General features: G+C 38.7%; 1 protein-coding gene, 1 long non-coding RNA gene and 1 pseudogene across 2 annotated transcripts; 2 read left to right on the top strand and 1 right to left on the bottom strand.

Moving 5' to 3' along the window:
* Positions 1-11,841: 11,841 nt before the first annotated feature.
* LOC146394358 (nuclear transport factor 2 pseudogene) lies at positions 11,842-18,313 on the bottom strand (annotated as a pseudogene).
* Positions 18,314-35,712: 17,399 nt separating this feature from the next.
* LOC110255320 (lysine-specific demethylase 6A) lies at positions 35,713-212,830 on the top strand. The gene is given in 29 exon segments (XM_085009005.1): positions 35,713-36,197; positions 36,390-36,453; positions 60,986-61,094; positions 101,018-101,067; positions 110,454-110,512; positions 114,347-114,467; positions 132,425-132,479; positions 135,109-135,143; positions 159,281-159,374; positions 161,157-161,283; positions 164,743-164,841; positions 164,954-165,173; positions 165,689-165,823; positions 166,273-166,428; positions 166,914-167,009; positions 168,358-168,453; positions 169,306-169,689; positions 178,605-179,380; positions 184,733-184,862; positions 187,833-187,938; positions 188,582-188,787; positions 192,432-192,496; positions 192,575-192,649; positions 192,875-193,023; positions 198,154-198,268; positions 201,955-202,142; positions 203,502-203,643; positions 212,709-212,767; positions 212,770-212,830. Coding segments are annotated over 29 exon segments (4,098 nt in total). The 5' UTR covers positions 35,713-36,045; the 3' UTR covers positions 212,805-212,830.
* Positions 48,189-52,848, top strand: LOC146394357 (uncharacterized). The gene is made up of 2 exons (XR_014836126.1): positions 48,189-49,020; positions 49,188-52,848. It is a non-coding gene; the product is annotated as an uncharacterized LOC146394357 (long non-coding RNA).
* Positions 212,831-214,705: the final 1,875 nt, after the last annotated feature.

Genomic DNA, 214,705 nt, shown 5'->3' with positions numbered 1-214,705 from the left:
TGCAGAAAATTTTCAGAAATTGATCCTAGAGGTAAGCTCAAGATGGCAGAGGGTAGAACGTGGAGCTCACCTAGTCTCACAAACACATTAAAAAAAACAAAAGCAAAAAAACCCTACATGGTTGTTACAGAATATATACTGAAAGATGGTGGAAGACCTCAGACCCCCACAAAGACAAGAAATCCTCCACATACCTGGGTAGAACAAAAGGGGGAAATAGAGAAAGAGAGAGAAGAGGGGGGAAAAAAGGAATCAGGGTGGGACCAGTCATCCTGAGAGGGAGCTGTGAAAGAGAAAAGGAATCCACAGGCATGGAGGTCACCTAACCAGGAAATCAGCTGGAGAAGAGGGGGAACCTCAAAGCCTTTGAGAAAAGTGCAGAGATGGATTGAGGAGGGCAAAGCAGAAAGCTTCACAGACCATCAGAACCACCACCCAGGATACCACAGCCTGAGGTGCAAGCAGTGGGGCTGAGCGGTGAGACTCAGTCTTCGGAGGTCAGTTATGGCAAGAGAATGAGGGTTGGTTGTGTGGAGACAGTCTGAGGGGCTAGAGAGCGGTGTGCCACATCGCATCAATGGACAAATATTCCAAACTGAAAAATCAGTAAGTCAATAGAGACCCCAAATTACACAATAGGATAGTTGTTTTCAGAGTATCATATCCCCAAAAACCCAGAATATACTTTTTTTTTTTTCTTTTTAGGGAAACACCTAAGGCATATGGAAATTTCCAATCTAAGTTTTTAGCAGCTGCCAGCCTATGCCACAGCAAGAGCAACTTGTGACCTGAGCCATATCTGCAACCCATACTACACCTCATAGCAAAAACCAGTAAGGGAGGCCAGGAATTGAATCTGCATTCTCATGGGTACCAGTCAGGTTTCAAACCTACAGACCATGACAGGAACTCGCAAAACATACATTCTTTTCAGTGCACACAGAAAATTCTCTAGGATTGATTCCACACTAGGTCACAAAACTAATCTCAGCAAATTTAACAGTATAGATAAAATTTCAAGTATCTTCTCTGACCACATGACATGAAACTAGGAATCAAACACTGGAAAAGAAATGAGAAAAAACTGAGTACCTGGAGAGTAAACAATACGCTACTAAAAAACTAGATAGAATTCCCACTGTGGTGGAATAACATATGATACCTATAGGACATGTCACCAAGAAAACAACATTTGATAAATTGAACTTCATCAAAATTAAGAACTTTTGTGCACTAAGTATACTATCAAATGTATAAAAACAACCCATAAAATAGGAGAAAATATTTGGAAGTCACATTTGCTGAGTCTATTATCCAACTATATATAAAGGCTTTTTGCAGCCTAATAATAAAAAGACAAAATTTTAAAGGTGAAAAAACTTGAACATACATTTCTCCAAAGAAAGTATTCAAGAGCTAACAAACACATTAAAAAGACAGACAATGGCATTAGTCATTAGGGAAATGCAAATTGAAACCCACAAAGGGATTCCATTTACCATGCCAAAGATGATAATAATGAAAACAGCAGACACCAACAAGTATGCTAACAAAAGATGTGAAGAAAATGGAATGCAAATAAACCAATGGTGGTAAAATCTGTGATGGAAGTGTTCTCTTTGGCACAGGGCGTTAAAGATCCCACGTTGTCATTGAGCAGCAGCTCAAGTCACTGATGCAGTGCAAGTTCAGTCTATGGCCCAATAACTTCCACATGCTGCAGGCAGGGCCAAAAATAAATACCCATGGGAAAGTTCCTGCTGTGTTGCAGTGGGTTAAGTATCCAGTATCCTGCTGTGTTGCAGTGGGTTAAGTAACTATGATCTATGTCACAGCTGTCTTGAATTCTATCCCTAGCCTAGGAAATTCCATATGTTTCAGGTGAAAAAAAATTCTTGGTGGAAAAAATGGGGTAAGTATGTGCAAAATAGGCAATTTTTCAAAATGTTAAGTATAGACTTGCCATATAACCCAGCCTTCTCTTCCAATATAAACAAAGAGAACACAAAATAGAAGACCACAGCAGACCTTGTGCACAAATTCCAATAATGGCTGTCTTCACAACACCCAATATGGCACAGCTCTAGAATACACTAAAGCTAAATTATACATTTTAATGGATGTATGTCACAAAGTTCTATTTAAGATAACATATTTCAGGAGTTCCTGTCATGGGTCAGTGGAAATGAATCTGTCTAGCATCCATGAGGATGCAGGTTCAATCCCTGGCCTCACTTGGTAATTTAAAGGATCTGGTGGTGTCACACACTCTGCTTATCACCCCTGGATGAAATATTTGGGTGATGAATTGATTTTGGACCTGGAATAAAGCCAGATATTCAATAACTTACTTGAAATCTCTCTCACCTTCCATACTTTACACTGGCTTAAACTGAACATGACTAAAGAGATGATGTTTGTTGGTGTGTCTTTTTTAATTTTTTTATTTATTAGGGACACATCCATGGCACATGGAGGTTCCCAGGCTAGGGGTCTACACCACAACCACAGCAATGCCAGATCTGAGCCACATCTGTGATATACACCACAGTTCATGGCAATGCTGGATCCCTAACCCACTGAATGAGGGTAGGGATCGACCTGCATCCTCATGGATACTAGTCAGATTCGTTTCTGCTGAGCTATGACGCAAATTCCCAGAGATAATTTTTACAGCAAATTGTTGTCCAAATGTCTGTTGAAACATCAGCACACAACCCTGAAGGAAACTCTAAAAAGAACCAAGTAATTTTAATCCATATGCTTAGAATCCTCTCTACATGTTAGAACAGACTTAAGCAATAATTTGTAAGTAAGCTTTGTTTTTTCCCTTTTATAACCATGGAACATGGTGAGCAGTATGGAATGTGAATCATTATTTGCTTGGTTGTTATGGACCTTTTGCTGTTTTTCAGAATTTTGTTAAAGTTGTTTTTAACAGTTTGCTTGATGTCATTGTTCTACTGTATTTCAGCATATGGAAGTTCCTGGGTCAGGAATCCAATCAGAGCCCCAGCTGCAACCTACACTGCAGCTGCGCAGCAAGGCCAGACCCTTAAAAACTGCACCAGCCACACCCAGGATCAGCCCACACCCAAGCAGCAAACTGAACCACTGCAGAGACAACTCCAGATCCTTAACCTGCTCCACCAGAAAGAGAACTCCCAGTTTGCCTGACTCTTTTTTTTTTTTTTGTCTTTTGTCTATTTAGGTCTGCACCTATGGCATATGGAGGTTCCCAGGCTAGAATTCCAATCGGAGCTGTAGCCACTGGCCTACACCACAGCAAAATGGGATCCAAGCTGCATCTGTGACCTATGCCACAGCTCATGCCAGATCCTTAACCCACTGAGCAAGGCCAGGTATCACTATGTCCTTATGTGTGCTAGTTGGTTTGTTAACCACTGAGCCATAAAGGTAACTATCCAGTTTGTCTGATTTTAATGCTTCTTTGTGGGACAGAATTTTGGACCTTTCTACTTTGCCATTTTGCTGATGCCACTCAGTTTTACTTTTTATTTTCCATGTTTCCCATGATATTTTAGTTGTTATTATTGTTCTTCTTTTACTACTTTACTAGTTTTTTTTCCACATTGAGTAGTTTCTAATGTTAACATTTAAATTTCTTTGATATTTTCTTTTTATTTTTTTATGTTCTATGGATTACCAAATATATCCTGTCAGAAGCAGATTCAAATGTGTAATAATTCCATTGAGATGAAGTTACTCTTATGTAAATTTATTTACTTTTCCTTTTTTAAAAATGCTACTACTATACATATTACACCTACAAATGTTTCAGAAACAATTCATTGTTACTATTAACTTATATAATTCTCTGTCTTTTGTATGAATTGGGAAAGAGAGCACAAGTGTATATTTGTAGCTGTTGTTTTGTCAACATTACTTATTATTTTTTATTCTATTTCATGTGGATTAAAGTTACCACCAGGAATAAATCTTCATAGCATAATACAGCTTTGCTACCCTTTTCTGTGCTGTGATTGCCAAATATGTCTGCATGTGTTAGGTAGTGGCCTAACTCATACATCATAAAGATATTATTTTTATCTATTTTAAACCAATTATGAAAAAAGAAAAGCTTACATTTTTACTGTTTTTTTGTATTTATATTCTCTTTAGTGATGTTTTTGTTTTTGCATGAATTCAGTTTGCCCTATAGAGTCATTAATTTTCAGCCTGAAGAATTTCCTGTAATAGTTTTAGTAAAATGTTTCAATTAAGGAAATAGCCTCAATGACATGAGTCATTTTAAATACATATTCAGTATTTATATAATTATGACTCTCTAAGTGCTGTCACAGTTGGGAGTTGAACATCTTGAATAAAAATCTATAACAGTTTTTAGATTACTATTTTTCTGGCATTTAGAACATACTTAGCAGTTGTATGTGTGGATTTAAAGATAGAATTCCGGGAGTTCCCATCGTGGCGCAGTGGTTAACGAATCCGACTAGGAACCATGAGGTTGCGGGTTCGGTCCCTGCCCTTGCTCAGTGGGTTGACGATCTGGCGTTGCTGTGAGCTGTGGTGTAGGTTGCAGACGCAGGTCAGATCCTGCATTGCTGTGGCTCTGGTGTTGGCCGGTGGCTACAGCTTGATTGGACCCCTAGCCTTGAAACCTCCATATGCCACGGGAGTGGCTCAAGAAATAGCAAAAAGGCACAAAATAAATAAATAAATAAATAAATAAATAAATAAATAAATAAATAAATAAAAATAGAATTCCTAGGTACTCCCTCTTTGGCACAATGAGATCAGCAGTTTCTCTAGCACCAGAATGCAGATTGGACCTCCAGCCTGGCACAGTGGGTTAAAGGATCCAGCATTGCCATAGCTGCAGCATAGGTCACAACTGCAGCTCAGATCTGATCCCTGGCCAGGGAACTCCATGTGCCAAAGGTGCAGCCATTAAACAAACAAACAAAAAAGAATTCTTAGATATGCAAAGTGGATTATATGAGACACATGAAAATTGTCATTTGAAAAAATGGAGGTGGTGTCTCTCTCTCTCTTTTTTTTTTTTTTTTTTTTTTTTAAGGGCCATACCCATGGCATATGGAGTTTCCCAGGCTAGGGGGTCAAATCAGAGCTAAAGCTACCAGCCCACACCACAGCCACAGCAATGTCAGAACCAAGCCATTTCTGCACCCTATACCACAGCTTACAGCAACAGTGGATCCTTAATCCCCTGAACAAGGCCAAGGATTGAACCTGCATCCTCATGCATACTAGTTGGGTTTGTCACTGCTGAGCCACAATGGGAACTCCTGGTTTTTTTGTTGTTTTTGTTTTTATTTTTTTAAAGATTTTTAAAATATTACAGTTGATGTACATGTTCTGTCAAACTCTGCTGTACAGCAAGGTGACCCAGTCATACATATATATACATACATTCTTTTTCTCACATTATCCTCCATCATATTCCATCACAAGTGAATAGGTATAGTTTCCTGTGCTATACAGCAAGATTTCATGGCTTATAAACTCCCAAATGTAAGCATTTGCATCTATTAACCCCAAACTCTCTGTCCATTCCACTTCCCCCACCTCTCCTTTGGCCACTACAAGTCTGTTTTCCATATCCATGTCTTTCTTTTCTGTGGAAAGTGTCATTTATGCCATATATTAGATTCCAGATATAAGTGATATCATATGGTATTTTTCTTTCTCTTTCTGACTTACTTCATTCAATACGAGAGTCTCTGGTCATATCCATGTTGCTGAAAATGGCATTAATTTATTCTTTTTTATGGCTGAGTAGTATTCCATTATGTATACATACCACATTTTCTTAATCCATTCATTTGTTGATGGACATTTACATTTTTTTCCCTGTCTTGGCTATTGTGAATAGTGCTGCCATGAACATGGGGTGTATGTATATTTTTCAATGAAAGTTTTGTCTGGATACAGGCCCAGGACTGGGATTGCTGGGTCATGTGGTTATTCTACATTTACTTTTCTGTTAGACCTCCATACTTTTTTCCATACTGAAAATTATTTTCTTAATTAGTTACTTCATATCTTTATATCTCTACCTACCTGCTAAGTTTTTGTTGTTGTTGTTTTTGCTGCCACTGAAGTATATGGAAATTCCCAGGCTAGGGGTCAAATCGAAGCTGCAGCCTACATCACAACCTACACCACACCAGATCCAAGCTGCGTCTGCCACCTACACTGCAGCTTACAGCAATGCCAGATCCTTAACCTGCTGAACAAAGCTAGGGATTGAACCCTTGTTCTCATGGATACTGCTGGGTTCATGAGCCATGGCAGGAAATCTTTTTAAGATTCTTGAGCCTTTTTTTTTCCCCCAAGCCCCATGGCATGTGGAAGTAAGTTCCCAGGCCAGGGATTGAACCATATATGTGTATGAATTTGTGTGTGTATGTAGGTAGGTAGATAGGTAGACAGGTCTATCACATGATGTTTCATTCATATACACACACTTCAAAAATTTGTAATCTGCTCAAGTATCTCAGATTTCAGTATACAATGGTCATTTACTTAGCAAATAAAGATAAAAGTCTAAAAACACTTAAAAATTTAAGCTAAAAATGTAGTATTTTAAGATCCTGCATTGGAGTTCCCATCATGTCTCAGGAGAAATGAATCTGACTAGCATCCATGAGGACACAGGTTTGATTCCTGACCTCATTTGGTGGGTGAAGGATCCAGCATTGCCATGAGCTGTGGAATTGGTCACCCACTGAGTAAGCAAGGGCAGGGCTTGAACCTGGATCCTCCTAGATATTACAGGTTCATTTCCACTCAGCCACGATGGAAATCCACAGTACTTGTGTTTGAAGCAAAAGTTATGCCAAGCTTCTACGTAAAAGTTAAAGCAAGATGTGATATCCCCACTTTCACACACAAATGTATTGGATATTTTTCTATTTAAAATACAGTTTTGGAGTTCCCATCGTGGTTCAGTGGTTAGCGAATCCAACTAGGAACCATGAGGTTGCAGGTTCGATCCCTGGCCTTGCTCAGTGGGTTAATGATCCAGCAATGCCATGAGCTGTAGTGTAGGTTGCAGACTCAGTTCAGATCCCACTTTGCTGTGACTCTGGCATAGGCCGGCGGCTACAGCTCCGATTAGACCCCTAGCCTAGGAAACTCCATATGCAGCAGGAGCGGCCCAAGAAATGGCAAAAAGACAAAAATAAATAAATAGATAAATAAATAAAATATAGTTTCATATGGAGAATTTATTTTACCAAATAAGTAAAGAATTATCTTTTAACATTCAATGAAGATGATTAAAATGACTTACTTGCAATGTAATAACATGGTAAAATACAAATATAAAGGGGAAACTGACATGAACTCTAAAATGCCTTCCAAGCCATAAATGTGCTCAGGTAAAACTTGTGAACTGATGTTAGCATTCAGCAACCTCTACTTGTGTGAGAAGTATTTTCAGAGGGTAAATGGAGTATCTTAATATAGATCACCATAAATAGGCACATTATTACAGTTTACTAAAAAAAAAAAAAAAAAAATGGGGGGGGCACATTTGCAGCATATGGAAGTTCCCAGGCCAGGGATTGAATCTGTGCCACAGCTTTAAGGAGAGTCATTGCAGTGACAATGTCAGGTCATTAACCTGCTGAGCCACCTAGGGAACTTCAGTAATAGTTTATTTTAATGACAAGGAACACAAACTTTGAGCCAGACCCAGGTAAATGTGATTTCCCCAAAAGAACTCCATTTTTTTTTTTTTTTTTTTTTTTTTTTTGCTTTTTAGGACTGCATCCGCAGCACATGGAGGTTCCCAGGCGAGGGGTCTAATCAGAGCTGTAGCCACTGGCCTACACCACAGCCACAGCAACGCCAGATCCTAAACCCACTGAGCGAGGCCAGGGATCAAACCTGCAACCTCAAGGTTCCTAATCGGATTCCTTTCTGCTATGCCACAATGAGAACTCCAATGCCAAGTAATTTAGAGGCTACTCCTCCCAATGCCAGATCTCCAGTTATGGGAACTTTACATGGGACTCAGACCTCTTACTCCTGTAGGTAAGTCTCTGTGATACAGTTACTTTTCAGTCTGTATGCTGCCCACCCACCTGGTATGGGGTTGCTTATATAGCGTATCTGCCCCTCTTACCATCTCCATGTGGCCTCCTCTTTGTCTTTTGGAATAGGATCTTTTTTGATTGTTCCCCCTCTATTTTGTTGAAGGTTGTTCAGCAGTTGGTTGTAATTTTGTTGCTTTCATGAGAGAAGTTGAGCTCCAGTCCTTCTACTCCACCAAAATTAATCCCTTCTCCCAATCTTCGATTAAAAAAAAATTTGAAAAATTTAACATGTCTGATGCATGCAAGAACTAAGTTTGCTGATAACATATATATTGTTATGTAAGCAGTTCAATACTTTCACAAGATATTCAGAACTTAAAATTCTCCTCCCCCTTTTTGTTTCTTTGTACTGCCTTCCCCTTCAAAAGCCCTATGGAATTTCCTTGTTGGTTTAATGGGTTTAATTTTTTTTTTTGACTTCATAAACAATTTTATGAGGACATGATTAACTAAATTCAGGCAACAGTACAACAGAATTTAAACACTGAAACTGATACACTGTACAACAAAATCCTTCAGCATTCATCATTATGTAAAACACATGTCTCCTTCTACATGTGAGTCTAAGAGTGCACAAATATGTTCTTCCAAGCCAAAGCAGTCACATCAACCCTCTTATTGTATATGGTGGACTTTGCGCTGGGAATTCCCTTCTGCTAGCTGAAGTAGCAAAGAAGGTAAAAGTCTCTTCTTTTATTTGTAAATTCGTAAGAACGTTTGGTTTGGGGGAAAGATCAGTTGAGCAAAGTCACTTCACTTTCTGTGTTTACCCTCAGAGTTATAACTGGTCTTTTCAGAATGGATACTTTGCGTTTCTCTCTTGCTGGCATAACAGTTTTACTGAAAGAATATGTGTTTTGATATAAACTCATATATATATACATATGTGTGTGTGTATATGCACACACTCAAGAGGGTTTTAACTTGCTGGTCTCTTAATTGCAAGTACATCTCCAGTGTCCTGCATTTGTACCCTCCTCCTTTCATGATTTCTGATTTTGGTGGCATAATTGTGCTTGGATGATTTGGTGTTTTTACTGTATATATACCTTTACTGGTGAGCCTTGTCATTTGTGGTATTTTTGTTTCCTGTTGCGGTCTTTTCTTTTCTTCCTAGAGAAGTTCCTTTAGTATTTGTTGTAAAGCTGGCTTAGTGTTGCTGAATTCTTTTAGCTTTTGCTTATCTGCGAATCTTTTGATATTGCCTTCAAATCTGAATGAGAGCCTTGCTGGGTAAAGTCATCTTGGTTGGAGGTTTTTTCCTTTCATCATGTTAGGTATATCATGCCATTCCCTTGTGGCCTGCAGGGCCAGATTTTCTGCTGAAAAAAATCTGCTGATAATCTTACTAGGGTTTCCTTGTATGTTATTTCTTTTCCCTAGCTGCTTTCAAGATTTTCTCATCATTAATTTTGCTTAATTTGATTAATATGTGTCTCTGTGTATTCCTCCTTGGGTTTATTTTATATGGTACTCCTTGCACTTCCTGGATTTGAGTGAGTAGTTCCTTTCCCATGTTAGGGAAGTTTTTGGCTATTATCTCTTGGAATATTTTTTCTGTCCCCTTCTCTCTCTCCTCCTTCTGGCACCCCTATAATATGGATGTTGGTGCGTTTCACGTTGTCCCAGAGTTCTCTGAGACTCTCTTCATTTGTTGTCAATCTTTTTTCTCTTTTCTGTTCTACATTCGTAATTTCCACTAATCTGTCCTCCAGCTCGCTTATTCGTTCTTCTGCCTCCTGTATTCTGTTGTTAGCTGCCTCTAGTGAATTTTTTCTTTCAGTTATTGTATTTTACATCTCTTCTTGTTTAAGTTTTATATCTTTATCTCTTTGCTCAGAGTTTCCTGTAAGTTATCCATCTTTGCCTCCAGTTTATTCCCAATGTGTTGCATCATCTTCAGTATCAACAATCTAAAGTCCTTTTCCTGGAGGCTGGGGATCTCCTGATCACTTAGCTGTTTTTCTGGGGTTTTTTCTTTCTCCTGCATCTGAGTTATAGTTCTTTTGTCTTTTCATGTGTATAGGTGTTTGGTGTGGTGACCTTTTTACAGATAATAGAGTTGTAGCCTCTCTTACTTCTGGTGTCTAGCCCCTTGTGGCTGAGGTTGGTAAGGGGGCTTGCTGTAGGCTTCCTGATGGGAGGGGCTGATGCCTGCCCACTGGGAGGTGCAGCTGGTTCCTATGCTCTGGTGGGCAGGGCTTTGTCTCTGGATGGGATTAGAGGCAGATGTGTGCCTGGGGGGACTTTAGGCAGGCTGTTTACTCATAGGCGGAGCTGTGATCCCACCTGGGTTGTTGTTTGTCCTGGGGCTTCTCAGTACTGATGGGTGGGGCCAGATTTTCCCAGAGTGGCCACCTCCAGAGAAAGGCAGCTGCTAAAGATTCCCAAGAGCTTTGCTTCCAATGTCCTTCCCCCACAACAAGCAACATTCACTCCTGTTTTCCCAGGAGGTCCTCCAAGAACTGCAGTCAGGTTTGACCCAGATTCCTATGGAGACTTTGCTTTGTCCTGTGACCCAGTGTGAAAGTCTGTTTGCACCTTTTAAGAACGGAGTCTCCGTTTCCCCCAGTCCCGTGGAACTCCTGCCCACAAGCCCCACTGGCCTTCAATGCCAGATGCTCCAGGGGCTCTTTCTCCCATTGCCTCATGCCCAGACGTGGGAGTTTGATGAGGGGGTTAGAACTCTCACTCCTGTAAATGAGTCTCTGTGAACCAGTTACTTTCTAGTCTGTGGAGCTTCCCACCTGGGAGGTATGAGGTTGCTTATATCACGTAATTGCCCCTACTACCTCTTCATGTGGCCTCATCCTTGTCTTCTGGAGTATGATATCTTTTTGCAAGTCTGGTGCATTTGGTTGAAGATTGCTCAGCATTTGGTTGTATATTTTGTTGTTTTTAGGATAGAAGTTGAGCTCCAGTCCTTGTATTCTGCCATTGTAATCCCCTCCCTGCATTGTTTTTCGAGCTGGTCATCTCCATGTTTCTTAGACCTCCAGCAACACACATTTCTAGTATCTTTCTGCCAAGAGCCTCTTGACAGCCCAGCAAACTCCCTTAGACAGGACCCAAAAAACTAAGTGAATCATGTCGTTTCATTTGTATATGCATGAAGAAACCATAGGTTTTACTTCTATATTTTTCATGAGGGTCTCTGCATTTTTTGGTATTCCATGTGATCTTAGGTGCATGGATTGCAACAAACACAGGCGTGGAGCTCAGGATGGTGGACAGAGTGTGACAGCCAAACTTCCAACACCCCAGGGACAGAGAGGGAAGGTGGGAGCAGGAAGGCACATCATTGAACTCCCACTGTGGTCCTCCTCACTTATGCTGAATCTGAGGAAGCTCCCCTCCTGCGGCAGCACCTCCACAGAAGAACCAGCACCAAAAATTTCACAGTGCCACCGGGCAGCTGCCAGGCAGCCTGAGTGTTGGGGATCAGAGGCCGAGCCAGCCCGGGCTTGGGAAGTCTGCTGTCGTGCTGCTGGGGCCTCTGCGCTCAATGGGTTTAAGATCTGGCATTTTCACAGCTGTGGCTCAGGATGCTGCTGGTGTACTTTTGATTCCTGCCTAGGTAATTTATGCATGCTACAGGTGAAGCTAGGTAAAAAAAAAAAAAGACTTTTACCTATGGTAAGATATTAAAATACTATTTAAGGACTCTACTCTGCCATCTTTTCTTTTCATTTCTTTTTATTACTCAAATGAGTTTATCACATCTGTAGTTGTATGATCATAACAATCCAATTTCACAGGATTTCCATCCCATGACCCAAGCACATCCCCCACCCCCCAAACTGTCTCCTCCGGAGAGGATAAGTTTTTCAGTGTCTGTGAGTCAGCATCTATTCTGCAAAGAAGTTCAGTCTGTCCTTTTTTCAGATTCCACATGTCAGTGAAAGCATTTGATGTTGATGTCTCATTGTATGGCTGACTTCACTTAGTATGATAATTTCTAGGTCCATCCATGTTGCTAAAAATGCCAGTATTTCATTCCTTTTAATGGCTGAGTAATATTCCATTGTGTATATATATACCACATCTTATTGATCCACGCCTCTATGGGTGGGCATTTAGGTTATTTCCATGTCTTGGCTATTGTATGTAGTGCTGCAATGAACATCGGAGTACATGTGTCTTTGCGAGTCATGGTTTTCTCTGGAGAGATGCCCAGGAGTGGGACTCCTGGATCAAATGGTAGTTCTGTTTAGTTTTCTGAGGAATCTCCATACTGCTTTCCACAGTGGTTGCACCAATTTACATTCCCACCAACAGTGTACTAGTGTTCCTTTTTCTCCACACCCTCTCCAGCACTTACTGTTTGTAGATGTTTTGATGCTGGCCATTCTGGCTGGTGTAAGGTGGTACCTCCTAGTAGTTTTGATTTGCATTTCTCTAATTATGAGTGATATTGAACATCTTTTCATGTGTGTTTTGGCCATCCGTATGTCTTCTTTGGAGAACTGTCTGTTTAGATCTTCTGCCCATTTTTTGATGGGGTTGTTTGCTTTTTTGGTACGGAGCTGCAGAAGGTGTTTGTAAATTTTGGAGATGAATCCCTTGTCCGTTGATTCACCTGCAAAGATGTTCTCCCATCCTGTGGGTTGTCTTTTTGTGTTGTTTAGGGTTTCCTTTGCTGTGAAGAAACTTTGAAGTTTGATTAGGTCCTATTTATTTTTGTTTTTATTGTCAGTACTCCAAGAGGTGGATCTGAGAAGATGTTGCTGTCATTTATGTCAGAGAGTGTTCGGCCTGTTTTCCTCTAAGAGTTTGATAGTGTCTGGTCTTGGATCTAGGTCTTTCATCCATTTGGAGTTGATTTTTGTGTATGGTGTTAGGGAGTGTTCTAATCTCATTCCTTTCCATGTGGCTGTCCAGTTTTCCCAGCACCACTTATTGAACAAGCTGTCCTTTCTCCAGCTTGTTCTTGCCTCCTTTGTCATAGATGAGTTGGCTGTAGGTGCGTGGGTTTTATTCTGGGCTTTCTATCCTGTTCCACTGATCTGTGTTTCTGTCTTTGTGCCAGTACCATACGGTTTAGATGATTGTTGCTTTGTAGTATAGTCTGAAGTCCCGGAGCCTGATTCTTCCAGCTCCATTTTTCTTTTTCAGGATGTCTTTGGCTATTCTGGGTCATCTTTTCCATTAGCTAGCTTTCTTAAATAAAATTCCTTTCCCTGCCTTAATAGTTCTCACTCGACTTACTGGTTTGCCAATTCCTATACATTTATATTTGAATTAAACATGAAAGTATCTACCATAAATTATGATCCAGAAATGAATATCTGAGTCCTTTCTCCCCATAATTTTTTTAATCCTTAATTTTTAAGGCTTGGTCCTTTTTTTTTTTTTTTTTTTTTTTAGGGCCACACCCACAGCATATGGAGGTTCCCAGACTAGAGGTTGAATCCAAGCAACAGCTGCAGGCCTACACCACAGCCATATGACCTCAGAATCCAAGCCACGTCAGCAATCTACACCACAGCTCAACCACAGCAACATTGGATCCTTAACCCACAGCATGAGACCAGGGATTGAACCCAAATCCTCATGGATACTAGTGGGATTTGTTTATGCTGTGCCACAATGGGAACTTTGGTTGATATTCTTTAATTAGAACATCTGGTGGAATCCCAAGATGGGGTATTCATCAGTCTTGAGCTGGTCCACAGCCATGGTGATGATGCTACTTTCTGGTATGTGCTGATGGTCCTGGTCATGATACTATGCTGGAATTTTTGGAATTGAAGACTATATAATTTTGTCAAAAATGGGACAATTTTACCCTGGAATTGTTGTCCTTCCCAATAAGGCATGACATATCAATTGGTAAATAACTGGTAACAATGTTGAATTAAGCTGAGTCTACTCTATCCCAGATTTGTTTTGTGCTCATTCTGGAGCATCATTCAGCCTCATTGAGACCTTCATGAAAACTTCTCCTACAGCTCTTTCAAGAGGGCTGCTGAACACATTATCCACTGTTCACCCCAATGGTGTGCAGACTAATCAAGGACAAGCACTTCAAAGAGCAAAAATGACCTTGGTGACTTCTCACCCACTGAACATTTGCCTTCATGACCCTTAGGTCTCTGAATGGCTGACACAATGGCCTGCCATTTTCTTTTCTTGTGTTTTTTTTGGGGGGTAGGGGGAAGTTCTTCTTCCATATGCCGCACCCTCACATATGGAAGTTCCTAGGCTAGCTTTAGAATTGGAGCTGTAGCTGCCAGCTACACCACAGCTCAAAGCTCATGGCCACGCTGGATCCTTAACCCACTGAACAAGGCCAGGGCCAGGGACTGAACCCACATCCTCATGGTCACTAGTCGGATTTCTTTTTTTTTTTTTTTTTTTTTGTCTTTTTTGCTATTTCTTGGGCCGCTCCTGCGGCATATGGAGGTTCCCAGGCTAGGGGTCAAATCGGAGCTGTAACCACTGGCCTACGCCAGAGCCACAGCAACTCGGGATCCGAGCCGCGTCTGCAACCTACACCACAGCTCACGGCAACGCCGGATCCTTAACCCACTGAGCAAGGGCAGGGACCGAACCCGCAACCTCATGGTTCCTAGTTGGATTCGTTAACCACTGCACCACGACGGGAACTCCATTAGTCGGATCTCTTACCATTGAGCCACTATGGGAACTCCTCTTGTTGTGTCTTCATCTGTCTTCACTGTCATATATTTGTGGCATCATGAAATTAATTAGAAAGAGTCTGAAAATTTGCAGTGTTAAACGTGCATCCATAGACCCAAAGAGATTAAAAAAAATATGAAGTAAAAATATATGAAGAATGAGTTCATGCTAATGCGCAAAAGATCTGAGGTGTCCTGGGAGTACTAGGAAGTAGGTTTGATCTCCCACCAGCATAGTACGTTAGGATCCAGCACTGCCAAAAATGTGGCTGTGGTATCCATAGTGGCTTGGATCCCTTGCCCAGCAGCTCCATGTCTCAAGGTGGCCAAAAACAAAAACAAAAACGTAAAAGTTGATGAAACTAATGGAGAATGAACAAATATACAATTATGTTTGGAGATTTGCTATCTCAGTAATTATTAGAACAAGTAAATAGAACATCAACAAAGAAATAAAATAGGTGAAGCACAACCAAACAACCTGATCAAGTTGATACATACAAAACGCTCAATCCAACAATAATTTTGTTTTTTGTTTTGTTTGGTTGTTTTTGTTTGTTTGTTTGTTTGTTTTTTGCTTTTAGGGCGGAACACACTGCAAGTTCCCAGCCTGTGTCAAATAGGAGCTGCAGCTGCCAACATATGCTGTAGCCACAGCAACGCCAGATCGGAGACACATCTGAAACTACACCGCAGGCAACCTATACCACAGCTCATAGAATCACTGGATCCTTAACCTGATGAGGGAGGCCAGGGATCCTCGTAGATACTAGTCAGGTTCTTAACCCACTGAGCCACAACAGGAACTCCAGTAGTTTGTTTGTAAAGCACTGTTAACATTTGTCAATATAGGTCATGTTCTGGGTCACAAGATAAATCTTCTTAAATGAAGAATAACTGAGAAAATTCAAACACTTTATTCTGACAATAACAGAAGTAAACTAAAAAAAAAAAAATCACTAACAAAATAATATCTGGGGGGTTCCTTTGTGGTGCAGTGGAAACAAATCTGACTAGGAACCATGAGGTTGTGGGTTAGATCCCTGGACTCGCTCAGTGGGTTAAGGATCTGGTGTTACTGTGAGCTGTGGTGTAGGTTACAGACATGGCTCAGATCTGGCATTGCTGTGGTTGTAGTGTAGGCTGGCAGTTGTAGCTCCGATTAGACCCCTAGGCTGGGAACCTCCATTTGCTGCGTGTGCAGCCCTAAAAAGAAAAAGAAAAAAAAAAAAGAAAAAAAGAAAAATCCTCAAATATTTGGAACTAAACAACATACCAAAAAAAAAAAAAAAAACTATATGTCGGAGTTCCTGTCGTGGCACAGTAGTTAACGAATCTGACAAGGAACCATGAGATTGGGGATTCGGTCCCCGGTTTCACTCAGTGGGTTAAGGATCTGGTGTTGCTGTGAGCTGTAGTGTAGGTCGCAGACTTAGCTTGGATTCCGCATTGCTGTGGCTGTGTTGTAGGGGGGCAGCTGTAGCTCCAATTAGACCCCTATCCTGGGAACCTCCATATGCCATGTGTGCGGCACTGAAAAGACGAAACAAAACAAAACAAAAAACCATTCAAAATGAGATGTAATAAATGAGCTATAGTAAAACACTATAACTACAAAAGGATAAACACATTGACAAATGTAACAGAATGGAGAGTACAAAATTTCTACCCTCACAAATAACATCTTTAAACTGCAATAGCAATCAATGGAAAAATAAAGTCTTTTCAACAAATGTGAGAAAAAATACACATATACGAAAAAGATAAATCTGTACTTTCCACTGTGAACACACATTAATTCACAATGCGTCATAGATCTAAGTATAAAATCTAAAATATTAAAACTATTTGATGAATGAATAGAAGAAAATATATGTGCTCTTGTGTTTGTCAGAGTGCTTAGATTTTAACATCAAAAACATGATATGTAAGGAAGGAGTTCCTACTGTGGCTTAATGAGATTGGTGGTGTGTTGAGCACAATGGGACACAGGTTCAATCCCCGGCCCATGAGAGTGGGAATCCAGCAGCTTTGGCTTAGGTATTGACTATGGCTTGGATCTGATTCCTGGCCTGAGAACTCCTTATGCCAAGGGGCAGCACCCCCCAAAAAAAAAGTAAGAAAAGAAAAAAAAGCATGATATTAAAAAGGCAAACCTGGAGTTCCTGTTTTGGCTTAGCATAATTAACCTGACTAGTATGAGTAGTTTGTGGGTTTGATCCCTGGCCTTGCTCAGTGGCTTAAGGATCAATTGTTGCTGTGAGCTGCTGTGTAGGTCATAGATGAGGCTCAGATTCTGCATTTCTGTGGCTGTGATGTAGGCCAGCAGCTGCAGCTCTATTCAGGTCCTAGCCTGGGAACTTCCATATGCCATGGTTGCAGCTCTAAAAAGCAGGAGGAAAAAAAAAAAAAGGCAAATCTGATAAAGTGAACTTCATGTTCACATTATCAGATAAATAAGAACCATAAACTGGAGAAAATGTTTAAAATTACATACCCAACAAAAGACTTGGATCTAGAATCTATAAGTAAATCACAGTAAAACTAAAAAAAATAAACAATGCATTCTAAAATATGTCCAAAAGTTTGAAAAAGATAACCAAAAAGATGGTTATCACATTACCAAAAAGATAAACAGAACACACATGAACATATGAAAAGGTAATCAATGTTTTTGTCCATTAAGGAAATCAAAATTAACACACAGTAAAATAGCAGTATACTTCTATTAGAATTCCTAAAGTAAAACATTCTAAATAATAAGTATTGAAGAGGGTGGAAAGCAGCTAGAACTGTCTTATCTTGCTGGTGGTGTTGCAGAAATAGCACATCCATCTTGGAAAAACAGGTAATTTCTTAGAGATTTAACTTGGATTTAAATTAGTTTTAAATTGGCCCAATAATCCCACTTCTATTAATCTACTCTAGAGAAATAAAAATTTATGTTGGAGTGTTTATTTATATAGATACTATCATAATTATTAAAAAAATGGAAATAACTAAAATGTCCTTCATTGGATGAAAGGATAAACAAACTGGTTCTTCCATATATCTGAATATTACTAAAAAATAGAAAGGAAAAGATTACTGATATATGCCACAACATGGGAAAATCTGCATTATGCAAAAGTTTAAATATGTATTGAAAACACATATATTGTCTAAATGTTAGATACAGGATTTTATGTATATATATGTGTGTGTATATATATGTGTGTGTATATACATATATATATACATCCATAACATCAGTATGATATGGCTCAATCATTGACTTTTTATTACTCTTTAGTTTGACTGTCTTATCAATTATTGAGAGAACAGCTGTACAATAAGAATATTAATTTTTTCCTTACTATTCAATTTCTCATTTTGTGTGTTTTGGGTTCTATGACTAGATGTATTAGAATTAGATTTGTGGGAGTTCCCGTCGTGGCGCAGTGGTTAACGAATCCGACTAGGAACCATGAGGTTGCGGGTTCAGTCCCTGCCCTTGCTCAGTGGGTTAAGGATCCGGCGTTGCCGTGAGCTGTGGTGTAGGTTGCAGACGCGGCTTGGATCCAGCGTTGCTGTGGCTCTGGCGTGGGCCGCAGCTACAGCTCTGATTCGACCCCTAGCCTGGGAACCTCCATATGCCGCGAGAGCGGCCCGAGGAAATGGCAAAAAGACAAAAAAAAAAAAAAAAAAAGAATTATATTTGTGGTATTTTCCCACTAATTTGCTTCTTTTCAGTATAGAGACTTCATCGCCCCTAATTAATTAATTAATTAATATTATTATTTTGTCTTTTTGCCATTTTTTGGGCTGCTCCTAAGGGATATGGAGGTTCCCATGCTAGGGGTCCAATCGGAGCTGCAGCCACCAGCCTACGCCACAGCAACTAGGTGATCCAAGCCACGTCTGCAACCTACACCACAACTCACAGAGCAATGCCGGATCCCCAACCCACTGAGCAAGGCCAGGGATCGAACCCGAAACCTCATGGTTCCTAGTCAGATTTGTTAACCACTGAGCCACGATGGGAACTCCTTTCACCCCTAATTAATTTAACTAATTAATTTAACTTGACTATCTTGTATATACCAGACAATGTTCTATTTTTTATTTATTTATTTTTAGCGCCACACCCTCAGCATATGAAGTTCCCAGGCTAGGGGTCCAATCAGAGCTACAGACACTGGCCTACACCACAGCCACAGCAACACAGGATACAAGCTATGTCTACAACATACACCATAGCTCACAGCAACACTGGATTGTTAACCCGCTGAGTGAGACCAGGGAATGAACCTGCATCCTCATGGATACTAGTCAGATTCCTCTCCACTGAACATCAGGAACTTGTATGCCTGGGATAATTTAAAGTAGCAAAAGTAAATATGTGGTGCAGTCTTTTCCAGTCTATCTTTATTTCTAGGATTCAGCCTTGTAGGATCATCCACCCAGCAGGGCAAGAATGTATTTCACACCCCCCACCCTCAACTTTGATGTGATCTAAACTTCAACTTCTGTCTCCTTGAATTCACCAACCTATGATAAGATCAGTCAAACCTCCTATTGGTCTTCTCAGTAGCCTAATACTTTATTTCAGTCTTTCCCCAGATCTTGATTGTGTATTCTCTACTGTCTTTTTGGCTCTTTGAGGTGGTCAAAACAAATACATTTTTTTTTTTTTTGGTCTCTTTTTGCCATTTCTTGGGCTGCTCCCTTGGCACATGGAGGTTCCCAGGCTAGGGGATGAATCACAGCTGTAGTCACTGGCCTACGCCAGAGCCACAGCAACAAGGGATCTGAGCCATGTCTGTGACCTACACCACAGCTCACAGCAATGACAGATCCTTAACCCACTGAACAAGGGCAGGGATCGAACCCCCAACCTCACGGTTCCTAATCGGGTTTGTTAACCACTGCGCCACGACGGGAACTCCAACAAATACATATTAAATGAACTATGTTATACATAGTGCACTACACACTGTTTTCAGGCGAATGGTTGGTAAAAATTCACCTAGGATTTCATCACTAAAATATGGACTTTCTCATATTCTTGGGATAAATCTAACCTGAAATTATTACGCATTGTTGAAGAAAGTTTACTAATAATTAGTTAAGGAATTAAAAATCAACTTAGGTATTAAAATCTTATTAATTCCTTTATATTGGCTGGTGATCATTTCCCCTTCCTTTTTCTGTAAGAATTTTTTATAATCCTCTAACCATGGGACCAGCTCAAACTGTGCTATGTCCTTAACAGGGCATCTAGCTGTCTTGCAGATACAGCAGAGACAAAACTGCAAGGCATGTAACTAGGGCATGCACAGAGGAGGAAAAACTCCTAAAATAACACGAGAACCCATGTTTCCTCTCACAGAACCAGAAAAACTGGAATTTTACTAGAACCTGACTGCTAAAACTCTTTTATTAATTAATTTATTTATTTGGTCTTTTTACCATTTCTTGGGCCACTCCCACAGCATACAGAGGTTCCCAGGGGTCTAATTGGAGTTGTAGCCACCACCCTACACCAGGGCCACAGCAACTTGGAATCTGAGCCACGTCTGCAACCTATACCACAGCTCATGGCAATGCCAGATCCTTAATCCACTGGGCAAGGTCAGGGATTGAACCCGAAACCTCGTGGTTCCTAGTCGGATTCGTTAACCACTGAGCCATGACAGGAACTCCCTAAAACTCTTTTGGAAATGAGGTGTCTGTTGTCCAGGAAGATGTGAGGCTGAAATCCACCATTCTGTGCCTTACCATAAATAGCCAATCAAAACCACTGAAGCACAATGGGAACTCCACAGCTTTGCAGTCTTGAAGGGCATCTTTGTGGCAGGATTTTTAACCTGCAGATTCAACTGACTTGAGGTTAAAGTGTTTCCAAGTTTTGCTGTTTATTCTGAAGTCAATTACATTGTATTTTTCTAAGAATATATCCTTTCTAGCTATGTTTTCAAATGCAGTGGTGGGTTTTCAAATGCAGTGGTCTAAAGTTGTTTATGTATAGCATTTCTCTCTCTCTTTTTAAAATTTAAAAACATGCCCACCCCAGGCCAGGGATCAAACCTACCCACAGCTGTAACCAATGGCACAGCAGTGACTTTGCAGGATGCCTAACCTGCTGTTACCATGAAACTCCTATAACATCCCCTTTTAATGTATCCATATAATATTTGTAGTTATATTCTGTTTGTCTGTACCTGTTATTTGTGCTTGTCAAATACTTATCAATTTTAATAAACTTCTTCAAGAAATTAATTGCTGCTTCACTACTTCTCTTAATTGAAAATTTTTTACTTTCCACTTTATGGCTTTTGTTCTCCTTTCAAATATTTAATGTTATTATTTTTTCTAACTACTTAAAGTGTAGGATTTGTTTCCACTGTAATGATGGGAACTCCCCCTTTTTTTGTTTTCTAACTGAAGCATCTAGGCTATGAGATTTCTTCTAAAATAAATTTTATATTTGGTCTTTTTTTATTATGGAGATTTCTGGCCCATAATTTTAAAATTTTCTTTTGATTATTTTATTATCACATATGATATTTTTTCCTTTTTTTTTTAAGGGTCACACCCAAGGCATATGGAAGTTCCCAGGCTAGGGTCTATTTGGAGCTGAAGCTACCATGCCTACACCACAGCCACAGCAACTCCAGATCTGAGTCACGTCTGCAACCTATACCACAGAGCGAGGCCAGGTATTGAACCCCCATCCTCAAGAATACTGGTTGGGATATTAACCCACTAAGAGGCAATGGGAACTCCCACATATGAGTTTTTATGTTATCTTTTTGTTATAATTTTATTGTGGTCAGATAACGTAGCATAAGTGATATTTCACTTACAACTTAAAGAATGGCCAATATTCATCCACTTTTGCAATGTACTTCAAGTGAGTACATAGTCTCTAATAGTTCTGATGTGATATTTTATATATGGCCATCACAATAAACTAAATTTGCCTTTGTACATATTTCTTTTTGACTGCTTAATCTATTGTTAATTGAGTAAGTATGATAAAATCTCCCACTGAGTTCTGCCATTTTCTTGCTTTATATTTTGAGGGTATACTAAGAGATGCATATAAGTTTAGAATTGTTTAAAATTCCTGATAGGCTACCATGAAACTCCTTTTATGATTATGGGTAACTCATCTCAGTTAATTAAAAAAATTTTTAAATAAAAAAGGAACAAAAATTTGGTTAAAATTTGTCCCATATTATTATTGTCAGTATAAGTAGTATTTGCCTATGAAACATTATCTTTTCACTAATTTTTTTGGCCCCCTTTAAAAAAATTTTTTTTAGTTTATTTATTTATTTATTTATTTTTATTTTATTTTTTTTAGGGCTGCACTCTAAGCATAAGGAAGTTCAAAGGCTAGGGGTTGAACTGGAGCTACATGTACTAGCCACAGCCACAGCAACGCGGGAACTGAGCATCTAAAACCTATACCACAGCTTACAGCAACGAAAGATCCCTGATGCACAGTGTAAGGCCAGGAACTCAACCTCATGGAGACTAATCGGATTCATTTCTGCTGTACCAGGATAGCAAATCCCCACAAATTTTTTTTTTATTCTGACAACTTAGAAGTGGAACTTTATCTCACTTTGTGTTTTGTAATTTCTTATAAATTTACATTTCTTTCTTTCATTTTATTATGGTTTTCTATTTTTTCCTATTTGTTCCTTAATTCTGTATTTCATTTGGATTGTGGATTATCTTTAGTTTCCTTTCCTTTTCTTCCCTTCTACCATTTTTTTTTTTTTCTTGATCTTTTTAGGGCCACACCTGACACATGGAAGTTCCCAGGCTAGGGGGTGATTCAGAGCTGTACCTTTCAGCCTAAACCACAGCCATAGCAATGCCAGCTGAGCCACATCTGCAACCTACATTACAGCTCATGGCAACACTGGTTCCTTAAACCACTGAGCAAGACCAGAGACTGAAGATACATCCTCATGGACACTAGTCAGATTAATTTACAATGAGCCACGACGGGAACTCCAGATAATTTCTTTTTTGTTTGTTTGCTTTTTTAGAGCTGCAGCTGTGCATATGGAAGTTTCCAGGCTAGGGGTCAACTGGAGCTGCAGCCAGATCCAGATCCTTAACCCACTGAGACATAGACTGAACCCACATCCTCATGATACTAGTCAGGTTCATAACCTGCTGAGCCACAAAGGGAAGTCCAATGAGAATTTCTTTTTTTTTTTTTTTTTTGTCTTTTGTCTTTTTGTCGTTGTTGTTGTTGTTGTTGCTATTTCTTGGGCCGCTCCCGCAGCATATGGAGGTTCCCAGGCTAGGGGTCCAATTGGAGCTGCAGCCACCAGCCTACGCCAGAGCCACAGCAACTCGGGATCCGAGCCGCGTCTGCAACCTACACCACAGCTCACGGCAACGCTAACCCACTGAGCAAGGGCAGGGACCGAACCCGCAACCTCATGTTTCCTAGTCGGATTCGTTAACCACTGCGCCACGACGGGAACTCCCGAGAATTTCTTTATACTTTATTTTTCTTGAAATTTGTTGTAGTTCCCAATGACTTCAATTATGAAAGACTCTTACCCATTGTTCTTGAATGATCATTACACCGTCTTTTTTTTCTTTTTTTTTTTTTTTTTTTAAAGGACTGCACTCATGGTATATGGTGGTTCCCAGGCTAGTGGTCGAATCAGAGCTACAGCTGCCAACGTATGTCACAGCCACATCAACACCAGGTCCAAGCCATGTCTGCGACCTACACTACAGCTCACTGCAACGCCAGATCCTTAACCCACTGAATGAGGCCAGGGATTGAACCTGAAACTTCATGGTTCCCAGTCAGTTTTGTTTCCGCTGTGCCATGATGGAACTCTTACACTATCTTCTATTTATTGGTTTCTGTGTGTGTGTGTCTGTGTGTGTTTGGACATTCTATTCTGTGTGACCTGGGTACTAAATTACTAAATGAAATTCTGTCCCTAAATATTACATCTCAAAAGTGTGAATTTGACTAGGAAATCTGAGCAAGCACAAGCTTTTGGTTTCTTTCTCTCTCACACTTTTTCTCAGGACATTGCTGTAAACTTCCTAGTTTCAGTGCTTCCCTTTTAGATCCTATCATTTGCATGCTCTAGAGTCATATAAGTAAAAGTTAAAATTCCTCATTATTCAGCAAATAGTTTCACAGTAAAAGCCAGCAACTTATTAACTTATTTCATAAGTATACTTATTTAATTTTGCCTTGGGGATTAATTTGCTTAAACGTAAATATTTCTTGAACTCCTGCTGCCAGACACTATTCATTTTTTTTTTTTTTTTTTTTTTTTTTGTCTTTTGTTGTTGTTGTTGCTGTTGTTGCTATTTCTTGGGCCGCTCCTGCGGCATATGGAGGTTCCCAGGCTAGGGGTCCAATCGGAGCTGCAGCCACCAGCCTACGCCAGAGCCACAGCAACTCGGGATCCGAGCCGCGTCTGCAACCTACACCACAGCTCACGGCAACGCCGGATCCTTAACCCACTGAGCAAGGGCAGGGACCGAACCCGCAACCTCATGGTTCCTAGTCGGATTCGTTAACCACTGCACCACGATGGGAACTCCTTTTTTTTTTTTTTTTTTTTTGTCTTTTGTTGTTGTTGTTGCTGTTGTGCCAGACACTATTCAATACAGCAGACACTGCTTTTTTGTATATCAATGAACAACTAGAGGACCCTGGCACTACAGGAGCTTACATTCTAGTGTGAAGAGACAGAAAATGAATAACGTTCAAAATCAAAGGCAAGAAACTGATAAACTATAACAAAAAAAGCCAAGCTAGAGCTGTATATAGTGAAGATGACTGAAATTTATGAGAGAAAATGGGAAGGTTGCAATTTTACTGGAGTAGGCATATTGGCCTAATTGAATTGAATTTGAACAAAGATTTGAAAGAGTGGATGTGACATCCATATGGCCATTAGGAAGAAGGAATAACTTCTTCAAAGGTAGAATTATACCTGGTTATATTTAAGAAATAAAAGTAGGCCAAGAATGCTCATGAAAAAGAGATGAGTTTACAGATTTAAACAAGATCATGTCAGGTAAACCCTACAGCTTTGTCTCTGAAACGCGGAACCTCTGAAAGTTTTGAGAATGGAAGTGAAAAGACCTTGGTAAAATTGAAAAGTTTCTCTCTGACTATTGCACTTATGAGAGGTCATAAAAGACAACAATGAAATCAGGGAAACCACTGAATAAGGCTATTGTAAACTGACCTAGAAATGACAGTTGCCTCATACAAGGGTGATAACAAAGTCAATTCCAGAAGTATTGAATTTGGAATACATGGGTATCCTCTTTTCAAAAGTTTACTTTAGGCCACACTGCATTTATGAAAGATGTACAATGGTATCTCTTTTGACTAACCAAAAGAAATCATGTAGTATAATAGATACCTACATGACATGTATTTACATATGGTATATATACTATATACATACACATACATATATATACTATATATATAATATGAAGATAACACCAAATGTATTTACTTAAACAGTTAAGATTGGATTTATCACTGACAGAGATGAGGAATTCTTCTTATGGAGCAGATCTGTTGGTATATACTCTTTTTTTGGTCCATGCCAATGGCATGTGGAAGTTGCCAGGTCAGGGATCAACCCTGAGCCACAACAGTGACTCAGACTCGTGCCATGATGATGGTGGATCCTTAACCTGCTGTGACACAAGGGAACCCCTGTTGGTAAATATTCTTAAAATATATTAAATTTGAGATACTGTTTAGATAAGCAGAAGATCTGCATATTCCTACTACTCATGTCAGAACAGCACAGTAAGTTTTTCTTAAAGGATTCTGCAATACAGTTATGTTCTTTTGTAGCACCTTGCATTCCATACAGGCCTTTCCTGACCCTTAAGTATGTGAGGGTGTTACGTGTGTATACACTAAGAGTCTATTTTATTTTTTAGGTCTTTTTAAGGGCCCAAACAATAATCCCATGCTGGGAGTCACAAAGTGGCTAAGAAGAATAATCCTGCCTGAGGCCTAACTGTAAGCAAAGCTACAGCAGAGGCTGAAGAAACTGAAGCTGCAAAGCAGTTGCGAAGAATCCCCCAGCCGATCCTGTTTAGCAAAAATTCCTGAAAAATGATTTCCTCTTCTATTCTTGTGCCTCTTTCCTGTCTGACCTTTATGTGTGTTGTAAGTCATTCTTGGCTCATAAAATGGGAATCTTCTCAAAATTCCTCAGGCTCCACCCAAGTATGGGCCATTACCTACTTATAAACCTAAGCCCTTGTGAAATAGGTTGAAAACAATTGAACTATGTATAAAGAACTTTCCCTAGAATGGGAAGTTTCCCTTCAGAGGAGTAATAGTAAACATTACACAGAACTTCCACATAAGCCTGGGGATTTTGTTGGACGTTGGTCCGCTCCCATGGAGACAGATTAGTGGGTGGTTTGGGTGTTGCCCATGGCCCAACAATCGTGGCTACTATAAGGCAAGATATTTTTCCACAGTAAATGCTACCTGTTGAGACCCATTAGGTGGAAATTACTATTTTTATAATTGGCAAGATTCTTTGATATATAGACTTGATAATTAATAAAGATTTCTGTATAGATAAGGTTTATTTAAGACAGTTTATGTTCCCACAATCTGCTAATGGTCTGAGGTCAGCCTGACCTCAAAAGCAAGCCACGGTGTGAATACCCCACTCCCCATTAACGGCTGCTCATGCCTGCTATAGGAGCACAATAGGTAGCTTGAGGCAAGAATATCTATCACCTTATGCCAAATCATTGTTGAAGCAAAAATTAGATGCCTATTATTCTGCTTGCTAAACATTTATTTTCTAAGAATAAAAGTACAGTTTGTACGTATTTTCTTTTTTTTTTTTTTTTTTTTTTGTCTTTTTGTCTTTTGTTGTTGTTGTTGTTGCTATTTCTTGGGCTGCTCCTGCAGCATATGGAGGTTCCCAGGCTAGGGGCTGAATCGGAGCTGTAGCCACCGGCCTACGCCAGAGCCACAGCAATGCGGGATCCGAGCGTGTCTGCAACCTACACCACAGCTCACGGCAACGCCGGATCGTTAACCCACTGAGCAAGGGCAGGGACCGAACCCGCAACCTCATGGTTCCTAGTCGGATTCGTTAACCACTGCGCCACGACGGGAACTCCTGTACGTATTTTCTATGTAATCTTTTTTTTTTTTTTTTTTTTTTTTTTTTTTTTGGTCTTTTGTCTTTTTTGTTGTTGTTTTTGTTGCTATTTCTTGGGCCGCTCCCGCGGCATATGGAGGTTCCCAGGCTAGGGGTCGAATCGGAGCTGTAGCCACCGGCCTACACCAGAGCCACAGCAACGCAGGATCCGAGCCGCGTCTGCAACCTACACCACAGCTCACGGCAACGCCGGATCGTTAACCCACTGAGCAAGGGCAGGGACCGAACCTGCAACCTCATGGTTCCTAGTCGGATTCGTTAACCACTGCGCCACGACGGGAACTCCTTTCTATGTAATCTTTACTTAAAATCTAAAACATATTGTTGTTTTGTATAATCATACACAAGAGTGAAATGTATAAATGCTGATACTCTCCTTTCAATAAACAGGTCATCTGCAGCATTTGCTGAGGGAGTTGGCTCCAATTCTTTCTGAGCCTGTTTGTAGCCCTTCCTCCTGTTTGTCGTCTCCTGGCTGCTGGGGCTGGACCCCGGCAATCCCAGGCTCAGGGTTGAATTGGAGCTACAGCTGCCGGCCTACCCCACAGCCACAGCAATGCCAGATCCAAGCTGTGTCTGTGACCTAGACCACAGTTCACAGCAATGCTGGATTCTTAGCCCAGTGAGCGAGGCCAGGGATTGAACCTGCATCCTCATGGATACTATTCGGGTTCCTTACCACTGTGTCACAACTGGAACTCCTAAGATTCTGTTTTTGTACTGCAAAGTTCTGTGGGTTTTGATAAATGTATAATGTACAATACCTTCCATTATAGAATTGTAATTGTTTCATTCCTGAAAGTATTCCCCTTGTTTTCCCTGTTCAATGTTTTCTCCATTTCAAATCCCTAGGAAATAATTATCTCTGTAATTTTGTCTTTTCCGGAAGGTCATATAGATGCAATTGAAATTGCACAACTCAGACTGGGACTTGAACTCACTGTTTTTCCACTGAAATCACACACTTGGTCTCAGGACTTACTGAAGTTCACGTTGTGTCTCAGCACAGAAGGAATCCAATGAGAAGCAAAATGAAAAGTGAGATTTCTTGAGAGAGACAGAATGTAGGCCATCTTAGAAAGTGAGAGTGCCCCGGGAGATACACATTCCATAGACAGAAAGTGGTGTGTATCAAAAGGCAAGAGTGGGATGCTGAGTGTTTGGGAGCTGAGTAATTTCAACACCCTCTCTCACCTATCATCTCTTGAGGGCTGAGGAGCCTAGAACTTAAGAGAATATTATTAATCACGACACTGGATGATAAAAATATACTTAATTTTAAAATTCTAACATTATTGTTTTGTTTTTAGGGTTACTAATGTCTCTTGCTTTTCTGCAATTGCCTTATTTTTTTCTACCCTTAAGTCCTTAAATTTTTTTTTCTTTTTAGGTCCGTACCTGTGGTGCATGGAAGTTCCTAGGCTAGGGGTCAAATAGGAGCTGCAGCTCCAGATCCAGATGTGAGACACGCCTATATATCTATGCCACAGCTTGCAGCAACGCCAGAACCTTAACCAATTGAAGGAGACCAAGGAAGGACTGAACCCACATCATCATGGATACTAGTCAGGTTCTTAACCCACTGAGCCACAACGGGAACTACAAGTCCCTAAAAATTTTTGGCATAGGAACTAGACCTAAAAATGGACAAATACTCTCCTAGTTTGAAGGGAGACTGTAAATATTTGACCGCTTATTCTCAACACATACAAAAAGAGCAAATTGTAAAATTTTATATGTTGTTTATTTTTGGCCTTTTTTTAAAAAAGGGAAAGCATCTTTTGGTGCACTTATTTTAGAAATTATTGAACTACCCATTGTGGTTATTTGCTCAGAATAGTCAAAAACTTTAATGTAACAAAACAATAGCACTACCAGATATGCCTACCTCAAATTTGTGAATATGATTTTGGACTAACTGGACGACAAGCAAGTTTAACAAGTCCAATACCAGCAATGTTGTAAATCTTTGGGAGTTCCCACTGTGGCTCCATGGGTTAAATACCCAACATTGTCTTTGCGAGGATGCAGGTTCAATCTCTGGCTTCCCTCAGTGGGTCAAAGATCAATGTTGCTGTAAGCTGTGGTGTAGATCACATATGTGTCTCAGATCCTATGTTGCACTGACTGTAGCAGAGACCTCAGCTATGGCTTCAATTATCACTTTGGCCTGGGAACTTCCACATGCTGCAGGTTCAGCTGTAAATACATATATACATACATATAAAAATAAATCTCTGGCAAAAGACAGTGTTGTGTTGTAGGAGTTCCTACTGTGGCATAACAGCATCAGCAGCCTCTTGCAAGCACTGTGTTACAGGTTCAATATCCAGCCTGGCACAGTGGATTAAGGATCTGATGTTGCTACAGCTGCTGCTTAGATCATGAGTGAGCCTTGGATCTGATCTCTGGCCCAGGAAATCCACATGATGTAGGGCAGACAAAAAAATAGATAGTGTTGAACAATTAAAGATTTGGGGACAATATTATTAAAGATTCTAATAGCTACTAAGTATTTTAGGAATGTAAAAACAGGTCTTTTTCTACTGAAGTTAGCAATAACAATACAGATTTCCATTTTGTGCCACACCATTTCTTCCTTTTTCAAATTTTTTCTTTTTTTTTGGTCTTTTTAAGGTCACCCGCAGCATATGGAAATGCCTGGAGTAGGGATCAAATTAGAGCTGTAGCCAATGGGCTACACCACAGCCACAGCCATACCAGATCCAAGCCCCATCTTTGACGTACACCACACCTCATGGCAACACTGGATCCTTAACCCACTGAGTGCAGCCAGGGATCGAACCTTCATGCTCATGGACACTAGTCAAATTGTTTCCGCCAAGCCATGACGGGAACTCCTTGTGCAACACTTGTTAAGAAATATTTCAAGACTAAAGCAAATGGGGAGTTTCCGTCGTGGCTCAATGGTTAACAAACCCAACTAGAAACTATGAGGTTTCAGGTTGGATCCCTGGCCTCACTCAGTGGGTTAAGGATCTGGTGTTGCCATGAGCTGTGGTGTAGGTCGAAGATGTGGCTCGGATCCCACATTGCTGTGGCTGTTATGTAGGCCGGTGGGTGCAGCTCAGATTAGACCCCTAGCCTGGGAGTCTCCATATGCTGCAGGTGCATCCCTAAAATGGCAAAAAAAAAAAAAAACAGGAAAGGAAAGAAAAGTATTTTGGTATCTAGGAATATCTGTCAGCCAACTCACTGATACTTACTGAGCATGGTACCAGCTTTGACCTCAGTGAAAAGTAATTTGTTCAAAAAAGGAGTAACAATAACCACACCATTATTATTTTTCTGTATGGAAATTGGCTTTATGGTATTAAAAGGATGTTTGAGAACCTTTAGTATTTCATTATAAAGTTATATAATTCTTTAGTGTGCCATTCTAGACTCTTCCTGGTCTTGCCTAATTTTGACTTTAAGGTTCTTCACTCTCTTCATCACAGCGATACTTGCAAGTAATTTTTGAATTTACCTAACTCCCACATTCTTTGACTTATATGTTTTTACATGTACGTTGTCACCTCTGTCTGCAACACATACCCTCAACCCACAGCTCCTGCCTAACCATCTTTTCTGTGAGAGCCTTTCCTGATCGCTCTTTTGTAAGCATTGTAGAAATTTGGGTAAATTTTGTAGCAATCTTTACTCTGTATGAATTTACTTATATAGCTTCCCAAGGAAGGGTCACATTGGAGCAGCATGGCCTATAGGAGATTTACTTTTGGGAAATGGTTGCTAAATCATAGAATGAAATGGTAATTTTTTGGAAAGCATTTAAAAAATTATTATCTGGAGTTCCCGTCGTGGCACAGTGGTTAACGAATCCGACTAGGAACCATGAGGTTGCGGGTTCGGTCCCTGCCCTTGCTCAGTGGGTTAACGATCCGGCGTTGCCGTGAGCTGTGGTGTAGGTTGCAGAAGCGGCTCGGATCCCGCGTTGCTGTGGCTCTGGCATAGGAGCGGCCCAAGAAATAGCAACAACAAAAAGACAAAAGACAAAAAAAAAAAAAAAAAATATTATCTGCTCATTTAATACTCTTCCTGTTTCATTGGTAGGAGCTAACATAATTCCATGAGCCTTTCTTCCATCTCCACTGAATTGATGACTACGATGCCCAAATTTGTAGATGTTTGTCTACTTGTTCATTTTCTTTTCTTTTTTTTGGGTTAAAGTTTTATTGAAGTATAGCATATTTACGGAGGTTGTGATGATTTCTGCTGTACAACAATTTACCTGCTCATTTTCTATGCATGCTTCTATGATTTTGAAGGGATTTTCAATGTCTCATTCTTGCAGCACGTTTTATTTAAAGAAACTAACCACACTTTGCTCCTGAACAGGTGGAGAGATTCAATCTCTCAGGGAGCCGTAAGTGATGCCTTAGTATATCAGTTGGGTCTGTGAAACACTGAGCACAAGAAATCATTTTCTGGCTGCCTCAAACCATTTTTTGAAGATCTGATTGCTACCTCCAGAACTTTGCCAATGAGTTCATGTGTGAACTTTTTTAGGGTCACAAGCACTGTGCATTCCATAAACAAAAGTAGTTACATAAACAATAACAATGGAAAGAAGGCAGAATAGAGGTGGTCAGAAGACACATAATGAGAAGAAAAGGAAAACAAAAAGAGCTGAGAAAAACCATAGTTGTCCATTTGGTACTGCTTAGGGGAATACCTTTTATTTATTTTTATTCTTTTCTACTATAGCTAATCACAGATATTAAATACAGTTCCCCGTGCTATTCATGAGAACCTTGTTTATCCACCCTATATAAACTAGTTCGCATCTGCTGACCCCAAACTCCCAATCCATCCTTCTTCCCTCCCCCTCGCCTTCCTGGTAACCATAAATCTGTTCTCTATGTCTGTGGGTCTGTTCCGTCAATAAGTCTATATGGAATAATAGATTCCATACATAAGTGATATCATACGGTATGCGTTTCTCTTTCTGATTTACTTCATTAGTATGATAACCTTTAGTTGCATATATGTTTCCCTGCTGATGAACATTTAGGTTGCTTCCATGTCTTGGCTATTGTAAATATTGCTGCAATGGAGAGAGAGGGGTGCCTGGAACTTTCTGAATTACAGTTTTGAATGGATACATTCCAGGAGTGGGATTGCTGGATAATACTGTAGTTCTGCATTTAGTTTTCTGAAGAATCTCCATATTGCTTCCCATAGTGGTTTCAGAAGTTTATAAAAAATTCCTTTTAAAGGTTTTCCTTCCTTCTTTCCCTCCCTCCTCCACCTTTTTTTTTTTTCTTTTTTTTTTAAGAGAAATATCACAGTAGGAAACTTGACCAATGCTTCAAGAGATTGAAGTGGAATTCACTTGGAATCCAATTTTTGGATTAATAGTGGAAATGGTTGGGACCAAACTATAAACCTAAGAAGACAGGGCAACCCACAATTAACTGCTATTAGAAATAAAAATAAATTGACCATACCACTTGTTAATGCCCATAAGTACAATGAAAGTACTCACAATTGGCTCCTTATCAAACCTCTCAAATCCAAATCCATATTTAGTTCTCTCATCAAGGTCCAATGACACCAGTAAGAACTGGAAACACTGGTAAAAAATTAGGTTTGCTGTAAAGACTTTTGAAACTTTTTTTTTTGGTCTCTCACGCAACGTGTAAGTTCCTGGGCCAGAGATCAAAAACAGCACAGCAGTGACCTGAGCTGCTGCAGTGATAATGCCAGATCCTTAATTTACTGAGCCCTAGGGAACTTCTTGAAAGTATTTTTGATGCTAATATAAAGGACAAACTTTAACTGTATGTATAAATCTAGTCATGATTTTGTCATGTGATCTTTTAAGATCTGTATAAACTATGACCTAAATATTCCACAATATCTGTATTTCTGCTTGTGCAAATGTATTTAAAAATGCCAAAAATTCCTCAGTCTTGAGGGTCACCTTATTGCAGTTAATTTACTCATTACAGACATTCTGAGGAATCTGTCTGTAATCATTAACAAATAGAGTAAGGAAAATACAGTAGAAGTGTTTCAGAGGAAGCAATTAATTAGACAGTAAACTTTTTTTTTTTTTTGGTTTTTTTGCTATTCCTTGGGCCGCTCCTGTGGCATATGGAGGTTCCCAGGCTAGGGGGCGAATCGGCACTGTAGCCACCGGCCTACGCCAGAGCCACAGCAACGTGGGATCCGAGCCACGTCTTTGACCCTACACCACAGCTCATGGCAATGCCGGATCCTTAATCCACTGAGCAAGGGCAGGGACCGTACCCGCAACCTCATGGTTCCTAGTTGGATTCATTAACCACTGCACCACGGCGGCAACTCCTAGACTATAAACTACTAAACTAGAGGTAGTACAGTTACTATTCTTCAAAGAGCAATGAAAATACGGGTGCAAAATACTAGGGATTCCAGAGCTCCTCATTAAATGTGTTAGAATTTATTGAGTCATCTATCTCTAAATGAAACAACATAATTTGTCTTAGGACTTAGACAAGTAAAGTAATTCTTTCAGCAGAGAAAGAATTCAGTAACAGAGTGACAGGTAAGAAGAGTTTATCAGCGTTCCCGTCTTGATGCAGTGGACAACAAACCTGACTAGGAACCATGAGGTTGCATGTTCAATCCCTGGCCTCTCTCAGCAGGCTGAGGATCTGGCATTGCTGTGAGCTGTGGTGTAGGTCACAGATGCTGCTCAAATCCTGCGTTGCTGTGGTTATGGAATAGGCCAGAGGCTATGGCTCTGATTTAGCCCCTAGCCTGGGAACCTCCATGTGCTGAGGTTTCGGCCCTAAAGAGCAAAAAAAAAAAAAAAAAAAAAGAAGAAGAAGAAAAGGGTTTATCAGTACAGGACATTTCTGAGATTTGTGTGAAATACAAGGAGGAAGGCAAAGGAATGCCAAGCTGAGAACTTAATAGCTACAGTTCTAAAATCAAAGGAAAAGTGGGGAAGGGGATTAAGACCTCCTTCTTCCTCCTCCTCTAAATAGTAGCAGATATCAAGCTTCCATCATCAAGTTTGGGGGGGGGAGTTTTCTTGTCCCTGTCTGGTCAAACTGGGACTGTCATGGCACAATGGAAATGAGCAAAAAGGTGATAATACACACTAACATATGGGAAATCAGCTCAGATTTCAGTAGACTGCCACTTTTCCCTATGTTTTTGTTTTTAGTGTGTACAGAGAAGCATGTCCTAGGAATCACTGGCTTACTAACCTCACTAAACAAGATGTAGGTCTCATTTTACTATTCCTTTATCATCTGGAGGCATATTTCATGCTTCTGTTCCATGGTTTTGCTGCTAAGCAAGCCTGCTTTCTTGCATTACCATTAATTTATATACCCCCCAATTTTTTTTTTTTAACAATCCCCTAATAGGATCAACTACTTAATCACCTGTTTCTGCCCTTTAGTCTGTAACTATCATAAACTGTCCTCCTCTTTATGTAAATCAAAGTTTAAATACATTTTGTCTGTTTTAGATCAAGGGAAATTTTCCCAAAACTAAGTATTTCAGGCAACTATTTTTAAAAAATAAGCATTTTCCTAATCTTACAAGTATTTTTTAAGATACTTATTAAAAGTTAGCATTTTTCAGGAGCTCCCGTCCGTGGCTCAGCTAAAAGGAATCCAACTGGGAACCATGAGGTTGCGGTCCGATCCTGGGGCTTGCTCAGGTTAAGGATTTGGCCATGTGGTGAGCTGTGGTATAGGTCATAGACCCAGCTTGGATCTGGCACTGCTGTGTCTGGGGCACAGGCCCAGCAGCAACAGCTCAGATGCGAACTCCACCCTGGGAGTGGGGTTGGGTGTGACCTTAAAAAGCAAAAAAAAAAAAGAAAGGGATTTTCCCAATTAATAACAACTGGAGGTACAGCGCAGATGATATTGCATAAAGTATCACACAAGAGTTGCCCGTTTTAAGAAAAGTAATTTACAGAGGCCTAATTTTCCCCACAATTGTATTATTTACAACCTGACAAAAGCAAAATAAGAAAGTATTGTTACGTTTTGTTTTCTAAGGCTTACAGCATCTCCAGTTAGGGTCTTAAATATTTCTTCGCAGCTTGGATCACCCGCCCATTTTGGGATCAGTGCGGGAGGCACCAACAACGTTTGGAGTTCTAGCTGGTCAGCCAGACTCCCCGAAAGGCTGCTGGGATCTGGTGGGTGGGCTGTGGTCTCAAGGTTCTTACCTCTCCCTTTACGACCCGGGATAGGAAACCCGGCAGGAAGAGTTAGTTAGGGCCGCGTGGTTATTATTTTCCAAAGGTGCCAAAAGTCTTGTCTTCCAGGATCGGAGGTTCAAGTGTTACACTTGTTATGATCCAGGTGGTGAGAGTTTCCATAATATTACAACGCCTGTGTCAGTGCCGCAGCTGAAAAAGAGCTATGAGTCCTCCATCTGTGCTGTCGTCTGCCGCAGTATCTTCTAGGTTTCAATCTTCTCCATCATTCCCTTCCTCAGCTTGTTATTAACGAGGCCGAGACACTCCATTTTTTACAACGATGTAGAACAGTTTGCTGTACATGTTGCACACCCTTTTCCAAATCAGCGAGTCCGCTAACCAATTTACCCACGAAAGTTTGCGCCCCTTCCGGTTCCTGTACGGGTCGGCGGTGACTTCGTGGGAGTGATTGGGTATCTAGCAAGTTCGGTTGAGCCGCAAGTGACGTGAGTCAACAAAGGTCACGTGAGGCAAGCCCTTCGCATCAATTGGCGGCGCCGGGTTTAGGGGGTGGGGGCGTCACGGTTACTCGGGGTTTGCCCGGTGACACGATTGCAACTTTGTGCGGGTGCTGGCGAAGTTTGTAAGTCTAAGATAGTCTTCCATTACAGCGGGCTTCCGCGTTTTCTGCTGTCATCGCATACTCCATGATGTGACCTCGGCAGCCGAGTTGCGCAGCGTGGGTATTCGCTGTTTTTGCTATCAGCTTGGGCTTTTTCATCACCGCCACCTGCGTTGCTTGCTATAAAGTTGGTTTGCCTGTGTGTAGCGCCAAGACCTTCTTTTCGCGTCCTGGACTGGGGTTTGGTACATTTCGGCCTTGAGAATTTTACATTTGTTGCGTTTCAATGAAATCCTGCGGAGTGTCGCTCGCTGCCGCTGCAGCTGTTTTCGGTGATGAGGAAAAGAAAATGGCGGCGGGAAAAGCCAGCGGCGAGACGAAGGAGAGTTCCCTCAGCTTGACAACCGAAGAGAAGGAGGCGCTTAGCGGAATGGACAGGTACGGACCGCTGTTACTCTCCCACGTGGCTACCGACCGGCTGCAACCGCTCATCGGGGTAACTTGAGCTCGAGTTACCTCTGGTGGCGGCGTCGTCCAAGTGGTTGCTGCCACCCGTGCCTCGGGATGGGGAAGGGACCGGTCAGTGGCTTTACTTACGCGTTAATAAGTTGTCTGTATTTTCTCCCATAGCCGCCTCTTTGGGTTCGTGAGCCTGCATGAAGATGGCGCCAGGACTAAAACTCTGTTGGGCAAGGTAAGGCAGTCTCGGGGGCCAACGCAGTCCCCCGCTTGTGCCCTGTTGTCTTTGCCACCTGCAGCCACTGAGGCGCGTTGTGGCAGAAAACGAAAAATTATTTTGCTCTCTTCTCACCTGGATACCTCGCTTACTGCCTGGCAAAATTCTGTATTGTTGCTTGAGCAGCAGAGACGTCGGGGTTTTCGGGCAACGCCTAACGGTTATTTTGGAGCATTTTCTTTAGGAAATGATTCCTGAATTTCAGTATCACAGAGTCGTGAACGTGTGCAGATTGAAATTTTTCAAATTCCCATGCGCTGTTCTTTTTTTTTTTGTTGTTTTCTTTTTTTCCCCTTTGACGGTCGGCTTGAGAGATCTGCTTTTAAGTGATCGTTTTAAACTTTAATTACTCATGTTCTCAGAAGGGATAGTTTGTATATCCTTTGCAACCGTGAAGAGTTTGAATTGGGTATTGAACCAGTATACTGATTGGTGTGTTTTCGAACCGGGTAAACTGTTTGTTTGGGTTTAGCTGCTTAGATTTATTGCTGACAATGCCAATAATCCCCCGCCCCCCCCCCGCCCCCAGCACCTTGTTTTTGGTGTCTGACATAGACGGGCGAGTTTTCTCGGTTTATCTGTGTAAAAAGTTATCGGCACTGTCACTTAGTTAATGGCTGCCCCATCGGCCAAGATGGCGGGAAATAGTGGGTGGGGAAATGACGACGTGAGTTTTGAAGGAGGGAAGAGATATAAACAAGGAAACGCTAGCGGTAAGCGTGCTTTTGCATTGGTTACTGTGTCTTGATGGTGCATAATAAAAATTTAGCACTGATATTTAAAAGTAGAATTCTTAGATTACCAAGCTTTACAACAGCATTCGTGAACCTAAAATGTGCTTTGCAACCTGGGATCTATTTAGTCGTAGTAAACGATTGCACAAATACCATGTAATCTCAGTTGCACAAATACCATGTAATTTCAATCTTCTGAGCAAAATCTAGTTAAAATATATTTTTCTTTCATTTCATTCCATGGAAGGGGGTCATATTTCCATTAGATATTTACTTTTCTAACCGAGACTGGTAGCTGTGAATTTGTCTTACCTTTTGCTCCATTTCAGAAGGACGTATTAAGTATGTATGCTTTTTTTGTTTTGGTTGCACCCACAGGCATATAAAAGTTCCCTGGATCCTTTAACTCATTTTTGCCAGGCAGGGGATGGAACATGCACCTCCACAGCAATCTGAAGTGCTGCAGTGTTATTTTTATTGCACTGACTATAGGTAGAACGCTAATAAATTTTATTTTTAAGTTATTTTTGACAGTTTCTGTTGTAGTTCAGCAGTAATAAGCCCAGCTAGTGTTCATGAGGCTGAAGGTTCAATCCCTGACCTTACTTGGTAGATTAAATATCGGGTGTTGCGGTGAGCTGTGATGTAGGTCCATGGCTGCAGGTCTGATTTCCACCTCTAGCCTGAGAACTATGCTGCAGGTGTGGCCTAAAAAAATTTTTTTTTCTTGTCGAGAATTCTGAGCTGTACTTGAATTTATGTAATCTTAAATTTTTTTTTAACCTGTAATCTCACTTTTATCTTTGTTTTTAAGGCAGAAAATGACCATGAGATAGTGTAATAATTTGTCATCCAATCCATTTAATAAAACTCGAATTAAGCTTTGGTCATGTAGGTAATTATTACTCCGTTAACCTTATCACTGGGAGAGTAAACAGTGACTTTCTCTGATAGTATTTAAGCAGCAGTGAAGTGAGCCAGAGCAATGATAATGCCGGACCCTTAACTGCTAGGCCACCAGGTATTGCCTATTTTTTTTTTTCTTAATTTTTATTAAAAAACTCAGTATTTAAATATTTTATCGAAGTTCCCATCGTGGCTCAGCTAGTTAAGAACACAAACAGTATCCATGAGGTTGTGGGTTCAATTCCTGGCCTCTCTCAGTGGCTAAGAATTAAGGATCCAACATTACCCTGAGCTATTGGCCATAGGGCCAGATGGACTTTGGTTCTTGCCTTTTTGTGGCTGTGGTGTAGGCTGGTAGCTGCAGGTCTGATTCAATCCTAGCCTGGAGACTTCTGTATGCTGCATGTGGTTTTGTTGTTGTTTTTTATTTTTTTAATTTTTTTTGGTCTTTTTTTTGCTATTTCTTGGGCCGCTCCTGCGGCATATGGAGGTTCCCAGGCTAGGGGTTGAATTGGAGCTGTAGCCACCGGCCTACGCCAGAGCCACAGCAACGCAGGATCCGAGCCGCGTCTGCAACCTACACCACAGCTCACGGCAACGCTGGATGCTTTACCCACTGAGCAAGGGCAGGGATCGAACCTACAACCTCATGGTTCCTAGTCGGATTCGTTAACCACTGCACCACCATGAACTCCCAGAATAACTTTCGAAGTAACTTTTTAAAAAACAACAGTTCCCGTCGTGGCACAGTGGTTAACGAATCCGACTAGGAACCATGAGGTTGCGGGTTCGGTCCCTGCCCTTGCTCAGTGGGTTAACGATCCAGTGTTGCCGTGAGCTGTGCTGTAGGTTGCAGACGCACCTTGGATCCCACGTTCTCTGGCTCTGGTGTAGGCCGGTGGCTACACCTCTGATTAGATCCCTAGCTAGGAACCTCCATGTGCCACTGCAGTGGCCCTAGAAAAGGCAAAAAGACCAAAAACAGAAAAAAAAAGAAATTCTGATAGACTGAAAAAATCTTGACTGTAAAGTAATGTTATTTCATGTTGTAGAGGCTTAATTTTTAACTTGTGTTGAAGTTGAATATACTGATGGAAATTTGAAAATGGGTGAATCTATTACTTTAATTTTTTGTTTTATTTTTTTTTGCTCTTTAGGGCTGCATCCATGGCATATGAAGGTTCCCAGGCTAGGGGTGGAACCAGAGCTATAAATGCTGGTCTACGCCACAGCCACAGCAAGACAGGATCCTTGACCCACTGAGAGGCCAGAGATCAAATGCACAACTCCAGGGTTACTAGCCTGATTGTTTCTGCTGGACCACAACAGAAACTCCAAATCTATTACCTTTGTGTGATAATGAAGAAAAAAAGAATTGTGATCTTTACATGGGTAATGTATATAAGTACTTATTCAGAACCTTGAATAACCAAATGATAAATCCTCAGTTGTTAATACTTAATATCAAGTAAGAGTTTAGTATGAACTATTTAGACACTGTGCAGTATTGGGTTTAAATTTTAAAGAATTATTTTCATTTATAACTATGAAGGAAAACATGTTTTAAATTACAGTAGCATTTTTAAATATGAGAAGGCTTGAATTTTCATATATTTGGAGGAATTGTAGCTTCATTGAATAACGTTATGTTTTGTTAAACTACTATGAATGTTTTTCATTCACAATAGAAATGGAAATAAAAATTAAACATTTAGCTTTGTGATTCTTGTGAATCTTTAAGACAAGACTCATTAACCTTAGTATTAAAGTACCTAAAAGTGCAATGAAATATTTTGGGGTCTGGGAGAAACCTTATGGATCCATCTCTTCCTCCTTTCCTAGCTTTATTGAGCTATAAATGGCATTAAACTAAAACAGCACATTTAACATGCACAACTTTATAAATTTCGATATATTACATCCTTGAAAGCATCACCACAGTCAAGATAATGAACATATTACCTTCAGATGTTTTCTCCTGCCTTCTCCTCTTCCATATCATTAATGTGGCCTCATCTTCTTTTTGTCACTATGCATTGCATTTCTAGAATTTTGTATAAATGATACCATTCAGTAAGTGCTGTTTTTTGGCCTGGCTTCTTTCACTTGCTGTAATTTTTATGTTTCTCCACATTGTGGTGTGTATCAATAGTTTCTTCTTTTGGGTAATATTCTATTTTCTCATGTGATTCTTGACTACTTTCTTTTGAATCTGAATGTATCAGTAAAATAACTTACATGTGAAGTTGGACATCATTTTTCTTCAAACCCTGTGATGGATTAGCATCTTTCTCCCTCAACTTTCCTAGGCTTCAGGAGTGCTTTTGAACCCAATATTTAGTTTCTCTTTGTCTCTGAAAGAATTTTTTAAAGTATAAATGTTGGAGGAGTTCCCGTCGTGGCGCAGTGGTTAACGAATCCGACTAGGAACCATGAGGTTGAGGGTTCGGTCCCTGCCCTTGCTCAGTGGGTTCACGATCCGGCGTTGCCTGAGCTGTGGTGTAGGTTGCAGACGCGGCTCGGATCCTGCGTTGCTGTGGCTCTGGCGTAGGCCGGTGGCTACAGCTCCTATTCGACCCCTAGCCTGGGAACCTCCATATGCCGGCGGGAGCGGCCCAAGAAATAGCAACAACAAGAACAAGAACAACAACAAAAGACAAAAAGACAAAAAATAAAAATAAAAAAAATTAAAATAAAATAAAATACTGTTGAAGGCTTTGGGAATGTAATCTATTGCTAAGTAACTCATAGCTATTTTTTTCTTTTTTTTGTTTTTTTGCCTTTTCTAGGGCCGCTCTCGCGGCATATGGTGGTTCCCAGGCCAGGGATCTAATCGGAGCTGTAGCCACTGGCCTACACCAGAGCCATAGCAACGTGGGATCCGAGCGGTATCTGCAACCTACACCACAGCTCACAGCAACGCCAGGTCCCCAACCCACTGAGCAAGGCCAGGGATCAAACCCGCAACCTTATGGTTCCTAGTCAGATTTGTTAACCACTGTGTCATGACAGAAACTCCCTCATATCTATTTTTGTTTATTTAATTTTTAGTGTGATCTATGTAGTTTTATTGAAATTTTTTGTGTTTTGGGATAGTTCTCTTGATTAGTAAAAAGATTAGTAGGGAAGTTGTTGTTTGTTTACCATTTAATAATGTGTGCTTTTGCCCTGAGGGACATTTTTTAGAAAAGTTTTTGAGGAGTTCCCGTCGTGGTGCAAGGGAAAGAATCCAATTAGGAACCATGAGGTTGTTGTTCGATCCCTGGCCTTGCTTAGTGGATTAAGGATCTTTCTTTGTTGGGAGTTGTGATGTAGGCTAAAGATACGGCTCAGATCTGGTGTTGCTGAGGCTCTGGTGTAGGCCGGCAGCAACAGCTCAGATTCAACCCCTAGCCTGGGAAACTGTATTCTAAGGGTGCGCCCCTAAAAAAGAGAAAACACACACACAAAAAAAAGTTCTTGAGTAATGAAAGTAGTTTAAAATCGATGAAAGCATACTTTTTTCTTAATTTGATTTGCTTGCATGGAGAAAAATTTATTAAAATGGTTTCAGAATTGGTATTTTGTTCTGTGACGTTTAAATGGTGATTTAAGATAATCATCTGTTTAGTTTCTTTTTGCCGACATTTAAGTATTATTCATTTCCATTTTACGAAGGTTGTTTTTTGGGTTAAAAAGTGACAATAGAATTAACGTCATGTTTTATTATTTAGAAATTGTCTTTGATGCATTAAAAAGTATTTTCTTTTTAGGAAAATTGTCTTTTTAGTTATGCTTTTAGTGTTTACATATTACTGTTCAGGGTCTTAGGTCGACAGTATGTATGTTAATATAAAAATTTGGTACAATACTGGTAATAAAGATTAGAAGAAATTCTGGAACAGTTTTCCTGTCTGGGCACAATTTAGAACTGACGGGTTATAAATAGTAACTTGCTTAGTTTCAGTTTTCTTTTCAAAGATGAAATTACTCTTATAATCAAATAAAATGGGGAATATTTGACAATCATTATTTAAAGTATGAATAACACTGTATTTTCAAAAAGGAATTGTTGTGACTTGGGTGATAAAATTTATTTATAAGCCTTCACTGTTTAAACCAAAATGAAGTTTTTGTGCTTGGCTAACCAAGAAATTAATTAATTATTTTTTTTTTTGGGATATAGGTATGTGTTTTTAATTCTATTTTATTATGTTTTATTTATTTATTTTTTCTCTCTTTTGTCTTTTTAGGGCCACACCCACGGCATATGGAGGTTCCCAGGCTAGGGGTCTAATTGTAGTTGCTGCTGCTGGCCTACATCACAGTTCACAGCAACATCAGATCCTTAACCCACTGAGCGAGGCCAGGGATCAAAACCGAAACCTCACAGTTCCTAGTCGGATTTATTAACCACTTAGCCACGCTGGGAACTCCTTTTGTTTTTTATTTTAAAGTTTGTTTTTGCATTGCAGCTTGTGATGCTTTGACCTGTTTGCAATGCATGCTGTATGCTAGTTTTTGAAATGGTATATCCAGAGAGCTGATTTGTGTTAAGAAAACTCATAGTATTATTTGAATTGACCAATTAAGGCTTACCTGTTCATGCTTAATTGTTGCATATATGAACTTCCAATATATGAAGCTTCAAATAAATGGCTTATAAATTGAGATGATAAGTCAGAACAGTAAAAATTTAAGTGTGATAAGTGCAAAATCTTTTTTTAATGTATAGAGATAACACAGTTATTTCTATGTACTGAAGGGGATGAAAAATTCATTTTCCTTCTACCTGTAAATCTGCAGAAGATCATCAGGAGAAAGAAATATAATAACCTATACAACCTCCATTGTACATGAGAGATATCCAGGAAAATTTCACAACACTCCAAAATGACCTAAGCCAACACTTTAAATACCATTTATAACTTAAGGCAAGAGAGATGTTGGGGGTAGGAAGTTAGTAAAGAGGGAAAAGCAAAGTAACTGAGGTTACGATTGTTATGCACATTTAAATCTGAGGTTCTGTTGATGGTTCTTGTAATTTGGAATCCTTCTCTTTGTAGTACAGAGGGAGACATCTTAAATGTGTTGTTTTCTCTTGTAAATGTCCCTTACAGAAAGGTAACCTCTACTGTATTTTCAGAGATTTTCTTGGCTTCTTTCAGTAATCAGTTCAGCATAAACCCATCTCTGCCAAGTTGATTTTTGGGGCTGGCATATTTTGCTTTCAACCCTTAAAGCATGTCATCCTTTAAATATAAGATAGAGACCCAGAATGTTAGTGAAGAAGGAGAGTTATAAACTGATTCAAAACTCTGCAGTAAAGATCAGCTTAACAAATTAAAGTTTGAAATAGGGTAGTATTTCTTAGGTATGGTTTTCTTCATTGAGAGCATATGATACCTTTTCTTATATTGTGTTTAAAAGCATGATTTAAAATTAAGATTTTGGTTCTTAGAAGCGTAAAGGATAGTTTTCTAGGTTCTCTTCCTCTTTGGTCTCACTTTTTATGGTATTTACTTATGATATGGTTTCTTATCTTGAGACTTTTGAATGAGTGAGTATTCATTGTACACTTGAGAATATTTTATAATAGTTGTCTTATATTGCCCATATTCCTGGGCTGTTTTACATTCTACTCCCCTTCAAATATGGTCATATATACTTGTGAAATAAACCGTAAGTATTATGTTAGTGATACTCTAGAGTACCTAAGATTTTAGTCAGAAAGTCATCCTTATTGATATTTGACTACCAGTTTCTAATTCTTTGGACTCTACACCTAGAAGTGAATTGTTGAGTCATAGGATAAGTCTAAGTTTAAATCTTGAGGAACCAATGAAATGTTTTCCACACACCTTTTTTTTTTTTTTTACCTGTTTCAGATGTATCAGCTTGCTTAAGTTTAAGTCTTTCACATCCAACACATTTTGCTGTGTGTTCTGTCAGTGAGATTAACATTGAAATTTCTTATTTCTACTTGTTGAATTATTTTTCTTTTCAGTTCTTTTAGCTTTGATGTCTTGCATATTCTTTCAGAAGATTTCTGTTTTTCTGAGTATTGATCTTTTTATCATCAAAGTACCTCTTTGTTACTATTTTTAAAGTTTATTTTGTGTGGAATTAATATAGTAATTTGGCTTTTGTATACTTTTTTGTTTGCATAGTTTACCATTTCCTGTTCTTTTCCTTTGATTCAGATGTGTCTTTTATAGATACCCTGTAGTTGACTCTTTGCCAAATCCAGTCTGACATCTCTGATACTAGTTTGGAATGTATATATAATACTCATTCACTCTCAGCTTCTTAGCTTAAGGATGCCTACTTTATTTGCTTCCTGTATCATTTTTTATTGCTCTATTTCTTTGCCACTTTTTTGGAATTACATCCCTATTACTTATTTTATTCCATTTAGTTTCTTATTTTTTTTTAAGCTGTAGTTTTAAAATATATTGATGAAAAGTTTGCATGTATAAAATTCACCATTTTAACACCTTTTTTTTCTGTTTTGGCGTTACTGGGCCAGGGATCAGATCTGATATGCAGTTGCAACCTATGCTGCAGCTTTGGCAATGCCAAATCTTTTAACCCGCTGCTGGGGATCAAACCTGCATCCTGGCACTACCCGAGAAGCCACTGAGCCTGTTGTGCCACAGTGGGAGGTCCTTAATAGTTTAAAACGGTATGGGTTACTGCTTTTAAACTCAAAATGTGTGATTATTCTACTTTCTGACATTTCATCATTCTCCCCCCAAAAGCCCCAGAGATGACTACTCATAGCTTTTCTTTGCCCCCCCCACATAGAAACATTAAGTTATTTCCACTTTTTGCATATTTTGGATATAGTAGGCCCTCCATTATTCCCTTATTCTGCTTTTGTGGTTTCAGTTACCCACACTCAGCTGCAGTGCAGAAATATTAAATGGGAAATTCCAGAAATAAATACTAAGTTTTGAATTGTGTTCTGTTCTGAGTAGCATGATGTCCTGTTTCCAGAATATGAATCATCCGTAAATCATTCATGCTAGATATGCTACCCACTTCTAAGTCGTTTAACGCCTTCTTAGTTATCAAATTGTCATAATGATTATGTTGAATTTTACTTAATAATGTCTCCAAAGTAGAATAGTAGTAATGGCAGCAGTTTATACAATTAGGTACTGTAAAAAAATATCCAAATTACAATGTATGTTTGTAAATGGAAAAAAATGTAGAATTCCCTCTATGGCTCAGTAAGTAAGGAACCTGACGTAGTGTCTGGGAGGAAGCGGCTTTGACCCCTGGAGCTCACTCAGTGGGTTAAGTATCTGGCATTGCCACAAGCTATGGCATAAGTCACAGATGTGGCTGAGATCCAGTGTTGCCCTGTCTGTGGCATAGGTCTGCAACTGTAACTCCTAGCTGCAGGTGTGGCATAAAAAAATAAAATAAAACCTGTTTTGAACTATGGAGTCCACTTAATTTGTTTTTTCTTTCCCCAGTAAATTTTTACCATAGTGGTACATAAATGGTAGTTGGTTACTCCCAATTTTGAGGATGCAAAACTGTTAATAAAGAAGGGCCAACTGACTGTAAACTTGTACTCAAATTTTTTGCTGGTGGGGTGTTGGTACTCCTAACTCCTGCATTGTTCAAGCGTCAAATGCGTATGTAGGATTCAGACATCCACTGAGGGTCTTGGAACATATCCACTAAGGATGTATTGTAGTTTCTGTCGCCCTTAGGACACTTATTTCTTGGATGGAAGTCTGGTACCAGTTCATTTTAAACACCATGGTCTTATCATTGTCACTGGTGCTTATGATGAAAAGCTAGCAAGTAATAAGATAATTTTCTTTCTCTTAACATAGCAAAGTGATTTTTATGTTGTTCTTTTGAGATGTTCAGTGTGTTTTTTTATTTGTTAACAATTTGCCTTTAGATATGCCTAGGTCTGGACATATTTAGTATTAGTCTCTTTCAACTTCCTCGTTTGTTTGTTTGTTTATTGTCTTTTTAGGGCCATACCCACAGCATATGGAAGTTCACAGGCTAGGGGACCTGAGGCCGTTAGCTTACACCAGAGCTTTAGCAACATCAGATCCAAGCCACATGCATCTTCGGTCTACACCACAGCTCATGGCAATACCAGATCCTTAACCTGCTAAGCGAGGCCAGGGATCGAACCTTCGTCCTCAAAGATTCTAGTCAGATTCTTTTCCACTGAGCCACAACAGTAACTCTTCAACTTCCTCAAGTTTCTTGACTCTGCAATTTAATTTTTCAAAAGTCAAAGTTGGGATGTTTTTCTTTGTTCTTTTTTTCTTTCTTTCTTTTTTTCCCACTATACAGCAAGGGGATCAAGTTATCCTTGCATGTATACATTCCCCCCCCCACCCCCCCGCCCCTTTGTTCTGTTGCAGGCAGCCACAAGTCTTTTCTCCAAGTCCATGATTTTCTTTTCTATGGAGATGTTCATTTGTGCTGGATATTAGATTCTAGTTATCAGTGATATCATATGGTATTTGTCTTTCTCTCTCTGACTTACTTCACTCAGGATGAGAGTCTCTAGTTCCATCCATGTTGCCGCAAATGGCATTATTTCCTTCTTTTTTATGTCTGAGTAGTATTCCGTTGTGTATATATACCACATCTTCCTAATCCAATCATCTGTCAATGGACATTTGGGTTGTTTCCATGTCCTGGCTATTGTGAATAGTGCTGCAATGAACATGTGCGGGTGCATGTGTCTCTTTTAAGTAGAGTTTTGTCCGGATAGATGCCCAAGAGTGGGATTGTGGGGTCATATGGAAGTTCTATGTATAGATTTCTAAGGTATCTCCAAACTGTTCTCCAAAGTGGCTGTACCAGTTGACATTCCCACCAACAGTGCAGGAGGGTTCCCTTTTCTCCACACCCCCTCCAGCACTTGTTATTTGTGGACTTATTAATGATGGCCATTCTGACTGGTGAGAGGGTAGCTCATGGTAGTTTTGATTTGCATTTCTCTTATGATCAGCGATGTTGAGCATTTTTTCAAGAGTTTGCTGGCCATCTGTATATCTTTCTTGGAGAAATGTCTATTCAGGTCTTTTGCCCATTTTTCCATTGATTGATTGGCTTTTTTGCTGTTGAGTTGTATAAGTTGCTTATATATTCTGGAGATTAAGCCCTTGTCTGTTGCATCATTTGACACTATTTTCTCCCTCTGTAAGTTGTCTTTTTTTCTTTTTGGTTTCCTTTACTGTGCAAAAGCATTTCAGTTTGATTAGGTTCCATTGGTTTATTTTTGCTCTTATTTCTATTGCTTTGGGAGAGGGATGTTTTTCTTTGTGATAGTTACTTCAGATATTTTTCTCCACCCTCTTCCCCGCCCCCTCCCGGGACTCCTATTACACCTAGATTATAATGACCAGGCTTATCATCACAAGAACCTGAGGCTCTTTTTGTTGTTCACAAGTTTTGTTTTGTATTTTGGTTTTTTGGATTGGACAATTATACTGATGTATGAGATGTTTTTTAATTAGTTCTTTTCCTATTTCATATTTTCTATTGAGCATTCAGCTTTTAATATTTCTTTGCCAATCAGTGGAAAAATGGGCAAACAGCCCACGGTAGCACTAGATCCTTAATCCACTGCAAGGCCAGGGATTGAACTTGCAACCTCATGGACACTAGTTGAGTTTGTTACTGCTGAGCCACAGCAGAAACTCCTAATAGCTTTTAATTTGTATTTCTTCTAGATGTAGTGTTTTGTTTTTTTTTGTTTGTTTGTTTGTTTGTTTTTGTCTTTTTTTTTTTTTGCCTGTTCTTGGGCTGCTCCCGCGACATATGGAGGTTCCCAGGCTAGGGGTCTAATCAGAGCTGTAGCCACTGGCCTATGCCACAGCCACAGCAACACCAGATCCTTAACCCGCAACCTCATGTTTCCTAGTCGGATTCATTAACCACTGAGCCACTACAGGAACTCCTGGGTTAATTTTTGAATAAACATTTTATTTTTAGATGTTAGGGTTTATTTCGCATTTTAAAATAAGTTACTTTAAAATGTATCATACAGTATGTACTTTTCAGCTACTTTATTTTTTAAACCTTTTTTTTCTTTTCTTTTTTTTTTTTTTTTCAGGGCCACACCCAAGGCATAGGGAGAGTCCCTGGCTACAGGTCAAATCAGAGTTTTAGGTGCTGGCCTATACCACACAGCGCAGGGCAATGACAGATCTGCGTGTTCATGGATACTAGTCAGATCATTTCATCTGAGCCATCATGAGAACTGCAATATATGTGGGTTTTTTTCTTTTTAAAAATTTCTTTTAGGACCACACCTGTGGCATATGGAAGTTCCCAGGTTAGGAGTCAAATTGGAGTTGTAGACACTGGCTTACGCCATAGTGCCAGCAACGTCATACCTGAGCTGTGTGTGCAACCTGCACCACACCTCAGAGCATCCTAGATCCTTTACCCACTGAGCAAGTCCAGGGTTCAAACCTGTATCCTCACCGATAGTAGTTAACTTTGTTTCCACTAAGCCATGAACTCCCACTACCATATCTTAGATTCCACATAAGAGATATCACATGATATTTGTCTTTCTCTTTCTGACTTACCTCACTTAGTATGAGAATCTTTGGTTGCATCCATGTTGCTGCAAATGGCATTATTTTATTCTTTTTTGTGGCTGAGTAATACATTGTGTCTGTGTATCACATCTTCATCAATTGGTGGGCATTTAGGTTATTTCCATGTCTTGGCTATTGTGAATAGTGCTGCTGTGAACTTAGGGGTGTGTTTATCTTTCTGAATTGTAGTTTTGTCTGGATATATGCTGGATCATACGGTAGTTCTATTTTTAGTTTTCCAAACTTCCATACTGTTTCCAGAGTGGTTTACTAATAATTTACATTCCCACCAGCAGCGTAGGAAGGTTCCCTTTTCTCCACGTCCTCTCCAGCATTTGTTATTTGTAGACTTAATTTATTAATTAAGGACATTCTGTCTGGTGTGAGGCAATAACGCACTGTAGTTTTGATTTGCCTTTTTCTTTTTTTTTTTTTTTAGCTATTTCTTGGGCCGCTCCCGCAGCATATGGAGGTTCCCAGACTAGGGGTCGAATCGGAGCTGTAGCCACCAGCCTATGCCGGAGCCACAGCAACGCGGGATCCAAGCCGCGTCTGCAGCCTACACCACAGCTCACGGCAATGCCACAATGCCAGATCGTGAACCCACTGAGCAAGGGCAGGGACCGAACCTGCAACCTCATGGTTCCTAGTCGGATTCGTTAACCACTGCGCCACGACAGGAACTCCACACCTTATTTTTTAATGTATATATTTATTTATTTTAACTACTGAATGAGTTTTATTATATTTATAGTTGTACAGTGATCATCACAACCCAATGTTTTAAGCATTTCCATCCCAAACCCCCAGTGCATTCCCCCACCCCTCAAACTGTCTCATTTGAAAAACAAATTTTTCAAAGCTTGTGAGTCAGTATCTGTTCTGCAGAGAAGTTCACTGTGTCCTTTTCTTAGATTCCACATGTAAGTGATAGCATACGATGTTGGTGTCTCCCTGTCTGACTGAGTTCACTTAGCATGATTATTTCTAGGTCCATCCATGTTGCTTCAGATGCTGTTATTTCTTTCTTCCTAATGGCTGAGTAGTATTCCATTGTGTATTTGTACCACATCTTCTTTATCCACTCCTCTGTCGATGGGGATTTAGGTTGTTTCCATATCTTGGCTATTGTATATAGTGATGCAGTGAACATTCAAGTACATGTGCCTTCTTCTTTATCCACTCCTCTGTCGATGGGGATTTAGGTTGTTTCCATATCTTGGCTATTGTATATAGTGATGCAGTGAACATTCAAGTACATGTGCCTTTTTGAGTTGTGATTTTTTTCTGGATAGACGGCAAGGAGTGAGATTCTAGCAGCTTCTTTAGAATAAAAGCTTCTGTGTTGTTTTTCCTTAATCTATTTATAGTGACCTGAAATTTCTGTAACTTTCGTGGTTGTATTTTAAAGTTTTCCTGCTCTTCTTCATTTTTTCAATTTTTTAGATGGTATCAGTTATTCTCTTAAATAATGCCCTTTTGGAAGTCCTTTTTCAGAGTGTTGCATTTTGTGATAGGGAAGAAAATTTATGTAAAGTACTTGGCATTGGGCCTGACACAGTAGTGCTTATTACAAGTTGAATATTACTTCTGTGTAAAATTTATCTTAATTTTTTATCTTGCCTTAAAGTAACTGTGTCTTAGTGACAAGTTTTTTTTCTTTTTTTCACTGCACTGTGGCGTAAACCGGGCTAGGGGGTTGAATCAGAGCTGCAGCTGTCAGCCTGCACCACAACCACAGCAACACCACATCCAAGCTGCATCTGTGATCTTTCCCCCAGCTTGTGGCAACCCTTAACCTTAACCCACTGAGCAAGGCCAGGAATCAAACACAGACATTATGTCAGGCTCTTAATCTTCTGAGCCACAGTGGAAACTCCTCATTATTAATTTTTAATTTCACTTCTTGTTATAAAATATTCTTTGCATCCATTGAATTCCTTTAAGTGTATTGAGATTTATATTTTGGTGTTTTTTGCTTTTTATGGCCACACCTGAGGCTCAAGGACATTCCCAGGCTAGAGGTTGAATTAGAATGCAGCTGCCAGAGGGCTACGCCACAGCAGTGTGGGATCCGAGCTGTGTCTTCGACCCTCACCACAACTCATGGCAACACCAGATCCTTAACCCACTGAGTGAAGCCAGGGTTTGAACCTGCATCCTCATTGGTACTAGTTTAGTTTATTACCATGGAGCCACTAAAGGAATTTCTTATAATTTTTTTGGTGTGTTGCTTGCACTGTAGAGGAGAATATATTACTGTTGCTGAGTGGAGTAGCCTTTGAATGTGAATTAGGTCAAATTGGTTGATGGTATTTTCAAGTCCTAAAATTCTTTTTTGGGGATATGTGGGGGTCTTTTCCTATCAGTCAGTGAGAGAAAGATTTTGCGTTCTCTGGCTATAAATGTTGGTTTTTCTATTTCATCACATATTTCTGTTGCTTTTTGCTCCATGTGTTTTAGGTACTGTTTTTGGTTGCATGGAAGTTCAGGATTATTATGTCCTGCTGGTACTTTATTAGATGTATCTTTTACGAAATTACTCTTTGTCTTGGATATAGTCTTTATTCTGAAATAAAAATGTTACCTGAAAACTGCATTTGCTTCTCAGTGGATATCAAGCCAGAAGACATAACCAAGCCAAAGATTTATAGAAGAAAGGATTTATTATTTGCAGCAGGTAAGGAGAATACCTGGATCCTTCCCAAAACAGTATCTGCAAAATTGGTGGAAAAATTTTTTTTAATGGCCGCACCTGCAGCATTTGAAAGTTCCCAGGCTGGAAGTCAAATCAGGGCTGCAGCTAAGGCCTACACCACAGCCACAGGAACATACTGGTTCCAAGCTGCATCTGTATCCTACTTTGCAGATTGCAGCAAAACCTGGATCCTTAACCCAGTGAGCAAGGCCAGGGATCAAACCCATGTACTCCTGGACACTATGTTGAGTTCTTATCCTGCTGAGCCACAACTGGAACTCCAAAATTGGGCAATTTTTGAAGCTAAAGCTGCATGCATATTCATGCAGGGGCTTCACCAGAAGAGAATTCTGTGTAGAATAGGGGTTTGATAGAGTCCATACTTTCCTTGACTGTGTCAAGAGGATCACCAAAGGTCGGCATCATCAACACTTAGGTTTGGTAGTTAAGCACTTCAGGTTAATCTTTACCCTTGAAACAGAACTGAGAGTCTTTGCAACTGATATATTATATTTCCTGTTGTTACTTTTCTGCCTAATAACAGTCCTTTGGGGAGTTCCCTGGTGATGCAGCTGGTTAAGGATCCAGCATTGTCACTGCTGTGGCTCAGATTGCTACTGTGGTGCAGGTTCAATCTAGGAATTTCTGCATGCCCCCAAACAGTTCTTTGCTATTGCATTCTTTTTAACCCCTCAAGATCATTAGTTTCTTTCTTTCTTTTCTTTTCTTTTTTTTTTGTCTTTTTTAGAGCTGCACCCATGTCGCATGGAGATTCCCAGGCTAGGGGTCTAACTGGAGTTGTAGCTGAAGGCCTACGCCAGAGCTGCAGCAACACAGGATCTGAGCCACGTCTGTGACCTACACACAGCTCTTGGCAACAATGGATCATTAACCCACTAAGTAAGGCCAGGGATCAAACTTGCAACTTCATGGTTCCTAGTTGGATTCGTTAACCATTGAGCCACAAAGGGAACTTCAAGATCATTAATTTCTGAGACCTCTTTACAGTTACGAATTGTGGCCAGACTTGGACCATGAAATGGCTTAAGCCAGAAAAAGTTTCTCGTGTCAAGAAAGCCTTTCATATCCATTTTTGTGTGTCTTTTCTTATCCACCCGTGTGTAGAAATAACTCTGCCGGTTTCTGGATTTCTTTCAGAAGAAATTGTTCCCTATGTAGCTATAGATTTGGTATGTCTGTCCACTGGAGAAGGTGAATTCAGGAGTATGCTATCTTCCCTGACTGCTGAAAAATCTTTAACTTCATGCTTCGGTTTTTAAAATTTTCGGCATGAAATTGTATGTTCACTTCTGTTACATGTAATTGAATAGTTAAGGCTTATTTAAAACTCTTATGTGGGATATTTAAATTTATTAAATTTGTTTATCTTAATTATGTGTTAAAGCTATTACAGATAATGGTTTAAATGGAAAAATAACTTATTTAAACGTTTCCTATGTTTATCATTAAAAAAAAAAATCACCAGCATCATTAGCTATAGCACCTACAGAACTCCCTTTAAAGGATGCTAATGTTTACATTAATAACATTTCTTTTGAAATTATGGTATGCCTATGATGTGAACACTTCATTTGATAGCGTCAAGGAATGACATGTAAAGTTGGTAAGATTGATCTCTTTGAAGAGATAGCAGTGAGTAATGTCTTGGAGCATGATCTAAATTTTCTGCTCAGGAATTGAACCTCGGCAGCCTGGATTAAAACCAGGGATTCTAGCCACTAGACTGACTAGAGGCTACAAACAGAACTGCCCTGATTCTTGCCCTCTGTTGAAAACAAGCATGTTTCAAGGAGGCAAAAACTGTAAAAACAGGAATAAACTTTATTGTTAGAGTCACAGTACAACTTGTGGGAGAACACACAGAGAAGTAGTTTATTTAAGTCAGAAGCGAAGAAGTAATACACACCCTAAAGAGGAGTGCAGGTGTGGGCCTCCCCCTCAATGAGGAAGGCTCCAGAGAGGTGACTTAAGTCGCTTATATATAGGACAGTTCTGGGTCTTTGTTTACCTTTAGCCAGTTATCTTGTTTTACCTCTCACACCTGACTGTACGCAGGACCCTCCCCAATATGCACGCACATCTTTTGGCAAAGATGGATTCCAGAGCAAAGGATGCCAGGATGGTGTCAGGACTTACTATAGCCTGGTGCCCCCTCCCTTTCTGACACATGTGTAAAGTGGAGTATTACTGCACATGTGTAATTGGGGAGGTCTCCTTGACCCCAGGAGTGATTGAATGGTCATCTTTCTTCAGTGGAAAATGAGACAAGGCCTAAAAGGACACAGACTCCTTCTTATCGAACAGGCCCATACAATGGATGAGTTCCCAAAGAGAAAGATAGACCCAAGGCCACAGACTACATGGCTTAACAAACCTCCCCTGTCTATAAAAAACCAAGCACTCCCCTGTGGTGAGGGAACATGAGTATCTCCTATTCAGAGCTTCCAACCACTCTGTTCGTCAAAAAACTCCACTTGCAATCTCCTTGCTCCAGCCTCTGCCTCCTCCTTCCCTGCTATTCTAACAATCTTATCTCTCTCTACTCCAGTAGAGCTCAGCTCCTTCAACTAACTTTTTCCTTGAGGTGTCAAAGAGAAACTAGTTCCAGGTTGCTTGGCCTAACAATTCCCAGCTGTTCTCAGCCCAGGGGCCCTGCCACCTCCTACCACAGTATAATTAAATTTTTATATTTTATTTTACTTTATTTTACATTTTTATTTTTTGTCTTTTCAGGGCTGCACCCTTGGCATAAGGGGGTTCATTCCAAGCGGTTGTAGGTTCGATCCCTGGCCTCACTCAGTGGGTTAAGGATCTGGTGTTGCTCTGAGCTGTGGTGTAGGTCACAGACATGGCTTGGAGCTAGCATTGCTCTGGTGTAGGCTGGCAGCAATAGCTCCGATTAGACCCTAGCCTGTGAACCTCCATATGCCACAGGTGTGGCCCTAAACACATACACACACACACATACACACACACACACAAATTTTTTTAATGGAGTTCTCTCATGGCTTAGTTTTAGGATCCAACGTTGTAACTTTTGTAGCTTTTGTTATGTTGTGGTGTGGGTTTGATCCCTAGCCTGGGAACTTCAGCATGCAGTGGGTGCATCCAAAAAGAGTTCAGTGATACTAAACCAAATTTGGATCAGCTTGCCTGCATGCAGTAAAGTGAATCCACTGACCCCATATTGTGGTGAAAGAAGTACAGTGTTTATTGCAGGTGACGAGCAAGGAATTTAGTCTGCTAGTACAGAAAAAGCCCAGACTCACTGAAGAGTTTCAGCAGAGCATTTGTAAAAGCCAGATGAGGTGTCCCAGGGTAGGTGATCATCTTGAGCACAGTTCTCTGACTGGTGGATGATGAGGTACCAGGCTGGGGTCACAGGACTTAGCATTATCAATCCTTAGACTCCAGTACATCTGAGGACTATGTTCTTATGATAATCAAGTAGATAATAGCCTCCATTTTGGCAGGGGTGGGGAGCAGTTTCACATCTGTAAAACAACTTCAGACAGAACCGGAAGCAGAGGATCTGGGTGAGGGGTCTGTCCTGGTATGTCTCTTTACAGTTCTGTTCAGTTACGTCACTATGAAAGACATGTAAGTACTTGGAAACTTTTTTTTTCAGCCTTCTTGTTTACTTTTATTGATACTTGATTCTGTCCGCATCATTTATAATCAACACTCTTTTAGAAGTGGGTTAATGAGGCTGGTACTCAAGCCTAAGTTTGTGGGCAGATGCATTTAAAATCCTAATTATTCCTTAGCATTATCTTTCTTGGAGAGAATCAGTGATGCAGTTAATTTGTAATTCAATGAATTTGTGTGCCTGCTGCAGAGTAAGGCCAAACAAACAGAAGCATTGGTGTTTGGAGCAGAGAAATGTTTATTGCAGGGCCAGGCAAATAAATTGATGTCACATGGTCAAAAAAGCCCCAGATTCCCCCAAAATTTTCAGCAAAACATTTTTTTTGTTTGTTTGTTTTGTATTTTTGCTATTTCTTGGGCCGCTCCTGCGGCACATGGAGGTTCCCAGGCTAGGGGTCTAATCAGAGCCACAGCCACCAGCCTACGCCAGAGCCACAGTAATGCAGGATCTGAGCCGTGTCTGCAACCTACACCACAGCTCACAGCAACACCAGATCGTTAACCCACTGAGCAAGGGCAGGGACCGAACCTGCAACCTCATGGTTCCTAGTCAGATTTGTTCACCACTGCGCCACGACAGGAACTCCAACAAAACGTTTTTAGAGGCTGTTTGAGGGAAAGAGGTCACAGTGATCATCTTGTGCACAGTTCTCTGGTTACTTAATGTTGAGGTAATGTTACCAAACCATTGAGTGAAACGAAATTACCTACCTTGGCCAGGCAGGAAAGTAGCCTCTTGCCTAAGTTGTCTCACAACAGGAGGTCCAGATAAGAAACATGGTGCTGCTGTCAAAAACTAACTGGGGAAAAGTTCCTCTTGAGGCTCAGTGGTGATGAATCTGACTAGTATCCATGAGGGTTCGGGTTTGATCTCTGGGCCACCCCTCAGTAGGTTGAGGATCTGGCATTGTCTAAAGCTGTGGTGTGGATTGCAGACGTGGCTTGGATCCTGCGTTGCTGTGGGTGTGGCATAGATAATGAACCCATCTAGTATCCATGAGAATTCGGATTCGGGTTTGGAAGTTCCCGTTGTGGTGCAGTGGAAAGGAATCTGCCGACTAGGAACCATGAGGTTGCAGGTTCGATCCCTGGCCTTGCTTAGTGGGTTAAGGATCCCGAGGTGCTGTGAGCTGTGGTGTAGGTTTCAGATGCTGCTTAGGTCTGGAATTGCTATGCTGTGTAGTCCAGCAGCAACAGCTCTGATTAGACCTCTAGCCTGGAGCCTTCATATGCTGTGGGTGAGGTCTTAAAAAGACCAAAAAAAAAAAAAAAAAAAAGAATTCAGGTTTGATTGCTGGTATTGCTCAGTGGGGTTAAGGATCCCTAGCCTGTTAACTTCCATATGCCAGTGAGCTGCCCTAAAAAGCAAAAAAAAGGGGAGGGGAAATTACTCTACTTACTATTTTTTCTGGGAATATTTGACCTTAGGTGCTTTTTCAGAGCGGAGGCACCATACCTAGAAATATTCTAGGAACAGATCTAAGAATTGTACATATTTCTTTTCTTAATGGTCCCTATAATTGCAGTGTTGGCAGATCGGTGAGCAGCTGCTTGAAGTGACATCTCACTTCTCTGACTAGGGGTTGAACTCTCACAGCAGCAGTGAGAACATGGGGCCCTACCCACTAGACTACGCAGTAGCTAGCACTAGAGTCTGGGCTCAGTTCTAGTATGCTTTGAAACAAAATTTTTTGACCAAGAAATAGAAGTAGAGAAGAAAGCAGGCTCAGAGAGAGTCAAAACTTTGAGAAGTGTAAATCATTTATGAGGGGCAGTCTTTTGGGTCTTGCTTCCCCTCTGTCCAGTTGTTTTGCTTTGTTTCTCTCACCTGATTGAACTCAGGGACCTCACAAAATTTATGTGTGCATCTTTTAGCCAAGATGGATGCCAGCTGGAGAGCTTATGGGAAGTTTCATGACACTTATTGTGGGGTGGCACTTTCTCACCCTTTCTGATCTTGGAGAGTCTTTCTGTGCATGTGTATTCAGGGTATGCCTGACCCCAGCGATTCGATGTATGTGACCTTTTGATCTTTTGCCCAAGCAGGGCTTTGCCCTTTTTTGCCCCTTCTGTTTTGTCAGCTGAAAAAAAAAGAACAACATAAAGGTTGAGATTTATGTTTTACTCTGCACGCTTGCTGAGGACTCAAGCATCGGACATAGCATCATTTGCGTGTGTGTCTTTATGTCTTTTCTAGGGCTGTACCCATGGCATATGGAAGTTCCCAGGCTAGGAGTCTAATCAGAGCTGTAGTCGCTGGCGTACGGCAGAGCCACAGCAACTCGGGACCTACACCACAGCTCTTGGCAACATCAGATCCTTGACCCCGAGTGAGGCCAGGGATTGAACCCAAAACCTCATGGTTCCTAGTCAGATTTGTTAACCACTGAACCATGATGGAAGCTCTGGATGTAGCATCTTAGAGATAACTCTGAGGGACTACTACGCAGAGCCAGGATACGCAGAAGTTTGCAGTTAAAGACCAGGTAGTCTGGAGTTCCCACTGTGGTGCAACAGGATCAACAGCATTTTGGGAGCACTGGGGATGAAGGTTCAATCCCCATCCTGGCACAGTGGGTTAAGGATCTGGTGTTGCCACAGCTACAGTGTAGGTTACAGTTGCAGCTTGGATTTGATCCCTGGCCTGAAACTCCATATGCTGCAGGGGTAGCCAAAGATGAAAAAGGAAAAAATAAAGGCCAGATAATCTGAACATCAAAGATTCCTGTTAATTGAACAAAACTAGACATCTCGAGTTAATGGATTTTTAGCATCTTCTTATGTATGGGAAGAGGCTAGAGTCTGGGATCACTGCAATCATTCCTTTCATATGTACCTTAGCTACATAGGGCCAGTATCCTGTACCATCTCATCTTAAGTCTCCTCACTTAAGATGCGATCCATCGTCTGGGTAGGGCAGTGGTGGTGGTTGATGACTTGATGGGTGTGACATTCTTTTTTTACTTATGTGGCAGGCAACATTTCTTTTTGTTTTTGTTTTGTTTTGATTTGTTTTTTAAGGCTGCACTCTCGGCTTATGGAGGTTCCCAGGCTAGGGGTCAAATTGAACCTACAAGCTGCTGGCCTACACCACAGCCACAGCAATACCAGATCTGAGCTTTGTCTGAAACCTACACCACAGTTCATGGCAACGCAGGATCCTTAACCCACTGAGCAAGGCCAGGGATCAAACCCACAACCCACAATTCCTAACTGGATTCATTTCTGCTGGGAACCCCCCCCCCCCTTTTTTTTAACGTTTTTCATTCACAGAAGTAATCAATAAGTTCCCATTTGGTGCACAAATCAGTACAGAAATTAAGTTTCTAATTAAAAATTTCTATGCCAGCTTTTTGAATGTCACTAAGAATTAGACAGGAAGAGATTAAAGTTCCAGGATCTTTTGTGGTTAGTGTCAGTGCAAATAATAATAATCATAATAAGTTATAAAAAAGTTTTATTCAAGCCAAGCTGAGAACAAAGGCCCAAATGGCAGCTACTTGGTAGTTCTGAAGAATATTCCTTGAAGCATGGTTTTCAGCACAGTCTTATACCTTATCAAAACAAAAAACATATATCAAACATGACTGGGTTTCATTCATTCAGTGTTTCAAAAAACATGGCTATTGCTAACCAGCATGACCCTGGTGACTGGGAATGGAACCTTATCTTCCATGAAGTGTTAATATGGACACTCCAGGAAGGGAGTTATTTGGAGATGTATATGCTTATCTTTGAACCTGACATTCTTTGAGGGGTAGGGGTTGCATTCATGACATACAGAAGTTCCGGACCAGGGATTGAAATTGCACCATAGCAATGATAACACCAGATCCTTAACTGCGATACCAGGGATCCAAATCTGACATTATTTACATCATGGTTAAGGCAGATTTTCTGTGTGTTCTATAGGCCAGGCCATTTTAATTCACGTGAAGTTCAGGCTGAACCATGTATAAGCCAGAATAACTTCCCTGTATCTTAATGTATGGAAAATTTCCCCATTATTAGTGACGATTCTTCAGGGATACTCCAGAACATTATTCTTCTTCAAACTTCTGAAATTTAGAAAAAGGGTGGGGTGGGGGGAGGGGTCCTGTCATGGCTCTGCAGAAATGTGTCTGACTGGTAACCATGAGCACTCGGGTTTGATCTCTGGCCTAGCTCAGTAGGTTAATGATTTGGCATTGCCATGAACTGTGGTGTACATGGCAGCAGTGTGAGCTTCCATCTGGCTTTCTTCTGGCTGTGGTGTAGGCTGGCAGCAACAGATCCAATTTGACCCCTAGCCTGGGAATTTCCATATCCTGCACGTGTGGCCCTTAAAAGACTCCACAGAAAGGGGGGTTTCCTTTAAGTGCTTTTTTCCTCTTAAAAAATATATAAGAGGATATGCGTGTCTGTGGCTATTGGAACGGGATAGTATTAGTATGTTTGAAATATGAGGAGGTTTAGGAAGAAAACAGCAAATTTTCCTGAAAGAATACGCTAACTTGTTTGTAGTAGTCTTTTTTTTTTTTTTTTTTAGCTATTTCTTGGGCCGCTCCCGCGGCATATGGAGGTTCCCAGGCTAGGGGTCGAATTGGAGCTGTAGCGGCCAGCCTATGCCAGAGGCACAGCAACGCGGGATCCAAGCCTTGTCTGCAACCTACACCACAGCTCACGGCAACACCAGGTCCCCAACCCACTGAGCAAGGGCAGGGATCGAACCCGCAACCTCATGGTTCCTAGTCAGATCCGTTAACCACTGCGCCACGACGGGAACTCCTGTAGTAGTCTAAAGCTAGTGTTTCTTTGCTAAGATAGCTGATCAATGCAAAGGGTACTTAGTATGAGCAAATTTATACAATAGAAGTATGTTGTGAAGCATAAAATTTTCACATGTATGATTCTTAAATTTTACAACAAATGTATTAAAAATATAAAAAGAGAAGTTCTCATATAGTACAACAGGTTTAGAATTTGATATTGTCACTGCAGTGGCTCAGGTTGTTGCTGTCTTATGGGTTCAGTCCCTGGCCCAGGAACTTCCACATTCTGAGAGTGTAGCCCCCCCCCCCAAATAAACATACACATACATAAATGGAAGCAGATGAACCTAAAGTAACATCTTTAATTTAGTGTATCCAGATCTTTTATGTGGTTAACATAAAATCGTTAGTAAATATTAATACTTTTGTATTCAATCTTTGTAATCTGTTATGCAATTTACACAATTATAGCACATCTCAGTTTGGACTTGCCACATTTTACCTGTGGTTATTGGCTCTTGAAATTCAATAAAGTTCTTTTTGTTTGTGTTTATTTGAAATGTTTTGCTATGTGAGTAAGGGTTAAAGTGGTTATTTATATTTGTAACTAACTAAGTTATTAAATCCCCATATAATCTTATTTGGCAGATTTTATTCTCCCTTTTTTCTTTCTTTTTAAGGGCCAAACTTGGGGCGTATGGAAGTTTCCATGCTAGGGGTTGAATCACCTTGCAGCTGCCACCCTATGCGACAGCCACAGCAATGTGGATCTGTCTCACAGATCTGATACGATTTTATGACCTGCACCGCAGCTCACAACTATGCCAGATCCTTAATCCACTGAGCAAGGCCAGGGATTGAACCTGAGTCCTCATGGAGACTAGTTGTGTTTATTAACCACTGAGCCACAACGGGAACTCCCACTCTTCCTTTTTTTTTCATATAAGAAAGCACTTGGATCATAAATGATGATTTCATTATATGTAATTGAAAAGTTGTTTTTTCTAATTTCTGAAGAAATTGAATCCTGAATGTGTGGTAGAAATCATGTGTTGATTGTTTGATTTCTTGAATTATATAGTCTATATGTATTCTGCTAGGATGCAGTTAGGGTTTTGCCTTTTTCTTAATACTTATATTTTTCATTTCTAGGCTGTTCGCTGCTATGAATCTCTAATCTTAAAAGCTGAAGGAAAAGTGGAGTCTGAATTCTTTTGTCAGTTAGGTCACTTCAACCTCTTATTGGAAGATTATCCAAAAGGTAATACTTCTCTTGGTTAAAATTTCTGCTTGATTTATGTTTGCATCATATAGAAATATAATTGTTTTTCAGTGTTTATCAAAGACACTTAACAGTTTTAGTTTCTTTGAAAGCTCCTAATATGCTCAGAAACATAGTGGGTAGAAATGTGAAATTTTTTTTTTTTTTTTTTTTTTTTTGGTCTTTTTAGGGCTGCACCCAAGACATGTGGGGTTCCTAGGCTAGGGGTCTAGTTGGAGCTTTAGCCACTGGTCTGCACCATAGTCACAGCAACACCAGATCTGAGCCATGTTGCTTAAATCTATACCACAGCTCATGGCAGCTCCGGATCCTTAACCTACTGAGCGAGTCCAGGGATTGAACCTGCATCCTCATGGATCCTGGTTAGATTCATTTCCACAGAGCAACAACGGGAACTCCAGAAATGAATATTTTATATTATTCTATGTAAACATTCAAATTTGATCATTCCATAAAACTCATAATGTACATGTGCATTACTACTTTGCTTGCTCTTGTGAAAAATCTGTGTTCCTTAAAACCTTACCACATAAAGGGATCTCATTTGATGCTTTTTAAGTACAAAGGTGGAATGTTCGAAAGAGATGGTGTTTTCAGAACTGTGAAGCAATTTTCCAGTTTTCAGTGATGTACTGTAAATTTTAATAAACCCTGACACTGTATACCTGGAGGTAGCATAGTTCCCACAGGTGAATGACTCAGTCCCACATGACTGCCCATGTTCAGAAGCCAGTTGCATCAAAGTTGTTGCCTGTATTACTGATCAACCAGCTGTTAGTGAGAGGTGTCCTAAGGTTTGATTATTTGTTAGAATGACTCACAAAGCCTGGGGAAATACAAGTTTATTATGAAGGGTGTTGTAAAGGATACAGATAAGCAGCTAAATGAAGAGGTACATAGGATGATGTCTAGAAGTTTTTTGAGCTCAGGACCTTCTGTCCCTGAGAAATTGGTTTGTATTTACCAACCAGAAATCTCATGAATTCATCACATCTCAGTTTTCAGGAATTTAGAGCTTAATCTACATCCTTTCTCCCACCTGACCAGCCTCATTCAGAGTTTACCCAAGGACTTCTTTTAGGACATTTCGTAATTCCCATTGTGGCTCAGTGGATAGAGGACTTGACCTCTCTATGATGTGCAGGTTTGATCCCTGCCCTTGCTGAGTGGGTTAAGGATCTGGTATTGCTGCAAGCTGCAGTGTAGGTTGCAGATGAGGCCCTGATATAGCCTTGCTGTGGCTGTAGCATAGCCTCAGCTGTAGTTCTGATTTGACTCCTGGCCTGGGAACCTAGACATGCTGCAGGTGCTACTGTAAAAAGAAAAACCAAAGCAGATGTCCCATTAGCATTAAATTCGAGTGAGTCAAAAGGGGCACTATGAATAAAAACACTCTCATCACTTAGGACATGTTTGAGTGTTGTAGGAGTTCTCCATCATAAGATGAAATGTTAAGACAAATATATATATATAAATTTTTTTTTTTTTTTTTTGTCTTTTTGCCTTTTCTAGGGCTGCTCGTGTGGCATATGGAGGTTCCCAGGCTAGGGGTTTAAACAGAGCTGTAGCCACCGGCCTACGCCATAGCCACAGCAACGCAGGATCCGCAGGATCCGAGCTGCGTCTGCAACCTACACCACAGCTTAAGGCAACGCCGGATCCTTAACCCACTGAGCAAGGCTGGGGATTGAACCTGCAACCTCATGGTTCCTAGTTGGATTTGTTAACCACTGCACCACAACGGGAACTCCAGGGCAAATATATTTTTATTATACTATAAATACAAATAGTATTTTTTCTTTTTTTTTGTGATTAAAAAAAAATTCCATTTAAGTTAGGAAACATCTGAAGATCTGATATTTATCCATGGTGTTGTCTACTTAAAAAATATATGCAACTTAAAAGGTGAGAGTTAAGTTTTATTTGGGCCAACATGAGGGCTAGAACCCAGGAGGCAGCATTTCAGAGAGCTCTGAGAAACCAATACAGAGAATTACAGGGTGTGGTGATTTTTGGTGAAGGGGGAGGTACGTGCAATCATGCACACATTTTATGGAAATGGACTCCTAGTCTTCTGAAAGTTTCTTATTGTCATGAGGAGCAGACATCACCGTGAAGAATTTTAATGCTTTTCTAAATACAAAGAGATGAAAGAATTGGACATATAAATTCTGAAAATATCTATCTGAAGAGTCCAGGGATCAAACCTGCATCCTCATGGGTTATAGTCCAAGGAATTAGATTTGTTTCCGCTGTGCCGTGATGGGAACTCCTGCCTGTATTTTGTTAATGGGTAGGCTAATTTCTCTGCCAAGAGTGACTAATGAACTTTCTTTTCCTCATTTTACTCTTTTGCCTGGGAAGTCTAACAGTATTGTCTGTGCCTTGGAATACATACTACAAGAAAATAAATGCTTTTCAAAAACATTTCTTTGAGTTTGGTTTTTCCAAAGATAAGTTCTTTAATCCTCAAATATAGTATATAGATTATCATGTATATGTCAGTGCATATTTCATTGTGTCTGAGAGGAGACAGTTATCCATATGTATTAAATATGTATACATATGTGTATGTATGGATATACAGATGGTTCCCTAATTTAACTGAGATTTAACTTAATATAATGATGGTGCAAAAGTAATGCTCCCATAGGAAGTTCCTGTCGTGGTTCAGTAGAAAAACCCGACTAGTATACATGAGGACAAGGTTTCCATCCCTGGCCTCACTCAGTGGGTTAAGGATCTGACATTGGCGTGAGCTATGGTGTAGGTCATAGACATGGCTGGATCTGACATTGCTGTGGCTGTGGTGTAGGCTGGCAGCTATAGCTCCGATTCGACACCTAGCCTGGAAACTTCCTATGCCACAGGTGTGGCCCTAAAAAGAAAAAAAAAGTAGTGTTCCCATGGGAAGGTTCTTGTCTCATTGGAGAAGTAATTCCGAAATGAGATGGAGATTGAGAAAGTAAAGTGAGGTTTTAGTGAGAAATATGTCTCTTGAAGGGAGGCAGAGAGGAGAACTTCTGCCCTTCGTTTCTTTGGCACACTGGTTTTGAGGGGAATACAGATAATGGGTGGACTCTTCATTGGGAAGGAGAGGTTTGGGGGTCCTTATTTTGATTTTCATTTGAGTTCCACCTTCCTGAAAAGGGAAGAGCTTTCTGTCCTAACTTTGTTTGGAAGTGTCATGGCCTTCATCCATAATGGAAACTTTTAATCTGCAAGGGTAATTTTATTCTAATGAGGCCATAATGAGCAACAGGTTACACTGGGATGCTGGAGATCCTGCCTTTTCTACCTCCCAGGCAATCATCACCCAGAATTTGTTGTTTCCTGTCAGTCTGGAGGTTCCTGCTTTTCATCTGCCCATGTACCCACTGTTTGCATGATGTGTGGCGCTTCCTTTCACCTGGCCTGTGCCCACCTTTCTCTGCTCATACCTAACTGCCTGCCTGCTGTAACATCCCTTCTTCATGGGGTCTGGACCCTTAAAATCTTTTAAGAGTAAAAAGGATTAAAAAAAAGTGTCCTTTGCTGCTTCAGGCTGAGCATTGGCATTGTCCCTATCCTTTTGTCCAGAGCTCCTGCTGTGTGTCAGAGATAAGGGTCTGGAGATTATTTACAGTGAGGAAGGTGGAGAGTGGTGCCTGGGAGGAGGCAGCAGCCTTGGCCATTAGGTTTGATGGTCCGAATCTTCAAGTGGAATGGGTTGAAATCCTTGTTGAGGCATTGTTTGCAATTGGAGTTGTTGTGTTCTAGAGGGTAGAAATTTAGCTGGTCAGTTAAAAATAAGAGGACCACAGCGAAAGATAAGTACAGTGCTGAGGGTCCTAGAAGTGAGAGGAACGAAGTATATTCTGGAAACCACCCCTTACTGGTTTCAGTCCACCAGTGTTTCCTTTGACTATACCTGTGGATCCAGGAAGCCTGTTCATTTAACATTTACTTCTACTTCTCCCATGGTGTTAATATACTACATGCAGCATGTTTTATTTATGACAGCACAAACCCCTCCTTGACATGCTAGGAGATAGCCTAGGGCTTAGTGGTTGTCCAAGGCCACCCCAGCCGGGGAATCTAAGCATTTTGGTAACACTTTGAGAGTTTCCAGTTTTCTTTAGTGTGCTACTCAGGGAGGGAGTTAGATCTCTTAAGGTTGCCTTATGATAGGCAAATCCTCCGAAGGGGCAGCTGCAGCTACAGTGATTTCCGTTAGCACTAGACCAAAGGCTCTCTTTTGCCTCACATGGGTTACATGAGGACTGTTATTTGGGCTGGAGCCTCCGTTCCCAAAGTGCAGTCCCCAAAATGAAGTATGTTGTTGAGGTGTGAGAGTGCAATGGCTTTGGTCATTGTGAGGTAGTTGTCAGCAGTCCTACATAGCCATAATAATCCAGGTGGTGCTGGTAATGGTAAGACCGTGTGGTTGGTTTGGAGAAAAGCTCTGGGAGGTGGGAGACGGTTGCAGAGGGGTCCCAGCTGTACTTTTTGATTTGGTCCTTTATTTGGCATGTCTGGTGGGCCTGGATTCAGGAAGAGTCATGGTAAGGGGATGTCTGGTATAATAGGTGGCAGAAGAAGTTCTGTTAGCATGAGTTTGTGAATTGTAGTTAGATACTTCTGTGTCATTAAGGGTGCAGGGTGAAGTGTAAATAGGCTGGCCCACTATATTGCTGCAGTTTATAAGCTTGAAGATATCTAGGGGCAAGTTTTGGTTTCTGTTAGAGAGCCTCCAGAGCTGAAAAGGAGTCTGTGTTTTCCCTGAAGGTACTGTTGTGACAAGGGGTGCATCCTGACATTTTATTGCAGACTAGAGAAGTTTTGATGATAAGTATAGCCTTTGAGTAAAGAAGTGTAACACAATAGTAGAGCAGAGGTGGCCTTTTCCCATGTATCAATCAAAGACAAATCTTATCTAGAGTAATTAAAAGAAGATTGGTTAAAAATAGAATACAGTGTGGTTGTTGACTTAGGCTTTGAGAGTGGTATTTATGTCTCCCATGGTGGTGGGTTGCGGATGGTAAACCCAGCAGAAAGAGATTTTACCCTTTAGCAATAACCAGGGAGTTATTGACTGTTACGTTACCTTTCCATGGTAAGTCTTGGGGCCAAAGAGTTTGGATAGATAAGACAAGAACCAGTAAGAGGGATAGAGTCCCTGCATCTTTTGGAAGCAGGAAAGAGAAAGAATAGAACCAGTCTTTTTAGGCTTTGAGTGGGTCTTATTAAATCCAGGATGAACAGAGGGTTTCCCTCCCAGGCATATGTGCTGCGCTATAGTGGCACTCATGAAAGATTGACAGAGTGAGAAGGAGATCGAGGAGGGTAATAAGTAACCAAACCCACCAGAGCATATTACTTGTTTTGTCTGTGGTCTGGAGAATCAGAAGGCAAGAGGAAAATGGTGGGTAGTCAGCTTTAAGTGTGTGAGGTTTCCTTGTCCTTTTTGAATGAAAGCGTCAAGTCCTAAAGATGCTCTCTTGTCCACCTGGACTCTTCTGGCTTTCCAAATCCTGTGAAGACTGAGGGGGAGGGGCAGGTTTAATTCTAAAAAGCTGCACCTAGCATGATTCCCCTTCATTGCCCCGAGGTAGGTATCCTGTGAAGGACCTGGTAGAACCCTTCAATCTGGGCAGTAATTGATCAGAGGGGGGACCCTTCTCTCCATGTTTTGAGAAGGATAAAATGTCCCAGCTGAACCTCAGTAGGCTGGGAGCTGGGAAAAACCTGATTTCCATTATTCTGAAATCACTTTTTGAACCTGTCCCAGGTTAATTAGGTACTTGCTGAACTCACTGGTTTCAGTGTCCACCAGAATTATCAGAGCATAAGATAGGCCTGATGTACCTCATTTCTAAGGGGCTGAGCTTAAATGGTGTTTTGAGTTCTCCCTGATTCTTGGGGGGGCGGGGGGAGATGGGTAAAAGCTTTGTTGGAGGTTTTGATGTTTCCTGACAAAGTTTAGCCAGAGTTCTATTTAAAGTTGGATTTGCCCTTTGTACTTTTCCTGATGATTGAGGCTTCTAGGCAGCATGGAGCTGATAGCAAATGCCTAGGGCGGTAGAGATCTGTTGTGTTACCTTAGCCACAAAACGGGGGTCATTGGCACTTTGTAAACACTGCAGAAGTCTGAAGCAAGGAATTATTTCTTTTAATAAAGCCTTGACTACTTCCTGAGCTTTCTTAGTCCTTGTTGGAAAGGCTTCCACTCACATTGTGAAAGTGTCAGTGAAAACCAAGAGGTATTTATATATCTGGATAAAGCCTGTTTATGAGTCTTCTGCTGTGTGAGTTCCTCTTCTTTGGATGGGCTGGAGGAGGGGTGGGGGCCTAAGTTTTCTCCCTGGGTTGTTAACAGTATCATGTATTACAGGCATTTGTGATTTCTAAGTCTGAGAAAGGCCCAGGTCAGAAAAAAACTTTTTCCACCAGGCAAGTCAGAGCATCCCTCCCGAGATAAGAAGAGTCATGGACTGATTTTTTTTTTTTGTCTTTTTGCTATTTCTTGGGCCGCTCCCGCGGCATATGGAGGTTCCCAGGCTAGGGGTCTAATCGTACCTGTAGCCACTGGCCTACGCCAGAGCCACAGCAATGCAGGATCCGAGCCACGTCTGCAACCTACACCACAGCTCACGGCAACGCCGGATCGTTAACCCACTGAGCAAGGGCAGGGACCAAACCCGCAACCTCATGGTTCCTAGTCGGATTCGTTAACCACTGCGCCAAGACGGGAACTCCCTGATTTAAAAATTTTTCTTTGTAGGAGTGCCCATCATGGCTCAGTGGTTAACAAATCTGACTAGGAACCATGAGGTTGGGGGTTTGATCCCTTGCTTTGCTCAGTGGGTTAAGGATCTGGTGTTGCTGCGAGCTGTGGTGTAGGTCACAGATGCAGCTCGGATCCCGCATTGCTGCAGCTCTGGCATAGGCCAGCAGCCTCAGCTCTGATTAGACCCCTAGCCTGCGAAGCTCCATACGCCGCAGGAGCAGCTCTAGAAAAGGCAAAAAGACCAAAAAAAAAAAAATTTTTTTTTCCTTTGTAATGCTTTAGGCAGCATTACTGCTTGTTCCTTAATCCACCATCCATCGGGGCCCTTTTGATATCTGCTAGGTCTAGTCTACTTTTTTCTATTATTTACTTTTATTTTTTTATTACTTAATGAATTTATTACATTTATAGTTGTACAGTGATCATCAATTTTATAGGATTTTATAGGATTTCCATCCCACAACCCCAGCAAATCCTCCCACCCCCCAAACTGTCTCCTTTGGAAACCATAAGTTTTCAAAGACTGTGAGTCAGTATCTGTTCTGCAAAGAAGTTCAGTCTGTCCTTTTTTCACATTCCGCATGTCAGTGATGTTGGTGTCTCACTGTCTGACGGACTTCACTTAGCGTGATAATTTCTAGGTCCATCCATGTTGCTAAAAATGCTGGTATTTTGTTCCTTTTAATGGCTGAGTAATATTCCACTGTGCATACAGACCACATCTTCTTGATCCACTCCTCTGTCGATGGGAATTTAGGTTGTTTCCATGTCTTGGCCATTGTGAATAGTGCTGCAATGAACATCGGAGTACATGTGTCTTTGCGAGTCATGGTTTTCTCTGGAGAGATGCCCAGAAGTGGGATTCCTGGATCAAATGGTAGTTCTGTTTTTCATTTTCTGAGGAATCTCCACACTGTTTTCCAGAGTGGTTGCACCAATTTATAATCCCACCAACAGTGTACTAGAGTTCCTTTTTCTCCACACCCTCTCCAGCACTTATTGTTTGTAGACATTTTGATGCTGGCCATTCTGACTGGTGTAAGGTGGTACCTCCTAGTGGTTTCGATTTGCATTTCTCTAATACTGAGTGACTTTGAACATCTATTCATGTGTTTTTTGGCCATCCGTATGTCTTCTTTGGAGAACTGTCTGTTTAGATCTTCTGCCCATTTTTTTTGATGGGGTTTTTTGTTTTTTTGGTATGGAGCTGCAGAAGGTGTTTATAAGTTTTGGAAATTAATGTCAGTTGATTCATTTGCAAATATGTTCCCCACTCTGTGGGTTGTCTTTTCATTTTGTTTAGGGTTTCCTTTACTGTGCAGAAAATTTTAAGTTTGATTAGGTCCCATTTATTTATTTTTGTTTTTACTGTCATTACTCTTAAGAGGTGGATCTGAGAAGATGTTGCTGTCATTTATGCCAGAGAGTGTTTGGGCCATGTTTTCCTCTAAGAGTTTTATAGTATCTGGTCTTATATCTAGGTCTTTCATCCATTTGGAGTTGATTTTTGTGTATGGTATTAGGGAGTGTTCTAATTTCATTCTTTCCCATGTGGCTATCCAGTTTTCCCAGCCACTTATTGAACAAGTTCTAGCCTACTTTATTTCCAGGGGCAAAAATGGGCTGGGCTGGTACACGGGGAAGTAAGGCAGCCTGAGTTGAAGAGGTTTTAAGAGCTGCACTCTTAGCTGCCTTGTTGGCTGGATTATTTCCTTTTACTCTGTCTGAATTCCCCTTCTGATGTCCCTTACAGTGAGTAACTGCCACTTCCTTAGGGTCTTGTACTGCTTCTAGGAGTTCTAAGATTTCCCGGCTCCCTGGATTGGGGAGCCCTGTACAATCAGGAGTCCTCTGTTTTTCCAAATAGCAGCAGGTGCATGTAACATGAAAAATGCATTCTTAGAGTCCATATAGATATTGATCCTCTTGTCTTTTCCTAGCCTTAGGGATCAAGCTAGGGCTATAAGCTCAGCCTTTTGTGCTGAGGTTTGGGGAGGTAGGGCATCAGCTTCTCTGATATCATGCAAATCTACTACGCCATACCCTGCTTTCCGGATGCTGTTGTGTTTATTGCTACTTCCATCAGTAAACCAGACCGCATCAGGGTCCCCAAGGGGCTGGTCCCTGAAGTTAGGTCTGCTGGAATACACCTGTTGGATGGCCTCAGTACAAGAATGAGCAGTTCCTTGGGACTTTCTGTTGGCATTTGGGTGGCCGGATTTAAGGTCCGATATACTTTTAAGAGTTACTTCAGGAGAGTCTAGAAGTAGGGCCTGGTATTTTGTGAGGTAGCCTCCAGTCTTCCATTGATGTCCTTTAATTTCTGATATTCCCCATGCCTGGTGTGGTGTCAGTACTTCCATGCATTGACCTGTGGTGAGTTTTGTGACCTCTTCAACTAGCAGGGCTGTAGCTGCTACAGCCGTCAAGACAATCTGGCCATTCTGAGGCCACTGAGTCCATTTGCTTTGAGAATAGGCCACCAGTCATGGAATAGGCTCTACCTTTGGGGTGAGAACTCCCAGGGCTATTCCTTGTTTTTCTGAGCTAAATAGAATAAAGGGCTTTCTAACATCTGTGGCTCAGTGGTAACAAACCTGGCTAGTATCCATGAGGACCTGGGTTCAATATATGGCCTTGCTCATTGGGTTAGCAATCTGGCATTGATGAGAGCTGTGGTGTAGGTTGAAGACATGGCTTGGATCCAGCATTCCTGTGGCTGCAGTGTCGGTGGCATCTAAAGCTCCAATTCAACCCTTCACGTGGGAACTTATATGTGCCACACATGCCTCCCTAAAAAGATGGCGGGGGGGGGAGAAAAGATTTGGGATCCTTAGGGCCCAAATTTGGGATCCTTACGGTGGCATTAGTCAGGGCAGTCAATCTGAGCAAATGCTCTTTGTAAGTTCCCTATCCAATCTAGAGTCCCTTTAAGGCCTCATACAATAGTTTTGCCTTGAGACTAAAGCCAGGGATCCAAGTGTTACAAAACCCAGACATTCATAAATAGGTTCTGAGCTGTTTCTTTGTACGTGGTAGTTGTAAATGGAGAATTTCTTCCTTACACTGGGTCCTAAGGGTGCACTTCCCCGGGCTTAGGACATGTCCCTGGTAAGTGATTCTCTGGGAGGAAATTGGGGTTGTCTCTGGGGATACGTTATATCCCGTAGAGCCTAGGAAATTGAGGACCTATATGGTATTTTGGTCTGAAGTTTCCTTTGAGGGGCTGCAGATAAGGATGGTCATCTACATATTGTAGTAAAGCCCCTGTCTCTAATTTTTGTTACCCTAGTTCTTGAGCTAGGGCATTGCCACAAAGGTGTGGGCTATCCTGCAATCCCTGAGGAGGGGTAGTCCAGGTATATTGTTTGGGTTTGGTCAGTCCATTCAAAAGCAAAAAGGTATTGAGAATCCTTTATACAGGGCAGGTATACAGAAGAGGCACCTTTATGATCAAGGACTATAATGTAAGCTATGTCCTTGGGGATCTGAGTAAGGATTGTGTATGGGTTGGAAAGAGTTGGATGAAGGGGAACTACAGCTTCATTTTATGATTTGGAGATCATGGACCATTCTGTATTCCCCACTCAGTTTGAAGACAGGTAGGATTGAAGTATTACAGGGAGACCGGGATGGCACCAGAAGCGTGTTTGACGAATTTTGAGATTAGGACTTGGAGGCCCTGTCAAGCTTCTGGCCTGAAAGTATTTGCAGCTGACTAATAAGGAAAGTTATTAGTCTCCTTTAAGGTGATTTTTATAGGAGTGACAAACTTTGCCTTTCTTGGGATTTCCTGATCCCAGACCTGTGAATCTATAGCTTTTCCAATCTCTGGAGGAATATTTTGGGCTGAACTGTCCTGTCCATGTCTTATATACTGCATAGTCCAGGCACAAACATTCCTTGGCTTTGGTTTTTAGAGAGAGTAAGAGTCTCCCCGAGGCTGAGAGAAAATCCCTTCCCAATAGTGGGCTCAGACATTCAGGCAGGACAAGAAACTTGTGAGTTTTAAAAGGGTCTTTCCCCAGGTACAAGTTAGAGGGATAGTAAAATGTTTTACCTTTAGCCTTCCTTCTACTCCAGCAGTAGAGCAGGTTTCAGGGCAAGAGTCCCTGTGTGAGAAGTCAGGACAGAGTAAGTAGCCCCCATGTCCACTAAAAACTGGACAAGCTTACCTGCCACATCGGTGGTCACCCCATTGTACCTCCCATGTGATGAGGACTGCCTTCTCAGGAGCCTTGGGAGGCCCTGGGTCCCGTCAGTCAACCACTGCCATGACTGGTGTGAGGGAATTTCCTTTCTCCCTTCAGAGCAGGAGGCATTCCGTTTTCCAGTGGCCCATCTTCTTGCAATGCAGGAATGGTGTTTTGGCTACAGGCTGGGACCTATTTCCCGGGCATTCCTTGCTCCATGTTCAGGACTCCCACGGTTACAACAGGTTCGCTTTCCTGGTGGAGGTCTTCTGGGAGTGCTTTTGGAGTGATTGGGAGGTGGATTAAGTCTTGTCATGGCCGCTGCCAAAAGCCTGGCTTGCTTTTCCCTCCTTAAATAACTCTGTTCCTTCTTTTCCTCCTCAGCCTAGTTGCTGCTGTTAAAGACACTGAAGGCAGTGTGAGTAAGAAGGTTGAGAGGAGTCTGGGGCCCCATGGCAAGCATTTGTAGCTTCCCACAGACGTCAGGAGCTGATTGGCTAATGAAGTAGGTTGCAGATAACAGTGCGCTCTTCAAAAGTTTTTGGGACTTTTGTGTACTTTCTGAGAGCTTTTACCAAGGGGGCCTGCCACAGTGCTGGATTTTCATCTTGGCCTTGGGTGTTCTCTTAGTTAACAGGTTTAACTGTGCATTATTTCATCCTTTCGGCAAGGCAAAGGACAGTGTGACCCCTTCTAATGATGGCAGCCTGGCCTGGCTGACAGTTCCAATCAGGATCCATCAGAGGCACTGGTCTTGTGCCCACAGGGTACTGATGACGTTGGTCAGTGTGTAATCCGTCAGCATTTGTTTGAGCCTGGGCCCAGATGTGGCTCTTTTTCTCAGTGGTGCAGCAGTGAGAAAGGACAATATTTAGGTTCTTGAGGTGAAGTCAGTCCCTGGAAATCTTTGGTGAACTGGCTAGGGACCTCCAAGAATATGTGTAGGCGGGTACAACCTGAGTCGAGGTCTGACAAAGGGAAAAGGGTTGTGGACTCTAGTAATTTCCTGAGTCCCTCCTGCTACTTGCTGAAGGGGGTAGAGAAACTCTGGCTGCCCTTTTGATAAGGAAGGGTAAAGAGGCTTATAGGGCAGGGTCTGAGAGAGAGAGGCTAAAGATTGTGAAAATGTCAGAACTTGTATCTCCTGCCTGGAGCTCCTGTTCCTCTTGGGGGGATATCACTCTAGTGAGTGTTTGTATTGCCTGAATGGGTCCCAGCTAGTAAGGTTCCGTAATATAGGACTTGCACAGCTCTGGGTTTTCTCTCTTGGGACCATAAAAGTTTTCACAAAAGGAAGTGCTGTCCATTTTCCCTCCTTTTTGCCAAAGATGCATAGCTGTAGGATGGTATTATACTTGAGGCTTCCATTTCCTGGCCAGGCCTCAGTATTGGGACCAAGATGTATTACAAAAGGAAATGAGTTTTGTTTTGTTTTTTTAATCTTTTTAAAGAATCTAGCAAGGAGTTCCCGTCGTGGTGCAGTGGTTAACGAATCCGACTAGGAACCATGAGGTTTTGGGTTCGATCCCTGCCCTTGCTCAGTGGGTTAAGGATCCGGTGTTGCTGTGAGCTGTGATGTAGGCCAGTGGCTATGGTTCCGATTGGACCCCTAGCCTGGGAATCTCCATATGCCGCGGGAGCGGCCCAAGAAATGGCAAAAAAAAAAAAAAAAAAAAAAATCTAGCAAAAGCTTGTCCCAGTGACTCAGAATGTATGTACTCGAGGGGTGAGTCCTTGGTGGTGGAGAAGGTGTTTCCTATCATGCTTTCAGGGAGAGGATGCTACTGTAACAGAGAAGAGCACTAGCATTAGGAAGTCCTGTGGGGCCTCCCTGAAACCAGTCTGTTTCCACGCATCCTGGGACCTGTGCCCTGTTCTGGCATCCATGGTACCCAGGATGAGCCCTTACTGGAGGCTTCTTTGTTGTTGATTCTGTAAATTAATCCCTGGGTCCTGGGATGTGTTCCCTGGAATGGAAATCCTCATAGTTCTAGGACCTATTTAAGTTCCAGGTTTCTTTTTCTAAAATGGTGGTGGGTTTCTGAAAACAGGGATTGGTCAGAATGGGAGAAAGCCTTTTCTTTCCCTTCCCTCCAGGGCCCCAGGACCACCCTCCCAACAGGTGTGGGCGTGGGAGGTATGGCCACCAAGGCAGATGTACTCTGTCTGTTTATAGAGGGACAGAGGGCTCGGTGGCCCTGTGAGGACATTCCTTATCTTGTGGGTCCCAGAGGCAGTCCCTGTGGTGGGGTAGGGGAGGCGGCAGTGGCAGGTCATACCCAGGCATGAATCCCCTGGCTGCAGCCATGTACATGAGCCACTCCACCCATGCCACCCACAGTAAAAGCCATAAAGCCTCAACAGGGTGAGGTGAGGGGGGGTGCAGTGATGGACCTTGGGAAGGGGAGATGATGGCAGCAACAGTGGGTAACAGTGCAGGTATGTATCCACCAGTCATGGTATGTGCAAAACCCACCCAGCAAAAGTGTTGCCTGTTAGTCTAGGTGAGGGATGCCAGGCAGACCACAGAGGGGACTGCACCCAACTCTGGAGGGAGCTGAGCTCAATGGCAAGCAGCATTTGTGGGCTATCTGCAAATGATGCCATCCCAGACTTAGTCCCACACCATGAGTCCAAGTGCATTGCACAGGACTGGTCTCTCCCTCCCCATCCCTGGGGGGCGTCCACACAGACTGTGCATGGAGGCACACGTGCCGATGGCACTTTGTGAAAGGGAGTTCCTAAAGCTGCAAGCATGGCATATACTCTTTAAGTATGGCTGTGTTTTATATTCTTACATGATTGAACCTGATGGCGAGTAACCAAGTTGTGAATAAGGGAAACCTAGGGGCAAACTCCTATAGCTCCAATCCCTAGCTACCCCTTAGGATGGCTGGAAACTTTCCCTGACATGCACTGTGTGTTTATAACAATAGGAAGTGGGAGACTTAGTGGCAAGTTTGGAAAATTCCTGGCAGATTTCTTTCCCCCCAGTTCCAGCAGAGCAAGACATGAAATAAGAGTGGAAAGTAAGAGTGTGATAGGGGAGACAAGGATAGTGAGGCATAGTTGGACCAATATTAATGCTGTAAGGGTAGTCATGGGAAGGGTACAGTGTCAGGCTCTTTATTTTTATTTATTTATTTATTTAAAAAATTTTTTTATGTCTTTTTATGGCCGCACCCACAGCATATGGAGGTTCCCAGGCTGGGGGTCCAATCAGAGCTGTAGCTGCCGTCCTACACCACAGCTACAGCTGTGTAGGATCCGAGCCGAATTCGCAACCTACACCACAGTTCTCGGCAACCCCAGATCCTGAAAACCCACGGAGTGAGGCCAGGGATCAAACCCATGTCCTCATGGATACTAGCAGGGTTTGGTAACTGCTGCACACTGACAGGAGCTTCTGACAGTGTTACGCTTTTAAGTGTGTACCTTGCATGGAAATTGCCTTATGAACAAACCCTATTGTCACTCTTGCCTGTTCCACGACACTCTTATCCTTTCATGAGAGACTTTTTACATGGCACACACCCTGGTGGTTTTTAATTGTGCCTCCTGTGTCCGTGTTTTTTGACGCAGCAGGTCCAAAAATGGGATAGACAGTAAGACAGTGAGACAGCGAGCAAGGAGGAAGAGAGTAGGTGTGGTAGCAGGAAATAAGGCTATACAAAGGGTCGAGTGGCCAAGTACAAAATGACGGAAGGAGAGGCAGCAACTCTCAAGCTAAAGGTAAGGCAAGAATTTGAGGCTTACCAAGAAATCTCCTGTGTGACTCACCAAGATGTTCCCAAAAGAAAGGTTCTTGTCTTATTGCAGAAGGAATTCAGAAATGAGAGAAATTTAGGAAGAAAAGTGAGAGAAATTTAGGAAGAAAAGTGTTTATTTAAGTAAGAAATACACCTCTTAAAGAGAGGTGGGCAGAGAGTTGAGCAGCTGCTCTGTGTTTCTCTGGTACACCTGTTATAAGGGTTATCTAATTGCATGGGCAGGATATTCACTGAGAGGGAAGGGTTTGGGGGTTGTATTCCTTAATTTTGATTCCAGCTCCATCTTCCCAAAGAGAGGAGGGATTTTTGTCCTTAGTTTTGATCAAATGTGTTATTCATGGCATTGGTACATGATGGGTATTCATATGCATAACTATAATTTTCTGTAATAGTAATGAGGACATAATGAGCAACAGGTTACAGTCAGAAGCTGAAGAGTCACACCCTTTTCCATCTTTATTTGTCTGCCTCCGGGGAAACAATCATCTCAGAATATGTGGTTTTTTGTCAGTCTGTAGATTCCTGCTTTTCTTTGTCTGCCTATGGACCTTGCTGTTTGCACGATGTGTGGTTTCCTGCCATCTGGCCCCATGCCCCCCTTTCTCTGCTCATACCTAGCTATCTACATGCTGTAACAAAGCCAGTGTTTGAAGTTGTCAAGACTAGGAAGTGGGTCACTTAAGGCAGCATAGAGACCTCAGAATTCAGTAGGCCTGGTAAATATCATTTAAAAATCTGTTGAGTGAGTTTTGTTAAGACTTCGCTATGGCTTATTACATGTCATCCTACTGAAGGTACAAAAATAGCTTCTAAATTGTTATACCAGTGGAATACAGATCTCTTGACCCTTTGGGCTTATACCAATTGTAAACTGGTAGAGGTAATCAGTCTTTAAATTGTTATGTATGGCCTCGAGTCCAAGGGAATCTTAGAGTACATCTTCCTATCCATCCTAGTGCAAGGCCATAAATTAATACCACAAATCCACCGAGTTCCATTACGTACAACCCTGTAAATCTCTGGTCATCTGACCCAGTTGGTACCACACCAGCCACTATCCCTAAGGTGGTAATATGTAGGTATTGTTCATACGGCACCCAGCCTGATTTTTTAATGTTACTAGAGGGACCATCCTTAGTATGATTTTATTGTCCCAATATAGAGGATACTTTAAACTTAACTGGCCCTAGCCTGGTGTTAATCACATAAAGTGGGGAGTTCCCTTCTGAAACAGACAGTTACAATTTTTAACTGAGACTTAGAACATTGTTCTGACTGAGTTTGAGTGACCTTAAGAGAAAATTCATATTTATGGTCAGGGTCACAGCAGTGTTATTAATTGGCCAGTTGAGAAAAGTCCCACCTAGTAGTAAAATAAATTTCCTAAGGTCTGTCCATTCAGATCCTTGGAGAGAAATCCACCAAGGTAACTCAGAAGTACCATACAAAGATAACTGACTACAGACCCAACAACTGGATTGGTTTTAAAAATCATCATAGGATCATGCCTATGATAGAAAAACATTTGATTTATATGCAAAAGGCCAAGAAATCCAGAAGACACTAAATCATCATACGAGTCAGGTCCAGAATCTTGGGCCAGCTATCTGTTTCTTTTGTTATCACCTTCTCATCCTATGTAGTTTCTCCTCCATGTGAACGTTTTTTTTTCTCTCTCTCTCTCTGGAAATGCCCAGGCGAGGGATCAAATCAGAGCTGTAGCTGCCATCCTGTGCCACAGCCACATCACCATGCCAGTCTGAGCCACATCAGCTTGTGGTAATGCCAGATCCTTAATTCACTGCGTGAGGCCAGGGATCAAACCCACATCCTCATGGACACTGTGTCAGGTTCTTAACCCACTGAGCCACAATGGGAATTTTAAGCACTGTTTTAAGAAGATTTTGAGGTCAGCAGTTCTCTCTATGGACCAGTCTGGTGAACGGGCCCTTTTTTTAAAGTGGGAACTGTGAATCCAGGATTTAATTCCTTTAGTTTTGCTGCACGTGAGCTAGTTAAGAGTACTTGGTAAGGGCCTTTCCATATGGCTTGGAGATTGTCCTTTAAATTATCTTTTTCAAGGGAATCCTTCTCCATTATGGTGGAAATGTAAAATTGGTACAACCACTATGGAAAACAGTATGGAGGTACCTCAGAAAACTATTAAATATAGGACCACCATATGATTCAGCAATCCCACCCCTGGGCATATATCCAGACAGAAATATATATAATTCAAGAAGAAACATGCATATCTGTGCTCACTGCATCACTATTCACAATAGCCAAGACACGGAAACAATCTAAATGTCTATTGACAGATGGATTAAGAAGATGTAGTACATATACACAACAGAATACTACTCAGCCATAGGAAGGGATAAAATAAGACCATTTGCAGCAACATGGATGCAACTGGAGATTCTCATACTAAGTGAAGTAAGTCAGAGAACGACAAGATACCATATGCTGTCACTTCTATGTGCAGTCTGAAATAGACACAACTGAACCTATCTACAGAACAGAAACAGACCCACAGACATACAAAACAGACTTGTAGTTGCCAAGGGGGAGGGGGAGATAGTGGGATGGATGGAGAGTTTGGGGCTACTAGATGCAAACTATGACATTTAGAATGGATAAGCAGTGGGGTCCTACTCTGCAGCACAGAGTAGGTCTCCTGGAATAGAACATTACAGAAGGTAATATGAGAAAAAGTATGTGTGTGTACATACACATGTATATTGTATATATATATGTTATGACTGGGTCACTTTGCTGTATAGCAGAAATTGACAGTACATTTTAAATCAACTATAATAAAAATATTTAAGTAAAATAAAATAAATTGTCTTTTCCAGTATGCACAGTCCCCTGGTTGCAGGTCCTGGGGCATCTGATATTCATCTGAAGACAGATTAATGATATAAGCTTTAGAAATAAGCTTAGATGTGCTTTTAGAAGCTCAGTTAAATGTTTACAACAGTAATGTAAGTAGACAAAAAATACACAATTTTAGCCAACCTGGTTTTAAGTGTTCCATTTGATCTTTCTACCAGCACAGGGGACTGTGGGTGGCAACCACAATGGATGTGCTGCATCATTGGCCAGATTTTATAAATTTCATTGACAATTTGTCCATTAAAATGGGTTCTCCTTCACTATGTATTTCTGCAGAGACTCCCCACATGGGATTCACCCTCCATAAAGTTATTTTGCCTACTGACTGTGCAGTGGCTCTTCTGCATGGTGATGCCTCAACCCAATGTGAAAACCCGTACAAATAATGACAAGTACATACTGGTAACCTCGAGAGGGAGGCATTTGGATAAAAACAATCTGCCAAATTTCAAAAGAGTCTACAGGTAGCGCAAGATTCCTTGAGAACTCTGCGATGGCCTTTTGTGGGTTGTGTTTTGGACATGTGGTACATCTGGAATAAACCTTTCAGGCTGTAGTGAAGGAAGGTGTTTTCCCCACAAATACCTTTTTATCTGTATTCTGCTGAGTTAAGTCATGGATATACTGTAAAATGGGATATTGAGATTCAAACAGAATGAGAGGCTTTCCTTTTGGGCCTATCCCGCATTCTCTATTAGAGTCAAATTTTCTGCCGTTATGTTTCTAGGTATCCTTTTTCTACCTCTTTTGCCATTTCCTGAAAATTCAGTGGAGTGTTGGTAAGGTTACAGAGAGTAAGGTGAGAGAGAAACAGTGGTTAGTTTCCTGCTCTCCTTTTGCAGAGCTGTTGTCATGCTGGTATGATCTGCTGAGGAGTTCCCTTTTCCTCCCCTGGTGTCAGCCTTTGAGTGACCTCCCACCTTAATGAGAGCCAATGTATTTGGTAGAAGAATTGTATCCAATAATGCTACAACTTCTCTCTCATTTTTAATAGGCTCTCCAGAGGATGTTAAAAAAAAAAAAGCTCCCCTTTGTCCTCACATCAGGCCAAAATCTTGTGCTACCCCAAAAGTGTAGAGATTATCAGTGTAAATGTTAGCGGACTTCCCTTTTGGCCAATGGCAGGCTCTTGTTAGTGCCATTAATCCAGCCTGCTGGGCAGAAAAGACTTTATGTAAGGGATGATTCTCAAGGGCTCACACACTGGAGAAACAACAGCATTGCCAGCCTGGTATTTTCCACGAGGTTCTCACAGTCCTGAGCTGTCTGAATATCACAAAATCAGGATTCTCCATGGGGCTCTCTTGGAGATCAATCCTGGGGGATAAAAAATTGTCAGTTAAAGCTATACGATCATGTTTTCCATCACCAATGTCTGATTCCTCTGGTAGTAAGGTGGCTGGTTAATCCTGTTATATCTGTGAAGAGTTACATTTAGCAAGAGCGAGACAATTTCATGGGAGGTTAATCAACTTGCTGAATAATGTTGTGTGTGATGAGAGTTTAGTAAAGTCTCCCCAGAGTGAGAGACAAAAATAGTGAGATGGTGACTCATGACTACCCCTTCTCTGGTCTCACGCAGCAGAGCTGTCATTATGGCAACCCTGGGAGCAGGAGGTGTGGGGGCTGGCTACAGAATCTAGCTCTTGGATATAACATCCTATTGATCACCATGCTGTAGTCACCGTGTTGTAGATCACATGTGGTGGTCACCACATTGCTGGGTTAGTCCTCCTTGTGCAGCCCCCTGTCATGAACAAAGAGGAGGATGCCCCATGGGCAGGCTGGGACCTTTGCCAGAAGGGTTTGTGTTTAAAATGTCTCCATGGCTTCAGAATGTCTTTCCGTGGTCCAGCAAAGAGGGTCAGGTTGGTCTTATTACACACTGGCTGAGATACTAAGAGAACAATTTGGAATCCAGTTCCTGTAGTCACCTGAAAGGTCTAAAAATCCCCTTAATTGCCTCTTTGTCTTTGGATAGGGAAGACTAAATGCCTGCCACACTGCAAGATCAATTAAAAGTCCTTTTTTAGATATCCTATCTCCTAAATATTTCACAGCAGTCTTACAATGTTGTACTTTCCCTTTAGACACTTGAAGTCCATTTAAGGCTAACTTCTAAAGTAAATACAGGGTGTCCTACTGGATGTTCATCAAAGAATTTGCACACAGCAGCAAACCATATATATATTGTATCAAAATTGACTTAAGAGGAAAATCCTGATTATCTAGATCAGCTTTTAGTATCTGGGAGAAGTAGGTGGAGTTTTCAGTGTAGACTTGTGGCATTACAATCCATGTAAATTGCCATTCCAAATAAAGGCAAAAAGAAACTGATCTTCACTCTGAGCTCTTTTCAGAGGGTGCCCAGGGTTGGCAGCTACGGTGGCTCATGATTTAATCTGTGTAGAGGCAGACAGCAAGTTCCAGTCTCCTGCTTCATTGCTTTGAAGCGGAAAGGGAGCGAAACTGAACCTAAGTTTTGGTAGCAATTAGCAAGTGAATATGGATGAGTCTTGGATGATATTAAGAAATTGTTAACTCCTAGAGGGATGATAATAGTATTATGGTTATGCAGGAAAGTGGGCTTTTTTGAAATACATTATAAATCGATATACAATGTCATGAGCACATCATTTTAACATATTTTAAAAAAGAAGATGAAGCAAATATTGTGAAATGACTTTTATGCAAATAACCAAGTGGCCAGATATTTCATTTCTGAAATGATTATCTTTTTCTTAGTTCTGCACTAGAGATGTAAGGACCTTTACCCATAATAGTATATCTGCTCTTAAGCTCTTTTTCTTTTATGCAACCCATGCTTTATCAGGTATCTTGAAGAATCACTCTACCTCAGCATTTGAGTCAAATTAACATTCTCTGGGTGCTCTTTTGGTGGGACATTATTTACCTGTTAAAGAGTATTGATCTTGTTCCATCTGTTCTATTCCCTGTCACAATCAGCTTCCAAAGGATACATCCCACTTTTTGATGGAGAGCATTACTTATTTGGACAGAAAGCTGATAAAATCGTCTACATTTCTAGCTGGTAGGCATTTGCCAGTGGATCTTCAGCAGCCATGTGGGTGGAGAAGGCAGTGATTGGGTGGGAGGATGATCCAGACCTTGATCCAGACCTTGGCAGTGGCACTGAGACACAGCTGGAAATTGTGTGACCCAGAGAATGGTCACATATATGGACCCAGAGTCACCCACACCTACCTACCCAGCTTGGGATTTCAATGTTGATCAGAAATTACCCCAGTGGCTTGTCCATTGTTCCAGGAACTGGACAGGAAGTGACACAGCATCATGGTATGTGCATGGTGTCACCTCAGAGAGGGCTGGACAGAGGACCCACTCCAACTGACTGTGTGGCCCTGTGTGATGGGGGTTGGGCTCCCCTGAGAAGCATACAGTCTCATACAGTGTTTTTAGGTTGATGGACTATGCCGGAGCTTGCACAGGCTTGCAAAAGTTTCTTTATGCCTCCCGAGTCAGCAGCAGGCCATCTTCACAAGCGGTAAATTGTTCCAGAGCACCCTTGACCAGCTGACTGCATCCATCCCACCTGCCCTGTGCATCGCTGGCATCTCATTTCATAATGTTCTTGATGACAGCTTAAAGTTCCCTGTGACATGATCAGCTGAGGGTTCTAGGTACCACTGTTGGGTGAGCAGTTCCACTGGGAACCCAGGACCTGAGCACATTCATCAGAGAGCATTTGCAGGTAGAAATTTTGAACAAGTAAGAGAAAGTTTTGAAGACAAAGAATGGATTTATGTGTCTCCTTTGGTGAATAATCAATCACTAACAATCTATCAATGGCCTCAAGACTTAGTAATACACTTGGGAGTGATCCAGAAGTGATGTAGGGCCTGGTTTGTGTGTATAGAGTCTAAAGGATTGTTAAAGCTTTTTTCTCGATCTTTGATTCACAGGAGGTTTCCTCAGGTGCTGTCTTGTCTTAATCTTGTCTCTGACAAATTAATTACTATTTTTCTCTTCTTTCCCCTGGCTTTTTTTTAAACTCTGTAATTTTACAGGCAGGTTGAAGTGAAGATAAAATTGCTGGATTTGTAAAATTTATCCAAATATGTATTTCTTTTATTTTTACTTTCTTAGCTTCAATAGGAATTTTTTGTTCCAACCAATTTAATTTATTAATTGGCAGCAACTGCTCTTCTGGTTATTGTTCCAAATGAAAGAAAGTAAGAAATAAAAATTCTCTCATTGAAAGACCTATCAGAGTACTTGGAAATGATGAAAGTAAATAAAATAAATTATAACCACTATGTGGACATATGTAGGCTTACTTTAACCTTTATTTTTTATCTGTTTTACCCCTGATGAACAGATTACTTCAAATTAGATTACTTCTTTTTAGATACTTTTGTATTTTTATTTCATTGGCTATTTTAAATCTTTCACAGAAATTTCCCAACCTAATTACATATTTTTATTTCATATACTTGCATATACATATTTCTTTTGCTCTCTTTTATCTAGCATCTTCCAGTTTTGTAGAAACCATTGAATCTTTTGATAATATGAAAATTTTCATAGTATAGTAAAAGCATATAATTCACTTAACATATATATGTATGTATATATATATGAATGATTGTATTTTGCTAGGATCTGACATGCTGTGGCTGTGGTGTAGGCAGGAAGCTGCACTTCTGCCCTAGTTTGGGAATGTCCTTATGCTGCAGTTGTGGCTATTAAAAAACAAGGTAATAAGAAAACACACTCAAAAAACGTTGCAGTTCTCATCGTGGCTCAGTAAAGGACACAATTTCGATCCCTGGTTGATAAGGATCCAGCATTGCCATGAACTGTGGTGTATGTCACAGACACGGCTCAGATCCTATGTTTAAAAAGACAAAAAAAAAAAACAAAACCTTTCCTGAATTCTTCTGTATTAAGCTAGCTGTGTGATACTAATGATTTTGATGAAAATGTTACTTTAATAATGTCCAAGAAATAAATATATACGTGTTTTCAATAGATTCATTAATTGGATTTGGTGATCTCAAGAGGATGCTGTGATAGTTAAGAAAAGAATTGTTTATACTTTTTAGCTTATCCTCAGAGCTTGCTTATCTCTTCTTATCTCAGCGTATACACCGACTTGTTGTGGGAAGAACAGGACATGAGATTATAGGGGTTTTTTTGTGGTGAATATTGTTTGGACATTTCTTTTCAATTTTTTTTAATTACAAAAATCATATTGGGAGTTCCCATTGTGGTGCAGCATAAACCTAGTATCCATGTGGATACAGGTTTGATCCCTGGCCTCACTCAGTTGCCGTGAGCTGTGATGTAGGTCAGAGATGTGGCTCGGATCCCATGTTGCTATGGCTGTGGTGTAGGCAAGTAGCTGTAGCTCCAATTCAGCCCTTATCCAAGGAACTTCCATATGCCTCTGGTGTGGCATTAAAAAACAAAAAAACAACAACAGAAAAATTTTATTGATCAAATGTTAATATGTATCAACAAGTAGGCAAGTAGCTATATTTTTTAGCAACCTTAGGTTGTATGTGTAGAAAGGTGCTAGAGGTCTAGGTAGGTATAGTAACAGTGTTATGATCATTTATGTAAAAATTTCATATACATTCTTGTGCTAACGAGTCCTTGAATAGAAGTACAAATTTTAAGACAAATTAAATTTTAGTCTTAATTTTGAAAAAACTGTCCAGCTGACAAATTAATTTTCTCCTTTTTCTCCTTCATCTATCCTTGGTCTTAAATTCATAGAGGCAAAATTAATTACTCTCATAGAATTAGATATTGGCCTACCTCCTGATGATGAAAGGAGGTAGGCCAATATCTTTAATTAGTCTTTAATTAGTGAGTAATTTCATGTAACAGTAGACATTCATTTAAAATTGTCTCTTTTTCTTTTGTGGCTACCTCTAAAGAAGGCAGCCTTCATCTACACACTCCCTTCATTTGCATTGTTACCATTTTTTAACCCTATGCAGTCTGTTTAGACTTGTACTGTGTTTATTTTTTAGTGCTGGCAATCAGAGCCATGATACTCTCCAATGAGAATTTCTCTGTAGTAGTAAATGACCTAAACGTTGTGAGGTTACTAGCCTTGTCTTGATCCTGCCTACATTCTCTGACCATTTCTCTTTTATTTATGTTTTTGGCTGCAGCTTGGCTTGCAGAAATTCCCAGGCCAGTGAACCTGTAGTGAACCTGCACTACAGCAGTAACAATACTGAATCCTCAATCTACTGAGCCACCAGGGAACTCCTAAATTTCTCTTTTAAATTTATATGTATATATGTGTGTGTGTATATGTCTATGTATGTAGATATGTATATGTAAATACAAAGATATGTAATATATGTATGTAAATTTTAAAAGAGTATGTATGGGGTTTTAGTCATCAGTTACTTACTAATTACTTAGTTATGTTTTAAGCTGCTAGTGATCTATAAGGAAAAATTTACTTATTTGATGTCATATTGAAGGCCGTGAGGCTAGATTTAGAACTCAGGTTGTTTTTTTTGTTTTGTTTTGTTTTTTGTTTTTTGTTTTTTTCCACACCCATAGCATGTGGAAGTTCCCAGGCTAGGGGTTGAACCCATTCCAGGGTAGCTACCCAAACTGCTGCAGCGACAACACCAGATCCTTAACCTGCTGCTTCTAAGGGGAACTCCAGGTTTTCTTAACTTTAAAACCACTCCTTTTCCTATTATATCCTTTTTTGTCTCCAGAGTCCCTAATTTTACACTGTAGACTATTCCCTGTTTCTTCTTTCCTTCCTTTTGTCTGTCCATCCTTATAGGGCTGCCCTCACAGCATACAGAGGTTTCCAGGCTAGGGGCTGAATTGGAGGTACAGCCCTGGCCTACACCACAGCCACAACACTAGATCTGAGCTATGTCTGCAACCTACACCACAGCTCATGGCAACACTGGATCTTTACACTCAACCACTGAATGAGGTCAGGGGTCTAGCCTGTGTCCTGATCTATGCTAGTCATATTTGTTTCTGCTGAGCCATAGTGGAAACTCTGACTATTCTCTGCATGGTATTTTTTATTTTTATTTATTGTTTTATGGCTGCACCTGTGGTATATGGAAGTTCCCAGGCTAGGGGTTGAATTGGAGCTGCAGTTGCCAGTCTACACCATAACCACAGCAATGCTGCATCCTTAACCCATTGAGTCCAGGGATGAAAACCACATCCTAATGAATATTAGTTGGGTTTGTAACAAGCTAAAAAATGGTTTTTTAAAAAAATTGGAGAACAGGAGTTTTCACTGTGGCACAGTGGGAGAACCACTGCAGCGGCAGGACACAGGTTTCCTCCCAGGCCTAGTGCAGTGACTTAAAGGATCAACGTTGCTGCAGCTGCAACATAAGTGGTAATCACCACTTGGATCTCATCCCTGGCCCAGAACTCCATATGCATCAGGGAGGCCAGAAAACAACAACAAAAAAATCAGAAAGCAGATTACTAGAAAATTTCACAAAATGTTAATTTTATTTTGTATTTTTTATTTTATTTTGTTCACACCTCCTGCTCTCTTCTTGATGGTGGAGATATAATAATTGAATCATTTTATGAATACTTCCGTGAGCCCATGACACACCAACGTTTTTGATAAAAATCTTGGCTATTACATCTTTGTTAACATTTTCTTTCCACTTTTCCTTCTCCAACCCTTTCTCCCTTTTTTGGAGAAGTTCCTGGGCCAGGCCAGGGATTTTCTCATTTGAAAACAGATAGAGCATGATTATGAATTTAAGACAAGTGATAATGTGTAGTACTGTCTCAAATTACCACGTAACTCTTTTTCATCCCTATTTCCATTATTTCAAAGATAAAAAGATATGGAGAGAGAATATAGAAACGTAAATGGTTCTTATAATAGTTAAATTTAACTTGTTTTCTTTTGAATTTAGTTCAGACTTACTCTTCATAAGTACATTGCTGTTTCTTGCAGTGTTAGTACTTTAAGAAACATGAATGTTTGTTTAATTTGACAGATTTTAAACAAGCATACACTAATGTTTAATAAATGACTTTAATATGTAATTTTACTTTTGTGAGGAAGTGAATTCTAAGTACTGGGGGATACTTCTAATGAAATTGGGTATTTTAAACTTGTAACAGACGTATAAATAGATGAATCTATTTAAAAGCCAAGCAAGAAGTATTTTAAAAAACAAAAAGCAGTGATCTTATCTAAAATAACGTTAAAAAAATTTTTTAGGGGGATGGGCCAAGGGCAACTTGAGCCAGAAAAGACCCAAGAATCACAAAATACAGAGAGTATTAATTTTGTTTTACCAAGGGAAGAATCTGACAGTTGCAGTAATCATCACAGAATAAGCATTATGCTTATAAGGGAGTCTGATATCCCGTTTCTCCCCCATCCTCTGTTTAAGATTTTAGAAAAATATGAATATAGCGGGATTAGGAAATTTTTCAGCGAGTCAGTACTGATGTGAACATTAGCTATAAGGGCAGTGTTTTGGATAATGATGGCGACTGATAATAACCATTAGTTTAAGTAGTCTGTTTAGAATACATAAAGTATTTTAACATTTTTCTTAAAATAAGATGCCGGGACCAGTTAAGTAGGCAGTAATTCTTGAGAACCCATGTAAATGGGTGGAAAGATAAAAGCAAACTTAAGGTGATATCCTAGATTGTAGAACCGGTTAGATAAACAAGCTCATTGTAAACAATGAGCTATGAAAATCAAATTTAGAGATTGAAAAATGGAGGACGACCATAATACCTTCCTATTGCTTTTTTCTTGGTCCACGGTTTCAATGTACTGTTATAAATGCTTTTCGTTTTCATATGTATGGCAAAATGTACACTAATATTTTATTTAACCAGTTTTTCAGAGTTCCTATTTACCTCACAGCCTGTATTATCTCTTTTTTTCTTATTATGGCTGCCCTGCGGCATATAGAAGTTCCCAGGCTAGGGGCTGAATCGGAGCTGCAGCTGCAGGCCTGTGTCCCTCATTAATATCTTAGGGTGGTATGTTAGTCACTGTACTTGTGAAGTTGAATTGGTGTGTTGTTATTAACAAAAATTTCTACTCAGAGGTCCTTAGATTTCCCCCATGTCCTTTTTCTGTTCCAGAATCCCATCCAAGATAATTATTTACATGATCTGTTCTTAGGCTTCTCTCTGTGACAGCTGTTGAGCCTTTTACTTTTGATGAAATCGATAGGTTTGAGGAGTATACTGGTCAGGTGTTTTGCAGAATGTCTGTCAGCTTCCACCCCCCACCCCCGCCCCACCCCATAATTGGAATATAGCATATAGGTTTTTGAGCAAGACCATAGAAGGACAGTGCATTTTCAGCACATATCAGAGATACATATTCTCAACCTCATTTATCACTATCGGTGTTAATCTTGATCACTGGCTAGAGTTTGACAAGTTTCATCACTAAAGTTGCTTTTTTTTTTTTTTTTTTTTGCCATTTTCCATGTTAAGTGCTTTGGAAGGACGTCACTGTGTGCACCTCATACTTAAGGAGCAGGGTGTTATGTTCTACTCTTTGTAAGGGCGGAATATCTACTTAAATTATCTGGAATTCTTGTGCACTGGAGATTGGTTTATTATCCCTCATTTACGTGTCATTTGTTTAATGTCAGTGTGGATGCATGGTATATTATACTTTGGATTATAATCCTGTGTTATTTTATAAGTTTTCTTGCTGAAATTTTTCCAGGTTTGGCAACTAGGACCTGTTTAACTTGACTTCGGTGTCTTCTTTGCCATATTGCCATCATTATGGGGCTTTTTGAGAAGTTGCTTTTTGGCACTACATGATATAATTCTTGGGCAGTTCTTGCCTCAGTCATAGAATTAGTCACTTTTCCAAGGAGCTGCAGTTCCTTTTGCTGGAGAATTATATCATCAATCAAAATAGGAGTGCTTTTTTCTTTTTAAGGGCCAAACTTTAGTATTTCAAGGATATCCGTACAGACATACTGGTAGGATTACAGAAGCGTCACTTCATGCCACCACAGTCAGAATCAAGAGTTCTGAAAGTTAAAGAATTACCTCTTCGGTTCATAAAAACAACATTTTAAGGTGTGTCACAAAGTTAAAAAAAAAAAAAAAAAAAAGGCAGGGAGGGGGTGGTTTCAGCAGAGCAAAAACAAGCAGCAGGCTTTTGTAACAAGAGAGAAGAGAAACTCCTTCTGGAGTTTGCAGTCCGAGGAACTAGAGCTGCCTGAGTCCAAAAAGAAGTCCAGACAAGGTGGTGGGGTTTTGTTTGTTTGTTTGTCGTTCGTTTCTTTGTTTTCGGAGCAAGAAGAGGTTCACCTGGTTCCGTGGTTAGTTACAAGTCAGATTTGTTTTTCAGTCATAGGCCCTAAACACCATTATTCTGGGTGCTTTGTAATACAGAGCCTGACAATTACAATTTGAAAACCTAAACAAAACACACGAAGAACAAAGTCCTGATTGAAAAACGGCTAAGTGTCCTCTCTGGTGTATCACTTTTACAATGATTGCTAATTATATTAATATTCAAGTTTGTTGCTACTGGGATACCCTTGCTCCTAGGCTGTCTGCTGACAAAAGAGTGTAAGGTGAATGTCAATACCAGTTCATTCACAGGTCGGTACCTATAAATATTTATTAACACATGTATATATACATGTTTGCTGTTACTTCTATATGTAACCATTTCTCATTAAACATGAGTCTATACTCTCTAACTCTAATTTATTAACTCATGGTTCATTCTTATATTCTTCACTGCTTATCTGTAACCTCCCACTTCATCAGTAAGAAACCTAGCTCCTCCCATCTGCTATCCATTTACTTGTTTATTTAGTTTCTGTACACGTCATACGCATAATAGAGCTGTCTCAATTACTAAGCCACAATCCTGTGGAGAATAACTGTCAGAATACAGTATTCTTTGGCCTTAGTTTTATAGACTCCACTTATTTCAAAGTCCAGGTGGTTCTTTTTCTCTCTGTTCTTTTCAGTGAGTTTTATTTTATGTATTTGTTGTACAAGATTCACTTGTCATGTTCTGCATTCCATTCTCAGAAGCCATGACCTGAGTGATTTGTTAACAAGGCTAGCATATGTTAGGTTTTATTACTTGTGTTGTAAAGCTTTGTGGGTCTTGACAAATTAATTAATCTTCTGTTAAACTATTGAAGAAAATAATTTCTCAGCTCAAAAAAATCTGTGTGTTTCAATGTTCAGCCCTCTTCTCTTCTTTTGACTTTTTGGTGAATACTGTGATTTGTTTGACATCAGAAATGGTTTTGCCTCTTCTGCAATGTCATGTAAGTGTAATCATACAGTAACGCACCTTTTTTCAGACAGGCTTATTTCATTAATGCAGCAAAAATTCAGTTAACAATCAAGTTAAAATGATGACAAACAGGGTGTTTCATCGAGACAAACTGGGAATTATAAGCAAGGAGAGAGAATCTCAAATCTCTGAGGTCTCTTCCCCCAGACAGAAGTCAAAGGTCTAGTCATGTGCATTTTTGAGACAAAGAATTGTATATCAAAATGACGTACTTAGGTTGTACGTAAAGTTCATCACGGACACACAGTCCAGGTAAGCATGGAAAAGCAAGCAGCAAGTCACCATGACCCCCTTCAGGGTTGGGAAAGGTTCTTCTTTTTTTTTTCTTCAGTGGCTGCATCCATGGCATATGGAAGTTCCAGGCCAGGGATTGAATCCAAGCTGCAGCTTCAAGCTTCAAGCTGCAGTAATGCTGGATCCTTTAACCTACCACACCGGGCTGGGGATCGAACCCACCCCCGCAGAGACCCGAGCCACCGATGTCAGATTCTTAACCCACTGCACACAGGGGGAAGTCCACAAGTGCTGCTCTTTTGATAAGTTATAGTGCTAGTGTTAGAAGAAAGCCAAAAAAAAAAAAAAAAAAAAAAAAAAAATTTCAATTGGTTAGGCATTCCTACTTTTGAGGAGTTCTGGTTAAATGTATAAGGTAGATGCACTCTGCACTTCCTCTGTACAGCAAGAGAAAGCAGGTCCAGATGGACACACGGAGTTTAAATTCTCTTATTCCTGATTTGATTTGATGGCCAAGTAATATTTCTTTTTTTTTTTTTTTTTTTTGTCTTTTTGCTATTTCTTGGGCCGCTCCTGCGGCATATGGAGGTTCCCAGGCTAGGGGTCTAATCGGAGCTGTGGCCACCGGCCTACACCAGAGCCACAGCAACGCAGGGTCCGAGCCGCGTCTGCGACCTACCCACAGCTCACGGCAACGCCGGATCGTCAACCCACTGAGCAAGGGCAGGGACCGAACCCGCAACCTCATGGTTCCTAGTCGGATTCGTTAACCACTGTGCCACGATGGGAACTCCCCAAGTAATATTTCTTTGTGTGGAGGTAGCACGGTCTGTTTATCCATTACTATATTTATCAATTACAAAAATTAAACACTTGCTATTAATATTAAGCCCTGTTGTATCTTAAGTACCTTATGCTGGTAGCAGTGATAAAGCATTTGCACAAAACATTTCCTTAAAAACTAACGTAATAAAGAGTCTTAAAAGAGGTGCAAATCCAGTACTTGGCACATCTAGAGGAATATATAGCACCAAGTATTTTTATACCAAGAAAGGCTGTAGAGGGTGACATTTCACACTGGATTTTAGAAAGTTAATAGGATTTTCAAAGCTGGCAACCTGAAGGTGAATGATTTTAGAAGCAGTGAAAAATTAAAAATGATTTTTGTGAAAAATTAAAGATGATTTTAGCAGGAGTGAGTATTTTGGGGGAGAGTTGAGTTGTATCTCACCTTTACTTTGTCAGCCTTTGTAGGCAGTGATGCACAAGTTGAGTAGAGACCGATGAGCTGTGAAAGGAGTGGTCCAAGTGATGATAGTGTTGAATTTCGATTAGGGAGACTGAAGAAATGTAAAGGATCTTATTATTTCATTGAATTTATTGAATAATCTTTCAGTTCCATTCTTTCCTCTCCTGGGACTGTTTTGGTGCATTTATATTATTGTCCCACAAATATTTGAACCTTGGTAGTTTTTTTCTTTTCAGTTCTTCTGTTTGTTGTTCATGTTGGATAAATCTGTAGCTCTGTGCTCAGATTTACTGAGTCTTCTGTGATTGCATGTTTCTATAAATTTCTTTGTGACACTGTTATAACATCTGTTTTGGAGAGATTTTCTGTATTTGTCATGTTAAAATTGAAGTAAGTTTTAAATCTTCTTGTCTCTATTCATGTAATCATGAATTGTGCAGTATCCCGTCTGGAGACGGAGAGGACCTCTGAAGGCATTCTGCTGTGGTGCAGTGGGTTAAGGTTCTGGATTGTCTTTGAGGCATCTCAGGTTGCTGCTGAGGCCGGGGTTTGATCCCTAGCCTGGCACAGTGGGTTAAGGGTTTGGCATTGCCACAGTTGTGGTGTAGATTGCAGCTATGGCGTGGATTCAGTTCCTGGCCTGGGAACTTTCACGTGTTGTGAGTGCAGCCAGAAAGGAAAGGGAAGGGAAGGAAAGGAAGATGGAGGGAGAATGGGAGGGAGAGAGGAAGGAGCCCATACAAGGCATGAAGAAATTTTATAGGCAGAAAGAGTCAGGGACAAGGAAATTGTGATAGACAAAAAGTGGATCAGATATTTCAAGGTTACTTTCTATGTAGAGAATGGTAATCAGGCAGAATACGTAACTAATGTGAAACAGGTGATTCCCTTTTTTTTTTTTTTTTTTTTCTTCCCCTTTTTGGCTGCCCCTTGGAACATGGAGAGTTCTCGGGCCAGGGATCAGATCTGAGCAGCAGTAGCAGCCTAAGCCGCAGCTGTGGCAATGCCGGGTCCCCATCCCACTGGACTAGGCCAGGGTCAAGCCCAGGCCACAGCACTCCCAAGACACCACCAGACCCGGTGTGCCACAGCAGCAACTCTGATCAGGTGATTCTTGATTAACTGGTTTAAGATTTCATTTTTGGGAGAGTTAAAACTAAGTATGGGTTCAGTAATTTGGGCTTAGCCTAAGTGAGTTTTTCTGAGGACTGCTTTTCAGGCTTACTCTGGTCCTTGCTAGTGCTGCACTAAGTGGTGGGCAGCAAGATCTTCCTCAGATCACCTGCCTGGTGCCTCTGTGTGAAAGGAAGAGAGGAGTTCCTGTTGTAGCTCAGTGGCTAATGAACCTGACTAGCATCCATGAGGACTTGGGTTCAGTCCCTGGCCTCGGCTCGGTGGGGATGTGGTATTGCCATAAGCTGGGGTGTAGGTCACAGACACAGCTCAGATGCAGCATTCCTCTGGCTGTGGTTTTTAGGCCAGCAGCTTTAGTTCTTGATTCCACCCCTAGCCTGGGAACTTCCATATGCTTCAGGTGCAGTCCTGAATAGAATCTCTTGGCTTCTTTTAGGAATAGAATCTTTGGCTCTTAGTCATAAAAAGATTCCCCATGCCGGACCACTATTGTGGGTTAGCCTTCACTGGTTCTGCTCACCCTGACATTTCCTCTACTTGTTTTGAATCGTGTGAATTTATTCATTAAATATTAACTACAAAGAGTACAGTCTTGACAGCTTTTTGCGTTTGAGCTTTGTTAATTTAGCGCAACACACTTCAGATTCCTTCATGTTATTGGTGTATCAGTAGTTACTTTGTATTACTGAGTAATGTTTTGTTGTCTGGATGTTCCAAAGTTTGTGTACCGGGACACTAGGAGGTGGATCTGAGAAGACAGTGCTGTGGTTTATGTCAGAGAGTGGACAGGCTATGTTTTCTTCTAAGAGTTTTATAGCATCCCATCTTATATTTAGGTCTTTGATGCATTTCGAGTTTATTTTTGTGTATGGGGTTAGAGGGTGTTCTATTTAATTATTTTACATGTAGGTGTCCAGGTTTCCCAGCACCTCTTGTTGAAGGGGCTGTCTTTTCTCCATTGTATATTCTTGCCTCCTTTGAAATAGATTAGTTGACCGTAGGTGCATGAGTGTGATTCTGGGCTTTCTATCCTTTCTATCCACCGCCCTTTATTTCTGATTATGTGCCAGTACCACACTGTTTTGATGACTCTGGCTTTGTAGTATAGTCTGAAGTTGGAGAGCCTGATTCCTCCAGCTCCATTTTTCTTTCTCAAGATTGCTTTGGCTATTCTGGGTCTTTTGTGTTTCTAAACAAATTGTAAAATATTTAGTTCTAGTTCTGTGAAAAATGCCATTGGTAATTTGATAGGGATTGCACTGAGTCTGTAGATTACCTTGGATAGTACAGTCATTTTGAAAATATTGATTCATTCAAGAGCATGGTACTTCATTCTGTCCTTGTCATCTTTCATTTCTCTCATCTGGCAATCAGAGAAGAAAAATAAATAAGTAAATAAAAGGCATCCAGATTAAAAAGCCATAGGTGGGAGTTTCAACAATAATGAACCCGGACTAGGATCCATGAGGGTGCGGGTTCAATCCCTGGCCTCACTCAGTGGGCTTAAGGAGCTGGCGTTGCTGTGGCTGTGGTGTAGGCTGTTGGCTGCAGCTCTGATTTGACCCATAGCCTGGGAACTTGCATAGGCCCCAAGTGCAGCCCTCAAAAGAAAAAGGATAAAAAAGAATAAGTCATAAGTAAAACTGTCACTGTTTGCAGATGACATGATACTCTGCATGAAAATCCTTAAGATGCTACCAGAAAGCTGTTAGAGCGCACCAATGAATTTGGTAAAGTTGCAAGATGCAGTATTAATACACAGAAATCAACTGGATTTCCATATACTACAATGAAAGATCAGAATGAGAAATTAAGGGAAAAAATCCAGTTATTGATTTCTTAAAATATTAAATCTTCATACCCATAACACAATGTCTTAGCTTTTTTAAATTTACTTTTTATTTATTTATTTTTCTGTCTTTTTTTCTTTTTTCTTTTTTTCTTTTTTTTGCCTTTTCTAGGGCCGCTCCTGAGGCATATGGAGGTTCCCAGGCTAGGGGTCGAATCGGAGCTATAGCCACCGGCCTACGCCACAGCCACACACGTCAGATCTGAGCCATGTCTGTGACCCACACCACAGCTCCTGGCAATGCGAGATCCTTAAGCCACTGAGCAAGGCCAGGGATCAAACCCGCAACCTCATGGCTCCTAGTCGGATTCCTGAACAGTGGCCACGATGGGGACTTCTACTTTTTATTAATTTTTAGTTTTTTTTTTTTTTTCTTTTTTTTGCTATTTAGGACTGCACCCAAGGCATATGGAGGTTTCCAGGCTAGGGGCCAAATCAGAGCTATAGCTGCTGGCCTACACCAGCCACAGCCACAGCAGTGCCAGATCGTAGCCAGGTCTGTGACCTACACCACACAGCTCATTGAAACACTGGATCCTTAACCCATCCTCGTGGATAATAGATTTGCTTCTGCTGAGCCATGATGGGAACTCCTGTATTAGCTTTTTATTCAGGTTTTCAACATTTTCTTTCATTAATAATTTGTAGAGTACGGTTATGTCACTTTTTCACTCCTGAGTGTTCTGTTAGCTTCTACTGTATATAGAATTGCTTTTAAAAAATTTCCCCCTTTATTGCAGGTAATAGGAACAACTGATTTTTCTGCATTGAATGTAACCTAAAATTTTGCAGAATTTACATATTAGCATCGGCAGCTCTTTTGTATATGCTGGCAGATTTTCTATAGCTGCACCGTTGGGGTTTTTTTTTCCCCCTATTTTTAAATTTTTATTGCTCAGTGAATTCACTACATTTATAGTTTAGCTAAGACTTTACATATAAAGATAGTTTTACTTTATCGCAAATTTGGATGACTTTTAATTGTCTGTCTGCTTTGGCTAGAACGTCCATTGATGCTGAAAAGTGCAGTCTGTTTTGTTTCTAATGTGGGAAAGCTTTGGAGTGTTTCACCACTGAGTATAATGTTAACTGTGAGTTTTTTCATATATAGTCTTTTTTTTTTTTTTTTTTTTTTTACTTGTTTTTCGGCTATGGAATGCAAAAGTTTAATCTCCACATATTTGGGTTTCCCAGCTATCTTTGTGTTATGATTTCTATTTAAATTATATTCTGGGCCGTTCTTGTCGTGGCTCAGCAGTAACAAACCAGACTCCTGTCCTTGAGGACCTGGGTTTGATCCCTGGCCTCACTCAGTGGGTCAAGGATCTGGTGTGGCCATGACCTGCAGTGTAGTTCGCAGATGTGGCTCGGATCCTGTATTGCTGTGGCTGTGGTATATACAGACTGACAGCTGCATCTCTGATTTGACCCCTTGCCTGGGAACTTCCATATGCCGCAGGTGCGCCCCTAAAAAGACAAAAAATATGTATATAAATATGATATACATATATAATGTATATGTATATTCTGGTCCGAGAGCAGAAATTTTGTGATTTCTATTCTTTTAAATTTGTTATGGTATATTCTATGGCCCAGAATGTGGCCTGTTTTGCTGAAAGTTCCATGTGAGCTTGAGAAGAAAGAGTGTGTATTCTACTTTAGTTAGAAGGAGTAGTCACTAGAAAGTCTGTTAAATCCAGTTGATTGTTGGTGGTGTTGAAGTCAGCTGTGTCTTTACTGATTTTCTTCTTGCTGTGCCTTTCTGATAGAGGAGCATTGACCTATCCAGCTATGATCATGGATTCATGTATTTTTTCTTTGCAAATATATTAGTTTTTGCTTCCTGTAGTTTGATACTGTATTATTAGTGCATATCTGCTAAGGATTGTTGAATCATCTTGGAGAATTAACCTCTTTATCAGTTTATAATGTCCTTTTTCATCCTGTATAACTTTCTTAGCTTTGAAGTCTATTTTGTCTGAATGTAATATCCAGCTCCTGCTTTCTTTTGGTTAGTGTTAATGTGGTAAAATTTTCCCCATCCATTTACTTTTAATCTTGCTGGTCTATCTGGATTAATATGTGCCGTGTTTGGATTAATATGTGCCGTGTTTGTATCTATTTTCTATTTGTTGAACTCGGTTCTTTGTATCTATTTTCTATCTGTTGAACTCGTTCTTTGTATCTTTGCGTTCCAACTCTTTTATGTCTTCTCTGATTTTAAATGATCCTGTATTTTCTCCTTTCTTCAGCACATTGTTAGTTACACTTTTTGTTTTTATGCTTTTAAGTGGCTGTCCTAACCTGTACACTATAAATTTACAGATAACCTTTCTTCATTTGCTTTCTTTTCTTTTTTTTTTCTTTCTTTCTTTTTTCTCCTTTTGTCCCTTTAGGGCTGCACGCGCGGCACGTGGAAGTTTCCAGGCCAGGGGTAGAGCTGTTGCTACTGGCCTACGCCACAGCCACAGCAATGCCAGATCCTAGCTGCATCTGCGACATACCACAGCTCAGGGCAACTCTGGATCCCTAAACCCCTGAGGGAGGCCAGAGATCGAACCTGCAGCCTCATGGTTCTTAGTCGGATTTGTTTCCGCTGCACCACGACGGCAACTCCTGTTTATTTTCAAATAACTTTGTGTTGTAGTCCGAGTACTGTGTAGTAGTAAAATAATTCTAGGTACTTCTTTCTCTGTGTTTTTGGTGCTGGTCATTTCACGTATGTATAAACATGTATAAGCTTAATGTGTATATTTATGTACATGTCAGATATTTTTTATTTTTTATTTTTTTTTAGGAATGCTTAAAGAATAATATTCACTTAGGAGTGAATATTATTTTTTTATTGTAATCAATTGTTATTTTCCCAATCCTTTTTTTTCTACTGTGCAGTTACACATACATGTATACATTATTTTTTCTCACATTATCATGCTCTATCATAAGTGACTAGACATAGTTCCCAGTGCTATACAGCAGGGTCTAAAACTGTATAATTGAATATGTTTGTTATTATTTTTAAGTGTTATCTTTAAAAATTTTTTTATTATACTTGATTTACAATATTCTGTCAATTTCTTCTATATAGTGAAGTGACCCATATGTGTGTGTGTGGGGGGGGGTGTTTTTTCTCGTTATTATCTTCTATCTCATTCTACCACGAGATTGGATCTAATTCCCTGTGCCATATAGCAGGAACTCCTTGCTTATCCATTCTAAATGTAATAGTTTGCATTACAGCTAACAAACCAATGTGATATTAACTGTTACCTTTTAGATAAATTAATAAAAAAAGAAACGTTTATATTTTATATTCCTTTATTTCTTTTTTGATGTGCTTTCTTAGTGCATATAGTTTGAAGATTCTGATGTGGTGTGTTTTTCTCTCTAAAGGACTTTTTAAACTTTCTCAGGGGCAGGGCATGCAGCTCTTCTTTCAATACTTTCTCTCAATTTCAGAGCTGTAGTCGGCCTATGCTACAGCCACAGCAAAGCGGGATCCAAGCTGCACCTGTGACCTATTCCACAGCTCACAGCAACGCCGGATCTTTTACCCTCTGAGTGAGGCCAGGGATTGAACCCTCATCCTCATGGATGCTAGTCGGATTCCTTAGCGCTGAGACATGATGGGAACTCCTCGCTTTCTCTTTTGAATGATAGTTTTGTATAATACAAAATTCTAAATTGGTGGATCTCGTCTCCCCCCAGCATTTTAAATATGCTTTTTCTCTCTGTATGATTTCTGAGAAGAAACTAAGTAATAGTTGCATGTTCTTTTTTAGGTAAGGTGTTCCCTCCTTCACCTCTACCCTGGCTTCTGTCTGGATTTCTTAATTATTAACATTTCTGTTTTCTGCAGCTTGAAAATGATATGGCTAAGTGTGTTTTTCTGCTTTGTGTGTTTGTCCCGCCTGGTACTCTCTAAGCTTCCTTGATCTATGGTTTATTGTCTCACAATAATTTGGGACAAATTCTCAGCCATTAATGTTCTAAATAATTCCTCTGAACCTCCTCTTTATCTTCTGGTAGTGGAGTAACACATTTGTTACATCTTTCCTAGTTGTCCCACAACTCTGGATATTCTGCTCTTCCCCCCCACCCCGCAATCCTCCCTGCTTTCTGGTTTTTGAGGATTGTATTGATAAACTGTTTATCTCAGATATTGTTTCCTTTGCTGTAAATAGTGATCTAGTAATCTTGTAATTTTCGTTTCAGTGTTTTCCATCCTTAGAAGTTTTACTTGAAATTATCCAGCCTTCCATTTCTCTGTTTACATTGTTTTTTGAATCTTGCATGCTGTCTACTTTATGTATATTAGATATCCCTAGCCTATTAATTGTAGTTATTTTAAATCCCCTGATCTGATAATTCCAGCATCACCGCCACATCTGGTTTTGATGCTTTCTCTGTCCCTTCAGTTTTGGGTTTTCTTTTTTTCTTCCGCCATGCCTTGTAATCTTTTTTTTTTTTTTTTTTTTTTAATTTTTTTTTTTGGTATTATGGACATGATGTACCAGTTAAGCAGAATTGCTGAAATAGGCTTTAGTAGTGGGGTCGTAAGGTGTAGACTCAGGGAGGTGTTTTACAGTCTTGTGACTAGGTCTCAGCCTTTTTAGTAAGCCTGTGCCTTTGGGAAGGTGAATTACATCAGAGTTTTTCAGTGGGTGTTTTCCCATTTTTCCAGGATGACTGGAGTGGGCTGTAGTTGGGTCTTTCTCTTACTCTTCTAATGTGTCATGTTCTTGTGTTAATTAATTTTCCATATGGCAAGACTAGAATACTCCAAAGTGAAATTCCAAAATGATTCCTTTTTTCCCATTCTTTTGCCAGAAGCTTGTAGAGATTTTCTCCAGATATCCATAGTAGAAATGTGATTGGGTCCCTGGAGATCTCAGAGCATCAGGGGGCCCCTCTGATGCCTGGGTGCCCTGGATGTTTTAAATCCCAGGCATGCCTGCACTGAGTTTTCCTACCCTGACGTGTCTTTGCAGGTTGGTTTTACTTAGTGAATATCTGCTCTGGTAATCTGTAATTTTTTTGGTATTAGCGTTGCTCCTTTGAATTTTTGTCCTAAAAACATATTTAAGCAGAAAGTGCTTTAATCATTTAGTCGGTTATCAGACTTGAAATGAAGTGTATTGTATGAGATGATTCTCATATACACTAGTGTCTTTTAAGCACAAATGTGGTTACTTTGAAATTCTGATTATCAGAACTTTTAGAATAATATCTGAAAAAGCATGTTTCCCTCATTAAGTCTTATTTTCTCTTAATTATGTGTGGTTAATTTCACAAAAAGGATATTAGATAATAATTATGGAAAATAAAAAATATTTATGGCTCTGTTGTAAAAAGTCTGGATTGTTCACGATATGAAAATCCTCAGTATTATAATACATATGTATAAAATCTGCTCTTCCTTTGGGATGCTGTAATATTATTATTTGACTTTAAGCCAATGTTTAGTCCTAAGTGTATTTATTTTATATATTCTTCCTGGGGAGCTTTAGTGAATAAGTTCTTATTCTATTGGAATCACGATGGCGTTTCCTGTTCTTGATTTTTCTTTTTCTTTTTGTCTTTTTGCCTTTTCTGGGGCCGCTCCCGCGGCGTATGGAGGTTCCCAAGGCTAGAGGTCCAATCGGAGCTGTAGCTGCTGGCCTATGCCACAGCCACAGCAACGCGGGATCTGAGCCGCACATCTGTAACCTACACCACAGCTCATGGCAACGCCGGATCCTTAACCCACTGAGCAAGGCCAGGGAATGAACCCGCAACCTCATGGTTCCTAGTCAGACTCGTTAACCACTGAGCCACGACAGGAACTCCTTGTTCTTCTTGATTTTAAAGAAAGTCCCCACTAATTCTAATGTGTTTATGAGATTTCCCTTTTACCTTTTTATCTTACATGTGCCTTTTTAGGCTGACAGGAACTTCTTTATGTGATTCCAGATCTTTTATGTCTTTAGAGGTATTAGGAGCATGGGAATAACCATCTTGGAATTACATTGAAGCTAGTAGCCCAATGTAATGTTAACCGTACAAAGGGAAGTACTAGAAACAAAGTTTTTTAGAGCCGTGGTTTTCTCTTTCTGGGAAATGTTATATATTGAGGAAAACATTAGAAAATTAATTATGGAATGTATAAACAGCCTTGGGAAATTTCCATGAGGCTTGGTTGATGAGGGGAGATTAAGTGGATTACTTTAATTGCCAAAATTTTACATTTGTATAATTTGCAAAAAGTGCAATGATGAGATTCGGTGATAGGGTGTATACCTAATCTCCTGTAGATCTTTTATTTTTCCATTATAGCTTTTATTATTTCCATGGGTGATTAACTTGGAAGGCACAAACTTTAAATTGTTTGCTGAGAGGCAATATTTTATTGTATTAAAATATTAATATCTTTGTTGTGGATTTTTAAATAGGACAAAATTTGGCTAATAACTCTTTTCCTTTTTTCAGCATTATCTGCTTATCAGAGATACTACAGTTTACAGTCTGACTACTGGCAGGTTAGTACAACATTTGAATACCAATTTTGTTTTCTTATTTTGGGGCAAACTATACAAAATACCAAATTGTTTTTGTTGTTGGCTTTTTATGGCCGCACCCATGACATATGGAAGTTCCCATGCTAGGGGTTGCATTGGAGCTCTAGCTGCTGGCCTGCGCCACAGCCATAGCAACGTAGGAACCAAGCCGCATCTGCAGCCTGCACCACAGCTCACAGCAACACTGGATCCTCAACCCACCGAGCAAGGCCAGGGATCGAACCTGCCTCTTCATGGATACTAGTCAGGTTCACAAACCACTGAGCCACGATGGGAACCCCACAAAATACTGCTGTTAAGTAGGGAACGTGTAAGTGGGAAAAGTGTTATTTTGTACTACCTATTTTATGAGAAATGTTGTTCTTAAATCGTATTTTTCTAACTAATTTCAAAGCGATAGTAAATGTTATACTTTAACAGGCTCTGAAGGCTAAGGAGCCTTCCATCTTTGTATGGTTTTTTCTATGGTTGGAGCTCTAGGGAGAATTAAAGCTGTTCATTTTAGAAAATTGTATGTAAGAATGTTGTTTTAGGATTAATTAATTTAAGCAATAAAGGTAAAACTACCAGATTAATCCTTAAAAGCACATACTTTCAAGTATGCTATAGGTAGTTAAACAGGTTGCTTTTTATCATATGTATGCCATTATTCTATGCCACAAAAGAAATTTTTCTTGTTAGTGGATACAAACCGTAATATTAGTTTTAGATACAACTGCTGTGAGGATTAGTTATAGAGAGTGTGGTGCTACTTGCAGGGTAAATTTTAGATTAGTTCAGACTTTGAAAACCCATGTGTTGATCCCTAATGTTAAAGCAAAAGTTGTTGCTGACTTTTGAGCAGTATTTGAAGTGGAAGGAAACAATTAATATGAAGTTTAGTAATCCAAAAATATTCACATATAATTAGATTTTTTTGATAACAGCATTATAGAAATGTGATTCATCTACCATAGAAAGCACTCATTTGAAGGGTACAATTTGATTATTTTTCGTCTATTTATAAAGTTGTGTATCTTTTACCCTAGTCAAATTTTAGAATATTTAAAATATTTTTATCATACAAAAGTGAGACCATCTGTTCTCTCTCCTCAGCTAGTGTTCATTTATTTACTTTGTATTTCCAAATATTTGCCTAGTCTGGACTAACTTCTTTCACTTAAAGTTTTCAATGTTTACCTCTACCGTACCAGTATTATGTAGTGCTTCATTCCTTTTTATGGCCCTAAATTACACTTTGTGGATATTCGTTTTCTTTACTCCATTATGTATTGAGGAACTTTTTCTGGCTCTCCTCTTTGGCTATAGTGAACATTTGTGTCCACGCTCTTGTTTGAAGACACGTTTTTCTTTCTTTTGGAGATACACCTCAGAGTTGATTTGCTAGGCTGTTAACTTTTTATATGCTCTGTCAGACTTACTCTAAAGTGATTGCACCGTATTATATCCTGACACTCAGCGTATGAAGACCCTGTTTTCTCCATAATCTTGCCAACACTTGTTCTGTGTTTTCATTTTTGGCTATGCTGGCGATGTGCGGAAGTTCCTAGGCCAGGGATCAAACCTGGGCCACAGCAGCCACCTGAGCCATGGCAGCGACAGCAGTGGATGCTTAACCCAGTGTTAAGGAATGTCCTAACAAGGAATTGCTGTTCTGGGTTTTCAAAATTTCACCATTCTTTTTTTTTTTTTTTTTTTTTCCAAAGACTGCACCCAAAGCACATGGAAGTTGCTAGGCTAGGGGTTGCATCAGAGCATCAGAGCTACAGGTACTGGCCTACACCATAGCCACAGCAACAGCAGATCCAAGCCACATCTGTGACCTACCCTACTGCTCATGGCAATGCTGGATCCCCAACCCACTGAGTGAGCTCAGGGATTGAACTGGCATCCTCATGGATACTGGTTGGATTCGTTCTCTACACCACTATGGGAACTCCAGTTTCACCATTCTGATGACTGCAAAATGGCTTCTCACTTTAGTTTTCATAGTTATTGACCTGATGACTATCAATGTTTGAACATCTGTTTGTTGTTGGACATTTGCATAATATTTTTTTGAGAAGTATTTCTTCAGATTCTTTGCCCATCTAAAATTGTGTTGTCTTTATTACTGAGTTGCACTGTTGTTTATGTTTATATACCTAGCTGACTTACTGATATTTTCTCCCATTTTCTGTGTTCTCTTTTCATGTTGAGCAGAATTCTTTGAAGCCCAAAAGTAAAAGTGACAAATTCCCATGTGTTTACTTTTTTCTTTTGTTGCTGGTACTTTTTTGGTACCGTATATCCAGTACCAGTCCAAGTCATAAAGATCTGTCACCCTGTGTGACTTAGCAGGTTAAGGATCCGGTGTTGTCAGAGCTGTTGCTTCAGTCACTCCTGTGGTGTTGGTTTGATCTCTGGCCTGGGACTTCGGCTTGCCACAGGCAAGGCCTAAAAAAAAGGTTTATCCCCATTTTTTTCTTTTACAGACTCTATTGTTTTAGCTCTTACTTTTATGTGTAGATCGGTGTTACTCAACCTTGTTGAATCCATTAGTCAGTTCTAAGTTTTTGTGGGTTATTTTGGATTTCCTAATATAATATATCGACTCCAAATCGTTTTACTACCACTTTTCCAATCTGGGTACCTTTTGTTTTCTCTACATTCTTCCTTCTCCTTTCCTATCAAAATTGTCTGATTACACCGTGTAGTAAATAAAATGTTAAGAGCAGACATTGTTGTCTTAGGACAATTTAAGGAAGGAAAACATTCATATTTTACTGTAGTGTGATGTTGTGTGTTTTTTTTCATAGCTATCTTTCATCAAGTTGAAGAAGTATATTTCCTCTTTCATTCAGTCTTTTTTTTTTTTTTTTTCTTCATCAGGAAAAGATGATGTGTTTGGGTTCTTTTCGGTGCCTCTTGAAAATCTGATTCCTAGTTTCACTTAATGTTTTATTCAGGAATGTATATTGTTTAATTTCACATTTGTGTGTGTGTTATGTTTAATATTTCAGTTAATTTTCTTCAAAGAACATACTTTTGGTTATTCTAATTATTTTTTATTCAGATATATTTTGTATCATAACATATGTTCTTTTTTAAAAAATTTTTTGTCTTTTTAGACAAAAATACCCTCAGCATGTGGTTTTTCCCAGGCTAAGGGTTGAACTGGAGCTGTAGCTGCCGTTCTACACCACAGCCACAGCAACTGAGGATCTGAGCTGTGTCTGTGACTTACACCGAGGCTCACAGCAACACCAGATCCTTAACCCACAGAGCGCAGCCCGGGATCAAATCCTAGTCCTCATGCGTAGTGGTTGGGTTTGTTGCTGCTGAGCCAACGATGGGAACTCCCTATCCATTCTTTCTAACACTCGTTTCCATCATGGTCTATCCCAGAATATTGAATGTAATTCCCTGTGCTGGAGTTCCTGTCGTGGCTCAGTGGTTAATGAATCTGACTAGGAACCATGAGGTTTCGGGTTTGATCCCTGGCCTCGCTCAGTGGGTTAAGGATCCAGCATTGCCTTGAGCTGTGGTGTTGCTTGCAGACGTGGCTCGGATCTGTCCTTGCTGTGGCTGGTAGGCCAGCGGCTTCAGCTCCTGTTAGACCCCTACCTTGGGAACCTCCATATGCCGCAGATGCGGCCCTAGAAAAAGACCCCCCCCAAAAAAAAATTCCCTGTGCCATACGGTTAGACATTGTTTGTCTCTATTTATATATAATAGTTTGCATGTACTACTCTCAAACTCCCCATCCGTCCCACTCCCTCCCCCCTCTTCCTTGGCAACAGCAAGGCAAGTCTTTTCACCCTGTCTGTGAGTCTCTTTCTGTTCTATAGACAGGTTCATTTGTGCCTTAGTTTAATAGATTCCACATATCAGAGATATCATATGATATTTGTCTTTGACTCATTTCACTTATGAGACTCTCTAGGTTCATCTGCATTGCTGCAGATGGCATTATTCCATTATTTTTCTGCCTGAGTAGTATTGCATTGTCTCTGTGTACCTTATCTTCTTTGTCCATTCATCTGTTGATTGACACCTTGGGGAGCTTTCCTGCTGTGTTTTCATGTAGGAGTTTATGGTTTCAGGGCTTCATTTTTGTCTTTTTTTGTTTCTTTGTTTTTTGGTGAATGATACAGGGTATTGGTCTAGTTTCCTTGTTTTGCATGTAAATTCTATTTTTCTTAGGCTCATTTATTTTAAACTGATGTATTTTCTCCATGGCTTCCTTTTTAAATATTACCTGACCACAAATACTTGGGTTTATTTCTGAACTTTTTCTTCTGTTTCATTGGGTCGGTGTATCTGTTTTATCGATCACTGTAATGTTGTAATATAGATTGAAATTAATAGTCATATGTCCAGTTTTGTCTTTTCTTTGGATTGCTTTGGTTATTCAGGGTCTTTTGTGATTTCATAAGAGTTTTAGGATTGTTTTGTTGATATAAAAATGTCACTTGAGGAGTTCCTGATGGGGCATAGTGGATTCAGGATCTTACTGCAGCAGCTTGGGTCTCTGCAGCAGATTAGATTCCCCAGCGTGGCACTGGATTAAGTATCTGGCTTTGCCACAGCTGTGGTGTAGGTCTCATCTGTACCTTGGATTTGATCCCTGGCTCAGGATCTTCCATAGTCTGTAGGTGTGACCAACACCCGCCCCCCCCCCCAAAAGACAAAAAACCTACCCCCCCCAACTAAATCTTTATGGGGATTAAAAGGAATCAATTAAAGTTTATGGATGTGTGACACTTTAACAATATAAATTCTTTATATGAAAATGGGTGTATTTTCATTAATTTGTGTCTTTTTCATTTGCTTTGATCTAATTTGTATACTTTCAGAGTATAGAGCTTTCATTGGTTAAATTTTTCTGTAGTTTTTAGTACTATTATGAGAGATTGTTTTCTTTGCTGTGTAATTGAGGTATTAAAACATCTGTAATTTGTAGTTCATTTTATTTATAGTTTATATAATTTAGTAAATTTGTTGATTCTTTTTGGTGAAGTCTTCAGTCTTTTCTGTTGGTAAGATATTGTAATTTGCAAACATAGACTATTTTATCTCTTCCTTTCTGATTTGCTTTTCCCTCCCTACACCCCTTTCTTTTCACTTGAATGATCTGGCTAGGATCTTCAGTACTTTGTCGAATATATGCTGTTCCTGATCTTAAAAAAGATGCTTTGAACATTTCATTGTTAAGTATTGGGTCTTGCATATATGTCTTTATTACATTGAGGTGTGTTCCCTCCATATTTAATTGTCAAGTTTTCATCCTGAGTGGGTGTTGAATTATGTCATGATATTTCTGCATCTAATTAGGCAGTCATAGGATTTTTGTTCTTTCCTTCCGTGAATGTAGAGTATCACTTTTTTTTTTTTTTTTTGTGGCTTTTTAGGGCTGCAGCTGCAGCATGTGAAAGTTCCCAGGCTAGGGGTCGAATTGGAGCTGTAGCTGCCGGCCTACACCTCAGCCACAACGCTAGGTCTGAGTTGCATCGTCGACTTACACCACTACTCATGGCAACACTGGTTCCTCAACCCACTGAGCCCGAGGCCAGGGATTGAACCCACATCCTCATGAATACTAGTCAGATTTGTTTCTGCTGCACCATCACAATGGAAATGCCAAGTATCACACTTATTGGTTTGCGTATGTTGACACAGCTTTGCATTCCAAGATCAGAAGCCATTTAGTCATGACATATAATCATTTTAATGTGTCATTGCAGTCGTTTGTAAATGGTTTTCTGAGAATATTCTGTGTTCAACCAGGGAGTTTGTGTCTGGTGTCCTTTTATTTGTAGGATCCTCTGACTTTGTCGTCAGGGTTATTCATAAAATGACATTGGAAGTGTTCTCTTCAGTTTTTTTGAAGAGTTTGAAAAGGAGTGGTATCATTCTTTTTTAAATGTTTGGTTAATTTCACTAATAAGCTCTCGGGCCCTGAGGTTTCTGTGTAGGCAAATGTTTTTTTACTGATTGAATCTCCTTGTTATTGGTCTATTTAATTGGTTTTAATTTTTCCTGACTGATTTTTGAAAGATGTTTATTTGTGCTCTAATCTTTCTTTTCTTCTGCTACCTTTTTCACAGTTTGTTGATCTTTTACTGTTTCCTTGAGGTGTGAGGTAGATTATTTGATATTTCTCGTTGTTGTTGTTGTTTTAAGACTTTATCAGCTATAAACTTCCACCTTAGCACTACTTTTGCTGTGTCATTTAAGCTCCTTTTGTGATGTGTGTTTATTTTTGTCCATCTGGAGACCCTTTTAAGTGTTTCTTTTTAATTTTTTTTTTTTTTTTTTTTTTTTTTTTTTTTTTTGGTCTTTTTGCCATTTCTTGGGCCGCTCCCTCGGCATATGGAGGTTCCCAGGCTAGGGATCCATTCGGAGCTGTAGCCACCAGCCTGTGCCAGAGCCACAGCAACGCGGGATCCGAACCCCGTCTGCAAACTACACCACAGCTCACGGCAACACCGGATCGTTAACCCACTGAGCAAGGGCAGGGATCGAGCCCGCAACCTCATGGTTCCTCGTCGGATTTGTTAACCACTGCGCCACGACGGGAACTCCCTTTTTAATTTCTTCTTTGGTTCATTGGTTGTTTTAGAGTGTGATATTTAAATTCCACGCATTTGTGAAATACTTGTTTTCTTCGTGTTACTGACGTTATATCATTGTGGTCTGGAAAGATACTTGATAGGACTTTAATAATCTTAAATGTGTTGAAGAATTGTTTTATTCCCCAACATGTGATTTATCCTAGAAAATGTTCCATAGGTGATTAAGAGAAATCTATATTCTGCTCTTGTTGAAAGGAATGGTTCTTTTATTTCCATTTAGCCTATGCTGTTGTGCACTGTTTCTTTGTGGAGTCTCTGTCCGGGTGATCTAACTGCTGAGGATACTAGGCTATTAAAGTTCCTAACTTTGATTGTATTGATGTTTATTTTTAATACTAAGTCTGTTAGGATTTGCTTTATATATTAGTTGCTTCATCTTTTAGTTTAAAATCTGTTTTGTGTGGTATAAAAATAGCCATTCCTGCTTTCTTTTGGTTGCCATAGAAATACTTCTTTCTGTCCCTTGAGAAACATTGACTCATGTTTTGTTGTTGTTGTTGCTTAATTTTTTAATCATTCAGTGTTTGGTTGAAGCACATAGTCATTTCCATTTAAAGTATTTATTGATAGGTGGGACTCTTAAAGCAATTTTAATTTTTTTTTTTTTTTTTTTTTTGGTGTGTCTCTTTTTTTGCTATTTCTTGGGCCGCTCCCGCGGCATATGGAGGTTCCCAGGCTAGGGGTCGAATTGGAGCCTACGCCAGAGCCACAGCAACTTGCGGGATCCGAGCCGAGTCTGTGACCTACACCACAGTTCACGGCAACCCGGATCCTTAACCCTCTGAGCAAGGGCAGGGACCGAACCCTCAACCTCATGGTTCCTAGTCGGATTCATTAACCACTGCGCCATGGCGGGAACTCCAGCAATTTTAATGTTTCCTGATGTTCTGTAGTTTCTTTATTCCTTTTTTTCTGTCTTGGTGTAGACCTTTTGCAATTTGATGAGTTTTTCCTGTGGTACACTTTGACTGCTTTATTGTAATCTTTTAAATTACTATTGGTTTTTCCTTTTTGTTTATAGTGAGTCTTAGCTATCTTTTGCTTTGTTTTAGCTATTAAGAACTTTAATGCAGTGTAAACTTTTTACTTTTACTTAGTGTATTAAAGTTTTAGTTGGATGGGCTGTGCAGCTTCCCAGATTCTGTGCTTGTATTTGTGATTGGTTGGGTCCAGAGGAGGGAGCAGGTTCTTCTGTGTGTTCACCTGCTTTGACAGGATGGTAAGAAAGGCTTCAAAACTGGCTAGGCTATTTGTTTATGGTCTTGGATCAGGCAGAACTGTGCACTGAGCTCACTGTTCAGATGTCGCTCTGCAGAGTTGCAGAATCACTGTCTGGACTCTCTGTTGGGCACACCTGACAGGGGAATTTCGTCTATCATGATGTGAGGGCTACAGTTTTCTCACTCACATTTTGATCCTCAGTGATCAAGCACTGCATATTCTTCCCTCTATACCTTCCATAAGGTAGGTGTGACTTAAATGCACTGCTCTGAATGTGAGTTGCAATGCTGGGGGAGCTGGATGTCCCTCTGGTGCTATCGTTTACTCACTGGAAAAACCGTAGGATTGGTATATTCCTCTTGATGTTTTGCTGTGCTGACTTGGGAGAAGGGCAATGTAGTTAGAGTATAGCTGTTCCTCTCACCCTTTTAAAGTATCCCGTTTGTGTTTGAGGACCAGGGATGTCCTTCTGTCTTAGCTACATGTTCTGGGATTTTCACAGAATTTTTATGGAGTATTTGTGGGTTGGTCTTCTGGTGAGGTATTGGTTTCAAGGGGAGAAATGCTTTTCCCAGTAGACACACCAATGATTACATTAAACTGAAAGTTAGGTTTGCTTCTTGGTAATTTGGACTCCTCATGCCTCTTTTTTTTTTTTTTTTTTTTTTTTGTCTTTTGTCTTTTGTCTTTATAGGGCTGCATCTGCAGCCTATGGAGGTTCCCAGGATAGTGGGCTAATGGGAGCTGTAGATGCCAGCCTACGCCAGAGCCACAGCAATGCCAGATCCGAGCCGCATCTGTGACCTACACCACAGCTCATGGCAACAGCGGATCCTTAACCCACTGAGCGAGGCCAGGGATCGAACCCGCCACCTCATGGTTCCTCGTCGGATTCGTTAACCACTGAGCCACGACGGGACCTCCTGAGTTAATGTGTAAAGTAGGAGTCTAATTCTATAATTTTGAATAGGTTTATCCGTTTTCTCCAACATCATTTTCAAAGAGATAAAGAGTCTATCCTTTTGCAGTTTGGTGTTCTTGGCTCACTTGTTGAATATTAATTGACTAGAAATGTGAGTGTTTAATTCTGGGCTTTCTATTCTGTTCCTTTGGTGTATGTGTCAGTATTTTTAGACCAGTTACCATACTGATTTTATTACTGTAGCTTCATAGTATAGTTTGAAATCAGAAAGTGTGATCCCTTCAGGTTTAATCTTCATTCTTTGGAATGCTTTGTCTCTTCAGTGTCTTTGTGATTTCACACAAATTTTAGGATTTAAAAAAAACTGCTCTCAATGTGATCTTGATTAAAAGAAACTGGAAGCATTTTGCCGTGTTGTTTATGTCTTTTGCATTACCCTTTGGCTCATGACTTTGTTCTTTTAAGCATGTTTTAAGATACGATAGAACTTTTAAAAGTAAAGAACATCGTAAGTTTTATGTTTCTAAATTAACAACATATAAAATAGACAGAATCTTTATATTGTCTTTTATTTATTTTTTTAATAGAATGCTACCTTTTTATATGGCCTTGGTTTGGTTTACTTCTACTACAATGCGTTTCACTGGTAAGTTGACTTACATCAGATGTTTTTCCATTTTGTGTTTGTGTGCGACAAACCCATAATATATTTTAAACTCTTAAATCACCAAGCTTCAAATCAAATTCAGAGCTCATTCCCTCCCCGCAGCACATTTGCTAATACATGATGGCCAGTTACAAGTAACCTGATTATAAACTCTCCATCTCCCACTGTGGGAATAATATCTCCTTCAGTGTTGATAATTAACCTGGACAGTAATTTGGTAAGATTTTGTAAACTGTGAGGTACAGGAAATTTTTTTTTTTTTCATTTAAATGCTGTGAGAATTTCAAAGGAATGTGAGTGAATATACAACCACTGTTTTCAACCATGTCCTGTAGGTAGTTCTGAGTGTTTAATGTAGCATTCTTTGTTTTTTGGGTTTTGTTTTGTCTTTTTATGTTTTAGGACCTCCTGAGGCATATGGAGATTCCCAGGCCTGGGGTCCAGTTGGAGCTGTAGCCACTGGCCCACACCACCTTGACAGCAATGTGGGGTCCGAGCCACGTCTGAGACCTACAGCACAGCTCACAGCAATGCCGGATCCTTAACCCACTGATCAAGGCGAGGGATCGAACCCACAACCTCATGGTTCCTAGTCAGATTCATTTCCGCTGTGCCACAACAGGAACTCCTAATACAGCATTCTTAAATGTACATTTACCAGTGTTTGGTCTGGTTTCCCAAAGGTGAAGGAATGCTCAGCTTTTAGCTGTATGAATTTTCCTGTATATTATTTTTCTTACTCCTTGGCCTTTTGGCATACTAATTAATGCCATCTTTAGAAGTACAGCATTGTTAGTTACACAAACTTTGGATTATAGATGTTAAAACATTTACTTTTTTTTATAAAGTGTGTGTTCCTTTGAGAGATGTTAAGCACAAATTATTTACCTTTAAGTAAATATTATGAATTAGGACAAAATCAGTCTCTGTAAATTTCCTGAAAATCCTATTCACACAACACAAAATTCTGACTTCCAGATCTAGAAAAGACCTTAATAGATCATGTATATATGTGTGTATGTGTGTATGTGTGTATGTATGTATCTTAGCACTGCACCCATGGCATATGGAGATTTCCAGGATATTGGTCGAATCCAGAGCTGTAACTGCTGGCCTGTGCCACAGCCATGGCAACACCAGATCTGAGCCGCATTTGTGACCAAGCTGCTGAGCCTGCAGCTTGTGGCAACACTGGATCCTTAACCCACTGAGGGAGGTAAGGGGTCAAACCTGCATCCTCTTGGACACTATGTCGAGTTCTTAACCTGCTGAGCCACAATGGCAACTCCCTTTACTTTTTATTTTATTTTATTTGTTTATTTTTATTTATTTTTGCTTTTTAGGGCTGCACCCATTGCACTTGGAGGTTCCCAGGCTAGGGGTCAAATCAGAGCTACGGCTGCTGGCCTGCGCCACAGCCATAGCAACTCGGGATCTGAGCTGCGTCTGCGACCACCACAACTCACAGCAAAGCCAGATCCTTAACCCACTGAATAAGGTCAGGGGTTGAACCTGCAACCTCATGGTTCCTAGTTGGATTGGTTTCCGCTTGGCCACAACAGGAACTCCAGAACTCCCTTTATTTAAAAATTTCATTCATGAGGGAAATAAGATGTGTTCATTTTTATTTAATGTTATTAAACCACAGTGGTTGCTCCTTCTGTGTGCTTTTTAAAACAAAACTCATTGACATTGGGTTCATAGTCTGTGATGACTTCCAGATGGGAAGATCTTAAATGGTTATAGGAGCCAGTAACAGAATTTACAGAGTTTTTAGGGAGAAAATCATTATGAATCAGGACAACATCAAAGTCTCTGTAAAATTAAAAGCTGTAAGTTGTAGTAAATGAAATTATTTTTTTGGACTTCCCATTATGCCAGGATAGAAAGATGGATATTCTGAAATCATTGCTCGCAGTTGTTGTAAAAATAGACATTGTTACTTTAGCTAGCCAGAACAGATCCTGTGTAAGGCTGGCTACACAGAACTGTACATTTTAGGGATAGACAAGTGTGACTCATGTTGGATAATTTTCATGTAATTATGATAACCCATGAGCCCCTAGACTGAAAATAAGAATATAAAGTCAGCAGGGAGATAGTTAATGTATATTCAAAATGTTACATTGCTTACTATGTGTGAGGAAATAATTATATTGCTTAATATGTGAAACAGTATTAATATTAATTGCATGAAAGATGACTGTATGTTTTAATAGCTTATTTTTAAATGATGTCTGTATGTGTCTCAGAAAGCTTTTCTTGAGAAAAACTGATTTTGCAATAAATATATGTATAACCACAGAATCGTAGAATAAGATCTTAACCCTAATAATTTAAGATTAGTGGTATGTTGTTTGGGTTTTAATTATTGGGGGGGGGGGTGTTGCTGTGCCCAGGCTATACAAAAGTTCCTGGGCCAGGGATCAAACCTGAGCAGTGACCCAGGTCACAACAGTGACGACGGCACATTCTTATCCCGAGCACCATCAGGGAACTCACTCTCCCCATATTTTATAATAGAAAGAGAACAGACTCTGAAAATATTGTTACCCTAAATAGTGACCGCTGAGGTTTTTAGTCTGTAGAGTAATTGAAATTCAAAACAGATTTTTTCTTTTTGTTTCCTGCCATATTTATTTTGAAGAAGTTATAATTCATATATTCCAGATATTTTAATATATTCAAAATACATCCAGCACATCTGGATTTTCTCCATTGGTAATAAGATTTTGTCTAAAAGACAAAATCATTAAGAGAATAGAATTAGTACAAAGGTAGGCAAGTGAAGTTTGAAGATTAGAGGAGTCAGGAGGATCCCATAAAAGTATGTCCTTGATTTATGATAGAGGTGACACTGCAGGAATAATTTTTTCCCACAAATTATTATGTACAGTAGGCATCCCATATGGAAAAAAAAGAAAATATTAGTCCCTATCTGGATCACAGCATATTTAAAATAGGTTCCAAGCAGAATAGAAATATAAGCCAGAATGTGATAGGCAAAAATAAGGCTTCTAACGGTATAAAACCGAGTAAAAGTATAAAACACTCTCACCTTCTTCCCCCTCTCCAAGGTGTTTCAAATAAATTAAGTCTGTTGTTTACACTGAAAAAGTTATTCAGTCTCCTGGAGTTCCCATTGAGGCTCAGTGGCTAATGAACCTGACTAGTATCCTTGAGGACATTGGTTTGATCCCTGGCCTGGCTTAGTGGGTTAAGGATCCGGCGTTGCCGTGAGCTGTTGTGTAGGTATCGGGTGCAGCTTGGACCCTGCTTTGCTGTGGCTGTGGCTGTGGTGTAGGCCGGTGGCCGCAGCTCCGATTCAACTCCAGGCCTGGGAACCTCCGTATGTTAGAGGTAAGGCCCTTAAAAAAACACAAAAAGAAAGAGGGAAAGAGAGAAAGAGTTAGTCTTTAAATATTGCTGAATAACTTGAGGAAGTTGAGGGGAAAAAAAACCCCTCACTGTTTTTATAGTGTTTTTATAAAGTTGTTGGTTTTATTTTGTTTTGGATTTTTTTTTTGTTTTTTTGCTTTGTTCCTTTGTTTGTTTGTTTGTTTTCTTGGGGGTTTTTTTTTTTTTTTGACTCCATCTGAGGCATGTGGAAGTTTCCAGGCCATCCATCAAACCTAAGCCATAGCGTCTACTTGAGTCACTGCAGTAACAACGCCAGATCCTTAACCTGCTGCTCCACAAAAGAACTACTATTCATTTCTTTTAAAGTTGTGTAGCCATTGTGTTCTCTGTACTTCTGAGGTAAATACGCGTAATATTAAAGTCTTACAGCCTCTTATGTCTGTATTCTTCAAGGGCAATTAAAGCATTTCGAGAAGTGCTATATGTTGATCCCAGCTTTTGTCGAGCCAAGGAAATTCATTTACGTCTTGGGCTGATGTTCAAAGTCAACACAGACTATGTGTCTAGTTTAAAGGTAGGTGATTGGGGTTTTTCCGACTTATACACTATTTCATTCCTGTGTGTGTTGGGGTGGGTGTAAATGTTGAGTGTTGAAAAAATGTTGGTATTTATAAACTGCTATTAAAAAAAAAAGGAACAAATTTAGGATATGAACTTAACAGAAAAGGGAGTTGTATTTCAAGGTATGAAGTAGATATGATATGATGTTGAGATTGCAAGATAACATTTTAGTGCCTTTTTTTTTTTGGTTGGTTTCTTTTTTTTTGGCTTTTAACTAAGTATAGATCCTGATGTTTGTGATCAGTAGACAGTGGAGGTTTTAATTTCATTTGAATATGTAAACCACTTTCCTGTATGTGACTGGCCACTATGTAGATGAAAAGTGGGTTAGCGATGTTGTGTCTGTGATCTAATCACCAATTTCTCTTTCTTATGGGTCTGATTAGAAGTCTGCCCACGTATAGTATCGTATGTCATAGCACAATTACATGTTATATTTGTTATCTGCTAAGAATTGTGGGTTTCTAGTTGGTGAATATAAATATCACTGGGAAAAATGGTACATTATTTTGAGTACCTTAATTCTGATGGAAATTTGATTTATCAGTATGTGGTATTTTTACAGCTTCTGTATTTGTCCTAACATTTTATGTTTTCCAAGCGCTTTAAATGAGAATGGAGCTTCCTTGCATAACAAAAAGCATTGCTCTTTGGGAGTTCCTGTCCTGATTCAGTGGTAATGAACCCAACTAGTGTCCTTGAGGATGTGGTTTCAGTCTGCGGCGTTGCCATGAGCTGTGGTGTAGGTTGCAGATGTGGCTCAGATCCCATGTTGCTGTGGCTGTGGTATAGGCCGGCAGGCTGCAGCTCCAATTCAACCCTAGCCTGGGAAACCTTCATATGCCACGGGTACAACCCTAAGAAAAAGGGCAAAGAAAAGAAAGAAAGCTATTGCTCTTTGAAAGAAGTGAAGTTTGTGGAGAACAACAAGCTTTTGCAAATTTATGTCTGTTTAGAATATTTGCTCTTTTCCTTATAGAAGTGTAGGGTATCTTGATTGCAAAGGTGGTGTGAATGGGTGTGTGTTTCAGAGAGAGAAAGAGACTTACTCTGAACTCATGAACAAGAAAGAACCCAAATAAAGGCTACTTAAAAGCTGGTATGATTGTGGGCCCTCCAAACTACAAAGCTCAAGTCTTGGTGATTTGGCAGAGGTCAGTGAACTCAGAAAACAGTTTTATTTATGCTTATGCTTTATTACCCTGAAAGAGTGTGAATGAAAAATTTCAGAGGAAAAAGACACCAAAGTCAAAAATGCAAAAATCTTCTTGTCCATTAGCAGCCATGTGAATAGCATTTAATCATCCCTGAAATGAGTGTTTAATTACATGCACAGAGTACTGTCTACCAGAGAAACCCCAGACCTTCCAGAGTTTTCTTCTTTCCAAAGAAAGGTGTATTTGTGTCCAATATTGAAGTTTGGTAATACAGACAGGGAGAGCCACCTGACCAACCTTAATTGTAGTTATTCAGTCACCAGCCCCTTTTGATGTCCAGTTGACCTCAGATGACTTTAGGCTCCTATAGTAAGTAATACTGTTAGCATGAACTACCCAAAGCTGCAGGTAAACAAAGGTACACTTGCAAAGCAGGATATTTTAAAAGTTTAAAGATTCTCTCTCAGTGGTTGGCCAAGGCTAGGCTTTTTCTGAATGTGTAAGCTTTTAGCAACCAAGACCTCCTGAGTTAATGCCTTTTTGCACTCTATACTCATTCAGTTCCTTAATTAGTTCAAGGTTTTAAATATTAATTTCCTCAAATTATCTCTGCGTTTTATGGTTTATGAAAGAGAGATACCGATTGCACCCAGAAAGTCAGTCAGGGAGTTCTCGTCGTGGCTCAGTGGTTAACGAATCTGACTAGGAACGATGAGGTCGCGGGTTCAATCCCTGGCCTTGCTCAGTGGGTTAAGGATCTGGCGTTGCCGTGAGCTGTGCTGTAGGTTGCAGACAAGGCTCGGATCCTGAGTTGCTGTGGCTGTGGTGTAGGCCGGTGGCCTGGGACCCCCTAACCTGGGAACCTCCATATGCCACGGACCCTTAGCCTGGGAAACTGCATATGCCGCGGGAGCGGCCCAGGAAATGGCAAAAAGTCAAACGACCAAAAAAAAAAAAAAAAAAAGTCAGTCAGAAACATTAAAAACTATTGTAAGTACATATAAAAATAATGTAGATCACACACTGGTCAGATTTGAGTAGCTGAGGAATAAACCTAGGATTAAAGTCACTTGATGGAGAAAATCAGATTTCTCAGTTTTCTGTTAAGGTAAGAATATAGTTGGCCTAACTGTACACCGTGGGATGCCAGGGGATTTAAAATGTAAGTGCAGTTATGGCACCCTGTAGATTTTAACACTTTCTTTCGTCTGTGTATTCACAGTGTATAAATTAGCCTATCGAAAATCCCAGGATGTCATCCTAACAGCAGAAAATAAGCTAGCTGTGGTATATAAGTCTTTTGTAATGTATTTGCTATCCTACAGCAGTATTTTATAGCACTTGGTGTGTGTTTACTGAGAATATATATGGAGGGCAAGAGAAAAGAAATAATTTCTTCCACATAATGTGAATATATATAAAAATTAGTAGGGAATAGGTTATTTGAATAATAGTGCAGTGGTCCGTATTATCACAGAAATTTGTGAGGGTAAAGCTGTGCATTTTAATGAATTGGCAGTATTTATAATATCCTTTATTTATTTATTTATTTTTTATTACTCAATGAATTTACTACATTTGTAGTTGTACAATGATCATCACAATCCAGTTTTATAGGATTTCCATCCCACACCCCCAGCGCATCCCCCCACCCCCCCCAAACTGTCTCCTTTGGAGACCATAAGTGTTTCAAAGTCTGTGAGTCAGTATCTGTTCTGCCAAGAAGTTCATTCTGTCCTTTTTTCAGATTCCACACGTCGGTGAAAGCATTCGATGTTGGTGTCTCATTGTATGACAAATGTCACCTAATTTCTCGGTCCATCCATGTTGCTAAAAATGTCCGTATTTCGTTCCTTTTAATGGCTGAGTAATATTCCATTGTGTTTATGTATCATACCTTCCTTTATCCACTCCGCTGTGGATGGGCATTTAGGTTGTTTCCCTGTCTTGCCTATTAAAAATAGTGCTGCAGTGAACATTGGAGTACATGTATCTTTGGGAGTCATGGTTTTTTCTGGGTAGATGCCCAGGAGTGGGCTTGCTGGATCAAATGGTAGTTCTCTGTTTAGTTTTCTGAGGAATCTCCACACTGCTTTCCACAGTGGTTGCACCAATTTACAATCCCACCAACAGTGTACTAGGCTTCCTTTTTCTCCACACCCTCTCCAGCACTGATTGTTTGTAGACGTTTTGGTGGTGGCCATTCTGGCTGGTGTAAGGTGGTACCTCATAGTGGTTTTGATACAGTATATCCTTTAATGAGGCAGAGCAGGGTTAGATAATGGTCACTAACTTAACTAAAGTGTTTTTCCTTAGTCATGCATACAAGAAACTCTTGTATGCAGTTTTATTTGTTTAAGCCTTGCTAAAGAGACCTGTAAATGTTGTAGATTTTAGCAGAAATTCTGAGTGTATACATGGTTTTCTTTTTCTGTCTTGTTTTTCCTCCCCCCCTCCCTCCCTTTCTCTCTTCCTTCCTTCCTTTCCTTTCTTTTTTTGCCTGTTTCTGTGGTACCCACAAGTTCCTGGCCCAGAGATCAAACCCACACCACAGCAGTGACAACACTGAGTCCTTAACCTCTAGGCCATCAGAGGGCTCCCTTTCTGACTTAAAAAAATATATATTATTATTATTACTATTATTTGGATATTGTGGATTCGTTCGTTTGTTCATTTCTTCATTCATTCATTCATTCATTTTGCTTTTTAGGGCTGTACCTGTGGCATTCGGAGGTTACCAGGCTAGGGGTCCAATTGGAGCTACACTACAGCTGCTGGTCTACACCACAGCCACAGCAATGCCAGATCCTTAAGCCACTGAGCAAGGCCAGGGATCGAACCCGCAACCTCATTGTTCCTCGTCGGATTCATTTCCCCTGCACCACGGTGGGAACTCCTAAAAATGATTTTATTTTAAACTTCTGAAAACTTTCTTTTTTAAAAAATGATTTTTATTATTTCCATTATAGTTGGTTTACTGAAAACTTTTTAATTGCAGTTCTATGAAAATAGGAAGAATATCAGGATGTTTTGACAGTATTCTTTTTTATTGAAATATAATTCTTTTAAATACAGTGTTATTTTCGGGTGTATGCTGTAGTGCTACAGTATTTTGACGGATAACACTTCATTTAAGTTACTACATGAGTTCCCATTGTGTTGCTCAGTGGTAATGAATCCAGCTGGTATCCGTGAGGATTCGGGTTTGATCCCTGGCCTCACTCAGTGGGTTAAGAATCTGGCGTTGCTCAGTGGTAATGAATCCAGCTGGTATCCGTGAGGATTCGGGTTTGATCCCTGGCCTCACTCAGTGGGTTAAGAATCTGGCGTTGCCATGAGCTGGTAGCTTCATCTCTGATTTGACTCCTGGCCTGGTAACTTTCCAGGTGCCTCACATGCAGTCCTAAAAAACAAAAAGCAAAAACAAAAGTTACTATGCAATAATGATTATTCCCATACTGTACAATATAGCTTTGTTGCTTATTTATTCTACTTCGTGGTTAGTGTCTTTTCATCATACCCTGCTTCCCTCTTCCACTGGTCACCACTATGTCTGTATATCCTGTATCTGCGTTTGCTACTGTACATTTGCTTATGCTATTTGTTCTGTACATTTGTTTATACTATTTTTTAGATAACACTTAAGTGACATCAGATCATGTTTGTCTCCCTCTCACTTACATCACTATGTACAGAACTCTCTAGGTCTGTCTTCATTGCGCCAGTGGCAGAATTTCATTCTTTTTTCGTGGCTCAGTAGTACTCCATTATACATATATATTTCAAACACACACACACACACGCACACCATTGTTTTGTTGGTGTGTGCTTGGATTGCTCCCTTGTCTTGGCTGCTACGGACATTAGGGTTCATGCATCTTTTGGAATTAGTGTTTTCATTTCCAGATATATACCCAGGGGTGGGGTTGCTGGGTAAAATGGCGCTTATATTTTTGGTTGTTTTGTTTGTTCGTTTTGTTTTATTTTTCTTTCTTTTCTTTTCAGGACTGCACCTGTGGCATAAGGAAGTGCCCAGGCTAGGGTATGAATCAGGGCTGCAGCTGCCAGCCTAGACTGCAGCCACATCTGCGACCTTTTGCCACACCTTGTGGCAGTGCAGGATTCTTAACCCACTGAACAAGGCCAGGGATCAGTCCGCATCTTCATGGATACTCGCTGACTTCTTAAAGTCTCTGAGCCACAACAAGAACTCCCCTTTTTTTAGGGACCTACCCACGTCATATGAAGGTTCCCAGGCTAGAGGTTGAATTGGAGGTACAGCTGCTGGCGTACACCAAAGGCACAACCACACAGGACCCAAGTCACGTCTGCCACCTATACTACAGCTCATGGCAATGTTTTATCCTCAACCCACTGAAAGAGGATGGGGATCGACCCCACAACCTCTTGGTTACTAGTTGGATTCCTTTCTGCTGTGCTATAGCAAGAACTCCCTATTTTTTTGTTTTGTTTTGTTTGTTTATGAACCTTCATGCAGTTTTCCACAGTGGCTGCATTAGTTTACATTCCCACTAACAGTGTTCAAGGGAATGTACACTGTTACTTTTCCTTTTCTCACATTTTCACCCACATTTGTTATGTCTAGTTTTTTTTAAGCACAGCCATTCTACGTATGTGAGATCGTAGCTCATTTTTTGCATTTCTCTAGTAATCAGTGATGAGCATCTTTTCATGTACCTGCTAGCCATCAGTATATACTCTTTGGGAAAAAAATGCCTTTTCAGTTCATCTGTGTAGTTTTTAATGGTGTAACCTTTTGGGGGAGTAGGGCTGACATATCGAGTTATATAACCTGTTTATGTTTTGGATGTTAACTCCTGTTGATTATATTGTTTGCAAATTCTATGTTGTCTCCCACCCCATAACCTATTAGTGTGCTTGACTTTATAAGATTCCACATAAAAGTGAGATCTTTTGGATTTCACTTTGTCAAATTTTCCTTAACATAATACTTTGTAGGTGCATGCATGTTGCTACAATTGGCAAATTTCATTTTTTTTAATGGCTGAATAATTACACAAATACACATACACCAACATTCATACCACGTGTTCTTTAACCATTCTTTGTTTAAGGATACATAAATTGCCTTTGTATCTTGGCTATTGCAAATAGCGCTGTTGTGAACATTGCGGTGCCTATTTCATATCTTTGATGTAGTATATTTGATTTTTTTGGATATATGCCCAGGAGTGGACATACTGGCTCATAAAGTCATTCTTTTATTAATATTTAGAGGAATCACTGTACTGTTTTTCATAGTGGCTGTATCAATTTACATTCCACCAAGAGTGCATAGGGGATCCCTTTTTTCTCATACTCACTAACAGTTATTTGTTGTCTCTTTCATAGTATACGTTCTGACTGGTGATAACTCATGATTTGGATTTGCATTTCTGTAATGACTATATATTTTTTTTTTTTTTTTGTCTTTTGTCTTTTTTTTGTTGTTGTTGTTGTTGATATTGTTGCTATTTCTTGGGCCACTCCCGTGGCATATGGAGGTTCCCAGGCTAGGGGTCCAATCGGAGCTGTAGCCACCGGCCTACGCCAGAGCCACAGCAACGCGGGATCCGAGCCGCGTCTGCGACCTACGCCACAGCTCACGGCAACGCCGGATCGTTAACCCACTGAGCAAGGTCAGGGACCGAACCCGCAACCTCATGGTTCCTAGTCGGATTCGTTAACCACTGCGCCACGACGGGAACTCCTGTAATGACTATATTTTTAATGTGCCCGTTGGCCATTTTATATGGCTTCTTCAGAAGAATGTCTATTCAGGTCCTCTGTTCACTTAAAATTTTTTTTAATAGAAATAAAGTTGATTTACAATGTGTTATTTTCTGCTGTACAGCAGTGACTCAGTCATGCTCATACGCACATTCTGTTCTATGTTCTCTTAGCTTTATGGTTTGTCCCAGGATATAGTTTACTGTGCCATGCAGTAGGACCTTGTTGTTTATCCATCCTCCAGGTAATAGTTTGCATCTGCTAACCCCAAACTCTCACTCCATCCATCCTTCTCGCACCTGTCTTCCCCCTTGGAAACCACAAGTCTGTTCTCTCTGTCTGTGAGTCTGTTTCTGATTTTGTAGATAGGTTCATTTGTGCCCTATTTTAGAATCCACATATAAGTGATATCATATGATATTTGCTCTCTGTCTGATTTGCCTCATCTCGTGTGAGAAGCCACTTGCATTCATATTGTTGCAAATGATTTGTTCTTTCTTATGGCTGAATAGCATTATATTGTGTATGTATACCACATCTTCTTATCCATTCCTCTGGCAGTGGACATTTAGGTTGTTTCCATGTCTTGCCACTTGTGAATAGTGCTGCAGTGAAGATAGGGATTCATGTTATATATATCTTATATTTTTTGGTCACCCCGTGGCATATGGAACTCCCAGTCCAGGGGTCAGATCTGAGCTGCAGTTTGAGTGTCAGATCTAAGCTGCAGCTGGGGCAACACTGGATCCTTAACACACTATGCCAGGCCAGGGGTTGAACCCGTCTCAGCACTCCCAAGACGCCACTGATACCATTGCACCACAGCAGGAGCTCCGAATGTATCTTTTTATATTGGCGGCTTTCTCTGGGTATATGCCCAGGAGGGGATTGCTGGATGCTATAGGATAGTTCTATTTTTAGTTTTCTGGGGAATCTCCATGGTGTCTTCCATAATAGCTGCACCACTTTATATTCCCACCAACCCACCAAGGAGGGTTCCTTTTTTCTCCACAGCATTTCCTGTTGCTCATCTGTATGTCTTTGGAAGATCTGCCCATTTTTTGATTGGGTTGTTTGTTTTTGTGTTGTTGAGTTGTATGTGTTGTTCTTGTATTTTGGAGTTTAAGCCCTTGTTGGTTGCATCATGTGCAAATATTTTCTCCTATTCCGTAGGTTGTCTTTTTGTTTTGTTTATGGTTTTCTTTGGTGGGCAAAAGCCTGTAAGTTTAATTAGGACCCATTTGTTTATTTGTTTATTTCTGTGGCCTTGGGAGACTGACCTAAGAAAACACTTGTACGATTTATGTCAGAGAATGTTTCACTTTGATTCACTTTATTTTTTATTTTTATTTTTTAATTAATTTATTTTTGTCTTTTTATCTTTTCAAGGGCCACACCCGTGGCACATGGAGGTTTCCAAGGTAGGGGTCTAATCAGAGCTGTAGCTGCCGGCCTCCGCCAGAGTCACAGCAATGCCAGATCTGAGCTGCGTCTGCAACCTACAACACAGCTCACGGCAATGCCAGATCCTTAACCCGATGAGCAAGGCCAGGGATCAAACCCAAAACCACATGGTTCCTAGTTGGATTTGTTAACCACTGAGCCACGGCAGGAACTCCCCTAGGTTTACTTTAGAAGTTTGAGTTGAGGAGTTTTATGGTATCATGTCTTAGTTCTAAGTCTTTAAGCCACTTTGAGTTTATTTTTGTGCACAGAGTAAAGGTGTATTCTAATTTTGGTGATTTACATGCAGCTATCCAGCTTTCCCAGCACCACTTGATGAAGAGACTGTCTTTCTCCCATTTTATATTCTTGCCTCCTTTGTCGAAGATAAATTGATCATAGGTGTCTGGGCTTATTTCTGTGCGCTCTGTGTCTGTTCCATTGGGTCCATGATCTGTTTTTGTACCAGTACCATACTTTTTATTATTATTTTTTTTTTTCTTTTGCCTTTTTCTTGAGCCGCTCCCGTGGCATATGGAGGTTCCCAGGCTAGGTGTCTAATCGGAGCTGTAGCCACTGGCCTACGCCAGAGCCACAGCAATGCAGGATCCAAGCCGCATCTGGAACCTACACCACAGCTCACAGCAATGCTGGAACCTTAACCCACTGAGCGAGGGCAGGGAACGAACCCAAAACCTCATGGTTCCTAGTCGAATTCATTAACCACTGCACCACAATGGGAACTCCACTTTTTATTATTTATTATGTATGTATTTATTTATTTTTGCTTTCTTTCTTCCTTTTTTTTTTTTTTTTTTTGTTCGTTTATTTTTTTTGTTTGTTTGTTTTGCGGGCCACACCTGAGGCATATGGAAGTTCCCAGGCTAAGGGTCGAATTGGAGCTGCAGCTGCCAGCCTACAGCACCAGCAACTTGGGGTCCAAGCCATGTCTGCAACCTACACCACAACTCATGGAACCACTGGATCCTTAACCCATGAGCCAGGCCAGGGATCAAACCCAAGTCCCAATGGAAACTAGTTGGATTCATTTCTGCTGTGCCACAACAGGAACTCTAAGTCACTGTGTCTTTTTAGCTGCAAATCCAAAATGTGCTTGGTTCTTTATCATGTTTTCCATTTCTTTGTTGAACTTCTTGATTTGCGTTTTTATTGTTTTCCTGATTTTGTTAAATTATTTACTTGTGTTCTTTTATAACTCTCTGAAGATTTTTACAAAAATTATTTTGCATTCTTTGTCAAGAAATTGATGTATTTCTAATTCTTTGGGGACAGTTATTGGAGGTTTACTATATTTCCCTGATTCTTTATGATTCTTGTAGTGTTGTGTAGGTATCGGTGTATTTGAAGAAGCAATTCCTTCTTCCAAACATCAGGGACTGATTTGGGAAAGGAAAAAGTTTCACTTGTGTATGTGGGGATGGAAGTAGGCATGATGAAACCTGACCTGACATTGCGGGTGGCACACATAGCAGTACGTGGCAGATCCAGGTCTCCAATGGTGTAAGTGTCAGCTCAGGCTCCTCAAATCCACAACATCAACATCTGCATAATCCTTGGAAACAGCTACTGGTTGTGCACAGTGGCTTCAGGGGCTATTTATATCCTCAGTAGTTCACCCAGGTCTAGGGTGTAGGGACAAGAGTGGGTGACAACAGTGGCCGAACTCAGAGGTGTGGTCATGCGCCACATGCCTCAGGTGCCTGTGTGGTAGTGAGGCCTGGGAACAGAAGGTGGGCCATTGCCTTCTGTGGTCATATTAACAGCTGTGGAAGTCATATACCTGACCTTCAATGTATACTTCTTTATCTTCAGCATCTCACCACAGCCACGTTTGCAGCCATGGACTCTGGTAATGAAAACAGGCCAGTAACGTTCTAATTCATAGCTTCAGGGGTTTGCAACAAATGCACACATTGTGTGGGTGTCAGCTGTGGAGGTCTAGGATGCACATAGCTACAGGTGAACCAGCACTATAGCTAGTGACAACACTTAGGATCATAGGGTCCCTCAAGCAGTCCTGAAGATCTTGTTTGTCAGTATGCACTCTGTAGTAGACCCTCCATGGCAAACCACAGTGGCAAAACCTGCAGAGGATCTGTGGTGGTTGTGCTTATGATTTCTTCAACAGCACTAACTTCTGGGGTCAGTGATGAGGTTATTGGATAATGAGCGGTAGGGAGGCCTGAAACATCTGAAAAGGCTCTTGAGGTGTCTAGGCTCTTTCCAGAGTAGGGCACTGGAAACTGCCCCTGCTCCCACTTTTGGGCTAACACTGGTAGGTAGCCACTACCATTCTTTCACCATCTTTAGAAGTCTCAGTTTTTTCAGTCACTGGGGTGGTATGAAACTGAAGCGATTGCTTTGCGTAGTGCCCCAAAAGGCTGAAGAAGCCGGTTGTTCACTGCTTTCCCTTTCCTGACCTTGGTGCTGAGTAGGACTTTGTGCTCGTGTAGCAAAATGAAGCTGTTTTTCCTTCCATTTTCATGCTTTTGCTCTCAGGGCTTTTTGTTTCACTGTAATGCTAAGTGCTAAGGTTTCTTAAATGAGTCTTATACTCACCCATAGCTGTTTTTATTGGATAAGTTTTGGGTTTTTTTGTTTTTTTTTTTTTTTGTCTTTCTAGGGCTGCACCCACAGGTTATGGAAATTCCCAGGGTTAGGGGTAGAATTGGAGCTACAGCTGCCAGCCTGCATCACAGTCACAGCAACACAGGATCTGAGCTGCATCTGTAACCTATACCACAGCTCATGGCAATGCCAGATCCTTAACCCACTGAGCAAGGCTAGGAATCAAACCCACGTCCTCACGGATAGTAGTTGAGTTTGTTCCCACTGAGCCATAGTGGGAACTCCTGTTTTTATTGCTGATGTCTGTTAATCTTTGTTGAGGGATGGAGACTAGAGCCTCTCACTCTGCCGAGCTGGTGCTGTCACCAAGAAAACTCAAATACACAATCTGGAGAAATGGAGCAAGCATTACAACCAGACTCAGATATAGCACAAGTGTTCAAACGATCAGATAGGTAATTTAAAATAACTTTTATTAAAATGATGAGCGTCTAATCATTGAAATAGACAACATACAAAAACAGATATGCAACTCATACAGAGAAATATAAATTCTGAGAATCAAAAAAAAAATTTTAGAGCTCAGAAAAACACTAACAGAATGATAATTGTCTTTGATGGACTCACTAGTAGACTAGACACAACTGAGGAGAGATTCTCTGAGCTTCAGGATTATGAAGAGAAATTTCCAAAACAGAAATGCAAAAAGAAAAATATTCCCCCAAAATAAAACCTAAAATATCTAAGAAGTGTTGGAAAGCTACAAAGAGTAGAAAATGGGTAATGAAGATAACAGAATGAGAAGAAAATGAGGCACAGAAGAAATGTTTAAAGCAGCAACAACTGAGAATTTCTACAAAATAACAGTACTGATCCAGGAAGTTCAGAGAACACCAAGTGGAATAAATGACAAACATAGTATATGTGTAAAAATCATAGAATAATAAAGGTCATTTGACTCAAAAAAAATTGTTGTGCACTTAAGGAAATTAAGTCTCACAGAAGTTAGGCAAGTGATTCACCATCGCCAAACCTACTTAGTGTCAGAAGAGAAACTAAAGCCTGTCTGTATTATGTCTCAAGGCAAGATACTTTTTCTTTTTTTTTCTTTTTATGGCTGCAACTGTGGCATATAAGGCACGGTTCTTTTGATCACAAGGTGCTTGTATCCAAAAACTCTTATCTCACTATCTTTAAGCAACCCCCCCCCCCAAACAATGTAAACTGAAATTATTTGATTCTGCTTCCTCTTAGCTCTCTGCCTGTTTGTTAAAGTATTGATGTCTTCACTCGCCAACTGAAATGTCCAGGATTAGGATAATGTCTTACTAATCAGTATATGTACATGACCTTATGCAATGCTTTGCCTGGAGCACATACTCAAAATGTGAACTAACTTGAAAAGGAATGCCAACATACAATTTAGTAACTCATTTGTCTTCATTCCTAGAAAATGTGATATCTATTATTATTAAAATATACATTTTATAAATGATACTTTTTTTCCCTTCTCTTTTTAAAGCCACAATTGTGGCATATGGAAGTTGCCAGGTTAGGGGTCAAATCAGCTACAGGTGCAGGTCTACACCACAGCCACAGCAATACCAGATTCAAGCCACATCTGTGACCTATGCTGCAGCTTATGGTGACACTGGATCCTTGATCCACTGAGTGAGACCAGGGATCAAATCCAAATCCTCAGGGATACTAGCAGAATTTTTAACCTGCTGAATCACAACAGGAACTCCTATAAATGATACTTCTTGAGTTCCCTGAATTTTTTTGCCCATTCTCTGCAATAACATACAAAATAATTTTCTCCTTTCCATATCCGCTAATATGGTACTAGCTCAGAGCAAAAAATGATATTTTTCTTTCTCATCAAACTTTTCACTCTCTTTTTGTCCCAGTACATGGTCTTCTGCACATGGCCACCTGAGTAGTTTTTCAAAAACATCGATGTATACACTGGAGTACATTTTAAAGGAGGAAGATTATGGTGCACATGGCTGTATGAGCATGTGGAAGATTGCTTAATCCAGAGTCTGGGTGCCAATGACATGGAGTAGCAAGTCCAGTCAGAAGACGTTCTGTCTGTTAGGTCAAGATTTTAAAAGCACATACATTAAGAGAGAAAGGTCAAGAGTGCTCCTCAGCAGGAGAATAATGTGTGCAAAGATGAAGAGATTAGAGAATAATTTATTGTCTTGAGAACCTGAATGAAAGCTCAGTATGATGAGGGTGAAGATTAGTCTGCAGAGGACAGAAGGGCTAGATGATGCAGAAACTTTCAAATAAGATTTAAATGTTTGGGCTTAATTATATAAGAAAGACATTAAAAAGATTTTAAGCAAGTGTAGAGCTGCTATCAGATTTGAGTTTTAGAGTTTCGGAAGGATCACTCGGGATGAAATGTGATTTTTGATGAAATTCTGGTTGTAATATATTGTAGTCAGGGCTTAGTTGCAGATGAAATAAGCCATTTCAACTAATATAAACAAGAAGCAGCCTACAAATGATTGAAAGAGCTGAAGGAGAGAGATTCACAGGGAGATTCCAGGAATACCTCCAGATTATTGTAATAGAATTTGACACCAGAAAGGCACTGCCTCTGCTATAATTAATGAGCTGGACTATCAAAAACCAGTCTCCATACTGCTGGTTCCAAGACTATTCATTCTCTACTATGATCTGGGATTTAGAAAGCAACCATCCATCAAAGTGAGTTCCCTCGGTCCTGGCTTTTTTCACTCGTGCATAGAGATTAACTGCTGAAGTTTCACCCTACAACTGCCACTGAAAGCCAAATGATTGTAAAAACATGTTTACCAAAAAAAGAAAAAAGCCAGAGTAGGAGTTCTCATTGTGGCTCAGCAGCTAAGAACCAGAGGATGTGGGTTGGATCCCTGGCCTCAGTGGGTTCAGGATCCAGAGTTGCCTCACGCTGTAGCATAGGCCACAGATGCGGCTTGGATCTGCTGTTGCCATGGCCATGGTGTAGACCTGCAGCTGCAACTCTGATTCAGCCCTTGGCCTGGGAATGTCCATGTGCTGCAATTGCATATGCTGTGAGAAGAGGAGGAAAAAAAAGCCAGAGCAAGTCCTCATCTTTGTAATGTATCACTCTCACCTTCAAAATTGAGTATGAATACAAGTAATTGTTGGAATGTAAATTATAGCCAGAAGCCTAGCAAAATAATATAATTTGTAGAAAGAGGCTGAAATGCATATTGAGCAGGTGGATCCAGGGCAGAAGTCAAGAGCTATGACAGAAAAGGCCAATTAGAAAGCTATTGAACTAATTTCCATGAGAGATGAAAGTTGCCTGAACTGGGGAAAAAGAAGAGAGAGAGAGAGACTAAAATTTAAAACTGATTGATGTAGATTAGTTGATTTCACTTAGATGTAGAGGTGTGGGGAGGGGAATCAAGAATGTTGTTAGGGAACAATGGTGCTATTCACTGAAGAGAGAGATTTGGCATGATTTCACACTGGTATTAAAATTATAAGCTCACTGTTTTTTTTCTTTTTCTTTTTCTTTTTTGTCTTTTTGCCATTTCTTTGGCCACTCCCTCGGCATATGAAGGTTCCCAGGCTAGGGGTCTAATCGGAGCTGTAGCCACTGGCCTACACCACAGCCACAGCAATGTGGGATCCGAGCCACGTGTGTGAACTACACCACGGCTCATGGCAACGTGGGATCCTTAACCCACTGAGCAGGGCCAGGGATCGAACCCGAAACCTCATGGTTCGCAATCGGATTCATTAACCACTAAGCCACGACAGGAACTCCTCACTTTTATTTTTCTTTGCCTTCAGAATCAAATGTAATAACGTATCTGTGGGACCTCCACATTGGCAGTCAAAATTGGAGACACAGTCTCAGTAGTGAGTCTGTGACTGGTGCTGTAGAAATTTTTAGTCACTAATAAATAAAGTGGAATAAAGGGTGAATGACTTCAGGAGAATGTTTACAGTTGAAAAGTAAGAGTCGTGTTAAAAGAGATTGTCAGGGTGGGTCAAACAAAAGATGCAATGAAATGTTGGATATAAGAAGTACCATTTGAACATGAAGACATAGATTAAATGAATAGAGAAGAGTATGCCAAGCTAACATCACTCAAAGCGAAAGTAGGATTAGCTATATTAATTTCACATAGAGGTGGTTTTTATTTTTATTTTTTTTAGATTTTTATTTGTTTAGGTTTTTTAGGGTGGCACTCTCAGCATATGGAAATTCCCAGGCTAGGAGTTCAGTTGGAGCTGTAGCTGCCTGCCTACACTACAGCCACAGCAATGCAAGATCTGAGCTATATCTTTGACCTTCAGCACAGCTCAGAGCAACACCGGATCCTTAACCCACTGAGTGTGGCCAGGGATCAAACCGATGTCCTCATGGATGCTTGTTGGGGTGGCTAATCACTGAGTCACGACAGGAACTCCAGGAGCATGTATTTGAGAGTAAAACATCGTCTTTTTATATTGATCCTTTTTGTATTACCCAATGTCCTTCTTTATCTTTCTTGATAGGTTTTTTTGTGTGTGTGTCTTTTTAGGGCCTCACCTGTGGCATATGGAGGTTTCCAGGCTAGGGGTCGATGTGGAGTTGTAGCATCTATCCTACAGCATGGCTCATGGCAATGCTGGATGCTTAACCCGCTGGATGAGGCCAGAGGATCCAACCTGCATCTTCATGGATACTAGTCAGATTCATTTCCGCTGAGCCATGATAGGAATTCCAGGATATATATTTGGCTTTGTGGAATCGAAAATCAAACTAGTATTTAGAGTGTTCAAATATTGGATATTTTGCACACCCCCTCCCCCCACCATTTTTGATTTAAGTATTACCTTAAAATTTTCAGATTATAGTAAATTTTCATGCAGTTTGAAAAATAGTACAGAGAGTTCATACACACCCGTCAGTTTCCTTTATGGTAGAATTTTGCCTAATATGTGTATTATCACAACCATGATTAGACATTGATAAAGTCCAAAACTTGTTTTTTTACAGCATTGTACCATCTGTATCATTTTATGCGTTTTGACCCTGAGTCTCTGTTTCTTGAATGAATATTGTATTTGCTGTTTATTGGCCATGTGTATGTTAATAATCCATTTCAGAGTATGTTTGAAGCCTTAAGTTTTTAAAATGTCCTACATACAGGCTAGCCTAAATGTTTTTTGAGATTTGTTTTCTTCAGTTATTTTATTGCACTAAAATGCGCATAACGTAATGTTTTAAACATTGAGGTGTTTCACTTTAACTGTACAATTTAGTGACATTAAAATATTCACAGCACTGTACAACTTTTGTCACTATCCATTTCCTGAGTCTTCCATTATCACAACAAAAACCTTCGTACCCATTAAAAAATAATTTCATATTTCTTTTACATCCTAGCCCCGATACCCTTCTTTTCTGCTTTCTGTCTATGAACATAACTACTCTAGATACTTGATGTAAGTGGAATCATGCATTATTGTGTCTGGCTTATTTTACAGTGCTTGATGTTTACAGAATTCATCTATGTTCTAGTACATACACAAATTCCATTCCTTTTTATGGAAAATAATATTTCATTGATTTAATTATTGATGAACTTTTTAGGTTTTCATTTTTTTGACATTCGTATCTTAAGTGTCTAGATAGACACCTTTCTTTTCAGTTCTTTTAGAAATATATCTAAGTGGCTTATTGGGTTAAGGATCCAGTGTTGTCACTGTTGAGGCTCTAGTTACTGTTGTGGCACTGATTTGATACCTGGCCTGGCAGCGTACTCATTTCACTGGTACAGCCTTCCCACTCCCTCAATCCCCCCACCCCGTCCCAATGAATATCAGGTAGCAAATGTTAATTTTGTTGTTAATTGCAGCTGAGGAGGCATAGTTACATAGTGCTTTCATTTTGATTTTACGTGGTAATATGATTCCTATAATTTGCTGAGGAAGATTACTTTTCACATAGAATACTTTTTAGTCAGTATGTCCAGTTTGGCATTTTAAATATCACTATGTCCTATCATAATTTTAGATATATGTGTTATAGATAGCAGTGACATTATATAGTTGATGTAGCATGTTTTACTATTCATTAATCTACATACTTTACACAAAATTACATACTTTATAAAAGGACAGCTTTATTTCACAGATGAATTTCAACATAAGTTGTATTTTTAAATCTCTTAAAAACAGTGATATGGAAGGATCAGTACAAGCCTCTTCATTCTTCAAGAGAATTCTGATACTATCTTTTCATTTTTAAAATTCAAGTCTCAGAGTTTGCATCATGGCTCTTTGGAAACAAATCTGACCTAGTATCCATGAGGATGTGGCCTCGTTAAGTGGGTTAAGGATCTGGCATTGCCATGAGCTGTGGTGTAGGTTGTAGATGCGGCTGAGATCTGGCATTGCCCTGGCTGTGGTATAGGCCAGCAGCTGCAACTCTGATTCAACCCCTAGCCTAGGAACTTCTTTATGTTGCAAGTTCGGTCCTAAAAAGACCCCCCCCCCCAAAAAAAAAAATCAAGTCTCATTTTAAGATAATAATTAATGTTCTAAAAGATACCATTGAACTTTGTAGATTTTTTGGTAGTAAATTGAAATACATTTCATCTAACATTTCTACAATTTAATTTTTTTTCTTTAATCAAATACTGAATTATTCTTTTTTAACCTAACCTAGGTTAGATTATCCCTAGACATAGGATAACTGGGTAAAGGTACTTCTCTGTGCCTTCTTCCACCTATCCTCCATTTTTCACTCTTCTGTAAACATAACTTGGTAACTTTCTTTCCACAGTAGATTTTGAATCATAGTGATTTTATTTGGTTGGGTACTTTGTTTTAATTTATATAATATAATTTCATTATTACATGTTAGACTCTTAAAACCTAAAATACAAAAAAGCTGATTTTATGCAGCTTTATGTTAGTACATTAATATCTTCACCTTTTTTTTTTACAGCATTTTCAGTTAGCTTTGATTGACTCTAATCCCTGTACTTTGTCCAGTGTTGAAAGTAAGTATTAACATGTACAGTCATTTTTTATCCTTTTGAGAAACAGAATATCCGTGGGACATTTCAAATAATGACCAGAACTACCTTTTCAAATATATTGTTTCTTTCTGGTTATTGAAAACAAGAGTGAGAAAATACATATCTAATTCAGAGACTTTTAAGATAGTTGATCAACATAATTACTTGACAGCTATAGCAATGTCTGGTTTCTCACACTGGATGAACACACAGTAATTGCTGATTTTGCACAAGAGATCATTTGTGGTAGGCATATTTGTTCTGTGTCTTTTAATATATTTGAGATGATGTATTTCACAGGCCGTGACTGTTACTGAAACTCTTAACCTGTGTTAATGGAATTTTGAAGATTAGAGTATTCAAAGTAGAGTTTGAAAAGGGAACTTGAAAGGAAATGTATTTTTGTTTCTGAATAGTTTACAAATGTACAGTTACTTTAATGTTAATATATGTCATTCTTAGAGTGAGGGGTGTGTCTGGTGGAAGTTTTTGAAAACAATTACATGAAGTAAAACTTTGATTATATGATTGTCCTTCAGGATAGTAAATATTTTTAATATTCTAAAAATAGTTTGTAATAAATATTAAATTTCAAGACCCCTTTGGCAGTGTTTTTCAAAATCGTAGTACCTACATTTGAAAATTTCCCTGATGACTACTTACCTCTTGTGTATTTTTGCTCCTCTTTCAAATTGCATTTAAGGATGAAGTAGTAGATTTTCACTTTACAAAAGGTATTACTGTCACCTTACAGGATTTTGAGGCCAGAGATGTGGAACCAGAGACTGAATTTGTAGGAAGTTCAGATTGGGTTAAGATGACAGTTAGATTATCTTTTCTGAATTGTTATCTATTACATGGGTGTGAAGATGGGGAAGACTGGATATAGATTCCCTGTCTTTTCCTTATTTTTACCCTAATTCACTTTCTCTCAAATAGTGGAGCAAAGTGAGACTTCTATTAATTAAATATGTTGTGCTATAAGGAAAGCTGTGTTGGGAAAGGGCAGTGACAAGAAAGTCATTTAATGTATAAAATAAAGTTATTTTTACATATGACACTTTCAAAAAATTTTTGTTATGTTTTGCTGATAGTGTCTTTTGATAGTATTTTCCTCTTCTCTGAGAAAATGTTTTTATTCTACCTTAGATGTTTGGTTAACTTGCAGTATATAACCAGTTAGAAAAGTAACTGTATGCACAAGTTACTTGATTTTAGAGTTAATTACAAAATTTCGGGGTTAATTTTTCTGTGTTATATTTAGTAATTTTATGGCTATCTAGTGATTTTTTCACCAACCCAGATGTGGAGAAGATTACTTAGAAAGCTCACTGACTCACAGTTTTTAAGAGCTGAGATTAAGAATTGGTAAATTTTTTTTTTCTTCTTCTAGAAAGAGTATATGCCATTTGCTAAGAGAGCTGGATAGGGTGGGAGGAGAAGGAAAAAGAAAAACAAACATCTTGGTACTTGTTCTAATGAGAATTTCATAATTGCTATAAGCCTTTTTCTTCAACAAACTCCATATAAATAAATATTCTGCATATAATTTTTAAAGTTCTTTATAGTTAGAACCTAAAACAAAACAATAAAAGAGATTTGTTTTTGACAAATAACAGATGCAAATAGCTAGAATTTAGTTTTAATTAATTGTGGTTTTGCTTTACTGATCCTTATGGTCTTCATTCAATGTTTCATGTTCTGGTCAAAAAAAGAAGCAAATGAGTTCTATTTATTTGATTTTTTAAACATATTTTACAATTTCCTATATATCATTTCCTATGTGTGTTTTTAGTTATATTATTCTGATCTATATCTTTGAAAAAAAATTGAAATAGATTTACTAGAAAGGAAAAAATTGGGTACATTAAAAACATGTCTTGGAGTTCTCTGGCACAGTGGGTTAAGGATCTGCTGTTGTCACTGCAGGGGCTTGGACAACTGCTGTGCTGTAGATTCAGTCCCTGGCCCCAGAACTTCTATACGCTGTGATTGTAGCCAGAAAGTAAGCAAAAAAACAACTAGAAAAAAAAAAGTTAAAAACCTATCTTTATTAAATAATATAACCTTACTGTATTTTTAAGGTGCACATTTAAAAATATTATGTTAAGATATACATATGTACATTCAGAGCATTGTGTTTACTTAATATTGCCTAGTTTAGTATACTTGCTGTTGATTTTTAATATACTTTATTGTGTTTTCTTGGAGTTAAAAATAATTGGATTAAATTTTTATTTAATAATGATTTTACTTTGTTTTATTTTCTGTCTTTTTTTAAGGCCACACCCACGGCTTGTGGAGGTTCCCAGGCTAGGGGTCAAAATCAGAGCTGTAGCTGCTGGCCTACAATACAGCTCAGGCAACGCCAGATCCTTAACCCACTAGTTGGATTTGTTAACCATGGAGCTAGGATGGGAACTCCCCTAGTAATGATTTTAATAATGTTTATTTGTACATTGTTCTATTAAAGACAAAAGTTGCACTTCTAGATAAGTTTTGTGATCTATAGTTTTAGCATTTCCTTAGGTTTTAAGTGTTACATTATCTGTGTTTTTATTACCTTAAACTCAGCTGCGTTGTAATAATCCTTTTCCATGTTCCTTTATAGTTCAGTTTCATATTGCCCACTTGTATGAAACCCAGGTAAGTGTCTTAATTTACTTTACTGAAAACAAAAACAAAATCCTCATCCATGCTTTAAGTGAAAAAAATTATGTAAGACAATTTCATAATTTAAGAGAAATAAATATCAGTAAATTTAATTAAGTTTGGGATATATATGCTGGCATAAATTTAATATTTTATAGTCATTAAATGTGTTTCAAGTTTTGCTTAGTTATAAAATCATTAAAGAAAAATGAAGGAATTTGAGGTTTTTCAAAATATTTATGAATATTTGATATAAGGTATTGTCTTAGAACAGTTTCTTCTGTTTTCCTGTAGTATTGAAATATCTTTACAGCATCTTACTTGTAACACAAAATATAGTCACTTATTAATATTATTATCATTACTTCAACATAGGCTTTAAAAATGATTTCAGTTTAGGGAGTTCCCATCATGGCTCAGTGTTAAAGAATCTGACTAGGAACCATGAAGTTTCGGGTTTGATCCCTGGCCTTGCTCAGTGGGTTAAGGATCTGGCATAGCATGAGCTGTGGTGTAGGTTGCAGACATAGCTCGGATCCCGAATTGCTGTGGCTGTAGTGTAGGCCAGCGGCTACAGCTCCGATTCAGTGCCTAACCTGGGAACCTCCACATGCCAAGGGTGCGGCCCAAGAAATAGCAAAAAGACAACAACAACAACAAAAAAATGATTTCAGTTTAATAATTTTTTATGGCATGTTTTGCTTGGTTGTTGGATTAAAATATATGGAACCATAAAGATTTATAATCTGGGAGTTCTTTTGTGGCCTGAGTTTAAGGATTCAGCTTTGTCCCTGCTGTGGCTCATGTTTGATCCCTCGCCTGGGAACTTTGGCATGCTACAGATACAACTAAAAAAAAATTTACAGTTTGTGTCAGAAACCAGGAAGTTGCTAGGAGACTGGAAAAAATATACAGAACTTATCAGTAGTATAAGTAATTGAACATTTAAGATTGTGTTTCCCCCCCAAAAAAAAAAGAAGAAGAAGAAGTTCCTGTGGTAGTGCAGCAGAAATGAATCTGACCAGGAACCATGAGGGTGTGGGTTTGATCCCTGGCCTCACTCAGTGGGTTAAGGATCTGGCATTGCTGTGGCTGTGGTGTAGGCTGGCAGCTATAGCTCCTATTGGACCCCTAGCCTGGGAACCTCCATATGCTGTGGGTGCAGCTCTAAAACAGACCAAAAAAAAAAAAAAAAAAAAAGAAGATTGTGTTTCAGTTGTGAGTTGTAATACCCATTTAATAGCAGCTTTTCTAGTGACAAAGCACTTGATATATAGGAAACATTTATGAGGTCTATTCTTCTATTTTTATTCCAGGTATAAAATAACAGGGTGAGGGTAGGTAATACTCAGATTTATACAAAAGCAGGAAAGATGCTGGCATCTTCTTTTATTTTTATTATAAATGGATACAGAAAGCTAGTTTGAGATAATTTAAGTGGCAGTGGTAGGTGTCCCTTATGGTGTAGCTGTCATGGGCGGCTTAAACAAGTTTTCCCATCAACTTTCTATGTCCCATCTATCTTTTCCCCTGCCCCCAAAATACTTCAGATTTCCATATCAAGAGTTTATATACCCTCAAGGCAGGATATTCCTGTTAATCTGCTAATTTCTATTTTATAATATGCCACTTAAGGCATGGCAGCCTTCTTATATTTATTATTATAGATAAAAATTCTTACCTCCCCTTTCAGTCTTTGCTTGGCGTAAAATTTTTTTGTTAGTTTTTTTTTTTTTTTAATCCTTTGATGTGCGGAAAGTGATTTAAGGTATATTCAATTTATACCTAGCTCAAGAAATCTGTAAGTTCCTTATTGCACCTATAGAACCTATTATGATATGGAATCATGGATTTAGAGGGCCAACGCTGCTAGACCATTTTGAATGAAGTATCTTGAGCAAGTGTGGATTTCAGTATCCTTGGGCATTGTGGAATCCATCCCCCACAAATAAGGGATGACTGTACTATGACCATTTTGTACTCTCAGATACTAAAACTCTCTTAATTTCATTTCACTTTTCAAAGGAGGAAAACTTTAAATTTTATACTGGAGTATTTAGTAAAGTTATAGACTTTTCCCATTTGAAACTTTAAAAGTTAGAGAATGCTGTTATTAAGTATTATAGACAATGCCATTGTAATAAAGTTGGGCATAAAGTATTCACTGAAAATATTCTCAGAAAGAAAAATGTGGGTAGCATACTTTGATATGGTACTTACAAAATTTTTGTTTGTTTTCTTTTTGGCTGCCCTGTGGCATATGGAGTTCCAGAACCAGGGATCAGATTCGAGCCACAGTTGCAACCTAAGCCACAGCTGCAGCAGTGGCAGCTCCATAACCCACTGCGCTGGGTTGGGATCGAACCTGCATCCCAGTGCTCCCAAGATGCCACCGATCCCATTGAACCACAAACTACTCTGTAAGAGTTCTTAATCTCAGGGAATATTTTTTTCTTAAACCACTGTAATTCTCCTGTTTAAAAAAAAACCTGCTTACAATTGGTGAAATTACTTATATTTTTGTAAAATTAATTTATTGAAACATGAGAATTAATTTCCAAGTCTTTGATATTTCTAGTTTCCACCTATAAAAATGAGTGTTCATTTTCTCATATCATTTCTCTTTCATCTTCTTGATATCTATTAATTTTGTTTTCTGAAATTTGCTGAGATTAGTATTTATTCTTTTTAAATCATTAATTTATTGCAGTGGTTTCTGAGGCTTCTTAAGAGCACGTAGGGTTTACCCTTATTCTCTCATTCTCATTAGTTTGGTTTTTTTTTTTCCAAATTCCTTATTTTGAAAAAATGATAAATTCACAGGAAATCATAGATATGTGTAGAGAGAATATACCTTTTACCTTATCTCTTCTTCAAGTGTTTACATCTATAATTGTAGTATGATATCAAGATGGAAAATTGACATTGGCATACCACATGTATATAATTGTATGCTGTTTCATTGTGTAGGTAGAGTGCTACTAAAAGTGAATGTAGGAGTTCCCGTCATTGCTCAGTGGTTAATGAATCTTACTAGGAACCGTGAGGTTGTGGGTTTGATCCCTGGCCTTGCTCAGTGGGTTAAGGATCTGGTGTTGCCGTGAGCTGTGGTGTAGGCCAAAGATGCAGCTCAGGTCCCAAGTTGCTATAGCTCTGGTGTAGGCCGGTTGCTACAGCTCCAATTAGACCGCTAGCCTGGGAACCTCCATATGTCGTGGGTGTGGCCCTAGAAAAGACCAAAAAAAAAAAAAAAAAGATTAAGGAGTAAACATGAGAAGAAATATGTGAAATTTATATAATAACAAATTTAAAATACTCCTGAAAGATACAAAAGTAGGCTTGAGCAAAATGAAAAACATTATTGGTTTTAGATGGGAAAATTTGCTGTTAGTTTTTGTCCTAGAAAAGAAAAAAAAAAAATGTAAATGTAGACTGCATGGTATATGCTGGAGTAGAGAATTTTCCATTTTTCTCCTCTGGCTGCCACTGTATCATCTTCTAATTAGATCTGTTTTTTCTTGAACATTTGTCTGTTTTTACCTGTTGGTGCTTCTAAGTTATTACTTCTATAGAACTTGGTGAGGAATTTTTGAGGCAAGAGAAAACATAGGGCTGAAACCAACAAATAAAAACCAAAAACCCTGGAGTTCCTCTTTTGGAGGAACAGCAGAAACTAGTCAGCTAGTATCCATGAGAATGTGGGTTGTATCCTGGCCTTGCTCAGTAGGTCAGGGATTTGGCGGTAAGCTGTGGTGTAGGTCAAAGACAAAACTCAGATCCTGTGTTGCTCTGGCTTTGGCCAGCAGCTACAGCTCCAGTTCACCTCCTAGCCTAGGAACTTCCATATGCCCCAGCTGTGACTGTAAAAGCTTAAAACAAACAAACCCAAAACACCAAGTAAGCACACTCCCAAAAAAGCTCTATGTAATTTACTTCCTCAGTGAAAGGTCAGTAGGCTGGTTACTTTTCCCCATTTTCCAGAGAACTTTACGTTCATTTGCTTTATGTACAATATTGAGTAATTTTAGCTGAAGTTAGTGGGAGAAATAAAGAGAAATCTGTTCACTCTACCTATCTAGATTTGCAAATTACAGCTAACCTTTCAAATGGTAATCTAGTCTTGAAGTCTCAGGCAAACATAATTTGATTGAAAAGTATTATTGTTTTTTGAATATCATTATAGTTTTAGGTTGTCAATATTACAAGGTTCCTGAGTTCGTTAAAGAGATTGGTTATTTTACTTTTTATGTTTTTGTAGTCCCCTCTGGAGATTTTGGAATAATGACTATATTGTTTCACAAAAGGCCTTCGGAAATGTTACCTTATTTTAATATTCTCTGGAAAGACTTTGTGTTAAACATTGTATTAATGTTTGGAAGATTTTACTGGCAAAGCTGTTTAGGTTTGGACTTTTCATAATTGAAAGAGATTTGATTGTAGATACCTTAAAAAGCAGTATTTGTCACTATTTAGTTTCGGAGAGGGCTCTAGATTTTTTGTTGTGAGCCACACGGGAAGTCCGGAGATTTTTTAATTTCGTTGAATACTGTTTTGGGGAAGAGATTTTTTTCCATTTCTTCTGTACATTATTGACAAAAATTTGTTTGTAATACTTTCTGATATGTTTATAGGGATCTATAGTGAGCACCTTTTGTTTTTTATTGTTCAGACCTCCCAGGGTTTGTAAAAGTAATAATCTTTTATATGCTTCTATTTATGCTTGCTTTGTTTTATTAATTGCCTTCAGTATAATTTATGTAGTGTTACTCTTGCTTTTGACAGACATACTTAGATGACTGGTTTATAGTTTTATGAAACAATGTGAATCAAAGTAGTTTTCCTTCCAATATGGTTTGATGTCTGTCTTACACTTATTATTTCAGAAGTTTTCTAGTATTAACTATGGTTTGTTCTTTTTTTTTTGACCTCTGGTTATGTAATGTGCTGACTAATGTATACAATGATGAAATAATGTCCTAATTATGTTTTTGTTAATTGTAAATTTGTTATTTATTCTTTTAGTATTTAAATCATCTGTATTTTTAAAAATTGCTCTTTTTGAGCCATCATATCATTGGTCTTGGTTAATGATCCATGTTTTTATTAGAAAGAACATGAGTTTTGTTGTCCTTGGGCATACTCCTGATAAGTTATGTAGAGTTAGTTGTATTCAGGCTTTTCTGTATCTTTTTTAACTTATTAATTTTAAAATTCTGTTTATTAAATAGGTCCTAAATAAGCATGTTAATAGTGTTAAACATGATTTTGTGCTCTTTCTCATTTTTATTGTCAAATCTTCTGCTTTAAAATTTTTTTTAATTTTAATTTTTTAGTTTTGTTGGCTATAATTCTTTTTTCTTTTTTTCTGATAAATGCTTTTGGTAGGTATGAAATCACATTTTATCTCCACAGTTTGAAAGTTTTTTTTCCATTGCCTTCAGGTTTTTATTATTTCTTGATGGAGAATTTTGTGATTCTGTTGTTGATCCTTAGACATGTTCACCCTGGTTTCATTTAGTTGCTTTTTGCTGATTACTTAAATTTTTTCTTTGTATTTATATTCCTGAAGTTTGCCACCATGAACCTAGTTATTTATGCTTTTCTGTTGTGGTTTCTTGTATATCTTGAATCTATACATGTTGTTTGTTTATGTTATACTGGAAAATTATTTCTTCAAAAACTGCTTTCCCCAGTTGTCATCCTCTGGCTCTCCAGTACTTTTGCTTAACAGCTTTTCACTCTCTTCCATTTTTATATGTATTTTCTACGTTCTCTCCCTCTTTTGTATTTTCTTCACATGTATTTTCCAGGTAACTGATCTTCTCATGTTCTGTATCACATCTGCAATTAAAACATTTAGTTCTTAATTTTAGTTATGCTTTTTTCCCTAAAAAATCTGATGCCACTTTGCATAAATTCCGATTCTGTGCTGAAATGTATTGTTTTCATGAACATATTAATCATATTAATTTGAAAGTTTGATGATTCTAATGTGAATTTTTTAACCTTTATTTTTGCTTAGTTTTTCTCTCATTTATCTTTACTTATTTTTTTCCATTTTGCTCTGAATTATTTACTAAATACCACATTAATGAATTAATATGAAAACATACAGATATCATTTTAATTTCTGGGCTTGTTTCAGTTTTTTCCCCTGGCAGATTCTTAGATTGGGAACAGATTATCATAATCCACTGAGGCAATAGTGTGATACAAAAATGATCTTGGAATTTCCTGGTGGCTCCTTGGGTTAAAGATCCAGTGTTGTCACAGCTATGGCTAGGGTCACTGCTGTGGTTCAGGATCTGTCCCTGGCCCGGGCACTTTCATATGCCGCAGGCTCAGCAGAAAAAAGGGGTGGGGGGGAATGTCCTCTTGTGTTACAACCCCTGGTTTGATTTTAGTTCATCCTTTTTCAAAGTTGTATTGATTTTTTTTTTTTTTTTTTTTTTTGGTTTTTTTGCCTTTTCTAGGGCTGCTCCCATGGCATGTGGAGATTCCCAGGCTAGGGGTCCAGTTGGAGCCGTAGCTACCAGCCTACGCCCGAGGCGCAGCAATGCAGGATCCGGGCCGTGTCTGCAGTCTACGCCACAGGTCACAGCAGTGCTGGATCCTTAACCCACTGAGCAGGGATCGAACCCCCAACCTCATGGTTCCTAGTTGGATTCATTAACTACTATGCCATGATGGGAGCTCCAAAAGTTGTATTAATTTTGAGGAGATATGTCTACGTACTTGGGATGTATTTGATGATTGCAGTTTTCTAAGATAGTAGTTCAGTTCAAAATGTTGTACTCCCCAGTGCTGTAGAAGGACAAGTAGGTGCTTTATCATGCTCTTCTTTGTTGTATTTCTTTTTCTCCTTGTAGGTAATCCTCCACAACAAAGTTGGAGGACATTTCCTTACATTAATGGGTAGATTTTATACTATGGTGTGATTTTTGAATGAGATGAGTTTCTTCATTTTATGGTCTTTAGTGTTCATTTGTCTAATTTATCACCCCCAATATATTACATATGTGTATATGAATATGTGTACGTATATAAATAACAGTAGTTTTAGGCCATCTGGAAAAATAATAAACCTATCTGCTTCCGGGAAAAGAGACAGTAATCATGCAGTGTGATGATTTTTGCACCAAAAATAAAGCAGGTCAGTGAGATCAAGTGCTTTACTACGACACACCAAAATAACTCAGATGGTTGTCATTTGGGAAAAAGTTGGATAAATATGGTGTATTTGGTACTATCCAGAGCAACTGTATTCACATGTTAAAAGAGATAAGGAATGTTTATTTGCTTGTTTATTTTTAAATTACAGTGGATTTACAGTGCTGTGCAGACAATTTCTGTGTACAGCAGAGACTCAGTCATACATATATGTACACATTCTTTTTTAATATTTTTTCCATCATACTCTATCCCAAAACATGGACATATAGGATATAGTTCCCTGTGCTATACAGTATGTCATTGCTTTCTATCTATTTCTAAATGTAATGCTTTGCATTACTAACCCTAAACACCCCATCCATCATACTCCCTTCCCCTCCTCCTTGGCAACCATGGGTCTGTTCTCTGTGTCTATGAGGCTCTTTCTGTTTTGTAGATAGGTTCATTTGTGCCATATATCAGATTCTAGATAGAATTGATACAATGTGGTATTTGTCATTCTGAGTTACTTATAATTTCTAGTTCCACCTATGTTGCTGCAAATGGCATAATTTCACTCCTTCTTATTGGCTGAGTTATATTCCATTGTGTCTGTGTACCACATCTTCTTTATCTTTTCCTCTGTCAGTGGATGTTTAGGTCCCCTCCATATCTTGGCTGTTACAAATAGTCTTGCTCTGAATATTGGGGTGCCTATATCTCTTCAACTTGGGGTTTTCATCTTTCCTGGATGTGTGTCCATGAGTTGGATACCTGGATCACATAGTAACTCTATTTTTAGTGTTTTAAGCTTCCTCCATACTCTTTTTCCGTAGTAGCTGTACCAATTTCCATTCCTACCAACAAGTGTAGGAGGATTCCCTACACTTGCCACATCCTCTCCAGCGTTTATTTTTTGTGGACTTAGTCATGATGGCAGTTTTGACTTGTATGAAGTGCTACCTCTTTGTAGTTTTGATTTGCATTTCTCTAATAAATCAAGTATTTTTGAGCATATTTTCATGGACCTGCTGCCTATCCCTATGTCGTCTTTGGAGAAAGGTCTATTTAGGTCTTCTCCCCATTTTTCAATTGGGTTTTTTTGTTTTGTTTTTTTCTTGTCTTTTTGCCGTTTCTTGGGCCGCTCCCACGGCATATGGAGATACCCAGGCCAGGGGTCCAATCGGAGCCGCAGCCGCCAGCCTATGCCAGAGCCACAGCAATGAAGGATCCGAGCCGCGTCTGCAACCTACACCACACATGACAGCAACGCTGGATCGTTAACCCACTGAGCAAGGCCAGGGATCGAACCCGCAACCTAATGGTTCCTAGTTGGATTCGTTAACCATTGCGCCAGGACGGGAACTCCTGTTTGTTTTGTTGTTGTTGAGTTGTGTGAGTTGTTTGTATATTTTGCTTTTCTCTTTTTATCTTTTTAGGGCACACCAGTAGCATATGGAAGTTCCCAGGCTAGGGGTCAAATTGGAGCTGTAGCTACCAGCCTGTGCTACAACCACAGCAACACAGGATCCAAGATTCATCTGTGACCCACACCACATCTCATGGCAGTGCTAGACCTTAACCCACTGATCAAGGCCAGTGATCGAACCCCAGCCATCATGGATTCTATCTAGTCAGGGGCTCCTGTGTTTGTATATTTTGACAAATAAGCCCTTGTGGTTGCGTTGTTTGCAAATATTTTCTACCGCTTCGTAGGTTATCTTTTGGTTTTGTTTATGATTTATTTTGTTATGCAAAAGCTTTCAAGTCTTATCATGTGCCAGTTGTTTATTTTTGTTCTTATTTCTGCTGGGAAACTGACCTAAGAAGACATTTGTATGATTTATGTCAGATAATTTTTTAAAGTAATTTTTATTTTTTCCATTATAGCTGTTTTACAGTGTTCTGTCAGTTTTATACTGTACAGCAAGGTGACCCAGTCACATATACATGTATAACATTCTTTTTTCTCACATTATCGTGCCCCATCATAAGTGACTATCTTACAATATAGTCACTATGTCATATAGTGCTATACAGCAGCATCTCATAGCTTAACCATTTCAAAGGCAATAGTATGCAACTGTTAACCCCAAATTCCCAGTCCATCCCACTCACTCCCCCTCCCCATTGGCGACCACAAGTCTGTTCTCCATGTCCATGATTTTCTTTTCTGTGGAAAGGTTCGTTTGGGCTGTATATTAGATTCCAGATGTAAGTGATATTATATGGTATCTGTCTTTCTCTTTCTGACTTACATCACTCAGTATTAGAGTCTCTAGTTCCATCTGTGTTGCTCCAAATGGCATTATTTTGCCTTTTTTGATGGCTGAGAAGTATTCCATTGTGTATATGTACCACCATATAAATTTTGGATTGTTTATTCTAGTTCTGTGGAAAATGTCATGGGTAATTTGATAGGGATTGCATTGAATCCGTAGTTTGCTTTGGGTAGAATGGCCATTTTTACAATATTAATTTAATTAATAAAAAAATCCAGGAGAATGGAATATGTTTCCATTTCTTTGAATTGTCTTTAATTTCCTTGAATATAGTTCTTAGCATATAAGTCTTTCACCTCCTTGGTCAGGTTTGTTCCCAGAGATTTAATTTTTGGGGTGCAGTTTTACAAGGTATTGCATTTTTGTATTCCTTTTCTAATATTTCATTGTTAGTATCCAGAACTGCAACTGATTTCTGAACGTTAATCTTATGTCCTGCTACTTTGCTGAATTTGTTGATCAGTTAGAGTAGTTTTGGGGTTGAGTCCTTAGGGTTTTCTGTGTATAGTATCATATCATCTGTGTACAGTGATAGTTTTACCTCTTCTCTTCCAATTTGGATGCCTTTTATTTCTTTTGTTTGTCTGATTGCTGTAGTGAAGACTTCCAATTCTATGTTTAATAGCACTGGTAAGAGTAGTAGGCATCCTTGTCTTGTTCCAGATTTTAGTGGGAAGGCTTTCAGCTTTTCTCCATTGAGCATTATATTGGCTGTGGGTTTGTCATAAATGGCTTTTATTATGTTAAGGTATGTTCCCACACTTTTGTTAAGAGTTTTGATCATGAATGGATATTGGACTGTCAGATCTTTTTCTGCATCTATTGAGATGATCATGATTTTTGACTTTCCTTTATTAATATGATGAATGATGTTGATTGATTTGTGTATGTCAAACCATCCTTCTGAACCTGGGATGAATTCCACTTGGTTGTGGTGTATGATCTTTTTTATACATTGTTGGATTCAATTCGCTAAAATTTTGTTGAGAATTTTTGTGTCTATATTTATCAAAGATAATGGCCTGTAGTTTTCTTTTTTGGTGGTATCTCTGTCTGGTTTTGGTATTAGGGTGGTGTCATAAAATGTCTTTGGGAGTGTTTCTTCTTCAACCTTTGGAAAAGTTTAAGAGGAGGATGGATAGAAGTTCCTCTTTATATGTTTGGTAGGATTCACCTGTAAAGCCATCTGGTCCTGGACCTTAATTTATAGGGAGTGTTTTTATTACATATTCAGTTTCATAAAATTGTTCATAGTATTCTTTTATGGTTGGTTGTATTTCTGCTGTATCTGTTGTTATTTTTCTTTTTTCATTTCTTATTTTGTTTATTTGGGCTTTTTCTCTCCTTTCTTGGTGAGTCTGGCAAGAAGTTTGTTAATTTTGCTTACCTTTTCAAAGAACCAGCTCTTGGATTTATTGATCTTTTTTTCCTATTTTTTTGAATCTCTGATTTATTGATTTCCTCTCTGATCTTTATGATTTCCTTCCTTCCACTGACTTTAGGTTTTGTTTGTTCTTCTTTTCCTAACATTTTGGTAGTGGGTTAAACTGTCACCTTGAGATTTTTCTTCTTTTTTGAAGAAGGCCTCTGTTGCTATGAATATCCCTCTGAGAACTGCTCTTGCGCCTTCCCATTGATTTTGAGTGGTTTTGTCTTCATTATTGGTTGTCATAAGCTGTTTTTTAATTTCCTTCTTGATTTCCTCATTGACCCATTGGTTTTATTAGTAGCATGTTGTTTAGTCTCCATGTAGTTAGTTTTTTCTCATTTATTTTCCTGTGGTTGAATTTTACTTTCATGCGATTGTGATTGAGTTCTAGTTTCGTGCCATTGCGGTCATAGAAGATACTTGAAATAATCTCTGCACTCTTAAATTTGTTGAGGTTAGCTTTGTGCCCCAGTGTGTGATTGATCCTTGAGAATGTTCCATGTGCACTTGAGAAGAATATATATTCTTATTTTTTTGGATGTGATGTCCTGAAAATGTTAAGTCTAACTTTTCTTTTGTGTCATATAGGATTTCTGTTGCCTTATTGATTTACTGTCTAGAAGATCTGTCTGTTGATGTGAGTGGGGTGTTAAAGTTTCCTACCATTATTGAATTTCCATCAATTTTCCTTTTATGTCTGTTTGTATGTTGTAGGTATCTGGGTGTTCCCATTTAGGGGCATAAATATTGATGATTATAATAGCCTCTTCTTGAATGGATCCTTTTATCATTAATTAATGTCCTTCTTCATCTTTCTTTATGGCCTTCATTTTAAAGTGTATTTTGTCTGATAAGAGTATTACAACTCCTGCTTTCCTATCTTGTGCTTTGGAATGAAATATCTTTTCCCATCCCCTCACTTTCAGTCTATATGTGTCCTTTGCTCTAACATGAGTCTCTTGTTCACAGCACATTTTAGGGTTTTGCTTTTTTATCCAGTCTGTCCACTCAGTGCCTTTTGATTGGCGCATTCAGTCCATTGACATTTAAGGTGATTGGTGATTGACATGTATTTATTGCCACCTAAACCTAGTTTTCCAGTTGATTGTATGTTTCTCCTTTCTTCCTTTCTTTTTTGGTTGGATGATTTCCATTTATTTATGATTGAGTACTTTTCTTTTTAGTTTTTATGAATGTAATGTCAGGTTTTGATTTGCTTCTACCCTGTGTTTTAAGTATTTAACCACTTTCTGTATCTGCTTGCTTTATCCTGATAATTACATGGGCTCAAAAACATTGCTTTCCAATTGTTATTTCCTCCATCCTATTTCTTCTTACTTTTTTTTTTATTTAGAGAAGGTCTTTCAGTATTTCTTTTAGAATGGGTTTCATATTGCCGTACTCTTTTAGCATTTGTTTGTTGGAGAAATGCTTTATTTCCCCTTCTATTTTAAATGATATTCTTGCTGGATCAAGTATTCTCGGTTACATATTTTTTCCTTTCAGCACTTTAAATATATCTTGCCATGCTTTTATGACCTGTGTGGTGTTTCTGTAGAGAAATCAGCTGATAGCCTTATGGGTGTTCCCTATAATTAATGCTCTACTTTTCTCTTGCTGCCTTTAGAATCTTCTCTTTATCTTTAACTTCTGCCGTTTTTATTGTAACATGTTTTGGTGTGGTCCTGTTGGGTTCAACTTGTTTGGGGCCCTCTGTGCTTCCTGAATCTTGATATCAGTTTCCTTTAGATTTGGAAAGATTTCAGACATAATTTCTTCAAGTATATTTTCAATCACCTTTTCTTTTTCTTTTCCTTCTGGAATGCCTATTATGTATAATTGGTCCACTTTGTATTATCCCAGAGATCTCTTATATTGCTTTCACATTTTTTTCATTTGGTTTTCTGTCTGCTGCCCTGATTGGGTGATTTCCATTATCATATCTTCTAAGGCACTAATTTGTCCCTATGCATTATTCATTCTGCTCTTTTAGTCCCTTTAGCTCAATTTGCATCTCTGCAAATGAATTTTCTAATTTTTCTTGGTTCTTCCTTATATTTTCTAGTTCCTTTCTAAAGGAATCTGCATTACTGTTCTTATTCACTCTTAATTCCTTGATATTCAGCCTTAATTTCTTCTGTGTTTTCACTACTTGCCTTTTGAACTCATTGTCAGATTGCAGAGGTCTGTTTCATTGTTGACTGCTTCAGGTGAATTCTCCTGTTCTTTTAACTGGGAATGATTTCTGAGCATCTTCATCTTGTTTGTTTTTCTTCTTCTGTGAGTTTAGGGAAGCCAAACTGCAGTCTTAGAGGGCTACTTCTATGTAGAAGTGCCCCTTTGTGTTTTGTGGGGGTTTATTCCTATTTAATTTTGGCTTGGGAGTTTGAATATTTGCTGTCTCTTTCTTTGGTTTGAGCAGGCTCTAATCCCCAGGGTGCTGAGTGTGTTTTCAGAGAGAAGGAGGCAATGGGTAGGGCCAGCAGTCAGGGCCTGGTTGCTGGGCTCTTAACAGCCACAAGGACCTGCAGGAAGGTGGCACAGGCTACTCTTAGTTGCAGGGCCCTGGAAAGTCATAATGATCCTAGGCAGATTTACAAGGTGCTCAGAGCATTTGACAGTGGCAGCAGCAGTGTGTGTGAGTTTGCAGGGGAGTGAGAGCAATAGCAGGTAGTGTTTGATTGCAGTGCCCTCCTCTGAGGTGATTGGAACCTGTTGGGTGGTTACTGTTCAGGGACCCCTAGTGGTGGTGGACCACTCCCACCTCTGGAGTCAGTGATAAATATGGTAGTTTGCCTCCACCACCTGCAAACCATGCAAAAAGCACCTCTTCTCACTTAGCCCACACAGGAGGTGCTGCACAAGCTGCTCTTAGTTGCAGGATCCTGGGAGGTGACAGTGATCGAGCATGTGGGCACTGCCCTGGGCGTTCGGCACTGGCACCAGCAGGACCGATGTTTTCCCAGGGAAGTGAGAGCAAGAAGAGGTGGTTTTCCATTGCAGTGTCCTCCTCTGTGGTGCCCTCCAAGGTGGTTGGGGCTGCAGGTTGTTCTGGTTCAGGGATCACCAGTGGTGGTGGGCAGTGCCCACCTCTGGAGTCACAGACGGTTGTAGTGGTTTGCTCCCGCTCGTCCCGCCAGCTGCAGACCATGCAAGAAGCACCCCATCCTGCTGAGCCCACACAGGAAGTACTGCACCAGCTGCTCCTAGTTGTAGGATTTGGGGAAGGGGCAGTGAGCAAGCATCTGGATGCTGCCCAGAGCACTTGGCAGTGGCAGCTGCAAGGTGGGTGTATTCCCAGGGGGGTGAGAGCAATAACATGTGGTGTTTGGTTACAGTGCCTTCTTTTTTTTTTCTTTTTTTTTTTTTTTTTTTTTTTGCTAACCCCTGAGGTGACTGGGGCTGCAGGTGGAGCCCACTCGCAGCCCACTCGCAGGCCCTCAGTGGTGGCAGGCCACTCCTCCCTCTGGCCTCTGAGACAACTGCTGCAATCTGTCCCTGCCACCTGTAGATCACACAAGAGGTACCACATTATACTTAGCCCCCTGCTGCCCTTAGTCCATGCAAGAGATGCCTGGTCACCTATAGCCTACACAAGATGCTCATGATCTCCCATAGCCCAAGCAAGTGGCTTTACCCCACCTGCCAGAGATGCCCTGCCTTATAAGAGCCCTCGTGCCCATGTGCAGTGAGATTCCTATGTCTGTCCACCCCTTCTCTTGCCCTCCGCATCAATGGCACCTTGCTTCACCTGTGGGCCCAGACCTTCTCCCAGTTTTCCTCTGCCGTGGAGTTCCACTCTCAATTCCCAGCCCATAGCACACTGTGGCTCCCCCACCCATGGCACAGCGCCCCTTAGCCCTCAGGTTGTCCTCACACAGCCAACCCTAGTCCTCTTCCTGGGACTGACCTCCAGAGCCTTAGTCTCAGTGCCTAGCTCCTGCTGGACTGTCTCAGGCTGTGGTGTCTGGGTCGGGGGTTCACATGGTCTGTGTGGCTCTCTCTCTACTTTGCCCTCCTTAGTCCAGCTGCTGTGCTTTTCTTGGAGACTTTGAGGTCATTCTGTCTCCTCGCCTGATCTCCCCGTCAGTTAGGTGGCTTCCCAAGATGTGTGTTCCTTTTCTCTTTCACAGCTCCCTCTCAGGAATGCTAGTAGTCCCATCCCAATTCCTTCTATTTTTCTTTTCTTCTACCCAGTTATGTCAAGAGATTCTTGTCTTTTTGGCAGTTTAAGTTCTTCTGCCAGCATTCAGTATATATTCTGTGCGAGTTGTTTTACAGGTAAGATATGTTTTTTTGATGTGTTTGTGAGAAGGTGAGCGTGACATCTTACTCCTCTGCCATGTCAGTCCTCCGCCAAGAATGTTTTACGTAAGTTCTCTTGGAGTTTTATGGTGTCATGTCTTAGGTTTAAGTCTTTAAGCCACTTTGAGTTTATTTTTAGGATGCCTTGAGAGTGTGTTCTAGTTCATTGAGTTACATGCAGCTGTCTACCTTTTCCAGGGCCACTTTCTGAAGAGACTGTCTTTTTCCCATGATAGAGTCTTGCCTCCTTTGCCAAAGATTAATTGACTGTAGGTGTCTGGGTTTATTTGGATGTTCTTTATTCTCTTCCGTTGGTCTGTACATCTGTTTTTGTAGCATTACCACACTGTCTTGATTACTGTAGCTTTGTAATATTGTCTGAAGTCTGGGAGAGTTATGCCTCCTGCTTTGTTCTTTTTTCCTCAGTTGCGCTTTGGCATGACTGGGTCTTTTGAGATCCATATACATTTTTTGATTATTTGTTTTAGTTCTCTGAAAAATGTCATGGGTAATTTGATAGGAGATCACATTTAAATATGTAGATTGTTTTGGGTAGTATGGCCATTTTAAAAATATTAAATCTTCTAATCCAAGAGCATGGGATATCTCCATTTCTTTTAATCCTCTTTAAATTCTTTTATCAATGCTTTATAGTTCCTAGGATGTTAAGTCTTTTACTTCCTTTGTCAGATTTATTCCTGGTTTTTAATTTTTTAATTTTTTTGGATGCAGTTTTAAATGTTTTTTTTGTTTTTCCTTTCAGCCGCACCTGTGGTATATGGAAGTCCCTAGGCTTGGGGTTGAATCGGAGCTGCAGCTGCCGACCTATGCCTCAGCCACAGCAATGGCAGATCTGAGTCACATATGTGACCTGCACCAGATTTCATGGCAGTGACGGATCCTTAACCCACTGAGTGAGGCCAGGGATTGAAGCCATAGTCTCACGGATACTAGTTGGGTTTTTAAGCCTCTGAGCCATAGCGAGAACTCCTAACAGGTATGTTTTTATACTTATTTTCTAGTATTTATTGTTAGTATACAGAAATGCAACCCATTTCTGAATGTTAATCTTGTATCCTCATACTTTGCTTAATTCATTCATTAGATCAAGTAGTTTTTGTCTGGAGTCCTTAGGGATTTCTATCTGTAGTATCATGTTATCTGCATACAGTGACAATTTTACCTCTTCTTGTCCAATTTGAATAGCTTTTGTTTCTTTTGTTAGTCTGATTGCTGTGGCTAGGATTTCCAATACCATGTTGAATAACAGTGGTGAGAGTGGATATCCTTGTCTTGTCCAGATTTTAATGGGAAGACTTTCAGCTTTTCTCCATTGAATATTATGTCAGCTGTAGTTTTGTCATAAATAGAGTTTATTATGTTGAGATATAGTCCCTCTATACCTGTTTTGGAAAGATGTTTCTTTTCATGAATGGGAATTGGATTTTGTCAGATCCTTTTTCTGCATCTTTTGAGGTGATCATGTGGTTTTTTACTTTGATTTGTTAATGTGGTGTATGATGTTGACTGATTTGCATTTGTTGAACCACCCTTGTGAACCTGAGATGAATCTCACTGGGTCATGTTGTATAGTCATTTTTATGTGTTGTTGGTTTCAGTTTGCCAGTATGTTTTGTTTGTTTTTGCAAATTTCTACATCTGTAATCATCAAAGAATATGTGTTTGTGAGAATGTGGGTTTGATCCCTGGGCTCTCTCAGTTGGTTAAGGATCTGGCATTGCCATGAGCCGTGATGTATGTCACAGATACAACTGAGATCTGGTATTGCCATGGCTATGGCATAGGTCCCAGCTGCAGCTCCCATTCAACCTGTAGCCCAGAAACTTATATATACCACAAGTCAAGACATAAAAAGAAAAAAAAGAGGATATTTTAAAGAATCACAAGAGACTGTTTATGGTCTCTATATGAATAAATTTTAAAACTTAGGTGGATTGGGCCATTTGTTGGTGTACAGTGTACAGACATTGACCCCAGTGGAGTTAGAAGACAAGACCAATTCCCATACAAGAAATCAAGTTTTAAAAGAATCGTCTTACCAAAAAAAGTACCTTGTCCAGATGTTTTCACAGGGTGTTCCCACAAAATATTCAGAGACCAGGTAGTCTGTATTTGGAAGACTTAGAACATAAAATCTTTTATTTTAGAAGATTCAAAATGAAAGAAAACTTAACACTTTTTTCCAAGCAGATATACCATTGATGCCTAAGTTTAAATAAAGGCAGTATCAAGAAGAAAACTGTAGGAATTCCCGTTGTGGCTCAGCAGTTAACCAACCCAACTAGGATCCGTGAGGACACAGGTTCGATCCCTGGCCTTGTTTATTGGATTAAGGATCCGGTGTTGCTGTGAGTTGTGATGTAGGTCACAGACTTAGCTTGGATCCTGCATTGCTGTGGCTGAGATGTAGGCTTGCAGCTGTACCGCCAATTTGACCCCTACCCTGGGAACTTCACATGATGCAGGTATGGCCCTAAAAATCAAAAAAAGAAGAAGAAAACTGGAGAGTGTATGTGTTGTTTATTTGCTAAATAAAAATCTGGCACAGAGAAATTCAACACCATATGAAGAAAGTAATAAACTATGGCCAATGAAACTTAGACAGGTGGGTTTTCCTAATAGAGTGAACTCAGTAACTATCATATACCATCATAATAAATCAAAAGAAAAATATTCTGTGATTACTGAGTAAATGCTTGTGTGAAACTTTGAGTCAAATTTAAAACCCCTAAATGAACACTCAAGAAAACGAGAATTAAAGAATTTCTTCTTACAGATGATGTGTTTGTAAACACAGAGAAGGCCGAAACCCAATATCTTTTTTCTTTATAATGAGAAACACTCCATTTATGTATTTGTTTATTTATTTATTTGGTCTTTTTGCCTTTTCTAGGGCCACTCCCACAGCATATGGAGATTCCCAGGCTAGGATCTAATTGGAACTGTAGCCACCAGCCTGTACCACAGCCGTAGCAACGCGGGATCCAAGCGGCATCTATAACCCACACCACAGCTCAAGGCAACGCTGGATCTTTAACCCACTGAGCAAGGCCAGGGACTGAACCTGCAACCTCATGGTTCCTAGTCAGATTCTTTAACCACTGAGCCACGATGAGAATTCCGAGAAACACTCCACTTAAATACAGAGTTTTAACATTTCAATTATGCTAAGAAACAAGAAACTTCTCAACATTGTACCAGTGGAATTAGACAATGGAAATCAATTAGAGACACATTGGTGTGAAAATGGTGGACTTCATAGACATAATTAGAGGGCATAATGATAGAAGAAGCACATTTGTAATACTACAAATACCAAAGAATAAGATAAAGGAGTCGGAGTTCCTGTCTTGGCTCAGTGGTTAATGAATCTGACTAGGAACTATGAGGTTGCAGGTTCTATCCCTGGCTCTGCTCAGTGGGTTAAGGATCTGGTGTTGCCGTGAGCTGTGGTGTAGGTCACCAACTCTGCTCGGATCTGGCATTGCTGTGGCTCTGACAGCTCCAATTAGACCCCTAGCCTAGGAACCCCCATATGTTGTGGGTGTGGCCCTAGAAAAGACCAAAAAAAAAAAAAAAGATTAAGGAGTAAACATGAGAAGAAATATGTGAAATTTATATAATAACAAATTTAAAATACTCCTGAAAGATACAAAAGTAGGCTTGAGCAAAATGAAAAACATTATTGGTTTTAGATGGGAAAATTTGCTGTTATTTTGTCAGCTCTTCTTAGATTGGTTTGTAAATTTAATACAATCCTAGTAAAGAAGCAAGGAAACTTTGTAGTGGAGATCACTGAGTTGATATTAACTGTAATATATGGGTAGAAAACCATGGTGGAAGAATATGGTTTTCCTTTTTCCACATCTTTCCCTGAAGAACCATTAACAAAGGAAAGCATTAGCCATGCTGAATATTAAATTGCTTCTATTAAGTTATACCATAAAGCTGTGATTATTATAGTTTGACATGTATATGAACAAATAGACCAGAATAATAGAACAGGAAGCCCAGATCTGAAAACTTGAAAATCTGTTAATAAAAACAATGGTGGAGTAAGGAAGCAGGTTCACTGCCCAACTCAGTACTGCAAGTTAAGCATCCAGCATTGCCACAATGGCAGCTTGGATCTGATCTCTGTCTCAGGAGCCCTAAATGCTGTAGGGTAGCCAAAAATGGGGGAAAGTACTGGTGTTACTCTGGGCAGAGAAGATTATCTTATTTTGTGGTGCCAGAACAATTGTATAGGCATTGCAAAAAGTAAAATTAGTTCCATATTTCACATCATAAACAATAATTATTCTGAATGTATCAGCTTTATTTGTAAATGTGAAAGCACCAGAGGAAAATGTCAGTGGATTTTCCTTAGTAAAAGACTAGTGTGGTTCAAAAAGCCATAGTTAGTAATAAGAACAGATTAGTTTTTCATGATTTAAGAAATCTTAAATGAAAATTTAGAAAGCCATGTTTTGTGGCAAAAGAAACGGACAGACCAAAAGAAAAACATATTGACATGTATCATGGATAAATGGCTATCTGTAATACATATTTTTTAAATAAAAGGGTGTAAAAATTCATGGGTAAAGGACCAGACTGTTTTGTTTGTTTGTTTTTGGGGTTTGTTTTTGTCTTTTTAGGGTTATAGCCATGGCTTATGGAGGGTCCCAGTAGGCTAGGGATTGAATTCAAATTCAAGCTGTAGCCTGCAGCCTACATCCCAGCCACTGGAATGTCATATCTGAGCTGTGTCTGTGACCGACACCACAGCTGACAGCAATGCCAGATCCTTAACCCACTGAGGAAGGCCAGGGATTGAACCTGAATCCTTGTGGATCCTAGTCAGATTCATTTCCGCTGAGCCACAGTGGAACTCAAGGACCAGACTCTTGATTGTCATTATTATAATGATGAAAAACGAGCAGAAATTCCACCTTATTTACAGGTGAATCAGGATAAAAATCTTTGGCAGACTTATCAGTACCATAAAGCGTAGAGAAAGTGAAGTAAAATAAATATCCCTTCAAAGTGTTGAAATGATAAAATCTGCTTACTTCTAATTATATGACCGTTGTAATTATCTTTTCAGAATAGAATACCTCTTACTTATATACACCCCCATTAAAGAGGTGCTTCTCTTAAGTGCAAGCTTGATTCTGTCTGAAGAGTATATTTATGGAAAGGATTAGTGGTGGGTGTCTATTCGGTAGAGCTAACTGACAAGCACTCTATGTTAGTCATTTAAACAAAGTTAATACTGTCAGAGGTAAGTATGAAGTGATGAGAAGATTACTTTACCACTGTAATTCCTCCTTTTCAAAACCCATTTCCCCAGATAATCGTATGGAAAATGAGAAACTTTAAAAAATACCTGCTAGTGCTACTTAAAACTTCTCTTAAACTAATAAAAATGGAAATGAATATCTGTGACTTTTATAGTCAGAATTAGGCTAAGGAGACATGGCAACTAGGTAAAATGTGCTATCACAAAACAGCAAAGTGATATTTGGTAAAAGGGACATGGGATAGAGTGCAGGTTTCAGTAATAAATATATATCCATTCTGGTTCTTTTAATTGTGTGCCATACTAATGTAGTACATCAATAATGGGAATATTTTGGTCTGGTTCTATTTACATTTGCCTATTAAAAAATCATTTAGTAATTTGTGGGAGAAATACTTTCTGAGGCAAACATTAAATTAGGCAATTCAGTGACAACAGACCATATGGCAAGAAATGTTAAAAGTTTCATGGAGAAGGATAATAATATTGACCAGAAACATGGGTCTTGGTTTCATAGATCTTCAGAAGAGAAATGAGTTAAGTAAAATTTGTTTGTTAATTTTGGACTCTTTAAGTTATGTAACTTTTGTATCTCAATAGCTTCTTTAACACTGTATTAATAGTGACCAGGAGTTGCCGTTGTGGCGCAGCAGAAACGAATCCGACTAGGAACCAGGAGTTTGCTGGTTCCATCCCTGGCCTTGCTCTTTGGGTTAAGGATCCAGCGTTGTCGTGAGCTGTGGTGTAGGTTGCAGACTTGGCTCGTATCCTAGTTGCTGTGGCTGTAGTGAAGGCCGGCAGCTGTAGCTCTGATTTGACCCCTAGCCTGGGAACCTCCATATGCCATGGATTGGCTCTAAAAAGCAAATAATAATAATAATAAAAAGACTGTATTAATAGTGACCATATGCATTATGTTTAGAGCATATGGATATATAAATTGAAAGAAGGGAGAAATTGGGAATATTGAAAAGGGTAGGTGCTTTCATTATACTTAGAAATGGTCTAGTATTTCTTGAAGATGGGCTTAGATTTATTGAGAGTAAATACAGTTAAATACAAAGACTCAGATATCTTTTAAGTAAAGAAATAATAGAAAGATATTCTCCCAAAAGACATAACAACCCTAAACATGGGTATAGCTGGTGGCACAGCATCAAAATATGTGAAAACAAAGATCCTACAAGAAGTAGATAAAGCCACTATTTCTTTGAAGTCTTCAGTCTTCAATATGACTTAATAAATGAATAATCAACTAGATAAAAAAATTTAGTCAAAGTAACTTGAATAGTGTATAATCAATCAACTTGTCAGTCTTAATGCTAGTATTAATCATACTGTGAAATGATTGGCTTAAACAAGCATAGGTTATAGCAGAATCTTAACAGCTTTCATGGCTCTTGGAACATTCATTAATGTAAATTACTTTATGACCTATGGAATATATCCGAAAACTTTAAAAGAGTACAAATTATACTAAGTATGTTCTTAAAACAGTGTAGTCATGAGCTTATAACAGTATGGTAGGAAAGTGAATTTCTTTATACTTGAAAGTTTAATAGCATAGTCCTAAATTATGGATCCAGAAAGAGTTGCAAGAAAAACTAAAAATATTTAGTCAAATAAAAATAACAATTCACCTTTCAAAATTGGGGGATGTGGTTAGAGAGTTGCTTAGAGTGATAATACATAGTTTAAATGCTTGTATGGAAAATTAGACCTAATATGAATAGCCTCCTCATTCACTGTGAGAGAAATGATAATTAATCCTAACTCAAGCAGAAGAAAGATAAAGATATAAAAAAATCAATGAAATTAAAACACAAAATAGAGTCAACAAAACTGAGAACTTATTCTTTGGAAAGATCAGATTTGATAGTTCTCAATTCCAGCTAACCAACAAAAAAGAGAGAAAACATAATTACCATTATGAAATATAAAAGGCTATATCTAAATCCTAAGAGTAATCACAAGGAAAAACATTTTTTATCATACCCAAAGTTCAGAGTTTCATTATGGTTCATGTCTATTGTTAATACATTCTGTAGATTTGGATGAATGTATAATTATCATTATGGTACCAAACAGAGTATTTTCACAACTCTCAAGATCCTCTCTTCTGTGCCAGTTAACCTTTCTGCATGCCTCAGTCCTTGGTAATCACAGATATTTTACACTCTCTATAGTTTTGCCTTTTCCAGGATGTTACAAAATTGAAATCATTCAATATGTAGCCTTTTCATACTGACTTCATGGATATAGTAGTAATGCATTTCAGTTCCTTCATGTCGTTTTTCGCTCTGAATGATATTCCTCTGTATGGATATACCAGTTTATTCCTTCACCAAATGAAGGAAATAATGATTGCTTCAAAATTGTAGCAATTATGAAAACTGCTATATATAATCACTTTGCCTTTTTTATAAATGCCCTTCATAAATTTGAAGTAGATCTCCTGTATTCTGACATCTTTGTTTATTCCAAAGAATTAATATTGGGAGTTCCCATTGTGGTATAGAAGAAATGAATCTGACTAGTATCCATGAGGATGTGGGTTCAGTCTCTGTCCTTGCTGTGTGCTATGATGTAGGTCACAGACAAGGCTCTGTTCCATCCTTGCGTGGCTGTGGTATAAGCCAACAGCTACAGCTCTGATTTTTGTGGAAAGGAGGGGTATCTTCTTAATTGAAAGTTAACTATTTTTTTCTTGTGTCTCAGACTTTGTAAAGTGTAGTAGTAGCACTTGCTATGCCAGCTTGTTACAAAGATGTCTATATCTTTAGAAGTCTTTCTAGGTTCAATATATGGATTATGGTGGAGTATTTCTATAGCTTTGTGAATGTTATTAAGTAATCTCTGAGTTTGATGTATTTTCTTTGAAACCTCTGGAATACTGGAAATTTTTTCAAATTCATGTTTTACTGATAACCTTTTTATATCAAAGGGTAGTTTTATTAGCTATTAGTTATCTAAATCTTATACACTAAAAAGTTTATAATATATATGCAGTTTATATGTACATATATTGGTCTTTATTCCATTTTATTACTTGAAAAGTTAGTTAAATCATGACATTAATTCCTTTAAAAAATCTAGGAGTTCCTGTCGTGGCGCAGTGGTTGACAAATCCGACTAGGAACCATGAGGCTGCGGGTTCGGTCCCTGCCCTTGCTCAGTGGGTTAACGATCCAGCGTTGCCGTGAGCTGTGGTGTAGGTTGCAGACGCGGCTCGGATCCTGCGTTGCTGTGTGCCTCTGGCATAGGCCGGTGGCTACAGCTCCGATTCAGCCCCTAGCCTGGGAACCTCCATATGCCGCGGGAGCGGCCCAAGAAATAGCAACAACAACAACAACAACAACAAAAGACAAAAAGACAAAAGACAAAAAAAAAAAAAAAACTAGAGTGTTTCTATTTAAAGATTTATTTACTTAATAAATTGAGGTATAGTTGATGTACAATATAATATAAATTTCAGGTGTACAAAACAGTGATTCAAATTGTTGGTTGCATTTTACTTATTATGAGTGTTGGCGTATTTCCTGTGTTGTGCAATACATCCTTCTACCTTACTTATTTCATACATGGTCTTTTTTAATCTCTTAATTTCCTTCCCCTGTCTTGCCTCTTTTTATCACTGAATATGTTCTTTTCTGCTCTTTAGAGGAATTATCATTCTGCAAAAGAAGCTTATGAACAGCTTTTACAGACAGAAAACCTACCTGCACAAGTAAAAGCAACTGTTTTACAACAGTTAGGTATATAAAAATTTACTTTTTATTATACATTTTGTGTTACTTTAAAATTTTAGGGGCAAGTGGATGAGAACAATTTTATCTCTGTTCATAAAAGTACGTTTTCATTAACATTCTGTGACATGTATTACTTTGAAGTTGCATCTAAATGAGTATATTATAAACATTTCTTTTATAACTGTGATCCTTTTCTTGGTGTGAAGTCAATATTTTTATGTCTACTGTTCAGCATAGTTTCATCTCAAAATTCATCTAAATGCATTGCTTTTAAATTATTAGCACTATCCCTTAGTAATTGACCTCTGTAGGCTTGAATACTTCCATGTGCCTTGCACCCTGTTAGGTTAATTGAATTAAAATAATTCAAACAGCAGGGTGCTAATGAGCTTGTTTTCATAGATTATTTCATAATATGAGTTAATGGAAATAGCTCACCTGCAAAATATGTAGTGTTTTATTCTTTATTTTTTCTAGCTATTTGTTACATTCTTATGTTTTAAAAGGAATTTGATGTTCAAAAATAATATGGAGTAATACTTACTTTTGCTTAGATGATAGTAAGAATACTTCTCAGTTAACTCATTTTGTTGATTATTAATCATGTATATCTTTGACAAGTAGGCTGGGTTTTTTTTTTTTTTTTTTTCTTTGTTTCTCTTTGGTTTTGATCAAATAACTTCTAAATTTTAAACATATTTGGGATAACATGAATGTTTTTATGATGGCAGTATTTTACCTGTAACGTCAAAAGCAGTTAATCATGCTTTTGCCTTGGTTTTGCAAAAGTAATTATATACACATGAATTCACACACAATTGAAGCACTAATTTCTTTTTTTTTTCTTTCTTTCTTTCTTTTTTTTTTTTTTTTTTTTTTAGGGCCTTACCCAAGGCATGTAGAGGTTCCCAGGCTAGAAGCCAAATCAGAGCTACAGCTGCTGGCCTGCACCACAGCCACAGCAACACCAGAACCTAGCCAAATCTGACCCATACCACACGTAACAGCAGTGACAGATCCTTAACTCGTGAGCCAAGGCCAGGGATTGAACCTGCATCTTCCTGGGTACTAATCAGATTTGTTTCCACTGAGCCACAACGGCAACTCCTGAAACACTAATTTCTCTCTTAAATGATTAACATTTTATTGTGATGCAACCTCCCCATTGTTACTGTAGCTATAATTCAAACCTCTTTATTAACCAGTTTTTGAACTTTTTTAACCAGTTTTTTGTTGAGATATACACACAGCTTTGGAGGGTTCTTTTTTTAATTGTTTTTGATGAAAAGTTATATTTTTAGGATTATGTGAAAATAACTAGTGTCAGTATGGTGTAGGGTGTTTGGTAAGGTGTTTTTGTTTTTAATGATTTATCCTTGAATATGTACTTTTATTTATTCATAAGAGATAAACATGGACTTACTAGATTGTTTAATCTTTACAGGACAGATAGGTAAATTAATTATCTTAATTTTGGGGGTTTTTAAGTTGAAATTTTTTTCAAAATTTAATTTTGAAAAGGAAAATCTATGGCTTTTATGCAGACCCACAGATCTTTTAATTTTCCCTGTTCTTTAAGAGCGTATCGTAGCTTCGATTATATCATTTCGTGTAAAATGGACTGTCCTATAACAAACATTGGTAGTTTGACATTTTGGGAAAGTTTGATCCCAATGATAAGTAAATAAATACACTAAAAAGGTATTTTAATTTGTGTTCTTCATGATGTTCTTAAAGCTAGAACAATAGTTGAATCATGAGTGAATGTGTGCAATTATTTAATTATAGGATGGATGCATCATAATGTGGATCTGCTGGGAGACAAAGCCACAAAGGAAAGCTATGCTATTCAATATCTTCAGAGGTCATTGGAGGCAGATCCTAATTCTGGCCAGTCTTGGTATTTCCTTGGAAGGTGAGATCAGACAACTTCAGTTACGCTGCTTAGAGTTAATTTATAATCTAAAATGCTAGTAATGTACTTAGTGACATTAATACATTGTAACAGATTCTTGGGAAATGAAAGTGGATCATTCTAAATTAGGTGCTTTTACTGAGGAGTTCTTATTTTGCTTAATAGATTTTATTTTCACATTGTCTTCATTTGACTTGAATTGTTTCTAGTTTTCTAAAGAGTTTCAAAGTTTTTCATCATGTCATAATGATTAGTATTATTTCTCTATTTGATATTTGAATTATATTCCCTCTGTTATTTCTGTCATTGTAAAAATGTATTTATTTAACAGATAATTACTTTTTATTCTATCTGATGACCATCTGTAGGGTATGGAAAAGTATCAAGCATTTGTGATCTGAATTTTTATTCCACCTATTGAACGCATTGGATTAGATCTGTGAGGTGACTTTTCTCAAGATATAAATTTAATTTAGTTAACCAAGTAGGTTTGACTGTAAATTTTGATCCATTCTTTTTTATATAAAAAAAATTTTTTTAGTAAGTTTTTTTTGGAAGTCATTAAGTCTCATTAAGATTTATAATTACGCTTTTTAGTTTTTACAAACTATCTTTTTTAAAAAAATTAAAGTTTATATTTGAAGAAAATATTTTCAGGATAGTTCTTTTTGAAAATATTATTTATTAATCATGTATAAGAATTTAAGTTAGCTATTTTTTGCTGGATCTTTGCCTAGTTTCTCGACATCCTTATTGTAAATGAAGCTAGTTTGAGCTGCTTGATAGCATAATTTTTTTCTCCTTAAGGTCTTCAGTGAGAAGCTGAATCTTTACTATCTCCCACTGCCTAGCAGTATCCCTTGAGCAAGCCAATATTTAATAAATGAAATACGTGAATTAAATAGTGTTTGTGTTTGGAGCTGATGTTATCTTTGCACAGTGATTTTCTTAATACAATGATTGTAAAAAAATCTTACTTTTAGAAAAAGGGGAAAGGTGTGATAAATAATATTGGTGGGGGCTTATTTGCATTGTCTTTCTCTTTTTCTTTTTTTTTCTTTTTTTTTTTTTGTCTTTGTCTTTTTGAGGGCTGCACCTGCAGCATATGGGTTTCCAGGCCAGGGTCGAACTGGACTTGCAGCTGCTGGTCTGTGCCAGAGCCACAGCAACACCAGATCTGAGCTGCATCACAGTCTATACCAGAGCTTATGATTATGCCAGATCCTAACCCATTGAGCGAGGCCAGGATCAAATGCATGTCGTCATGGATACTAGCCGGGTTCACTTACCACTGAGCCACTACGGGAACTCCCTTTATTTGCATTTCTGTTACTATGCTTTAAAAGAGAATGACCCAGGATAAGTTTTCCTTTTAATCCAAAAGAAGAATTTGTAGCATAATGTAATATACATTGTACATGATGACTCTTCAGTACAAGAGCTCTTTCTTGTTACTTTTAATTACAGCCATATATAATGAAAATGCAGTGAAAAGTTTAAAATAAGCATTTTAAACATCAGTATTCCACTAGAAGGCTTTTATTAAGGCTATCTGCATTTAAAACATTGGCATGAGCTTTATTTTTAACTCTTGAATACAATTTTCTTCAAGTACAGTACACTATTTGCTTTCTCAAATAGAAGGTACAAATCTTTTTTGGGCTCAGGTGCAGTCCTAAAAAGAAAAGAAAAAAAAAATGGGGAAAGAGTTCATAAAAATCAAGCAGGTTTCTCAAGGTCACATGGTTAATTGGTGTCACGAAAGAGCTAGAACCCAGCTCTACTCAGTGGTGCTTCTGTGATACCAGCCTGCCTCAGAGAAACTGAGACAACTTGTGTTAGAGGGAGAGCCCTTGTGATTAGACCAGTTGTACTTGGGTATATTGACTTTCTTTTTTGATTTTTTTAAAAAAGGACTATGAGGGGATCTTCTTGTGGCTTAGTGGATTAAGAACCCAACATGGTGCCTGTGAGGATGTCAGTTCAATCCCTGGCCTCACTCAGTGGGTTAAGGATCTGGTATGCTATGAGCTATAGTTTAGAACACAGATGTGGCCCTAATCTGGTGTTGCTATGGCTGTGGTGTGCTCAGTTCAGCCCTTAGCTTGGGAACTTCCATATGGCACAGGTGCATCCAGGTTATAAAATAAATGGAATGTGAATAATGCCAGTTTCAAGAACTACTTCATAATTTTCCTAGCATGTAGGTAGGAGATAGTACATATATGATTTGTCTGATAATATAAAATACTTTCTTTGTTTAAAAAAAGTTTTTTTGTGTCTTACCATTCACACTATGTCTTGTCCTGTTCATATTACTACTGCTTTTTTTATGTCTACCTCAGAGTCATAGGTTGTATGGACTTTTTGGAAATTGCTGTCACTGTCTCTTTTACCGGTGTATTTCTGATGTCTCCAAACCCACAAATTAGCCATTCTTTAGACTTATTTATACTTCTCTTGTGTGCAGTTTGATATTAACATATCTCAGTTCTGTATTTTTCAAGAATTAGGGAATGTTTGTAATGAGTATTGTTAAGTTCAAAAAGGAAAGGTCATATACACTGGTGAAATCGTTATCAACATTTAGTTCCTCTTTTTTTTAGGTCTGTATTCTTGTGATGTTGGAAACTTGGATAGATATAAATAACGACTGTGTTTAACCTCAAATGCTAATAGCACTGAGCAGATATGGGCTATTGGAGTTTCTGTTGTGGCATGGCAGGTTAAGAATCTAGCTAGTATATATGAGGATGTGGGTCTGATTCCCAGCCTGATTCAGTGGGTTAAGGATACAAGATTGCAGCAAGCTGCTGTGTAGTTTGAAGATGCAGCTTGTAGCAGTGTTGTATCTGCAGGTCCGGCATTGCTGTATCTGCAGTGTGGGCCTGCAGCTGTAGCTCTAATTTAATGACTAGCCTGGGAACTTCCAAATAACTCAGCTGCAGCCTTAAAAAAATAAAAAATAAAAATAAAAAACTGGCTATAATAGTTTTCAAAAGATTTCATTATGTATGTTAGCCTGCAAATGATAATGTAAATTAAAATAACTGTATAAATCTGTATGTGCACACATAAACATATGATATATGATCAGTTTTTTCCCTTTTCATATGATAATTTTTGCAAACTAGTAGAGCTAATTTAAGCATTTATAGAACACTTTATTTATTTATTTTGCTTTTTAGGGCCTCACCCATAAAAGTTCCCAGGCTAGGGGTCACATCGAAGCTGCAGCTGTCACCTCTGCCACAGTTACAGCAATGTGGGATCTAAGTCGTGTCTGCAGCCTACCGACCAGATCACCAACCCACTGAGTGAGGCCAGGTGGCCCATATCCTCATAGATATTAGTCAGATTCATTTCCACTGAGCCACAGGGGGAACTCCCTAGAGCACTTTCTATAAATGGACATATACATGTGTCTGTATATGTTTATATATTTCCATCCTCTTTCAGGTGCTACTCAAGTATTGGGAAAGTTCAGGATGCCTTTATATCTTACAGGCAATCTATTGATAAATCAGAAGCAAGTGCAGATACTTGGTGTTCAATAGGGTAAGGACTATGATACTGTTTTATTGATTCACAAGTTTATTGAGATACATCTAATGTTCTTTGTATTAATATTTCACTAGTCAGTTTTAGACAACTTTATTTCTCTTTCCAGTGTGCTCTATCAGCAGCAAAATCAGCCTATGGATGCATTACAGGCCTATATATGTGCCGTACAGTTGGACCATGGGCATGCAGCAGCCTGGATGGACCTAGGCACTCTTTATGAATCCTGCAATCAACCTCAGGATGCCATTAAATGCTATTTAAATGCAACTAGAAGCAAAAGTTGTAGTAATACCTCTGTGCTCACAGGAAGAATTAAGTTTTTACAGGTAATTTTTTGAAATAGCCTATCTTAAAAGATATTTCCATATGTTAACTGGCACAGGGAGGGTGGCTGAAAAGTGTCTTTTTGTTTTTATGTCAGCAACTTTTTTCATAATTTTTAATACTTTAGTAGTGTTTTACTTTTCACTTTAAGATAGTCTGTATTTAAAGTGTTCTTTTGAATTTTTACTTTGATGATGCATCTTAGTTTGCATTATTTTGACTGCTATTTACATTTTTAAGTTACAGCATTTTAGAGAAAAGAACACTGGTTTTCATTCATGCTTGAAATGTCATGAGACAGTATCCATGTGAATTCTGAAATAGAGAATTTAGCTTTGTTCTCATTCTCTCGAATATATTCTAGTCACCCTCTTTATATAGCAAATATCTGAAACCACACATTTACAGTTTGTTTTCTTTAAGAAATAAATACCTATAGCATTGAGGAAGTTTTAGTGGACTTGCTCTTACTCTGGTAGTCCTGTGTTAAATTTGCTTTTTACATAATTTTTCCTAGGCTCAGTTGTGTAACCTTCCACAAGGTAGTCTACAGAATAAAACTAAATTACTTCCTAGTATTGAGGAGGCATGGAGCCTACCAATACCTGCAGAGCTTACCTCCAGGCAGGGTGCCATGAACACAGCACAGCAGGTGAGAAGTTGGGTTATCTTCTGTAGGTGCCCAGCTTTAAGGGTTCTTTCCAATCTGTAGTGATCAGATCTAAGTTACTAAGTGCAGGATTGGCTTTTTCTAAAAGATAAAAATCCTTCAAATTTAATTGCAAAAGGATTATAGATCAAAATAAAACTTTGGGAAGAAACATGGAGTACAGTTTAATACTTGTGTATAATTTTCATGATTTCAAAAGGGAATCCTAAGGGACTGTTATAAAGTGATTTATTTAATTTTTTAGAAACCAGGTTTTTTGAAAGCAGGTACACATTCCTCCATTGATGATTCATTCAATTTTGATTTTCAATTACAATCCATGATGTCCACATAGTTTTTGAAGAGTATGCAGCTTATAATGTTTTGCAATTTAAAGTCATGAATTAAGAATATTTGGAACCATATTTGTGTTTTACTTCTACCATTCTTAGGCTTACAAAGCTCATCATCCAAATACTGAACCTGTTTTAGGCCTCAATCAAACACCAATTTCACAGCAGTCCTTGCCAGTGCATATGATTACTTCTAGCCAAATAGATGGCCTGTCCAGTCCTGCCAAGAAGAAAAGAACATCTAGTCCAACAAAGGTATATATGTACATTTTAGAGAAACAGAAAATTCCAATTAGAATGAAGCTCTCAGTCTCCTGAAATTGGTGCCTATCTTTTAAAACTATGTACATCAGAGAGAGGAGTCATCAGATATTTTGCTATTATAAGCAGTATTTCCTATCCTAAAATTACAGTATAATTTAAATATAGAAAGGAAGTGTAATTTTATGTTCTTTGATTCATTTTACCCATTTCCCTGCTTTTACAGATTTAACTTACTTGTTACCACCTCTTTCTATGTAAATTGTTGAATATAATGAACAGCATGTTAGGTCTTTGAGTCATAGTTTAGATAAGAACCTTTGAACATGAAGTTAAAGAATAAATGAAATTTCAGACCTCATACCTTTCAAATTGATTGTGTATTAAGTAAATTCTCCAGTTCCTAGTTATTTAGTATCTCTGTTGGTGTATTGATTTAACCAAATATTTTTGAATTTTTGAAAATAAATTTTCCTCAGAATAGTTCTGAGAACTGGGATAGTGGCCAAAGTGTTTCACATGCTTCAGTACAGCAACAAGTTCATTCATGGAGTTTGACACCACAGAAATTACAGGTATGAAATATTCTTTTGACAGTTTTAACTAAAGCAGTGAGGGTAGTAAACTTGAATTTTTTTTTTAGATATTCTTAAAATTGAATAACAGTAAACTAAATTAATATGTATATAAGTATAATGAACCTGTGTATTCCAGAGTAACAGAGATGATAACTCATTTTTGCTTTTTTAAAGAAGTAATATATCATTTGTTTGAAATTGAAGAATAATTAGAAAATAGGTTGCACAGGTTTAAAGCGTCTTTCTAGTTCCTGTGTCCAGCAACTTAATTTTCCTTCCCTACAGATAACATTAATAGTTTATTTTGTTTTTTTTACTAGCAATTCACTTGAAATGTACAAGAAACTATACTGGTCTCATTTATTTTTGTCCTTTATGCAAATGTCCATAGACTGTTCTGTGTAAATATTAGGACTGTGTCTTCTCCCCAGTTATTTCCCTGAAAGATTTGTCTATAAGACTTTTCATGTCTTTTATATTGCTTCTTTGCTGTTTTTTAGCTGTATAAAATAGCATTTACATGAGAGACAAACATCTTATGCTATCATGTGTGGACTCTGAAAAAAAGGATACAAATGAACTTATTTGCAGAACAGATTTACAGACTTTGAAAAAAACTTATGGTTACCAGAGACAGGTTGGGGTTGGGAGAGGGACAGACTGGGGTTTGGGAATGGAAACATTCTGAAATTAGGTTGTGACAGTTATAAATATAATAATAAAGTTCATTGAATTAAAAAAAAATTCATGGGAGTCGCTGTCTTGGGTCAACAATAACAAACCCACCTAGTATCCATGAGGACGCTGTTTGATCCCTGCCCTCAATCCCTGCCCTCGTTAAGTGGGTTAGGGATCTGCATGTTGCCTTGAGCTATGATATAGGTTGCAGACACAGATTGGATCATGCATGTCTATGGCTGTGGTGTAGGCTGGGACCTATAGCTGGAACTCACTGTCTAGCTTAGGAATTTACATGTACCCTTAAAAGACAAAAAACTTTAAAAATACATGGAAGCCACCCAATATTGATTGAATTTCTATTGTTGAATTTTTTTTCAGTGTTTCTGTTACACTTCTATTATTTCTGTTACAAACAGTGTTCCTTTTAAGTAGTTTTGTGATACAGGATTTTAAAGTTAAAGGGCAGACAAAAATTACCTTCTTTAGATGAATATTTTTTTAACCCTCCTTAGCTTTTTGTAAGAACCTCATTTTGGTATTGATTACTTTTGGTTGGAAATCACTATTTCTTCACACAGAATTTCTGAGTTTGTAGTCTCTTCAGTGACAGGTTGATAGTGATTTATTTATTTGAATTATTTTGTATTCTTTTTCATTTGTCTAGCACTTGGAACAGCTGCGTACAAATAGAGATAATTTAAATCCAACACAAAAACTGATGCTAGAACAATTGGAAAGTCAGTTTTTCTTAATGCAACAAGTATGTATTCCATTTTTATTCTAATATTTCTCAGTATTTAGTAACACTTTTCTTGACTAGAGTGTCATTTGTCATATGTTAATATTTCTACTTGCTCTGTGTACTCAGTAGTATTTCTATTTCTAAACTTTTAAAATACTACTAATGGACACTTTTTTTTAATAGTCAGAAATTTAGGAGAAAACACATGGTGTTTTATGTAATTTGTGTAATGTTTCAGTTGTGATCCATAGACTTACTTTTTTATTGTTTTATAATTAACAAACTATCCATTCTTAGAGGTGGTTTTAGGATTCTTTGTTACCAAGGATTTGGCATGATGAAATGGAACTGCAGTTTGAAACCCATACTTTCGTGATAAGAAATAAGGCCTGTAAGGTGCCGACGGATACAGTCATAATTTTATTTTAAGTTATGTTATTTTATTTTATGTCTTTTTGTTTTTCTTTGTTTGTTTTAGGGCCGCACCCACAGCATATGGAAATTCCCAGGCTGGGGTCAAATCAGACTACAGCTGCCAGCCTATGCCAGAGGCACAGCAATGCGGAATCTGAGCCAAATCTCCCACTTAGACCACAGCTCATGGCAACACCAGATCCTCAACCCACTGAGCAAGGCCAGGGATCAAACCTGCAACCTCATGATTCCTAGTCGGATTCATTTCCACTGTGCCACAATGGGAACTCCCCAGTCATAATTTTAGATGTTTTCTTTTGCCCTATACCACCAATGAGAGAAATTTTCTTTATATGGTGAAGAAGATTTCAACCTAGAGAGATTAAATGTCATAATTAAGAATTGATAACACATTTTCAGAGTCACACAAAAAGGTTTTCTTTTTTGTTTTTGAAGATGAGACAAACAGGACAAAGTACTGGAATTCCTAATGGGCCAAAAGCTGACTCTTCACTGCCTACAAGCTCTCTGTCTAGCCAGCAACCACATTCTGCTCTACCCAGAGTACCTAGTGTCTCTCAGCCTGAAGTGCACTCTGCTTATTTTGAAAAGCCTTTGTCTGATGGACCTTTTCCTGCAGGCTACACTGCTTGTGTCACATCAGAAACACTAGGGAGTACAGACACTACTCTGGCAGGCAATGCTTATGTAACAGGAAGTGGAAATAATGTAAATGTGCCTTATCTACAGCTAAACACCCTCACTCTACCTCATAACTGCACAAACCTGACCAGCCGCACAGAAGAGCCATGGAGAAAACAGCTATCTCACTCCACTCAGGTAAAAGAAATATAATATGCTTTGTTTGCTCTTATTATGTAACAGTTTTTCTTTGATATGTGTACTTTTTGAGAAGAAAAAAAATTAAAATTTAAGAAATACTTTTATCCTGAAAAACTTGCTTTAAATAATTTATAATCATCTGAGAATTTTGTTTTACAGTATTAATACTGCATTGTAGGCTCAGCTTGTACACATGAGTGTATTTACTTATCCAGTATAAATTAGTATGCATAAATTAGGTTAGATGGTCTGGAAAAAAAGAAAATAGCAAAGCCTTATAATTCTTCCAAATTCCACTGCTGTTGAATTAAGTCATCATCACCATATTTTTTAATATTTGTGTTTTTTTAATATATGCAAATATTCCAGATGTTTGCAGTAACTACAGTACTCTACCAGTTGTGAAAGCATTTATTTTAATGGGGTAGGAAGTTTCACTTACTATAAATTACGGTAAAATATAATTTGAACTATGTGGGGAAAGTATCTTAGAAGAAAACCAAGATGTTACAGTGTCAGAGAACTGACAGAATTTGGAAAAGCTCATCAAATTGCCTTCAATATGATTTATGAAGAGGAACCACAAAAGATGACAATAGAAAGCAGTGTTTATACATTATTATTAATTAAATCCCATAATTTACATTCTTATTGATATGTTTTTGTTGTGTTTTGCTTTGCCTTTTAGGGCCACACCTGCAGCAGATGAAGATTCCCAGGCTAGGGGTCAAATTGGAGCTGTAGCTGCCGAGCCTACACAGCCACAGCAACGCAGTATCTGAGCTTTATCTGTGACCTACACCACAGCTTGTGGCAATTCAGAAATCTTAACCTACCATGCAAGGCCAGGGATTGAACCCGCATCCCCATGGATCCTAATCAGGTTTGTTTCTGCTGAGCTACAATGGGAAACTCCACGTTGTATGTGTTTTCACAGTTATTTGTGACTTGCATCCAAATTAATATAAAATTAATATAAAATTGTTTCCTCATCCTAAACATATCCTGTGCTCCATTTATTTAATCCTCCTGCCTCCCTTTAATGTGTGGAAACCATAGGTCTCTTTATTACTCTGCCTTTTTTCCAGGGTGTTATATAGTTAAAAATGTACCTACACTATGTTCCCTTTTTAGAATGGTTTCTTTCATTTAACCAATATGCATTTTAGGTTCCTCCTAGTCTTTCCTTGAGATGATAGCTGTGGTTTTTTTAATCCTAAGTAATGTTCCATTGTTTGGTTTACCCACACTTTGTTTATCCACTCACTTAATGAAGGAATTCTATGCTATTTCCATATTTTTGCAGTTGTGACTAAAACTGCTATAAATATTTATGTGCAGATCTGTATGAACATGTTAAATTTCCAACTCATTTAGTTAAAAACCAAGGAACATGGTTGTTGGATCATGCTATAAGTTTTGTATGAAATTGATACTGTCTTGTGAAGGTATGTTGTATTTTCATTGCCACCCACAGTTACTGAGGGTTTTTTTTCTCTAGCTTTTCCTACCAGTGGACAACGGCTTAGTTCAAACAGATACAAACAGGACTTCCCATTATGTATGGCTCAATGGTTTAAGAATCCAACTAGAATTCATGAGAACGTGGCCTCACTTATTGGGTTAAAGGATCCAGTGTTGGGAGTTCCCCTCGTGGTGCAGTGGACAACGACTCCGACTAGGAACCATGAGATTGTGGGTTCGATCCCTGCGCTTGCTCAGTGGGTTAACAATCTGGTGTTGCCGAGAGCTGTGGTGTAGGTCGCAGACGCGGCTCGAATCCCACGTTGGCTGTGGCTCTGGCATAGGCTGGTGGCTACAGCTCCGATTGGACCCCTAGCCTGCGAATCTCCGCATGCCACGGGAGCCGGCCCAAGAAATGGCAAAAAGACAAAAAAAAAAAAGAAAAGGATCCAGTGTTGCCTATACTGCAGCTTGAGGATGTGTCTCAGATCAGTCATTGCTGTGTCTGTGGCACAGCAGCTGGCAGCCTCAGCTCCTGTATGTGCCCTAGTCTGGGAATTTCCATATGCTGTAGGTGTGACCCTAAAACAATCAAAAAAAAAAAAAAAAAAGAAAAGAAAAAGCAGATATAAACAAAGTACCAGAGACTGGGTGGATTATAAATGACAGACATTTAATTTTCATACTTCCAGAGTGTGGGAATTCCAAGATCAGGCAATCAGCCAATTTTGTTATCTTTTGAGGTCCTCTTCCTTAATATTAAACTCTTATCTGTGTCCTCACATGGCGGAAGAAACAAGGGATCTCTCTGGATTCTTTTTAAAGGCCCACAGATTACTTTCTTAAAAGGCTAGAATCTGACCAAATGCCCCACACTGAGGTACTGTCCTTTATTTACCACTTCCAGATACCATGAGAACTAAATTTCAGTGTAGAAATTCTGGGGGAACACATTGCGTTTGTGGCCTTAGCATTTTGGATTTTAGTGCTTCTAATGGGGTGTAGTGGTATCTCATTTTTGTTACAGTCACTAATAATTTTTGGAGCATCTATACTTTTTGCTGTCTGTATATATGTCTTAAAGAGGTGTTTGTTCAGTTTTGTTGAATATTTTATAATTGAGTGGTTCATTTTCTTTCTCTCTCTCTTTTTTTTTTTTTTTTTTTGTTCTGTTTTTGCTTTTTAGGGTCACACCTGTAGCATATGGAAGTTCCCAGGCTAGGGGTTGAATCAGAGCTGCAGCTGCTGGCCTACACCACAGGAATGCTAGATTCAAGCCAAGTTGGCGACCTACACTACAGCTTATGGCAACACCCGGTTCTTAAGCCACTGAACAAGACCAGGGATTGAACCCACAAACTCTTGGATAGTAGTTGGGTTCATTATCTCTGAGCCACAACGGCAACTCCTGAGGGTGGTTCATTTTCTTAATTGGTTTTCAGAGTTTTTCCCTATATATTTTTGATAGTAGTTTCTAATCAAATATGTCTTTTGTAACTATAGTTTCCCAGTCTCTGCTTTCCTTCTCGTTCTCTGACAGTGTCTTTCACAGAGCAGAAGTTTTAAATTTTAATGAAGTCCAGCTTTTCATTTCTTTAAGACAATGCCTTAGAACTGTAAAAGTTGTCAACCGCAGGTATCTAAATTTTTCCCTTTTGCTTTCTTACATTTTACATTTAAATCTATGATCCACTTTCAGTTATTTTTTTGTTATCCATGTAAGATGTGTGTCAAGATTTCTTATTTTTATTTTATTTATTTATTTACTTAGTCTTTTTTTGCCTTTTCTAGGGCCACTCCTGTGGCATATGGATATTCCCAGGCAAGGGGTCTAATCGGAGCTGTAGCTGCTGGCCTACACTACAGTTACTGGTTCTTTGATTTGTTTATCAGTGTTTTGTACTTTTTCCATAGAGATCTTGCACGTATTTTGTTGGATTTGTCACTTCATGTTTTATTTGGGAGGAAGTGCTACAGTATTGTGATTTTAATTTGAAATTTTACTTGTTAATTACTAATATTAACCATGTGACTTGCAACCTTGAAGTATTTCTTATTTAACCTTTCTTATTCTTACTATTTTTGTTGAGTCTTTTAATTTTTATACATTACCATAATTTTATTATGTTACCTTTCAACAAATAAATTTTTATTTCTTCCTTTTTAATCTGTATCCCTTTAACATCATTTTCTTGTTTTGTCACATGAATTGACTCTAAGTGTGACTCTGAAACGGTTGAGAGGGCACATCCATGCCTTGTTCAAAATGCTATGTTGGTGAAAGCTTTAAAGTTTCTCACTTTTACTTAAAATGTTAGCTATAGGTTTTTTGGCAGATGTCTTTTCAAGTGCTGCGAATTCTTCCCTATTCCTAATAGTCCTTTATTATCCTTTAATACCAATGGGATTTGTAATGATGTGCTATCTATAGTTATGTTATTAATAATTTTTCTCTTCCCCTTAGTCTGGGGAAGAGAAAAGGTCAATTTTATTGACCTTTTCAGAGATCCAGCTCATGTTTTCCTTGGTTTTTTTTCCTCTGTTAGTTTTTCCAGGTTCAGTATTTTTTAATTTCTTTATTGCTCAATGAATTTATTACATTTATAGTTGTACAATGATCATCACAATGCAATTTTATAGGATTTCCATCCCACAACCCCATCGCATCCCCCCAACCCCCATACTGTCTCCTTTGAGACTGTAAGTTTTTCAAAGTCTGTGAGTCAGTATCTGTTCTGCAAAGTTCAGTCTGTCCTTTTTTCAGATTCCACATCTCAGTGAAAGCATTTGATGTTGGTGTCTCATTGTATGGCTGACTTCACTTAGTATGATAATTTCTGGGTCCATCCATGTTGCTAAAAATGACAGTATTTCATTCATTTTAATGGCTGAGCAATATTTCATTGTGTATATGTGCCATATTTTCTTGATCCACACCTCTATCCTTGGACATTTAGGTTGTTTCCATGTCTTGGCTATTGCAGATAGTGCTGCAATGAACATTGGAGTACATGTGTCTTTGCAAGTCCTGGCTTTGTCTGGATAGATGGCCAGGAGTGGGCTTGCTGGATCAAATGGTAGTTCTATGTTTAGTTTTCTGAGGAATCCCCACACTGCTTTCCACAGTGGTTGTACCAATTTACAATCCCACCAACAGTGTACTAGGCTTCCTTTTTCTCCACACCCTCTCCAGCACTGATTGTTTGTAGACATTTTGATGCTGGCCATTCTGACTGGTGTAAGGTGGTACCTCCTAGTGGTTTCGATTTGCATCTCTCTAATACTGAGTGACTTTGAACATCTTTTCATGTGTTTCTTGGCCATCTGTATGTCTTCTTTGGAGAACTGTCTGTTTAGATCTTCTGCCCATTTTTTGATAGGCATGTTTGTTTTTTTGGTATGGAGCTGCAGAAGGTGTTTGTAAATTTTGGAGATGAATCCCTTGTCAGTCGATTCACTTGCAAAGATGTTTTCCCATCCTGTGGGTTGTCTTTTTGTGTTGTTTAGGGCTTCCTTTGCTGTGCAGAAACTTTGAAGTTTGATTAGATCCCATTTGTTTATTTTTCTTTTGTTGTCAATACTCTGAGAGGTGGATCTGAGAAGATGTTGCTGTCGTTTATGTCAGAGAGTGTTTGGCCTATTGTTTCCTCTAGGAGTTTGATAGTGTCTGGTCTTATATCTAGGTCTTTCATCCATTTGGAGTTGATTTTTGTGTTTGGTGTTAGGGAGTGTTCTAATCTCATTCCTTTCCATGTGGCTGTCCAGTTTTCCCAGCACCACTTATTGAACAAGCTGTCCTTTCTCTATTGTATTCTTGCCTCCTTTGTCATAGATGAGTTGGCTGTAGGTGCGTGGGTTGAATTCTGGGCTTTCTATCCTGTTCCACTGATCTCTATTTCTGCCTTTGTCCCAGTACCATATGGTTTCGATGACTGTTGCTTTGTAGTAGAGTCTGAAGTTGGAGAGCCTGATTCCTCCAGCTCCATTTTTCTTTTTCAGGATGTCTTTGGCTAGTGTGGGTCTTTTGTGCTTCCAAAGAAACTTTAAAATTTTTTGTTCGCGTTCTGTGAAAACTGTCCTTGGTGATTTGATAGGGATTGCCTTGAATCTGTAGATTGCCTTGGGTAGTACAGTCATTTTGATAATATGAACTCTTCCAATCCACGAGCATGGTATATCTTTCCATCTATTGGTGTCATCTTTGATTTCTTTCATCAGTGGCTTGTAGTTTTCAGAGTACAGGTCTTTTGTCCCTTTAGGTAGGTTTACTTCTAGGTATTTTATTCCTTTGGGTGCGATGGTAAATGGGATTGCTTCCCTAATTTCCTTTTCTGCTTTTTCATTGTTAGTATATAGAAACGCTGTTGATTTCTGTGTATTGATTTTGTATCCTGTGACTTTGCCAAATTCATGGATGAGCTCTAACCGCTTTCTGGTAGATCTTTAGGATTCTCTAGGTATACTATCATGTCATCTGCAAATAGCCATAGTTTTACTTCTTCCTTTCCAATTTGGATTCCTTTTATTTCTTTTACTTCTCTTCTCTGATTGCTTGGACTTCCAGAACGATGTTGAAGAGTAGTGGTGAGAGCAGACATCCTTGTCTTGTTCCTGATCTCAGCGGGAATTCTTTCAGCTTTTCACCTTTGAGAATGATGTTTAGTTCTGGGTTTGTAACATATGGCCTTTATCGTGTTGAGGTAGGTTCCCATTATGCCCACTTTCTGAAGGGTTTTTATCAGAAATGGGTGTTGGATTTTGTCGAAGGCTTTTTCCGCGTCTATTGAGAGGATCACATGGTTTTTATTCTTCAGTTTGTGAATGTGGGGTATCACACTGATGGATTTGCGGATATTGAAGAACCCTTGCATCCCTGGGGTAAATCCCACTTGATCATGATGTACAATCCTTTGAATGTATTTTTGGATGCAGTTTGCTAGTATTTTGTTGAGGATTTTTGCATTGGTGTTCATCAGAGAAATTGGCCTGTAGTTGTCTTTTTTTGTGGAGTCTTTGTCTGGTTTTGGTATCAGGGCGATGGTGGCCTCATAGAATGAGTTTGGGAGTGTCCCTTCCTCTGTAATTTTTTGCAATAGTTTCAGAAGGAGAGGTGTTAGCTCTTCTCTAAATGTTTGATAGAATTTGCCTGTGAAGCCATCTGGTCCTGGACTTTTGTTTGTTGGAAGTTTTTAAGTCACCGTTTCAATTTCAGTTCATGCGATGGGTCCGTTCATCTTTTCTATTTCATCTTGGTTTAGTTTTGGAAGATTGTACTTTTCTAAGAATTTGTCCATTTCTTCTAGGTTGTCTGTTTCATTGGCAAATAGTTGCATATAGTAGTCTCTCAGGATCCTTTGTATTTCTGTGATGTCCGTTGTTACTTCTCCTTTTTCATTTCTAATTTTATTGATTTGAGTCCTCTCTCTTTTTTTATTGATAAGTCTGGCAAGGGGTTTATCAATTTCGTTGATCTTTTCAGAGAACCAGCTTTTTGTTTCATTGATCTTTTCTATGGTTTTCTCTGTTTCTAGTTCATTGATTTCTGCTCTGATCTTTATGATTTCTTTCCTTTTACTAACTTTAGGTCTTATCTGTTCTTCTCTCTCAAGCTGCTTTAGATTTTAGATGTAAAGGTAGCTTGTTTATTTGGGCTTTTTCTTGTTTCCTGAGGTGAGCTTGTATTGCTATAAACTTTCCTCTTAGAACAGGCTTTTGCTACATCCCATAGGTTTTGGAGTGTTGCATCTTCATTGTCATTTGCTGCTAGGTGTTTTTTAATTTCCTCTTTGATTTCTTCAGTGATCCATTGGTTGTTTTAGGAGCATGTTGTTGAGTCTCCACGTGTTTGTGTTTTTTGCAGTTTTTTTCTTGTTTTTTTTTCTTATCCAGTCGTATAGCATTGTGGTCAGAAAAGATGCTTGATATGATTTCAATTTTCTTAAAGTTACTGAGGTTGGATTTGTAGCCCAGGATATGATCAGTCTTAGAGAATGTTCCATGTGCACTTGAGAAGAATGTGTATTCTGCTGCTTTTGGAATGGAATGTCCTATAAACATTGATTAAGTCCATCTGGTTTAATGCATGATTCAGGGCCTGTGTTTCCTTATTGATTTTCTGTGTGGATGATCTGTCCACTGCTGTAAGTGGGGTGTTAAAGTCCCCCACTGTGATTGTGTTATTGTCAATTTCTCCTTTTAAGGCTGTTAGCAGTTGCCTTATATGTGGTGGTGAACCTATGTTGGGTGCGTAGATATTTAAAATTGTTACATCATCTTCTTGGATTTGATCCTTTGATCATTATGTAGTGGCCTTCTTTGTCCCTTAAAATAGTCTTCATTTTAAAGTCTATTTTGTCTGATATGAGTATGGCTACTCCAGCTTTCTTTTGATCCCGGTTTGCGTGAAATGTTTTTTTCCATCCTCTCACTTTCAATTTGTAGAAGTGAAGTGGGTCTCTTGAAGACAGCATGGCATGTATATGGGTCTTGTTTTTGTATCCATTCAGCCAGTCTGTGTCTTTTGGCTGGGGCGTTTAGTCCATTCACATTGAAGGTAATTATTGATATGTATGATCTTATTGCCATTTTATTAATTACTCTGGATTTGTTTTTGCTGCTCTTTTTCCTTTCCTTCTTCTCTTGTTCTTTTCTGCCTAGAGAAGTTCCTCTAGTATTTGTTGTAAGGCTGGTTTAGTGTTGCTGAGTTCTCTCAGCTTTTGCTTATCTGTGAAGGTTTTGATTTCTCCTTCAAATCTGAACGAGAGCCTTGCTGGGTAGAGGAATCTTGGTTGGAGGTTTTTTCCTTTCATCGCATTAAGTATATCGTGCCACTCCCTTCTGGCCTGCAGAGTTTCTGCTGATATGTTTCTTTTAGGATGAAAATATATATATTTGAATAGACTAATAAAAATTCTCTAAGCTTATCTAAGATACAGTGGCACATTGAAATCAACAAAGTACCTCGGTTACAGAGTTTTCCCTAAAGATACTAACCCCTTTAATCAGATGATTAAAGAAACTTTTTTTAAGGTCTGTACCAGAGCATATGGAAGTTCCCAGGCTAGGGGTCAAATTGAAGCTTCAGCTGCCAGCCTACACCACAGCCACAGCAACAGCAGATCTGAGCTATGTCTTCGACCTGTACCACCACTCAAGGCAATGCTGGATCCTTAACCCAGTGATCGGGACCAGGGATTGAACCCATGTCCTTGTGGATATTAATCAGGTTTGTTACTGCTGAGCCACAATGAGAGCTCCTGATTGTGGAAACTCATAAATCGAACTTTTAGTATTTGGTTAAATGATGTTACACTTTTAGTTGTTTATATTCACTTCAAGTTGTTTGTATTTGGTGGCATTCCTTTTTTTTTTTTTTTTTAATTCATTCTTTATATGCCTTGGGAATTTGCATAATATTGGGTTTTAAAAGTTTTTGTTTTTGTTTTTAGGGGCTTCACAAAGGTCAGAGTGCACATTTGGCAGGACCTAATGATGGACAACCTTCATTTTCCTCTAGTCCTCTACAGTATCTCCAGGCGACTAGTACTGATACTCAGAAAAAGACTGGACATAGAACTCTGCCTAGCAGTTCAGTAATACAGGGAGCTGCTCTCAGTCACCTCTCCTCTAATATTGCTACCTCAGGTGGACAACAAGGCATTAACTTTACCAAAGACAGCACACCTTCAGGAAATAGATCTTTGGTGCCTGAAACAATCAGGCTTGTTGGAGACACACCTAATGGCTGTGCTGATATCAAGGGACTTTCTAATCACATTCGGCAGTTGATGACAGAACCTGTTTGCAGTCCTAACCATGGAGATTTGACATCACCAAATTTAATTTCAGACAATCCTAAAATCTCTGCCTTGTTGATTGAAAAAACCAATGACAGTGTGATGACTGGAGCTTGTGACAAAGTCAATAATATTCACCCAGAGAATCATACAAAGGCTAATAGTTTTGTTGGCTCTTCACCTTCTTCAGTCATTTCTACCACAGCATCTTCTCCAAAATCTGTTGAGAAGACAACCACAAATGGTATTACCAGCCTTAACAGTCCTCACGGTAGATTACAAACAATTAATGGAGAAGGGCTAGAGAATTCACAGAGCTCTAAAAAGGCAGACTTGCCTGTAATCACTTACAAACCTGATCCTCAGATTATACCATCGATGTCTGTGTCCATATACTCAAATTCTGCAGAAGTTCTTAAGGCATGCAGGTTAGTATGGGAAAGTTTATCACAAAGTAAAAATTGTTGACTCCTGACTTAAACAGGATAGTGAAGTAATACCTTGATTTTATAAGAAATATAGGTTTTGCTCCTAAAAAGCAAAAAAAAAAAAAGAAAGAAAAAAAAAGTAAAAGTTTTGCAAAATGTGATAATATACTCACTTACCCAAAAGTAGCAATTTCATAATGAACTTTGTTATATACTTCAGTATTATGATTACACCTATGCGTATCAGATGGAAAAAGCATTTTCTATCACCTGCTTTCTTTAAGAGGCCAGTCTGCAGTGTTACTCACCTCTTTTGATTTTCAGAGCTGTTTTTAGCATTTCTGTGATTCACCTTATTCTGGGGATTGAAATCAGAGAATGGGTTAATAAATGTATTTGGTAGAAAGCATCAAAGCCTAGAAAACCTTGCTGTTTGTTTTCTTTCTGATAACATTTTGTGTGACTCTAGGAGACATTATAAACTAGGTAGAAGTGAAGAGACAAGGGAAAGGATGAAAAAATTGAGAAATGATAATAGACTACCAGTCTCTGACAAAGGAAGCTGTATTATGCTACTTAAAGAATGAGCCTCAAAGATTTGCTTCTTAAGTGGGTTGCGTGGCCTTTAAAACAAAAAAACGGAAGAGTCAAAGAATGAGGCATGCTTTCCTTGATAGAGATTTCCCTTTCGGCAGATTCCTTTCAAACTTTTTTTAAAAATCGCCCTTTGGAGACATAATTCACATACCTTATGGTTTTTTTTTTCTTTAAAATGTGCAATGCATTGCTTTTTAATATATTTCCAGATATATGCAGCCATTACCAGAATCAATTTTTTAGCAGTTCTAAATCACCTCAAAAGCAAGCTTGGCATACAGTTTTTAAATTAATGTTTTTCTGTTTATATTAAACAATAAAATCTAGTCTAAAATTAAATAACAAATTATTTGCACACATGAGTATTTTATCTAAGGGAATAAAACATCAATGAAAGTTGGTTAAAGTGGCAGGGGTAATGTTTATAATTTTCTAGTATATATTTGAAATTTGAACAGTATTACATTGAGTATTCAAAAATTTTTTTTCTGGGAGTTCCTTGGTGGCTCAGGTTAAGGATTTGGCATTGTCATCACTGGTCTGTCTAGGGTTGCAGCTCTGGTGCAGGTTCAGTCCCTGGCCTTGGAACTTCTGCATGCCGTAGGCTCAGCCAAAAAAAAACTTTCTAATTGAGGTTGAAATGAAGTAAAATAGACAATATATATATACCATTAAATATGTAATCTAAAGATTACTTTTTAATCTACCTTAACTATTTAATTTATTACAAGTTTTGAATTTTAGAGGTGAAAATAATTATTGTTTAATTACTGTTTTTCTCTTGATACTAAGTTGTTTCATGTCTCTTCTCTATTGCTGTATTTATATTTTAATGCACTTTTAGATCGTTTTATCAGAAGGCATGTGTTATTAACAAACTTCTAAACTGAAAAAAAAGTTTTAAATATTTATATACTTTGTGTGTGTAGTGACCTGTGGTAAAGTAATAAAGAAATGGAAATAGTATTTTGTTTAATATGTAATTAAAATTAAGAAATCTGTCTTCAATAGTAGATTAAATTTTAATCCTTGTCTTTAATAGTAGAGTAAATTTTAAATTTCCCCTCATTAAGCAATGTATGTAAACATTAATTCAGAATAGTCCTTTTAGATTTAATTTTGGCTCAAAAACTTCTGAAAGGACTTTTGCAATATTACTTCAAATGTATAAATTTATTATTATGAATTTATTATCTTTGAAATGTTGCAGATTCCTACAAATGTATAGTTTTTCCAGCAAATAAAGTGTAGTCTTCCACCCTCAAACCGTTGTAAATGGAAAAACAAGAGAAAAGAAAGGACAGAGGAAAGAGAATAAAAGGACAGGTTCTGAAAGTTGAGGATAAAATTATTATGCAATTTAGAGCAAGAACCAGGATAGCCAATTATAACTTTCCTGTGGGGACTGATTTTGATAACTAATCCTCTTTGCAAGATTAGTTCAGGGAAACATCAGTGTAATCAGTGTCCCTTGCTGTATCTCCTCCTTTTGTTCACTCTCTATTCATTTTCCTGGCTTTAGCACTTTCTATTTTCTTGAAACTAACCCCTGTTGACCTTGTTTTCTCCTTTTAACTGAATCTGGAAAGTCTGGAGGAGACTGGAGTGGCTATTATTCACAACCATCTCCTTATGTATTAGGAGTGATTGGTATTTTAACAGAGAAGAAACTTATGTTTCCATTATTGTAAAAAAAAAACAGTATCAGTTCTTTCTATGAAATACCAGTATCTTCTGTGTTAACCCTAAATGATAGAGACATGTTAAGAAACTAAACTAAAAACAGACTAAAATTTTTAAAAACCCAAAAAAACTAATTAATGATTTCATCATACTAATTGAGCAGAGTTTGATCTTTTTGTCCACATTCCTCACAGGTTTTAATGTGAGAAACTTAATTTGTGTGTGTGCTCTTTAGGGCTGAACATGCAGCATATGGAGTTTCTCAGGCTAGGGACTAAATCAGAGCTGCAGCTTCCTGGCTGCACCACAACCACAGCAACTCGGGATCCTTAACCCACTGAGCAAGGCCAGAGATCAAACCTATGTCCTCATGGATACTGTTCAGGTTTGTTATCACTAACTCACAACAGGAATTCCCGATTGTTAAAATTTTAAACTGTTGTTGTTTGGTTCATTTTGGTTGCCTAAAGTTCATAATAACTGTTGTTTTTTGCTTCTGTTAAGATTTCAAATTATAACTTAAGCATTTCAGTGGTTTGATTAGCTTTGGCTCCCTTGCTCATACCTCATCTTTTTTCCCCCCATTTTCAAATATATTCATATTTATGTTGCTTAATTATTCTATATATTCATATTTTATTGCTATAGAATTATAAAAATTATACGCACAGAATTCTAATAGCTATCAATTCCTGTCACCTTGTTTGATTTTTCATGTTTGATAAGCTTATAAATTTTGTTCAAAGACAAGTATTTAATCCATGTTACAGTATCTTAAAGTATTAATATTATGTTGTATCATCTTTCTCTAGGAAACAGTTTTTTTGTAATCAAATTGAATCACGTCATGTAAAATATAAAGAGTAGGAGTTCCCACTGTGTTGCAGTTGGATTGGTGATGTCTCTGCAGTGCTAGGACACATGTTCAATCCCTGGCACAGTGGGTTAAGGATCTGGTATTATCACAGCTGCACTGAAAGTGATTGTTGGCCCAGAAACTCCATATGCCACCAGGCAGAAGGGAGGCCGGGGCAGGGGGGAGAAAAAAATGTATAAAGAGTTACAGATAAATAATTCAACATTGAAACCAATTTTTTTAATTATGTAGAGATAATAATTGTCTCCTATTATACTTTAGACATATATATTTGTTGAACACATCAGTTTCATGGAGTTTATAAATTATGATTTATTTTGTATTTAAGTTTAAAGCTTAAAATATATTATAGCTAACAGGAAACCTGTGGGTCATTATGCCTTGTGGATGCATAATGAAACCTAGGTATTTGCTAAGCATTTAACCTTAAATAAAAGTATAACATTTTCTTTTTTGAAAAAATAAGAGAAATGCTTTTCCTTACAAAGAGAGAAATCCACATCTTAAACCTAATTTTGTAACAAAAACTCCATCACTGACTGTTTTTAGTTTAAAAATGGGTAAAAATAGGTCGTGTACACTAGAGCTGTGTATTATGTCATCTCAGATAATAAAACACAAAAACTTCTATTTTAAGCTTTAGTTTCAGTTAGTCCTACCAAAAAATTCTGAATTTGGGCATTTCTTCCCTTTACCAAATATAATGCTAAACAAGGAATGGTAGTTCTACTTCAGTTTCTGTAATTATGTAATTTAAAATTTAAAATATAATTTGTTCTGCAGAAATAGTTATTTGTTCTGAAGACATCCAGTGTATATTTCACTTTCAAAATAAAGCTTTTGGGAATTCCTGTCATGGCACAGTGGAAATGAATCCGACTAGGAACCATGAGATTGTGGGTTCAATCCCTGGCCTTGCTCAGTGGGTTAAGGATCCAGTGTTGCCATGAGCTGTGGTGTAGGTCGTAGATGCGGCTCGGATCTGGCTTGCTGTGGCTGTTGTGTAGGCTGGCAGCTGTTGCTCCGATTAGACCCCTAGTCTGGGAACCTTCATGTTCCCTGGGTGCGGCCCTAAAAAGACCAAAAAAAAAGAAAAAGAACTTTTGAGTTCTTACCTGCTATTGTAATATTTTAAGAAGTCTTTCCTTATATATCTTAAATTTTTCACTTTCAGTAACTGAATATAATAACAGGAATCATTTCAATGGCTTAACAGTTTTCTGTATTTGTTTACTCAGTTTAAAACTTTAAGGATTTGGAGGAGTGGCACTGTGGAAATGACTCCAACTAGGAACCATGAGGTTGTGGATTCACACAGTGAGTTAGGGATCCGGCGTTGCCGTGAGTTGTGGTGTATGTGACAGAGGCAGCTCAGATCTGGTGATGCCGTGGCTTTGGCTTAGGCTGGCAGCAACAGCTCTGATTGGGCCCCTGGCCTGGGAACCTCCATATGCTGAGGGTGCAGCCCTAAAAAGACAAAAGGCCAAAAAAAAATTTTTTAAAGATTTAGAATTATCCTTCTAATAGCCTTTCACTGAAAAGTGAATTTGAGTTTAGCAGTAACATTCTTGCATTTTAAGAATTTATAACTTATAAAATATGATTCCTTTCATATTTGAAAAAAATAATTGAGACACTATCAAGTAAAAATTACGTATATTATGAGGATGCATAGCAATGATACACATCCCTTTAAAAATAATTACAGTCTATAAATTTAGTTGACTGATGTTTTGAGAATAGAAAACAAATGGTCTTTTTACATTTGAAATTTGTCATAAAGATATTCTGGAAATAAGATCAAGCAAAAGAGATATGTCACTGAAATCATTGTTATAAATCTGTTTTGGTTCAAGTTGTTGTTTTAACATTAAATGAAGGAAACCTCAAGGTAAATCCTGAAAAATTGGAGTTCGTATTCTTTAGGTGAGATAAATTGCAAAACTATGAAAAAAATTTTGTGAGTAGTTTTTGTTTTTTGAGTATACAGCATATTTAGTGATAAAAGGAATCAAATACAAATGATGAAGGCAAATATTGAAGTTAACAGTTCTTTTCTTTCTTAATTGATAAGAATATTCTAGAATGATTTTATTGCTTTGAGACACCCTATACGTAGAACTTTACTCTTTATGTTAGTCATCTGTTTTCAAAATTATAGTATAAATGATATTTTTCTTCTGATTGTTTTGTAGGAATTTAGGTAAAAATGGTTTGTCTAACAGTCACATTTTGTTGGATAAATGTCCACCTCCAAGACCACCAACTTCACCATACCCACCCTTGCCAAAGGACAAGTTGAATCCACCCACACCGAGTATTTATGTGAGTCTAATAACTAGCTAGAAATAAAGCAAGTGTTTGAGGTTGTCCATCTTTTAAATATATTTTTAAACCAGTATAGATTCTTCTGGAGAAGATTAAATTTTTTCTCACAGTAAGTTTGAAAATACTTTGAATAACATGTCTGTATCCTAAAAGGTAAAAAGGTGACCTCTCTCAATCTATAAATATGATCCTTTACCTGTTTTTGTAAATAAATTTTTATTGTTAATGTAGTCATGTTCATTGATACATATGTTGTCTTATTGCTTTGCACTAGATTGGCAGAGTTAACTAGTTACAAATAATAACAGGTAGTTCATAGAAGAAAAATTATTTACTATCTCTCCTTTTCAGAAAGAATTATTGACCACTGCAATATTTAAGAAAGAATTTTTCGAAGAGAGTATTTAAGTTTAAAATGTCTTCTCACTTATGGACTGGAATTAAGTGAGAATAATAATAGTTGTTTTTATGTCAGTTTTTTGTTAACATGGCTCTCAATATACATTCTGTCATCTGCTGATTGTATAGATTTTGAAATTCATTTGACTTTATGCTTCAATTAAAAAAAGATTTTTCGAGCTATAAAAGAAGTTGTGAATGTACAAATGATGAGTGCATGTTAATAACATGGTTAAATATAAGTAGATCATTTTAAATTTCAGTTTGAAACAAAACATTTTTACTTTTCAGAAAATTAGGCATTTGTGGAGTAACTGCTTTGATGCAACATCTTAGGAGTGCTGAGACATAGGTTCAATCCCTGGCCCAGCATGGTGACTTAAGGATCTGGCTTTGACACAGCTGTGGCTTGCATCTGATCCTTGGCACAGGATCTCCATATGCTGTGGGGCAGCCAAAAAGGAAAAAAAAGTTTAGGCATTTGATAAAGTGTGATGTTAATTAAATCAAAATAAATTTTAAGAGTTTCTTCTTTCAGTTTTTACCATTCCCTTCTAAAATATAACTGAGGAGTTCCCGTCATGGCGCAGTGGTTAACGAATCCGACTAGGAACCATGAGGTTGCAGGTTTGGTCCCTGCCCTTGCTCAGTGGGTTCACGATCCAGCTTTGCTGTGAGCTGTGGTGTAGGTTGCAGATGCAGCTCGGATCCAGCATTGCTGTGGCTCTGGCGTAGGCTAGTGGCTACAGCTCCAATTCGACCCTTAGCCTGGGAACCTCCATATGCCATGGGAGTGGCCCAAGAAATAGCAAAAAGACAAAAATAAATAAATAAATAAAATTTAAAAATAAAAAAAGTACTTCTTTAAAAAAATAAAATAAAATAAAATAAAACTGAAAAAATTCTAAGCAAAAAAATAAAGTTGGAAGTATTTAGAATGGTTTTATAGATATCAGAACCAGAGTTTAGAAATCTGGTCTTCTTTTTAACTAGGTGTTTTATAAATCCTTTACCAAATTAAAATTCTCTTACTGTTAAAAGAAGGTCTGGATTTAAACCTTCTTTATACAGGTTTTGAGTTTGAAGGGTATAAAATTCAACTTCATGGATATAAATGAAAATTTATCTTTTGTGAGTCTTAGCAAATAATTTTTTTTTTTTTTTTTTGTCTTTTTTTTTTGTCTTTTTGTCTTTTGTTGTTGTTGCTATTTCTTGGGCCGCTCCCGCGGCATATGGAGGTTCCCAGGCTAGGGGTTGAATTGGAGCTGTAGCCGCCAGCCTACGCCAGAGCCACAGCAACTCGGGATCCGAGCCGAGTCTGCAACCTACACCACAGCTCACGGCAACGCCAGATCGTTAACCCACTGAGCAAGGGCAGGGACCGAACCCGCAACCTCATGGTTCCTAGTCGGATTCGTTAACCACTGCGCCACGACGGGAACTCCAGCAAATAATTTTTTATTTTGATAACAGCTTTTAAAATACTTTTTTGTTGTTGTTTTTTTGCCATTTCTTGGGCTGCACCCATGGCATGTGGAGGTTCCCAGGCTAGGGGTTGAACCGGAGCTGTAGCTGCCAGCCTGCACCAGAGCCACAGCAACACCGGATCCGAGCCGCATCTGCGACCCACACCACAGCTCATGGCAACACCAGATCCTTAACCCACTGAGCAAGGGCAAGGATCGAACCTGAAACCTCATGGTTCCTAGTCACATTCGCTAACCACCTGAGCCCTGATGGGAACTCCTTAAAATACTTTTTTTTAATACCCACCCTGTGGCATATGGACCTCCCAGGCCAGGGATCACCTCAGAGCCACAACTGTGAACTAAGCAGCAACTTCTTCAATGCTGGATCCTCAGCCCACTATGCCAGGCCAGAGATCAAATCTGTGTCATAGTGCTCCCAAGATGCCCTGGATCCTGTAGCTCTGCAGCAGGAGTTCCTTGCAGTTGAATTTTAATTTTAATTTTTTCCATGTGTTTCATACACTAATTATGGAAATACCTTTGGGAGGTACTTTTGAACCACTGAGCTATTTAAATATCATTTTGTAGGGTTCCTGTTGTAGCTCAGCAGGTTAAGAACCTGACATAGTATCATTGAGGGTGCGGGTTCAGTACCTGGCCTCACTTAGATCTGGTGTTGCATGAAGATGCAGTGTAGACCACAAATGCAGCTCAGATCTGGTGTCACTGTAGCTGTGGTGTTGGCTGACTCCACTTGGACTCCTAGCCCAGGAACTTCCATATGCCATAGCTGTGGCCATGAAAACATAGTAAAAATACATAAATATCATTTTGTGAATATTGGTATGTTGTTTTAAGAAGTTAACATCATTTCAGGATTAATTAAATTTAAAATGCATTTCTTTAAAAGTAAATTTGTATAGCTGTTTTCTCCTAATAGGATTTTACTGAAAAGACTAATGAGAAAATACTGCAATGGAGGTTGCTCACAGTGTTAATGGTTAAGGTTCATTGCTGACTGACAAAAAAAATGAAAACAAATTTGCAGGATATACTTAGACATTTTTTGAGCTCTAACAAAAACATTTCAATTTTACAGTTGGAAAATAAGCGTGATGCTTTCTTTCCTCCATTACATCAGTTTTGTATAAATCCCAAAAACCCTGTTACAGTAATACGTGGCCTTGCTGGAGCTCTTAAATTAGGTAAGATTATTTTAAATGTTTACCATTTCTTTTACTATTGTTTAAGTTTTAAAACTGGTGGAAATACATTTTTTCCAGTTTTTTTTCCCCCAGTTTTTATTTTAATGTTTTCCTCCTTTTCTGTCACTTTTCCTTTAGCACATTTTTAAAAAGCGATGCTTATATTGGCTATTGGCAAATTTTTTATTTTTTGCTATGCCCATCGCATACAGGAGTTCCCAGGCCTGGGATTGAAGCTACTCTGCAGCAGTAACCTGAGCCACAGCAGTAACAGTGCCAGATCCTTAACTCATTGTACCATCAGGAAACTCTGGCTATTGGCAAATTTATGGAGGATTTGTACCTGTTTTTAATTTGGTGTCGTTGTGCATCATAAGTGATTTAAGTTAAATAATGGAAGATATTTTGTATGTAACATGTAGGTAAAATTATGTCCTGCCTATGTCCTTCCTACAGCCCTTTGTTACACCTTGTCATAATAGTTAGATTTAGTAATTCCTGGGATTGTTGTACAAGTTTGGCACAGTATCACTTGAAGCAGTCTTCGGACAAAAGGCTGGAGCACTGTAATTTTTTTTATATACTTCTGAATATTCATTGTACCAAATACATTTTTATTAACAAAATCTATTTATTCATGAAGATCTTGGACTCTTCTCTACAAAAACTTTGGTAGAAGCTAACAATGAACATATGGTGGAGGTGAGGACACAGTTGTTGCAACCAGCAGATGAAAACTGGGATCCCACTGGAACGAAGAAAATCTGGCGTTGTGAAAGTAATAGATCTCATACAACAATTGCAAAGTATGCACAGTACCAGGCCTCATCCTTTCAGGAGTCATTGAGAGTAAGTGTGTATTTGTTGCATATTATTTTGCAAAGTGCCCTCAACTTTTCTAATGGTTTTATGAATGCTAATGTTATGAAAATTACTGAACTTCATTCTTTTTTTAAGCCCAAACCTGCAGCATAGGGAAGTTCTCAGGCTTGGAGCCAAATCAAAGCTAATGATGGCCTACACCACAGCCACAGCAACACCAGATCCAAGCCACATCTTTGACCACAGCTCAGGGCAATGCCAGATCCTTAACCCACTGGACAAGGCCAGGGATTAAACCCAGTCCTAGGTGTTCATCAGGTTTGTTTCCTCTGAGCCACAATGGGAACTCCCTAAACTTCAGAATATTTAAACAAAGTTATAGTTGGTGAAAATACATATTGTTAATAGAGAAAATACTATCTTATATGATATCCCTATTTCTAAAATGTTCCTATTTAAAGTGATAAAGTAGGTCTATGTAAATAGTTGCTAAATGAGTTTAATAGGAAGATTGTTTTCTGGGTAGCTCTTAGGTTCAGTAAACGAAAAGATGTTTTGTTTTATCTGAAAGGTACTGCATGAAGAAGCATTACAACATTCTCTGTCCATTATAGTCTCTAGAGAAAACTGCAGGGGAAGCAGAAATCTATAAAAACCTCTCAAAATACATGCCTTCCTTTGTGAACCTATGTTTGTGAATGCTTTGAGTTTCTCACTTTTACAAATGATGTTAGCTGTAGGTTTTTTGTCAATGTTCTTTCAAGTGGAACAAGTTCCTCTCTATTCCTAGTTCAGGGACAGTAATTTTATCATCACAAGTGTTTGATTTTGTCACATGCTTTTTCTGGATCTGTTATTATGATCATGTGATTTTTTTACTCTCTTCATATGTGTTACACTGATTGATTTCCTTTATTTTTTATATTGTAAATTCTGACCTATATCATTTTTCTTCTCTGGAGAACTAAGTTTTCTTGCAAGAGTTTTTCTAGCAGTAGATTCTCTCAATTTTTGGTCATCTGAAAAGTCTTTACTTCTTTCTTTTAAAGGATAGTTTAGCAAAGTACAGCGTTCTATTGAGATTTTATTTTTCTTAGAGTTCTTTCATGGTCTTTGATGAAGAGTTCTATGTTAATTATTATTTTTGCTTCTGTATAAATAGAGTGTTTTTATTTTCTCTGGCTCCTTTCTGAATGTTTTCCTAATCTTTGATTTTTCTGTAGTTTGAGCATTATATGCCTTGATTTTGGGTTTGGACATTTATCCTTGATTTTACTCGGAGCTTCAATGTTCTGTACTTTAATATCTGTCTTTAATTTTTAAAAACTCTTTGTCATTGTATTTATCAGGTATATTTTTTGTTCATCTATTTCTTCTTCTGGTTTCCCAATTTGTATATCTTAACACCTTTTGTAACTTTTCCCACAGTTCTTGCATATTCTCTTTTGGGTGTGTTTTTTTTGTTTGTTTGTTTTTTTGTTTTTTTTTTTGTCTTTTGTTGTTGTTGTCGTTGTTGTTGCTATTTCTTGGGCCGCTCCCGCGGCATATGGAGGTTCCCAGGCTAGGGGTCTAATCGGAGCTGTGGCCACCGGCCTACACCAGAGCCACAGCAACACGGGATCCGAGCCGCTTCTGCGACCTACACCACAGCTCACGGCAACGCCGGATCGTGAACCCACTGAGCAAGGGCAGGGACCAAACCCGCAACCTCATGGTTCCTAGTCGGATTCGTTAACCACTGTGCCACGACAGGAACTCCCTCTTTTGGGTTTTTGAGGATTTTTTTCCTTTTCCAGATTTCAAAGTTTCAGATGGCTTCAAACTCAGATTTTTCCTTAGCTGTATCCATTTTAATAAGCCCGTCAAAAGCATTAATTTATGTAAGTTTTCTTGACTTGTGGCATTTCTTTTTAGTTCTTTTTTAAAATTTCCATTTCCTTGCTTTTATTGCCTGTCTATTCTAGCATGATTCCTACATTGTCATCTAGAATTCTTTGGTATATTAAACTGTGGTTTTAAATTCTTAATCTTAGACTCTCTTCTGTGCCATGTTAGCAACTGTTCCTGGTGTCTCCAAATTATTTTTTTTTACTTTAATTTAAGCTTATAATTTTCTGTTGAAAAACAGACGTGATGTGTTGGATAAAAGGAACTGCTATAAATGGGCTTTTAATGATGGTTGGTAAAAGTATTGGAGTGTCAGAGGTATTTTATTATTCTATGAATTGGTCTATGCTGTGAATTTGACTAGTGCTTTTGCTTTTTTGTTTGTTTGTTTTTCCCTTCTTTAGGTAAGACAATATAGCTAGAGTGTATTTCCCTCCTCTCTGGAGATGTAGGTCCTCATAAAACCACAGAAAGTTAGGCTCTGGTTACATGGTTTTTTCCTGAGGACAGGTTTTGGTATGAAGAAAAGAATGCTCTGTGTCAGTATGATGATTTATGGGACTAAGCAGAAGGTGATTTTTTTCCTGATATTTTCTGTGGTTCTTTCCTGGCATTGGTATCCATGGAGATTTCTGCTCCCATTAGTTTTGATTTCCATTACTTACCCTTTACTACAGTTTTGGAGGCAGTTTGCATGTTCTTACTTCTCACTGATCCAAGAACTGTTAATTGCTTGCTTTGTTCTTGTTAGGTAGAATGGCTACGTCTGACCTTACATGAAGAATCCCTTGTAAAGTATTTAGTTTTCGCATATTTTGTCTATTCTGTGAGTTGTCTTTTTACTTCTTTTGATGATATCTTTTGAAGCACATTTAAAAAATTTTGGTGAATTCTTTTTTTTTTTCACCAGATACTTTACTTTTGGTGTCATAGCTGTGAAATCTTTGCCAAATTGCTTTCTCATACAGATTTACTCTTATGTTTTATTTAAGACTCTTATAATTGTAGCCTTACATTTATGTCATTGGTCCATTTAGAGTTAATTTTTCTATTTGGTAAAAGGTACAGTTCTAACATCATCCTTTTAAATGGAGGTTTCTAGTTTTTTCAGTACCATTTCCTCATTGAATACTTTGGCACCTTTGTCGAGAATAACACACATTTCTGTTCTGCATTTAATTTCCTTATTGGTACTGTATGGTTTTTTTATTTATATAGGATTTAATGTGTCAGAAATTTAGGCTATGAAGAATTTCTTGATAGTGCCTTAATTTTGTTAGTGTAGTTCATACAGCTGGCAAAGTCATAATAACAAAACAAAATTGTAATTAGAAATAAAAAATTTTAATTTTTCTTATTCCTGTACATAACACAACTGTAAGTATTTGCTTTTGTATGCAGATTAGAAAATCTGCTAGTTTAGAATGTGTACTCCTTAGCGTTGATTCTTGGCATTTATAAATATACTTGACACTTAGCAAGATTGTGGAATCTTGCTTTAATTTTTTTATTTATTATCAACTTGAATTTGTGACAGTTGTAAGAACCTACAGTTTTCATTCTTACTGAAAAAGTGCATATAGGGTAAAACAGACTGCTATTTTTGTGAAATGTGTCTATAGCAAAGTAGTTTTCAGGTCATGACCAATAACACTCCTGTACATAGAACTATTTTGCTCAATTGTATAATAATGTAGTGATTATTATATATATATAATGATAAATATATATGTGTAATGAGTCTAGCAGAATGCCAAGTGAGAATATTTTTGCTTAATCTATAGGAAGAAAATGAGAAAAGAATGCAACATAAAGAGTATTCAGATAATGAATCCACATCTTCAGATTCGTAAGTAAATGTTAGTGTTCATTAGTATTTCTATCCAAAAGGCATGAATTTATTTATTTATTTATTTTCTTTTTAAAGTTCTGGAAGGAGAAGGAAAGGACCTTTTAAAACTATAAAGTTTGGGACCAACATTGATCTCTCTGATGACAAAAAGTAAGTCCTCTTGTTCTGTTTCCATGAAGAAATTTTTTTTTTTTTGGAAAAAGTTAAGCACTAGTATATTTGACCTTAAAAGTGTATTTTAGAGATTTAAATGTTTTTCTCATTGTGCCACAAGATTTTTGAGGACATGATTAATCTTTATAAATATTTGTGGCATATTCTCATAAATATTTGCAGTGTAAAAGATGATACTTTTAATCTGTTATGTTATTTCAGGTGGAAGCTGCAGCTACATGAACTGACTAAACTTCCTGCTTTTGTGCGTGTCGTATCAGCAGGAAATCTTCTAAGCCACCTTGGTCATACCATACTGGGCATGAATACAGTGCAGCTGTACATGAAAGTTCCAGGGAGTCGAACACCAGGTTATTTTTATGAGCTGACTTATCTTGCATAGTTGAAAAAAAGAGTCAAATATGATAAATGTCCATGCAAGCCATTAGCCATTTATAATTAATAAGGACAAAATAACTTTAAAATTCTAATAAGTTAAAAAAATTTTACATTCTTATAATTAAAGTTGAGAATATTTATTTGTTCTGTCATTCTGACTTTTATCCTTTTTGTACATAAACATCAAAACAGAAAATTTAACCTAGCAAGGGAGCATTAAGTCACTAAGTAAGGAAGGAACTTTGAAATCGTGTTCGAGGCTTTGCCTCGAACCTATTGACTTCAGGCTGACAGTTTTCCACATTTCTTCCACCATAGTTACACCTCTTACTACTAATGAAATAATAGGCATACTATATGTGATTAAAATTTTATTAAAAATATTTAAAATTTATGTTGCAATAGTATTTTCTAATCTGTCCCATTATGTTATATGTATTTTTTTAATGCTTTATAAGCCAAGGGGTTAAAGAGGGCATTATTTGGATAACTACGTAAAAATTAGAAAAGAAACTAATTTCCATGACTTTTGTTGATGAAAGCCAAATTACATAGTAATTGAAACAAAAATGGAAACAAATAATTACAAAATACAAATAATCCTAATGGGAGAACTTATTGGTGTTCAAAGTCAGCGTTTCCTATATTAGAATCAACTACAGTTGTACTTCTGTTAAAGCAGTTCTGTAATGAGATTATTACATACTTAATTTTTTTAAAATGTTGTTTGTGCAAATAGATACTGCCAGGTGCTATTATCACCCTCATAGCTTATTTTATTGAGGTTATTAATTGATTGAAGGGCATATACAAAATTCTAAGTTTGGGAGTTGTTGCTTGTTTTTTTTTACTTTACATTTTCTTTTGCATTTAATTGCAAGGCAGATTATTCTTTTCCAGTTAAAGGTCATTTGTAAAATATACAGTGAAAGTGTTTAAAAGAATGGATATCTACCTTTTGGCTTAATTTTTAATACCACAGGAGTGTATAAAGTACCTTAATGTTATATGAATTTCCAAACATTTTCTTCCCACTGACTTTACAGTAGTCTAAGTTTTGCTTAGTAATTTCAGGTGAATTTTAAGAAACAGTTACAAAGATAGGAAGAAAATTTCCATGCCCTTTTCAGTAGCAGTGGCTGATGCTTCGTCTCATTCAAACCTTTTCACAGTCTGTAAAATTTACTGCAGACTGTGTAGTAAATTAAAAAACTACTACAGACTAATGTAGTGATGTGAAAGCCAGAGTGCAGCTCACCGTCTCTTTCTGACAAAAAAAAAAGTCATGAATTTAATATTCATTAAGTTTTCAAGAGTGGTAAACACAAATGTATTTTTCATAAAGTATCTGTCAATGAATTACCACAAGCATTTAGCATCTTAACAGTTTCACAGACTATAAATTTATCCAAGCATGCCTTTCTTCTCCCAGACATACTACCTTTACCATTAATTGTGATACATCTTAACAGATCCCAATTCAGTAGTGTTTAATCTATCAACTTCAAAAGCATTCTTACGTAACAGTGGGTCCTCTGAAGACACCTTTTAGAGGTAGATTCTTTAGTTACTTCACATTTGGCATTGACTCCTTGAACAAACAATATCAATTGAGTAATATTAATACATATTAAGTACAAACAATACTACTCGAAATACTACTTGATTTTATTTTCAAATTATTGTTGATTTTGCTTCCAACATTATTTACTCTCTTTTTTTTTTTTTTGCTTTTTAGGGCTGCACCCACAGCATATGGACGTTCCCAGGCTAACAGTCAGATCGGAGCTACAGCTGCCGGCCTCTGCCACAGCCTCAACAACACCAGATCCAAACCGAGTCTGCACCCTACACCACAGCTTACAGCAACATGGGATCCTTAACCCACTGAGTGAAGCCAGGCAGCGAACCTGCATCCTCACGGAGAATAGTCGAATTTGTTAACTACTGATCCACAACGGGAATGCCAGATTTTTTAAGTTTTCTGATTTTTCTTTCATTGTTTTCATATAAGCCTTATTGTAACAAGCATTTGGTTTGATGGTTTCAGTGAACATAGCAATCTTTCAGCACAGCAGGAACATTATTATATAGTAGAGTGCTTGCCTATCAAATGGAGTAAATCATTTAGTACTGCCAAATGCCTTAAGAGTGCAGTTTTTGGAGTTTGTTTTTCCTCTCTTTATATTACGGGGATGGACTTATAATTTAAAAAATAAAATGGGAGTTCCCACCACGGCTCAGCGGAAAAGAATCCAGCTAGTATTCATGAGGATGTGGGTTTGGCCTTACTCAGTGGGTTAAGAATTCATGTTGCTGTGAGCTGTGGTGTTAAGTCACAGATGTGGCTCCAGTCTGGTGTTTCTGTGGCTGTGGTGTAGAGTGGCGGCTACAGCTCCGACTAAACCCCTAGCCTGGGAACCTCCATATTCTGAGGGTATGGCCCTAAAAAGCAAAAAAAGTAAATGTAATGAAATCTTGAAGTGTGGTGTTATGTTTTCCAGTTAAAATACTATTGTTGTAATTTTGTTCTTACAAGTTATAGTTTACCAAGCAGACATGTGACATACTAAGCAGGTATAGGGTCTCTGTTATAACTGCTTAATTCTGATGTTGCAACCTGAAAACACCTGTAGACAGAATATGAAGCAGTGGGCTCTCTGTGTCCCCAGGATTTTATTTATAAGAGTAGGTGTTTGGCCAGTGGGCTGTAGTTTGCCATCCCCTGATTTTAAATCTTAAGGTTTCTTTCAACTCAAATATGAAGTCGTTTGTTCCCTTTGCATTGACAATAGCTTATGTCATACGTTGGTGTGACAGAGCTTATAAGTATGCCCCAGATCTTCAGCAGTTAATTACATTTTGAAAACCATACCTCTTCATTAATTTTCATTAATTTTTGATACTCTTCGTGAGATAATATTTTATAGAGAAGGAAGCAGTAACAATGATTAATAGCTAATATTTATTGCTAATTCATGTAATTTTCATTATTTATTTTTTACCTAATCCTCAAAACAATTCAAAAATTGTTATATACACATGCCATATCTATTTTTAAAAAATAGATAATGTGGGGGGAGTTCCCGTCGTGGCGCAGTGGTTAACGAATCCGACTAGGAACCATGAGGTTGCGGGTTCGGTCCCTGCCCTTGCTCAGTGGGTTCACGATCCGGCATTGCCGTGAGCTGTGGTGTAGGTTGCAGACGCGGCTCGGATCCCGCGTTGCTGTGGCTCTGGCGTAGGCTGGCAGCTACAGCTCCGACTGGACCCCTAGCCCGGGAACCTCCACATGCCGCAGGAGCGGCCCAAGAAATAGTAAAAAGACAAAAAAAAAAAAAAATAGTAATGTGGGATTTAGCCTAATGATTGCCACTCGCAGTCTTTAGTCTTCGTTCATGGCCTGGACCATGGTATTCCAGGTCCTACGGGTAAAGGAAGCAGGCAGCCGTGAGGAGAAAAATTGGGGTTTCACTCTCTCCTTGGTGTCTTCAAAAATCCTGTGAAAGTTTTCTGGCAGTGGTTTCAGGGTTGAGGGAGGCCATGTATTCACGTGTTGGGAAGCCCGTTTGTTGAATTCGGAGCTTCAGAGGTATGAGCTGCGCCTTTTCTGGTGGGGACCGTATGACCTAACTGCTCTCTACTTCTTCCCATCTGAGTGTCAGTGGTTTTAAGTCCAGGTCTTTTCCAGCCTTTTCCCATTCTTATCTCTCTTTCCTCAAATCTCTAGTGTCTGGACTTACTGAGGTTCAGGTTCTTTATACCTCCACACAGAAGGATTCAGCAAGGAATTCAACAAAAGTGATAGGCAAGAAATAGATTTATTAAGATAGGATGTTTCTGAGAGATACAAGTGGGCAGGCAAGTAGGCTCTGCCATAACTCAGGAATTTAATTTTTTTAAATGATTTTAATTTTTTGCCATTATAGCTGCTTTACAGTGTTGTGCCAGTTTTTTACTGTACAGCAAGATGATCCAGTCACACATACACATATACATTACTTTTTCTCACTTTATCATGCACCATCATAAGTGGTCTAGATATAGTCCCCAGTACTATACAGCAGGATCTCAGTGTTTATCCATTCCAAAGGCAATAGTTTGTATCTCTTAACCTCAAATTCCCAGTCCATCCCACTCCCTCCCCCTCCCCCTTGGCAACCACAAGTCTGTTCTCCAAGTCCATGATTTTCTTTTCTGTGGAGAGGTTCCTTTGTGCCATATGTTAGGTTCCAGATATAAGTGATATCATATGGTATTTGTCTTTCTCTTTCTGACTTACTTAGTGTAAGAGTCTCTAAGTCCATCTGTGTAGCTGCAGATTGCATTATTTTGTTCTTTTTATGGCTGAGTAGTATTGCATTGTGTATATATACCCCATCTTCTTCTTTTTTTTTTTTTTTTTTTTTTTTTTTTGTCTTTTTGTTGTTGTTGTTGCTATTTCTTGGGCCGCTCCCGCAGCATATGGAGGTTCCCAGGCTAGGGGTCGAATCGGAGCTGTAGCCACCAGCCTACGCCAGAGCCACAGCAACGCGGGATCCGAGCCGCGTCTGCAACCTACACCACAGCTCACGGCAACGCCGGATCGTCAACCCACTGAGCAAGGGCAGGGACCGAACCCGCAACCTCATGGTTCCTAGTCGGATTCGTTAACCACTGCGCCACGACGGGAACTCCTACCCCATCTTCTTAATTCAGTCTTCTGTTGATGGACATTTAGGTTGTTACCATGTCTTGGCTATGGTAAATGGTGCTGCAATAAACATATGGCGGGTACATGTGTCTTTTTCAAGGAAAATTTTGTCTGGATATATGCCCAAGAGTCGGGTTGCTCGGTCATATGATAGTTCTATGTATAAATTTCAAAGGTAACCTCCATACTGTTTTCCATAGTGGTTGTACCAGCTTATATTCCCACCAACAGTGCAGGAGGGTTCCCTTTTCTCCACACCCCCTCCAGCATTTGTTATTTGGGTACTTATTAATGATGGCCATTCTGACTGGTGCGAGGTGGCATCTAGTAACAACTCAGAAATTTAAAGGTGCATTTCTCTTATTGAATTTACAGTACAATAATGATTTTTTTTTCCCTTTATCTTTAGGTCACCAAGAAAATAATAACTTCTGCTCAGTTAACATAAATATTGGCCCAGGTGATTGTGAGTGGTTTGTCGTTCCTGAGGATTATTGGGGTGTTCTCAATGACTTCTGTGAAAAGTAGGTTTCTAAATTAAATTTTCCTTTAAAATTTTTATGAGAAAATGGTTATGTAAAGGGCAAAATCTGATGCTGAATTTTAATTATCATTTGGCAGACTATTTTAAATATTTTGTTATGAAATACCAAATGAAAAATGTCATGAAATCAGTCTATGGTGATAGTAATAGATGTGAATTTAGAAAATAGAGAGTGAATTGTTTTTTATGTTGATTTTTAAAATTGGTACATAAATCCAGGTACACTTGGAAAATGTGCTTTAGGAGTTCCCTTTGTGGCTCAGTGGTTAACAAACCTGACTAGGATCCATTTGGATGCGGGTTCAATCCCTGGCCTTGCTCAGTGGGTTAAGGATCCAGCACTGCCGTGAACTGTGGTGCATGAGCGACTCGTTGCTGTGGCATAGACCTGCAGCTGTAGCTCCGATACCACCCTTAGCCTGGGAACCTCCATATGCTGCAGGTGCAGCCCTAAAATAAAAGTGCTTTAAAGAGAAATTAGGCTGAATGTAATTGAGTTTAGAAACAATAAGAATTCTGAAATTAAACACCTTTATACTTGATTTGTAACTAAATCCTGTGTATTGTAAAATTGACCTAAAATTATCAGTATCTGGTAACAAGTAAATTACCTGCTATTTTCAGAGTTTGTAATATTAGCATAGTGTACATTATACCTTATAACATGATTTCCAAAATTGGATAAAATTCTCATGGGTGATTATTTTAAAATCAATACACATATTTCCTGTACTACATTATGTAACATTTTATAGAGTCTTACTAATAGTTTATTTACTTAAAAGTATGTCTCAGTAGTTTAAAAAAAAAAAAAAACAATATGCCAAAGTTTAATTACTGGCAAGATATGGTTGGTTTTTATTGTCTTGTGTATAAGTTTTCCTCAAGTTAAGAAAGATTAGGAGTTCCTTTTGTGACTCAGTGGGTTAAGAACCCCACATAGTATCCATAAAGATGTGGGTTCAATTCTGACCTTAATCAGTGAGTTAAGGATCTGGTGTTGCTGTGGTATGCTGTGGAAATTTCTGTACACTGTGGGTATGGCCCTAAAAAAGAAGAAAAATGTAAAAATATAAAATGTTTTGTTTGTTTTCATTGGAAAATAGTATAATATTTTATATGAACTTTTGTATACCATGAAACTAGTGACCTTAAAGAAGGAAAACTATTGTTTTGCTACAGTTACATACATTTGTTCTCCTTTATTTCTTAAAGTTACATTTTGTTGTAATTGTTACATGTGGTGATTCTTGTTTATTCTTGTTTATTCTAATTAGGAACTATTTTCAGAGTTTAACTTTCTTTGCTTCCAGATATCATAAATCAAAAATAGCTTGAAAAGAGGATATCAACAAAATTTAAACATCAGCATAATAAAATATCAAATTTGAAGGTTCATTTATTTTACATCACGGAAATGACACTTGTCCTGTCAGCTTTTTACTAGCTAATTTTGTTTTGATGAATGATACTTCTGCCAGTGTTTATAATTTTTGTAGTTAATTTATTAACTAGTTAATATTTTTTTTCTTTTTAGGGTACCACCTATGGCATATGGTAGTTCACCAGCAGATCCAATCAGAGCTGCAGCTGCAGGCTTGCAACACCACAGGGCCACAGCAACACCAGATCCAAGTTACATCTGTGACCTTCACTGCAGTTCACAACAATGCCAAATCCTTAACCCACGGAGTGAGGCCAAGAATCAAACCTGCATCCTCATGGATACAAGTCAGATTTGTTTCCACTGAGCCACTGTGGGAACTCCCAGGAAAAGTTTTCTTAGAGACAACTTCAAGGGACCCGTCCTATTTTTTAAGACAAAACAGAAATAAAGCAAAAGTTGTTTTTGATCTTTAGAAAAGAACTGTGCATATTTCTTCTTACTGAGAAAGTTAAACAATTTGAGGTAGTTAAAAGTTTATCTTAATATTTCTAATTTAAAAAAAGTTTAGTGTGATTTCCCTAAAATCCTTAATAATGTAAGAAAGGAGAGTAATTAAAAACCAGAATTTAAATAACACCTTAATGCTTTGGTGTTGCTGATGGTATGCCTCTTGGAAGAACAAGGACCTCCTCTCATATTATTGAAGTAAAACAAGAGGCAGAAGTCTTCCACTATTGAACTGAGAGGAAGATCTTTGCTCTTAAATATGCCACAGGATTCTGCTTAAGAACTTAAGAGGCTTGATGTAGTCTCTAGATTTCCTGTTTTAGGGATTTCTAGATACTAAAAGTTCTTCAAAAAGAAAGGATAAGTCAAAATATTCCTTGTTGAAAGGAAATTTAAAAATTAGTTTGATTGAGGTTCCCATTGTGGCTCAGTGGTTAACGAATCTGATAGGAACCTTGAGGCTGCGGGTTCGATCCCTGGCCTTCCTCAGTGCATTAAGGATCCGGTGTTGCCGTGAGCTGTGGCATAGGTCGCAGACATGGCTTGGATCCCGCGTTGCTGTGGCTCTGGTGTAGGCTGGCGGGTACAGCTCCAATTCGACCCCTAGCCTGGGAACCTCCATATGCTGTGGCAGCGGCCCTAGAAAAAGGCAAAAAGACAAAAAGACCAAAAAAAAAAAAAAAAATTAGTTTGTTCAGGCCTGCAACTGTTTTGTAAATAAAGTTTTACTGGAACACAGCCACACCTATTTATTTATATATTGTCTATGACTGCTTTCTCACTGACAAAGCTGAGCAGTACTAAGGAGCTCATAGGACCCTTATGCCTAAAGAAAGTGTTCTGTTGAGTGTTATGGTACTTAACCATATATGAACTCTCATAAAACTGTATTTTCAAATAGGTGGATTTTTATTGTATATGAATTATACATCTTCAACCTAAATAAGGTTGAAGATAAAACAAGCAAAAAATCAGTTGTTTTATAAAGTATAATCTGAAAATTTAACATTCGGACTTTTGAAAACTATGTTTAGGCATATAGTACAGGTCTCTGAATAAGTATAGAGCACTATTCATCTGCTTTTAATTTTTTTCAAGATTACATCTCATGTTTTAGAGCTTTCATTTTTAAAGGATACTCTAAAGTTTTAATGAAATACATACTAAGCGCATCTTTTTATCTTTTGAAATTATCTTCCCATGTTTGATGAGACATTTTTCCTAAACCTTTTGTTTTGTTTTGTTTTTTGCTTTTTTTGTTTGTTTGTTTTGGTTTTTTTAGGATCTCACCAGCAGTGTATGGAATTTCTCAGGCTAGGGGTCAGGTTGGAGCTGTAGCTACCGGCCTATACCACAGCCACTGCAGCATGGATGGAGCTGCATTTGTGACCCTCACCACAACTTGCAGCAACACTGGATCCTTAACCCACTCACCAAGCACAGGGATTGAACCCACATCTTCATGGATACCAGTCACTTTCGCTATGGTGAATTACAATGGGAATTCCAGTAATGAAACCTGCTAGAATCTCAAGGACACATGTTTGATCCCTGGCCTTGCTCACAGTTAAGAATCTGGCAGTGTCTTGAGCTGTGGTATAGGTTGCAGATGTGGCTTGGATCCTGCATTGATATGGCTGTGATTGAGGCCAGCAGCTGTAACTCCAATTCAACCCTTGGCCTTGAAATCGTCATGTGGCATGAGTGAGGCCCTAAAAAGACGAAAAAAACAAAAACCTTTAATCATTAACATTATTTATTCTTCTTTACAGAAATAATTTGAATTTCCTGATGAGTTCTTGGTGGCCCAATCTTGAAGATCTTTATGAAGCAAATGTTCCTGTATATAGGTTTATTCAAAGACCTGGAGATTTGGTGTGGATAAATGCAGGCACTGTTCATTGGGTTCAGGCCGTTGGCTGGTGCAACAATATTGCTTGGAATGTTGGTCCACTTACAGGTATTTTATTTTATTATTTTAATTTTTTTTTTATGGCTGCACCTATGACACATGGAAGTTCCCAAGCCACGGATTGAATCCAAGCCACAGACTGTGACGTATGTCACACATGCAGCAACACAAGATCGTTTAACCCACAGTGCTGAGCCAGGGATCAACCTCATGCCTCCACAGAACCCAAGCTGCTCTAGGGCAAACTCCCACTTACAGGTGTTTTAAATAATAAAGTAACAGATTTTAAAGAATTCTTCCTGATTTTTTTTTATTTTTTTAAGACCACACTTGCGGCATACGGAGATTCCCAGGCTACGAGTTGAATCAGAGTTATAACTGCTGGCCTGTGCCACAGCCATAGCAATGCCAGATCAAAGCTGAGTCTGAGACCTAAACCACAGCTCATAGCAATGCCAGATCCTTAACCCATTGAGCGAGGCCAGGGATCAAAACTTCATCCTCATGGATGCTAGTCAGACTCATTTCTGCTGAGCCATGATAGGAACTCCAGTTAATACTTACTATTAGAAAATTACTCAATAAAAATTGAAAAATTGTGTCCTAAGAAAAATCTCCATGGTTAGTACATCAAGTGAATTAAAGTTAAGAAATGGGTATACAAGAACAGATTTTAGGAGTTAAAACATGTACTTCTGAAGACATAGAGGATATACTTTTATTATTTTAGAGTGTTGGATGTTTTCATAAAGAGGAAAATCAAAGCACGATGGTTATTTTCTAGACATTTATTTCATCTGGTACATAAAATGAACAGTCTTATGTAAAACTGTTTAATGTATATAAAGTGGAGTTCCCATTGTGACTCAGAGGGTTAAGAATCTGGGTAGTATCCATCAGGATGCAAGTTCAATCCCTGGCCTCACTCAGTAGGTTAAGAATCCAGCATTGCTGTGGTTGTGTAGGCTGGCAACTGCAGCTCCAATTCAAACCCTAGCCTGGGAACTTCCATGTGCCCTTAAAATAAAAATAATAATAATAATAATAGTAATAAAATTAAGTATCTGGCCTTTGAAGCCAGAAAGATCTGAATGAGACCTGTGCTCTGCTTTTTTTAATTTTGCCACTTTGGATAAGTGTTTTGAATTCGCAGTGCCTTTCTTTTATTCTGAAAAATGACAGTGATAAAGTTAGTAAGGTTTCAAAAGAAGGAAGTAAGATATAAAAACAGCCAAACACAATTCCTTGTGCCTAATAAGTGCTATATAATGGTAAAATTATAAAAGTTGTGTCGAGGTTTTTGATATTGTTGTTAAAATGATCATCTCACAGGTAATAATGATTATGTTTCATATTTTTTGTTACTTTGGATTGCTTTATAACTTAAAAAAATTTTTTTCCTCCTAGCCTGCCAGTATAAATTGGCAGTGGAACGGTACGAGTGGAACAAACTACAAAGTGTGAAGTCAGTGGTACCCATGGTTCATCTTTCCTGGAATATGGCACGAAATATCAAAATCTCAGATCCCAAGCTTTTTGAAATGATTAAGTAAGTATTTTACAAAATTGCTGTGTACCCTCTTTTTGAAGAGAATAGGGAATATTGAGTAAATAATATTTTTTCCCAAAAGAATTATGTCAGTTGAATTCAGATGACAAAGTGGTCCAGAAATCTTGACAAAATAAAAGAATTCATGTTAATATATGTTTTCTTCCTTTCTAAATACACTGATTGTTGTGGTATAGAGAGAGATGAAGGCATAGATGATTCTTTACTGCTAAACTCACACATCTGTGCTTTCCTCTTCCTTGCTAACCAAACTGATGTCCCAGGACATCTTCAATGAGTTTTAGGGGGATTTTTTGGGGGGGGCGGGCAGGTTTAGTTTCAATATTCAAAGTCTGCCTGCAGCACAAGGAGTAAGAGTTAGATAGTATAAGTATCTGATGAAGAAATAAGCATTTTAGATAGTGTTTAAATTTTCCATTTTAATTAAATCATCCTCTTATCTTCTTGAACCAGTCATTACAAATTTAATAGATTACCAATTTGAATAGCTATATTCAAGTAACTTCTCTTTTATTAGCCTAGTTTCTCTTCCAAAATAAGGTACAAAATGGGCAAGTTTTACTGAAAAAATGCTTCCAACAGACTTGGCATCAGTGTCTGTGATTAGTGATATTTCATGTTACTTTTATAAAAAAATTGACTTGCTGACAGTTCTGATGATGGTTGGCTTTTTTTTGCAATGAAGTTTTTTTAAGTTATGTACATTGTTTTTTTGGACATAGTGGTTTTGCACACTTAATAGATTACAACAGTGTAAACATAACATTTGTGTTTTTCAGAAAATTGTATGACTTTATCCTGATAGTTGCTCTGTTGCAGTGGTATAGATTGGAACCTGCTGTGTCTCTGAGGTCTGCATGTACATACTTTCAGGGAGTGCCTCTTAACAATGTCTCCAAATTTCAGTTTACGTATTCCCACTCCCACCACACCCCACCAGAATCCACTCCCCCAGCTATCACTAATGAAAAATAAGTCTGGTCAAGGGATTTGGGAGAATACAGACTAAATAAGTAGTTAAACCAGTATGTTTGGCTGTTACTAAGTCCTTTCAGAGCCTATAAATGTTCATAAATTTTGTGAATGGGAGAGGAAGTCTTACAGTGCCTCCCAAACTTACTGCGCCAGTATCTTAAAAAATAGTACTGGCTGGAGTTCCCTTTGTGGCTCAGTGGTTAACAAACCAGAATAGGAACCATGAGGATGCAGGTTCAATTCCTGGCCTCACTCAGTGGATTAAGGATCCGGCATCGCTGTGAGCTGTGATATTTAGGTCACAGACATGGCTTGGATCTGACATTGCTGTGGCTGTGGCATAGGCCAGCACCTATAGCTCCAACTTGACCCTTAGCCTGGGAACATCCATATGCCATTGGGCACAACCCTAAAAAAAGCCAAAAATAAAATAAAATAAAATAAAAAATAGCAATAACTAATTTTTTTTTTTTTTTTTTTTTTTTTTGTCTTTTTTGCTAATTCTTGGACCGCTCCCGTGGCATATGGAGGTTCCCAGGCTAGGGGGTCCAATCGGAGCTGTAGCCACCGGCCTATGCCAGAACCACAGCAACGGCAGTAACTAATTTTAAACAATTCTGAGTCTATTCAAAATCTTGTTTTAAGAAATTTATCCAAATAATTTTTTATGCACTGTTTAACCTATTGACTAATTTCATTTTTGTCATATATTAGAAAATTTTGAGAGAACATTATTCAAACTCCAACCTACTGTAGTAATTCCTCTTAAAAATTCACAAATTTTCACTGGTCAGTATGATCATTACCTCAGCAATAATTCATGAGGATATTCACAGGTTGTTCCAAAATGTACTGTTTGTTCTCAGTGCTGTAGATTTTAGTAGGAATTATGCAGAATGAATCACACTCAGCTGTTATTTGAGAACCATAAGCCACATGCCAAACACTGTTCTTAGCAATAAAATGGGTACTGTAGAGTATAAAACAAAATCTCTGACATTGTGGAAACCAGATAGACAAATTCCATGCAAATAAGTTACGTTTTTTTTGGTCTTTTGTCTTTTTAGGGCCGCACCCACGGCATATGGAAGTTTACAGGCTAGGAGTCTAATTGGAGCTGTAGCTACCAGCCTACACCAGAGCCACAGGAACTCAGGATCCAAGCCACATCTGCAGCCCACACCAAAGTTTCCAGCAATGCCGGATCCTTAACCCACTGAACGAGGCCAGGAATTGAACGCACAACCTCGTGATTCCTAGTTAGATTCATTTCCACTGTGCCATGATGGGAGCTCCAGTTATTGTTGAGTAACTTGAGTAAAATTTGTTTTTACAAACTGACTTGGTTTTTGGTTAGATGGGTAGAGAATGCTGCTTTTGCCAAAGTGGCCCCTGAGAGCATAATTTCTGGGACCTGCTCCTTAAAATGGGTATAACCAGAAGAAGAGCTAGGATTGGAGCATTTCAAGCCCCCAGAAGAAGGAAAAGACTTAAAATGAGAACAGCTTTGGTATATTTATGGGACATAAATGACTGTAGGAGAAAGAAGGAAAGGAATAGCTATGGTTATAAGTTCACAAAACTGACAAGGTACTAAATTGATAGTTATAAATATACTATTAGGCAGTGTTAAATAGTTTAGATACTAATGTGTGTGCTGTAGAATAGCATTATTATGATTTAAAGGAGTGGAAAATACTTTTTCCTCTTTCAGCAGGACCTGAGCCATTTGGAATTTCTATGGCTGGGAATTAAGTCTTGAGCTGCATATGTAGCCTACTCTGCAACTGTGGGAATGCCTAATCCTTAACCTCCTGCACTTGGCTAGGGATCGAACAAACAGTGGAACAGAGACAACGTGATCATTAATCCACTGTGCTCAGGAGGAACTTGGAAGTGGGTTGTATTTTAATTTACATAATAAAAATATGAATCTCTGGAGGTCCAGTCGTGGCGAAGTGGTTAACGAATCCGACTAGGAACCATGAGGTTGCAGGTTCAATCCCTGGCCTTGCTCAGTGGGTTAAGGATCCGGCGTTGCCGTGAGCTGTGAGGTAGGTTGCAGACGCAGCTCAGATCCCGCATTGCTGTGGCTCCGGCGTGGGCTGGTGGCTACAAGTCCGATACAATCCCTAGCCTGGGAACCTCAGTGTGCCAGGAAGCGGCCCTAGAAAAAAGACAAAATGACAAAAAAATATATATATATATGTTTATATATATATGTGTTTATATATATAAACAAGGATTGTAGAATGGAATATTGGACCTAGAAAGAACTGTTAGAAGACAGTTGCAAAAATCCAAACTAACCTGGATTAAGACTGATTGATGCTGTGTTGCTGTGGCTGTTGTGTAGGCTGTCAGTTAGCTCTGATTCAGGCTCTAGCCTGGGAACTTGTATATGCCATGAGTGTGGCTCTAAAAAGCAAAAAAAAAAAAAAAAAAAAAAAAATCCTAAATCCTGAGAAATCACTGTAATAATCTCAGTTTACAAATTTCTCTTTTAACAAATTACTGTGGAAACGTTCCCTCATATCCTTTATATTACAGATGATCCAAATTTCTCCTGATGTAGGTAAAAATGAAAACCATCTTTCCAGTTAAGCTCCATTTGTTCATTCATAATAGTCAAAGAAACTTTTTGGCTGAATATTTCAGATAATATTTCAGGTATGAGCAACAGTTGCTAATGAGAAGAATTTTTTAATATTGGAAATAAAAATTTGCAAGTTGAATCAGTTGACAACAGTATTAAAATAAATATAGGAAGAATATAGACATGAAGCATGATTGCTACAGTGTAGGCAAGAGACAGCAAATAAAATGGATATAGTTGATGATTAAGATACGGGAGGTATCTATTTTGTTTGAGGATTGTGCTTATCACTGAGATTATGGCTAAAGAATAAGGAGAGGAGTGAGTTAGATATTGCTTGACCTTTACACATTAGAATTTTAAGTCTTCATGGAGTTCCCGTCGTGGCATAGTGGAAACAAATCCGACTAGGAACCATGAGGTTGCAGGTTCGATCCCTGGTTTTGCTCAGTGGGTTGAGGATCTGGCATTTCTGTGAGGTGTGGTAGAGATTGCTGTGGCTGTGGTGTAGGCCGGCAGCAGCAGCTCCATTTAGATCCCTAGCCTGGGAACCTCCATATGCCGCAAGTGTGGCCCTAAAAAGACAAAAAAAAAAAAAAAAAAAAAATGAAGTCTTCAGAGAATAAGGAAAAATTTCTATCAATACTTAGTGGGTGGATTGCTCTATTGCTTAAGAAGGGTGACTGAGAACTGGAGCTGATTTATACATAAAAATCCCTGCTAAGATTTGAGATACTGAAATTTTTGGACTATTAGTCATTGTTAGAGCACCACAAATAGAATGTATTAAGTAGTACTTTAAGTTTAGATCCACTGATCATATATTTTAGTTTATTCAATCTCAGTATTTTCCACATTAAGGTACACTTTTGTGTGTGTGTGTGTGAGTGTGTGTGTGTGTGTGTGTGAAGTTTTTTGCCATTTCTTGGGCCACTCCTGCGGCATATGGAGGTTCCCAGGCTAGGGATCATAATCGGAGCTGTAGCTGCGGGCCTATACCAGAGCCACAGCAACACAGGATCCGAGCCATGTCTGTGACCTACACCACAGCTCACAGCAACGCCGGATCCTTAATCCACTGAGCAAGGCCAGGGATCGAACCCGCAACTTCATAGTCCCCAGTTGGATTCGTTAACCACTGGGCCACGATGGGAACTCCAAGGTACACATATTTTAATGTAAGTTTTACCACAAAACCCATCTATGCCACCCCCTTACACAAATTAAATTATTTTATTGTATACTTTTCCAGCCCTCCAGAAAAGCAGAATATTAGTAAACTGATAGAATTTTTACCTGACTTTACCATTTAAGTTTCTGCCACATTTACCTAGTGTCTGTCTGAAAACTCTTTTTGTGAAGCGTTTATGATTTTAATCTCCTTCACTTGAAGGTTATGTCATTCTTTTTTTAATGTTCATAGTGTATTGTCTGTTAATATTTGGCTTTTGTATTTTTTTACCAATCTATAAACTTTTCACAAAAAAAAGGTTTTAGTTTAGATGTGGGAAATAATGAGAATTGGGGCATTTTCTAGGCAGACGAACAGTATGAAAAAATGCTTTAAAGAAACTAAAAAGACAAAAGAGCCAAATGCTAAAATTCTGCATTTTTTTTTTTTTCCGTCTTTTGAGGGCCGCACCTGCAGCATATGAAACTTCCCAGGCTAGGGGTCGAATCAGAGCTGTAGCTGTCAGCCTACTCCACAGCCACAACAATGCCAGATCTGAGCCTCCTCAGGAACTCCTGCAAATTTTTATTTGCATTTACAACAATGCTTGTAAACTTAACAATGCTTTCATGTGGAAAAATAAAATGTTAACATTTTATTCACAAAAACAGCATTCATGAAGGGATTATAAAATAATAAAATAATTTATGGAATTATAAAATAATTATAAATTATTATTACTTTATAAAATTATAAAAAACTATATATTATTACATATAGCAGTTTACATATGTCAGGCCACTAAGTCTTGTGTTAACCTAAGCCCAGTGCAAGAGGGATTATCATACCATTTTAAAATGGTGAAAATGGAGCTCAAAAAGGTAAAATTTACTTATGAGTGGCATAAGGAGGTGCAGCTAAAAAACAAATGTAAATAAATAAGTTCTTGCTTGTTCTTTATTCTCTTGTTGCTGTAGCCTTCTGAAAATGGGAAGAACTAAGGTTCTGGTGTTGCCATGAGCTATGGTGTAGGTCGTAGACACTGCTCGGATCTGGCCGGCAGCTACAGCTCCAATTAGACCCCTAATCTGAGGCCCTCAAAAGACAAAAAGACAAAAAAAATTTCAGGATCCAGCTTGCCATTAGCTGCAGTGTAAGTTGCAGATGGAGTTCAGATCCTGCAGTGCTGAGATTGTGGTATAAAACTGCAGCTGCAGCTCCAATTCAGCCCCTAGCCTGGTAAAGTCCACATGCTGCAGATTCAATTCTAAAAAAAAAAAAGTAGACAGTGACAGTTTTATTTTTTTTCCCTGAACTGAATTTTTACTTCTTATTTCCTTGGCACTTCCTTCAAACACATATGCAAAGCATACCACAATACAAAGCTTTCTTTATTTTGAAATCCAAATACAGGGTAAGGCATAGCTTTGTTTCTTAAAAACTGAACACAACAATTGCTTTAGGCTAGTTGAAGGCAATATTTTATATGATACTTTAGAAATTTTTCATGCAACTTCTAGATTTAATATTGTTATACTTTTAATGTTTTTAAGTAAGTTTATATATTCTTTAAAATAATATTACTCCAGTTTATTTCTTTGAGCTTTAATTTTTAAATTTTAAAATAAAGTTTAAACTGTCATGTGACAAATAGAATGGAAATATAAATTAAGAGAAATTAAACACACTATTATTTATCATATTGTAGAATGTACTTACTTGCTAGTAATCAAATATTTATTAAGTACTTACTCTGTGCAGGATGCTTTATGCCTGGCTACAGCCCTACTGCAAATAACAAAACAAAACCTTTGTTCTCTTGAATCCTACATTCTTTCCTTCCCTCTTCCTTCTTTCTTTCATTTCTTCCTCTTTTCCCCTCTCCCCTTTTGTCCCTCCCTTCCCCATTCTTTCTGCCATACCTGCAGCATGTGGAAGTTTCTATACCAGCAATTGAATCCTAGCCATAGCTCCAATAATGCCAGACCCTGTATCCCACTGGGCTGAGCCAATTATAATAATAATTGTTGTTCTCTCTCTCTCTCTCTCTCTTTTTTTTTTTTTTTTGGCTTTTTGGCTTTTTGCCATTTCTAGGGCGGCTTCTGCAGCATATGGAGGTTCCCAGGCTAGGGGTCTAATCAGAGCTGTAGCGCCAGCCTACACCAGAGCCACAGCAGCTAGGATCCGAGCCATGTCTGCAGCCTACACCACAGCTCATCAGCAACACCCTGAGCAAGGCCAGGGATCGAACCCGCAACCTTAAGGTTCCTAGTTGGATTCATTAACCACTGAGCCACGATGGGAACTCCAATTGTTGTTCTTATTATTGCCTCCTCAGTGATATGAGCCTCTGCAGTTGGTAAATTCCATAGTCTAATGGGAAGGAAAGACTATAACCATATAAAGATAAAGAAAATAGTTTTAGACACTGATAATGTCATTTCTTTAAAATAATAGTTTATGTAATAATAACAGCTGTTTTCCAATGTCTAAGTCAGTAACAAGTCACAGTATCAAAGAGCTTCAGGCTAGTCTGATCCTGATCCTGGAGGATTAATACCCTCCAAAAATGTTAACATCACTTTTGCTTTTTAGGATAATTTTAGAGTTGAAATGTGCCTTAGAGATCACCTAGTCCAGGTCTGCCTTCAAAGGAGAGCTAAAGACCTAAATATGTGGAAACTGTGTCAGACAAGTCTGAATAGTGACAGCAAATTATCGAAAAATTAGCACTATTTGCGAGATTTCATTATGTTGCTATTAGCACTAGTGTAAGGAAAGAGTAAATTATTTAATACTTTGTGTTAATATCAATAAAAGATTCAGAGTCCCATAGTGGAGTTGTGGGATCAGCAACATCTCTGGAGCACTGGGCCATAGGTTCAATCCCTGGCCCAGTGCAGTGGGTCAAAAGTCTGATGTTTCCAGAGCTGCAGCTTGAATCTAATCCCTGCTGTGGAACTTCCGTGTACTGTGGGACAGCAAAAGAAAAAAAAGGGGCAGGGGGACCCAAAGATAAGATTATATTACCATAAAATTTTATACTACCTTAAAATTGAAATGATAGGCTTCTCATTGTGGCTTAGCTAGTTAAGAACCCAGCTAGTATCCATGAAGGTATAGCTTTGATCCCTGACCTTGCTAATGGGTTAAGGATGGCTTTGGCATTGCTGCAAGCTGCAGTGTAGATCACCCATGTGGCTGGGATCTGATTGATGTTGTGGCTTTGGTGTAGGCCAACAACTGCCATTCCAATGCAGCCTCTAGTCTGGGAACTTCCATGTGCCACAGGTAGGCCATAAAAAGGAAAAAAAATTGAAGCAATACCCTTTTTACCATTAATGCTATATATAGTTAAACTAATCATGTAATGAATAAATCCATAAATTTTTGCATAATTCAGATTTTTTAGATCAGTTTTATATATATATGTATATATATAGTTCTGTTGCAAGTGTTTAGATATAAATATGTACCATCTTGCCTTACAGTAATCAAACGTTCAACCTGCAATTCAGAATGTTTATTTTAATAGAGACAAAGATGTTCATAGTGAAGCAATCTCAGTTGCCCAAGTCAAAACAAAAAATAAGAATATATCTTTAGGAATTCCCCTTGTGGCAGAGTGGGAATAACCCAGCTAGTATCCATGAGGACTTGGGTTTGGTCTCTGGCCTCGCTTAGTAGGGCAGAGATCTGGCGTTGCCGTGGGCTGTGGTGTAGGTCACAGATGTGGCTCGGATCCTGTGTTGCTATGGTGTTGGCCAGCAGCTGCATCTCCAATTAGACCCCTAACTTAGAAATTTCCATATGCTGTAAGTGGGGCCCTTAAAAAAAAAAAAAAAAAAAAGAATGTGTCTTCAAATAAGAGGTGTTTTTGTAGACTTAAAACATTGTAATTTTGGCGCAGTGGTTAACGAATCCAACTAGGAACCATGAGGTTGAGGATTCGATCCCTGCCCTTGCTCAGTGGGTTAAGGATCCGGCGTTGCCGTGAGCTGTGGTGTAGGTTGCAGACGCGGCTCAGATCCCACGTTGCTGTGGCTCTGGCGTAGGCTGGCTCCTATTAGACCCCTAGCCTGGGAACCTCCATGTGCCGCAGGAGCAGCCCAAGGAATGGCAAAAAAAAGACCAAAAAAAAAAAAAATTGTAATTTTATGTTCAAATATTAGGTATCAGATTTTAATGTTTCAGTGTTGACATTGTTAGGCCTACCAGATACAAAGTTATTTTTTTTCTGGTATGTTATTCATGCTAAGAATTCGCAGTATTGATTGTTGTCACAATTTTTCTCCACAATAGGTATTGTCTTATGAAAATTCTCAAGCAATGTCAGACATTGAGGGAAGCTCTTATTACAGCAGGAAAAGAGGTTATATGGCATGGACGGACAAATGATGAACCAGCACATTACTGTAGCATTTGTGAGGTAACTTCCTTTTTTTTTTTTTTTTTTTTTTTTTTTGGTTGGGGTGAGTGGAAGCCTCATGTGTGGCATTTGGAGGTTCCCAGATTAGGGGTTGAATCAGAGCTACAGCTGCAGGCCACAGCAACATAGGATCGAGGCCACATCTGACCTACACCACAGCAACATAGGATCGAGGCCACATCTGACCTACACCACAGCCCACAGCAATGCCGGATCTTTAACCCACTGATACTAGTCAGGTTCGCTACTGCTGAACCACAATGGTAACTTTGTGAGTAATTGTTTTTATTGACAGTTCTTATACTGTAGTTTCTCTAGGTTTTGTTTTGTTTTTTTTTTAATTACAAATTTACCTACACTTTTCGCTTATTTTCCTTAATACGCAAGGCTCAGAACTGAAAACTTTTTGATAGTCATTTGTGAGTTCCTTTCTCTTGAATGTAATCTGATTATATTCATTAAAAGTGTTTGTTGCCTTGTTTTTCTTTTTTCTTTTCTATTTTTCTCTGTTTTAACATTTTTTAATTTATTTTTATTGTTTTGTTGCTCTGTGATATCTAGAAGTGCAGAAGTAAATAAGTAGTTTAGTTATAACCATCATGGAGCTCAGTTTGTGAGGAGAGACAAACATCCAAAACAAGAACACTGAATATTATCATAAAGAAGTAAAAAAAAAAATAGTAATTATCACTTTTTTCTACTTGGGTACTAATATTCTGTGTAAAATAAAAAGAGGCTATGAAACTTTGAATTAAACTGTAACTAGTGATTATAATGAAAATTTAATTGGGTCAGTCTCTAAATATATAACATTACCTTGTCTTTGGATGTTCTACAAAATAGACCGCATGTCTCAAACATTCAACATGGGGGTTAAGTCCCAGCTTTTAGCCAAAAATCACATCCACATTTTCTTTAAAGTGGAATTCAATACTTAATATAACAGTGTACAAATGAAGTCAGCTATCTCTATTCAGTGCTTTTTCTTTTACATAAAATAGGTGGAGGTTTTTGATCTTCTTTTTGTCACTACTGAAAGCAATTCTCAAAAGACCTACATAGTACATTGTCAAGATTGTGCACGAAAAACAAGTGGAAATCTGGACAATTTTGTGGTGCTAGAAGAGTACAAGATAGAGGACCTGATGCAAATATATGACCAATTTACATTAGTAAGTGAATTCATCATATGACTACATAGTTAGTTGGGTTGTGAAATAGCAGTTTGTTTTTGCTGCCTATTTAATAAGAATTAATAAGATACTTATATTTTCCATTGTCTCAGTAGGTAGTAGAGAAAAAAAGTATTTGTTTCCATGTTTTGAAGCAGTTTACCATATCAAACTGATGTATAATACTATTTTTACATTTCAGTGAGAATGGCCTGAGTAACAGTGACAACTATGACACTTTTAAATTTTGTGTGCTTTTAGACTGTTATCCTAGTCACTGCTACTTGTTAACTTATAAACTGATAAAACCAAATATTGATTACTCAATCCTATACCTCTACTCTGCCCCAAAATCAGTATCTTTAATGTTCTTGTGTTTTCGGAGCTAATTGTGTTTATTTAAAACCTAGTTCTTACTATAAATATTAAAAAATCATGGAAGTATTTCATGATTCTTTACTAGATGGTATGAAATGTAAGATACATGAATTTAAATTCACAGTATGACAAGTGCCTTTTATTCTAAATATTGAAATTTAGTGTGGTGTTTTTAATTGAATGATTATGATTGCTTAAGAAAATACTCCAGCTGAGAAATGTTCATAAGCCAGTTACTAGTGAAATTTTAGTTAAATTTTAAGTTTTTTCATAAAGTCTTTGTTTTAGTGGTCAATTTAATATATTCTATAGGGTTTTAT

The sequence above is a fragment of the Sus scrofa genome, chromosome Y (genome assembly GCF_054392235.1).
Source record: "Sus scrofa isolate SSC_HxYL_T2T_F1_AM1 chromosome Y, Sscrofa_HxYL_maternal_Yorkshire_Landrace_v2.0, whole genome shotgun sequence".
NCBI lineage: Eukaryota > Metazoa > Chordata > Mammalia > Artiodactyla > Suidae > Sus > Sus scrofa.
Note: the sequence above shows the minus strand (reverse complement) of the source record. Positions and strands in the feature narration are given on the sequence as shown.